The following is a 243,725-nucleotide window of genomic DNA, read 5'->3' on the forward strand; positions in this document are numbered from 1 at the left end:
AATGGAAGAAAAATTGACAAAGAAAAAATATATAATGTCAAGCAACACATGGTGATTCAAAATTTAACCACAGGTGTGGGCTGTGATTAGCCTAGGAACACCAAACCATTTTCAAGACATAGCTGTTGCCAAGGGAGAACTTGTTTTCCTGTCTTCCTGCTCCTTTGACAGCCCACTGCAGGCCCCCTTCCAGCTGGCCCCCAGGGCTGTATCTCTCATAACATTAACTTTAGCTCAGATGTGATGGAGGGGTCAGAGGACCCTTTTACAGCTCAGCCCTTCCCTTAACAGACCCTCTGTAGCCCTACCCTAAAGTGGATCCATAGGTTTCTTGTCTCTCTGTAATGCAAAAGTAGTGCTTTTGCTAGAAGACGGGGAAAAAAAAAAAAAAAAAACAACAATTCTAAGTTTGAGGAGGTTTTTAAGCAATTTTTTCACCATCAGGTTTCCAACTGAGTGTTTCTCAGCTTACTGTCTTCGTCAGCTGCAGTCAGTGGACTTGATTCGGTTTCAAGTTTGGTTGTTATAGGGGAAGAGCTGGGTTAAATATATGGTGTAGAGAGTTCCCTGGGGTTCCAAGCAGCATTTTCTGATTCCAGTGCTCTCGCATGTCTTCTTCCGGTGCTGTACAATGCGTGTATGATCTCATGTACATCGAGCAGAACTGCTGCAAGGAACAGTAAAAACATTTTGGCACAGAGCAGGCAGTGTGAGTCAGCCATCCAACCATGGATGGGTTCAGTGATGGCCCTTGCGATAATTGCATACCATGGTTAGCAGAGGCAAAGAGGATGATGCATTAAGGTCTTATTGCATTAATGTTCCCTCCTGAGCATTATTTTTGCGGGTTGGAGTGGAGAGATATTGGAAAGGTTGGTGATATATCTGCTGCCAAGTTTCAAAAAAGTGACTGTTGGCTGTCATCATCAAAACAGCTACCGGATGTTGATCCCCTAATTTCTGGCTAAACTCAATAGCAACAAAGGCAGCTATATTTTGTCTGCAGGACTATAGTTAGAAAAAAGTGCATTCAGAATCACTAGATTTGGATCTAAGGAATGCAGTGCTTATTTGGACGAGTCTTCAAAAGCCACAACAAGGTACTACACCAAAGCCACAGTTCTGGCCTGCCAGATTCTGGCATTCAGGACAGTGATAAAAATAAAAGAGCTCTGTCTTTCTTTGTGCCATGCATTCTTGTGATTTCTTCAAGCAAACAAGGAGTTAGAACGCAGTGAATACAAGTACAAACAAAGTAAGCTGTGTTTGGTATTCAGCAATGCTTGTTGAGTAGTTTTGGGCACAAAGCCCACAGTAATGAATGGAAAACTTTGATCAGGACATCTGTGTCCTGCCCAAATGATTTCATGGGATCTACAATTCTGCTGGGAACATCACTCGATGGTCCTATTAACCAGGGGTGTTGGAACCTTTCTTCATTGTGTATTCGTGAAGTAGGAGTCATCAATTTTTATTGGATAAAAAGCTCTGAAATGGCTTATTCAAGGACATCTGAGCCCTTAAGTTACCTTTACATTTATTCTGCCTCAATGGTAAACAAAGTTTAATGGGTTTCTCTGGGTGATGAGAAGATGAATGTTGAGAGCATCGAGTCAGAGGCTTGACTTCACTTCTAGCAGACATACTCTCAGTTCCAGCTTGACTCTACTTAACACACTGTAACAAATTCTTATTTTTTTTTTTTCTTTTCTCTCTAGATGACAGTCATGGTTGTTTTGTGACTCCAAGCTGTTTTCACGATGTTGCTCACCAGAGTGCGGTTATCTGTGAAAACAGTCAATTTCTGGAGGATCACCAATTTTTCCCCTCAGCCCTGTGTATTAGTGGTAAGAAGAGCTTTTTTAAAAGGCTGTGACAATAATAACTGCCATCCCAAGAACCATGAAAACACTGCTGCCCTGTAGATGGCCCTTACAGATGTACTAAATTTTCACTTTAATTCTTGTTTCCTTTGCTTTGTTTTCAAATATTCTGTTTTACAAGTAATACTTGATTGATAAAGTACTGTCTGAAGTAATCCCAAGGTGGCTATTAGTCTGGTCTGGTCACACCCCCCTGCCCCAGCAGTGACATGTTGTAGAAACAAAGTCGTTCTGCCTTTTCAGTTCTGTTTTGGCTTTACTCTATAATGAAGAAAGCATGGTCATGGTATATTAAACAACAGGATAACAGCAACATATACATTACCATTATTCTGCTTCTAGCTAAAGCTCAAAGACTAATATGGTGGAGAAGCCCAGCTAAGAATTTTCTAATAGTTTTCTTTTGCCATAAATTCAAGCCTAAAAGAAAATCTGGAACAGTTGAAATGGCACAGACTTTGTCTGAGTAAAAAATAGGCACATTTATATTATCAAAGAAGACTTATGATAATATCCCAGCTGGATTTTAAAAAATGTAGGAGGGAATAGAGTAGAACAATTGCATTTCTGTTTATATTTGCCCTAGAAAGTAGCCCACTCTGAAGAAACATTTACAGAAGTGAATGATTGAGAAATTGTCTCTTAGATGCAGTAGGTTTAAAGTGTCTGAAATTCCTTTGAGTTGTAATTGCTTGTTAGCAACAGGAATTTTTGCTAATTATTTCTGCCCACAATACACAGGGATTTAATATATATTGTTTTACATCACAAAGTTTTTAGAATTCACTTTTTTTCTGTATTTATAAAAAAGTCCATGCTATAGTAAAAAATGGCTAAAAGCAAATTTTTCCTTAATTATTATTCTGCCACTAGAAAATGGAGAGCATTTTCTTACAAAAAGTAAGATTTCCTATGCAAATGTTTATTCTATTTTTAGCATTAAATGAAATTGCAAGAAACCATCTTTCTGGCTGTAAAGACTGGGTCTCACGTCCTTTAGAAATGTATTTGTAAACATCATGAGCTGCTAGCAAAAGTTGACTTTTTAATAGCAGCCACTATCCATCCTTTTACTTAATGTGATTTAATGACATTTGTTTGATGGCATGTTCAAATAGAGTAATGGCCTCCTTCTATATGTAAGTGCTGGTTTTATCCATAGTTTATTTTCATTGTGCTTTGCCTAAATGTACTGCTGATGTGCATTAGCATAAAAGAAAATGGTTTGGGAACACTTGGTTTCATCCTAAACATTAGCCAGGCCATAAGTGACTATAATACATTGATAATCATCAAAACTCCAGATATAGCAGAGATCTGGTATTGTTTAGCTCCATAACTCTCAGCCCAAAATGCACACACACCTGAAACACCCTCAAAGCGTTGTTTTCTTAGGAGCTGATTACTGCATAGATCCCTCTGTATTGTCAGAGTGAAAGTCAGAGTAATCCATGCAAAACCATAGCTTCAAGTAAATGCAGTGTTCATGAAAAAGCTTTGCCCACGAGTTCCACTCAGAAGATTCTGAATTAATTAATGATTAACTAACGTCTGTGTGTCTTAGTTCCCCATATAACAAGAGAGAGAGGAGAGAATATTGTGAGAAATAAAGACAGGGCTGTGCCAGGACCAGTGCCTTTTGGAAAAACTTTGCTGAGGATATTAATCACTCAACCTGAGTGCAGTCACAGTTCCAGCTTGTTTTATGAACTAGCCCAGTCCAGCTGTAGAGCATAATTAATGATTCCTGTTTATAATATAAACTTGAATCATGTTCTCAGTTCAAGGAAAACTCTTTGATTCTTGTTCACTGATAAAGTTATATTTGTTGTGGAATCATAGGCTTATTTTGAACAGTAATCTGAAGATGTGATGTGCTGACAACTGTTATCCTATGTCACTCTTGGAAGAAGAGAAACTTACTCTCTCAGTTAATAACTCTCTTGGGTTTTAAATCTATGAATATTACAAACACTCTTTTCTTGGTTAGTGTTATTTTAGTTTTTCACTGTCTGTTTATTTTTAAAATCAATGTTAGCTAGATATGACTCCAGAGAAAGATATCGAACATGCATTTACTCAGAGAACTTCAGTTTCAAACCAGACCCGCTAATATTAGGAACTATCATTAATAAAATTTACTGCCTTGAAAATATTATAATCTCTATTTCTTCATTCTCCTGCTCAAAAACCTGGAAATGAAATAAGTTTTTTCATAAAGCTTAAATGATAGCTATAAACCCTAGAAAGAAAAAATATGTTTAAAATAGAATTTTCTTTTGGCAGACCCGTAGTAAGGTCCATACAGGCAGAGAGCACAGTAAATCTGGTAGATTTCTATAGTTCTAAAATGGGCCTGTATTTAGCTTTACATTACTGCTTAGAAATCAAGTTCTGAAAAGCTGTAACAGTGGCTACTGTTCTTTCCCTTAGGGTCCAAACAAGGAAATCCAATGTTTTCTGGTCAGCAGTAGGAATTCCACTTTGTAATCTGACACTCTTCATTCCTCTCCTCTCAAAGGCAGTAAACTAAAAATTAAAGGCAGAACAAATTTTCAAATCGTGTAGAATTTGCAATTCCTCATGAACCTTTAATGATTTGTTGTCACGTACAAACTGAAAGCTTCATGACCTGGCCTTTCTCTTGTCAATTCCTGCTCTTTTCACATCATCTAGTTATGCACATTTCACTAAGAATTCATGCTTTATGTATTTCTCTGATTTCAGCCCTATTGTTCCAAACCCTCAAGAAATAATAACAGTCATAGAAGACCCAAGATCTTTATGTTAGGAGGCTGATATAGTAGCCAACTGAGCTATGCTACTTTATACCGATAAGTACTATGCAGTTATTAGAAAGATATTAATCCCATTTTTCTATTTTTTTTTTTTTTTTTTAATTTCTGGTCTCTAGCAAGCATGTGGTGGTGGCATGCTTCTACATATTTATGTAGCAGTAACAATTGGATCTTTTCATGCTTGGAGTAATTCAACTCTAGTCAGTCTGTAATTTCTTGCTGACAGACTCATTATTTCTCTGCCGATGACATGATGATGGTTAAGGCCAGCTATACAATTTAAAATCAGACCATTTTTTTGTGAGCACAGGATGTCTATCCAAGCCCACTTCTGTCCTAAGAGCACATAAGCCTGCTCATCCAATGACCACTGACTGCATCAGTTGTAGAACGTGGTTGTAACACACTGGATAGAGCAAGCACATTGCCATATAGTTTTAGTTGCTGCTATCATTTCTGTTTATTCCTCTTTCTGTGATGCTATAAATGATGGACATATAATTTTACAATGGTCACTGTAAAGCCTGTGGACTCTGGTCTAAAAAAGTTATCTAGTTGCTTTGTCTGTGTGTTCTCATTTAGGATTTGTTCAAGTACATACTGGTGTCATCATGCCTTCTAACTTCATTGGAAGACCTCCGTGCTATTTGAAAAAAATCACGCTGTTGGCAATGAAAGACTTACCAAGCATGATGCAAGCTGCAAACTCTGTTGGAACTGTGTAAACTTCCATAAGACTTGTTCGTAGTAGGAACAAACATAGTAAGGAGAGCAGTATTAGGAAATCTCTCATTGCTGTTCTAAGTGCTTTTAATATATGTGCTGCACTTTATCCACATATACTGAATTAATGCATCCTTAGTCACTTCTGCGGCCAATCTGCTAGAGGTTTTTTTGAAGAGATATTGATTTTTGGAACATTTCTTAAAACTGTGTTATTTGATGGGCTTGCATAAGATCTGAGAAGTCCACTCCTGCAGCAAGTGCAAATTTATTGGGAAATCATAGCAAAGTTTTGGTGAATTCTTACACCTTGAATTTGAGTACATTCCTGTAGTTGACACCTTTGGTATATGACATTTAGCTTCGATGCATATCCAAACAGTGACAGAAACTACTAATGTAAAATAGCAAAATAAAAGTCTGCACATTTCTGTATGTTTACTATAAGGAGGTCGCAACAGTAAATTCCAGCACAGTGACTTTATGCTCATAGTAAATGATGTGGGTATTTTTCATTGTCACTCTTATCAGTGAATGTTATACAGCTGAAATTTATGTTTTGCCTACAAAGCAGAGAGGTATTTAGAAGAGAATGCATTGGCAGTTACTTCACCCTCTTCTTAATATGTCCACCACCTTAGATTTTCTGCAACACCTTCTAAAATCAGCTGCTGGAAGGAAGGAACACAGTGTAGGGAAGTGCAGTCTCAGGCTCTGCACTCTGTTAATTAGGAGCCTGAGACTCATGGTTAACGGTGATTAATGTTGCTTTATATTTTTCTAGTTTTTTCCATGTGGGAAAAGATCACATAAAGGTGAAGTACCTTCCAATAACTATTGATATTAATTAATGATTTTTTTAAACGTTATTTCTGAATTTGTTACCAACAAATTAAGAATAAAACTCTTATCAGAGTGTGTCATTTAACTAAATCAGATGAACATATCTGCACCTAACTGTTGTAACTGCTTCTTTTTCCCACACTGTTGTTTTATTTTTTTAAACTTCAAAGTCTCCAAATTCCTCCTGATTGATGCACTGATATTTTAACAATGTCTTTGTTGTGTACTGCAATCAGAAAAGTGCTAATCCCCTTGAGGAATCTGGCAGGGCTGTGGGAATCTTCCAGCCGTAATTGTAGCTCTATTGCAAATGTGATGATATTGGCAACTTCAGTTGAGTTGACAGAATGTGCTGTTGTTGTTGAGGGTGGATTATATCAACTTTCTCTATTGACTCACGAGTCTAAGGGTCACTCATTTATGCATTCTTCGCTGTCTCTGGTAGGGGTTTTTTTGGTACTGTTCTGAAAGATGTTAGAGATATGAATGTCTGCTGTATTTAAACAAAGAAAGACTGTAATCAGAAAAACTAAAAGGAAAAGCCAACAGGAAATCCTAATTATGTAGTTAAAATAAAATTACTAGAGAAAGAAATGGACGGTGAATTATAATCAGTGAAACTGGATTTTAGTGGTGTACTAATGGGGTAAAAAAGACATTCTTAATTTTTATTTCTTTGAACATTAAGAGAGAAATAAAGCAAGATAAAGATGATGAATGTAGTTCTACTTACTGTGCAACCATGTTAGCCCATGTCTTTGATTTACTTACTCAATTGTTTACAAGTTATTTTAGCTGAACACTTTAATATGTTTGTTTTTCTTTAACAGTTTCTAAGTGCAGAATCATTCCATTGTAAACTAATTGTGGGGGCAAAGGATGCTGCAGATTATTCATTAACATTAAATGCCTAAATGTGTAATCTCCTCATATTTATTCAGTTTTTGGATCTCTGCCTCAAGCCATGATTATAATTTCTTCAAATGCTGGCATGGACCATCCATTTTTCTGCTAATAAGCAGGTTTCTCCAAGTACAGGGGAAAAAAATCTTGATTATTCCTGTTACTCTAGTGTTCTTCTTTCTCTGTATTTACATAAGAAAAATGAAAGATACCTGTCATTTAAATGGTCTAGTAGCCCTATGAGTTGTGCAGTATTTATTTATTGTATTTTATTTTCTATGACCAGACTATGAAGAAACAGATCCTGTTTGCTATTTGTGTTTTTTGTTTTGTTTCTTTTTAAAGAAGGAGTTAATTTATTCTGATTAGAATAGCATTAATGGAGGTTCAGGGCCATTACAGTTCTTTAATTAGAAAGACAAGAGGAAAAAAGGACTCTTATTTGTTTTACTGTGTATGCTCTATTTGGGCTCCCAGAAGTCATGGAATCATAGCAATTATAGAACCAAAGGAAAAGACCATCAAGACCAAGGAAAAGATCATCAAGATCAACTGCTAACCCGACACTGCCAAGTCCAGCGCTAAACCATGTCCCTAAGCACCACATCTACAGGTCTTTAAAAATACCTTCAGGGATGGTGACTCAACCACTTTCCTGGGCAGCCTGTTCCAATGCTTAACAAGCCTTTTGGTGAAGAAATTTTTACTAATATCCAATCTAAACCTCTCCTGACACAACTTGAGGCCATTTCCTCTCATCCTATCACTTGCTACTTGGGAGATGAGACCAACACCCACCTCGCTACAGCCTCCTTTCCAGTACCTGTTGAGAGTGATAAAATCTCCCCCAAGCCTCCTTTTCTTCAGGCTAAGCAACCCCAGTTCCCTCAGCTACTCCCCACAGGACTTGTTCTTTAGATCTTTCACGCGCTTCGTTGCTCTTCTCTGGACACGCTTCAGCACCTCGATGTCTTTCTTGTAGTGAGGGGCCCAAAACTGAACACAGGATTCGAGGTGGGGCCTCACCAGTGCCGAGTACAAGGGGATGATCACTGCCCTAGTCCTGCTGGCCACAGAATTTCTGGCAGAAACCAGGATGGTATTGGGCTTCTTGGCCACCCAGGCACACTGCTGGCTCATATTCAGCTGGCTGTTGACCAACACCACCAGGTCCTTTTCTGCTGGGCAACTTTCCTGCCACTCTTCCCAACCCTGTAGCATTGTGTGCCGTTGATGTGACCCAAGTGCAGGACCCGGCACTCAGCCTTGTTGAACTTCATACAATTGGCCTCAGCCCATTGATCCAGCCTGGCCAGATGTCTCTGTAGAGCCTTTCTACCCTGAAGCAGATCAACACTCCCACCCAAATTGGTGTCATCTGCAAACTTACCAGTGGTGCCCTCAATCCCCTCATCCCAGTCATTGATAAAGATATTAAACAAAACTGGCTCCAATATTGAGCCCTGGGGAACACCGCTTGTGACTGGCCACCAACTGGATTTAACTTCATTCACCACAACCCTTTGGTCCCAGCCATCCAGCTAGTTTTTTACCCAGCAAAGAGTATGCCCATCCAAGCCAGAAACACTCAGTTTCCCCAGGAGAATGCTGTGGGAATCAGTGTCAAAATCTTTAAAGTCTAGGTAAACAACACCCACAGCCTTTCCCTCATCCAGTAAGCAGGTTACCTTGTCATAAGAGAGATCAGGTTAGCCAAGCAGGACCTGCCTTTCATGAACTCATGCTGACTGGGCCTGATCACCTGATTGCCCTGTACGTGCCATGTGATGGCACTCAAGATGATCTGCTCCATAACTTTACCCAGCACCAAGATCAGACTGACAGGCCCATAGTTCCCTGGATCTTCCTTCTGGCTCTTCTTGTAGATGGGTGTCACATTTGCTAACCTCCAGTCAACTGGGACCTCCCCGCTTAGCTGATAAATGATGGAAAGTGACTTGGTGAGCACTTCCGCCAGCTTTCTCAGTACCCTGGGGTGGATCCCGCCCAGCCCCATAGACTTGTGTGTGTCTAAGTGGTGTAGCAGGTTGCTAACCATTTCCCCTTAGATTATAGGGGGTTTCTGCTTCCCATCCCTGTCTTCCAGCTCAGGCAGTTAGGTACTCAGAGAACAACTGGTCTTACTATTAAAGACTGAGGCAAAGAAGGCATTAAGTACCTCAGCATTTTTCTCATCCTTTGTCACTTAGCCCTCCTTTTGTTGTTAATCTATTTATAGCAATTATTGTCTTTTACCACAGTAGAGAAATTAAGTTCTAGTTGGGCTTTGGCCCTTCTAATTTTCTGCCTGCATAACCTCATGGCATCTTTTTAGTCTTCCTGAGTTGCCTGCCCCTTCTTCCAAAGGTCATAAACTCTGTTATTTTCTTGAGTTCCAGCCAAAGCTCTCTGTTCAACCAGTCCAGTCTTTTTCCTTCCCAGCTTGTCTTTTGGCACATGGGGACAGCCTGCTCCTGCGCCTTTAAGATTTCCTTCTTGAAGAATGTCCAGCCTTCCTGGACTACTTTGACCTTCAGGATTGCCTCCCAAGGAACTCTGTTGACCAGTCTCCTAAACAGGCCAAAGTCTGCCATCTGGAAGTCCTAAGTAGCCATTCTGCTCACCCCTCTCCTTACTTCTCCAAGAGCTGAAACCTATCATTTCATGTTCGCTCTGCCGAGGACTGCCTCCAGCTATCACATCACCCACAAGTCCATCTCTGTTCACAAACAACAGGTCCAGCAGAGTGCCTTGCCTTACCGGCTTCCTCACCAGCTGTCAGGAATTTATCTTCCACACATTCCAGGAACCTCCTAGACCGTTTCCTCTCTGCTGTAATGTATTTCCTTCTGGTAAGTTGAAGTGTCCTGTGAGAAGAAGGGGTGCAATTGTGAGACTTCTCCTAGCTGCTTAGAGAATATTTTGCCTGCTTCTCTATCCTGGTTGGGTGGTCTGTAACAGACAGCCACCATGATATCTGCCTTGTTGGCCTTCCCTCTGATTCTTACCAATAAATAGTCAACATTATCATCAGCATCATTAAGCTCTAGACAATCAAAACACTCCCCAACATACAGCGCTTCTTCTTTGCCTATCTCTTCCAAATGGTTTATAGCCACCCATTGCAGCATTTCACTTGTGCAAGTCATCCCACCATGTTTCCATGATGGCAACTATATCATAGTTTTCCTGCTGCACAATGGCCTCCAGTTCCTCCTGCTTGTTGTCCATGCTGCATACATTGGTGTAAATGCACTTCAGCTGGGCTACAGATGCTGCCACCTTTTTGGCGGGAGAAGCCCTAATTCCTACATGACCATTCTCAGGCACTTGCATTGTTTCTAACCCTCCTGTCTTTGCTGCTGCATGGACCTCCATCCCCTACCTCACTGAGACAGCAGACTGAAGAACCTCGCTAGCACACCGTTCCTCAAATACTGGTATGCTGCCCCCAAGCTTATCTCTAGCAAGCCTGGTTTTATCCCTTTCCCCCTTCAAATCTAGTTTAAAGCTCTTCCAATGAGGCCCGCTATGTCCTGTGCAAAGATCCTTTTCCCACTTTGAGACAGGTGTAGCCCGTCTGTTGTCAGTAGGCCTGGTGTCATGTAAGCCAACCCATGATCAAAAAAAACCCAAAATTCTGCTGATGACACCAGACTTGGTGTCAGGTATTGATCTGCCGTTCCTTCCTGTTTCTTCCGTCATCATTCCCTGCAATTGGAAGGGTAGAGGAGAACATTACTTGTGCTCCTGATCCCTTAACCAGTCGTCCCAAGGCCCTGAAGTCTCTCTTTATTGGCCTTGGACTTCCTATTGCCACTTCATCACTGCCTATATGAAAAATTAATGATGGATAATAACCTGAGGCCTGTACCAAGGTAGGAAGATTTCTCTTCACATCTTTAACCCAGGCCCCGGGGAGGCATCAGACTTCCCTAAGAAGTGGGTCTAGTCTGCATACTAGGCCTTCTGTTTCATTCAGAAGAGAGTCTCCTATGACAACAACCTGCCTTTTTTTCTTTATGGAAGCAGTTTTGATGCAGGGCGTAGGCCGACTTAACTTGGCCTACAATCAGTTTTAGAAAGACCATGATTTGGCTCCTAGTCAGATGTTTCAGTTGAAATCAGATAGCCAAAACCACAAGAATCTAATTTGTTAGAAATTGTGACTGTTCCAAAAATGTGAATCCACAAGACTGGCATACACACAGAAAGTAGAGGACATACATAAAAGCTTCTGCTCTACCCTTAGCTTAGGGTTTTGTTAATTTTGCTTCTGTTACATCATTGGGAAACCATGCGCTTTGCAATATGAGGCTGGTTTTCTTTGTTTGCTGTTCCAAAACCAGAATATATATTCTGTATATTAATAGTGGGTTTAATCCTAATTTTCACTGTGTAGTACTTGGTCTGAAACTGCTGCATGGAACCATTTCGTAACGACCTTGCACCATCTCCTGTCTTCCCACAGTGCTCAGAATGACCATGCATACTGCACGTGACCTTGCTGTGCTGTGAATTCACAGGCAAAACATGATGCTTCCCTTTACTGGAGCAAAGAGGCTCAATTCTTTTTCATTTTCTAAATTATAATTAGAATTTTCTTCTTTAAGAATTTTTCCAAGTGCTGTCTCAATGATTTGTAACCAAATATGACTCCCAGGAAAGTTCATCAGCTGAATTAGTTTTGATGTTAAGACATGAGTTTTGCTTACTTGTCATTCAGTGACTTTGCAAATGTGCTGACCACTTTCTCGTGTAGCTGTTCCCAAGTACCAAATAAGAAAAGGCTGGAAAAAATCTCTTAAAAGAAGTAGTTCTAGGTGAAATTTACTATTTTCTTAAAGGTAACTCACCTAGCAAAATCACGTATTTTAAAAGTTTCAGTGGAATAGTTAGCCAGGTTTATTATCACGTGGTGGCCAGCATGGTATTATTTTGTGAGCTACAGCTGATATACTGTGTAATTATTGAATCTGGGTAGGATAACATAAGGTGTAGGTAATAGCTAAGTAAGACTGTTATACAACGAAACTGCAATTTCTATTATTTTGGCTTTGCATGTCAGAATTTTCGTTATTCACTACATCTCTTTACGGATGTTTTGGTACTGGGTGAAAAGCATGCACTAATGATTATGCAACCTACTTTTGGTCAATATATGCCTTATTTTTCTCTGTAATTAGTTTCTTCCTTTCTTGTTCCTCTTGAGTTTATTAGCCCTATGATTATCATCATTAACAACATTTATTTTTAATCAGCTGTGGTATTTTAATTCTAATTTCTTATTTATTTTTTCTTATTAATCTCAGTAATTACAGTGTCCTTGCAATATCAGTACCATCTGCAACTAAATGGAAATACTGGGTTTCCAAGCTATTATTTTGATTCCATCTTATCTGTTCAAATAATGAAAACACAAACTCCTGGGACTAATCGCTGTAGTGTTTCATTAATGTTATCTCCAGCTAAGCATTTCCATTTGTGTTTATGTGTAGATCATTCATCACTTCTTGAAAAGCTGTTTTAATTCTTACACAGATTGTCATGGTTTAAACCCAGCCAGCAACTAAGCACCATGCAGCCACTTGCTCACTCCTCCCCCTTCCCAGTGGGTTGAGGAGGAGAATCAAAAAAAATTCCAACTCATAGGTTGAGAGAAGAACAGTTTAATAACTAAACTAAACTGAAATAATAAAATAATTAAAAATAAATAAATAAATATCAATAAATTTAAAAATAAATAAATAAAATAAAATTATAATAATAGTAATGATGATGATAATGTAAAGGAATATAACAAAAAGAGAGAGAAATAAAACCCAATAAAAGACAAGGGATGCACAATGCAATTACTCACCACCCACTGACCGAGCAGCAATCCACCCCTCCTGACCAGCTCCCCACAGTTTATGTACTGAGCATGACATTCTATGGTATGGAATATCCCTTTGTCATGGAATAACCCTCCCATTTTCCTGTGCACCTGCTCGCTGGCAGAGCATAGGAAACTGAAACATCCTTAATTTAGAGTAAGCGCTACTCAGCAACAGCTAAAACATCAGCGTGTTATCAACATGATTCTCACACTAAATCTCACACTACAAACACAGCAGTGTACCAGCTACTGGGAAGAAAATTAACTCTATCCCAGCTGAAGCCAAGACAAGAGATGAAAAGCATAAAAATGCAATTTAAAGTTTCCTACTTACACACAAAATAGTTAAAGATGCAGTGTGACTTGCCAACACTCACTTAGCACATGAAAGAATCTTTGAGAAATAAAAGGCTGTTTTAGCGCTTGCAAGTGTGTGATCCAAGAGAATGAACTGACTGTCTTTAACAAGGATAGCTATTGTGGAAACAATTTCCATGCTGCAGTCAGCACTGACCAGAAAATGGGAATAAGATTATTTTATTATTTCACAGAGAAGAGGCAACTGACTTAACAGAAGGCAGGATTACCACTGAACATGCACACGTCCAAATGAATGGTCTAGAAGAGAAATTTACATCCCCTCTAGTGAGGTGGTGCAGTAATATTTACAGTGTAGGTAATTCTAAGGGCTGTGAAAAATGAGAGCCATCAACCTATATTAAGACAAGGATTCGAATACTAAGTTGATATAATGTGACAAGGAGAAGCCTGAGTTAAAGATTCCAACAGATCTCTCATGCTAACATACACAGATATGCACCTGAAGGGTAAATAAGCAGTTAAGGTGAAAGGAAGTGTTACAAACATGGCAGTCTTTATTTTAGAGGAAAGCCATGGGTATTGATAAATACAGATTTTAGCATAGGACTGGATCCTTAAAAAAGTTTAGCAGCCTGTGGTCCAGAATCCTCAACCTCCAGACTTGCAAAAGCTCCTATTTAGGTCTCATCTATTTCTACTGAGGCTGACTTTCACATTCTTTTAAAGTTGATGCTGAGATACCATATCAAACAAAGTGACAGATTCAGCTTCCAGTGAATAATCGGAGAAAGACAATGCTCCCTACAAGGAAATGCCATAAATCATGATTATCAGGATCCCTTAGCAGGGTTTTCTCAGTCATTAAACTTGTTTTTTAAGTTTGTTTTAGAGAGCATTCTGGTCAGCACAACACTGTATTGCTAAAAATCAGCAGGCTCAATTACATGGAATTTAAACTCAAAACACTCAATGAGCATTTAGCGGCTTAATAACAAATACCAACTATGATTAAGTTGAAATACAAAGTTATAGTATTGCTTTACAGAAGTGCCATTTTTTAATGAAGCGACACAATATTTTCAAAGAAGATTCATGCAGCAGTGTGGTAGGATTTCTTGAGGATCAGGGACATGAACTGATTCTACAGGGTTTGGACAATCCAGGCTGGGCCTCAGAGCAGAAAACTGCCACGTGATAATCTTGTCCTTGAGGTCACCTTGAAGGGCTAAAATGAGGAAGTCAAGCTGGTGCTTCCTCCCGGATGCATACCCAGATACACTAACTGCAAAGTAGGTGTAGTTTATACATGTGTGCTAATGACGCAGACCTATCAGACAGCACTTCCATGTGCATGAGAAGTTGCTTTTAACCAATAGATTGTAAGCATAGAGTGAGTGACAGTCTGGCGCTGTATATCTTGGGTGCTATTCGGGCAAGTAAAGGAGAACGACTTTCATCGCATCGGTGTCCTGTTGTTACTTGGGTCTTGTCTCCGTACAGGACCCTCCTACACAGCACTATGCTCTACGTGAAGACAAACACTTTAGTGTGTTATATAAAAAATAAGAGTTTATTGCATTCACTTGGCTTTACATTATTATCGCCCCCCAAAAAACAGAATTCCATTACTTTGTCATTAACAGCTTCAGGTACCAGAACAATTACAAGTGTGCTGACACAATATTTAATTTTTTTATTTTTACACTTGTGTTCAAGGTCTCGGAGCAACTTCTGAGGTTATATGTTTTCCTCAAAATAATATAAAATTAGCAAGTTTGTTTGCTAGTTTTAAGCAAATGGTTGCTTACTCTTCCATGTTTATTCAGTATATGCTGATTGAAAGCATCTAATGTTTAGGCCAACTGTCTTAAATGTAGTGTTGTATGCTGCACTGCACAATGAAATCTCATTTCAAAAGCTTTTGAATTTTTAAAGTATCAGGCATAAGCCTCTTTGTACATCTTACATTAATTTTTTCTGTTAAAATTCAGAACACATGGCCATGACCCAAGGAAGCTAATATTGTAATACTCTGTAGTTTGCGGTAGGTTACAAGGAAATTGCTACATTGTAACTGTTAGAATTTAATTTTGCTTAGTGATTGACAGAGAAAAGCCTCCTGGTGTGGATGTTGGAGTCAGTAAACAGGCCCTATCAAAAATACAGGATTCAAGATTTAAAGGCATTTTCCCAATTAGATTACAAATCTTTTCTTTTAACAAGGTCTGGGTTCTTCCATGTCACATAGACTGTATTTGATCCTCCACATTAAAAGATCATCCCTGAATTAATGTCAGTATGTGCTATGCACGTCTTTTGTTCTTTGTAAGGGATGTGATGATGTGTGCCCCCAGGCTACCTAGGACATCTGAATCTCTTTAATCTGACACATGTCTGATTAGTACTCTAGTGAGGCCATAAACATGAACAAGATGTAGACCTACAAGACGAGAAGGATGCATATAATGCTGTTGCAGGCTTTTTTTTTGAGAGAGTTGCTCTAACCTGTAACATTATTTTCAATTCGTATTTGACAGGGGTTGCAGGTATTTTAAAGGTAAAACTGTCTCAAGGTTATTTTTTAAATCATATATTATGTGCTAACTGCCTCCTTGAAAAATGAAATACATTCTTTTAACAAAGATGGCTTGTACAATATGTCTTCTAAAGGTTAATTTTTAAAATCTTGAGTGTATTGGAATAGTTTGTGGCAAGCAAATGGAAGAAGAATTACTTCTCAGGAAGCTCAAATTTAAACACACAACAGCTCTATTTTTTGGTAGGGGTTTTTTTGTTGTTTGTTTTTTGGTTGGTTGGTTGGGGTTTTGTTGTTGTTTTGTTTTGTTCTTTTGTTTGTTTTTTTGTTTTGTTTTGTTTGGTTTGGTTGTTTGGTTGGGGTTTTTTTGTTTGTTTGCATTTTTTTGTTGTATTTTTAGAATTCTGGTTTAACCAAAATACATAATGTTGGCAAAAGCATTAGACTGCATGCTTTCCAATTTGGCTTTACAGTCAATAAGCTTCAAAACAGAAGGTAAATGCTTCTGAGGGAGAAACAAGGACCAAGGTGAAAGTGTGATTCAAGACAGTATAGCTAAATGTATACGTATAAATAAGAATTCCATCCTTCTTTTATACAGACTGAAAATAAAAAGATGGTAGATTGAGCCTGTTATTAATTTAATTTTTGAGATGGATGTGATCATTTCATATTATCCATATTCAGAAATAGGGAGGGTTCCAATACATTTGTGATAAAAGCAGAAAATGAAAATATAGTGAAACTAGAACTACATGATGCAAAAGGGAAAGGATTTCAAAACCAACCTTAAGTGCTGTATTACAGATGGCTGACAAGTAAAGATGAGGATATGCTATTAATCCAGGCTTCTGGACTGGAAGGCATTATTATATCTTCTGTAAGAACAGTTTTATTAGAGTGCAAGGTGTGGAAATGCAATAGGCCACAGGACGGACAAAACAAAGAAGGGAAATCCAGTAAAAACAAATCTACATTAACATTTTTAACTCCTTTTCCATCCTGGCAATGTCATGGTCAGTGTGTACAATGCTAAGCATCCAGAGAAGCATAAAATATGCCAGGAATCCACTTCCCATCCTTGAATGTGGGGAATGTGTAGAAATTAGATCAAAAGCAGCACAAACTGCCAGTGGGAATAGCTGATGTATGTAACTGCTCTGATCTGTGTTGCTTTTGGTCTCACTGACATGTTACATGGAGTTTAGGATGATTTAGTGTAATCTTGGTTCAGTTATTCCCTAGTCAGGACGTTCATTTTAACTCTCAAAAATGTTTCAAGCAGGTAGTCTAGAACTGGCGTTATGGAGTAAGAAGACTGTTTCACTGAATTTCTTTGGATAGTTTGGGTGGATCTTCCCAATTCTTAAGTAATTTCTTCAAGTTTTAAATCTCTTTGAAAAACTTGTCAGTGTTATAGTCTTTGAGATTTTCCTATCTCTGATGATGTTAGAGTTAATGAATGAAAATTAATAAATAATTTTGAGATATATATAATTCCTAGAAATAGCACTAGATTATTTCCTTTTATAATCTGTAACACAGCCAGTAGAACTGTATGATATTTTGGACAAAGTCCTAGAAAATGCCTCATTTGTGATAAATAAGCTAGTAGTTGAAGAACATATGAGAGTTGCTTTTTTTCAGCTGGATATATGAGTTGATAGAGTAATTTCAAATATTATAGGCATATTATCCCATTCAAGATCATTAAATCATTTGACCATATATGTTTTATCTTAGCACTCCTTAAGACATGAAAAGAGATTTTAAGACATTAGAAGAGAAATAGATTAGCATAGTTGGGTATTAATGTGGGAATTTCAAGAGATGAATGTCATATTTAAAACCCAGCCTCTTTAATTATTTATACCTAATGGATGTTTTGGTTTGTTCAGTAGAAATGGTACTGCTAATTTAAATTCCCATGAATTACTGCCTCAAAGTGCACTTTAAAATTTTCTCTGTCCTAGAGCCCCAAGTTATGGGAAAGGAGATAAAACAGCTGTTACTGCTGTTGTGTCAGGCAACATTTATTTGGCTAGACAGGTTTTTTTCATACTACTTACAATAATATGTGTTTCAAAAATACAGATTAGACACAGTGATAAATTTGGATCCCTTCAGTGAGCCTGAGTGTCTGCATTCAATTACAGCCTTCTTAAAAAACAGTGGTGGATTCCTGTTCGTACCACACTGGCTGAGTCCCAAATTAGTTTAACAATTACTGTCCCCAAAACACCACGCTTGGTTCAGAGCTGGAATGTGAGACCTCAGAACACTCAACCATGGTCAACAGATAGCTCTTGACACCAACCAAAGGCCTTTGTCTCTTCTCATGTTGCCCTCTTTTTAAATGTCTCAGTCTATGAGACACTGTTTTAACCGACCTTATTTCTCTTATTTGTTTTTATTTTGATGAATGCATGCTTCTGCCTTCCATTGGTCTGCATGTCTGGAAGAGTGTTTTCTTCATCACTTTCCCATGGAAGCTCTAAGCACCTCTGACCTTTGTGCCCTTTACTTGCTCCTAGTATCAAAATAATCCGCACACTATTAAACTAACTTTCCTGAGTCACCTTAGACTTTTCTACTATAGAGGTGAAAATCTTGGGATATCTCTCTGGATATTTTGGAATTAAGCTATCAATTCAAATTCAGTATGGTTAAAGACAGCTCCCATCCCTTCCTTCCAAACCTTCCTCCCACTTCCTTTCCCTCTTCAGACAACATCTCAGCGCTTTCTGCCACTCAGCACTGATCTCTCCCTAGGTACTCATGTGCAGATGGTCTAGATAAAGTACACTAGTTCTGTGCATGATGACTCTGAGATGGTATGTCTTCTGTTTATCCATGGCTAAAACTCTCACATAAACTTTATTTTGGGTCTGAACTATAAAATTCCTTTTCTCTGGACTTGATAGATGCAATATGATACTGCTGTTACCCACTCAGGATGCTGTTGCACCCTTTTTTTATTATCTACAACATAAGGTGCTAATTTTGGGTGTCCTTTTCAACTTAACCACAGCTTCTTGTCATCTCTCATTTGCTCTCAAAGTATCCATTATATTACAAACAATATGTGATGATGAATTTGGGCCTTTTTTTTTTTTTTTTTTTTAATTGATACTTTTGCCAAAAATCCTGACCATTGGTTGTTATTGTTATTTAGTTCTCAGTATCTTTCTGCTTGTCTGTGCTTAGGCATTGGAGTTTTTGTCTGATTTGTTTAGAGTGTAAGATGTTTCTGGCCAGGATACCCTCATTTTACTCTGTGTTTATAGTGCAGTGTGAGTACCAAGGTTCTTTCAAGCTACGGTAAAACAAGTTGTAACAGATGCGTTTCCCCACTCTTAAATTAATTTTTTTTTTGTTTCTACCCTCACTGGCTGTACAGTAGAGTGATCAGATTCTTTTCTGTAACACCATATGCTGGTTGACACTAGGGGAATTAACTTCTGAAAAATGAAATGTCATAACTAAGTGCTTACAGGAACTGAGATTTCTGAAGCTGTAAACAAAAACAAGCATTACATGAGAAAGATACATTTTCTTGGAGATCTCTCTCAGCTGATGTTTGACATCTTACTTTTCTTTGGGGTAGAGGAACAAGCAAGCTGCAGTAAAATAACACCCATGCCCTCAGTCAGTTCTCTCCAACTCTTCCAGAGTTGTGTCCTCTCTTTTTTATATTTCCCACCATTTTTGTCTTCTTAACTCCTCTCTTTCCATTTTCATTGGAGTTCTTAGGACAAGTTGCAATTTTAGCATTGTTTTTCCAACATTATTTTTTCCAATAAAATTCTTCCCTGTGTTTCTCTAGTCGGACTATTAATTTCAATAGAATATTGAAATTTATTCCAGTCTTCCACAGTGAGAAAGTTTTAAACAGCAACCACTTTAAAAAAAAAAAAAAAAAAACAAAAAAAAAAAAAACAAAAAACAAACAAACCAAGAAAGTAAATACAATCAGGGAAAAAATCTAATATGAATATATCTGAAGCTTATAAAGTTGAGATTGATTTGCTGTTTAGTCTAACTACTTTTAATTGCACTATGCGTACATGATATTCCCTTTGTTCATTTTTAGCTTTTTATAGGCACCATATAGACATTTTTGTATCTTCTCCAATATTTTTAATAGTTTCCAGTGACTATTCACAGACACAGTGAGAGCTTCATTTTGAGCCAAATAGTGTCTGTTCTGCTTTCCAACCTATATGTTATTTGCTAGTTATTTGGATGTCGTAGCCTCTTTGGTTGTACTTTCTGCTATCCTGTTTTGTCTGCCCTGTCTATATTCTATTCTTATAACCTTCAGAGAATGTTTTCTGGGCCACATCCAAGGCTGTATTTGTTCAGGTGAACTTCAGGAAATTTCAGGGTAAAATAATCCTTCATTCTAACAGTCCATGGAAAATTTAAATAGATCAATCAAAACGATGTCAGGTATTGCTATCTGAGGTTGTAAATAAATCAATGTTTAGGGAGGAAAACTGTTTAAACAAATGAATGCCTACAAAGTTAATACTTGGGAAGATCTATGAGCAAGAGGAAAAATCATTGTATCATCTTTTCCATGTCATATATTACTTAATCCAAATTATGCTTGTTTGATGTCTCCGTTTCCTGTTTGGATAATGCATATGTGTTAAGTTCTGGTGATGAGTTATTTGTTTGTGCAGTTGGATTTCAGATAATAAAAATAAAAATGTTTAGAGCTGCACATCAAAGCCAATATCGTAATTAGTTAGCATTAAAACCTTGCTATTTAGATAGAAGGAAATACCAAGCTCCTCACACCGATTCCAAATAAATAAGCATTTAAAATTAAGAAAATGGTATGCTATGTTTAGATCTGTCTGGGTCCCTATTCTTGGCCTTCAAGGACAAATCAGGGGATTTCAGAGTGCCGTTTCCTACCTCCTAGTAAAAACTTCCTGCTCGTGACTGTTTTTCTAACCCACAGACTCATTCAGCCCCACAACCTGATGTACCAAGCTTGCCACACAGGTTTCTGCATCCAGGGTAGCATGGTAAAAGATATCTGTAAAAGTCTGTGCTGAGGACCAGACAGTACCTGATGGGGTTGGACTATTTGATAGCCCAAATTAAAATGTTCTAAGCCATGGTTGCCCTTTGTATTACATGCAATACCGTGAGTCTGTAATCAGTTACTTAAAAACTTTATCACAGTGTTCTATGGGTTATAATTTTCTTCTTATACAGTGTCATCATTCCCATTAGTGATTATTTTATGCAATGGCTGAGCCTGCACATAAGCACTGATAGCAGGACTGTATAACTGTTCCTGCATAACTGTTCCTGCCGTGTATTTTTAAATAGCAAACAATTTTTAAACAATTAATGGATGACGAAGAAGAGGCTGCTGCTGCCACTGGATCCACTACCGCAGCAACCACTGCAAGATCACTCTTCATCCCATCTGTTAATTGCAGTGAGACTTATATGTGATTTGGATACACATGGGTTTCTATGTTTAGAAGCAAACTTCATAAATTAATATAGCAGGGATGCATTCATAATTATTTCCTTTTATTCTAGGTAAGTGTTATTAAATCAATAGGCACTTCACTCTATCTTTTTAGCAGTTAATAGATGTTTAGTGAGAAAACTGATCTTTGCTACAAGAATATTTGCAATGCAGATTTAATAATTTTTGGTTTCATGTTATGGATGGACTATCCTTTTGAAGTGGCATGAGGCATTTACCTGTTTCAGAAAATACTGTTCTGAAAGTAGTAGAGCAATATATTACAGAAACTAGCTCAAAGTATACTCAAAAACTGGAATGCAAAAGGTCTTGTAGCTTTTTGAAAATTAATATATCTATTATGTTAATTTTGTATTATCAAGTAACATTGTGACTGCTCTACTGGTGTGAAGTCTCTAGGGTTAAAATATTTTTTAAAGAGATGTTTATTTTTGGACAGGCCTATTGAGTTGTCTCCTATTGTATGTTAAAGTAGCTGCTCTTGGAGGTCACAGAGAGTTCAGCTTTACAAAGACACCCTTATTTTGTAGAAAAATAATTTTCAGAGACTTTAATGGGAACAAACAAAAGTGTTTGTAATAAACCTTTTTTAGACTGTTGCATTCGATGACTTGTCCAGAAAGAAAGGCGAAAAGTAACTTAAGGATACCAGCTTGGACAATAATCAGACATGAAAGCATATGCTCTATTTTCAGTAAGTGTAGATAGCTGTGTATGTTTTTAATGTTTCTGCCACAGGAACATAATTCTTGTCTTTTTGTGCTTGTTTCTTCCTCCTAAACCTACATACTTAGGAAAACAATAATCAATTCGGTTTTCTGAGCAGTAGACACTAATTAGAAAGGCTCGGACCCAGTCAGATGGAGTGTGCCCTTGCACAGTAGAAGACTTTGGCATCCCAAGCAGTCAGCAGGGCCAGCCTGCATTGATCCTTCCATATCATCAGAGCGAGTGATTCAGCCCCAAACCATAGCTTCAGGTAAATGCGGTGTTCATGAAAGATATTGTTCTGATCGCTATGAAAAGAGAAATCCTTGCTCTTTCTGAGGACAGCTTTAGCTGCAGCAAATCAACTTTTGCACTGGTGTAATACTTCGTTTATATCTCTTAGATACCCAGAGTGATTTATTTTACTGACCTACTTAGCAGCTGGTTTTATCTGTTGCAACAGCCAGTTCCAATCTAGCAAGTGAAGCTGACGTTGAGAAGAGCTGTATGAAGTGAGACACCTGTCATCCACTTGCAACAATCAGTGTATTACATGAAGGCACAACAGCAGGGAATAGCAGAGGCATGCGGAGACATGTCCAAGTCTCAACCACAATTTTCTCTGCAGTTGCTTTAAATGAGTACTGCTGCTAGTAGACACATATGTGCTTAGCATTAGCCATCTTAAGACATTTTTTAAAATTACAAAGTTCTTGAAAAGCCTGGGTCATCAGAGTGCTGCTTTGAAACTGTGTTAACTGGGATTTTAAAGGGAGACTGGGGGGCAACTTTTTGTTCTGAGAGGAAAAGGTTCAAACCCAGAAGCTTTGCAGACAATTTTGGAGACATTTTCTTGCAATGTAAATTGTGTAAGTATTAACTGCATTTTTTTTTTTTTTTTCAGAAGGTCTAGACTAAAAGGAATGTTTGGAAATGGCACGAGTTGGTGCTTACCATTCCCACTTTCCATTCAGCGCATCCTCCACGACTAGGTCCAACGAGGCGGATTAACCGCGATGGGAAGTTCGATAGCTAACCCCAGGCCCGACGCTGCCAGTCATGCAGGCCGCTGCCCTTGGGGGGAGGCAGACGAAGGGCCGTTGGTTATTCAAACCGCCACGGCGGCGGGTCAGCGTTTATTTGCCTGTTTCCAGAGAACCTCATCCCTGGGCAGCCCGCTGGGACAGCTGTGACACTGGCGGGGACGGGGACGCACACCATGCCGCCCCTGGCCGAGGCGCCGGGTGCCCGCCGCGGCTGCCGGCGGGGCCCAGAGCGGGCCGGGCCGGGGCCGCCCCTCCTCGCTCGCCTCCCGCCCGGCCGCGCTGCGGGCGCCCCCTTCCCCGGGTACGGGCACCCCGCCGCGGCCGGCGGTGTGAGGGCGGGGGGCGTCAGTGTGAGGGGGCCGGTCCTGGGCAGGGCAGGACGGCCGCGTCCCGTCCCTCCCCGCCCCTCGCCGCGGCTCCCTCCCTCGCTCCCTCCCTCCGGCTGGGGGTGGCCGGGTCGGCGCTCGCCGGGATCCCATTCCTCCTCCCTCGGTGCATGGTCGCGGCGGGAGCGGGGGAGGGTGAGCCCGGCGGGGCGCGGGCCGGAGGCGGCGGCGGGAGCGGAGCCCCAGCGCGGAGGAGCCGTCGCTGCCCGGCGGAGGTGAGGCGGCGGCGTCGCCGCCGAAGTTGTGAGGGAGGAGGGAGGACGGGGAGCGCTGGGCGCGTTTCCATTCATTGCCCGTGCGGCGGCCGGGCTCCAGCTCACCCCGGGCTGGGGCTGTAGGCGCGGGACGGGCCGGGAAGCCGCCGCGGGGGGACCGGGCACGGCGCGGAGGTAACGGTGGGGCTGGGGCTGTGGCGCCGGCGAGAGCCGCCCGGCGCCTGCCGGGGAAGCGGCGGGGCGGGGAGGCAGCCGCTCGCCCCCTCCCCGCGGGGCGGCGGGGAACCAGGGAGACACCCGGCGGGCGGTGGGGTCGCCCGGAGCCGCCGGGCTGCCTCCCTCCCTCCCTCCCTCCAGCGCGGAGGTTCCGCCGAGCAACCAGCCCCAGCGGGTCGCGGCTCCCGCCGCCCGGCACCGGGCGGGGATCGGCGGCGCTGGGAGGGGACACCCCGCGTACACGTACGCAGCACCGAGCGGTCGCGGTTGCCGTCGGGGTGTCGGTCGCCGCGGGGAAGGCGGCGGGGGGGCTGCCGCACTCCCTCCTGTTGCGCTTCTGCGGGAAGCGCCGTAGGAACGGGGCGGGGACGGGGACGGGGACGGTTCGCTGGAGGCTTCGTGTGGGACAGGGAGCGCGGTGAGGGAGGGAGCGGGAGCCGGAGCCCGGCTGCCCCAGCCAGGCCTTCACCCGCCGGCCGCGGCACCTGCGGCCGCCCCCGGGGGAGGGACGGGCGGGAGCCGCTCGTCGCCTCAGCGAGCGGCCTGAGGGAAAGAGGGTTCAAAGCTCACCTTGGCGCCTTCGCAGCTCCGACGTGCTCTTCCTTAGCCCTCGCCTTTCTGGGCTCAGTTTTTGAGGTGGGGGCGAGTGTCTTTTGTTTCTTAGGGCCCATCAGGAAAGGGGAAGAAGTAGATGGCACAAGTTACCAGTGAAGGCTTGTTGGTAGTTCAGGCGTCGCTCCAGAGGTACTCAGTAACACACCGCTGAGATTGAATCCCATAATTCAGAATTAGCGGGTGCGCTGGAGCAGCATCAAGTAAAACAACATGGGCTGGCAGTGCTGTGTCTGGACAAGTGTGCGTGCTGCCAGTACCTGGTGGCAGAGCGGCTGGGTGGCTCCATCACAGTCAGCGTACACCAAGCCAGAAGTGAGCTGATGAAGCGCTGCGAGGCAGCTGTGCATCCTGATGAGAGATGTGTTATTAGGAGTAACAGAAAGCAATTAAAAAGCTCTAGCTGGCCTCATCTAGAAGAAAATCTTATATAGGTTAATTACAAGGTTTGGCTTTCTTGGAGAAACACGCCTAGGCACCGCTGCAGATACATTAATGAAAGTGTCTGCTCAGTCCCAGTCCTGCAGTGGGTTCTGGCTACCCAAGCTCACACCTGCAAGGAGCCCCATTGTTTTCAGGGGGGTTTGCTTTGGTCCACAGAAACCTTATAGAGCTGTAACTCATTGAGACCTAAATATATGTTGTGCACGGAGTGTCTTATTAGAAAGTGTCAGTGACACTAAAATCAATGTTCCAGTTTATTTTTCTGAATAAAACATGCCACAAAAATATAATCCCAATTAATCTTTGGCACTTTCTTGAGCATTTTCTCCATGTTCACTCATTGTTAGATGCAGGATGTGGACAAAACATCTGTCTGCTCTGTTAAAGCAGTTCTTAATGAGAGGGTTTTACCTCACAGTTTCATGGGACCATTCCTCGATTTTCATTGCATATGCTAGTTGCAGCCACTCCAGCTTTAATCACATCACTGCTTTCTCCACAAGTTTCCTCTGTCTGGGTCGTGGAGTAGGTTTAATCAGTATGTAGGAAATTGCCCACTGTATCTTTTTTTTGGTTAATCATCTGTTTTTATTAAGCATTCTGGGAAATGCTTGCGTGATGATCTACCCGCATGTTAGGCAAGTAACAGTAGTGTGTCATTCAGTTTTAAGAGTATAAATCACAGGAACTAAATGCAGCATTTCTACGTAAAAATGTTGTAGTCCTTTTTTTTACCTATTTAATCAAAGCATATTCCTCCACATCTAAAGTCAATCTTGATTGTGCTGGGCTGGTAAGTTTGAATCAGGAATACTGCTGTCAAAGACTGCAAAGAAGCCAGAAATTGCCATGATTCTTTTTCATGTTCTGGCTTGTGGCTGTGAAAATTGCTTGTGGTTTTCTGTAATACAGTAGGACAATGACATATTAAGTGCTGTATGCTATTGTGTCAGCAGAACATGGTTGGACTGCAGGTGACTGTATAGCTGGCACCAGGCAAGAAACCCAATGTTTTGTATTGTGCATGGTGTAGACATTACTATTTAAATAGCAGTTACATGAAAAGGAGGATTCATTATTTTTCTAAGTGATGTGAAGCGCACAATTATTATTCATCAAAGTTTGTATTTCCAGAAGCTTCTCCTTTGTTAGACATTCAGTATCAGCTGGAGGGCTCCCAGTAAAAGAGAAGTGGTGGTGTGATGAGGGTACGTGTTGAACACGGGGTGGCAGCTCCTAGCTGATGTAAGATTCCTGGTTATCCACTGTAGGCAACAACCAGATTCTAGGACTTTCATTCTCAGCATCTTAAAGCCAACTCATTACAAGAGGAAAAGAAAAGAGTGACTTCACGTAGGAATAGCCTCCACCAAAGCCACTGGGCTTCACCTTCATCATGCAGCAGTCCCAGAGGCGTTCGGTGGAGCTTGCAGTGGGGATGAGGATGGCTGCTCTGCTGTCCCTAAGTGCCCTCGCTTCCTATGCATGCGTGTGTGTTCTTGCTATAGGCACAAGCATGTATGGCTTCTCTTGTTGGCTGACCCTTCGCACCATCCAGCCGGCGGGGAAGAGAGGAAAGATCAACTTTTGAACTGCACATGGATATTGGCAGTGAGAGAAGCCTTTTTGTGTCCCCATTTCTTCTTTCACCATGAAGAGGGGCTTTCTGTGTCTTCCCATTTGCACCTTTCCTCTCGGTTTTTGGTGCCTCAGTTCCCCCACAGCAGTTCCCATTTCTCTGCTTTCTGCCCAGGGGACAAATCATTTGGGGTGTCAACATTTCGAACTCACTTGGGAACGAAGGCTGAGGTGGTGAGTGGATCGAAGGTATTACTCGGAGCCCTTTCGTTGATGAAGAGACAACTGCTGATGTGATTATAGCTGATAAGTCTGATAAAATGTTGCCAAAGACTTTTGCTTAGATTACTTCTCCCTTTTCGTTTTCCAGCTTTCGCAAAAGTTGACAGGATTCTTCTGGGTGGTGGTGCCTAAAATCTGCTCTGGAAATGTGAAACTGACAAGGTGTATTTTTTCAAAATCATCCTACATACAGATGAACTGGAATTAAACTGAATGTAGGGTCCTTGTAAAGCCCAGATAAAAAAAAAAATAGTGTTCTTATCACTTGTCTTAAAATTGCTGGGGAGGTATGGTCAGATACTCTGAAAGCTGTGTAAACAACAGTTCTATCATTTTATTTTTAAACAGTTTTCTAAGTAAACCACATGGTTTCAGTAATTTCATGTTATATTATTGAAAGTAGTTAATGCATTTTGGAAGATGTTTTACTGCTGATGTGTGATCTTAAATTTTTTTAACTGCCTTTGTTTCTCCCTATGTTTAGCCATTAGGAGGTTCGACATAAACTATGGATAAGCATTTCAACACCAGTTAATTAGAGAATAACCAGTTTTCCTAGAAGTATTTTCCTAGAAGATAATTTTGTGGAAGGTAATTCCAAACCAAACAAATGAAAAAACACAAAAAAATAATTAAATTATGAATTTGCTGCAGAAGCAAGCAAATAACTGCAAATGTGACTGGTCTGTGTGAGTAAATCAGGAAGATATCTGAAATTCTGAACTCAGGAAATACATGTAGCAATTGGGCAGTTACCTCTTCCATGACCTAGCACAAATAAATCACAGCAGATCTTTAGAGACTGTTGTGCTGTTCACACAATAGGATCCAGTTTCTGAGTCAGTGTATGTAATAATAATAAAAAAAAAAGTAAAATCACAATCCATTGCTAATGATTCATTTCTCCAGTTTTCCTTGTCTTATGGTCCTCATAATTGTACTATCTCAGCTTGGATCTGTATAGTGATGTTAGATGTGAGCTCTTCAAAGGAGAATCTAGAATATTCAAGACAGCTGCATGAGCAGAGTGCTGCAGCAGTATTTGTTCCTTAAAACATTTCGTATTTATATTGGTTTAAGTGTTGTTGGTTGGTGTTTTTGAGGGTTTCTTTGAGGCCTGTGGTGAAAGCATGGAAACTAAATGATAAACCATGAAAATGAAATACTATAAAAAGAGGGAAAAAATGCCTCAGAGAAAGTGTCATATTGTGTTGCAGCCAGTGAGAGGACTATAATGAATGATTCCAGACACACAAGGAAGCCTGACTTTAATTTTCAGATCTTTTATTTTTCACCTTTATACATCTTCTAGTGCTCAGAAAGGATTAACAACGCAATATGGGTGAAGTGGCTGTACAGTCTCCTCTGCCATTGGTGTCAATGCTCCATTTCAAATTACTTTGTCTTAATACTTAGTATCTTAAAGAATGTGGAGGTATTGTTAGCTTCATGTTTTGTACATGGTATGTAACATCTTACCAGTGAAAATGCCTTGGGTTTGAATTAGCTTTAGAGTTCACTAATTGACCTTCATGTTTGCTAACACCTGACATTGCATACATTGTATGTATTCTCATTCATTGCTTATGACAATTTACCAATAACAGTATTAATGCTGTCACTGTTTCAGATGAATAACAGTAAGTTTTGTAGATAAAATCGTGTAATAGGCTTTAACAGTACAATTGATATTTGTTTTAAAGTTTGAGAGTAGGTTGTTGGCCTTTTCATCTTGCAGGGTTCTTTTTGATCCCAACTACATTCTTTGTTATGGTGGTTTAGAAAAAAATCTTGTAAGTTTACTTCTAATAGAAATGGTCAACATGATAATTGTAGTAATTATAAACTGGGCCTGGTCTGAACTGAATGCTGCATTGGCTTGTTAAAAGCCATACATTTTTTTCAAACCAGATTCGTTCAAGCACTTGCAGTTTCTTTGGGTGACTGAGACTCTGGGTAGCTGTGACAGAACTTTCTTGATTCAGCTTCCAGGCATAATCCCTTAAACCTGTTTGGAAAGAATCACCTGTGATGTGGGAGGATAAATTCAGTCTCTGTATTTGATCTTCTGCTGAGATTGCAGATAGGGTGCTGGTTGGTGCCATCTGTGTTTATGGATTTTGCAATAGTATTCGCCGGGAGATTATCTGAAAGTCAAATCAGTTTACATAGGTCAGTGAATTGCAGTTTGCAAGGTTTATGTCTGGGATCATTGTAAACAGGTTTTTCAGAGTTTTCATTGAACTTTCATTTGTCAAAACCTGACCTCATCACTAAAGTGTGTGGTGGTGCTAACGCACAGATTTAATGTGCTGGCAAATGCATTTGAGAGAAGCTTTATTTTAATGGTCATGTACTCTTGTTTTCTCTGTTAGTGTGTATGTGTATGCTTTGACATGTCCCGTGCAAACAGTAATTTTGTGGAGAGAAAGCTGTAACAAAATAGATTTTCATATATACAGGTGGTGGTTTTTTTTTTTCCTGAAATGTTAAATAAGTGATACATATGCAGTGCTGTAAATATAGTTACTGTACCTGCAGTAAAGTACCTGTAAAAGAGAAAGTGCTGCAGCTAAGAGTACCGTTTGTGAGATGTCTGGAGTTTACTAAATGAAGATTTGTACAGAACCTCTCAAGAGAGTTCTTTGTGCAAAGCATGACAGCATCTTTCTGCACAGCTATGAAGCACTGATGAATAGTACATATTGAATTGTGTTTGTAATATAAACAGTGGAGGGTATCTCATGCAAATACTGTATCTCAGCCTTCTGTGGATCTGATTTTACAAAATAAGGCAGTAAGTACACATGGTCATTATGACAATTTTAGCAATTATAACTATTTCAGAACAGACACCTGATAAAAAACTGAGCATCATTCTGCATAGGCAAATCTGAATAATTTAAAGTTTTGAAGAAAATTTCAAATTTAAGTTCTAGTCTAAATATGGTAATGTATTCTTTTATAGCTTTTACATGTTGAGATTAGTGGCACATACATTAATTTTAAAAAATACATATTTATGGATTTCTTTCTGTGCTTTTAGAAGATAGTTTTAACTCATGAGTTCAACATTAAGTAGTGGGCCAAGTTTGGCATGATAATGAACTTGTAGTTACATGCTGAATAGAAAGTTTCATGCAATGTTACATCTCTTTCTCTGCATTGATTCTCAGGACAGTGTTGCTCTGGTATGGTTTACCTTTCAAGAGTTAACAAAGATCTAATTTTTCTCTGTTTTAGGTTTTCTTTAAACTACTAATAGACACGGTACATGACAGCTGGCGTGCAAGGTTTTCCACAGACTACCCAGCTGATTGCTCTGCTAAGATGCTAGATAATTGAGCAGAGGCATCCAGTTTGCAGAAATGTGCATGAGGTTTGTGTTGCGCATACATGTTTATTCAGTCATTAGTCATGATCATGACTGCATAAAATCAGTGTAATTACCTTCAACCAATCTTTATATCTAAGTGACCCAAACCACATTCCATGACAGCCCTGACAGCTTGAATTAGAGTTTGCCTTTCATCGCAGCCAGATTTGGAGTACAAAATATCTTGCCTTTCTTCAGCTTGCTCAGTTCAAGAATGGGACATGTTAACATGGAAGAGTGGAAGTCCAGTCTAAACCAGAGCCTTAGGAATGTTCTAATTCATTGGCCCGTATCAGCAGAGTTTATGTAGTTCTTCTGTTGCACATTGCATGCATTGCACAGTAGATGTAATCTGTTGCTTTCATGTTGCATCAGGAGTATCACACATGCACATATGCACTGTACTCTGCATAGTATGCATCTGCTTCCAAGCCAGATCTAAAAAATGGAAGAGGCCTTATGAAGTCATATAGTCCATTCATCTGCCTCCGGTTAGGATCATCCATATCTGTAATCTGTGACTTGTTCTAAGGATCTCTACAGTCTCCCTTATATCATCATGCCATAAAAAAATTTTATTTTTATGTTACCCAATCCACACCTTTCTTGTTTCAGTTTATCATCATAACTGCTCAGTGTGTGTCTGTAATGGACAAAGCAAATAATGTTTTTTCTTCTTACAATGTGTTTTACTGTGATTCTTCTTAACTATCATAGCCTGCTATTTTTCTAAACTCAATTCTTTCATCTCACAGGTGCTGTTTTCTGTACAGCAGTTATTTTTATTGCTTTTCTTTGGGTTATATTCCATTCCTTAACATCTCTTTTGTTCTATCCACGTTAAGACTATATTTCACTTGAGGTTTTAATACGTTGAATAAAATGAAATGGGATCATCTTTATATTTACTGACATGATGCATGTCTCTTTTTTCATCACTGTGACTCTTTCATGGTCAGGCAGTGATCCACCAGATCCTTATCCAAGGACACATGTTCTAAGACGCTGTTCTCACTGATTGTTTTATAGCTGGTTATTTCTCCTTAACTGTAGCATCTTGCACATGTTCTTACTGAACATGACACTGTTTATTCAGATCATTCCTCCAGCTTGTCATTTAGAATTCTCACTTTTCCTCATAAACATGATACCTTTTCTAGATTAACATTGTCTGGTAGTAGAGTAGCTTACTTTATCACATCATACAGATCCTGAAAATACTGTGAAACAAATATTGTTTAGAAATCTTACCTAAGAAAAAGGACAAAATTTTTGTCTAAGTCCCTTTTTTTCTGCTTGTAATGATCCTTTTCAGGGAAGGAAATACAGAGGACAGAAAATTTTAGGATAAAGTATTTTCCTTGTAGTGTAAGTGATTAAATTAGCCATGTGTATTGAAGAATCTTTAAAAAGAAAAATTCACCAGATTCCTGATAGTCCTGTGGACTGGGGAAAGCAATTCATGCCGATGCTAATGCTCAGAGGGAAACCTCCTGTCTTCTCAAGTATTTCCATTAATTTACAGGTGATGGAGATAAATATTTTCACAAGAAACTGTTGGCCTCTCTCCTTGTCTATTTTTGATATATTAATACTAGTTCATTGTGTAATCGAAGCCTGCTTAAAAATGCACTTTCAGCGGTAGTAACTGTAGCTAAAAAAGTGTAAATTGTGTATGAAATAGGAAAAGAGAAGGGTCAAACTCTGGCAGAATTAAATGTTCCTAAGAAAGCATGTTAGAAAAGAATTTGAGAAATAAGTTGAGGAGCGGGAATTCTGCTACAGAGAGTCTGTAGGGCCAACAGATTATTGGGAAATAAAAAGAACAGTCAGGGTAGGTAAGGCCGTAGTAGAGAGACTAAGTGCATAGTTTGATTTTTCTGTTCACGCAAGGATAATCAGAGATGCATAACACCTTCCATACAAAGAATGGTTAGTTTGGTGTAAAGAGACAACTGGGGATGCGATGATACCTTTATAAAAACATGAACGGCATGGGGAGGGTGATAAAGGATTGGTTGTTAGTTGTCTCACCCACTACAAGAACTAATGAGTGTGGAAATGAAACTAGCAGGTGCTGGGTTCGGAACAGCAAAAAGAGAAGTTTTGTTTCATGCACATATCATTAAGTTGTGTAACTCCACAGGATGTGGTGGATACTGAAAATTTATACCAATTCAAAGGGAGACTGGACAAAATGAATGGAAGAAAAAGTCTGTAGGGGATTATTAAATACATAAGCATGACCTCTGGCTTTGAAACTCCCTGAGCTGCAAATTATTGGAGACTGGAGAGTATTTGGGGAAAGTATGACTAAACACTTACACTATTCTTATCCTCTTCCCCAGACATCTGCTTTTGGCTGCTCTTGGAGACAGGCTACTGGGTAGAAGATTTGACCTGGCATCATTTTAGATTTGTCTTTTTAAATTGTAAAAACTCAAGACACATTTTTCTGAGTTAGCAGCTCAGGGTAGCATCTGCAAATCTTGTACTTTTTAGACTGAAAGCCTCCTATTCATTTTCCTTATAATTTAAGACAGAAGTACATTTTTAAGAAAACACAAAAATTACCATGAGCACTTGTCTGTCTCTTGCCAGTTGGCGTCAGCTACAAATTACGCTTCATTTCAGTCATGCTAAACTGCCAGATGAGATAATACATATTGTCTCATTTAGGCAATCTAAGCAGCTATGTCTGTAATCCTAACTTGTTTTTTTCTGATTTATTTTCTCCTAAGCTTGTGTGAAATTGTATTTAGTATGAAAGTTTTTATTTTCTCTGCTCTTCTCCCTTCTACTATAGATGCATTTTAACTGCTGACATGAACATACAATATGTGAGATTTCTTGCAGAGTTAGAGAAAAGACTGAAAGCTCTTAGATCTCTGATGAGGACAGAGTGGAACAGAGGGAGGAGGATGCTATCTATGTTCCTCATTTTTCTACAGACACCAATTTACTGGATTGATTTAGAGTGTTGATTCAATGGTATGTCTCTACGGCACTTGCCAGCAGATCAAAAACCATAACCACATGATGCAAACATCTCATGTAAGCATACCTCATAAGCCCCAATTTTAATGTTAACCTCATATTGCTCTGTCAGATACTGTTCATCTCTCTGTGACTCTGACAATGCCAGACCAGGCATTGTTCATCCTCCTTCAGCTGGTATGAAGTCAGCATGAATGCAGCATCCTGTACTCTGGCAGCCTTGACAGAAACGTGATTGTGTCCGCACCTGCTCGGGGTAGATTTGTATTGCGTGGTGATCATAACAGATGGTAATGTACCAGATGGTAATCTGCATTAATGAAGACACAACCATGTGTTGCACGTGCATTCTTTACTTTTCTGTCATGTATTAATATATTTAACACGCTTTCGCTGTGTTTTCCAAAGTGGCTATGGGGGTTAAATTAACAATGCCTTTCACCCCAGACTGTATCTGCAGGATTCTTCGTGTTTTACCACCTAAATGTCTTCTTTATTCTTGTAATACCAAATAAACAATTTTATCATCCTTTTTTCTGTGGTCTAAGACATGAGGGAAAGTAACTTTGCCTGGAGGTGGAAAGCCTATGCAGTGAGTATACTGCCACAGAGGTTTTTTTTTGTACCATGTATTAGACCATTCTGTGTTACTGGTGGTTGAGTTTCCAGGTTATCCTGTGTTGCTGCAGTGGAGGCTGGGTTAAAGAGACGCAAGAAGCATGCAGGTATGAGGAAGTTCCTTCCTGAGCCTTTGTAGTTTGTTTCCATGTCTGCTGCTGAAGTAGATTGATCACACTGAAACTCCATACGGTTTACTTTACATACCAGAGTGGGCTTTACTGAAGTATGTGGCTTTGGGGGGGGAGAAGGTAAGGCAACTTTTGGATTTGTGTAGGTGAGACTGTTGAAGTTTGTTGTAAATAACTGTGAGTGCTATTTTGTTATTGTTAGGATGTTTGCATATAGTAGCTACTTTGATCTTTGCATATGGGATTGAGTGTTAATTACTGTTACTACAGTAAAATTTTTTTTTGTCTACCTTAAGAATAAACTGCAGGAAAACCCAGAAGTATTCTCATGTTCAAATACCATCATCTGATACCTGCAAATATTTGAACTGCTGATGTATTTGCATGTAGAAAATCCAATTCTCTTCTCTGAAGGTTTATTAAAGCTGTGCCAAATGCAATCAGTCATAGTCAACAGCATCACAGCTGGGTATTTTGGAACTGATAAAGGGAGGTGAGTTTTCTATTCGGACAGGAAAGTTGTCCAGCTCTTCTGTTGGACCAAAACACCTCCTCTGTATGGACAAGGGAATGTTTGGCCATGTTGTTAACTGATTATGCTGAGAAGTATGTCAGGTAACATGTAGCTATTGTTTAGCTATCGTAACAGTGTGCCTTGTAGTGGAAGAACAGTGCAAGGTTCTTTGCCAGAGGTTCAGGGAATACATCTGAGTGGCTCATACTTTAGATACAATCTGTAAAAAGAAGATATTTGTAATGTTTTTTTCTCCATTTAGCCTTTTGCTATTGAGTTATACTGCAAAAGAAACAAAAGAAAAATGGCCTTGTATCTAGGTATCAATTGATCAACTGACTGATGATTGACCTCAGATGTAGTACCATTGATAGTGATTCTTCGAAGTTTCTATGTAACCAGACCATACTTTCTAGGAGAAAACTCTTAAACAAGTTTTTTTTTTTACGATTAGATTATGGAAGGGAGATTATTAATTAAACGATAATCCTAAGAAGTCTTTACTGCTGTCCTTTCCTCCTGCAATAATTGTGGCTAAAATTTTTATTATGGTAATAGTAGTAATAATAATAATAATAAAACATATCTGTTAGAGTTGTCTGACACTATTTTATTTTTCATTCTACATTATACAATTCCTAAAGATGTCAGAAATTGTCTCAAATGCACAAAAAGTTCTAACATTATCATAAAACATAATTTAATAACCAATTAACAAATCTTCCGTTTGAAGTTTTTAATTCTGAATCTTTATCTGTGGCCATAGAGTTCTCTGCCGAGGGACAGTCTACATTTGCAGGCATTGATGTTTATTGCTTCACTTTCCATTCATGCTTGCTCTCGTGACTCTGCAGAATATATTTTTTTATTGAGTGCAATTTTATTTTTTTTTCAGTTTGGATGAAGAGTTTAGATTTGCATTAAACAAGCCAGATGACTTTGAAAACAAATATATCTCTTTCCAAAGTAATTCCCTCTACTGGAAGGACTGAACAATGACAAAGACTAATCAGAATCAATGCTGTCATTACTCACTAGTGTTTTTCTGTATCTGATAATGTGGAAGGTTATTTATAAGCACTGTTAATTAAAACCCAGTGTATCAGACTTCTGTCTGTCCATCTGGGCTGAGGCATTATTCATCAGCTTAAGGGAGCAGTATATGTGTACCCATTTTTGAAAACACATGCAAACATGTTATCTCTAAAATCCTCAGACATAATGGCCCATTTCAGGAAGATGTTGGCCTGACAAAAGAAGACTGGGGAATTACAGACCCATTGAGTGTCATGGTGAAACAGTCTGCAATCTAGGGGGAAACAAAATTAGCTGATACTTCTATTTTGTGGATTGACTTAGACCATTATGTACCCCTCTTCAGTCAAATTCTTAAAAGTACAAAGCTTATTTCCTGTTTCTTTTTTAGAAAGCACTGTTTTGTTTTTAATGTTAGTTTCCCATAGTTTCCTGCAAAGCATCAGAAGCTCAAAACATCATTATGTATCTCCTTATTTGGAGAGGAAGCAGGTACAGTCAAGTATTTGTTTTTCCTAAAGGAACTGTATTTGATAAGAATAGCTAAAACATTACATGAAATAGTAACAATTAAGCACTGGCTTCGTATTCACAGATGTCTAGAAGGGTCCTGGGTGCAGGGCATTGTCCTTGTAAAGAGAGGAGTGGGCAGAAGGTCTAAGTGATGGTGCAAGAGTGGATGCAGTGGCTCAACAGATGGACTCTGAAATCTGGCCTCACCCTGGAAAAACCTGCAGAACTCTCCTTTCTCTCCAGCAGATTTCTGTGAGCTCCCTTGCTCAGACCAGGGACCTCTCTGTTGTCTTTGGATCGCCATGGATGTCTTGATCTTGCTTGTGAGATGCAGACAGTGTAGCTCTTAATCTGTGTTTACCTCATTACCAGATGATAGAAATAGTCTGTCTGCTGGTCTTGCAGTGAAACTAGCGTCCTGTTTTAAAAAATAGTAAGTATGTCCACCTACCAGTTCTGTCTGCTGTTCACAACTGGCAACTTCCTTAAGTCTCTTTGTACACTACCGTTTTGTTTTTTCATATAACTCTAAATTATTTGAGCCTGGATGAGTTATATGTCTGAGTAGGTCTGGGTTTAATCAGTTCAAATTAAATCTTTCTTTTGTTTTAACATGAGCATGCTGTTACTTCATTAATGGTTGAGTAACATAGCAATAGTCTTTGTTTATGAACTAAGAGAGGAATGAAAATTGATGATTTGCATTGTCCTTGGTGAGTAGAGGCTGATCCACATGTTACGCTTTGAATCTTGATTTTTCTGTGCATACTTTATTTTAGTTTTGTGTGTGTGTCTTCATTTGACTGAGACAAAGATTTAAAGGAGAAAATTACTATATATGGCTATAGTCACACTAAACCTGTCTTGCTGCAGAAGCTTGATTATTTTTTTTTCTTTTTCTTCCCCTTTTTCTGTGAAGTTTGCGTGCTCTCACAGTGGAAGAAATGATTCAGTAGTTGATCCCTCCCCCTGGATTATGGCTCTGCTGTGAGCCAAGTTTTTGAATGGCTCCTGTTTATCTTGAAGATAGCATACGTTTGGTTTTTGAGAAGGGCAGACATTCTTTACCTGTCAGCTAGCTGAAGTAGAAACAACCATTGAATGAATGAAAAAATTCATATTCTTTCCCCTGTAATTTAATGTGATCGGGAAGTAGTTGGTTTTTCCTTTCCTTTTGCATGAAGGTTTGGATGTTTTTAACTTGTAGGCTGGCACAAGATGATCTGTACCCACTTCTGTGATTGTTGACTATGGCTCAGAGAGCTCTGCAGTTCTGAAAGCTTTTGCATCTTGAAGTTTAAAAAAATAAATGAAGTGGTCAGTGGAAGACTTTGTCTAAAAATGAATTTTTCTTCTGTTGCATTGGAATTAATAGGGAGTACAGCCCTGTGCAGAGGCCTATAGCTATTCCTTCATTCTCAAATGTCACTGGGATAGTTGGTGTTCAGTCTGGCAATGGAAGTAGTTCCTGAGGTGCCGGTAACCAGTAACCACTTGGTCACCGTATCTCTGTACTTTTCTAGTCATATGTAAGTGCTCTGAGCATTGCCCTGAGTTGGTTAGTTGCTTCATCATTTCTATGTGTGACTTTGTGGAGGGAATGTGTGGTCCCAGAGACCTCACAGATTTCCTGGATGTGGCCCACACTGTTGTTGTGTCTGTTATTTATTATATCCTTTCAGAAACAGAAGATAAAGTAGTTTCTCTAATGACTGGTTTTTTTCATATGCTTAAATGAGTTTCTGCCTTTAGAGGGAAGTTATCCTGGCTCCCTTTCACTTATTTGTCTGTGTACTAATGTTTTTGCTCAGCTCATCTGAAGATTCACCACCTACGCATTGGTTTATTCCAGCACAAGGTAGATAATTATTTAAATATGTGAACAGTTACACTTTTAAACATGTGCACTGTCTGCAAAATATTATAAAAGTGACTGTGTCTTGTGGTTTTTATGATACTTAATATTTATAATAATGTGATTGCTTGTTACGTAGTTAACTTTTGACATGCATTGTGAGTCTTATGTACAACTCACAGTCTTAATTTTGTTTGATTGGACATGTGGAAAAAGTATTATATGACTGTAATTGACATGATTTCATAAATCATTTTTTGGAACTCACAGTTCACTCTTGTGCAAAAATATATAATTTCTCAGGACAGGAATCTGTTAAGACAATACCAGCAGAGATAAACATCATGATATCATCCCTCATTCAGCATCAAGCGTCTCAAATATCATCAGGAAAAATACTGCATTGAGTTTTATCTTGAAAAATGTTATTTAATACTATGCAGCTATGCAGCTTAAACTAAAAAGCAAGTGGGTCTGAAAAACCTAAAAACTGATAATATTTAAAGAAATGGGAAAACACGTAAGATTTGATTTTGAGATAGTAGTAAAAAAGATCAGTTCCAGTTGTCTGCAAAAATATTCTATGGACCAAGAAAGGGGGGAAATAAAAAGTGTTTCTTCCCCATTTTATAACATGCCTCTCTGTCCTGGAGTACATTTACATTTGTTTGAATTGCAGGCAGCTTAAGGTACCTGTTATGAAAAGTTGTTTACAGAATCAAACAAATTAAGAAGAATGTGTCAGAGGGATCAAAGGGTTGGTGGGATGATTTATGGGGAAAACAAAACTACTCTTAATGGCTTTAACAGTGAAATGAGGTCAAAGCAGCAAGGTGATAACAGGACGAAATTAAGAAAATGTGGGCTGTGTGCCAGTGTTACTCTGTGTATTGAAATAATTTTCTCTGGAACTGTTTCCTGTCAAATACCAAAAATTGCATTAGTCAGATAAGATAGAATTAAATAGGATGCTTTGTTCAGAAAGCAATGCTGTAACGAGCAGTCTTGCATTGACCTAGATTGAGCAGACTGTCTGTTCCCTAGCTCCAGTTTCTAAGAACAGTTTGTGGAGTTTATTTTGTTTTGTTTTTAAATGAACTTTAGCTTCATTAGTAATAAAGTTCACTAGTTCTTGGACTTGTGTTAGAAGTTGTGATGGAAATATTTGTTGAATATTGACCTTAATATCCAGAACCTGGAGGGTCACTGCAATACTTAAATATGTAGGTTTGTAACTAACCCTTTCTCTCTCTGTCTCTGGGAAACTTTTCCATTTCATGCATTTAAACTGACATTGTTTTCCATTATCTTTCCCCTTCTATGATTTTCTTTTTCTGTTTTCTGTAATAACGTGGTTGGGCCTGTCATTCCCATCTCTTCTCTTTCCTGAGGCCCATCAGTCACAACCAGAGAGAGGGGCACTGTGCTGGATGAATTGCAAACTGTATCCTGCCCCTACCTCCTTCAGTCTCCACAGTCCCACCAGGCAGCAGGACTGGGTACTTGTCCACTGTGGATGTGTGGCCATATGACTGGAGGACATGTGACAATCATGAAGCCAGAGATCATGCTGTACTTGTTACATTAACTGGGATTTATACATTTTGTTTGTGTAGGTGTACATACATATAATTATTTATGACTGAATATTTGAGAAGCTGTATGTCTTGCAGTAACCAAAAGGGTGGATGCTCCATTTCATCAAACGCCGACCAGACATAGCCATGCAATTCCTTTTTCTTAGATCAGGCTCATTTGAAGTCACTATGATCTTAAAAACATGGACAAATACTAGGGACTCGTATATTTTGGATATGGGTGGTCCAGCTGGTAGAAAAGTCCCCAGTCCTTTATATGTGATGATGTAAAGAGATGGTTCATAAAACCATTGATTGGAAACTTCAAATGTAACCGACAGTGAACTACATAAGTACTGCACACAATGTACTTTTCAGATAACTCAGGACTCGGGGTTATCGTAGTCATACGTTCTGGTGTTTCCTGAAGGTGTATTGTGACATACTGCCATAAAGTGGGGTTTGTTAAATTAGTTATCTATGGTAAATGCAAATTTTGAAGTTATGAGACATTCACATAATTCACAATCTTAGACAGCTTTCTGTGATTTGTCTGCTTTTTATTTTGTGGATTTACAGTTGATACTTTAAAAAAATGAATGTTACAAAAAAAGAACAAAATTAGTTCCTAAAGGCGAAGTTAGCTTATTCCTTTATACAGCTATTTTTTCATCGCATTGTTGTCTTATTGGGCTTTTTAAATGCACGAATGGTTTGAGTCAGTTGACTTTTAAAGAAGCAACCAAATCCTCAACTGTCCATATTCTGGCATGGTTGCTATTCAGAAAAAGTGCTTCTAAGAAACCTCAGTATTCTGAAACAGAAATGAGGGCTATTGTTGTATTATTAGTAAAATATGTACAGTATCAGCTGGTTTTTCATTTATAGCTAGGGAATTTTTTTTAACATGATCACTTAAAATAATTTCTGTAAATTTTTAAAAATTGATTTGGTTTTATTCTAAAACAGGATCCAACAGTATCTTTGTTTTCCTCCTATAAGCAGATGAAGATGAAAACTAGATTAGATTTGGGAGTTCCTTTTGGTTTGACAGGAACAGGGCAACAGAAATTTGAGCCATTGTGGCTGGATGGTGTCAGTTTCCAGATAAAATTTCAAGTGTTGATTTTTGTATTGAAAACATGCCTGTTAAAGGAAGCCTGTCTGTCTTGTTTCAGCTGAAATGAAAGAGCACATGTTCACCTTAGTACCTTGAATTATTTTATCTCCTGCCCCTGGCAGTTCCTCAGAGCCCATATTTATTATTCCTTTAGTTGATTAGTAAAGCTTATATTGAGCATTTGAGAAAGAAATGAGTGCAGATAATAGTGAAAGAAGGGAGATATTACTTACTTAAGACATCTAATGCTTTTATCAAGGCAGCACACACTGACCTGTGTGGCGTATATGCTAATGTATTTTCCATGTGCTCTTCATGTGTGTGGTGTAAATTCATGTATTCTGGGTGTATCATGGCACCTTTCATTACCTTTTGACATTCAGATCTCATTAATTTCCCATACCTGATGGAGAACTCTTGAATGTTATTCTTTTCCCATCCTGAAATGCAAATTTGCCTTTAGGCTTATAATTGGTGAGCAAGAAATTGTCATGCTTACATGGTAAGTACATCGTACTTCTTGTGAATACATCACAGTGTTATCTTTTCTTTCATGGTTGGTCTGACTTTGATAAAAGAAAGTTCTGAGACTGCATATCAGCATCTTTGAAGAGGGGGTCCAGTACACGGAGGTGGTCATGTGGTACCAGATGAACAGGGCATAAAATCCTCCAAACATTTAATGGCTGCTTCCATGCTGAAGCTGGGAGTTGTGTTGCATGTGTTGTATCATATTTTAGTCTCAGAATGGCCAAAGGAAAAGCTAGCACTCATCTTTTGTCTGTTGCTTTAAACCTTTTTCTCAGACCTGCCCTGCCTTTCCACTTTAGAGGGTTGTGAAGGAAACCTCTAGAAGCAGCTTGGGAAAGGTTTGATTTTGCTCAGAAGAGACTGGAATTGATCATACGGACCTAGTTGAGGTCAGGCTTTCTGAGTACTTGGTGAATAGCAAGTTTCCTCTGTAAAACTGGGTTAGAAAATAAATTTTCAATCACTTATAGAAGCCTAATTAAATTTATTTATTTGTTTGTTTATTTAATTAATACAGCAATGAAGACACAAATTCCAGTGCTTAAAACGTGGTAAGCTTAGAAAACAGTTACACCACAAACTATTTGCAGGTGCTTTCTGGAGAACTGTAGTTGTTAGTGTTACAGGACACAGTTTCCATTTGGGGATTTAAAAAACAAAAAAACGAACCAGACTATATTAAATAATGTTATGAGCATTTTATCTACTTCTCTTTCTCTTCAGGAGTGATTACTGATTAATTTCTGGAGCTTCTCTTTTTAAGGCCATTACACAGTGTTGACCGTGTTGATGAGAGTTTCGGGGTCTTTTAAAAGTCTCAGAAGCTGACTGGCATTTAAGAGATGTAATCTTTCATTCCTTTATAAAATTCTGCTTACTAACTTTATAGGAAAATATCAGGGTGAATTATAAAAGGAATGGATGCTGCAGATTTTAATAACTAGGAATAGGTATAGACAGCCTTTAGCTGTATCTTTGTATTTTAACTTTGTATGAATCTGTTGATCTAAAATGAAAGAAAATTACTTTTCTTAAGTGTTGAAAGACAGACTACCTATTTGTCAGTGAGATTGTTACAGTGCCAATAGACATCTGATGCAAGTTTAAAGAGTTATTATGCAAGGTAAGAGCAAGTGAATTGAAATGCATGGTTTCCACCCATCAAGATTATACATTATACGTATACTTAGGATCACATATATGAGAAGAAAGTAGTTCTCCATGTGCAGAAATGCAAAATGTAAGTTGGACATTTAATTAAAAACTCTAATCCAGCATAGCTGGTACAGTCACTGTTAAAGCCCTTTTTCAGCAGTGAGTACCCTGTGCCTGATTTCAGTTGTCATAAAATTCTGGAGGAATGTCCTGGGTTTGAGTAAGTGGTGAGGTTTTTTGGTAGAAGAGGAGGGGATTATAGGGGTGGCCCCTGTGAGAAGCTTCTCAAAGCTCCCCTAGCTCCAAGTCAGCTCCACCTCTGCACAAAAACTGAGCCAATCAGCTGTGCCCTGCGATAACGTATTTAAGAAGGGATGTGGTGATGTGCAGTCAGACTTGTGAGGAGGTGTTGCTGCAGCTGCATGAACACCAAGGTCAGTGGAGGAACGGAGGAAGAAAGGAGGGGGGAGGTGTGCCGGAGCAGAGACCCCCCTGTATCCTGTGGTGAGACGGCAGGGCGGCCCCCCCCTGCCACCCATGGAGATCTACAGTGGAGCAGACACTGATTTATGGTCTGTGTTTTTCACCTGGATGATCAAGGTGCTGTGCCCAAAGAGGGCTGGGGTCTTGTGGGAAAAAGTAGCCCCGCTGTTGTAGTTCAGCACTGGGAGGATTGCAGCGTGCAGGGTGTCCCACACCGGAGCAGCTTGGGAAGGGCTGCAGCCCGTGGGAGGACTCATGTTGGAGAAAGTTTTGGTGGGCTTTCTCCTGTGTGAGGGGAACCATGATGGAGCAGGGGGAACAAGTTCCAGATTCTCCCCCCACAGAAGATGGAAGAAGCGGCAGCACTGACTGCACACCCCCCCCCCCCCCACCCCCCCCCCCCCCACCCCCCATTCCCTGCCCCCTGTGCTGCTGGGGGAGGAGGTAGAGATACTGGGAGCAGAGCTGAGCCTGGGACGAAGGGAGGGGTGGGGGGCAGGTGTTCTTAAGATGTGGCAATGCTTCTCACTGTCCTACTCTGTTAAGTGTTGTTAGTGTCTGTAATAAATGTATGTTCTTTTGTTCTTCTGCTAAGGAGTCTGCCTTTTGCCCGCGACCATAATGGGTGATTTGCCCCTCCTGGTCCTGTCTTAAACCCCAAGCCTGGCTCATCTGTCCCTTCTCATTGCCGGAAGAGAGGGGGGAGTGAGTGGCTTCCTGATGTTTGGCTGCCAACCAGGATCAAGCCACGACAAGGAATATCCAGGCACTTTAGTTTTGTAAATTATTTGAGAGCACAGAATTGCCACAGGGCTTCTGGGTCCCAAATTCTGGTCTCCAGCTGTTGAATACTGCTATACAGAAGATACCTAGTGTTAAGAAATGCTCAGAATACCCACCATAACACACAACTCGGAATGCTTCCCAGTGTCACCTAATAAACTCTAGATATCTGTTCATTTCTAGAACACGCACTATAGCTGTATTAGGTTCCAAATATACAAAAATACAAGTTTGGTTTTTACACTAATCATTTCTGTTTTAATTTATTAGGGTGGGATAACAATCAGTGTTCCCAGAACTTAGTCTCCTAAGTCACCTCACATGTGACTTAAATCTTTGGACACTGAAGAGGAGCCAGCTACAAACCTTGTTTAAAAGAAGCTGGGACTCTGCCCCATGGGTGTGATTGTCCCAGTCACTGTGTTCAGGACTGGTGAGTTTATTCTGTGAGGAGCTAATCAAACTGCAGCATTACAGTTAGTGCATTACTTGAAAGGATTGGTATATCTGTAAATGAGAGTGTAAAACCAGGAAGGATTTTACTGGATAGTGTTCTTCAGTATTCAGAGGAGGCTGTAGCTCTTTTCACAGCTTTATAATGAAACAGATTCCAGTCCAGTAATGCCAGCCATTAAACATCATCCTTTAAAATCACCAGAGCCAAAGAAAGTGCATACAGAAAATTTGGAAAAGCTGAGCAGTGACTTCTCTGCTGTGTTAATGCTATTTATTTCCACATCCTCCCCACCTCTCCCCCCAGTTTATTGTATATATGTGTGTGTATATATATATATATATATATATAATTTTTTTTCTTTTTTTACTTATGGGGAAGTTTCAGAGACTATAATATGTCATAAGTGCTTTGTCTCAAGTTTATTAGATTACATGTGATGTCTTAATGTTGTACAACACAGACTTGTGGGCTGGATCTGGGTTTTGTTATGGACTGCTGGGGAGGAGAGGTTGGGAAGACAGCTGGATGTACAGATGGGTGGGTGGACTGCTCTGTCAGCTCTGAACAGTTAGATTGCTGTTGCTGTCTGAGGAGGTAGAGCAGATTGATGGTGGTGGGCAGTGGTACACAAGAAACACTAGCTGGCTCCCATCACCAGCAGCTTCAGCCTGGCTGTCTGCATCACGTTGTGGTAGGCAGCAATATTTAGCTCCTCAAGCAGTGGGTGCTACCTGAAAACCTCACTCTGCCTTCTCCAGGGAAATGGTGCTGGGTGGGTTGGATGGAAATGCTGGAAAAGCCAGGCTTTAGTGTAGGACACTGTGCTGTCTGTGTTGGGATTGAATTAATAGGTGCTGGAAGAAGTATATAAAACTAATATTAACTGGAATGGGTTTGTTGGAAAATTTATATGATAAAATTAACTTGGTAACGTTTTTACATGAAGTGACAAGTTCAGTTGATGGATAAAGATGTAATAGGCTTAGGTCAATTATTTAACCTTTCAACACCCATTTTTGTTTATGAAGTAGAACAAAGCAAAATCAAAGCAACTGTTTTGACCTGGCTAAATGAAAGGTGCCTTATGTAACTGTAAATATGGAGTTGTCATTGTTTAGCTGCGTTTGCAGATAAGCTGCTGGCTCTTCACTGATCTTATTGGTGACATAAAACAAAAATCACATTACCCTGTCAGCCTCTGAAGAGTCACAAAACCAGAGCTTGCAAGGGCCGAAAGGACCCATGTGGTCAGGCAGCCTGACTTCCTGGGTAACAGAGGCATTAGGACACTTCTGAATTAATTCTTGTTTGAGCTGCAACATAAAAAGAGCATTCTGTGTGAATTCAAAAATCACCAGTGATGGAAAAATCACTCCTTTCCCTGCCAATGACATAGCGCAATTACTGGAATGACAAATAACAGAAAGAGATGGTGATATGGATAGGTTGGTAAGCTGAGTCTGGTTAATGGCAATTCTGAAATCAAAGTCATTCTGGTTGGGAACATGAATAACTCCCATGGGCATCTCCTGTGTGACATGTGGCAACTCTGAATAAAGGGTTGCAGCAGATAATCAGCTCAACATGAGTTCTCAACATAGCAATATGCCTGGAAAGGACTGGTGTGATTCCTGGATATTAAAAATGAAATGGTCTGACTAGGAGTAGATGTTATATCATGTATTTGGAACTGATAAAACTGCTACTGGAATACCCCGCTAACGTGCATGAATTAAAGATGATGTTGACTGTGACCAGAGGAGAGCTAGAGAAATCTATAGTGAACTGAGAACTGTGCCCTGAAGTGTATTTATTTGGTTTAGGGTTTCAGTAAGAAAGTTATGGGGAATTCTAGAATCAAGATTACACTTTTTTCCCCCAAAAAAGTAAACTGTAATTCAACACTGAATTATTTCATGGAGGTCATGTGGCTTGAGCTGTATAGCAGTCCTTCCTTTCTAGCTCCATAAGATATGAATCTATTTTGTAGAATTATAGAATAGTTAGGGTTGGAAGGGACCTTTAAGTATCACCGTGTCCAACCACTCTGCAATGAGGAGGGACACCTTCAACTAGGCCAGCTGCTTACACATCCCACCCAGCCAGACTTTGAAAGTTTCCGGGGATGGGACATCTACCACCTCTCTGGGAAACCTGTTCCAGTGTTTCACTGCCCCCATTGTAAAAAATTTCTTCCTTCTATCTAGTCCGAATCTACCCTTTTTTAGTTTTAAAACCATTTCCACTTGTCCTACCACAACAGGCCCTACTGAAAAGTCTGTCCCCACCTTTCTTATAGGACCCCTTTAAGTATTGAAAGGCCACAGTAATGTTTCCCTGGAGCCTTCTCTTCACCAGGCTGAATAACCCCAACTCTCTCAGTCTTTCCTCACAGGAGAGGTGTTCCATCCCTCTGATCATTTTTGTGATTCTCCTCTGGACCTGCTCCAACAGGTCCATGTCTGTCTTGTGCTGAGGACTCCAGAGCTGGACATGGCACTGCAGGTGGGATCTCATCAGTGCAGAGTAGAGGAGTGGAATCACCCCCCTTGACCGGCTGGCCGCACGTCTCTTGGTGCAGCCCAGGACACAGTTGGCTTTCTGGGCTGCGAGTGCACATTGCTGGCTCACGTCCAGCTTCTCATCCACCAGTACGCCCAAGTCCTCCTCCGCAAGGCTGTTCTCAATCCCTTCATCCCCTAGCCTGTATTGATACTGGTGGTTGCCCCAACCCAAGTGTGGGACCCATTTCACTTGCTGATCACAAGATTAGCTATATTTCTAGCTGTGTGTAATTGCATAGAGGCCATCTGAAAAAACACATGGCTTTCTTATGTCAGATTCCGGGCTAATCTGAGCACCATACAGTACTTGTGAACATGGAAGTCTGTTAAGGTGTTGCACATTGAGAACTCTAGAAAAAAGTTCTGACAAAAAAAAAAAAAAGTTAGTGGTAATTGAAATTGGCTGAGCTGCTGCACTGCTTTCATGTCAGTCAGGATCACCAGTGCATCTCTGGCTGTGCTTCCTACCCTGGTGAGTTTGTTTTGGGATAGTCCCTCCTGCAGCACAGTCACCTACACATCCGTGCAGTAGTGCTGTTTAGCTGGCCAGATGGACCCCGCTAGTGCTTACCTCGGCAGCAACCTGTGGCCTAGAGTTTTTCCTCCTCAGAAACTTGCATGTTTTTTTTGAGACTTCTGTTGTATGAAATTATACATTCTTGAAGACCTGAATGTAATTGAGAATGTCTGTAAATCCAAATTATTTATTTAGATATGTTACTCTTCAATAATAAACTGTGGCAGCTGGTAGATGGCTTTATTTATACCTGCCGTGCCCTATTTCCAGCCTGAAATACCAACATCTGTATTTGATTTCTTTTTTAAAAGGTGTCTTCCCAACTGCAATACACAACTTGTTCAGCCCAGAAGGAAAGATACCTTTTTGGGGGCTTTTGTCATTGTCATTCCATTGTATATCTATTACAGGTGCTGGGTTTGGCACAATCTCATTAGCTGAGCACTTGCATGTCACAAAGGCTCTATTTGATTTTTAAGTCTTTTATCTCCTGCATGATTTCTGCTGTTTCACAAAAAGCCAAACCTAACCACCCGACCCCAAAAATCAATTAAATTCTTGTCTTTTTTGATTTTCTCTGCCAAATCAACTTTGTTTGAGATCCTTTATGGTCTAACAAAATAAAAATAAACCTTGATCTGATGTAGTGATTTGAAGAAAATCCTATGTACTGAGTTATGCCCTAAAATAAAGCTTTCAGAATATATTGATTTAAATATAAACTTCTAGAGACACATCTGAATATTTAGCTTAAAAAATAGATAGTACAATGCTTTATTAGCTGATGTAACCAATTTCAGATGTTAAAAAAGCAAATGAAAAACATGCCTGAGCAATGTAGACTTACCATTATTTTGCAAAAATAATAGTTTGAAAACAGTGTAAAATACAAAATGAAGTCAAAATGCTAGGAATATCAAGCAAGGTCTGGTTGTAGTTCATGCTATGATTTTTCAGTCTGAGTGTCTAATGACTTCTACCTAATAAGAAAAGGAGTGAACAATCAGTTGTTTCTAGCAATTAACTGATCTGCCTGCAGGATGATAATTAAATTGAGTCATGCACGTAAAAAGAAACTGAATCTTTCTCTCCCTTGACTCATTTTTCTTTCATGCATTTGTTTTCAGAGTGGCTCGCTTTAAAATTCTGCCAGAAATTGATATACCAGTATATTAAGTCATAAAAATGCTGGGTACAACTTCAAAGCAACTCCATGTACAAATCCCATTAGAGTGGAAAAATTTGGCAGCTGATTCAGAATTAGCCCGTGGAAAGCGTTGCTCGTCTTCTGACTACCTTTGGAGGGAAAGTACCTGGCTGGTGGGTGCTGGTCATCTCTGCCAACATGGGATCCTCTCCTGAGGACATGTAGGTAAAAGATCTGTGCCCTGCTCTGCAGTACCGCGGCATGTTGGCTAAGGAGGCAGTGCCATCACCTCCATTTGCCTGTTGGGGTGCTTGCACTGAAAATGGATGGCCTGTATTCACATGTCTCTGCAGGCTGGGGGACCCGTGTGTAGTCACCACCAGGACACAGGATTGTCCAGGGAAGAGGAGCTAGAGGGGTTTACCCTCTTATTGAAGCTCATTTTGAGGGTAAAGGAGCCAGGAGGAGGGAGAAACTGGTTGAGGGAACCTGATTCTGTGTGTCTTTTTAGCTGGTGCCTGCAGTTGGGAGAGGGGAGTTATCATTTCTGGTCCCTATATTTAGAATCATGACTGGTTTTAGGTGGCTTCTTAAATATATGAACAATATAAAACATCCAAAGAGTCTGGGGAGTGTAAAGCATCACATCTATCTCATGTTTTAATAAGAAGTCCGGGTTGTTACCTGTGGTTGGTGATGAAGGCAGGTGCTGGGCTTCTGGTACAGTTCTGTGTGTAAAGAGTGCCCATTTTTTGGCTCCAGTGAAAGAAACTCCAGCCCAGCAAAGAGCTGACTGCTGACCTGTCAGTGCCATGAGGCAGACGAGCAGACTAGCTGCTGCCCTGTTATCTTGTTAGACTTGTATTTCAGAAGCTAATTTCTAGTTCTAATTTCAGGTGCCAGCATAAGCAACCTGATGTTAATTACACCCCTAAATACCATCTGTGTTTGAAAATGTCACTCACAGTATCACCAGAAGATTTTGGAACTATGTGATGTGATGTATCCTTTGTTTATCACCGTGAGACATTCCTCATGTTCAAGGCCTGGTTACTTACATGGAGCTGAAAACAAATGGCTCCAGTAAAAATCAGTGGAAGATGTACTGCTTACTATCCCTGACTGCTTTTTATCATAGATCAAGGGGAAGCAGTCTTTGTTTTCTTAGGCATGCTAGGATTAATGGTAAAATTTATCTGTTCTCTAGCCTATCTTTTGTTTTTGGTGTTGCTTAAGACTGCTTAATTGGAACTGGTGCTAATATATGTTAGTTTTTTCAAAAAGATTGTCAGAAATGGATTTTTTTTAAAAAAAAGTTTTGTTTTCTAAAACTGGTAATCCTCTCATGAAGAAATACAAGACTCTGCTCTCTGCTAGTTAAGAAAATTAGATATATTCAGCAATTGACTTTCACCAGGTAAATTTTTCAGTGATTTTAAAATTTTTTATTTTATTTTTTTTAGGTAAGATTGTAAAGACTTTAACTGAGGAAATTGGTTTCAATTAGTTTCTCAGATCATAAAGACTCTGAAATAGCATTCAGACCACCAGGTTCCTAGTTGTAAGTAAAGTAAACATTAAAAAATGAAACTTCATGTGTAAATGTTGCCATTTACCAGTGGTTATTGTATGTATTTCCACATCAAAGGAAATGGTCTGCAGAAAGGTGGGGTTTTTTAAGGCTAACTGGCTTATACTTTCTGCAGACTGAAAATGTTAATGTTTAAACACATGGTACCAAGGGGTTAATTTCTCTTTAAGTGATTATTCAGACTGGTTAAGTATTTTGCCAATCAAGAACCAATAGATTTTATCTGACCCTCTACAGTGAGGTAGGGATTGTTAGAGCTTGATCACTTATAAGCTACACTTGATGTAAGGGGCTAATGTTTATTGACTGAACTCTTGGGTTTAAGAGAATTTTTTCTGAAATACAGTGGGATCTAATTTGATTTCATGTTGTTGCCAGAGAAGGGTTGTGGTTTGTTGGTTTGGGGTTTTTTCCCCCCCAAAACATTGAAAATACTTCAAGTTACTTATGCAGTTTACTAAAGTCAATGGAGCTTTGCTTGCTAGAGATGTAGATGACACAGAAATACATATGTATTGGAAGTGCATTAATTTGATTTAAAACCAGCCCTTTTGTGTATAGGTTTAAAATGTGGAATATCCTGGAGACTGTTTTGGATTTATCCCACATTTAGTGAGAACTGAGCTTCACTGTATTTAGTGTGTAAGTAGTACACTGGCCACCTGAGGATTAATTAAAACTGTAGCCCTGTCAGATTTTCTCTGCAACACCTGTAGTAGGAGTTTGACATGGAGAGGAGAGTTAGAAAGAAAAGGATTAGGTCAAATTGGCATCTGATCAGTAAAAGAAGTGGGTTTTCTTTTTTTTGTAGGTAGGCTGGTTCTATCTAAGAAAAAAAAGAGAAACATTTTTCTGTGGTTATGTAGGAGCAAAGAAGTGGGACTCTGCTAAAGGCACACAGAATGGCCTTGAGTGTTTTTTCTCTTTTATTTGGGATGTTGATCATCTTGAAGGAAATGTCGTCTGACCAGGTGAACTAAAACATCCCATGGTTTCCAGCAGGATCCAGTGCGGGCAGGTTTTGGGAAGCTTGATACAGTCAACGGAGTGCCACTGCTCGTTGATGAGTTGTGGCCAGTGGTTTGCTCATGTCATGTGCATTGCTGGACTGAATGCTGTTATCCTACTTACACTGGTTTTGTTAATATGCCTGTTTTTCTGTGCAGTATGACTTCATACGTTTCTGTTACTCCCAGAATTATAGGAATCTTTGTGTCTTTATCTCATCTGTTACAAGAACTGTTGTATTTATATTACCGACTTGTGGTAAATTTGTGATACCTAGGTGCTGTTCCTGAAAGCATGGAAATTCTTTATAAAAGGGTGGAGGTTTTGTAGTTTCCCCTTTTTTTTCTTCCCATTGAGGTTTGTTTGGGGTTTTTTGTGCCTTTTTTTTTAAATTTTTTTAATTCGTCCTCTTCAGAGATGAACTTGCCAATTCTCTTGCTTGCAAAGCAGGATGCAAATGAAATCTTATCTGAAAAAAATATTTATTTAGATAGGGACAGGAGGTTCCTCAAGTGTCACAATTTACTTTGGTATCACTTAGAAGGATAAAGGTCTGTTTTCCACAATGGCCAGCTCCTGATGGTTCTTATCAAGAGAGAATTTAGCTTCAGAGGGTATCCACCCTTAGGTATCAAGCTTACCCTGACATAATTTTGGCACTCTCCTTCAAGTAGGAGCATTCAGATGGTATGAGACAAATAACTTTTTTTTGCTTTTTTGGTCATTTGACCATTGAAGATCTTGTGTTGATGTTCAAAACAGTGGTAAATGGGCAGATTTTTTTAAGTGTTGTCTCTCTAGATTTAAAAATCGCACAGCAGAAGTGCTTTATCAATTGGTGCATACCTCAAGCAATCAGATGCGTGTTCAGATACAGTTAGATAAATGAGTTTGTTAACTGGTGGACAAGTTGAGGCCATTTAAATTCCTGTTCTTTAATTAAGCTTGTAATTCTAAACTGCTATTTAAAATACACGTGGAGATTCTGGATACTTGTATAGTGGAAATGAAAGATGAAAGGTTGTGTTTTGTTGTAACATTAAGTATCCTAAAAAAGGTAGGTCAGTCAACCATCATCAGTTATTATATACATTAAATTTCATTACCTCAAACAAATGAAGGTAAGTGCAGACACTAGGCAAAATATGCCATGGAAGCATCATGTTTTTGAACTAAACTGTGAAACGTGCATTTGTCCCTGAAATGGGATAATTTTATGCACATATTTGTAAACTGCATCCATTTGTTGGTTACTGCACAAAATACTGTGAATATGTCTTTGTTAAAGTATTTAGGACACATAATGGTAGCATACCCCCATTACTTAATTTACAGATGTTTAATTTTAATGAAATACTGTGCTACAAACCCAACTATGTTTGTGTTAATAAGAAAATGTTTTTTTTTATGTTAAACTGTTGTACCCTTCAGTCAGTTAAACAAGAAAGCAAGCTAATAACATTTTTAGGTAAGTCTCTCCTAAATCTGAGAGAGTTTCTGTTTATCTTCTGCCATGACTGCAGAAAACCTTAGCATGAACAATTTCCAAGGTCAAGTATTTGTTCACTACTGCAGTACTAATAGAAAGCAGAGATATCTGGGGTCATCTGAAAAAAATAACGTGTGGGCCTGACTCCTGTCAAATGATACAGGAAAAAAATATTACAGATGGGGCAAATTAGAGATGTTTTAAAATCCCATAGATGAAGCAACCTTTCCCAATGGTAATTGAAGAGGACAGTCTTGAGAGCAACCCAGTGTCTAGATGTCCCAGAACTGAGGGAGGACATACCCTGTCTCAGCTCCTGCCCGGCCCTGCTCTTCCCCTCTTCCAAACTAACTCAAGAGAAAAAATATCCAGCCTTTTGCATGCAGTCTTGTTAGGAGGGTCTGCCATGTGCTGACACAAGGGAGGAAAGGAGATGGGACTGAGTGGCCAGGCACTGGGCAGTGGGAAGTGAAGGCAGGAGGGAGAAGGCCTCTGTTGTGTTCCTCTTTGGATGGCAAGAAACCTTCAAAGTAGTTCAGCTGCTCCTGAAACTGTAGCCTTGGTGTTACATTCAGGCCTCTTTCTTCTACCACATGCTTTCCTTTTGGGTGCAAAAGTGGCTACTCATCATTTTGATCAAAGGAGGTCGGTGCATACAGGAGACTATAAGATGTACGAGAGTTTTAGGAACAGATCTCAGCCTTGACTGTCTGTAAAGGCCATGACATGACTGATATGAAACCAACCTTGTTCCACTTCAGATCAAAGCTCTGCAGTCTGCTCCCCATCTTATTTCTACTTCCAGATAATTGGGGACAAGCACAGCAGGACACTGCCTGTCTGGCACATCTAAATAAATTCTTAATGCAGAGATTGCTCTTCAAAGCATTCCCCTTTTACCCTCCCCAGTGGTTATGCTTTGCAGATGGAAAGAAGCCATTTTGTTTTCACAACTTCTGTCATTACTGTTTGATTCTCCCCTGGGTATCTCTTTTTCCAGGATTACAGTAGCAGTAATGTTTGTTTTGGAAAGAGGAAAATAAGCTGGTCTGTTCCTGGAAATTGAAGTAGTGTTTTATGCAACAAGTAGTGCTGTGGTGCCGTGGCCCTTGTATGTAGTACTCTGGATCGAAGAGTGACTGGGAGACATGGCACTGGCCATGCGAAGATGAAGTACAAGGCTGTGGCGTAGAAAAACATGAACAGAAGACACATTTGTCAGCAGCGAGGAGTGATACCACAGGAACAAAGCCTAACTCTTCCTGAGACCTATCAAAATATTTGCTGTCTTGCAGAGACATACTCATTGGTTGTGTTACTTACCTGGTGACCGTGGATGTCTCCCTTCTGTATCCTCATCTGCTGTGGGGATTGTCCAGTTCTGCATTTGTTGGTGGTAGAGAGTAACTTCTTTTTGAAGGGTTCTTCATGATTAGGTTCAGGCAGAGGACATTCGAGTATCTGCTCCAGTTACCTGCCACTTATTGAGGTGTCACACTGCTCCTGCCTACATGAATAGCAGGCACATACTGGTGAGTATGTCAGTACTTGTTACAAAAGCTGCAGTTATTCCCAACCTGCAGAGTGATTCACCAGTGCCAAGGGAATCAAAGTTTCCCATTGCTTTGTGAACTGTCCACACAGTTCTTGTGTTTACATGAAGGAAGGTGGACTGGTGTTTGTGTCATGGTGCCAGAGGACAGAGCAGCTTTCACAGCTGGGTGGAAGTACATAGCGCATCATGAGTCCTGTCTGAGTTTGTGATCAGTCTCTTTGCATCTGGAAACTGCTAATGATAGTCTCGTTTTGCCAGCCAGTTTGTGAGGACACAGACGGAACTGGTGGGGTTTTCTGCCTTTTTTTTGTTTTGTTTTTTTTAAGGCTGTATTTGGATAACATTTTAAAAATTTTACTCATAATTTCAGTGGTCCCTCATGATAGAACAAAAGATAGGATTTAGAAAGTGGCCCTGACACTGTTTTTATACAATTCTATCTGGAGAACTTGTTGCTTTTTTGTTTTGTGTAACAAAACACAGAGGCTTTGCAAATGCACTTTGGCAGAGGGGGTTTCCTGGTGAATAGCAGGCTTCCATTTGGGTTCGCATGCATTTAAAAGGAGCGTTTGCATGATCTGGTACATTGCTGAGCTAGGCTCCAGGAAGACATCAACAAGTGTTGAACTGGTTTATGTAAAGTCCAGCAGTTAAATACCATGTTAACCTTAATGACTTTTTATGGGAGTTTTGGGCAAACATATGATGATATTATACTGATATTAACACATGCAAAAAAAGTATTCTTTGCAAGGATCCCAGCATTAAATGGTTCCTTAAGGTACAAATTTTATTCCAGCCCTGCAGTTATAGATTATGACTTCATTTCTCCCAACACTATATTAAAATGTCTTGCTGTATCTTGAGATCTACTGCATCTCTACTGGGAAATTTTATTTGAGTTTGAGAACTTGCCTAGGAAAAATAAATATTTCTAAATCATTAAACCATTCCTTGTAACTGTCATGGCCATCCACTCCCTTGTATTAATTTGAAAACTGTTCCTTTTTCATTTTAATATCAATATTGAGTCCTTTAGGAACTTTCTGCCCTGAACAACAACTTGAGTACTTGAGTACAACTCGAGTAAGGATCTAGTTGTCTGTCAAGTGCTAGTTCAGTATTGTGCACTTTTCTTTTTCAGTCTTGGTCCATATTTACTGCAGATATTATCAATATATCTAATTTTGAGTTAGTACAGAAGAGGGAGAAAAGCGGAGGGGAATGCTTGTTTACAGTCTGCTGTATGTCCATGCCAGAAGACTGTTTCTCTGCTCTGCTTCCTGGAGGCACAGGTCCCATTCTAATGGATCTGTGAACCTTGATGTAAGGAAAAAAAGGAAAACTGTAATGCTTACCTGAAACTTTATTTTCTTTAAAGGGTAAGTTTGCATCAACTAAGGCAGTTTAGTTAATCTTGCTAGAAAGTGGAAATTGACCTTTTAGAGTTTGAATTTGTTACTAGGTAGAACATAGGCTGTTTTTCAGAATGAGAAATTAATTGAAGTATGCTTAAAATAATCACATCTTTAGGAAAACATCTCTTACTGGAAAATACAGGGCTTATATAGTATGAAACGGCTTCACAAAAAGCGGTGGTGTACAATGGAAGTGACCAACTGAATTAACAGATTTGGATACAAGTGAAAAGCAGTTATTTCTGGTTTAATTTTCCTTTGTGTCAGGTTTAAATCTTGTTCTTTTGCTTAACAGTGAGGAATTCGATTCACTGCTACCTTTTGACTTTCCCAGCTGCATTCTTACTCCTGCTCAATCTGTGCTATCTGTGGCTTCAGGCTATTCCAGGCTTCAACACAGATGAGAAAGCAAACAACCCCTGCCATCCAAAGCCAAACTAAAACAAAGCCACTCTAAAGGAGTTTTCCTTGCCTTTTTTTCCCCTGCTGTGACATACATACTCTGGTTTGGGATTTGAGGTAGTCTTTGTTCAAGTTTTATATACTGTTCCTATCCAGCAAACTTTAAAGGAGTAAGAGTTAATGCATGATTAATCGCCTTTGCTAGTTAGGTGGGACTGAACTACATCTTTGTGGGATGTCAAAAGAAAATGGGTTTACTTTATAGTTTCAAAAAGGGGAGTAATTTTGGTAAGGAGTAGTGTACATCCAGTGCCTGGAAAATTTGCAGAAATATTTGAGAGGCATAGATGAATTTTTGAAGTGAAACCTTGGAATTCAAATGTTGTATAAACATACTTTCTATCAGTAATATGCATATACTTAGATTCCACCTTTGCCTTTTAAGCATTTTATTATTGTTTCTTCCCAAGCTTTTTTATTTTTTTTTCTTTCCTGGACAGTCACTGTTCTCTGTCTTTGTGGTCCTTGAAAAGAGGGAATGCAGATTATAGTGTTCTTGAACAAAAACTGGTGAGGTTTTAACAGGGTAATGTGTCAGCCTTCATCTTGTATAGTTACATCGTGTTTGAAATTCTTTTACTTAATTTGGGATTGACTTAGTTTTAAAGCCCAGCATTGACTTCTGAAGGTACTCCAAGTTGTACGTTTTCAGTGTGCTCTCAATTACTAGCGGTCAAACTTGCTTTAGAAGTGCGTTCTCAATGAGGCAAAATTTACAGTAGGGCACAGGACACCAGCACGATCCTGTTGTTTAAAAGGAACTGTTAGCTTACTTTTGGAAAATGTAGGAACTGTGAAGGAGCCAGTGTTGCAAATTTGCTGTAATCAAAACCCAATAAGATTCATTGTTAGGAAGAAACCCCAACCATATACTACTGAAACAAAAGTTTTACAGATGGGCCTGGTGAGATTGTTTTTAGACATGTTAGTTGGTTAAGTGTTACCAATAACACTTTCTTACACTTGAATTGCAACCAATGCCTTGCCAACTTTTCTGCTTAGCCATTTCAATATTAAATTAGGGAGTTTTACAAATGATTATTTTTCTGTCTCGAACTTTTGTTTGCAAGATCTACAAATATGAAATAAGTCATTAAAAAATCAAAGTTTATATTTTTCAACAATGGAGAATCAATTTGCTGTCTGTTGAATTTATGGAGAAGATCATTGGAGATTACTGAGCTAAGCTATAGAAAATCATTATACAAATACATGCACAGTCTTTGTCAAGCTTTATGGATCACCTACTTTTAAAATAGGCCCCAAGAGTAGAAAAATTTCAGATTAAAGAATAGTGTACTGTATACTTTTATGTCTTGAGTTATGTTGCTTCTGAAATCTGATTTTTCTCAAAGCTCTGTAGAGATTACAGGCAGTAAACTGACTGTATTTTGGTTGCTATGAACAAATGAGCAATTTGAAAACAGAAACAAGAAAGCAGTAATTGATCCTGGTATTACACAGGAACATCTGCCTGGAGTTTCAAAGGCGGCAAGCTATCAGCTAAGGCAGATTTTCTGTCTGGCTGTGTAAGGATTGTGTGAGCTTGTTGTGTCTATATTGAAGCTGCTATTGTTCTCCTGCTGTGAAATGACAGATGGATGTGTCTATCCTGAGAGATCTGCGACTTTTGGCTGACTTGTACTTTCTGAATCCATGCATAATAGAGCTTGCTCTAGTCCTTCAAGAGGGAAGAAAAACAAAAATAGAAAAAAACCCAAGACAAATGAAACATATGGTGCCAGGCTGTAATGTGAAATCACTGAAAGTATATTCCTTTCTTCTTTTTGAAGACAGATAGGTTATTTTTCTGAAGGGGAGCAACCAGCTTTTGGTTTATTTTTGTAGTATGTAACATATCCTCTGCATATGTATGTATATAGTTTCCTTTGCCTTAGATAAAACAAGTTATGGTGCTATTCTGAAGTACTCACATAGACAACTTGTACTAAAACTTGGGATCCTGAAAAAAAAACCCAGATGGAGTCTGAATTTACTGAGAGGTTGGGAGGGGAATGTGTATAATTCAGAAATACATGTCTTATTTTGTAATTACAAGATTTAACATGTAATTAGAAACATGTTAATTAGTTTTCTAATGAGAAGAGTTTACATCCTATGTAGCATAAATATATGTTAATTGGGGTAATATATTTTATGAATCTGAAAACAGGGTTTGTCTGGCAAAATCTTATTAAAATTTTCATCTCTATTCAGCTCAGATAAACGCATTTTTGTATTGAACTAAATGATCCTAGCATTAAAAATGGAGAAGGAGTTAGCACTGGTTTTGGAACACCTTTAGGAGAAGTACCACTGGATTAACTGGGATCACTCTTACGAAGTAAAACTAGATGCTAATACCTACTCTTCAGTTTGACATTGTTTAATTCAAGCACTGGCATTTTTTGCTTCTATGATGTTTCCCATGCAAGTTTGTGAATTGTTAAGCTCTGCGAAAGCAATCTGTTAGTCAAGTATGCACCACTGTAATTGTTTAAACTGGGAGCTATAAACCATCCTTCTAGACTGAAGGATCTGTTTAAACCAAGTGTTTATTTAAGTCTTGTACAAACAAACACATAATGAAGAGCTATATATTGTAGAAGGGGAAAACATGGAATGGGCTGTGGGTCAAGACACCATTTTTCTTTTCCAGGACGTTTTGTCATCATGTGAATAGTAGGTGTGTATTTTTAAATTAATAGAAAGATGGCTAATAATTTAGTTAAATATTTGGCTTGCCTTTCCTCATGCCTTTCCTCATGCTGTACTTTAGACAGGTGTGTTACAGCTCATTCCTGTGTTACCTTTAGTTCTGTACAGAACAGCTGAAGTAACTGCATGAGGCAGTGGGATGTGTATCTGTTACACTGACATACCTGGACACATGGCAATGTATCAGTGGAAGCACATTGGTCCCAAGCAAAGGATCAGTCAGAGTCCACCAGTCAGTGTGTCTCTCTTTGTCTTAAACTAGTAAGAGACCGTCCAATCGAATTCCTTCAATTGCCATATTCTGTGAAAAGTGATTTTTTTTCTGCTAATACATAACTTTATAAATCAAAAAGAATTTGTTTAATTCGGTGCAGTGTATCTGAAGTCCAGTTGTGCTGGTTTTAGCTGGGATAGAGTTAATTTTCTTCATAGTAGCTAGTTTGAGGCTATGTTTTGCATCAGTGCTGAAAACAGTGTTGGTAACACAGGGATGTTTTCATTATTGCTGGGCAGCACTTACACAGAGCCAAAGCCTTTTCGGCTCCTCACACCGTCCCACCAGCAGGCAGACTGGGGGTGCATAAGAAGTTTGGAGGGGGCACAGCGGGGACAGCTGACCTCAACTGATCAAAGAGACAATATTCCATACCATGTGATGTCATGCTCAGTATATACAGCTGGGGGAAGAAGGAGGAAGGGAGCAACGTTGGGAATGATGGCATTTTGTCTTCTCAAGTCACCATTATGCACGATGGAGCCCAGCTTTCCTGGAGATGGCTGAACACCTGCCTCTGCTGATGGGAAGTGGTGAATGAATTCCTTGTTTTTCTTTGCCTGTGCATGTGGCTTTTGCTTCACCTATTAAACTGTCTTTAACGCAACCCACAAGTTTTCTCACTTTTACCTGTCAGATTCTCTCCCCCATTCCACTGGTGGGGGAGTGAGCGAATGGCTGTGTGGGGCTTAGTTGCTAATTGGGGTTGAACCATGACACCATTATAGATATCATAACCTTGTTCCTTGATTCAATAAAATTTTGATCCAAATCCCAGTGGAAGTATTCCTGCTTACCTAAATTGATGTTTGCCTATGTGGATCAAGAATCCTTGCCAGCAGTGTTTTTGAATGACTCTTAACAGGTCATGGTAAAGGCAGGGTTGATTTCAGCCAAGTCTTTGTTGAATGATAAAGTATAGTTACTGCTGGCAAATAACATTTCAAATTCTGAATTTAATGATTGAAATGTGGACATTTGCCAGGAGTAAGGGATAAGAAATGTGCTGATCCAGTCCTTCATCCATGTATGTTACTGTGGTTCTCTCTTGTATGCTAGTATTCAGTTCAGTTCTTCTAACTGGGTCTTGAGTAAGTCTTTTAACTGCTTTAGCACTCTACTGTCTGATGAGATACATCACTGTATTGCCAGCACACAGATGATGTGAGGCCTTATACTTGCTTGAGTCCCAGATATGCATTGAACACAGTAAACTGAAATTCTGCAGTAACTCTGCACAAGTAATATCACAGGCCCAAAACTGATCAAGCTAAAAGAGTAAGTATGGATATCTTACTGATGAATGGATACTGGTAAAGGGAGTGACTCTAGTATTATACTTTCTGGCCTACAGGTAGGTTTGAAGCTACAGGGCATGTGTTAACCTAACTCAGCATCTGGAGCAGCAGCTAGCATTGATGGAGAATGGAACTAGAGTGCCAGAAATTATCTGTGTTAACTGGAGACATACTTTTTGATTGTTGTCCCTTGCTCTTGGTTTTCTTTCTCTTTAATAACTGCATTATCTTAAATTTTTCTTCCACTTAGGAAAAAGAAAAGCAGCACCTTTTCATGTTCCTTGAAGGCTAAATAGGTTAGCATGACCAATATTTAAATCAGTGCACATACGATAGGGTTGTTTCGGCAGTACTAACAGGCTGCTTTAACTGATCAGAGTGTAGCAACACGTAGTAGTGTAGTAATGTCTTCTTCATGTGCTGAATTCAGTGTTCAGCCTACTTTCTAGGTAACCTGACATTTCCATTTATTTCAAGGCAGGTAGAGAAAAAAAGATCGCCTTCTTGCTATTCCTGCTGCATTCTCTATGTCCTGACAGGCTGTCAGAATGGCTTGTGTCTTTCCTGTCCCAACAGGGTGAGCTGCCTCCCAGTCTCATGGAGAATTTCTTAACTACAGGCCTTTTTAGGCACTCATGTTTTGGGAAAACTTGGCAGGAAAGAGACAGTTCTGACTGCAATTGAGAACTCACAGGGGATTTCCATTAGCACAATAGCCTCATGCTATAGCAATAAGGAGTGCCTCAGACCAGAACGATGGAGACACTGGCTTCCTGTGCTTTCCCAGCAGTGCAGCTGAAGGCAGTACCTGATCAGGCCCCCACTTACCAACTCTGGCCAAAGCAGTTTACTAAGTTCTTCAGAAGTGTGTTGTTAAACGTGTGTTGAACCAGTGTGTTTTATTGCCCCTCAACAGGCTTTTGAAGGTTAGTGGATTAGGCTGTTTTTTTCCTAGTATCTTTATTACTTTTTAAAAAAACACTTGAACCACTGATAGCCCCTCAGGCAGCAAACCAGTGAATTTTTTTTATCTAGATGGTCAGGAGTCACCCTTAGTAAAATCTATGTCTCATCATTTTCCTCTCTGTCCTCTCCAGAGACTTCAGCATACATACTATTTAAGGTCCTGTGTGATTAATTTACCTTGCTCTTTCACTGATTTTAATAGCTTCCTGTGCTCAGGTATGAACTAGGAGGTTGCTAAACCGAAAACTCAGCATTATCCTTCTCCTCTTTCTTAGGGACACTTTAGTCTGACTCTTCAGAGTATCTTTGGGAGGACAGGAGGAGATTCTTTAGAGGACTGGGGAAGGACAAATGTAAAACTACACTCCCTACTTCCTTCTTTATATATATATGTGTATGTTGTTTTGTTTTTGTTTTTTGTTTTTTTTTTTTTTTTTTTAATGTGCTGGGGAAAATTAAGAGAATTGTAAGCCAGTCAATAAAACCTTAAAGAGGAAGGGAATTAGAAGCTGGTCAATGAAACCTTAATCCCCTACATGTTTTTTTAACGAGTTATTAAACAGTTGCTTTATAAGCACCTCTGGGATAATAAAATTGATAAGCAGCCAGTATAGATTTATCAAGATCGAATTGTGACAGACAATTTTAATTTCCTGCCTTGACAATATAGCTAGCCTAGTGGATAAAAGATGAACATTAGATGGATGAGGTACTGTTGTGGTTTGGGCCTGATCAGCAGCCAACCCCCACAGCTAATCACCCTCCCTTCCCCCTCCCCACCTGGGAATGGGGGAGGGGATTAGAGGGGTGAAGGGAGACTCACAGGCTGAGATAGGAACAGTTTAATAATGGCAATAAAACGAGAACAATAACGATGATAGGGGGAAACCAAAAAGCAATATATAAACAGGCAATTTACAGCGTAATTGCTGACCACCCGCTGACCAATCCCCAGCCCAGCGACCCCGAGGCACCAAGATCCCACAATCGCGATCCCAGAAGTGAGAGAGAGAGAGAGAGAGAGAGAGAGAGAGAGAGAGAGAGAGCCCCTTCCCGACCACCCCTCCTCTATACAGTGAGCACGACATGCCATGATATGGAATATTTCACTGGCCAGTTTGGGTCAGGTGCTGTGGCCGTGCTCCCTCCCTGCTCCCTGTGCCCTGGCGCACAGGCAGGACGTGGGGAGTCGGAGAGTCCTTGAAGTCTCGGCAGCAGCTGAAAACACCAGTGTGCTACCAGCATTCTTCCCACACCAAACCCAAAGCTAAAGCCAAACCACAGCACTCATCTAGTCCCTGAAAAGGAATATTAACTCTATTTCAGCCCAAACTAAGACAGGTACCTTGACAATTTTTTTTTTTTCATTATGTGATGACTTCATGTGAAATTATAGACTCTGTCTCACACATCATTCATAGAAAATGGATGGGGAAATCCATGTGAAATCATTGTAAAGTGAACATGCAAGTGGTTAAGAAAGGTTCTCCAAGTGTTGTTCATGGCTCGCTGACAACTGGGAGAAAATTTCAGATAGGTCCAGTGTATCTTCTGTTTGGTTTTGTTCTGTATTTTTATTAGGCACTTGGCTAGTAGAATACAGAGAAATGTATGTGTCGACTGCAGCAAGCTGGGATGTTGCATTAGCATGTTGAAATTCAAGACAAGTTCAGAGTAATGATGGTAAATGACTTTCAAGCTGTGGTCTGCAGACCTTGTGAATCCACTGGTGCTTATGAGGAGTCATGAAGGCTAACTAACAAAAGCAAGCCTATTATCAATAGGCCTAAATTCACTACACAGTGTCCTGTGCCTCGACTGGAAAATTTAAAGGGGTCCCCATGTAGGAAGAAGGTTGGTTGAAAAGCAGTTGTTTGACAATTTTGAGAGACAGTCCAAACATAATGAGTTGAAATTTCAAAAGGTGAGCACAACTTACTATGTTTTGCATACTTGTTCAAAGAGGAATAAAAAGCTAAAGTAGTCTAGCCACAAAAACCTGGGTTTTATAGTCAAAGTGTTGTCTGAGATGTATGAACAAGGAATGTCACACATAAGGGGACATAGCTGTTGTTCTCTGCTTAGCACTGATGACGTCTCAGGTATAGGACTGTGTATAGCAGTTGTAGTAAAGTGCTTTGATAACGTGACCTGTAGGAAAATTTTGAAGGAAGTTTCATCTCATTGTTGTGGGAGAGACATCTCATGAGAAGTGAAAAGTTTTATAGGATATACTGTCTTCCATGAGAGGAGGGCAGAAAAAAGGTAGTATGACTTGGTATGGATAATAGTGAAAGAACTGTCTTAGGTATGTAAGTTTCTGTGGCAGCTGCCTAATACCCTGCATCTGTTATGTAATTTAGCCCTCTACATATTCTCTGTAACTCATTTGTGTGCATAGTTAGGCACTGAAATAGATGATTACAGATGTGTAATAGCTTTTGAGATTAGAGGTTTCCAGAAACTGGTTAGACACAAAAAAGCCTCGATGAGGATCTAACTGTACTTGTTTGTATCTCACAGTAGGAATTAGGTAAGATGATCTTTTGAAGTCTCTTCTAGCTCCTCCTATCATCTTAGTAGTACGGGAACAATTTGAGATAAGGGAAAATAACTGGCTCTTGAAACAGGTGTAGCTCCACAGGAATGAGCATTCGTGTCGAAAATCTTACATCAAAGAGGAGGAAGGTGGTATATTTTTTCAGTGGACTTGCTTGTGACCAGAACCAACAGGAAGATATTAGTAATCATGGGAGTAGAGTTAACTCTGTTTAAAGAAGACAGAGGCATTCTCAGCCATTTGCACCAATATGTAAGTTTTGTTTCCCCTTAACTCTCCTTAATAACTAAAGTAGTTGTGCCAAGACTGTTGTCCTCTTGAGTTCGTTTTGGTTTACTAGAAGGAACAGGTTCTCATATGCCATCTAAGAGGTATTAGGGAATCTCCATTGCTACAGGCATCTCTGTCGTGTTAGTTTTCCAGGCTGAAGTATCATTGTCATTCCTGAGGGCTATCAAGCATAGCAGTGAATAGAATTTTGGTAGCAAATTCTGTCAGAAAGAACCAAATCCTATTCTGTGACAAACAGGTGATGACAAAATTAAATGTTGGTCAGTTTGTTGTTTTTTCCATAGAAAAGATATCAGATTTAATATCACCCTCATTTTTAGAAAAAGTTATGAAAAATTCATCTGTACCTAGTTCTTCTTGCATTATCATTTATGCATTAAGTACTGTAACACTAAAAAACAAACAAACCCCCAAACCACTCCCCAACCACCCCATTCCTGTGTAGCTGGATTTGCTTGGCCAGTTTACAGACTTCCAGATAAATGTGAAGCGACTGTAGATTTTGATGGAAATTTAATAGTTAACCAAAAGAAAAATAACATTTAAGACACGAAGGAAACAGAAATCTTGCCCTAAATGTCTTCTGACTCCTTATACTGGGCAGGGTCTCTGTCCTGGGGCATTTCTCAGATACAGGGTTCACCTGTCCACTCTTGATTTCCACTGAAGTAGAAAAGCTTTCTAAAAGTGAACCAACATTTAACCTCTTTGTAGTATATAGCCTTGGCTTTTAAATCTGGTTGTACCTAATTTGTTCTCCTGTTTGAGTTGGCTGTGGATCATGCCTTGTGTCCCAGTAGCAACAGAAATCACACACATGAGAGAGGTAAGATAATTTTTCTCATTTGTAATTTTTTTTCCTCACAATAATTATACATGACTGTCTAAATCTGTTGTGTCTTACATTATATCATGCTGTTTTCAGAAATTGTGATTAATGCTGTTTGTGAACTGGGAAGGGAATAAGAGTCCAGTGTCTGTGAACATTTTGTGCTTGTTGGTTTGTCTTCCTTAATCTGGCATTTTCCAGTATAATCTTCCAGTATTTTATGAGAACAGAAGAATAGTTCTGGTCAGACCAAGTGTCCATTTAATTCCATACTGTCTCCAAAAGCAGCTACTAAAGATGCTTGAGAAGAAGAATGTAAGAAATGCATGAAATATATACAGTGATTCTTTCCCATGGTTAGGAACCTTAATTAGTGGTTTATGGACCACCTTAGCTAAAGGTTGCATCCAAGCATTTGTGTTTTAAATAACCACCACTAGGTCTATAATTCAAGGATTTAGTTATTTTTTGAGTCCATTTGTGCTTTATGTGTGTCTAGTGTCTTGCTGCAGTGATTCCATAACTCAGGTATACATCATGAAGAGAAAACATTTACTTAGTTTTTACAGATCTACCATTTAGTGAACTGTGCACTAGTTTTTGTTGTGATAAATGGTTACCTGTTGACTTTTCCACACATCAGTCATTCTGCTAGCCTCTGTGTTCTTCTTGGTGATTTTTCTTCTTTGCTGAAGATTTCCAGTTGTTTCGGACTTGCAAGGTTTGACAGTTCTCTAATGGAAGTCAATTTCACAACACTGTGAAAGCACTACCATCTACTTGGTGGACAATGCTTTGAATTTTTTTACTTTGCTACCAGTAACACTGAATTAAGATTTCTTTAATTAACCAAGTTTCTGTGAAGACTGGTTATGGGTTAGATTACATGTATAAATTAAGGAGGAACCAGATTGTATTTCTGAAAATGATTATAACTTTCACAAGTAGTATATTACTGAAGTTCCTCCCTTTATATGCTGTACATAGTCATTAATGGTGGCTAGTGTTATTTGATGAAAGATATTTCCACAGGCATTTTAGTTGCTAAAAGTACTCGTAATAGCTCTGTTTTTATGTTTTTTCCTTTACTTTTTATATAAAAATTGGAGAATAATGAAGGTAGTCTTATTATAGAATCTTACTTTGTTGGAGAAACATGTTGATGAACAGCTGGCGAGGCTGAGAAACAAGATGTTATGTAAAATTTCAGTTAAATAGGAACAAAATTACTTTAGAATTTAAAATAATACTAGGGTTTTGTTCCAAAGAGAATCATCCATCCATTTACCTGATCATGAATTGGATCTGAACAGTGACCCAATCTGTTGAGCCTGTAAGTGGATTCTCTCCAAGTGCCCTGGCAGTCCAGTTGTGCCTCTCTCTTTGCCCATCAGCCAACCTATATATGCCTGTCTGTGGTTTATCAAACACCGGTACTCCCCTTTTGGCTGTGCTGTATATTTATGGCCTTGCACGAAGGAGTAAGAGTATATTTGGCATGCAGTAGTCAAAAGGACAATATGGGTATAGGTTGGGGATGTATAGTAGCACTATGTGGTGCAGAGGATTAGGGAGCAGTGAGTAGAAGGAAGGGCTGGACATTGCAGCGCTACTGAATGAGAGTGTGTTGAGCATGAGCTGGTGGATGATAGTAGGAAGTTCAGTGCAGAGGCTGGTGGGATGTGGTCTGTGTGGCCTGGCAAAGAAAATGTCGTAGTCCTGTTCAGTTGTTCACTCCTGTATTAGGAGGAAACCAAATAATTCTGTGGTATTAGGGGGTAAGGAGCATGCATTACACATAGCCTTTCCTGCCAGCAAGCGTCTTTCGTGCAGCCTTGTTATAAGGTGTTGTCTTCCCCTAGCTGTTAAGTTTCTGGGCTGGGATCTGTAGGTGCTTCTTTCTCTGTGTATTTTTTCTTGTTCAGTCAATTGATTTCAGCCGTCAACAGAAAGGCAGAATTCTCAAAGTTAACGGGGTACCCCTACTTTACAAAAATAGGTGGATAGTTGAAGGAGGGACTGTAAAACGCCCCTGTCAGAAGTCTTGGTCAACTCTGAAGCACAGATCTGACAAAAATAAGCTTCATTAGTAGCAGAGCCCATGGAACTACTTGATTTAATTAGGTTTCCACAGCTGAGGAATTCTTTACCATATAAGGGTTTATTTCAGATGCAACTTTTCCATTAGCAGACAAACACAATATATTTTAATTAAAATAATTCAGACTTCACTCCTCCAAAAGTCGATGAAGTATCTCTTTTTGGTTTTTGTGATTTTTTTTTTTTTCCTATATTGTGTTAGGAGCCTTACTGGTGAGAACGATTGGGTGGATGACTCATCTGTCCTTACTGCTTGCTAGGTTGAACGGATGATACCATGTATGTGCATTTTTCAACTCTATTCTGGAAGTTGCAAGTTCGTGCTAAACCATGCCATCATCTAGTAGGTATTATTTGGAGCTGCATACCCAGAAGAGCTTGAACTGAGGAAAGGAAGGACTCTGCTGGAGAGCAGAATAAGGACCAGGTTGCTGGGTGAAGTTGTGGCCTTTTATGAAATACCAGACTAGTAAGGGAAAATGTTTTATGGGTCTTTCCTGTGCACATTTGTCAACGCTGGTTAGAGTTACAGAAGTCAAAAGCAAATCACAGGTTTTGGCAGTTACGCTAATGCTTTCTAGCCCAGTGATCATAAATGATGACTTAAAATATGCTTTTTAAAATAAATTGCTTGTACTATTATCTAATAACTTACACTAAGTTAGATTATTACAATCCCTTGGCTCATCCCTATTTTAAATTGTAAAATGTCCCTTTTCTTTAGAAACAGAGAATTCTGATTGGCAAGGTTTGTAAGCCAAATAGATCAAATTTAGTGTAGTATTAAAACTGTATTTAAGTATTTTTAGTGTTTCAAAATTAAATTGTTCTGTAGTAGCCAGTAATATCCTAAAGTTACTGCCACAAGCAGGAGCAGTTGAATTAAACCAGTGTTTATCACTGTTTAAAAGTTTGTTTAGAACATATTTTTTGTTGTTGCTCTAGTGTTTTTTTTTTTTTTTTTTAATTGTTTTGTATCCAATTGATTTCATATTATAATTTTGTATTTGCTTTGCTGTTGATAAAGACCAGTCAAAGATAAGCAGTTTAGGTGGGGGGTTCTTTGTAGCCTTGTTTCTAGGCATTGTTCCAAAGTATACAGCTAAAATGCTTTATAGGGTTTGTTTAGAACAGAGCTTTTAATGCAAAGATCACCACTGAGTCTCAGTGCAATTTTGAAGATGCTTGATTCTTGTTCTCTCCTTCAGAGTCAACCTTACATTTCAGTGGTGGTGTGTGGTTATTAAAAATAAATGTGATTGTCCTGCATACTATGCTTTAAAGAGAACGTCTCAATTTTGATAATGAGAGAAGAGGAGAGGACACAGGAATTAATTGTGTAGAAGGCTCCAGACATCATATTGTGGTGATGAATGTGAAGCAGAGAGCTTCCTTTGGACTAGTCGGGTAAGGCTGTACCCTGATCTGCTCATCAGTGCCCATGACTGAAGTTTACGATGCATGGTAGATGCCTTTAGTCCGAGAATGAGCAGCCAGCTTTTCATTAATTTGTAACAGAGAGACTGGTGGGAGTGTTGTTCCATGTGGTGGAGAGCTTGTAATGAATTCCTTCAGTGTTAAGCAAGCTAAAAATAGTACTCTAGAAAATCTATGCTTTAGCCAAACTGTTGTTTCTGAACATCCATTTGAACAGGGGTTAAAACTATGTTATGAAAGTAAAAAAGAGTAAGAAGTATCCTACTTCTTTTTACTGTGATCTTGAAACTGTTGGGATGTTGAATACATTTTAGTAAAGATTTTAAATTGATCAGTAATGCTTTTATAGGAATGAACTGGGGAATTTGTCTATATGCAATTCAAAGATTCTGTTAGCAAATTTGTATGGTTTTATAATTTGTAATCTCTTCATATCCGTGTGACTATTTTTATGTCCCTTTCCTGCAGGTTGATTTTGTGAGGGGACTGTGGTGGAGGAGCTAGCCCATCTGTCTGTGAATAGATGAGTTGCTGAATTTAGCAGCTCCCAGTAGACAGCGCTAAGGAAGAGTTGCACACTAGGTAAAACTAGTTTCCTTAGGTGCTGTTTGGAGGCATAAAGTTTCAATAAATGTTTATTTCCACAGGAAAGGGAACAAAGATAAGATCCATTGATACAGCCCTTTAAAAACCATGGTGGAATGGGTCATGGAGGGAGAGTTGCCAGCATGAGGAGAGAGAACAACTGCTGGAGGGAGCAGAGATGTTGTAGCTGAGGGGCCAAACACAGCTGGAAGAGGTTAGTTGCAAGGGAAAAGGAAACCTTCCAAAAATCAAGCAGTGACTTGCAAATGGGGCATCTTGGCTACTTACAGATTTCTTGATCTGGTCCCCAGGTACATTCAAGTAAGGGGGGAACCTGAGGCAGGAAACTGTCTATATAGACTTCAATATTGATGTGAAAATGGAATGAGTTTATATGATTTTTAAAGTAAATTTGAAAAATGTAGGTCTGTATGTCTCTTCCTTGATTCAGAAAGCAAAGATGTTTAAAATGCTGGACAAAGCTGTATAGGTATGTTTCAGCTACTGCATCTCCTTGAGGAGCAAATGGTCCATGGCAAGGAGGTTCAGGGGAGCAAACCTGCCTCTAATGAAGGTTGTGCACTTTTCTCGCTTAGGAGGGAGGCCCGGACTGGAGCTTTTTCCTGAAAATAAATGACTGCGCTCCTTTTTTTTTTTGCAAGAAGAAAAAAAAAAAAATTATTACTGGAGTATTTAAGATGCTGTTCTGCTTCCATCTGTGCAGTAACCAAATCAGTGGAGCACTTGGCTGTGAAGGTGTGTTTCTGCCGTTGCTGCAAGGTAGTTCAAATTGTCTCACCTTTCCCGGCCAGAGGGGCTGGAACTGGTGGGTCACCAGCATGGAGCCACCCTCCATGGTCCCACTGAGGCTGTGCCACTGCACAGCTGGGAACGCAGCCCTCTTTGGGGGGGTGAGGGGTGGGGGGAAGAGAAGTTGGCCCTGACCTCGTTATTTAGGTCATAACACTCAAGGAGAAGAGTGCAGAGATCTCATCTCTGTTCCAGAGACTGTTCTTATGGCCTTAAACGGTGAACAGTTCCAAGCCTCTCTGTGGATCTCATCTTGATTTTAACATTTGTTTTGTGTATTTGTATTGGAGGGGTGGGGGACAGGAAATAGCTGCAAGCTGACCTAGTATCACTAATTTAATCTGGTGTGTGTGTGTCCCTGAAACGGTATGCATTAGCTACAAGTATTCTGTTTTTAAACCAGCTTTACTTTGTTCACCTAGTTCCTTAGAGCAAAGCATACTTTTGAAATCTCTGTGGTGGCTGGTTGTGATTGGTTTTGGTGGCTGCGGTATAGTTTGTGTGTCTGAATTCATGAAGGAAGAAAATGAAAATACTAGGTGTGAGGTTAAACTGCATTACCCATAAAATTAACTATATGTACATCAGAACATCTCAGCCAGATGGATTTTCATGGTGTGGAGGCCTGTGGATATAGCTGCCGTCAATCATGTGGATGAGTGTCCGGCAAACATAACTCCCTAACTTTTTTGGGGGTATTACTCAGAAATAACGAAGATGCATTTATCAGAAAAACCCTTCCTTAAAATTCAAACAGGAAACAAATGGAAATCCCATTAACATTGTGTTGAAACCAGGAAAATACTCTTAATTTACAGATACCCTTTAGACTGAATACAGGAATGTATTTGTTTTGTAAAAGGGGGTAGAATTATTGAACTTAAAAGCTGTTTGGGGCAATGTAAACATATTACTTACCCAAAACACTTAAGTGAAGGAAGTGTGCCCTTCACACTTTCCCTTAGGAATTAAGGCTTTGTTTTAAGTGGTAGTAATTTACACAACCTATAAATACAATAAGTAATGTAAACTATAAGGGACTACAGGTATTTTATTTTTTTCTTCCTTCCTCTTTTATGGAGTGGCTTTCATCTCTTCCCTGCTCATAGGCTCACTAGGAAAGACATCTGTATTCTACTATATTTAAAAGCACTAGTAGGAATTTCATGTTTTCTTATGCTTAGTCAGTAGCCTTAAGTATCAGTTCCTACTTTTTATTATATATGTTAACAGTGGCTTTACAGTCATGCTTGATTGCTACATAAATATGGCACAGAAACTTGACATGAAAGCTTGTTTGTTTGTTTGCTTTGGTTTTATTTTGTAGGAATATTAAAAATATATTTGGGCCTTGTGGTTGGCCTCACAGCTTTCCTGTGCAAATCTCAAAGTTGTTTCGTTTTTCTACTGAAAGAATTAAGCATTATTACCATCTTGTGCTGAGTTTTATAAAGACTTTTGTTTTATAATCTAGACAAAAGCATTCAATTTGTTTTATACAGACGTTCACAAAATGGGGAATTAAAGAGAAAGATTGTTGTTTCTTTTTACGTTTATAAGTAATTAAAGCATCTTTACCTGCCTCCACTGTTTTTTTGCTTCCCACTTTAGTTTTTTTATTAATTCATCTAAATATTAATTTAGGCAGTGTAGATTATCTGTGCCACAAATTGAAAAATATTAGTCCAAAGTTACTGTTTAAAAGAAGTTTTGAAGAAGGTTGTCCTTCCATACAGGCAGAAAAATGTGAGTCACATCCCTAACAGGCTAAGACAAGATTCTTGAAGAAATGGAGGTTTTCATAAAGCTGAAAGGAAAAAAAAAAAAAATGCTGCCTGTGGCCAGATTGTTGATGTGGAGGCCAGTTGTTTGGCCACAAGATGTTCAGTACTGCAGCTCAGAATTTACCTGGCTGAAAGGTATTTTTGCCTTCACATCCAGCCAGTTCATTGCTATTGAGAAGCTTCTTGGCTTGACCATGTAGTGTTGGATCACTGTCCACATGTGAAGACCCAGCATAGCTTCCAGGTTAAATGTGTTGTTCTGTGATTACAGAGGATACACTTTTCTGTCATCTTCAAACAGTGCTTACTGGGCTGTTCATTTTTCTCACTCTTCAGCAGCTTCTTCTCTTGGCATTCAGTTCTTTGAATGTGAGCAGGCATTAAACAAAGCTCCAAAGTTCTCAATAACCAGGACTTGGCCTTTCAACCAGTAAGGCCCTAGTGCTGGAAGAAGGTCTTTCACCATAAAATGCAGACCCAGAGTAGTAGGGTTCTTGAATGTTAATCATTTAATTGTTCAGTAATAGATAGTTAATAAGATTAGGTAAGTTAAAGCTTTAAATGAACTAAAAGAAACTCACTGTCCTGGGTTTGAGTAAGTGGTGGGGTTTTTAGTAGCGGGGGAGGGGGCTACAGCAGTGGCCCCTGTGAGAAGCTTCTTGAATCTCCCCTGGCTCCAAGTCGGACCCAACTCTGCACCAAGGCCAAGCCAATCAGCTGTGCCCTGCGATAACATATTTAAGAAGGGACCTGGGAGGAGGAGTTGGAATTGTGAGGAGGAGTTGTGACATCTATGTGAACACCAAGGTCAGTGGAGGAACGGAGGAAGAAAGGAGGGGGGAGGTGTGCCAGAGCAGAGACCCCCCTGTATCCTGTGATGAGATGGCAGGGCGGCTCCCAACTGCCACCCATGGAGATCTACGGTGGAGCAGACACTGATTTATGGCCTGTGAGGGGCCTCATACGGCCATTTAAGATGGCTGCACCTGAAGGAGGCTGACACCCTGTGTGAAGAAGCAGCCCCAGCTGTTGTAGTTCAGCACTGGGAGGATTACAGCATGTGGGGGTGTCCCACGCTGGAGCAGCTCAGGAAGGGCTGCAGCCGTGGGAGGGACTCCAGTTGGAGAAAAGTTGTGGAGGACTGTCTCCTGTGAGAGGGGGACCACTCTGGAGCAAGGGGAGTTTCCAGAAGTTTCCTCTGCCCCCACCCCAAGATGGAAGAAGCAGCATCACTGACTGCACCCCCCATTCCCTGCCCCTGTGCTTCTGGTCGGGAGGAGGTAGAGATATCAGGAGCAAAGCTGAGACCGGGAAGAAGGGAGGGGTGGGGGGAAGGTGTTTTCAGGATGTGGTAATGCTTCTCACTGTCCTACTCTGTCTATTAAGTGTCGTTGTTAGTGTCTGTAATAAATCTATATTCTTTTTTTCTTCCCCTAAGGAATCTTGTCTTTTGCCTGTGACCTTAATAGGTGATTCATCCCTCCCTGTTTTATCTTGAATCTCAAGCCTTTGCTTATTTTCTCGTTCTCAGCGCTGGGGAGGAAGGAGGGAAGTAAGCAGCTGTGTGTTGCGCAGTTGCCCTCTGAGCTCAAACTAAAACACTCACTACTAAGAATTTTGACTGCAATGCTACAATAAACCTGAAAGTCATAGATATTTATTTTAATGAAGAACCTACTTTTTGTTGCCTAATATTCAGCTGGTTTTAAATGAATGTAAATTATCCAAAAGCTCCACAGAACTTCTGATTTTGAAGATGCAGAAAGAGAATGTTTCTATTTTCCTTGTTCAATAGCAGCAGCTGCCTCTGAATTTAATTCTTGATAGCTGATAATTGTAGGCAACACATTTTAACAGGCTAAGTGTGATACGCACCTTAACATTACTCAGTAAAAGCATGAAAAAAATTACCAAGTATGACTAAAGGCTATGTGAAACTAAGCTCTTGGTCTCACAGCTTCCTGACTGCTGGTCCATATAATTGTTAATGTTGTCAAAAGGAAAGACTGAGGCAACCAACTGCCCAGGAAAGAGCTTCCCTGATCAGGCTTATAAACAACGTATAAATATTTTTGGAGCTTGCTTGTCATGTGATCATGAAAACTTTATATTATTTAGGAAGAAAATAATGTTGATAATTAGAGACAATGAAGTAGCATTTAGTTAACTGATCTTTGATTGTGGTCAATAAAAAAATATTTGTTTTGGGAGCAAGATGCTTTTGATTGACTCTGCAGGAAGCCATTATGTTAGGCACAAAGGTTTGAGAGCCAAGTTTAATAGCGATATATGCTGTCATCCAAACTTGTTTGCCTTCCATTAAAAGTGAACTGTTTAGGCTGTAGGAATAAAAAAAAAAAACAACCCAAAACTCTTTGTAGAGACATGCAGGCTTTTAGAATTATTTTTAAACTGGAGAATGTGCTTTACAGATAACTATATGTGTACTATGACGTGTAACCTGATATGAGAGAGATTAATTCACACTAGTATCTGAGAGAAATGTTACAAGTGCCTGGAACATATATGCAGAAATTAACAGTATTTAGTACTAGTTTCTGTGACTTTTTTAGTTCAGTTAGTTAATCATTAGGAATCTTTCATCAGTGTACTTATGAGTATACTCTCCCTAAAACCACCGTTAACGTGCAAAATATTTTTAACAAGAATATTCAGAAGACAAGGAAATGACAGGTACTGTTAATTGACTGAATTTTTTAAAGTAGCGTTTCTTCTAGGTGACTTGCTATGTGAGGAAACTGGAACGCTGTGCCTGGATGCACAATCCTGAATAGCATTTTCTGGATGAACTTTGTTCATAGAAAACTGAAGAATGTTGCAGAAACTTTAGTGTTTATTGTAATGTACTGATATCGTTGCTGGGCATTTGGTGATTGTAAAATAATCTATCCTGCCTGTAACTTCTGAAGATACCTACTTCCTGTTACTGATAGTGGAAACTGTCTCCCTGTTACATACAGGTTACATTTCTGATGCCTATCCCCAGTGCATGATTACATGTAAACCAAAGGGTTTTTTTGTACAATGAGTTAATTTCCTGCTGTGCTTCTAGATTACTCTCTATAACCTGTTTCTTGCTTACATCAAATATTTCTGAAGAATTGAGGACTGAAATTTGTAAATCCTGACTCCTGAGATATGTTTCTGACCTTGATTCAGAATTTGGAAGATAAAACCAGATTTTTAGCATCTTAACAGTAGGTACTCTGGGAATTAAAAGGACGTTTAAGATTATGTAAGTTTATATTATTTAAGACTCTAGATAGAAGTTCTCTCTGCTTTCTAGTGGCTGAAAAAAGTACTAGAGAAGTAAAAGAAATGGCTTTAATTTTATTGTTTTTTTACTTTTCTGTTGCTTCTTTTCATTCTTGAGAGCTTTTTGTCTCACTTTGAACAGTTCTATAACTGGAAGAAAACCCACTATAAACTTCTGATCTGTTTCAGAAAGGCTGGGACCAGGCTTTTTAATTTAAATAAAATTAATGTTTTGCACACTTGGATGCTTGGCTGATGTGTTAATGGAGGACATTTTGAGTTTCAAAGAAACTGATGATGCCATTTGCACAAGCAAACAGTTTTCAAAAGTCAGTAACAGCAACCATAAAAAGGTCCATTCTCAAAAAGACAAATTTAGGATAACTAGCCTTGCTGATGCTTTTTTTACTGGATGGTATAATAAAAGTGGAAGTGTTGTTGGCACTCAGTATAAGTGGCAGAATAGGATTTCTTTCTGTGTAAAGTACCTGTCTTCTTGTTTAGTTATGAAAACAGGGATCAGATCAGCTTTGCATGAGTATTTCTTTGATCCAGATCCTCTGATTTTTTTTTTTTTTCACCTTGTTACCCAGGGTACTGGTATAGAGTAAGATTAAGTTCCAAGCCACTGTCCTCCCTCCTGTAATGTAAAAACTAATATTTTATTTTTTCTTGGTTTCTATCTTATTTGCTTAATTTTCTGTCTGTTGCTTGTTGTTCATCCCTTCTTATTTCATAGGAGGCATTAAATAGCTGCTGTGATATTTTAAGAAGGTATGAAGGGGCTCTTAATAGGATTTCTTTTCTGTCTCAGGATGTTAAAATCAATTTGGTGGCTGTATGTTATGGTGCTCTTCTTACTTCCCCCACTGCTGGAAAGATCAGTGGATTAATCTAGCTTCAAATTGTTGTACGGAACCCCTTTCCTCTTAAGTCAAAAAAGTCAGTGCAAGTCTGTGAATTGTTTTATGAAAATACTGGATTGAGTTTCAAGCTTCAAGTCCCTGCTGATACATTAAATTCTTCATGGTATTGGAAGGGAAGAAGCAGGGGACCTTTCTTTAGCTGGATAAATAGGAGAAGTGTCAACTCCAGATGCCTTGAGAGAGAGACTCCAGCCAAGCTTTTAGTACAATTACAGAAGGACAAAGTGGAAGAGACCCATGGGACTCCTATGTGTACTGAATTTCATTTAGCCTTTTGGTCACACTAACAGAAAAAAAAGCCTATAAATGTCTTGACAATATATATGTTTGTAGTCTTTTGGATATAAATATGAGGGTGTTGCTTTTTTTTCCCCAAATATGTATATATGCATGCTGTAGTATTTTAGGAAATGGTACTGGCAGAGGGTATTCAAGCTAAAAAAAAAAATTAGAATTACCTCTCTTCCAGTGCCCATAGCACAAGGAAGAAAAGTCAAGACTATGGGACATTTTCCAACATTTGAAGTAAGTGGATTCACATGGGACAGGTACGTAACTTGTCAGCATGGATGCTCAGTTTTGCTGTCCTGGAATCAGCTGGGTTGGATGTGCAAGAAGGAATTCTGTTCATTCACCTGATCTCTCTCTGCAGACAGTTAATGACTTGTCTGATCTTCCCTTACTCGCAGGGAGCCTTCAGTGATTACTATAAAACTCAAAGTCATTATTGTTCACAGTTTGTTGCTGGGCATGGTAATCATACCTGCATAACCTGCCTGCTTTTTATGTATAAATGAGAAAATTTGTTGTGTTTTAATCCTTACCCAAGCAATTTGCTTATTCTTTTAATGTTTCAGTGGCTTTAATTCAGATTTATTACAAACATTTCTTCCAAAGCACAATGCTGTCTGATCACAAGCTCTGCATTATTAATCTTCCCTTTGTGATATTCTTTAAGTTACATTCTTTAAGTTAATGAAATTGAAAATAAATAATTATCATATGCAGCGGGTCCTCTTTGTGTCTTCTGATTTAAGGAATTGGTTATCCTATTAATTTTAAATGGAAGTCTTAATTAAGTAATGTCAAATCGCAATTTCGCTGAGCAGAATAGGTCTGGAACCCATCAGTGTCCTTTGCTGTAGAAGGCAATTTTTTTTTTTTCCCTTTTATGTATAGTTTCTTCTTACATAAATTATAAGCATTCTGTTATTTTAACTTTATTTCTTCTGCACCTTTTTTGCTTTTTCACTCTAGGAAGGCTCTCTGGTTCTCATTCATGTTCTTCATCTGTTTTGTCTGGGGTGACACAGTGTTTCAGCAATGGCCATGTATGGGATTACCCAGGTTTAACCTAGTTTCCACTGTTGATAGTACTAGTGCAGCGGAAAAAAACTGAAAATAATGATGCTTCTTATTGCACCAATAAAGTGGTTTGGTTTGGTGTATGGTTTTTTGGTTTTGTTTGTTTTTCCCTTGTTGAGTTCCTTGTTGTCATACATGTTTCTAGTCCTAATGACTGTGGAAAAAAAGTTTGAAAACACCTCTTATAATGTGAGGTAATTGTGTATCTCTGGCACCTGCAGTTTTAAGAAAACACCAAGTATTGGGAAGTTCACAGTAACATTGTAGGAGTTGGCACCAGTATCTGGCTTCTTTGACTGAGTCATCAGTTTGGTGTGACTGAACTGAAATTTTGGCCTTTCCTTGAAGTGTTCTCATAGATGACTAATTGTTGCTTTAAGCTCAGAATTAAGTAAAATAATTATTTTTAAAAATAGTGGATTTAATCTACTTTGAGCCCTCCCTGTGAATTTCTTTCTCAATCACTGTAGATGATATCACTCTTGGGCTCATTATATGTATAGGTCAAATGAAGGTCCAAGATAATGTCATTAGGCCATAAATAAAATAGTTAACCAGATTTCATTTAACCCAGTACCTGAGAATAGCCAATGGCCTAAAGTACAGAGCAAATTTACACTGATGCTTTCATAATCTCCATTGCTCTGCATCTTGAGGGCTTACTGGGTCAAAGGAGGCAGTTGTATTTAATGGCTGTCAGTGGATCCTTCTTTCATTAACTTATCCCATCATTTCTTGAGCAAATGTGACATTTAGCATCCATGGCAAACTGGCAGATTTCCTCATCGTAACTGTGTCCTGTGTGGAATAAGTGCTTTCTTGAACCTTATGTTCCCCAGTATGCTTTGATGCTGTCAGCACCTGCACTAGCAAATATATTGAAGAGTTATTATCTATTATTCCTTTCTGTGCTTATCAGCATTTTATAGACATCAAAAGAAAGTATATTGTTATCACTTAAATGTGTGATCCACTCAAATGTGTGATGCTGACTCTTATACTGTAATAGCCTGGAACGTTCTCTCACAACCGCAGATCTCCATGATGAAACCATGTATTTTCTGTGTTGTAGTGCTGTGGCATTTTGCCACTTCTGCCTAATTTTAAAGTTACCTGTCAGGCCATAAAATGGATTTTGGCTCTCTAGGTAAACTACTGGGACATGAAATTATGACCTTTTAGGAAGAAAAACTGGATTTTGTGTTGCCTTTTAGTTATAGTACATGGCTTCTCAAGCATTTATTAATGATTTCCATCTGAAAGCATCTTATTTTTTTATCTTACTTAGAAAAGAAACAAAAACATTCAGCAAAAAAAAAGCTCCTTAGACTCATGGTGTTTTCCCCCTGCACTTTGGGATACTACTACACATGCGTGTGATTATCTACTCTGCAAACAATTGTCAGAAAAATTCATCTGTTTTCCAAGTCCCACAGAAGAACAGATGTGGAATTAAGTTTCAAACAATGTACTCTTAATCACTTACATGTGGACACGAAACAAACTGGAGCTCAGTGGGAACTGATTGGATGCTTTGTTAGTCGAGCATGGAGTGGAGAATTTGCATTCTTCTTAGGCTTCATTCTCTGAACAGTCCTTTGAAAACAGTACTAATAAATGAACAAGAAAAGGGTCTGTTTCAGATATTTAACTCTTTCTGGAGAGCCAAAACCTCAGGGGACCACCTGAATAGAGCTGGGATATATTATGTGTATGAATATGAAAGAGAGATTGTGTATATACGTGTAATTTTCTTCCTTTATTTGAGAGCTCTTTTGATGCTGTAAAGGATATTGGGGAGTAAAGTAGCTGTATATCATCTGTGTGCTTTCAAAAGCAATGATTTAAACCAGCCAGCTTGGCCTGTAAGAGATTTCAAGTCAATGGTCAATTGCTGGAATACCATAAGAAAGCAATTATTTCAGAAAACTTACTCATGTTGTGTTCTAAACCTCAGACTTCATTGGAAAAACCACTTAAAAATATAGTGCATACTGTTACTTCAGAAAGCTAGTTTTGGGGGAGAAAAGGTTAATATTTAGGGATTCTAGAATTTACAGCTTCAAACTACAAAATTAAGATTTTGAATCGGTGCATTGGACAGTCACTGAGACTTAAGGAATTGTTGGATTCTTGTTCTTGAAATGAATTTCTTCATAGATGATAAGAAAGCTCATGGAAACAGGGCTATTGATAATTGTTCCTAGTGTGATTGTCCTCTATCATATATATATAGGTTTTGGAAAAATAGTGCCTAATAGTAGGAATCTGCATTTTCAGTTGCTGTGGATATGAAACTCATGTTAAAATGTGTAGCCTATATGTATAATATTATTTTCAGTTATTTGATCCATTGTAGCTTGGAAATAATTTGCCTTCCTGAACCTGCAAAAAAAAAAAAAAAAAAAAAAGGGAGTGGGGGAACAACCTAACAAATTTGTTGCTTCTTAAATTTTGACAAACTTGATTAAACAGACAAGATTATGTCTTGTTTCAGGGTTTATAGTGGTTCCTTGGAAGCTTTTAAACCCCCTTGGAAGTTTTAAAATTAGCTTTATCATATGATATTGAAGGGTTAAGAGGTCGGTGAACTCAGCTGCAGACAATTTTTCTCTGAAAAATAAGTCACCCCCCAAAATTGAAGTGGGGTGTGAGTAGATTAGCAGTGATGCATTTTCCTGCCTTCCAAGGAGTAGGAATGGGAGTCCTTCATCTCACTGCCTTGTTGGCTGTTTCTTAACTTCTCACCTTGCACATTTATCATTATTTTTATTCTGGTAGCAAGCAAATGGCCAATGCTAATTAAAATGTTCATTGGTAATAAAATAGCAAAATATGATGTTTTGAGAAATGGAGAGAACAGAAGGAAGTTTCAGAAATGTTTGTTACATGCCAGAGAGTTGTCTCTTAGCTTGACTGTTGGAGAGATCTGTGAAAGTTATATCAGAGTTTGTATTCTTTAAAAAAAAAATCTTTCATATGGATTTCCTGAGGCTGTTTTGCTTGTGCTCTCTGAAGTGACCAATTTCTTCCTTTTCTTTGTTTTTAGGGAGGTCTGCTTGACCATAGTTTTTAATGTTTTGTTTCAAAATAACTTTCTTTCATGGGTATTACTTTGTTTATACACTTTGCAGAAGAAAAAAAGAGATAATAACATTCAAAATAAACATCTTTATACCCCCCACATCTTGTTTTTTAGCATTTGTCTAGAATGACATAAAAGTATTTCATGTTCTTTAAACATGACTGTGAATGTAGTCAATGCAGATATCTTGTGCGTGATCAAGATTTCTAATAAATGCAGTTATCTGCTGCCTTTAAAAATCAAAAGCATGAAACACAGCCAGTAGTTCTGTATGGGGTGGTAAAGCTTAGATGAGAAACTGCATTTTTGATGTTTAATACTTAGAGAGTATTTTAAATGGACTTAGCATGCATATCTTGGTTTTAACAGTGGGCTTGGGGTGGCTTTAAGCTACTAAATACTTTTTGAGAGGTGTTTGGAAGGTATGCTGATGTACTCTAAAATATGTACAGATCTTTGGATGAGAAGGTGTTTGTAAAGGAGTTTGTTCCCTTGTTACTGCAGGCAATCAGGTTGTATGCAATTCCTTTAATTGTGTCATCAGCCTCTGATTTAAAACTAGGAAGGTTTCTTGCCACTGCTTTTATTGTTGAAAAGCTATTGCAGACTCTTGCTCTTTCAGATGGTTTAGAAATCATCTCTTAACTTGCATCTTAAGTGTATTCACAGTCAGTTCACAGTTGTTTTGCTCCTGCTGCAATGTTGGATTTTAATTTAAATAAATCTCTTTTCGCCTTGCTAATTAGCTGCCTTCATCAACTGTGAGAAACAATTTTGCTTCATTTTTGTCACCATTTTGTTAGGCTAAAGGAGGCAAGACCTCATATCTTTTCTTAGCTCACTTCCCTTGATCAGTACTGTACTCCTTCCATGTTTCTGATACAAGTTGGATGTCTTCCACTGCCCCTCATTTATGGATAATGAGAATTCTTTGTAGTGTTCAAAGTAACACCTCAGTGGAGTCTTTAGCAACTGGTAATACTGTCTTCTGGGCTGATGATAACTTTTTTCATATATTCTAAGATTATACTGGCATTCATCACTCCCATATCTTGTTAGAGGTATTGCCCAACAGGCTCAGGATCAGTTATGAGATGCTTTTGAAGGTCTTCCTCTTCTCAAACAGATATACGCGTATTAAACGACCATTCTCTAGGAATTCAAGCTACCAGTAAACTTTAAAACTCTGTGAATCTGGTGGAGAACAACACCTGAACTGTAACAAAGATGTATTTTTTTTCTAATTTATTGCTCTAATTTAGAAAATAATTGTTTAATGGGAAAATACAGTGGGTTTGTTCTTTTTTTTTTTTTTTTTTAATTATAAAATGAGCCCAAGTTAACTGATACATGTCACCATCTCAATTTCTCTATTGGAGACATGAAGAAAGCAAGGAATCTTCCATCATTCCTGCAGTTGTTGATAAAAGTTAAAGGAGAAGACATCAAAGATTTGAAAAGGTTTTTGCATCACACTTAAAAGTCTAGGTCAGGTAAACACCCTCTCATGAGTTTCAGTAAAGAATTTTAGGGGGTGATCTTATGAGTACCATAAACTTTATTGAATGCTGAATACCTACCTTTGTGAATGCAAAAGTTAATCAGTGATAGAAGATGAGCAAGCAGGAAGCCCAAAAATGCATATTCAAGGGAAGCAAGTCTAATGAAAATTTATATTCATTTATTTGCAGTTAGAACTGTACAGATTGGAAGGGACCACTGAAGACAATGCTCAGTTTTACCCTTAGCTGGGAAAGAGGGGTTGAAACCAAGACAGGTAGCTGCCTTTGCGCCTGCCCTGCCACCACTCTCAGCCATTCCTATTTGAATTGAATCCATCATGGATTATTCTGCAGGCCTGTTATTTAAGTCTGAAATTGGCCTAAGCCACTCCAGTTCAGCTTTGCAAGTACTTTTGTGTAGGAAATGGTAAAGGTAACAATCAGTATGTTTTTTTTTTTTTTTAAAGAATTAATTTGTCATAATCTTGAAAGGGGAAAAAAAAAAGCTGAAACAGATCTCTTTTTGCCTTCTGAATCAGGAGACCTTTTTAACTGTGATTCTTTTCTTTGCGTGTGTGTCTGTATGTGGAGACAATATTTCACAATCTTCTTTTAGATAGTAAAAAGAATAGTAGAAATCTAGGGAAAATAAAATGTTATCACTAGGATCTCATAACTTGTCCAGAAGTTACATCTCAGTTTTAGTGAGAAATGTATTTTGAAGAATAATTTAGAGAATTTTTAGAGGAGTTTAAAGAATAAATAGAACTTCTTACAAAGTGTGCTGTGAGTGTCTTCAAAGACACTCAGCTTCAGGAAAAGCTAAACCCAAATGTTTTATTTCTTGTATTACCAGGACATTTTCTGAAAATATTGTCTCTCTAGCAGCGTTTAAGCAAATTGGCTCCAGAGAAAGCTTAGAATGACAAAAATTAAAAAGGCAAAGGAAAGCTTCTTTGTGGTAACCAAAACCACAGTTAACATATTTCTTAGTTGCTGTTCAATTCCCACCATCCCCGCAGCTAGCTAATTCTTCCATCTGCGAACTAAGTATAATTTTTAACTCTTACCAAGCAATGGCTAGCTCATTTCCCCTTCCATGGGTTAGTGTCAGAGCAGTGCCTCTTTATGGGCTTGTAAGCTCCCTTTGGAAAAGCGGGCTGGATGGAGATGGCACAGGACTTTCAGAGGCCTGTAGAAACTGCAGGATGTTCTTCACGGCAGGAAAACCGGGCACGTAAGACTTGAGTAAGTTTTTTTTATTTCCATAATGTGATTTTACTGAAACACTCAAGAAAGGTACATGGAATGTTGCTCAGGGTCTCATCTTTATTTATTTTTTCTTTATCTTGGATTTGGGGTTTGGTTTTTGTTTTCTGCAAAACTGAAAATAGGTTCTGAGACATGAGCTGGAGAAGAGCTGAAAATAAACAAGTTGATGTGCTCTAGGAAGTATTTTTTACATTTGAATTAAGGTTTTGAGTGCATGATAGGCCTATTGGTTGGATAATGTTCTAATAGACTATTTTTGGTAGAAGGACCTTTGCTTTGCGGTCAAATCGAATGGCCTAAACTCCAGATTTTGTCACTTAGCATAATCATTACATGAATCACTGAAGTGTTTCATGATTAGAAAGCACCTTTTCACTGGTGGAAGGTCACAGGTAATACCTGTAGGTGCTTTAGTTTGATAAGCTACATTTACGTGTATTTTTTAATTGCATCTGTGAAGATGAAAGCTGTGGGGAAGCCATGGAAATTAGTTCAATATAGAGTATATGCTTAAGGTAAACAGTCTTGCTTTCCTGACACTATAGAGGGGTTTGAAATTGTATTTTGAAGACTCTTAACAACTTGTTAAGTGTCTTAGTGAGTCCCTAGTTCTGTTTGATTGCTTTGCTATATATCTTGTCTTAAATGTAAAGGAAGATGAATGTTAAAACCAGTCTGCTTTTCTTTGGTGGGCGGAGGATTGTGCTTAAGGCATTTTTTTATTTAGGTTGAAGCCACAAAACAGGTTCCTGATACAGTGGTGGTGCAAGAATGCAGGGATTTTATAGGGCAATTAGGACATTTTCATGATTGTTTCATTGATATGTAGTAGTCACAGCTTGCATCACTAGGATGATACTCTTGACTATAACTCTGGCATGAGAAGGAGGTGTTGGATTGAAAACAAAGCATCCCCACAGCTGATGGTTGAAAGACTGTGTGTGTGTGATAACGTGTCTTTTTTTTTTTTCCAGAGTTTCATGATGGTATAGCTCTGCAGCATTCTGCAACAGGCTCAGGCTGTCTACCAATTAAATAAAAGAGTGTGTTAATTGCTTACACCTTAACAGAACTCCACAGTTGCCATCTCCAGGCCTTCAGGAAGAGATGACTGAGCTGTCTCCCTTGGATTTGTTCTGTCTCACTTCTGCCAGCAGACCGCTTTATTTGTAAATTTAGCATTTTGCAGGCCACAGTGTGTGGTAATCTGGGGGCAATAATTCGGATGCTAATAATACTCATCAGAAGTTGTTATTTATTAAGCCAGTTGACATTTAAGAAGAAGAATAGCCTGAGCTTGCCAAGTGATTCTAGCTCGTTGCTGAGGAGCATGCTACTGGTTAGAGCATTTAATTAGCAACCCAGTGTCAAGGCCCCGGGGGCACTAACAGGCCCTGGCGTCCGGCCTGGGGGCCCAGCAGCCTGTTTCAGCCCAGCCTGGGGCCATCAGTCTGTGTTGGAACTGTGTTACCAGTGTGCCTGTTCCAGTCCCTGCTGATGCAGGGCTGACCTGGAGCCTGCCTTTGCCCAGTGACCACTGGGCTGTCTCTGGGACCCGTTTCTCTCACCATCTGTGCGCAGGCAGCTGAGCAGCGTTGGCCTCGGGGTGAAGCTGCTTTCCGAGACACTTCTTGTTGGGTCCGTCTCCATGGTGGCCGAGCTGCAGCCACCTAGAGCAGCTTTATGGCCAAAACGGAGCCAGGGAACATTTTTAGTGACCGTGAATGCTCTTGCTGGAGATACTGCAGCAAAGCTGCTGGGTTTGGCTGCCTTGGGCTGTCAGAAGTGATGGGTTATATGGAGCAAGGCCAAAGCGCTGGCTGTGGTGTAACTCGCCATGCTGTCATGGGAGGGTGACTCGCCTTCTTGCTTTACTGTCTCTGTGACACAGAGATGTGACTCAAGAAGCATGTTGTAAAGTGAACTTCAGTGCTTTTAAGCTGCCTTTAAAGTAAACAATTTATGTCCTTTTATCCTCATGGGTAACACCAAAGATAAGAACTTCTACAGATTACAGTGAATGTGGGATCAGGCTTCTGGCTGGTGTTCCGTATTACTAACTTCAAGTAAAATTTTATGCGTAGGCAAAATAAAGCCTAGAAGACAAAACTCATTTTGGAGAATAACTTTACTAAAAATAAATTTGCATATCTTTTGCTTCAGGTAGTAATGACTGACTTGTTAAAGAAATGTGGTAATTTGATTCACTTATCACTCAGGTGCTTATTGTATTAGGTAACTGGCTAAGAGGGATCTTTCATTCACAGTGCCAGTCTCTTAGTGCTTCTGTATTTATTCTGTTTAGTTTTGTGGGAATTGCTAGGATTATAAAAATGTAATATTTAGTTTAAGCATTTTAACGATGTGTAAAACTATGCTATACCTCTTTCTTGGTTAAGGTGGTGCGGTGGGAAAATAGGCATTAAGAGCAGGGATCAGCACTGTATTAGAAGTACATCTGGCTTTTATTAGGTGTAAACTTCAGGGCAGGTGCATTTGGGTGAAATATTTTTTGTAGTGTAAAAATGTGAGAATATTTTTTGTTCTCATTGAAATAACTTGCAAATTAAGTTGCTTTATATGGTATGCTCTTTTGAATTTGCTTTAAATTACATACATATAGATATGTAGCATAGCATGATTTTATAGATTGAACAAATTAGGTAAATAATGCAAAGAGAAAACTGGAATTTTATTTTATTTTCTGGGGTTGTATGAAATGGAGAATAATCAGCCTGAGGAGAAATGTTAAAAAATCTATTGTATATCTTGAGCTGTTAGTTTCCTATGGTGTTTAGCATTGTAATTCATTTAGGGGTGTTTTTTTTTTAACCTGCTAGCAGTGTATCCCTAAATAAAATACTTTCACTTTTTTGTTTTGCTGTTGTTCCTGAAGGTAGCCTTAATGACGCCTATGAAGTAGTATGTTCTTGGGTTTTGTTTTTTTTTTTTTAATACTGTTATGCATTGATAGCAAAAGACAAAGAACCCATTGAATGCATTATTTCTATTCATAGTGACATAATTGGTCATACAAACCTTCCTGAATAAGTAAATGTTTCTTTGATTTGGATACTTGCTGTTATATAATACATGGAAGTATCGCACAGTTGTATATCTGAAGAAAAAGCTACTTGAAAAGGATGTTTTAAGATACAGCGGATATATCTGCATTCTTTTTTTATTTTATTTTATTTTTGCTGGGGAGCCTAAATATACCCAATTCTTGTTGTGTACAAAGCCAGGGCATGTGACATGGGGATGTTATCAAACCAGCTGTTTTCTCTTAACAGTATCCAGCTTTTCCTGTTGACTGTACTTGATTCTCCTGTTGACTGTAAATAAAAAAAAACTTTAAATCCATGGGTCTACTTGGTATAGAGACTAATTTTCCCTGAGTTATACTAAAGCATTTCACCCTTGCCAAATGAGAAAGAAGCTAAAAATGAAGAATATTATGTTTTTGTCTTTTTTTTTTTTTTTTTTTGAGGGGGTGGGGATTGGGGGTTGATGCAGCCAAATTTACAGCTAGTTGAGGAGAAAGGAAGAAATGTTTTTTATGTATTTTTGCCAACTGTTGTAAAAATCCATCTGAGCTATTGCAAAATTTGTAAAAAAGAGCTCCTAAGAGAAAGAATGGGAGTATACATATGTTTTTCTCATTCTGATTTGTTTGGGAGGATTTGGGTTTCATTTTGACCTTCTGCAGCATAAGAAAAGTGCACACTGCCTGTGTGGTGATGGGACAGTAGAAGGCATATAGAGTTTCTTCTTGTTAGCTTCATTGCAAATGTTGTGGCAAAAAATAGGCAAAAAATAACTTACGATACTTGCTCCCCCCCCCCTTTTTTTTTTTTTTTTGGTATTTCTTGTGTGTAGGTGAGGAAGATCATTGGTATGCATTTGGCAGGCAGATGGATCCATGAGAGAAGGCTCTGCTACAGCCTTCTCAATGAGCTGATACTGTCTTACCTTGCCTGTACCATTTCTCCTTCTTAGGGAGCCCAGACTCCATGCAAGAAAATTTTCCTTTAAAACACCACTTAATTCTAATTGTCCAAGCAATCCATTGTTTTCACATATTTGAAATTGATCATACATTTTTGGGTACTTGAGTGTAAAAGAAAACAGTTGGCCTTTTCTGTTCGTGAAAAGTAGCCTCTGTCTCTGCTAACACTGCTATACTCTCATTGCTGTGTTAACTGCTTTAGAGACAGAAAAGTTGGACTAATCACTGGTACTTAGTCCAGTCCATTGTTTTTTTTCTCTGGAGGAATACTCTATATGTTAGGAATTCGGAGGCCATTTTAAGCAGTGCTTGACTTTCCAGTGCTCCCACTACATTTTCCTCTGTCCCTGGCGGCACACTTTAAGAGTTCTGCACTGATTTTTTTTGTTGTTAAACCATCTTCACAAAGGCCAAATTATCTCTCTTCACTAACAGTCTGCTGACCTTCTGACAAACTTTGTTCTTTTATGTAAGGGGAGGTTCTTCATATATCCTGTCCTGATGTATGTATAAAAACGCAGAATTTGTTGTTATTGTCAGAAATCCTGTAAGGTTGATTCAGTGATGCTGAACTACCTTACCTTTATCATCTTACTTTATTACTTATTGGTACTGGGGATACAAAACAGAATTCCAGATGTGTATTCCTGGAGTGCTGGCTAAAGTTGAATAATCACTTATTACCAAGAGCCTAGCCTGTAGATATCCCCCAAAATATTCTTGGCCTTCCTTGCTGCCAGGGGTAACTGCTTGCTCATGTTTAGCCCACTGTCTGCCCAGACCTCCAGCTTCATTTCAGAGCTGTGCCCTGTTTAGTCAGTGCCCAGCCTATCCAAGGGATTAGCCCATCTCAGGTACACATCTTCATGTTTGCTGAATTCCATGAAATATGTGTGTGGGGTGATGGAAGGGGTTTGGAGATGCATTTCATAAGCTTGTGGAGTGAGCGTGCTACGTAGTTTAGATTTTTATTCTGGTGGTTTAGGAACTTCTGGAGTTCTTAAATCATACCTGATTTTAAAATGTTCTTAGGAATAGAACATAGAAATAATTTTAAATGTATTTTCAAATCTTGGCGTACTTTATTCGTAAAATAGAGGAAGAGAAAAAGATGCAATTTTTGCATGCTTAGTTGTTTGTGCTACTCCTTCACATATGCACATTTTTCTTAGCTCCTTAGTAGTTATGTAGAGTGATGTCTAGAATGTGGCATTTCTTGCAAAGCGGAAGTGTTCTGGTAGTTGAAATGTTAGTTGTGTACATACAATCTCTTACAAGCAGAATTGTACCATTCCAGTCACCAACACTAATCGTAAATATTGTTTTAATAGTTTTGGCTCTGTACCTTTCTTACATTTTATGTCAATTATTTCTCTAGGTATTGCCAGGCATCTTAAGTGGTTGACCAAGACCTAAGGACTTGGAACAGTGGTGAGCAAATGCAATTCAGATTATATTATCTGGTATTTTCACATGCTGACTCTAAAGTTTGACTGCTGTTTGTAGGATGGAAGATGTGCAGTAGGTTATGCCTTTTGAATATTTTCTTCTGAGCACCAAATTCCTGTTTACAACATTCATCTGATATTTTTAAGCAGAGATTTTAAGAAGCTGAGGAGGAGGTAGTCTCGGTGACTGCTTTTGATAAGTGAAGCCTCCTCCCTTCCACCCCCCCCCCGCTTTGGAAAATACTCAAAGTATTTCAATCAGAATAGTTAAAGCTATACTTATTGAAACAGTAATATACACTGTAACCCATTGTATTAAATGAATGATGTCTGAATCCAGACTTCTCAGAACCATGCCAGTGTATACATTAGGCAATTATAAAATCAGGTATCATTCTAGAATATATGGAAACCTAAGGTAAGTTAATAAATTACTGCAAGCTGAATTTTTTCTCTCTTTAAACCCCCAAGCTTATGTCTGTGATTCTTAACTCCCCCTCTGCAAACTGTGTTGTCCTTTGTAAAGGTAGATAATATTGTTGATCCCCTACACTCTGCTCATTACTGATTCCTTGCATCCTGTGTGCCAATTATGTATCTATTGCAACTAGAGAAGAACGCGGGAAGGATCTAAGGATGAACTTTAAAAGTTTCAGATACTTTTTAAAATTAGTTTTGTTTAGTAGTCCACTCAAATTATTTGCACTTCCCTGACTGTCGGTGTAGGCCGGTAAAGAGAGTCTAATGAATGCAGAGATAAACTCACCAACTGTTAATTGTACTTAGTAATAGCAGTAGTAGTAATAATAGCTATAATAATACTTTCAAAAAGCAGCTGTGTTTTCTTGCCAAGAGAGTTTTTTGGAATAATGTAATATTTCTATTTCTCTGGTTTCCATAGCAGAGCCAGTTTATGGGAAATATTTTGTATTTATGGGATCTTATTTGATTTCAGTGCTGTTGGCAGTAAATTTAAGTTTTTAGCACCCATGCATTTGGTTGCATGTACCGTTGACTTTTATGACCAAGAACCAAATGCAATACAATGAGAAAGTCTTGCCTTTTTTTTTTTTTTTTTACTTTTTAACCTCTGAAAATTATGTTTATGTAGTTCTTAAATTATAGAAATACCATTTTATTAAAACTTTGAAGGAATTTATCACTTTAGAATATTTACCTTCATGTAGTTGTATATTTACTGTCTCCTTTCTATTGTATTTTACCAAGAAAAGCAAATCAGTGAATTTTAAGTGAATCTGTCAGTTAATTTTGGATAGTTTCTTTTTGCCTACTTTTTATCTACCCCTGTGCTCCCATCCTCCACCCCCTGACAATTCTCAATACTAAACTGCTGTATTCATGGTGTCATGAGTACACAAGTGGAATGAATTGGTAGTTCTTCTGCGCCTTCCGTCTGCCTTATTCCTCCTCCTTGGTAAGAATTAAACTTTTTCTTTCCTACTTCAGTAACAGTTTGCCAAGGCATTCAAAAGTAATAAAAAATAAGTGGTATGTTTTCTGGTGTTTATGTTAGTTCATTTAGTACTCTAGAATAAATGTTACAGGTCCTTGCCGACTTTGAATGGGTTAGTTATCTAGGATGTTTTTGGTCATGGTTGATACCGGAAAGACCCAAACAATGTTCAAGTTCCCATAGAAAAATACATGTTTTGCCCTTGCACTTAAGTGTAGTTTTAACAGAAGCCACATTAAATTTCAGGATTCTGAAGAACTCTAAAAGAAGGAATCCAAACTACATTAAAACTCATCAACCAGTCTTGTCCTTGCTGAGGTACCTACATTTATATGGATTTATGCAGATGGATTCATTCACCTGTGTTCCAGTGTGACATATTTATTCATTCTCTGTGTAAGTTAAGTGCTCCACAGCTCACAAGTGTGCCACTATGTTGAAACAGATGTGTTAACCCAGCAGGTACCACTCCACTGCATGTATTATGTGATCTCAGAAAAAGCTGAAACTGTTGTAAAGTTTCTTTACAAGTGTACAATGGACAACACTGGCCTGTTGTTCTTCACATGTAGGCTCTAATAATACCATATGCCTGGTGTTTTGAAGTCTCTTGTCCCAAACACGCTAAAATTAAAAACTATCCTTCTGTCAAGCTAAACATACCTATCGCCTAAGGGAAATTTAAGGAAAATACACTCAGTGTTTTAAAAAGTAACTCTAAAACTTGCTTATGACTGCTTCTTGTTGGTGACTCAAGTGTGTTTAAAAGTAGTCTTATAAACAACTTAATAATTCATGTGAAGCAACTTCTGTATTTTTACTGACATTTAATTGCATGACTTCAAACTGAAATAATTTCCTTCTTTATAGAGTGCTGATACTTGTTAGGTGGCTGTTCTGGTGGGATGCTCTGAACGAAGGCCCTGATTCACCAGAGAATCAGAAGATACTCTTAAGGGCTATTGAAATACAGTTAACATGCTATTTGTTTAGAAACTAAGAAGGTGTTTAAGAGTTTTTTTGAACAGGGAAAAAGCTGAAATACCAGCTTTTACTCTACTGGAGCCTTGCTCATCTTACAGATTATAGCAAAATACTATACCAAACTTTCACAGCATTTGCTAGGGCTGACAACTGAACTGTGTACTGTGTGGTACTCTGCCTGGCATTGGTTCATTGTAGACAGTTTATATATCTTTATCTGACAATGAATATACCTATTAATTCTTTCAGGTTTGCTCTTTAAGAAGCTTCTAGTTAATGATTAAAGAGACTTTTTGTTAATTTAAAATTGCTTCTTCGATGGTGTTACAGATAATATGGCCTATTTTATAGTAATGTGCCTTGGACCATTTAAGAGGGGAGCCCTATAATGCTTAGCAACATAACAAACAGTAGTGCGTACATGAAGAACGTGAAGCTAACTTAACAACTTGAGCAACTGTCAGCAGCAGTAGGTAGGAAGCCAGTGTAGAAGGTTAAGCATAGTGGTGATGGTAAAATTGCACAGTTAATAAGATTAGCTCTGTGCAGATCTTATATGTTGAAAGAAAATTGAAATTATAACTTTCCTTTCATAATGAAATATGTAAATAGTAAGTTTCTTTCCAGATGTGCTAATGAACACAGCAAAGGCCTAGTTGTCTGAGTTTTCTTCATAGGCATTGCGTAAGTTGTCTTGAGGAAACATTCCAAAATAGGTAAGCACTTAATTCCGAAAAAATCTTCACTTCCATTGCAATAAAATAATTAATAAAATTTAACTGGAAGCAAAAAATAAACAATTGAGATAAAAAAGGGGAAAATTGCTTTCTGATAAGCTCTTAATTATTTTTTTTTAAAATTTTGTTTACTTTTTCCTCTTCTTTTTCTCCCCAAGGTTTCAATTTAATTAAAGGAGCATTCACATACTCGCTAACTTGTATATATACTCCTTTTGTTGCAATATGAGTAGGATACAGGCTTATAACGCCTTTTCTAAGAAACATGAAAGAAAGACTCCAAAATTGTAGCAGAGCACCAGTTATTATATGTAAAATGAAAAGAATATTCATCAAGAATTGACTGCTTAGTGTGGCAGTGCTAAGCTGTTTCCAGGACCCAGCCATCACAGCTGATGGTGATCCACACCCCAGTGAGATGCCTCAACCAAGCTCAGATACTGTGCTGGATATCAGTGTTGGACACCTCTGGAAGGCAGCAGGTGTTAATGTGGTTGGGGAATGTTAGTGTAGGTACTCTGATGGTTGACAGTGATACTAGTCCCTGAAGAGTTGGAGGTTTGATCCCTTCTTTTAACAGCTGATGTGACACCAGCCACTTGGCAGTATTTTTTTGCCACAGGTTGGTAGACAGGTGCAGTTCTTGGGCTATGGATTTTTGGCATCCCAGCTACTCTGGAACGTGCTGGCTGATGTGACAAATATTATTCTATGTTACATGAAAATAAACGTTTTGACCAGCCAGGCCGGTTCCTCTTCACATAGTAATACTCACTTAGTTTTTCCGCATAGGGTCCCAGCTGGCACTGGAGGATGATGCTTCTGGGCTTTTGAAGGAAAGCAAAGTGAGTGTCTTTCTGAAGGTCCTTCCTCATGTTGTGATAAGCCACAGAGAGAGGAAGCCATGGTTTGCTCAAGGTGTTCTAGCGGTCATCTTATCTATGTGCTGCACTTTGCCTCATGACGGTGCTTTGTGACCTCAGGAATTATGTTCTAAGTTTCTGATGAAGCCCTGCCATATCTTAAACCTGAAATAGAAAACTTGGTAATAATTTTGAGGTGACTAAAAGGTTCCTGTGTGTTAAACACACATAGATCACAGCAGAATACAGATAGGGACAGGGAGTTGATTTTTGTGTTTTACTGTTTGGTTTGGGATATATGGTTTTATTTATATCAGTACAGTTTTGTACTATGTACATAATAGCACAAAGACAGTGTGGTGTTGTTTTTTTTTTACTTCTGGAAGCCAAAAAAATAGAGCTGTAGCCAGTGTTGCTGGTTTTACTTGGTTTTGTTAACTGGAGTAAATAGGAAGTTATATATTTGTACTGCTTTTCCTTTATGAGCAATCTCTTTTCTGTGTCTGTGCTTTTTTTTTTTTTTTTTTTTTTAGTTTTCTATATAATTTATCTTTGTTTACTCTTTCTCTGGAGAACTTTACAGTGGTTTTAAAGCTCTAATCCAAAATTGCACCCCACTTCCATTTAATAGAAACAAAAATAGCAGTGGACATTTGTTCACTTCATTTCCTTTTGTCTATCATCAGAGGGGAGAGAGGATGAGTTACCAAGTCAGGAGAATATTAAAGTTTGGAGTTCTTTCCTTGGGAAGGCACTGGGAACTTTCAGATGTTATAAACCACACTGAACTGATAATTTTCTTATGGAGCAATAAATACAATGGCTAATTTTGTTATTTCTGGAACCTAGTGCAGTTCTTGACATGGAGATGCTATGCTGCGAGCAGTGTGTAAACAGCAATTGCAGCCACAGGAAGGAGTGTGGCATAGCAGATAAAGTTGCCTGGTCTGACACTTGCATTTGATTTCCGCCTGTGCTATTAACCTGATAAGTGATAATAAGAAAGTTAATTAATTTCATACTCTTTTTGTCTGTTTAGATTGCAAGGTGCTTTGTCTAGGTAGTGCACCTCAGTTCATCTCACTGTGCCTGTGGAGTCCTTCAGTTCCTGTAGCGTTACTATATTTACATGCAGAGTTTCTCTCATGCTCTGACAGTAACTCTCAGGGCCTCACTGTGTGATGTGGAACCCTGAAGACACTTGAATGATCAGTCTGCCAGAAGGCAGCTAGTAATACTATTCCGAGCATGGTTTAATGTTGCGTCTGGTCTTGTGCAACTGCAGGCACAATGCCAAAAGGGGCAGTACTGCTTCAGCCTGTTCTTCCCCTCTCTTCCACCAGCCCCAAGGTGAGTTCAAGGTAAGCAGCTGATTCCATTAAAAGAGCTAACTGCCTGGAAAGGAAAACTACATCAGATAACTATGCTGGCCTGGCTTGTCCTGTGGCTGAGAAATTACTAGATGTAACACAAGGGACAAAGAGGGGAATAAGCATCTGGAAGTAGGTGGGGAGAGTAGTGCTGTTTCTTTCAGCAACAGGTAATAAATACACCAGATCAGACATAGCATGAAAACGTAGGCTTATTAAGAGCTGCATTTTACAACCAGATTTTGAGCACAGACGAGGAATGGCTTGCAATGGATGCGACAGCCCAACTTCAGTTCTGCTGATGTGAGTTGCTGCTGTTGCATATTCTTCACTGCAAGTATTTTTTTCTAATACAGCTTTATAATTTGTTTTTCTGAAGTAGCAATCATATTTGTGATCCATACTACAATTTCAAGGCATATTTCTGATGCCTAAATATAACTTTGATTTGATTTAATTTAAATTGAAGTCCACTTAATCTTGCAAATTGAGTTGACAGAAGTTGTTCTTGATGCGATATATTCTGCAGACCTTGTATTCATAATTTCCCCTTTGACTCTGTCAGGAAACTTAATTCTTCTTTGAAAATTACTTCTGTAATTGGAGTTGACTCTTTGAAGGGCTTTTTTCACCCACTGCCCTTTCCCTTAAAAATGTGTACACCAGATTAGATTGGTTTCTTTGATCTTACTTTCTTTCTGAGCCTCATGTGGTAAGATCTTTTGTTGAAGGACCTGTCTTTTTTTCCCCAGTCTCCCTAAGTGTCCATGAAATAAAGAGGGGTGCATGGGATGGAGGAAGAGAGAAATGAAATGTTAAAATGATTTTAGAAAATGTAGTGACTAACTTTAATGAAGGAGCTTTTACACACAGCCCACACATGCGCATGAGGATGTGAATATTTGCTGTCAGTCGCATTCATGGGTGAGGTTACTGAGTAAATTCAGCTAAGCAACAGGAACGGTTCAGCAGCTCAAAAAGCAAGTGTGCCTCTGAGAACACTGCAGCCCAGTGGGGACCCCAGCTCTAAAGCCGTTTGTACAACTGACCTAGCCAGTGATGTTGCTGAAATTTCACATCTGTTGTTTCTTACTGCCCACTTTTCTGGCAACAGCCAATCATTTTTTCCATTATAGGCAGCTGCTGGAACTAAACAGAGCTTGAGCTCATTTTCAGATGTGCTAAATAGACGATGTTTTACCTTTCTTTTTCCCCCTTTCTTTCTACCACATAGTACAGTACACTGACTTATTTCAAAAGTGCAAGATCTGTGAGTTGTGAGCGCTAGATGTGTCTGAAGATAAGCAGATGTGTTAAGATGTGCATGCAGATAATTTCTTAGAAACGGGGCCATCATAAAGTCCAGGAAAAGAGATATTCTTAAAAAGAAGCTGTCAGTGAAAGAAGATTGAGAAGGACTATATAGATTGAGAAGGACTGGTTATCAGGAGTCAACAATATTATCCTTGAAACCTGCTTTACACTCTAGCTGTGATTAGGGTTACACCTGATGCAGAAAATAGAGCAGTGCACAGAGCTCAGTGGTGCAGCCAAGTACTTTATGTCCAAGTAGAACTGAACTGCTTGAAAGAAATAGTTCCTTTTTCATTTCTTAATGCTGACTTACCCTTTTTCTCTATGTCCCACAGAGGAATTCTTCTCTTATATCGTGGCCCTCTCTATCTTAAGCTATTGGAGCTGTTAGATTACTTTCCAAAGCTATTTAAAGGGAGGAGGTATTAGGGCCTCTAAGCAAGCTTGCAAGTAACCTGTTGATGGCTGTTCCAACCCGTGTATCTAAATACATTGTGGAATTGAAGCATAAGAAAAACAATATGGTTTGTTTTTTTTTTTTTTTTTCCCAGTGATTTATGCAGGCAGACTGTGGAAAAAGCATTCAGTGAGAGTTATAAACTGAGAACTGGGCTGCCTGGTGAGCAAATGTTGCTAGCTGAACTTTTTATAAATACCACCGAAATCCCTACTTCACTGATTTTTAAAACAGCATGACATCAACAGAGACTTGACTTATTCAAGGACATCTATTGATACATCTCGTCAGGAAACCCTGACGCCTGAGTCCTGTGGTCTGATCATGCAGCTGCAGTTTTGCAGAGGGGCAGTGCTTCCCCAGTCTGGCAATTGCAGCTCCCCGCGAGGTAATGCGGAAGTACTTAGGACAAAGAGTAAACAACAGTGAGAGAATATGATTGACTTCCAGTGCAATAGAATAAATGGGAGGAGGTGGGGTAACATATCTGACCCAGAGTGAATGTCTTCTTGTGCCATACATACCCCTAAAATGCTTCAAGATGCCCATGAAAAATGTTTTTTAAATTAGTATCTTATTGTTCTGAAATATTGCAATGGTATTCTGGTGAAATATAGTTAATATTCTTGATAAAATTGGATAATGCTGTAATTGAAAAAAAAAAATAGTTATACCAAATGTAGGCTGATGATTTTCTTTCATTTTGCACTTTTTATATCACTGTTTATTTTTTTCTGTAAAGCAAAATAGTTTTGCGTAGTTGGTAGAAGGTTGCAATTGTCCTTTACTGGATCATTTTTAAATCCACCTTGTAGATATATAACATAGGAAGATAAATATTTTCATAAAGATTCTTTTGGGAGGTAAAATTTAATGCAGTAGAAAATGAAAAAGTTTATAGTCTCTGAAGATTTGTACATTTTATTAACTGAGGAAAAAGTCCTTCCCTGCAGATAATCATTTCTTTTGTGTATTGGAACTGTTGAGGCTGAGAAGAACAAAAATAAATTCTATTCTAGAGAGGTTGAAAACATCCCTTGAAATCCAACTAGTTTTCCAGATTACATTAAGCATATTTCTCTCTGGAAATTGGATATGATTCATATCCCTTTCTGAAACTGTCCAGTTTGTTAGGAGTATGGTAATAAACTACTCTCGTACACAAATGTCAAGACAACACTATATTTAATGCCATTAAATCACTTTCTAGGTCTGCCTCCCTGGCATTCTCTCAAGTCCATCCTCTGATGGCTAGTTATCAAGCTGGTTTTCTTTGTTACTGAATTTTTTTTGGTGTTTGCCTGGCAGCTGGGAGGGCTCCACCTCATAGGTGCTGTTAGCATACTAATGCTTGTGAAATATAGAGGGGATGCTGCTTAGTCTCACACATGCAGTGTTGAAGTGAATGCCACGTCAAGTGAGTGGGACATGACAGTGAATCAAAAGAGAATTGACTAAATTGACTCTCACTTGAGAAGTTTTATCCCGTTTATTTCTACTTCTTTTAATCACCAGTCTGTGTGTACAGCTCCTTCTTACTAAAGGAAATTGGTGAACAGTAATAGCACACTTTAATTTGTGCTACATCTCAGCAAATTATTTCAAAAATTCATCGCTTCTGTTTTACAGTGGTACTCAACTAACAACAGTGAGATGGGAATTAGGATTAGCAGTGCAAAATCATAATTTTTAACATGTTTTGTGACATTCTGAAGGATTGCTATCTTGTTTTAGGTCAGAATGAATGTAACTTGACTGCATTCATGTCTGTCCTATATTCTGACACTGTCGCAGTGGTCTGTGTTCACTTCTGTGCCTGTAGCAGCTCACCGGTCACTCCTATTGGTGAACCACTGCAGACATATGTACTGTGTCAGTGGGGAAGAAGGTGTTCATGGTGAATCAAGACATTTCTCTGTTCCATCTTGGCTCCATTATGGAAGAATTCACTCTAGGCTGAGTAGAAAAGTGAGGTAAATAGGTAAATAAAAGCTCTGAGGAAATAGTAACTTCTTATAGCATTGAAGATACTAGAACTGATCAGCCATATTAACCTAAAATGATGTGAAAAGACATTTTCATAAGATCATGGTTTAGCAAGGCTGTAACTTGAAAGCTGTTTCTGAGCCCAGAGATGTGAATAGACCCCTAATGCTGTTTTCAAATGTGCTGGGAGGCACAGCTCAGAATTTTTTACCTACTGAAAGCCTGTTGGGAGTCTTGGGTGTTTCCAGGTAGGTGTTTGAGTAACCTTAAAAGAAACCTGGTTACATTGGCACACTTTTGATAATTTACCTATTGGAGCATCAAATATCTCTGCATACCATGAGCAACCTTCTAATGCTGACTGAGTTTGATTCAGAATAGCTATAAAGTATAATGAAGATGTTTGAACTGTTTTGCAGTCTTCAGAGACAATTAATTATTTAACTGATGAATTCTTGGATGATGTTATGGAATGTAGTAATAGGTGTCTGTAATTGTGATCGTCTAAAGAAACACCCAGAAAGGAGGGAAAAAAAAAAATAGGGATTTTTGGATACATAGGCCTTTTTCAATGATACTCTGGAAAACGGAAAAGTTTCTGTGTTCGCTTATGAGTACCAAAGACTCAATTTACTGTCAAAAACATTTCTGTTTTAGAAGTTGACTTTGTGGAATTTCACAAAGGTTTGTAAAAATTAGAGGAGCAGATTAAGAAAGGGATGAATAGCAAACAAAGCCAGTTGCTAGAGTTCATAAAGAAACAAAGCTTGAAAGCTGTTAAATCCCTGGCTCCCATAATGTAACTAACACTTACTGTTTCTCCCACACCCTAAGATGGGAGCTAATAAACTCTCAGGTGTCCTGAGTATGAGGCATGTAGTCTGTTAGAACATTGCAAGAGCCTCTGAGGAACTTTCAGGGGTCATGATGGTGTCACTTCAGTACAGCATCGTGCCCAGCTGCTTAGGTAGCATAATACTGGGGTAGAAAACATAGAAGAGAGCACAGAGCAAAAATACTTTGAAAAGTGTTTCATTAAATAATTTTTAAACTACACTGTAGAAAGGGTGAGAAATTAGTTGTATGAGACATTAATCTGGCTCACTGGAAGATGACTGCAGGGCTCGCTTGCTTTCTCAGCCTATGAGATGTTCGGGCTTATAGATCTAAATAATCTATGTTGAAGTATTAGTTCCACTCCTTATGCTGGATGCTGATGATACAGAAATGTACTAAAGCTCTTGCTCTACAAAACCTTATGCATATTGCTTAGAAGTATGAGAATTCTTTACAAAGGTGAGAATCTCCTGTGGCTACACAGAGAGAAACATCTTTAAGTGTCTGTGGAAATGGGACTGGGACCAATACTGATCTGGGTATCACTTCGTTACATTTTCACTTTTTCTTTTAGAAAAAAAGAATGGTACTTCTAATTTAAATCCATGGGAGTATTTTGCATAAGTAAAGAGCTGAGTTTGCTCAGCTGGTGCAATACATCCCTTTTTGTAAAAATATTTTGAATCTAAACAGGAACTTTGTTTCCATTTTTTTTTTTTCCTTCTTAGTACAGGCCAACTAAAAATTGCCAACGCTGTAATGTATCATACAAAAATTCTATTCTCATTTTAAATGAGTGATTCACTCCATATTTGCCATGACTATAGCCGTACCTTCCTCCAGGATTGTTAAATTTACTGACTAGAGAAATTCTGAGGCCTTTGCCCCCTCCTTATGATCACTGTCGTGACAGAGCAGCTGATAAGCACTTTGAGCTCAGCCCAGTCACTGAGGCCATCAGCTTCATTTAGGGCTTGTTCTCACAGCTTAATAAATAGATTTTGGTGAGAGCCATTGAGTCAGATGCAGTCCATTTGTTCTGCTAACAGCCTAGCTGTGGATATATAAAATCCTCTTTCCCTGTTGCTCCTTGTAACAACATGTTTACTTGTTACAGGTCATAGGAACCAATTAGATTAACAGATGTTAAAAGGAGCCAGTTTCAGGTCTTGGTGGGAAGCAGTAATTTGAGAAAACTTGTGTAAGGGCTTGCTGACACCTAGGTGATGAGTGTCTGGCTTTGAGGATATGGGTTCCATGAAAGTTGCACCATTTTTCTCCCCTGTTTACTGAGATCAGATCGGGATGTTTGTAAGAATAGCAGCCAGTGCATAATCTTACTTATTTTAGCATACCCCAGAAGCTCATCCTCGGTTTTGTCTTCCCCTGATTTTATTCAGCTGTGTGGAACCCTTAAATTCATACTTGCTTGAATCTGTCTCGTGGAGAGAGTTTGCTTTGCGGTCTTTTACGTTTTCTTTATTAAATGACAAGTAAGTTAAAATGTGAAGCATCATCAAAATTTCATGTGACAGAGATCTGTTAGATCATCTACTTAATCCATTGCTGAAGCAGAATTTCTTCCTACTGGGTGCAACCTGAGAGAAAGTTGTAATACTTTCAGTATTGGAAATGAGGACACATGAAGCTTTTTTTTCTTTTTGTGTTCCTCTGCTAACTTAAACTGTTATGATCATTGCTGGAATAGTGGTATACGCTCAGACTCTGATTAGGATTTACAGAGGTTTATGTGAACATTGAAAGGCAATCTGTTTGTGGCAGTTGCTTTTCAAAAACCTAGTAACAGTTTTGGGGATATTCAGAAGAGCTGAATTGTAAAATGTGTAAGTATGTTTGTATTGCAATCACTTATATACTGTCCCTCTCCCCATCTGATTTAGATAATGTTGATTTTTATATGACCACTTGCATCTTGAATAACATTTGAATGGTCTTGAAAACATAAAACAGAGTAACAGTTCTTAACAAGAGGCCCAACCAATGTTGCTTTCTTACTGATAGTACTCATTAAGCTTACTTGGTCGATAAAGGAGAAAAAACAAAACAAAACAAAACAAAACCTCCACAAAACCACAAACCAAAAGGCAGAAAATTTAGCTACATCTCTGTTCTTGCAGTTTTTTGACTTGTTCCAGCTTATTTGTGGGTGTAATGTCATACCCTTGCTATCGTAAGCTGTCCAATAAATAAATACTTGTTTTTCTCTGAAAGTAAAAAAGGAAGTTCTCTCATCAGTGAAAGCACACAACAAAGAAGACATGTTGTAATTCATGTACGTGGATCTTAGTGCACTGTCACTAAGAAATTATTATTAACAGATGAAAAGCACTTTTGTAACTTTCTCATGCTTTTTGTGCAACAAAATCTGATACCCAGTGGTCTGGCATGTGACCAGGGGTGTCACCTGCATGCTTTGGGTCTGGATGCATATATGTAAAAAGGCAGATTCCTTTCCCCCTCACCACAGTAACAGAATTGTAAAGTGTAATTACGGGCACCACTGCTGAGGTTCCTAAGTGTGAGTCAAGGAAAACACCAGATATGACTCATGATAAAATCATAAGAGCTGGAAATCATCTGAGCTCCCTTAGTTTCGATTGGTATTGTCTGTAGTTGCACATTTCTTTATGGGATCATGCTTATAGATTCACTTAGCAGCATATTTTTGTGGTGTTATCCATGCTAATAAAAAGGAAATTAATATCTCTGGAAACTGTACAGTGGTATTTTGACAATGGAACTTTTTCTGTGCCAGGTGATGACATAAGTATTGATCTAAGTAATTACACTCATCTTTCACTAAGGCACAATATATGTTTGACTTCATATTGGTTATACATAACACATTAAATAGTATGACAGATCTGTACAATTTGATTCATTTGAAGCTAGTGTATTGTATTTAAAATATCATGTATTTAATAAAAGGATCACTTTCCAAAATAGATCCGTATAACTGGGCTTTTGATATTCATATTATTATTTCCGTTCTTGTCCATGAGAAATGAGTCAGAATAGTGGACTCTTAAATGAAGAGCAAATGAGTCCATTTTCCACTTGAATTTAATCTATAGATCAGTTCCATATTCTTAGCTGTTTGTGTGTGTGCGTTAGGTCCTGTTTTTTAACTGGCAAAGGGTGCAATTATGTAGTGTCTATTGTAAGGGTCCAGCAATTTGCAGCATGCTTAAATCAATGAGAATTATATGAAATTATGTCTTCTGTCAGATTTTCCAAACAGGGTGGCCTAATCCACCCAGGTTTTTAAGGCATTTTTTAAATGTCGGCTGTGTTCAAACTTGGAATAATCAACACAACTCTAAGAGTTGTTACATGACCCACCTGGATTTAATGCTTGAAGTGAGAAACAGCTGTGGCTTTTTCAAGAGCTATTCTTATGATGTTTCTGTGCCTGCAGTTAAGTTTGAATGAAGGAAGAGTGCCTCTGTATCTGCAGTAACACTGATACATCTCTGTCCAGAGTCCACTGAAGGTAGGTGAAAAACTCTGGTTGGCTTCAGTGAGCAGTGACTACACCCATAACAATGGAGTATACGTTGAAACACACTTCATCCTAAAAGGCTTCTCTAGAACTTCACAGAATTTGGCGCACTATTTGAAAAAGCCTGCAAAAAGCTTGTTACTATAACACCATTAAGTAGTTTTATTTCTTTCACTTCATTATATTTGAGGCATTTTTTTCACCTCTAGAGTCTACAAATCACAGGGTTAAAAGAAGTCCAGAGAGAAATATAACAAATATTAGCTTCACATGATTTAGAAGTCTTGGAGAAGAAGAGCTCAGAGATAGAAGACAGTAGATAAAACATTGGACCTTTTATCATTGCCCTAATTATTTTTGGAACAAAAGCTGTGTTCTTCTCTGGGACGTAAGTGTATTTAGATGAAAAAATCTGTTGAATTGTGAGCTGTTCCAATTCTCCTGCTTTTTAATTTCTAAATAGTCTTGGCCAGCTTACAGTTTACAATGTCATTTGTTGAAATTCTGTGATTTGAGGAACAGGAGAAAGAGCTAGTCAGACTCAAATCTATATCTAAAAGTCTGATGTTTCTATGGCATAGTCTAGAACAAAGTCCGAGTAAAATGTTTATCATTAGATTAAAATTTATGGTAACAGCCAATGGAAAAGTTATTTAAACATTGATGGAATGGAGTTGGTTTGATGCTTGCTGGAGTGTGATGAAGTACATACTGTAGTAAAGAACATATTACTTTCATTAAGTGGATGCACAAGCCTTCGTGATCTTATTATTCTGGTCATCTTTTGATAAAGGTCTAGACTGAGTTTTCTAGTTGCTAAAGCATTGTGCTGACTTGCACATGATGGCTTACAGTTGCACAATAAGGGTTGATGTCAGCTATGCTGATTAACATACTGCCTTTATAATGATAACAAATTAAGAGGCATTGTCCCAGATCATTAGCATCATCTTTAATAATATTAGTGTTATCTAGGACTACTGTTAGGTATAGCTGGACAGCATTGCCTGCTTGCTCCTTTTGAAAGGTAAATGGAATTGTGCCCCTTTGTTCCAAGGAGATGCTCAGCTTTTGGTAAAGAGCAATTCTCAATAGGTGACTTTTCCTTTCTATAGTACAAAATGCTAAGGGGAACTGTGTTTTTTCAGAAAGAAAAAAGAAAAACTTGGGACTCTAAATCACACAGACGTTTTGGGAGTTGTGTGCAGCATATTGAATACTACTGAACCAAGAGCAGATTCCAGCCTTTTCTTTGCTGAGTGGAAAGCCTTCCTGCAGTGGTATTCAGAGAAGAGCATTCAGTGTTGCTTAACTTCTACTTCTTTTCAGCTGTAGTAGGGGTACCCTTTGGAATTTGCATAATTGTAGAAACTATAAATTATGTAGCTTCTGTGAGTGCAGTATTCTAGCACAGTATTTTGTTTACCCATTGCTGCCACCTTTGAAATGCAGAGTTGCTTCATGCAGTTGTTTTTCTGTTATAACCTGACATTTGCATGTTACAAAAAATAATTAGTAACTCAAACATTGATTTTGGGTCTGAGGGACAATATGTAATTATTCTTTAAAAAGAGGTTACTATTTTGACTTTCATGAGAGCAACAACTTTTATTCTGTGGTGGTGTATTACTGGAGAGGGGACAATGAAGCTCGATTTCTAAGTTGAAAGAGGTTCTTCTTGAAAGTGAGTGATGGGTTTGTTGTTTTTTCTCATCCCAGAATTAATAAGAAAACAGCAGTTCTTGGCAGAGTCTGTTGTCTCAGGTTTTAAGTCTTACAGCTGTCGCCCTCACATTTTAAAGATGACGTTTACCTCAAAAAGGGAAGGAAAATAGAGAGGTGCTGAGCAGATGGAAGACTGATGGATAAGCTCCTATAGCAACGGTTTGAATGTTGGTCAATAGCACATACAAGATTCTTGTTTGGAAAAGGATATTGGGCCAAGACTGTTTTGAAATGTGTTTTTATCAAATCTCTTTCTAACTTGCCTGTAGTATTCTCCAGAATAGTTTGCAGTTGTTTCAACTTGCCATTTACCAGCTGATGCTGCCTGATAGCAAGCTGATGAAGAGTTTTCCATGAACATTCTTAAAACCGGAAACTTTATAAATTCAGTATTTTTCATAGGTGTGTACTAAAGACTTTGACAAGAATAGAATTTCTGGTGCAAACAAGTATCAGGTTTCTTTGCTCTGCAACAGCCAACAGGGAAGTAGCTGGTCCGCATTTCAGCCAAAAGCCCCAAGTTGTGCGTTGTTTACTGGTATTACGTCAAAATCTAGGAAGTCTTGTCTGTGTTTGAAGTGATTATTATTAACTCTTGTAATGCTGGCTCTTGGTGGAAAGTTAGAATGATTTCTTTTTCCCATATAGACTATGGCTTTTAGCTTTAGTGCATAGGGGGGTTTTTTGTTTTATCTTATATATTTTTAGGTTGGTTGGTTTGTTTGTTTTTACAAAGCTGAATTCAAAAATTTTTTTTCAGGAAGGGAGAATAGCTGTTTGACAGACAAAACTATATTGTATGCTAATGCTAAAAATCACCAGAAATACTTTCAAAAAAACCTGCCTGCTATGCTGGTTAGAAAACTGGGTCATCTGTGTGTTTCATTACAGTGGTTTGATTTATATTGCCTAATTGCAGCTAGATTTCCAGAGCTTTAGAAGTGTTCATTCCATTAGGAAAAGTAGTAGTTCTTTGTTTGAAGAAGAAAAATATCTAGTAGGAGGCAAGGAAGGCAGTAAATACTGCCTGCATGGGACCTGTTTTGTATGTGTACATCTTCATAAAATTGTCACTGAAAAATAAATGCCTGTATGCATACTCAGAGGCCATTATTGTGGGTTGCTGACTGGAAGCAGTTATTGTCCCTGAATGAAATACAGCAATCACTGAAGCTGAGTTCCTCAATAGTCTGTTTTGTTTGATATTTTTTTTTTTTTTTTAGTAAGAATAGGGTGACTGCATTCATTCTTCAACAGAAATGTGAAAATATTTGATGAATTCGATAAAGGGACTTAGCAGGGTTTCATTTTATAATAAAACATGATTTGAAAGTTTGGATGTGTGGATCATATATCTTAGTTCCTCTTTTGTGTTCAAAGGACTTCTCTGGAAAATAAAGTAGATGCCTTTGCTTGAGAGCAGCGTAGGAGAGGATGGCCTGAAAAACGCTGGTCAAGTCTATGTTGGAGTGAACTTTCATTAAATCGTAGTGTGATGAGATCTGTATCTCATTTTGTACTGTCAGACCTATGTTATGTCTCCTATGAGGTGATGGGCATTAATCTCAGACCAAGCCTTAGCTCCCCGTTCTGGCACACTGATAGCATATGAACAGAATGCTTGCTACTAGGAGGAGGCAGCATAACCCGGTGGCTTGACCACTGCTGGTGAGCATCAAGGGCTGTCTCTGGAATGTGAAGGTGATTTATGATATTGGGTCTTCTGCAACACTTTTATTGGGTAGTCTGTTGTTGTGCGTGTTTGTGTTAGGGCAGCAAATCCATGGTGTTGTGTACAGTTCCTCTGTGGATATCAGAGGTTACAGGGAAAAAAATGTGAGGAAAGAGAAAATCTTAGATTGTGTCACTTCTGTAAACTTCCCAGTTGTTTGTATTAATTTTGGAGGGGACATCTGGAAACCCTAGCTCCAAGAATGTTAAAACTCAGCAGGCAGCTATTAGTAAATGTACCGAGGGGAACATCTGCAGCAACCACGGGATGGCTTTCTGTGCCACTCCTCAAGACCTAGCTTCTATGACAACTTCACTTACAAGCTATCTGTTAAGACTTTGATGTAGAATAGAAGAGAAGCAGATGTAAGATATGATCCTTCTGAGTTATTAATGGGTATTACAAAGCAACAGAGATACAAGTGGCTTAGCAGCTGTTTCCAGTTAGCCATAACTTCTTGTGTAAGTTGGTGGTGGTGCTTTAATCCAGGGAGGGAAGAGGATAGGTTACTCTTTCACTAATACAATGTAAATATTTGCACAGAGGAAAAACAATTATGCAGAGCATTATTCTGTGAAATTGTAGTTCCCATACATAGAGTCACAATGATTATCTTTTTAGAAAAAAAAAAATGAAAATGTGTTTTTGTAAGGTTAGATGGTTTCATCTTACATTTGTATGAACTATCTGCATGATCTTTTCCAGGCCACTACTATCCTTATATTTCATTATTTCATCTACTTGCATGCTTTCTGTTTTTACCATGCTTTCTCCCATCTTCAAATAAAGTGTGGCACATTTTCTCAATTTGTCTTGTTTTCCTCATCAGTTTGTCATAATTTTCCTTTATTCTTCCAATGCCAGCCAAACTGGAAACATTTGCTTCTTTTATCGATAGCTAAATGTTACAGATCCTAACAATGACGGGAATGAACAACCAACAGGACTGGCAGGGTGAGTGGCAGCATAAGCTTCTGCAGTTCCTTCAGCCAGAGACCACTCATGTCATGAGTTTTGCAAAAGATCCAGTCAGCCAGCAGCAGCAGAGCTTTTGTTTGGAGGAAAAGGTACATGATTACAAAGAATTAACAGTTTGCTTAAAGATTGAAAAAGTTTATCACTGTTTTTCTAAAAGTTAATGCAGGATCTTTTTGATAGGGGATCTTGCAATGGAAGTTTATTTCTTCCTAAGGATATGTTGTAGAGATGTGTTGATAGGACGATAGTTTGCGTATCTGTGAAACAAAGTGTTAAGAGCATCCACTGGCAAAACATTAACACTTGTCTTGCTACGTTGTGGTTCAGTGGTCCATATTATGATTATACTGGTAGACCAAGGTCAAATACACCCTTACAGAAGTGTGTGATGACTTGTATCATCTCTTTTTCTGAGCACCTGTGAACTGGATCTGCATTATTCTGCCTTACTCATCTGTTAAAATGTTCTCATACTAGCTATTGAAGGAGGCACTTTAAAGTTTTGATAAACATGTCAAAGTTCTTCCTGTTCTCAGAACTCAGTTCTTAGCTTTAAATGCAATTTTCAACAACTCGCAAAACAGCATAAGGAAAATATAAATTAAATTAACCTTGCATCATTCATACTTAAAAGACAAACCTGACTTCAGGCATCAGTGTTTTGTGTAAGGAATTATCTTTGACTTGCCAAAAAATAGTCCTAAAAGATAGAGTTTTCCCTCAGTCTTAGGATAATACCAACAACATTCATAAATGAAGAGTCTGTGGATTGCACTTTGTGGAGGAGAGGTAAGTGACAGGGGAGGGAGAGGTAAATAGAAGTATCCCTCTTTTTCCTCTTTCCCAACTATTATAACTCTGTAGAAAGAAGCTATTTAGACAGAAATTGAAAACTATAGATCAAAATGTCACTGAAACAAAGCAGGAAAATCAATTCCACCCACACCTAAGGAGCTCAATTTTTTTCTTTTTTTTTCAATAAGGACAGCTGTCAACAAAGAAGTGAGTTAACGTTGAGCTATGAAGGCCATTAAAATATTATTTTCACTTCATAATGTGTTTAATAGCTGAATACAACTTACTACACTAGAGAAGAAATTGTATTCAAACTACTGTACATATTTTTCATGTCACTTTATTTTAACTCTGTGGGATTGGGAAGGATATATTCTCTGTATGTTCTAATGAAAGTGTGCAAGCGGTGCAGTAAGTCTTGACTGATTTGTGTATATTTTGAATATTCTTTTCAAATTTGTTTCAGACATTTGCCAGCAGTAGCTGATGGCTGCAGTTGAAGAATAATGGGTTGTTTTCAGCTTTGTGAATGGTGTTTTTCAGAATGTGGATGTTGGAAACACTGAAATTCAACTTGAAAGGACTCTTCATAGCAAGAAGAGTTCTCTCAAAAGGTTTTTTTGTGGTTTGTTTTTTTTTTTTTATTTAAGTAGCCCGCTATAATCCTGCAAAACAGAGATTCATTGCTATATCCAGAGAACCTTGGCACATTTGTATGCTTATTATGTAAGTATAGAGAATTAAAAAAGAAGCATATTCTTATAGGTGAATGATGTTGGCATTACAAAAAAGAAAGCAAGGAAAGCTGTTGTATTTTGCCTTTTACTGCCAGAGGCCTCTGCTAAGGAGAATGAGGTGAATGGCTGAGAAAATATCACAAATACACTGTGTAAAGCTTCACTTTCACATAGGATCTTACTCTCTTTGGGCATGCTAACCTATTAACCTGGGACTTTTGGCATCAAATGACAGCGTAAGTCACCCCAGAGCACTTCCTGTGTTGTCATATACTATGCGCAAAGATCACTTCTTGCCAATTAGCTCTACCCTACACAAGCCCCTTTACTGCTTTCAAGGTTTTTTTTGTAAATTTGATTCTTCAGCCTGTATCACATTGTGAAAGGTCCTGAAGGGCTGACTTCTGTTTTTTGCCTGGGTGACTGAAACAGGATTAGTTTTAGAGGACTTCTTAACATGTGGCTTAAGTAAGAGAATATTCCATCAATAATTGTGGATTTTTCCATTTCAGCATTCTTTTTTCAATCTCCATAGCTAAGTCGGTGCTAAAAGCTTTTACAAAAATCTGCCTGGCAGTGTAATTTATGATTAGACCTGAGGGGTGAAGGCTAACTTAGCAGTGTAGGTCACATAAACAAGCGCTTAGAGTTCTGAGTTGAAAAAGCAACTTCTCTGGCACAGAGGCAATTTACAACTTTTTAAAAGCCTAGAGAAACTGAGACAATACAAAAAAATATCAAAGGCTGAAATATTTCATGCTCTGACTTGTAATTTTAATAGTTTTGGGGCTTTTGTTGTTCTCACATGCCAAGTTAGCAGAAAAAGCTGAAGCCTTTCTTTTAGCTACATTTTGAGTTAATTTGACGGTCTTTTGTAATGCCTCTCTAAATCCAACTTCCTGAAAAGAAATGCTTGCTTTGGGACTGTCTGAACTCTTCTAGGAACAGAAACAACTTTTTCATCTCAGCGTCATGGTGCAATGAGGGGGTGAAATCCAACTCTGCCTCTGATTTTTCTCTTACAGCTTTGAAATCTAAAATATGGCTGAATGTGCTCCTATAAAGTATGTATGTACATTCAGCTGCCCCATGAACAATAGGAATACACCTGATTATTTGATGGTCCTGGTCAGTCTTGGGGCAAAAATGGACTGTAAGGAATGTTCTGCTGTATTTCCATGTCCTTCCCTCTCTGACTTCCAATTTCGTTGTTGAAGTACATTGTTGGGGGGTTGATTTCTTAGGATCTCAATTTTTAAATCAACCTTCTGGGTGTATGGCTTTCAAATATGGTAGGGTTTCCAAACTGTCCAGGCAATATTTTCAGGTTAGCAAGACCCTGTCATGACAAAACGTGTGTGCTAATGAGATGGCAGGCAGTTGAGTTGAATATGTCATTACATGAATTAGAACCATGTGACAAACACATCTGAACCATGTATTTTGGCCAAATAGGCAATGAAATCTCTACCTGAGACTTTTCAGTTGAAATAATTTTGCTTCTCCTCTTACTTCCCCATCTAACACTTTCACTAGACTTCATTTGTTTCTCAGCTGACATTAAAACAATGAGGTTTTAGGTTAAAAATAATTGGGAAACTGACTCCAGATGTTTTACCAACAGATTAATGGATAATAGCTTTGTTTCAAATAGATTTTTATTCTCAGTTTCACAGCTGAGCCCCTAAATAAACTTGCACAATCTGCAATTTAATGAAGCTTAATCTTGCCCCCAGCAAGCGCAGGAACTGCCAGTGATGCAAACATTTGGGAATTCTAATTGTATATACAGTGTTACCTAAATCCTTTCATCTCTCTTGGAGAAATTCTTTCCTGTCTGTTATCTGAAAACCAAATTACTTAAGTTAGTATAAGCTTTTCCTGAAGGGAAAAAGGAAGAGGTGATATATTGTTTTAAAAAAGCAACTTTACAAATGCTTTTATTATTTACTGGAAGCTGAGTCTTGCTGCTTTCTTTAATGTGTGCACTTACAAACACATAGATGTACTTGGTTTTCTATATGATACAGACTTGCAACATTTATTAAATTTTAAAATTATATATTTACTGCAGTTGGAACTTTCCAATGTAGGCATTCACATTGATTCTTTAAAACTCGGAGAGGACACATTTTGCATTTAAGTTTAGTATACCTAACTCACATGACTTGAGAGTAAAGGTATTTTCAATTATGTATGTAATAATAAAAGCACTCAGCACTTGACAGTCTAGAAAGAGATGGAACTTCTCAACAAGTATATTTTACCTTCCAGGAGCCCAGAGAGGTCTCCAACAGAGACCTCCTCTCATTAATCCCATGTCAGGATTTAGTGTCTGATGTTCTGATTTCAAAAGTGCTCTGCTCCTGGAAAGCATCCTGCAATAAAATTAATGTTTTGAAGATAAGAACGACAGGCTGAAACAAAGTAGATTGCTTTGACTGGATAACTAAACCAACTGGCAGCTCATTCTTTGAGAGCTTGCTTGGACACTCTGTGCATTTTTATTTTTTTTTAATGTGCACGTGTAGCTGTAACATCTAACTGTTGAGCTCCCTTGAGGAAATGAGCTTTGAGATGGGACTTGGAAGGATAGATGTGGTAGATGAGGTCAGGAAGAGAGTTAGGGCCAAAAAGGCCCTGAATGCAGCATAAGAATGTGATGCAAGAATCTTTCATTCTTGCTGCAGACTGCTCAGTGTGCAGTGGGGTTTTTGTTGCTTTTCCTTTTTCCTGCAGCGCACAAGTCTAATCTGTCAACTGGTGTGATGAATAGTTCTAATCTGTAGCTGGAGAGTGTGACAATCCCTTCCCCGCTCCAGAATGCTTCATGGTGCAGATCTGTGATGCAGACCTAGCTCTGTCTGGGAGGATCATGGAGGCAGGAGAGGCCACAGCCAGAACTGTATGTCTGTGAAATAAGGACTGAACCGCAGGGAACCATCTGGGGAGCTAAGCTGTGCATGTCTTTCTGCATGCTCCGTCATGGTCAGTAGGTTCATGTTTACAAGTAGCATCCGTGCACCAAGCCCATGGCGTGGGGGAATCTGCCCTCCCCATGTTTCTCTGAAACTTTGAGGGGGTTTTGCCCAGCACCAGGGTTCTCTGGCAGGTGTCGTGGGACTGGTGAGACCATGAAGCTTCTGGTGTGACAGCACCAGGGTCACTGGCTCTGGTCACAGCAGCCCTCCCCCTCAGTGTTGGAGCCAAATGAAGGCAGGGCTGTTTTGTTCAAAGCCAGAGGCACTGCTTCTTTGACCACCTCACTGCTGTTGTTTTCAAATGCAAGTATTACAATTGGGAGCTGGATCACTGACCCCTTTTCTGAGATGGGTTTAACTGTATATTTTCCAGTTGTCAGCATTTGGAGTTGTGGGATTGGCAGGCTGTTGTTTAGGACAAAATTGGTAGAAAGAAAACTTAAAACTTTGTTTGGAGTGTAGTGTCTGAATATGAGTTCAGTTGTAATGTGGGTAAAGGAGGAAGAACTTTTTAATGAAAACAGAAGGATTATATTTCTAGTTCTAATCTTGAAGTGGGTGGGGTCCCCACTGGGTACAATTGGACCAGTGTAACTGAACTGCAGAAAAAGAAGAGAGACTAAATAAAACTATATTCTTTTTAAACCGCATAGATGTGAGATAAACAATAAACTGAGTTCTGTATGGGGAATATACTGCACACCAGCTCCTGAGTCATTGAGACATTCCTGAAATGAAATAACTTCAGTGCATGACTTCAGAGTTGTGATTGTGAATGAAGAAATATCAATAGTTTAGTCATGTTTTCTAGAAGAAGCTTCTGCTTATGGGGCCCTATCAGTGGGGAAGTTTAAAGCAATTGTTGTGAAACATTGCTGGTCTATAAAGAGAGATGGCTAATATCTTAGCTTTGGATAAGCCAAAAGCATTCTTGCTTCTAAAGCTTTGATGTGTCATGCTGTAATTTTTGTAATAAATATCCTTCAAATTGTGATGCTGAAGGCCATTATCTGAAAAGAAGGAGGAGGTCTTGCTCTCTTCCCCACCCACCCCCTGTTGTGTGGTTCTGCCCCCTTCTACTGCCAGGTGGGATGCTTTTCATCTTCGCTGGGAGCCAGATCAGCTTGCTCACTGAGAAGATGTCTGTGTGGTTGCTTCCTGGATTTTCTTTCTTCCCCTTCTCTTCTGGGTTAGCTTTTTGCTGTGTTGGTGGATTCAGTCACCCCATGGAGACATCCAGTGGCCACCAGAATGGTCAAGGGAAGTGGAAGGAAAATGTATCTGGGAATGGGAAGAAAAAAGGTCAGGTTTAGTCTCCAAGTCGTCTGTGCTAGGCTGGCTCAGGTATAGCATCCAAGTTCACTCTTCACAATTGTGCTTGTGGACATTTTAAAGTAGCATTTCAGATATAGAATGAAGGAGCTTTAAGAATGCTGTCACGCAGAGTTTTAAAAGGTAAGGAAATACTGGATTTGAGGTTGCTTGTGCAAAATAAATTCCATATACTTCTAGGTGCTTTTCACCTCTTATCATTAACAGCCAGTTGCTGTCCCTGAGTAAGCTGTTTGGGGTGCCCCCTGGACAGACCCTATCTGTTTATTTATCAGTGGGTCCTGATCCAAACCCTCCATCATCTTCCAGCTCATTTAATTCCTTCAGCCCACCCAGTCTCCAGTCATGGTTGTTGTTATTGTTTGTGTTCGTTTGGATGGTGGGTTGTTTTTCTGGGTTTAGTTTTTAAAGCTCTTTCACTGTTTCCTTCCAAAGCAGCCCTCTAGCCTAGTCCTCTTCATAGCACAGTTCCTGGCAGGAGAAAGAAAAGCACGTCCTGTCTTCAGCTCTGATTCCACCTCTGGTCCATCATAACGCACAGCTGATTGAAATCACATGTTGTCCTCTGGGGATGGTGACTCTGCTCTGCTGTTCTCGTCACAACTCCAGCGTGAGGGAAAGGAGTGCAAAGTGAGGGTGCAGTCTGCGGAGACTCGAGTCCCTAGACAAACTTAGGAAAGGCTTACAACTGCCAAATCAGGATAGATGTAAACCCCTCAATGTCACATACCAGCTGATGGAATAGAAGATTTTATCCTCTATTACAAATCTTACTTCTCTATCAAGCAAACAGGCATTTGAAATCTGTCAGGAATGTCTTTCCTTCTTGAAGAAAAGGTCACCAGAAACCTTTAATGCTGAAAAACATAGCTTCACTTTCTAAAACATCTAAACGGTTTGGCTGAAACTTGTGCAAGAAAATTCAGCCTCAGGCAGGCATCTGGTGTGGAAAGTTTCAGCCCAAACTGCTATTCTGGCAAAGTTGTAAGCAATGAAAATTTGTTTTAAGAGAGGAAACTGTTGAACAATCTCTGTACTAAGCAGAACTTACATTTTGGTGGATAAAGAGAACCTGTGCTGGAGTTTTAGACTGGACTGCAACAGCTTTCATTCCCCTTTTCTGTAAGGGGAAGCCTTTAACCAGCTTGAAATTCTCCAACAAACATCTGTGTCAGTTGTTTACCATCTATGTAGTTGCTTTCTGCAGCCTTAGCTATTAACAAGTGAAATGTGGATAAGCTCTGTGCTATCATAACTAAAACTTCAGGAAGAAGATCCTTGGGTTGTGATGGTGTACAAAGTTTTCTTGTGGATTCCCACAGCATTCTGCTAATGCTGCCAGGAAGCCAAGCAGCAGACTGTGTTATGGGATTCAGTTTTATAATTAGTTCTGGACAGTGTTGAAGCATGTGTATCACCTGGGCTGGAAGTTACTGCAAAACCCCTTCCCTTGGGTGTCTTACATCTGCATCCCAGAGGAGGTGTTCTAGAAACACAGTGACTGCCCTGCACATCCTGTTTTGATTTGGTTGATTTATTGTCCTGTAGGTTATAGACTGGCCATGTGAAGGGCAAACTCGAGTTTGACTGATTACACCATGAAAGAAAGCTCTTTTCAGGTCACCCTGAAATTCTTAGCGCACTTTTGTTCTGCCATGCAAGCTTACCCCAGCCACAGCTGCTTTTGTAGTTCTTGCTAGAACTTGAAAATGGGAGAAAGGTGGAGAAGGTCTGTACATGGATTTTTGAATATTAACCCTACACAGGTTTTTTTCTGTTCCATTCTGTTTTCTTATGGTTCTATTCATCAGTGCAGTTGTTCCTACAAGTACTCTAATTAGCCTGTGTCTCATATCTGTGGACAAAATTATTTGTTGGCTAAAACATCCATCTATTAAGGGTTTATGCATTTGCCTATGAATCTTATTTCTAGGATCCTAGTTGTATTACTTACTTCAGTTATTACCATATTATAGATGTACTCTTCCATGTGAATTAAGGCTCCTTTGATCTTCCTCATATGTCACATTTTAAAGATCTCTGGCCATTCTTGTTACTGTCCTCTGGTCTCTGTTGTCTTGTCTATATCTTTTGCTAAAGTGTAAAGCAAAAAGCTAGATGCATTGAAAGTGCATGCGATCACTACCTTCTGTGTCCTGGTAAGAGTACCAACACGTCCTTGAATTAGAAGTTTTTAGTTTTGCTTTTGTCATCTTGTCATACTTTTGACTCCTACTCAGTTGCAAGCATTTTACAGTTAGATCCTTTTCTCTTAGCTGTTCTTCACTCTGTATTTATAGACTTGATTTCTCTTTCTTGCTACTTGCCCTCATTGAATGTTGTTTCTTTTGATTTCATGCTATTTTATGTTGTACTTTCAAGAAATAACTGAGTGTTGTTTTGTGTTACCACTATCCATCATCTCCTTCTGACTGAGAGGGGGAGAATGGGACAGTTCTGAAGCAGGGCTTGTTCTGGTCCCTTCTGTCCCCGCTTCTTTTTTTTTTTTTTTTTTTTTTTTTTTCTTTAATAGAAACATTCCAGATCTGTCTGCAGTTTTCTGGACATCTGAGCAAATACATACATTCTTGAGATACAGCAAAAGACTCTCTCCTCCTCTTGTACCATTTCTAGATGAGAATGCAGCAAAGCTGTTCTAAAATGCTTCAGTATTCTATTATTGCACTTTTCCTCATTTAATCTCATCGGTGTCAGTTAATTCATAGTCCTTGGTATGTACCAAGTCTTCAAGTGCATCATTTTTATGATATGTAATTGCTATAGGCAGGTCTAATTGCAATGAGATGCCCCCTAAATTCTTCTACTAAGATCACGTCAGCCTTACAGTGAGAGTTCGTAGGGGTTACCTTTGATTTAATCAGTTTTAGCTTACTGTATTTTTTCTGATGTCTTTTCCGATGTGTCTGTTTCTTGGAAAGGCCCTAATTGTTTGTACCTTCTGATAGGTGCTTGGTGGACTTAATTTGAGCTGAGTGTGTCTCAGCTCACAATATTGCAACACAGCACAAGTATGGTTTTGCATAGGTGGTCTTCTAGCGTTACAGTGTATATGGGCAATGTGAATATAATGTAAGCATTGATTTATAATTGTGAAGAGGAACAAGCATTTCTGTTTTTTGGAGAGGGCTGGCACTCAGCCTTGTCACGTTCAAAACATTAAAGTCAGGATGTGACAGACACGCAGTGATACATTCACCCTCAACTAAGTTTCTCCATTACCTGTTTTCTTTAAGAAGCTGTTTCCCAGTGATTTCATGATACATGTTTATTCGTCTGAACTTCTGGAAGGTCACTCATCATTTCAAGGGCTCTCTCAGATGATTAGTAATCAGAGTCTCACTTCCTGAATACCAGCCGATCTAAGTGAAAACATAGTAACTGAGTCAGTTTGTTGTTTTGTTTCTAAGATTACAGTGGTAGATGAATGTTAATGCTCAAAAGAAGCTTGTATTTCTGTGACCAAATAGCAAGGCAAGACTTATGGAAACGATGAGTTCATAAACTGTTGGCAGTGAAGTTAGAATTTTTACGATTCTGAGCATTTCTAAGTATATCCTATGAAATCTTTCTGCTCAGGAAAAAAAAAAATTATGCAAACATATTTACTGTTCCTGATGTTTTGCTGTAGTTGAGAAGTCTGATGTATCTATAGCCTTGATGTTGTTTATTAGTTTCTTCTGGGAACCCAATTCAAGCAATGTCACTAACCAAAGGGATTTGTGTCTTAATATTCTGGTTGGTACATGAAAGCATTTTGCCAGCTGAACAATCAGTGTCATAGTCTGTATTTGTTTTGTTCTTTAAGCCAACACTTTATTTTAACTAGGAGCTAAATAATATCATGCATGACAAGTTACTGCAGAATAAAACTATCAAATCTTTTCAAAATAAAACAAAACAAAACACGCTCCCCCATCACTCCTGCCCAGTTAGCATTGCCTGAATTTTGTTGTTGGAATGAAATGAGCTTGAGTTTCTTGCTTTCATGGCTGGGGGGACAAAAGTGGTTGGGTGTGTTCTCTGTTTTCTATCTGTCTGGTTTTCATAGTGCATCTGCTTGACAGCATGCATAACAGTTTATGAGTATTGGAATAACACCTCCCTGAGATACTGTGGTGGAGCGTGACTTTGAATTAATTTAGATACATTTGTAGTAGTATTGTCAGACTTAAAAGCCTGCTCTATGCTAATGCTTAATTTCATCAAGTTAAAGACAATTTTTTTTTAAATATATGTTCTTTATATGCTACCTTAATCAACTGAGTTTATAGTACATTTTAAAAATCACCATAGGTGCTTTTAAGAAAGGTGCAGTAACAGAAATGTTGCAGTATCCCCTGTTTTTCACTGTCAATGCAAATATGGCTTATGTCTAGCAAGGCAAAGAAGAAAAAAAGCAAAAAGAAGTTTTCTTTGTTAATTGCTTCCATGCCTCATTTGTCTTACAAAGGCATTGCTTGTTCTTGAGTGATTAACTACCACATAAGTACAGTACCAACAAACTTAAATGAACGCTTTTTTCTCTTCTGTCTCAGAAAGGAGAAGAGAAAATGAACAAGTCATCCTTGTTTTTCTCAGTATGGTGCTGCTGAACAGTTAGTTTTGAACAGTTTCAAAACCAAGTTTAGGATAATTCCTGCCTTCTAAGCAATATTCATATTTGTTCATCATGATCATAAGGGCATGACTCTGCAGAGTGATGTAAGACTTCTGTGAGTCCTAGCAGCTGCACTGAATGCTCTGCACCCTCAGTTTTAAGAGTTTCAGTGGTAGCCTACCTCTAGGAAACTGGGTTATCTGGAGTCTGATAAAGGGATATATCCAGTTTTAACCTAACTCAAGTCTTCAGCAGCATTCTTCTGTGCATGTCTTCCTAGTATTTTCAAGAGACAAAATACAGTTTAAATTGCATGGAGGGATAACTGCCTGCTTCTCCCAAGATCTTTCTTGATCTTTTCTTTCCAAAGAAGTGTAATAGTTTAAGCTTTGGATTTTAGCCTGTCATTCTGAAGGAACACACTATGGAAAGTTTAGATTTACTTCGATAATCTCATGTTGTACATGGGTTTAAGGGAATTGCTGAGAAGAGTTCATAGGTGTTCTGTTTTTTGGTCTTAGTTGAGGCTGGGTTGGTTTCTTTTTTCCCTAAGCACCACATTCTTCAATGTTGAAAGGTTACTGCTGTTTTTGATAAATTCCAATCTTCTGTATTAAACTTTTTTTTACAAATTCTTCAAGAGTTTTCAAGGGTTAAGCCATCACTGACCATTCTTTTGCACACATTTCGATTGCCTGCCATTCATCTACAGCTTCTTATAAAACTCAGTATCACTTTTCCTAGGTCATCATTAACCATTTGTATTGTAAGACTTATGGTTATGTCATTTTTTCGTACTGGTGAGTGGTGTAAAGCATCTGCAGCTCAGAGGTACCTGAAGCAAGGACACCGTTTTGTGTCAAACCTGCCCCAGGTCAGGCAGAGTTTGTTTTTCTCCAGTGTTGTTCAAGAAGTGGTGGTGCTGCTGAGCTGCTCTGCTGGGTTTTCTTGGAGAATGGTGCAGGCTTTGAGTTAACCTTCAAAAACCACACTCTTGGAGCATGAATAAGTACATCGCTCTCCACACAGGTGCAACTGAATGTCCATCATTTCTATTGTTCCTCTACATATTTTACCACACTCGCATTGTCTTTGAGCACAGTAGGTAGTGCACTGACATTCTCTCACGCATGCAGCTTTCCTGTGCAGGTTATTGTAACAGCCTGTGTTTGCATTCCCGTAGTGTGCTTTGTTCCACCACACTCTTCCTCTCACCAGCTGATTCCTATTTCTTCATTTTATTTTCAACTGTATTTGCATAAAGACATGGATGTTTTACTGTTACTTTCCTTCCTCACCAACTCATAACTGCTCCAAATTTATTTTTAGTATTTCACCTTATCTCTTCCTTGCATTTGTTTGTGGTTTAAGTTCTTTTTGCTTATTGTTTCTTTTTATAGCTTCCTGTGGAAAAAAAGAAAAAAAGACCCAAAACATAAATATGGGTTTGGAAACAAGGGAGAGGATTGTTTTACTAGGTATAACTATGACCAGCATGTTAGTTTTACATTTCAGACACACATGCCTTATCTAACCTAACCTGTCATGTTTGTTTGGGATTTTTTTCTAAAAATTAACCAACTTGCCAAGGACCTTTTTATATAATCTTACTGTAGCAGCTCATAAAGAAACCAAAATCTGGTACACAGAAGTTTTTCCATATTTGGGGAAAGGAACTATATGAATTCTTGTTCTTCTTGCAGCAGATTTAATTTCAGTTTCAACTGCTTTTAAACCCTAGTGTCTATGGAATAACAGGACAGTGTCTGTGGAATAACAAAGAGAATCAGGGCTGTGCATGCACTGCAGGCATTATTTGCCTCCAGTATATGTCAACTGAGCGCAATATGCTGTGCAGCTACGTTGCTGCACAGTTCCTGCAGTTTACTTCAACCTACATTTGGGAGACAAGATATTGGGCATGTCCTCGGTAAACAGACTCTTGTCAAATTCTTCAAAATGCTTTAGAGTTTTCTAATAATTTTCTGTTAACCCCCTGAAGGGAATACTGATGTTCTCCTTTTGTAACTATATATTTTGAAAAAAAAAAAAAAAAAAAAAAGAGTTCAGTACAGCTGCTAGGACTCATAGTAGTCTTATGCCACACTGCAGAGTCATGCCCATATGATCATGATGAACAAGTACAAAAATTGCTTAGAAGGAAGGAATTATCCAAAACTTGATTTTGAAACTGTTCAAAAATAACTGTTTAGCAGCACCATACTGAGAAAAATAAGGATGATATGTCCACCTAATCTTCTGCCTTTTATATTTCCTGCCCTGAATGGGATAGCAGATTTTGATTGTAGTGAAAAAAAGAACAAAGTTTTTCTTTCCTTTCTTGGGAAAAACCTGTGCAGTAAATAAATGTGAATGTTCTTGTAGTCAGTGACACGCACCTTTAACACAGAGGAGCACAACTGCCATTCATTTCAGCAGCAATCTGTGTAGGTCTCTTCCAGTCTAGAGAAGATAAACCTGTGACTATTGGTAAAAGATAAGCTGTGTTTTCTAGTGCTCTATCCAGCTGCTTAGCCTCTTAAAATATTGCTAAAAAAACCCTCAATACCAAAGCAGGTATCACCAGCAGTGCAGATGCCACCAGCAATGAAGCCAGTAGTAGCCAGCTCCAGTACCAAAGCCTGGTATCTGGTAAGTTTTACAAAATACAAAGAATGTCAGTAGTCAAGGTGGATCTCAGCCCTTACAAGGGCAGAACCGGTAAGGGCACAGAACACAAATTGCAGCTGGGAGAGGACAACCTGCTGCTGAGAGACTGTGACAGCTCTGACCTAGCTGTGCACATGTACCAACTGGCCTCTGGGCACATTCTCAGGAGAGTACTTCAAGAGTCTCTCACCTTTGTCTTCCAACAAAGCCCTCTTTCTAGGAGACCTACAGAAGAATCTAGATTTTGCAACAGCAATTATGTCATCTCAAGTCACTTGGTATTTTCACAGCCTCAGTTCAGATGAGATAATTATCCAAATGATGAGTCAGTCCAGTTAAATCTTTTGGCACATTCTGGCTGTGCTGCAAATGGATCACACTCCCATGAGAGCTTTTCTTCCAAGACGGCTGTGCCATCTTGACAGCTCAGTGAATACACAGACAAAAGTGATTCCAAGAGCAAGTACTCAATGGTCAGTTCAGCGTGTTTGTGTGTTATTTTTTAGTTTAGAAAGCTCTGTTTGACCCTAGTGCAGAAAGTGTAGTGTACACCAACCAATATATTTTTAGAATTTGTCCTGTGCAAAACACCAAACCAATCTGTCAGCTATTATTGTAGATAATGAATTCAAGTTTAAAAGAAAAACATTACCCCAAAGAAATAACTCTACTTTTTTTAAAGATGGCATTCGCTGAACACAGATTAATTAATTTTATGCCCAATTTCATGTAGAATTGCATTCCCGGTCATATAGATAAGAAAGAGGAGTCTGCTGTACCGTTTTGGTGCAATAGGTGCTTGGAAACCAGCAAGGTACTGGATGTGCATGCAAGTTGCTTTGCTTCCATTTTGATTTATTCAGTGCATTGTTGCATTTATGACAGATTATTTTTTTTCTTAATGCTTTGAGAAGATTATATTTTTTGAAGTTCAGGTTTTTATACAGGAATTTTTACTAGTTAACTCTAAATAAAATAAGAACTCTGGTGTCCCCTAATCTTTTCTCTGCTATAATGAAAAACAGATAAATCTCCTGATTCAACTTTTATGTATGAAGAATGGAAAGTTATTTGGTAAGGCAAGAATGTTTCCAAGCTTTTCGTACTATATATATATCCAAGGTAAAACTTTAACTGTGTCAAATAGCAAGATTTTACACATTATCAGAGATCTGAAGCTTAGTAATTGGTAGAAGTCATGGGAAGGCATTTCAATACATTAAGCAATGCTTCATTAAAAACAAAACAAAGCCCTGCTGTCAGAGGAAACTAGCTGTGGAGATTATAACATTGGCCTTTTGCTCTCTACCTGCATGTTTTTATTCTTTCCACATTTAGATAGTCTATTTTTATTTTTTTTTCTTTCTTTTCTCTCCCTTGATGCTTTGGACCAATATTATAACTTCATTACTCAACAGTGAGAGAATATGTGGCTAAGCATATTGAAAAATGAAAAAAAACCCAAAACATAGAAAATACTGGTTTTCTCAGTATATTCCATTTTAGGTTCAAATAGTTTTGATTATTTGATTGCTTTATCTGAACTGTTAATTCTACGGTCTTAACATAACCAAATAGATGGAGACTGTGAGAAGAGCATGTTCTGCCCACCTGAGATAGAGATAAATGTACAGCTACATGAACTAGGAAGTTTGCTTCAGAACATAACTGAGATATGTGTTTGAGGAAAATACTGTGGACAGGAATATATGCAAATGGTGGCACAGCTTAAGCTGTGACACTGGAAGACCCTTGTAGATTCATGAGATAAGATTCTAAGTAAAATTCTGATAAAAGTTTAAATAAATGGCTGATCTGCATAACCATATTTTCTTTATGTTTTAAAAATGCTGTTAATGATTATTCAGATCTGCTTAATTTTCTCCCTGATGAAATCAGTTGGTTTTCTAGGAGGGTATTTATTAGGAAATGGAAGATAAAATTCATAATTTGTATTTTACAGAACCAACTAATGCTAATAATTGCCATTATCAGCTTACAAAATGCAGTGTACTGTTTAGAATTGTTTTGAAACTGAAAGTTGTTGGACAGTTAATGAAACTGTTTCTTGTACTGTGTACATGCACTGTACTTTTAATTTTGTGCTGAAGTTCTATATTTATATAGAACTTGAAATGCAACAAGGAGATCTAATAGGTAATCTTATATTTAAAGATCATTTTCAGAATCCAATTAAATGTTTGAAAATTACAGAGCAGACAGATTTTCTTAAAGCTGGTAGTATGCAGGGACTTTTTCTTCGTGATGGATGTCTATCTAGGTATTGGGACATCTTCAGATAATGCAAGTTTGATTTTGATTTATTTTCATTTCCCAAGGGGAAGACATTATCAAGAACTTTCTACCTTTTGACAACAGTACAGTGAAACAGTACATTTACACTAGTTTGTAGACTGCATTTGCTTTCAAAAGGATTAATGTCAGTGAAAGCTTTAAAGCAAAAAAGAAAACTCACCAACCCAATACAGGTTGTCTGTCCTGAAGTCTCCCTATAACCTTCTGTGACCTGTTGAATATCTGCCATTGTCCTATATCTTTGTTCTCTTCAGTAAGGCTTGCATGTGAGCAGGATGGTCCCCTGTAGGTTCGTTCTTCTCTCAAGTACAAGTAGAGAAGGCTAGTCATACAATTAAGCTTGTTTCTTTTCATGTGAATTTTTATTTCCTGATACAATGGACAAGCTGTTGTGGCATGACACTATGAGAATTACCTGTTTCAACAGTGAATACTGTAGGAAAAAGATACAGTTTAATAACAAAGTTGTTTCTCAGTGACCAGGAAAATCAAAGTTACTCTTGGGGATATGATAATTTAATTTGGTATCATTTGTCCATGGTCTTACTTGGTGGAGAAGGAATACCACCTTTGCAAGCAACGTGCTGGGGCTGGAGACTGAAAGTGACAGAAGAATAACTGAGGTGTGTGTTTGAAGGATGACAAGAAAAGTGGTTGGCACAGTGCATGGGACTGAGGAGTATATCAAACCCCCAAAGTTTTAGGGTTTGTAATGGCAGCATTCAGGTTCAGTTCCCAGTGTTGCTACAGACTTTGTTATATGACTGAGCAACATCTCATCTGGAAAACTGGGATGGTTAATAATTGTAGAATCATACAATGGTTTAGGCTGGAAGGGACCTTAAAGATCATCTAATTCCAACCCCCCTGCCATGGGCGGGGACACCTGCCACTAGATCAGGTTGCTCAAAGCCCCGTCCAGCCTGGCCTTGAACCCTTCCAGGGAGGGGGCAGCCACAGCTTCTCTGGGCACCCTGTGCCAGTGCTGCACCACCCTCACAGGAAATAATTTCTTCCAAATATATAGTATAAATCTACCTTCTCTCAATTTAAAACCATTACCCCTCATTCTATCACTACACTCCCTGACAAAGAGTCCTTCCCCATCTTTCCTATAGGTCCTCTTTAAGTACTGGAAGACTGCTATAAGGTCTCCCTAGAGCCTTCTCTTCTGGCAAAACAATCCCAACTCTCTCAGCCTATCCTCACAGGGGAGGTTCTCCAGCCCCCTGATCATCTTCATGGCCCTTCTCTGGACCCACTTGAGCTGGTCCATGTCCTTTTGATTTTGGAGGCCCCAGAGCTGGACATGGCACTCCAGATGTGGTCTTACAAGAGTGGAGTAGAGGGGGAGAATCCCCTAATCCCCTCTCTTGACCTACTGGCTACACTTCTCTTGATGCAGCCCAGGACACAGTTGGCTTTCTGGACTGTGAGTGCACATTGCTGGGTCATAGTCAGTTTTCCATCAACCAGTACTTCCAAGTTCTCTGTAGAGCTGCTCTCAACCCACTCATTGCTCAGCCTATATTTGTGCATGGAGGTGCCTTGACCTGTATCCAGGACCTTGCACTTGGCCTTGCTAAACACTTCATGAAGTTTGCATGGGCCCATCTCTTAAGCCTGTCAAGGTCTCTCTGGATGACATCCCTTTCCTCCAGCATGTTGGCTGTACCACACAGCTTGGTGTCATTGGCAAACTTGATGAGGGTGCCCTCAATCCCACTGTCCATGTTGCTGACAAAGACGTTAAACAATGCTGGTCCCAACATTGATGCCTGAGGAACGCCTCTTGCCACTGCTCTCCACTTAGACGTTTTGCTGTTGATTGCAACTCTGAGTGCGACCATCCAGCCAATTCCTTATCCACAGAGTGGTCCATCCATCAAATCCATGTCTATCCAATTTAGAGACAAGGATGTTGTGTGGGACAGTGTAAGAAGCTTTTCATGAGTTCAGGTAGATGATGTCAGTTGCTCTTCCCTTATCCACCAACTCTGTAACCCCATCACAGAAGGCCACCAAATTTGTCAAGCATGATTTGCCCTTAGGGAAGCCATGTCACCCCACCTCCTTATTTTTTCACGTACCTCAGCATATTTTCAAGGAGGAACCACTCCATGATCTTGCTAGGCATAAAGGTGATACTGGCTGGCTTGTAGTTCCCCAGGTCATCTTTTTCCCTCTTTTTAAAAATGGGGTTTATGTTTTCCCATTTCCAGTCAACAGGAACTGTGTCAGACTCGTATGACTTCTCAAACATGATGGATCTGCCACTTTCCTGAGGACCCGTGGATGCATCTCATCAGGTACTGTGGACTTGTGTACCTTCAGGTTCCTGTGATGGTCTCAAACCTGATCTTCTACAGTGGATGGTTCTTCATTCTCCCAGTCCCTGCCTTTGCCTTCTGCAACTTGTGTGGTGTGGCCCTTGCTGGTGAAGACTGAGGCAAAAAAGTCACTGAGCACCTCAGCCTTCTCCATATCCCAGGTAACCAGGTCTCCTGTTTCCTTCCAGAGAGCGCCTACATTTTCCCTACACTTCCTTTTATCACCGATGTACCTGTAGAAGCTTTTCTTGTTGCCCTGGACATCCCTGGCCAGATGTAATTTTATCAGGGCTTTGTTATTCTTAACTTGATCTCTGGCTGCTCGAACAGTTTCTCTGTTCCTCCCAGGATATCTGTCCTTGCTTCCACCCTCTGCAGGCTTCCTTTTTATGTTTGAGCTTGTCCAGGAGCTCCTTGTTCATCCATGCAGGCCTCCTCTTTGTGGGGATGCATCGCTCCTGAGCTTAGAGGAGGTGATCCTTGAATATTAACCAGCTCTCTCGGGCCCCTCTAGGTCTTTATCTCATGCTACTCTGTCAAGCAGATTCCTGAAGAGGCCAAAGTCTGCTCTTCTGAAGTCCAGGGTAGCGAGCTTGCTGTGCACCCTCCTTGCTGCCCTAAGGATCTTGAAATCCCCCATTTCATGGTCACTGCAGCCAAGGCTGCCCTTGAGATTCACACGCCCCACCAGCCCCTCCTTGTTGAGGGGAACAAGATCCAGCATAGCACCTCTTCTCGTTGGCTTCTCTATCACTTGGAGAAGGATACCTTCTACCTTTCATTTTCCTATGTATCTAGATGGCAGGAAGGTGTAGCATTACCATACCTATATGCATATCCACACACAGGTCCAGTTTTAGTTTGCTCCATTAGGTGCTGCTGTGACACAGACCACAGGACATCAGTGGCAGAGAGATTATAGAGTGTTTTCGAGAAAGTGAATCTAGAAAAGGTGCAGATGATCTTTCCCTCAAGCCCTTTTTCAGCTTTTAAAAATTTTTATTATTCATTTTCACAGTCGTATCCATTTTAATGACAGAAAAGAACTGTTACCAATATCTAGTCTAGAAAGTCAAAATGCATAAAACAAGCCAGAATTTTTTACATGGCTCAGCTTGTAGAAGTATGTCCAATCTTGGCTTCAGAACTGAATCCAGTTGCTAAAACAAATCATATGTTTCTTTTTGTTTCTTGCTCTAAAATGGGGTTTTCAGAATTTGAATTATTAGTCTAGATTTTTCCAAGCTCTTCGCAGTGAGCTTCCATTTTAAAGTTTATAGATCCCAACTGAATACATTATTCTTGTAATTATTAATTAATGAAATATACAGTAGCAGAAAGATCTCATTTCAGTTCTTCTCTTGGCTGTGGTTAAATGGTTAGCCATTAATAATGGTAAAGCTCATTCAGTAGATGTTCACAGAGATACCGTATTTCTGTGTTTCTCTGAGTATATTGCCCTTTTCCAGATTAGATAAAAAGATTTTCATACACTTTTTTCAAGTTTTCTGTTGTGTGTGGTGCCCATATATTTCCAATGTCTACACACCTTTCCAGTATGGAAACATGGCAGCTCTGATCCATCATATGACCCTTTTCAGGGTGACCCTTGAGTCACTACTGGTTCTCCTTAGCTCCAGTACAATGAAAAGTCAGTGTTCACTCAGTAAAGGTGTTCCTGTCATTTACACAAGTTGGTATGCGTTATTGTGCCACTGCTTGTCAGTACTGATTACTTTTGAAGGGTGTTTTTACTTTCAGTTTGTATTAAGAGGAACATAAATAAATACATACCTTTTGAAACATGATGGGTTCTCCATCTCATTTGTCACTGGTATCGTAGCCAGATAGTTTGCTTGAGCTCTATGGCCTGGATCTAAAGCGCATCCTGTTCTGACAAAACTGTCCTTTTCACACTGTCCTTTCCACATCGTGTGGCTGAGGAACAGCTCATACCTGTGAGATGACTTGCTAACTGGTGGTTTTCTGGAGGGACTGAGGTAGAAGACTGTTTACAGGCATATGCAGTGAGTAACAGTGCAAACACCTCTGGGTCCTTCCTCCTCTGGTCTACAGCCTTAGGTCTTGTCTCAGCAAAAGAATGACCCACCCCAGGCAGTTCAGACAGACTGACTGAACAGTAACCTTTGTGGTTGCTCTGCTAACACAGCCACAACTGTGAAAGGAGATACAGCAACAGTTTTATTTCAAGAATTGACTGAGGCGGTGTTTCCTTCACACAAGGAACCAAGGCTGTTTGCAGGGGTGTCTGCTTTGCCAAAAGGCAAGTGGGGGGCCCAAGAGGGTGTCCCATGTTGGCCTAACTTCAACAGGCACCTGCAATAGGTGCCTTTTTCTTAAGTTTGTTTGTCCAAAACAGCTTTTCTTCCCTTCAGGTTGAGAGACTGTTCCTTCCTAAACAGTCCTGCATCTTTGATCTGCTGTGTTTGTGAGGCTTTTCCTGTCTTAGTATTGTCTTTTTAGTAAGTAAATCTCCAGAGTTTGCTGAGAAATGGCATAACTGAGTCACTCTTTCCTTTCCTGCCTGTTTTTCTCACCAGTGTCTTATTAAACAATAACCAATATATTAGTATAATAAATATCTTAATAAAATATTCATAAATTATTAAAAGCAGTTCCAAATCTGTCACGATGAACTCATGGGAGCAAATTGCTTTTTACAACAATCACAGATTCCAAGTTTTTTTGGGCTGATGCTCTAGCTCATGCACATACTATTAACTGTTTAAACAGCCAAAGCCTAGCTTCCTTTTAAGGTAAAAAGCCTTAGTATAAAAATAGCAAGGATTTGTTTGCTAGCAAATATTAGTAGTACTTTCCTTCTGACTTGCCATTTTCCTCCTCAATACCCTTTCTCCCCTTCCGAAGCTGAAGTTAAGAGTTGTAAGAAGTAATCACAATGCAATGAATATTTGAGTCTGGCAAATGTGATGATGTAGCTAACTAAGAAGAGAGGCTTAAGATGAGACTTTTGAAGATGGAGTCTTCAGTGAGCTAGTGAGGAATCAAAGTAAGAAAGGAAACTCATGATTCCACTCCCAGTTGGTAAATTCCTGAGCAGTTAGGCTATCACTAATTGTGGCCAACATTGCTCCCTTAGTGATGATTTTTGATGTGATGTGTAATTTTCTCTTGAGATAGCAACAATAGAAGTACTACACATTAGCTTTCCTTAGCCTTATAGGTTTTAATAAATTTTGGAATTGTAAAAGATATTAAGTTTTCAAAACAATGTAATGGCTGTAGGTTCAAGGAATTTTGTAAGTCAATACATACAGAGCAATAGAACAAATCTCCTGCTTGAGAATTTGCGGTTCAGAGGAGATGCTGGAAATCTGAGTTAGCTCGATCTCTTCTTAGTGGGGGGGCAATAAGCAAAGTTTTGTCTGGATGAGGGAAGAGGGAAATGAATTCTGTGTTTAAACCTCCCCTGCAGTTTGTCTGAAAATTTGGAAACTCGTTTTTCTAGTGATTTTTCAGTGATGTATTGGCCCCATTAAAGTCAGTGGGAGTTTTGCCACGGCTTTTAATGAGGTCAGAAAGAGAATAGTACATTTCAACTGCTTTTTTTTTTTTTTTTTAAGTTGGAAGTAAGTTTTATATTCCTTTATTCATTTCTTTTGCAGTTATGCATTCTAGAAACAAATCCACCTGTAATTAGATGGCATTTTCCATAGCATAATAGGAGGAAGCCCAGTTGCAAGTTGGGACGGAATTAGCATCTTGTTCTGCCTCAAGAGAACAACAGCCACTGTTTTTTGTTGTTTATTTATTTATTTAATTTTATCTGTTGGCCTACATAGAATTTGGGTACATGAGGGATAGTTTAAGATCGTACATCTACACGCTCTGCCTTTGGTAGGAAAAGGACAAAGTAAACAGGGCATCATTCAAATGAGAGGCAAGGAAATAGGGATTTGATTGGGATACTTCAGTGACTTTTAACTATTTTACAGAATATTTTATTTGTATTTCACATCTTACATTGTGCCAACAGGAACAAGACATAACACACTGTAAGTCTACATTACTTCTATCACCAGTGAAATGCATGCGCCTATGAACTGTATGGCTTGTTTTCAACAGCCTGTCACAGTAGTGCGCTCATTAATATGCCTGTGCAGGTTTATAACAGTTAAATATTTATGAGATATGCAAATGTTTGCTCTCAGTCTTTAATTCACAACTGATGACTAATCAAAGTTTTGCTGTCCTTCAAGTAAAAAACTCTGCTCTGGAATGTTGTTTTAGTAGGCAATAATTTAATGAAGATATGAAGGTGAATGAAGGGGGAGGGAATCTTTTGCTTATTCTCTGCTGTTTGTCTGAAGCTGTGCAACCACTTCAGCTTTAAAGCACATTCTCCTGTTTTGCTATCTGACCCTGAATATTTTTGATGAGTTTGAAATGTGCTGCATTTAAAAAACAAAACAAACACACACTTAAGTATCCAAATGTCCTTCCCTCTTCATGATCCAGGTGCTTCCCGTGGTGAGTCTGCACTGCTTACCAGAAACCAGTGCCAGAAGAGCTCCTTGCAGTCTTCAGAGAAAGCATACTCAAACCTTTTGGCACAACTTGTCTTTCCTTAAGTACTAATCCCTGTCCCTGTTCCCTCATGATGGGAATGTGATGAACATACCTTTTCTTACATTTGCAAGTCACCTCTAAGTGTGTGGGTATTAAAATGCATAGGTGTACCTTTAGCAAGGTGGGTTGGTGTTCACAGTGGTATCTCCTGAGGAGTGCTGCTTAGTGTCTGGTCCACTACGTTGAAGACTGAGTAGAAGCTGGGAGGAGGCTGCCCTCTCTTCCTGGGCAGCAGCTCCTGCAAGACTGCACCTCCTGTGAAGGGACCAAGTGGGAGGAAAAATCTGTTTACTCACATTTATCACTCACCCAGAAAATGAATAATCTCTAATGCTTATCCCACATTGTCTAAGTGTTGTCCCTCCTGCCTCCATGGTTTGGTGGCTGCTTCACTCTGTCAGGCAGGGTATGCTCACAGTTAACTAGCTTGCTTGTCCAGCAACACCCATGGATGGAAGACGAATAAAGTGGAAGCTCATGTCCACCTGGGTGGGGGTCAGCTTAAGGTAACTGAGTCTTAGTGTGTGAGCCTCTTTGTTTGTTTTAAATAGTGAGTCTGCAAACATCAATATAAATAGGAGACACTTCCATGTTCACAGTTCAAAGCGTTTTCGTAGTGTTTATAACGGCTAACAAACAATGTTTCAGAGAAGGCAGAACCTCAGCTTCCAAGATTTGCACATTTTGGGTTATGAGATGCTCAAGCTTGTGTGTTGTAAACAAAGTATAGAAACTCCTCTGCATAGTTGTGCTTTGGACTGTAACAAGGTTTAGAAGAAAATGTCTAATTGTGCCTGAATTTGTTTTATAAATTGGGACTGTTTCAGCAGTCTGTGCGGCCCTCCATTCAGCTGTTTGTCTAAGCCAAGCCAAAAGCCACTTATCTAAAGATGATTTATTCTCTTTCTTGAGCTGACAGAACTAGGCTGGGAATGGTGAAAGCTGGGTTTAGTCTGAGCCCATATCTTTGGCCAAACCATAAGGGGAGCATGAAGGACTGGCCATAACATTGTTCTGGAAGGTACTTGCAGGTCTCCTGTAAGTTGCTTGTAGGACACCTTTTTAAAATAAACAGTCATGGTATGTGATTGACTCAGATTTGAACTTTGCAGCTGTTCCTTCCTATCTGCCTGGTATGCCAAAGCAAAACTCAGTATCTCTAAAATGAAAACTTGAATTCAAATATTATAATTCAGAGCAGTTTCCGACTTTCTAGTTTTGACCATGTAAGCAAAATGAGGGCAAGTATGTTTCTTTATCTAGTTCAGAAAAATAGATGTTATTACATAGCATATAGCAATATTGTGTAGTAAAAGGCAACAGCTGAATAGTTTTAGCTAGAGATACTGTTGTGGCTTGAGACTGGTCAGCAGCCAACCACTCTCTTTCCTTTCTCTTCCTGCAATAAGAAGGGACAGAGAGCCAGGCTTGGGGTTCGAGATAGTACTGGGAAAAAAATCATCCTTTATGGGCATGAGCAAAAGTCAGACTCGTTAGGGGAACTAAAAAAACCCCATACATTTATTACAGACACTAACAACAACACTTAACAGAGTAGGACAGTGAGAAACATTGCCACATCTTGAGAACACCTTCCCCCCACCCCTCCCTTCTTCCCGGGCTCAGCTCTGCTCCCGATATCTCTCCCTCCTCCCCCAGTGGCGCAGGGGCAGGGAATGGGGGGTGCAGTCAGCGCTGCCACTTCCTTCATCTTCGGTGAGGGGAGTGTCCGGAACTTGTTCCTCCTGCTCCATCGTGGTACCCCTCTCACAGGAGACAGTCCTCCACAACTTTCTCTGACATGAGTTCCTCCCATGGGCTGCAGCGTTCCCCACACTGCTCCATCATGGGTCACTAACTTCCTCCAACTGGATTCTCTCCCACAGCTGCAGCCCTTCCCGAGCTGCTCAGGCGTGGGACTCCCCCGCATGCTGCAATCCTCCCAGTGCTGAATTACAGCAGCGGGGCTACCTTTTCCCATGAGACCCCGGCTGTCTTCGGGCACAGCACCTTGATCAACCAGGCAGAAGCCACAGGCCATAAATCAATGTCTGCTCCACCGTAGATGATCATGGGTGGCAGGAGGGGCCGCCCTGCCGTCTCACCACATGATACAGGAGGGTCTCTGCTCCAGCACACCTCCCCCCTCCTTTCTTCCTCCATTCCTCCACTGACCTTGGTGTTCACGCAGCTGCAGCAACTCCTCCTCACAAGTCCCATTGCTCGTCACCACGTCCCTTCTTAAATACGTTATCGCAGAGGCGCAGCTGATTGGCTCGGTTTCCAAACAGAAGTGGAGCTGGCTTGGAGCTGTGGGAGCTTCGAGAAGCTTCTCACAGGGGGCCGCCCCTATAATCCCCTCCCCTGCCACCAAAAAACTCCACTACTCACTCAACCCAGGACAGATACGAAAATATAACTTGAGGTAGAGTATGTGGCTGTCAAAATTGCATCTAAATAGGAAGAAAGTTTTAGTGATATTTTAAGCTGGTTTCTTTTGTTAGATTAAAACAAAAGATTTTTGCATTCAGGAACTCAGTTTTATTGTCTCTGGATGCTGTGAGGATCTGACGTTCTCACTGATATTTTCTCACTGTGTTGCACTTCACTTAATGCAGAGATTAACCATTAGCATGGTTCAGGGAGCAGAGTAAATGAAGCTAAAGGTGTAGTTTTGACCCGTCCAAAAGCTGTGCTGTTCAGCTGGGGAGCGGTGGGTGGTTTGGTGGGGTGGGGTGGTACTCAAAGACCCTTGTGCTGGGGAGCTGCCGTGGTGTGCAGCTCACGCGGGTGCTTGCTGTGTGAGGCAGTTTCCCTCCTGGGGCACCCGCCTCCTCAGCACAGGTGGCCTCCTTCCACTCCTGTACAATCGAATGCAATAGTAATGAATAACTACGGGGTGAGCCTACTTTTTGTAGTCTGCTTCCCCATCGAGAATTATTTTGAATGAGTTAATACCAAAGGGGTTAAAGAATCGTTGTGGACTTTTAATTTGGGCTGTCAAAGCAAATATTTTGACAGTCGGTCAGAGGTGGATATTGAGTGGAGTGCTCTGAAAAACATAGAGTTCTGTCATGGAGAAAACTTGGGAAACAGAGAGGAGGAATAAACAGCCAGTTTTCAGCCTTGCAAGGGCCTAGCTTGAGTTTCTGCTGAGAAAAATGAAAGAAAAGGGATGAGCAGAGTCCTGGAGGGAAGCTTCATGAAGTGCAGTTATTTAGCACAGTCTGTAGCTAGGAGGGCTCTGATGTATGGCACAAACATGCTGCTGGAGACGTGAGAATTGGTTAGGTTCATCTGGAAGCTCAAGGTGGGCTGTGTTGGAAGGAAAAGGTTAACTACACAAGTGTATCTGAACTGTAACTTACCTCCAGTACTTTATCTGCAATCGTTCCTTGATAAGTTTCACAAAGAAGAAATGTCCCTGTCCATCCTATAGCCTATGCACCATCATACTTTCTATGTTTCTGTCCATCTGCTCACAAAAGGGAGTTGTAGGAGAGTGGCCCCTGCCCTGTGTCCGGTCTTGCCATCCTACTTCCGTGTGTTTCTGTCTGTCTGCTCACAAAAAGGAGTTGTGAGTGGCACTCCCATTTGAGGGCATCATTGGTTCAAGAATAAATTTATTCAGAAGTTCTCCCATGAATAAGGGTACATTGCTCTGGGGATACTTTTTGTACCTGAATAAAGTACTCGTTATCTGGGAAAAGCCAAATTGTGAAGGTTTTCATTGAAAAGCAAAGTATATTCTGTTGAACTGTTATCAGTGACATTTACTACTTTTTCCATGCTGTGAAGTTTCCATATGTTGCAAAAAAGGGAAGTGTATGTTCCAGTGAAATCCTGAGATTTTACACGACATCCATATCACCTTTAGGTAGGCTATTTTGCTTACTCAGTGACTTTTCTGGAGATACTGTGTTTTAAAATGTTACTGCAATTTATTATTGTACTTGCATTTCAAATGGAGAGAACCCCGTGGTTTGGTCTTTTCTTCTGATTCTAGTATGGCATCCCATGTTTGTTATCAGTGCCATGTTTATGTGGCTGCCAGTGTTCATCTGGAATTTCCACCTACTTAAATAAATATGAACTTTGTTCTCATCTGTGTTCATAAACAGTATTTTATGTTCAGCAGGTACAGAGTTAGCAGTAACAGCTCTCGTGGGTGTTCAACTCTTACATCCTTTGCACCTCGATTAAAATCCTGGAATCACCAAGATGAGTTCACACAGGTGTGATGCTTGCACAGAAATACAGATTCTAGAGCTTTTTGGAACTTTTCTTTAAAAATGAAGACATTTTTTATTAAATTCTCTTTAATTGTGCAGGTGACATCAGAGGAATGTAAGTTTGTAGCAGACATTTCCTACATTCCAGTTGTTATTTAAAGTGGAAATACTGACAGAATTAACTTTTTTTTGGCAGGCTGACACTTCTGCTCTGTTATTACAAAGGGTGTATTGCAGTCATCAGTATGTCAGGTTGCTTGAAAACTTAATGCTTTCACCCAAAAAATGGAAAATGAGCTGAACTGTTATGTCAGTATGGCTAAAAGCACGACTAAATATGTTTTGCCTTTTTCTACAGCAATGCTGTAATGTCAGACTAAGGGAGACAGAATGCAGTTGTTGGCACAGCAGCTTAAGTCTGTGTATCTGCTAGTACCAGAGGGGTCTGCAGATCTAGATGAGGAAGGGAAATGTGGATAAAATCTTGCAGATGATTCACTAACTAGTATAGGAGGGAGTAGAAATTGCTGGATGAAGTTCTGAATGTGTTGAAGTTGTGGGTGTGTGTTCTGTTTTGCATTCAGTGGGACTAGGATTCAACTGCTGGGCTCAAAACTCCTAAGAAGCTAAATACCAAACCCATGACAAAGCTAAAAAAAAAATTGGGGATATCTCTTTTTCTGGCATCTGCTAACTCCTTTGTGTTTGGCAGCAGCACAGCAGTGAGGACCAGATCTGGTCCTCGAGTCTCTTGCCTCCAGTTCAATGCTGGTATTTATTTTTTGTGAGGAAAACTTGGAAGTGCTATATTCTCATCACGGAGGGGGTAACGTGAGGGCATTTCCTGCTCCCACCCTTGCTTTCAGACAGCTCAGTTTCAGTTCAAGTGCAGAGGCGTGTGCAATGACCCGTCTGTTATTTTGAGGCCAATATTTGGATATGAGTTGGAAGTGTAGTGATCTCTGATTGCTTCTTGTACTGAGATAAGTGTAACTCTGGGAATGTCATCAGCGGCTGTTGAAAGGCATCATAAAGGCTTGGGGAAAGCCCTGGGGAACATTTTTCTGCAGTCCCACTCTGCACAGGGCCGTGGAAGGGGGGAACTGAGAGGACTCAGGAAGCTCAAGGCCGACTAGCCACCCCTCTCACCAGGGCTCCTGGCCACTGGGCAGCGACTGGGGTGTTTTTCCGCAGATTCCTGTTTACAGTGGTGTAAGTCACCAAAGGCTGCCAGTGTTGGCATCAGTTCACGATGAGGTGTGCAGCATACCAGCAGGCAGATAGCTTTTCTGAAACAGTGGTGCAAAGCTGGATACAGAACCTGGGGAAGTGCCACTCCTGCAAAACCCAGGCTCCGAAGGGATGGGCTGCGTCACCCCATCACAGGGCGGGCTGTCCCCAGCTGCAATCCTGTTCTCCTCCTCTTGAGGCCGGGGCTGGCTCAGCTGCAGTCAGCAGAAGCCCAGGAGGTTGGAACAAGGTTCCGTCATTGCCCTTTGCACCTAGGTGCCCATGGCACCTGGAGCTGTGCCCAGCTTCCTTCCCAAAGGTGTGCCGGGCTGCCTCCCTAAACTGAAGGCAGGAGCCGCATGCCTGTGAAACTGCTTAAACGTGTACGAACATTTTGCTGGGTAACTGCCAGGAACCTTGGTAATTTCGACCGGAGAAATATGATGGGGGCGTGGTGGTAGGAGTGGGTGGGACCGCTGGGTGTTACTGAGACCTTTGCTTGCAAAGTGCTTGACAAACACCCGCGATGGGATGGTGCAGGGCAGATGCCATGAGTAAGGCTGGGCAGAGGGAGATTTATCACTCCCCTGGGACAAACCCGGGAGGTTTCCAGCAGGCTCTGGTTGACAGACCCTTGTTAAAGCTTTTGAATGTTGATGTGGATCTGTGTGAGATCATGGTTCATTGTGGGGGTGGAAAGGAAGACTTTTTTCTCACTGCTCATGTGTTATCTCTTTTTTTCTTGTAGGTGTGTGATGTCAAACAGTGGGCAGTCCTTGCGGCCTCCCCTGCCAGCCTTCAGCGTCATGTGCCAGTATGAATAGTAAGAAAGAAAAGCATAGTTCAGAGCTCAGCATCCCAGAAAGAAAAAAGGAGGAACTAAACGGAGAGAACAAATGACTGCACTGCTTACAAAACTTGGAGCTGCTCACTTTTTCTCCCAAGAAATTTCATCTTGGCCTTTGTGAAAGAGCTGAAAGAGCCAGCAGAGCAGCCACAGTGATTTTCTTAGGGTCCTTTTTTTCTTTCTTAATTTTATTTTTTCCTCCTTGTGCCTGGATTTTAAGACTGTCAGCTGCACTGATCACAAGCACTGGACATCAATATGTGTCATGTCATTGTAACATGCCGGTCAATGCTATGGACTCTTCTGAGCATTGTGGTGGCTTTTGCAGAGCTCATTGCTTTCATGAGCGCAGACTGGCTGATTGGCAAAGCAAAGCCTTCAAGCTCTGAGGATGTGGACAACAAAACGGGGGGGTCGCAGGAGCCTTACCATCCAACGCTGGGCATCTATGGGCGCTGCACCAGAATCTCCCACATGCAGTTTTCTAGACGAGACACACTTTGTGGTCCTTACGCTGAAAACTTCAATGAGATTGCCAGTGGGTTCTGGCAGGCAACTGCTATTTTCCTAGCCGTGGGAATCATGATCCTCTGTGCCGTGGCATTTGTGTCTGTCTTTACTATGTGTGTGCAAAGTATTATGAAGAAAAGCATTTTTAATGTCTGTGGACTGCTACAAGGGATTGCAGGTACGTGTACTTTGAGAGCAACTAAAGATTTTAATTTTTGAGCCATTCAGCTGAAGAAATACAGTGATCCTGCCCTGTCTACAGACAGACTGCATTAGGCAGACCCAAAGTGGGTCTATATGCTGGTGCTTATTCAAACACAACTGAAATTTATAGCTACACAGCATGTAATACATTGACATTGGCAGCAGAATTGCAGCCTGATGTGTGCCAAAATGAACTGACCAGTGTTGCTTTTGTTTGCTGTTCAGTTTTTTCCCTCTGAATTTCTTTCAGTAACAAAAACTTCTCTCCTTTGTTACCAGCAGAGAGCAAAGTTAATACTCACATTAAGGCAGTCTATCACCCTCTTGCTACTTTAGTAATTTTTCCATGGACCAAAGGCAGTTCTCTCAGTGTCTCAGAGGCTTTATGACTGTGGTGAGAGCAAATACCACCCCAGGGGATAAGAACAGCCTGCAGTCACACACCCAATTCTCCAGCATTTTATGCCAAACAGCCTCCTTCAAGGCTGTGAGTTTGACAAGCGATACCTGATGATAAACCCTTCCTTTAGCCAGCTTATTGTTCAGCTGCAGTTACACAGCCCAATGAGCTTATCTTGTCACTGTTCAAGTATCAAGTGTGCTTTGCCTGAAAAGATGAAATGGTTCTACAGATTCGGTGTTTCTGCTTAAACCCATGGATTTTACAGAGATTAAATGACTGTTAGTAAGCCAACACTGGACAGCCCTAGTTAGAGAAGTACTTGGCTTTCTGTACTTGCCAGCAAGCTGTGGGGAGAACTTGTCCCATGTGCAGGTTTTCATCTTTTGTACTCTCTGTGTGTGGTCGTCTGGAGGAGGAGAGTGGTCTTCTGCCCTACCGCTGGCAGCCCTCAGAGACCTGTGAGGACGGAGGGAATGAGCACGTCTGCCTCCTCTTTCCCTCTTGGTGGTGCTCTTAAGCAGATGTTTTCAATTCATGAAATGGTTTCATTACAAAAAACACTAGCAGTTTTAACTTGTTTGTTTGAAATGTGAATCCAGCTTTTCTCCTCCTCACCTCCACTGAAGTGGCCAAACAAATCTGTGGTGGCTGCACCTAGACAGGAGGTGTAATAGTAAGAGTTCAAACGTTTATGATAAACTGGTTTGTTTCATTTGCTTAGTTGAGACCTAAATTAATCTTATTCTGAACACACATGGGGAAGTAGGCAAAGCCTGAATTTGCTTCCTGTTGCAATTACTAATTTTGTGTTGGAGGGGCATTTGTATGGGAGAGATTGATTAGCAGCGTAAGTAGATGGTTGGCATGTTCACAGTTGTGTCTGTTGAAAAAATACCTTCACTTCCAACTCCAATACCATCTCAAAATACCTAGTCTAACATCAGGATTAGCAGGTTCCTGTATCTTAGAATACTGTTTGGGAGGCCATGTATTTGTGAGAAAATACATGCAAAGACAGTTTTATGTTTTAATATCAAACCAACTGTATCTGTAATGGGACTTCTGGCCTCAAGAATTGAACAATACGGTCAACAAAGCATTTCTTACATGTTAGGGGATAGATCCGTCTCTTTTGAGCTGTACTGAAGGTAGAAGCACTTCCTTTCTTGTAATTCAGATAAATGACACAGCCTGAAACCAGGTAACAGAAAGGTCACGTTACTGAAACTGTTGCTATGAGAAGTATGCCTGCCAGTATTTGCAGCCAGGTGCTTTGTGGCTAGCAACTTGTTTTCTCAAGATCGGTTTTATTGGCTCCACTGCTACTTTTGTGCCAGTAGCATTACAGCATCTGCTTACTTAGTTGAAATGATTTTCCTTATGACTTATCACAGCCATTAATTTAAATTTTCTCAGTTCCTGAGTTTTGGAAAATGCTTAAGCAAGTTGTTCAGGAAGGATAGTTGTCATCATGGTTAATCCATACAGGGATTATGATAGCTAGACTAATGCTCTGACCAGAGAATAAGATACAACCCTGCCCTAATCATTTTAAGCATAAGATCATTCTTTCAAATGGGAACAATTATGTTTTTAATAAGCGTAGGAGAAGAATTCACAAAATAATTTAATTTATCAGCCTGCATCTGTCCAATATTTGCAAGTATGTCAAACATCTCATTTTCAAAGATGAGATGCACCCATGGTAGAGTCATCTACAGGAACTCAGGATCTTGCAGACGTAATCTCATTTAAAATCTCCATATCTTTGGAGTAGAGATTTAATATAATTAAAAACATATAAGTTAATTTATTCCTGGAATCCATCATGAAAAAACAGTAACAGACACCGGATACATCTCTTCAGTCTAGCAACACTGGTTGTGACCTGGATGATGCCTGTGGTGAAATTACAGAACAGAAAGCAACATCTCTTCTGTTACGGCCCTTGAACAAATGTGCAAACTCTCATTTAGGTCAAGGGGAAGGAGCCATACATGTATCTGGTCCACAGAGGGTTGTTTTTTTGTGGCAGAAAATTACAAATACAAAGCCATAAAGGAAGAAAATACGGCTCCTGCTTAAACTCCTGTAATTCCTTTGTTAGAGTAAGACCTTCTATCACTTCAGTCTGCAGTGACTTTCATTCAGGAGCTGCAGAAACAGTGATCGGTGGCCCTGGTTTTGGAGATGTCTGAGGACCGTTTCATCTGGAAAAGCATCTTTTCTCTGCAACAGAGAGTGCAAAGAATGGAGCTGTGTAATTAAATAGATAATTACTACCCAAGAGCAAGAAGACCAGGCAGACTTTCATTTGAATGTCTTTTGGGGGAAAGTATTCTATTTTTACAGTCTGTGAATTACTTGAAATGCAGAGGCAAGAAAAGGCAGCATGTTATTATATGGTAACACATAAGAACCAATTCAAAGTAAATTTTCACTGTAATCACCTAGTTATAGGAAGTAAATAATTGGTGATCCCCTACTGATGTATCTTGGTATGCATATAGGATAGGTGAGTATATGTTTACAAGCCTTATTTGGGCTTGGGTACTTCACTTTGGTGCTAAGTAATACAATTTAAACATAACCTGGCCTCACAGGAGGGTGGGCAGGGAGCTTAGGATAGAGCCTAAACCAGGTTCAGCTTCTGCCTCTGACAGAGTTTCCTTCATGAAGTTCACCATCAACAACTTTTCTTGGCTTTTTTGTTTCAACCTCTAAGGACACAGCGGGGCAGAGCTGGCCTCTGGCGTCGTGGTTGGGCAGACACGGCCCCTTCCCCACAGCCAGCGGCTGCCTGACTTGCAGGTGAGCCACAACCCGCCAGCAACAGCCTGCCTGCATGCCAGAAGGCGGAAGCTGAAATTAGCAGCACATGTTTTATCTCAGCCACAAAACTTGAGCAGGCCCCTGAGTTTCCTTGTGGGGAGCTACGCCATCGTGTGCCTTGGAAGCCTCTGGGGAGAGCAGAGGGGAAAGGGTGCTAGTGTGTCACGAAGGGAGCTGCATTTGGGAGTCTCCTGCTTTGCTGCGTTGCAGCAGGGCTATGTTGCAAGGCAGGTTTATGGAAAGGGGGATAAAATAGCTCCTTTTCCCGAAAGTCTTTCCAGAGTGCTGCTGAGTTCATCTGGGAGGCCTCTGGTGGGCCACCCCCTTCTCACCTGTTTTTCTTTTGAGAGTCCAGTCTCCTAGCTCTAATGGGGCTTGACTAAACAGGTTTCTGACAGAAGCATGAAAAAAAAAAAAAAAAAAGCATGTAAAAATTGGGTTGCATCAGTCAGGAGGCTAGCTGTGTCCTGGGCCACATGCCGACAGTGTCTCTGGTTTGGTCAGCGAATGCACAGCTGCATTTTGCTGTGGCTTAGAAGGCTGGGCTGCTGGCAGTTACACCTTTAACAGATACATGTCCAGTCACACGAAACAGAGGTTTGTGTCTTCAAAGGCCGCTGCAGGCAGATCAGGAGCATTAGGTTCCCGCGAACACTTTTTCAGTCTGTCTGCTTGGGCCCAGATGGTGCAGGTTTGGGCTTTCCTCCCTCACCCTGGCAGTTTCTCCTCCAGCATTGCTAGGGGATGACTCAGCTTCTTCCTTTCCAGGGTCCTATTTGAGTATTTTGCTCTCATCACCCAGCACTGAGGTTCCCTTACCATTTTACCTTACTTTATTCCTGCCCAGCATTTCATCTTGTACCCCTGCTTTTTTCTGGGAGGCTGTTTTTTTTGCCCCTAGCACTTGTCCTGCTCAGTTGCAAGCAGTAAAGTCTCTTCTACAGTACTTTTCGGGTATCTCACAAACTCTCCCTGCATTCAGTCCTTCCCATGATTTCTTATTTTTTCCCTTTTATTACTGTTCATGTCTTCTGTTCCCTACTGTGGTATCTTGGGGGGTTCTTCTGTCAGAAACTTCCATCAGGAGTGCAGCTTTGCCCTCAAATGCAAGGAAACTTCTCCACAATTTTCTAAAATGAAGAAGTGAAACCCAGTTTGAAGCCAGCTGTGTCTGTAACCATCTTTCTTTGCTGTTGGAAGAGTTTGTTTTACATCCCTTGCACTAAGAAATAGTTCAGCATGTTATATTTATTGGTCATTGTTTCCATTTGGGAGGCTGGGTGATTAGGAAGATGGCCTGAGCAGAGTGTGATGAGAACCATCTGAAGGGGACAAGGATCTGGAGCTGCTTGTGGGGGTGTATGAAACACAATCCAGCTGTGCAGGGTGGGCTCATGGTGCGTGGGGCCATGCGGCTGAACACTCCTGGCTGCCGGGAGGTAAGGAGCCCACTGGGAGCTGCAGAGGAGGAAGCAGGAGGTTGACCAGGACTATCCTCGGAAAGGGCAGAAAATGCAGGAGAAGCAAGCTGCTGTGGAGGAGGCATGAGGCTGTTAGAGCTCTTTGATGCTCAGAGCATGATGCGAAAGGTTATGATAGTTGCATAGTAGTTTAGGATATTCAGTTGTAGGCAGCAGCATGCTGTAAAAAAAACCATTATTTTCTCTCAGAAGAGGCCAAGCTGGCGAGCAAGGAAGAAATGACCTTGTGAGCTCATGTTGCTGCCTGTGGGTGATGGACCCTGTTGCTCGGCCAGGAAGCCCAGGCAAAAGGAAAGCAAAGCAAGAGTGGTTTTGCCCTCGAAGGCCAGGAAGCTTCTTGTTTGTCTTTCTAAAATGCAGAGCACGCATTTTTCAAAAAGCATATTTCCTCTTGGATTCAGCTCAGGGTTTTTCTTTTCTGATGCCAGAGTTCTGAATTCTTGGGGTGGGAAGAAAGAAAAAAGGGTGGAGGGGATTTCTAATGGAAATCCTGACAGTCTGAACTGCTTTTGCTGTCTGCGGTATAGTGCTTCCTGTAACCTATATGGCCATGTGCCAGCACGACATCTAATACACACTTGGCTGCTGAAAGTTCAAGTGAAGGGGACTGCTGGGTTGGAGTATGCCAGGGCAGGAAAACTGAGTTCAAGTGCTAAATTGCTATTGAGCCTGAGGGAGAGTATTAGCAACTTCAAAGAAATAAAGTGAAGGTTTCACTGTTGCGCTAGATTTGGTGGTTGGCTTATCTCCTGCACTACCAAGATAGGCACATGGGACCCAGCAGATCGCAAAAAGAATAGAAAAATAAACAAAAAATTCATGTTTTCAGTGACCAAGTTTGGCAGCTGATTTCCTCGGCAAGCATAAATCTTCTCCATCACATGGTGCTTAGTGTGAGACTCTGACACTACCCACTTAGAAGAGTTTTACCATGGCACATGTGCACGCTGAGGTCCCTTACCTCTACTGGTATAGGTGAGATGCCAAGAACTTCTTTACACGCCTGCCCTGGCGATGCAGGGTAAGAGAGTGCTAGCTGCCCCATGAGAGGCCAGGGGGATAGCAGGAAGGTAGCAGAGCTCGCTTTCTTTTGGATTTTTGCTTCCAGGCCTCAGAGACAAGGCTGATGCTGCTTTTAGTACATAGGATGCAAACACTAGAAGAGTATTTAAACTCAAAAAATGCTGTCTTTTCCCTAAAACACAAGAAAAATTATGAAGGTGGCTCTTTTAAGACAGTAGGCTAACATGCTTAGCTCCTGTCTTCGGTGTGCCTGGTGTGGGGGTGAAGGAAATCAGTAGTTTTGAATTTTGCTTCCTTCCCCCATGCAGATGACCTGCACTCTGCTGCTGTATGACCCATGAAGCCACGCGAAATTCTCCCCTTCCTGCATCCCTTTCACCTTTTCCTTCTTGCTGAGCCTTAGTTCCTCTGCAGCTCCTCCCCCTGAACCCCTGAGGTCCTGTTTGTGCTGCAGGTTCAGTACTGAGGAAATGTAATGCCATGAAAAAGATGGCCTGCAGCCCTTTTACCTCTGTGCTTAAGCCAAGGCAGGTTGTTGCTTCAGCCTCCCTTACAGAGCTGTGGTTGGGAGGTGGTGGTTTTCATTCCCTTTCTGCTGATTCAGCATAAGTGATTGATGGCTTCGAGGGCGTGGCACTCACTGGTTGAATGGCAGTGGAAAAGGTTATGGTGAGTGGTGTGAAACATACTGAGTCTTTTCCTCTGATTCCTTCATGGATGGAATAATTGACATGGCCTGATATTTCCTTTCCTAACTCAGGAACCTCCCAAATTTACCATCAACAATTGAGTTTCTCATTTAGCAGCTTCAAGCCTTTTATTGGGCTGTCCTAGATTAAAAACACTCAGCTTCACTGGTGCTTAAGATAAAATGTGATAGGTGAGCAGCCCTCGCAGCTGTGGCTGAGCAGTGGCCCTATGAGTGGAGAGGTCTTCAGTTACCTCTGCATTACTGAAAACTTGTAAACATTTGGCTTTTCCCCTACAAGGTGCTTTTTCTTGACTTAATTGCAGCGTTAGTGTCTGCTGCATGGGACCTTCTGGTAGTGTGGAGACATGACTCCACATGGCTGACAGACAGCAAAGAGGCAACGGTGTCATTTCAGGGCTTGGGACTGATCTTACTTTGAGTCTCTGCATCTCCTTCCCTCCCAGCTGATGAGGACTCTCACCACGTATATAAAACTCATCAAAAGCTAATGGCAAATTTGCCCTCCCCTCTCCTAAAAACAGGAGTCTGCAGGCTGACACTTTGTTAGAGATGTCCAAGCAGTTAGATCACACCAATGTCAAAAGAAATAAACACTGAGTCCTCCATATGATGTCATTTTGCCAAAGCAACCCACATCAAGCTGAAAGACTGACTTATTTTTGTCTTTTTCTGTGGGTAGCAAAATATACTTAGTAGTTGAGTCTCCCACAAGTAGCCCCCTGCACTGTATTGCTGTCCCTGTTTCCACATCCCAACATCACTAATGCCATCAGCAGTTTACATATGTTTGCATACTTTTGGTTACAGATGAGCATCTTTGATTTGCTTAATAAATGGGAAAACACACCTGAGCAAATGGTATAGTTAATTTACTGTTGAAAGGAATAAGGGTCTTATCCTCTTCCTCAGCTTGGGGAAGGCAGTGGTTAGGGAACTGCTTTTTCTGCTGATGACTGCTAACCCTTACATGACTGAGACAATTTTAAAGAGAAAAAATAAATCTGTGCAGGTTCTGAGCCACCACCTGGTTATACTTCTACACAATTCATTCTTCTGCCTCAGCTTAGTGTAGCCCAGGTACACCGAAATCTGTATACAGCTGCAGTCCTCTCCATTTGCTGCAAGTATGGAGGTGTGGACCGTGCCTCAGTGCATTGCCCACCAGCAACCCTCTCTACCCTCAACAGCCATGCTTTCAGCTTATCCCAAATCCCCTCTGCCTGTGTGAACCTGCACTGCCTGTGGTGTCCAGGTAGGCTTTTTAAAGTATAGATCTTCTTCATGTTATGAATTTTTCTTTTGTTCTGCAGCATTTCCAAGTGAGCCAGAAGCTGTCTTCAAGACACTAGGGCTTGCAGAGTCTCCCTCTTCTTTTTGGGTAAAGACCTTCTTGCCCCTGGTCAGCTGCTTGCGTAGAGTAGGTTTGGCAGTCATCCGGGAGGATGGAGAGCGGCCGCAGAGGCAGGTCTGGGGCCCTTCAGCATCTTGGCACCACCCCTACCCTTTTGATATTGCCAGTGTGGAGTGCTGAGGCCACCACACCAGGTGTCCTGAGCCTGCCTCGTTAGCTCTCCTCTGATTAAAATAAGATTACTGAATAAGTTCACAGGTCTGAAGGTCTCTGTTATACAGCTGCTGAGTAGGAGGCTGTCGCTTTGGTTGTCTGTCAGTGGATGAAGTGGTCAAAAGCATGTAAATGGCAACCTGGTAGTTGGTAGTTCCTGCTGGGCAGGGCCTTGTTAGGGAAAGTTTGTGTATGTGAAAGCCTCCTTGGGTTAAGCTAGTTGCATATGTTTGTACAAGTACTTTACACATGAAATTATTCAGGTAGCATACTGACACATTTGGAAATACAAGCAATAAAGGCAGGGTTATTTTGGCTGGCAGGTGCAGTGCCCTTGGGCTGAGCGTTAATCTCCTGTGGTTGTATGGAAGATGAGAATGATCAGGATCACTGCCACTGAGGAAGCGACACACCTGCGCTGCCTGCGTGGTGTTGTGCAAGGCTAATCCCTCCATGCCTTTGCCCTTTTTCTCTTCCTCTCTTAAAATGCTGTTGCTCTGTTGTGCTGCTCCGTGGAAGCCTGTTAGAGTGCCACCTCATTGATCACAGCTGCTTAATTTCCTGTTTCTTCAACAACATTTAAGAGCTTTTTTGCTATTTTGCTAGGAAATGAGAAGATAGTTTCAGGCTTTGCAATGGAAATTGGCTTTGTTAGTATATGCTGTTGTTTAATATGGCACAACAGCAGCTGCACAGGAGACTGTCAAAACTAAATAGCATGCCTTCATTTAGCTAAACAAGCATCTGCCTAAACCCTGTCTTGAGGGTTGCTTCCAAGGATAGAATGAAAAAGCTTTTACTCAGATCTGACTCCAGCACATAATGTGACACACAAATGCCCGTAACGATAGACTGGTCTGTTGGTTTTCCACGTTAGCCTGGCAGCGCTACTGCAGTGTGTAAAAGCCAGGAGGAGCAATTGCTTGCTGCAGTCCCAGTCCCTTAAAAGGGGAAAAGAGCTTGGTGCACAAGTACAAAAAGGCTTCTCATATAGAAAAGGCATTACTGAACTGTTTTCAGAAATGTCGTTTCACAGTAGTGCAGTCTGCTATATTTACATTGATACCTCACAGTATGCTGTAACGTTTTGCTTTCGTGTTTTAGGAGAAAGCAGTTGCTTTTACATCATCTGAATGTGGAATGGCTGCTGTAGGTTAATAGGTTGTCTGTGTTGTAATCAGGAAATATACCTTAGTCTAATAATCCAAATAAAATCTAAATCTCACCTAAATTTTTTAAGGCTTCTATTTGAATGCAGGTAATTAGGGACTGATAACAAAATGTTACATGGGCAAATTGCCTTCAGTGAAAGACGGGAAAATGTTCTCTGCTGACACATCAAAGTGTTGTAGAAGAAATCCCTCGATAAAACAGTCATTTAAATAGTTTACTGTTGTCATTCCTAGGCATCTGGCAGCATTCTGTAGCATTCTTTCAGACCTCTGTTTTAAGGAATCCTAAGAGGAAAGTTAACTGAGAGCTGGCAACAACTAACAAAAAGGAAAATGTAATTATGAAAAATTATCATACTGATTTAAAGAAGTGGGATAGAGCTAATTAAGAAGTAGGAACAAGAGGGTGTGTACAGCAGAATGCCCAATAGTGTGGCTGTGCTCAGAGAGGGGGTTAAATCTAGAACAGAGCAAGCCTGAGCTCTTCGAGCCCATAGAGGAGCACAGTGGAAAACAGCTTGTGATGTTTTCCAGATTAATTTGTTCCTTCCAGCAGGGGGAACAAACAGCAGTAAGTCTATAGGTAGACTGGCTGAGAATTAAAACTCTCAATTACTGTATGTCAGCATGAAGAACTGAGAGGATTCAGTGCATAGAACTCTTCTTCAGACAGAGCACTTGATTTCTGTTCACTGTTGTTTCTCTTGAAGATTGGCTTCTCTTCAAAGACACTGGGACAAGAGCAAAAACTGATTTATTAAGAAAAAGAAATCTCTATCAATATTTACAGTCCTCCGGCCAGATGTATCTCAAGGCAAACTGTCAACAGGAGATAATTGTTGCTTTATCAGATTATGCTGACATAAAATTATACAACACAAAACTGAGCTTTGTACTTCTATGGCTAACAAAAACTTAAGTGCTTTAATCTCAATTTACAGCATTAAATGGTTTAGCCCCACAATACAGATTAAATACATAAGTAATATTTGAGTGAATCAAGTGTAAGAATAACTGAATCAAATTCAGGAAACCAGAGAATTATAGTAATTAATCTATCCAGAGAGCAACTTTTATACATGAATTTGTAGATTGTACTAGGAGCTGGTCTTGTGTTCCTGTGTGCTCTGATTATAAATGAACACCAGGGATAAGGCGTTTGGCTCCACTTTCCAGCCCCTTGCAAGCCCCAGGCCATGCTCTCCACAGTTTCTCATTCACTGGTGAGTTACTTTGCTTACTTTGCTCCTGGGTCCATGCAGCCCATCCAGCACCCTCCTCTACCTTCCCCCCAGGGACTCTTCAGAAAACAAAACTATGCATCCCCATGCTGCTTTGTGCTGTCTGCAGGGAACTGAAAAACACTTTCTCTTCCTTCAACACTTTCCTTATGACTGTCTTGTTGCCGTGGTGGTAAAAGAAAAACTTGGTAACCAACAGACTGTGGATTTGATGAAGCTACTGCCAGTATGCTGTTTGTAGTTACCAAACTTGGGCCTTCCGCTCCATCTCCGCGTGTCTTGTCTGAAAAGCAGATTGTCAGCTACTGGAGGCAGGAACTGTGAGCAGAGCTGTCGGGCTCTGAGGTACCTCACCAAAATGAGAGAGCTGCTCGCAGATGAGCCCCAGGGACTGAGCAGCAGCTACAGAAAATCAGGGATACAGGCAGTTAAGCTTAAGTGTCTATCAAAGCAGCAGAGATGTAAGGGACCTGGCCAGGCTCTGCCCCGTGGACAGCGGTATGAGAAATCAGTGCTGAGAGTCTACCATGTTTTTTCCCCTTGTGGATTGTCTCACCACAGACTGGCCTGTAAGTGGTTTTTGCTGAACTGCAGCTGCTTGCACGTGTGTTAGATGTAGATCAAGGCTACACTGGTAGCTGCAGGAACAGCCTTCTGGGGTATCTTACCTTGTTCTTCCCACATGGGCATTTCTCCTTCCCCTCCTTCTGCATGCATGTTCCCAGGAGCAGAGAGCTGGTTCTTTTTTGGGGGTCTCTGGAAGCTGCTGCTTTGGTTACAGGTAGTTGGGACAGTTAAGTAGTTTGGATTGCTGGCTTCTGCTTTAGCCCACAGCTTGCTCTGTTGGTGGGTGGTAAAGCAGCTTCTGTCCATTCCATTTAAGCTGCAGGAGTCATTCAGATGAGCTCTGTAGCCTATGACCATCTCTTTTGTAGTTACTGGGAAGGGGGAGGCAAGGTTCCTCTTGATTTTTTTACTTGAGCACCCCATTTCAGGCAGGCAGGGTGAGTCCGGAGTGGATCTCTGCAGCCTCCACAGCTCAGCCATTGCTCTGGGTGTTGGAGCTTTGAGCTGAATATGTGACAAGGAGTCGGTGCCTCTCCACTTGCTGTTAGTCAGCATGAAATCCAAGGGGTGTTGTTTCTGTTGTGGGTATGTTGAATTGGCTTAACTGAATCATCTTTATTCACTCTTCCTAGCAAATAGGAACCAGACATTAATGAAATGAGAAATTATGATAAATATTAGTGATAGTGAGGTGTATGTCCTGAGAACCTTTCTCTCTGCACTGAAATGGAGTAGTAGAAGATAGGTTTGGTAGTAAAAATACTACTTTTTTTTCCTTTTTTTTTTTTTTTTTCCTTGTGTTACACCAGTATAGGATTCACAAAGTTAATTATCTGAAGTTGAGGTAAGACTGACTGCTTTCAAGTCGATAGTTAAAACTTTTCTCCAAATTTTCTTTTCATCTGTGAGAAAACTGCTGTAGGTTATCAGTTATGGGCTGTAGTTAGTATTTCTCCAGGAATTTTCTGTGCTCTTAAAGTTTTAATTCAGTAAAGTCCTGATGACTACACCTGATAGCAGTGCTGCAGCCTTTTGGGGGCTGAGTTTTGGGTAAAGACTTTTCAGCTTGGGGCTTACATACCATGAACCAGTAGCTTTCAGGAGTTGTTCAGTGCTCTAATTTTGGTAAAAAGAGATGGATGTAGCTTCTTGGTCCTGCTTGTGACTCAGCCATAAGCCATGTTTGCTGTTAAACAGACTCTGTAGGTTTGTGAGTGATGGAACGGTAAACTTTAAAAAAAACTTCCTTGTTGGCAGCAATGACATTGGCATTTCAGATCCGGCTTCTTAATTTGGTGATGGTGACTTTTAACTACCGAAGGGTTTGTGATGATTAAGAGAAAATGGCAAATGGCCTGTACAATGTACAGTCAGAAAAATACAGTGTGGTCATGCTAGTTACACAGAACAGGAAACTAGTGATGAATAGAGGAGAAGGAACTGCTGGTGTTTAGTCTGAAATGGCTGCATGGCTCAGCAGGATGAAAGCACAGCTTATCCAGGTCTGTCCAAGATAAAGCAATACTTTATACTTAATGTAGTTTGGCCAATCAGCCAGGAAACACTGCATAAAATTTGTCATTGGTTCTTAAATGTAAGCAGTGATGAAATCCCTTCACAGAGAACAGATATCACTTGCTAATGGATTTTGCCGCCCCAAAGAATAATGACATTTAGTTCACTCATGCCCATGGTGTTGTGTCATCGTTAGAAAAACGCTGGAGGAAGGACTTTCTTTTGTGAAATGTCTGGTGTTCACAGACATTAATTTTAGAGAGTTGGATGATGGGTTTTGCATTTTGTGTATATTAACTGCTTACTAACTAGGACCCAGCTTTTCTTTCTCAGAGAGGAATTTTTCTTGCATCTGGCTGAATTTCTTTAAACAAACAAACAAGGAAACCTAACATACTGCAGAATAGGCTAGTCTAACTGAATTGAAGATGTGAACGAATCTTTACAGCTGTTCCTGGTAATCTCTTAGTATAGGGAAGAAAATAGGACTGCTTTCTATTGTATTACTTTGTAGAAATTTGGGGATTAGATGAAATATAATGGATGAACCAGCATCATACATAAAAAGCACAACTTTCAGCCCACTTCTACAAGGTGACAGCACCTTTACCAGCTACTTTCGTCAAGGTGCCAGATTGAATGAAGGGCTTTACAGTGCAGGGCAAATAAATCAGTAATGTTTGTGGGATCTGGAAGGCTGTGTTGATTTTCTGGATAAACCAGTTGTGTTCAAGCAAAAACTATTTTTTGTAATTCTTCCTGTTCTTCAGAGTAAAATTTTAAATAAACTGGCAAATTTTGATACCTACGAGCCTGATGGTTAGCTCCTTCCTACATACCTTTGTATGAGGGAAATCTGTTTTTAACTCCCTGTGATGTTTTTAAGCAGGGCCCATAAGAGAGCATTGTAGCCACTAGCACATGAGGCATTTTGATTAAATCACTCATCCTTGTGCACACACATCTTACGTTCAGGGACTCTGATGTGACTTTTAATTTCCTTAATGAAGTCCTTCACTGCTTAGATAAAGACTGGTCCTCATAGGAGAGAAAACTAGGAGTAAGGGAGATGATCAGGTGGGCAGAACACCTAATGTGAGTTTTTTACTTCCAGCCTGAGGCACAGCAGGGTGTTCAGGCAGTTGAACAAGACGGGGAGTTGAGGCTTCTGCTCCTGCATGTGCTTTCCTTCTGCAGGAGTCCATCGCCTGTTTAGAGATCCCAGTGTTACCTATGCACTGGTTGTAGGTACTTGGATCCTTTTGTTTGGGTCTGACTCCAGAATCCCGTTGTTACAAAAGCAGCTTACTGAACTGGCAGTATTATTTTTCTACTATGTCCTAATGTGGCCAAATAAGCAGATGCAGTGTGAGATTTTCTTTATGTATATATATTTTTTTTTCCAGGCAAGAAAATCAATGTAGGAAAAATGAAGAGGAAAAAAAGGCAAAAATTTTTAAGATGAATGACTAAATAAAGCTGAATGAGGGCTAAACAAAAACGCAAAAGTGGATGAAATGTTCCTAAGTATTTGAAAAGTGCAAGAACAAACAGTTGGTAGAGACGCTCAAATGTTTTGCGAGCTCAGCATACCTAGGAATAGTATGTGAAAATGAAGGATGTAGAAGGAATAGAGAGATTAAAATTAGGAACTAGGCCATTATCATATGAAATAAGCCTTTCACAAGAAAAACCACAGGATAGCTCCAAGTTTAGACAAAACACTGCATGGTATATACTAGGGAACAATCAGTAAAGGAAGGTTGGATGGATGAGGAAGAATCTTGTTCTCCTAATCCTGGTGCTTGGGAGTGAATAGTGACCATGATAACCATTACTACGTTTGTTGCGTTTGGTGTTAAACTGATCATTCGTTAAACTTCTGTCTTTCTGTTTTTATTTCTAGGCCTCTTCCTCATCTTAGGCTTGATACTTTACCCTGCAGGTTGGGGATGCCAGAAAGCAATAAGCTATTGTGGACCTTATGCTTCTGCTTACAAACTAGGAGACTGCTCCTTGGGCTGGGCTTTCTACACAGCTATTGGTGGCACTATTCTGACGTTCATTTGTGCGGTCTTCTCGGCGCAAGCTGAAATAGCCACATCCAGTGACAAGGTGCAAGAAGAAATTGAAGAAGGAAAAAACCTTATTTGCCTCCTTTAACTCCAGTGGGGAAAAATACCAGCACCTGAATCTTAATCTGCTTTCCATTGACTGGACAAGCAGAGCCGCTTACCCATTTCTACCATTTGTGTGATTGAGCCCCATGCATTCCAGCCCTGAACTACTGAAATGGTCTTTCTTTCTTGCTGGGCAATGAGGATCTGAGAAAGGATCCCAAGAAAGCAGAATGTAAATAATTGGGGATGTCTTTAGTTTCATTCTATATTCAGGACACAGTGGAATATATTAATCTGACTGGGGAGGTGAGGAATCGTGTATATAGCAGGAATACTATTGATTTAACTGACAAATTCTGATTGATTGGATTGCCTTACCCACCTTGGTCACTTTGAAGAATTTGGATTTAAAATAATAAAAGCCAGCACATTTTTTTTTTTTTTCCTTATACAAAAGAGAAGCCTATTTTAATTAGGCTCTGTTTCCAAGGGCCCCCCTCACCTGTGAATATTTCACCACCACCTGGTTTGGTACCATCCTTTTCATTGAGGTGCTTTTTGATACTGAACTTCCTTAAAGTACAGTGCCTTCTCAGATAGTAGGGATATGTTGGAGAGAGCAAAGCTGACGTGACGCAGTTTACACCGATCTTTAAGCGTTTAAAGAATTCAGTCCCTGCCAGGTTTCTTTGTCTTGAAGCTGGTGCAAGGTGTGTGCCACTTGTTCCTTAGCAGGTAAATGATTTTATTTTCATTAACTGGACAGAGAAGCTGTTGTTACACTGGCTTTCACCTGATTCTGGTAAAAATTGTTTGAAATAACCATTGCTAGAAATATTTCTGCAGCCTTTATTAAAACTCCTGAAATCCCAGGCAGATGACAACTCCCCACAACACAGCTGGGCACTATCTAGCGAAAGCCAACAGCCTGGCCTGGGCTGTAGCCTCTCCTACAAATGCAGATTGCATGTTGGGCTTCAACAGTATTATTCTTTCTCTTGCCAGTGAAATCTCATTCCTAGTCTACAGATCAGTCTGTCTCATGACCCAGAGCCACATGGGTCCTTAAGAAATTTACATTTTTCAGGAAGTCTTGCCAAATTCTACGTGGCTGGGAAGATTTTTTTTTTTTTTTTTAAACCGCATGTAGCATTGACCCTTTTCCAACTAAATCAGCAGAAATAAAACAGACCTTGCCACAAATGACATTCCTTTCTCATAGGCAGTTGGTTGTATTACTTGTGGTGTTGCATCACTTAGTAGAACTACTTCTGAAAGCAAATTTAAAATGTACTTTAAGGTAACAAAGGAATGATGCAACTGTGCCATAGGAGCATGGGGGATAATTAATCTGAGAAGTAGGTCTGCTGAAAGTAGTAGAGTGAATTTTAGACTCTTCTTGCTTCTGGGTAGTTTAAGACCATCGCAGGACAGCGCTGTAAATTATATCGAATTACAAATTCGATATGGAGCGGAGGCTCCGGTTTATGCCGGGTCGGTCCCCGGGCGGGTGCCGTGAGTTGCTGTTCGTGTTCAGGGCCGCTGTCACGTACAAGTCGGCGGCCAGCGCCACGGCGCTGCTCGGGGCACGCGTGGTACTGGAGCTGTTCAGCACCCACGACCCCAAGAGCACGGGTGGGCTCCCCCCACCCCCCTCCCTGGCCGGAACCCCCTCGGGAGCCCCCGGGGGCGCCTCAAACAGCGTCAGCTTCCGCCCCTGTTAAAAAGGGGTTGCTTTAATCTAGCCTCTCCTTGCGCTGCAACCCGCCTACACCGTATTCTAGTTTAAAACGGGTAATTCACTTTTAAATATTTAATGTTAAAAAACAAAACAAAACAAACACAAACAAACAAAAAAAAAACAAAACAAACAAACAAAAAAAAAAAAACAAACAAACAAACAAAAAAAACAACACCCCAGGCCCAACAAGCGTTCCGGTCTGCCATTTCTGCCCACTGCCTGCACGAAGGAAGAGTTTTAAACAAATCGCAATTACTGGCACGACGCGGTGTCCCGGGGCGGAAATCGCAACCCGCGCGCGCTGCCCGGCGGCGATCCGACGCCCCAACCGTCCTTGTGACGCTCCCGCTGAGCCCCCTGATGGAGCGCGCGGCACGAGGCGGGCCCCGCGCGCGCAAACGGGGCGGGCCGGGGCCGGACAGGGCGGGTGGGGGTAGCCCAGGAGCCCCTGGCAATGAGTTGGGCCGTGGGGGGGGCGGCGGCCGCCGCCGGCCGGTTTTGAGGCCGTGTCAGGGCGAGAAACGCTGCGCTGGGCGGAGCGGCGGGTCGGGCTCCGTGGCGTCAGTCCCGCCACGGGGCGGGGGTGTGGGGGGTGGGGCAAGCGCTGCTTCGGCTTTAGGCGCCAACCGCGGCCAACCCTCGCTTGCAGTGCTGGCTGCCCTCGGCTGCGACATGCAGAGCGCTTACGGAATTTTAATAGTGCGGGTGTTTGCTAAGTACAAAGTCGGTATTTTCAGTGGCTTGTTCTGCTTTTGTTTGCATTTATAACCAGGAAGAACCAACTTTTCTGCTTGTCGCTGGTATACCATCGACTTGCTCTGCAACAACATGATCAACTAACTTGTAAGAATACCCATGCTCATCACATAGCACAGACAGAAGACAGGCTGGGAAGAAATACAGGAAAAAAAAAATCAGAATTTCTTTTCTCAGGGTTCTGTTTTTCTAGCAAGTGATAAGATGGTATATATCGCAGTTTTTCTTCTGGATGAGGTTTTCAGGTATAGGGTGCACTCATTAAATTTGACAGCTGTTTAAAGTTGTTCCTGAAGTTCACCTTGGCAATAGCCTTCAAAGATGTTTGGGGGAGAAGAAGGAAAAAAAAAAAAAAAAAAAAAGCTTAAAACTAATTTAATTAATTTCATGGGAGGGCTGCAGAGTGTAACTGCTTCTTAATGTACATGCACTGCTTAGGATCTAGAAGAATTTGCTGGGGATTCTTTAAAACCTGTGTGCTAATTAGTTCAGTTTAATTTTGTTTTTGTGGTATTGAAGAATTCTTCAAATATCTGTGGTTTGATCAGCTTCGTAAACTTATATTCTGTAAAGTGCCATAGACATTTTTTTTTAATTGTAGCATATTTAAATATATATATATATATATATATATATATATATACACAAATTTGTGTGAGATGTGCAATACCAGGAATGGGTTTTGTTGTGGTTTCTTTTTTTTTTCCCTTAGTTTTTGCTTTTAAACAAGGTATTTGAAAAGGGACTTCCTTGGGGAAGAAGTGGCTGGAGTTTGGGCGGTCTGGACAAACGAATGCATACAGTAATGCAATAGAATAACTGATTTTGAAGATTAGTACAACAGTAGTATCAGCCGCTTAAAGATTTAACAAAAACCTCTTCTATGTTGATTTGAAATACTCAGATCTATGTCATGCAGACAGTTCAAAGGTGAAGCTGTATCCATCTCTGGCAATACACAATCTGAAAGGTGGCAAGTCTCAGTAAGGTTTCTTAATGTGCTTTAGTTATAATGTGGCACTGAAAAAAACACTGCTACTGAGCTATTTCTGGGTTGTCTGTATCACCATTTTACTCAAAGTTCTCTGGATTCTGAGGGGATTTTTTTTCAGCCAAATCACTTCCATTTTGTATCGTTATCCCACGTCAGAGAGGTCTTGTCTCCTCGTGGTGAACGGAGAGGAGTCCAAGTCTTCCCTGAACGCCGTGGGCGCTGATGCCTACCTCAAGGAGAGGACAGAGCCCAGCCAGAGCCGAGCGTGGCAGCAACCTGTACGGGACGAGCAGCTGTGGCATCCAGCTAGAGTAGATTTTGAGCCATGGTTTATTTGTGGTACTGTTTTTCTGTTCTTGAGTCACCACTATGTACATTTGTTAGCACAAATGATGTACGTAATGTGTTATTTTTAATCTAAATTTCAATTAAAATGTGAGTTTTCAAACTTTTAACAGGAGTCTGACTATCTTAATTCAAGCATATTGGACAAATCGAGCCACAGCAAGGTAGCTTTAATTGTAGCTTTAATAGCATTTAAGATTGCAGCCCACGGATGTTGTCAATGTTTCAGATTTCTGTCTGACTTTAACGATTATTACCACTTACTGATCAATAAGTATGTGATCTGAAATTGTAGCTATGTGATATGAAATACAGTTGCATTAAAGAGACTTTATAATTGAATATTTGTCTGACAAATGTTTTTTCATTTTGCAACGAAAAAGGACTGCAGTTCTTTCTTATGAAAAGGGCTAGCAAAGGTTGTAAAACAAGTATTGTGCTTAATCACACAGACTTCTAAAATGGTTTTTGCCACAATGCGTCTTACCTTTCACTTGTGACTTTACAAACATGAGAGAGAGGTTACATGTTGTTCTCTAAGCAAATGTATGGCAGAATTAGGACAAAAGCTTTCAGTAGTTTAGAGAAGTCAGGATGTTGCTTTTCTCATAGTTGCTATTTCTACTAAATGCACATACAATCAATTCTAACAGCTTCTAAACTTCCAAGTAGTTGTTCTTGGTTAAAACTTGGAATATTTAGAAACCTCCAGTCCAGAAGAAGTTAGGGGATAGGCATTACTCAGTGCATCACCACTGCAGTCATCTTTATGGATTTCAAAGCAGTTATTTTACAAATATGAAATACTGCCAAAAGAAATTACAAAGCACTGATTTTCATAGCTAAAAATACTGCCTCCCTTTTTAAGTAAGGTTAATGGAGTTGGAATAGAGAATGCAGAGTTCAGTTCTCTAATTGTGTTAATTATTACAGATTTCTGTGTTCTAGTAACTTCTTCCCCAAGCTCCAACTAGGTTTAGAGTGGTGATGCAATGAGAAAATGAATGTCTGTGATTAATATCAGAGGGACAGGAATATAAAGATGTCTTGCTCATATGGTTCACTGGAAGCTTGTTTTCAAATAGATCCTTTTATTTGATTTGTGTTATCTTTGCATGAGTGAAATTCTGAGAGCATACAAATCTGTGTCCCTAACCAGCTTTAGGTATCACTCAGATGCAGTGGGATCAGTAATTTGGTCTAGCTGAAAAAGGGAAAAAATAATTACAAATTTAATTATATTATTCTGACCACTTCCAGTTGCTCTCCTTGGACTGCCCAATCCAGCATATCCACTTTTTTTTTCTCTACAGCATCAAAACGACATCCATAGCAAAGACAAGAGCCCTGCACTGCAAAATGGCAATGGGTCCTTTGGCACCTGTGCAGTAACTACAGCTCAGATGATATAGGACTGGTTAATTAGGCTACGAACACTGTAAAATCTACTTGCAACACTGTCAGCTGAAACAGTGGCAGAGCAGCTGATGCTGCAGAGGCATCAGTGGTCAGTGTCAGCTGGTTTTTAAAATGGCCTGGGCTCCTGCCAGCATGTCCTACCCAGCACTAGCTGTGCGCATTTGCAAAGCAGAAAGCTGAGTGAATGGCCACAGGTCACTGGACTATCCAAAGCAGGCTGCGTTTTCCAGGCCCACATTAGCACTGTCCCAAGCACACCACCCATTACTAATGTAACCTCCAACTTCATCACCAAAAATCAGTCTCCGAAATTTCCCATCTCACCAGCTGAAGGTTTCCCTTTTTGAATCATGGGTACGAAGAAGTAAAACCTGGTCTTCTCAGCGCCTGGCAGAGCAACTCCGCCAAGTGTTCTTCCTCACCTCTGAGTAATGCAACAGCAAGGTGTAGGAACACTCACGGAAGCGGGACAGGATGTTTATATGTATATACACACAGTCACATCTCAGCAGCAAGTGTATTCAGAGATGGTAAAACAAACAAATTAAAAGCACTGTTGCTTGGTGTAATCACTGCCCATTCATCCAACAAAAAGCACATTTTAGGTGAGCTGTATATGCTTTCATTAAACAGCTGGAAAATTAATTTTATTTTGTTTTTCCAGAATAAAAAGTACAGCAGCACAATCCATAAGTCATGCTTCCCATCAACACTTTTTTTTTTTCCTCAATAGTGTGTGACATGCTATCCAGTTTAATCCTAGCACAAAATTAAACTAGTATTCTGCTGCTGAGGTAAGAAATCTACATCACTTCTTTTCTAGGTCTGCCTGATTTTTCTAATGATGAAAATAAAAGATACTCAGAAACACAGCACTCATTTGTGTGAAAAAAGGGTATAAACTAATTCTTACACATTTCAATGTAACTGAGTGAAACCTAACACATACATGTTTTAGTTAGCTGATCCACTGTGCCTTACTAGGGATTCTTTACCAGAATGCTCTAGGCGCCTGCCTTTTCCTTGACAGAAATACCTTTCCAGAAGTACCACTGAGTATTTTTAATCAGTCTCTTCCCTGTGTTGTTTTCTCTGTGCATGCCTTCCCAACTTCATGCTTACAACTTCTTGAGGAAAACTAGCCTCTGCAAACCAGAGGAATTACCTCCCCATGACACCATTTATATTGTGTAATAATTCTAACCATAAGACGTGACTGGATCCTGCTGCACAATTGTGCCTATCATTTACAAGGAAGTACAAAAGCTGTTCCTTTAGTCTGCTGCCGCTGCCATCCTTGATCTGTAAATTACAGAGAAACAGACCAAGTTGAAAAATTTCACTACTAGATGATGCATGCATGCACAGGTGTTTTCAAAAACTCACATCTCCTATCTCCCACAATAATCCTGACTGTACCTCAGAGCACTGTTCTCTGTGTTATGCATTTGCAAACCCAACTATGTTACAGAGGTCTACATTAAGCCATTCTGCCTTTCAAAGAAAACACAGTAATAAATTCAGTACTAGAGAGCAGCTGATATTCTGTGAAAAAAAAAAATAAAATCAACAGATCATGATAGTGCCTAAAAAAATGAGAAAAAGCAAGACACATCAGTGATACAGAAATGTCAATTCATAGGCAGAAATTAGGAAAATAAACACTACAAAAACAATGCTATTTTCAGCAACTTCATTTTACTTTCAGCAGTGTTTTAAGATTCACTTAATACCTGTAGAATTTCATTCAGTAATGATAGAACATCTTTAGATTTTAACTCGTGAGTTTACAGCACAAGGAAGTGGGCTGAAAGTGTTCAAGAATTTTCTTCGTAACAGTTGAGTAGACTAATTCTCAATACCCTAATGTATTATTTTGACAGTTGACATTTTGCTTCCCCATTTCAGCAGAATTACAGCATTTATATACAGATTTATAAAAACCAAGTAAGACTTTTACACAGATCATCTGCCCTGCACATATACCCTGTTAGAAGAAGAATCCCCATGTTGGTCAAAACTATACAGAGAAAACACCCAGGAAAAGAGTCTTTTTTTATTCTATGACACTGTGTTAATACAATAAATATACAAACCTTCTGAACTACTTGGACATGCAACAGAGGGACAGAAGTGCATTTGTACAGAACCATGACATTCACCAGGATGGCAGAGCATTGTTAGTAATTTACAAAATATACAAACATTTCCCTCAGATAAATAAAGCCAACTCCTAAATTACAATGACTACTGACAATCCAGTGTTTTAACTTCATACTTTGTACTCAGTTTGTCACAATACTACAAAATGACAACTTAAGTGGGCGCCATACTCTAATTAATTGATAACAGACTGTAAAATCTAGTAGTTGTTAGGTACAAAATATTTTAACAAATATCAGCCTTCTGTTGTCAAAGCTAAACTCAAACTTCTCCCTCCTTTTTCGGCTGCAAAGTGTCAGAGATTTCTGATTTGAACAATTCACATGTAACTGAATCTTGAACTTCTCTTAGGTTTAAATCCATACATTGAACCCATGACTTTACAAATCAACGCTCCCTATACAAAGAACATTTAATATGTTTTCTCAAAGAGCCTTTAAACATTTGGGGAAGAAAATCTGCCTGCCATATTCAGATTTTATTCCTAACATTTTTTTCCATAATACATTCTGGTAAAGTATGTTACTATGCAATCTTCAACTTTAGTTAAATTGCAAGGATGATGTCCCTGGGATTCCTATCTAAAAGATAACCAAGAGAATTGCTTAAATTTAGATTTAGAAGTAATCCACAGAAGAATTTGTAGATACAACCCTCAAGTCTAAAAGATTGTGAAAAGAACAATCTTGATATACAGCTGCTAGAAGGATGATGCCTGATCTCAACAGAAAATGGTAGTTTTTATCTGGAAAGCTTTTAATAACACTCCACACAAATTTAAGTTCAATGCCACTAGTAAGAAATTTTAGATCCCCTATTACAGAGAATATTTAAATTGCTTTTAACTTCATGATGCAGAGAACATTTAGAAGCAAGTATATTCATTAGTATGAACTTCAGCGTAGGTGAAACTACAACACTTATCCAAATTCAAGTTGGATTTTAAAAAAAATAGTAGAAGGAGACTAATAGGGACTTCATGCTAACACTAACAATACTGAATCAAGGATTAAGCTAGGGGGGGTATTTTTTGTAATGCTCTTCTATTATGACTATAGTGTAGTGAAAAAGAAAGTCAGTCCACATTCAGAACATGGAGGGGCCTCAGAATTTTATGCTGTTTTACTAAAGGTGATTCACTTTAAGAGCTGAATTAATTTCAGCCACAGTGTATACTTACACAGGCTGTGGGATGTGGTCCTTCCTGTTTTCATTTCTGAAAACAGTCTGAAAAAACAGCCCAAGCATTGTGCATAAGACTCATGAGGCAGTCCAAGAATAGTCTTCAAAGGAGAGAAACATGATGTTTTACTAAGGCCTGATTATATTCTAGCATATTACAATAGTATGTAGCATTATGGATTATTCAGTCCCACAGCACCAATTTAACTTCTTAGGCCTCCAGTTCAGTGAGTTAAAAATTAACATTGTTAAAAGATTAAGGTTTCTCACTTTTCCAACCAAAAGAGTTTAAAAGCTTTTTTCCCCAGCTTAAGTCACATCACAGAAATGGCTGAGTTAATGTGAAAATGAATTCAAGTATCTGGTAAATGCCATTGCTTATAAAGCTTGGGTTTAGACAATAGTTTAGATAGTATTCCTGTTAGAAAATTAAATACTGTATATTCAGATTTCTGGACAAGCAGCAAACTGAGTGACTGACTAGGCTAGAGATTCAGTATCACTGGTAAACACAAATCTACACTTAAAAAAAAAAAACAAAACCCACCCAAAACCAAAAACAACCCCCCCAAAATCCCAAATACAACAAAAATACTACTGCATGTCGAAGAGGGGAGGGAGGCAAGAAACTAGGGTGCTAAAAGTCAATGCTGGTTTCTTTTCCAGCAAAATTATTACCCCAAGACATGAATACTGAATTAAAAATAGTAAATATATAATCATTCAGCTCCATGACTGAAACCATCAGTTAACTTCCTTCAGCTGTACACTGCATTACACATTCCATTACAGAGAATGCTTATGCACCATAGTGATTTCTCACAAGTAGAGAATACTCCATGAAAACAGATAGAAACAAATGCTATTATTACAAAGTGGCGCAGGTAAATTCTGGACCAAAACACTATTTAAACAAGATCAAATAACAGTATTCATGCAAACTTACAGGTTTATATCAAAAGACTTATCCTAAAAAAACACCCAAGAAAAGAACTTATAGTATCTACCCTACCTGTATTTGTCCTCCAGCAGCTGCTGAAATTGCAAAAGCAGTAGCCAAACCTAACTTTCTGCATCTCAGTCTACCCCACTTCTTATAGTAGAAACAGTGAAAACAATTCTTACAAAGAAAAATAATTGATTCAAAGTGCTTTTCTGAAGTTAAAAAAAAGTAAAATACCAGAGTGAACTGCTAAAAAACCTTCCAAATTCTTAATACATTTATTTGATCATTACATAATTAATTATCAGGCCAATTACTGAAATCATTTATCCCCCATAAAATATGGAAGGCTTTATATTCTAGAACGCAACATCTTAAAGAAGGGCGAAGAATGGTTATCTTCATAAAATAAATAAATTTCTAATCGAATAACCAAACATTTCCCATTTTACCCATGCACAGCTGCAGAAAAGACAAACATGCTGTGTGAATTTTGATCTAGGCTTTTAGGGAACAAAATAAGTGACTGGATCGAAGAGAACTGCGCTGACTTTTTGTTTCCCTACATTCGGTTACCCTTGAATGCATTTTGAGCTGCACTGGTTGCTGCTGTTGATGCGGCGTTGGCTGCAGCAGTTTGTACAGTTTTGTTGGACATCACTCCTGTTGCAAACTCCTGCTGTGCCTTCTCAAAACTAGCACCAGTCGTGCGGTAGAGACCATGCACCTAGGGAGGTGGAAAAGCAGTGAAAAAGCAGTGCTGACCCTCCCATTTCTTGGTAGACTAATAGCAAATTCTCAAACATGAAGCAGAGCTGTGTGGTGGGGAAATCTGTTTTGCTCATGGATTTGGGAGGATCCAGAAATGAGAAAATGGACTTTTTTTCCACACAGACGACAACTGTTGATTGCCCTGCTGCATGCACAGTTTGACTGTAGGAATACCTGTAACTTTTTGCAAGTTGAGAGGGGCCTCATCGGTCTTTACTAAAATGTGGGTGGTACCTACTGTCTGAAATAGTGTATTTAAATACACAAACAGGCTGCATCCTTAGCATAACGTAGGGCTCATATCTTACAAAAATGTCTTCTGTCTCAATTCGTATACAACTTGTCCTACTCATTAAAAGAGTCAGGAAGTGTGCATGTTAAAAAACACAGCCAGAAACAAAAACAAAAAACGAGTTTTGAATCCACTGTGTCAGTAACATTTTGGTGAACTTTTTTCTATGTCAGTTTTTAGGAACATTTTAACTTCTCTGATTGATACAGTTACAAGAACAAGCTAAGTTATGACCGAATATTTAAAAGTATAAAATATCACAATAATGGAGATACATATCTGCTAAACTAGTGTGATGACCACTGGCTCTGCAGAATAAGAAGTATTAAACATTAAAATGCTATTTCAGACTCATATTCAATCAAGACACAATAAAGTTATCCAGTAATATTGCAAAGACATTTTCATTCAAGTGTAGCAGGAAAATGAAAGTTGTAACTTTTTTCTTTGTTATGAATGTGACTATTTCTAACCCAAAAGATATATCAGGTCACAGCTGAGTATACAGGTTTTTGAAAAGACTCCAGATGCATACGGTAGAAAGAGTGTAAAAAATTGCTCCACCATACATTTTTCTTGTTTCTCTCTCCTGTACCTGAGTATTTCTGCAGAAAACAAATAAGGAGAAGGGACATCTCCAGGCAATACTTAAGATTTCTAGCTTACTGTAAATAGGCCAGAAGAGTTGGGGTATGTGAAAATCTTTACGCATAACTGTAACTGAAGTTGAATTATCAGAATTGACAGCACATCATCAGCAAAATTCTCAGTTATATTTTATCTAAACAACATCAAAAACCTACTAACATTACTATCTAAACTTAGGACTTCTGGATGGGAATTCACAAAAAGGAGCCAAGGGAAAAGGGCACCTTTCTTTGAGCTTTCATGCTATGCAATCATTGACAACAAAATGCTGAAGTAACAGAAACAGAGAAATAAAAATCCTTTTCTGAGACACCAGGCATCTCCCTCCCTCTTCTACTGATCTTAATGGGAATGATTTTGGTAAGAGCGGAAACTTAGCAATCATCAGGATCACACTTCACTCAGCTTGATGAATCACCACATATTTGAAAATTACAACCTGGCATCTACAGGCAAAATCACAGTGTCCAGTGCGTTCACCTAACCTTTCACTGTGGGCTTACCTCACAATTTCTCTTACTGAGAGCTATCCTTCCCCATTTTAGTTTGCAGAAAATATATGCACTGTACAAACTGCATTTCCTAACTTCACCACAGTACAAGCAAAGAAGTACAGTTGTTAACAGGTACGGCAAACCCCCAAGAATGTAATTTAATCCCCGTTACTTTGTGAAAGACTACCTCTCTCAATCAGGAAAGCTAATCAAATACAGGAAACAGAAGAGGGGAGTAATAAATAACTTACCTTTTTAAACATAACTAATGAGATAACAGCAGATGCTGTGAAAAGTGCAGCTATGATTATCATCATAATGCCAACAGGAATACTCTTATTAAGACCAGTAAGAGATGAAATCCACCCACTGAAAGAAAAAGAAAGGACAAACTTTACTAGCATACACACAAAGCATTCAACTGCAGGTACCCACATCAAGGGAAGCTTTATAAATCTCCTGGTTCTGATCAACTTTGAATATTTTTGAATAAGGAGTCATGGGAATTTTACATAGCATGTTTTAATTCCATAATAAACTTTCAGAGCTTAGTTTCCATATTTACCAATGCATGCAGTGCAAAATTTGTAGTAAAAATCACTATCCTTGAGCAGAATTGTGAAGAAATTAGAGGTGCTCATCAACTTTTATTTGGTTGGAGTTTTTTTGTTGTACTGTCATTTCAGACTAATTTAAGACTACATGATTTCATAGAAGAGAAAATGCACCTAAAAAGACAGCTTCTAACTTCTCTAAATATAAAAGAAAAACATGCCACACACAGACAGCATCTGTGTGGGAAGACTCATTTAATTGTATCCACAGAGCGATGCTTTCACAATTGAGGTTAATCTGTTATTTTTTTGAGGTAGATAGCATGAGGTTAACTAATGGAAAAGCTTGCTGTATCAGTATCTACTTCAAACATTTCCTCATTCTTTAAAATTGAAACACCAATGGAAAATACAGTATCAAACTTGAAACCACAAAAAGCACGTTGCCTTAAGAAAAATGAAACATTAAGACAGAAAAGATTCTTCCACAGAAAAAAAAGCAAAAAATTTCTGTAAACCCAAACAACCTTAAAACTTTCCTGCACCTGTTTCAGATTACTTTGATATCCCTACATCCAACTGCACTCTACCACAAAATTCCAAAATCCAAACTGTAATTAGCATTTTCTGGTGATCTGGCTACTTTTCATACCCCTCCCCCAAGCATCCTTAAAAGCACACTCCACATACTTGGAGAACTGGCCCTCTAAAATACCTTGTTTTGTTAATGTCAATGTATCTATGGAAAAGCAAACCAGTGGATTTGAGAGCAAAAAACCATGAAACAGGATCTTTCCTTACACTACAGTTCTAAAGCAATGTGATTTTTTCTGCCTTATGTATGTTTGGAGGTTAAGCAGCAAGAAGCAGTGATACAGAGAAATGTCATTACCCAGCTACAATACTGCCAGTCATATCCCTCCATGGTATCAGCTAGCAACTACAACCATGCTTCTAGTAGTTCAAGTTTATCGCCTTTTTTTCCAAGGACAGGGACTGATTCCCAGTAGCTTTTCCTTGTAAAATCTAAGTATTAGACCTCAAAGAGTCAAATAAAAGATAATACACCTGAGACCTTAATGTAAAAGCTTATACACTTACAAGCATCAAAAAGAAAAATCAACTATTACAGACTAAGGAGCTGACACAGATAAATGAGCTTTTCAATTAGTATCAAAGATATACCACAATATTCATCTGAATACACTGTTGACTTATTCTTCAAATTTTAGCCACAAATTTCCTTAATAATGTAGTAAGTATATGAATATAATTAGAAATAACTAATGGTAAATAATATGCAAACAGTATATTATTACTGTCTAAATTATCTTCATTTTCTCTAAGTTTTGCTTATGTCTTTATCTTAGATACAGGGCAAGTAACATCTCCACACCACACCAAAACAGAGGACATAACGTATAAAAGAATAGTTCAAAGTGGTTTAACATCAGAGGATAAAATTTTGACCAGCCAAACAACAGTACCACATCACACTCTTGGAATATGTTTCACTCACTTTTCCTAGTTAAGAGCATTCCAAAAAAAAAAAAAGGGTTTTTTTTTTGAGTGCTAAGTGTAAACAATTCCAGTGAACACAAGCTTTTTCTCAATAAAACAAAACCAAAAAACAAACCACAGACTGTACTGCAGTTTCTGTATCAAATATGTGCATTTGTCTTACAGACAGTACAGCACTACAGCAAACAGAATACTCACCAGTTTCCCCATCTTTGAAATCCTGCAGCTTGAAGTACATGTACAGCAAACTGACAGATATATACAAAGAAGAACACAAAGAACCTGAATGAACTGTCACTCCTGAAAGAGGGGGGGAAAAAGATTAAAGCAGCCAGGAAATTAATGACTTTTTGCAAATACTGTAGTACCAATCTAAAAAGTTTTTTCCTCATTAACTAGAGAAAAAGTGCTTTCATTTATTGACAGTGACATGAAGTATCAGTAATTCTGTGAGTTTAAAAAGTGTTTATTTTCACGAGCTGTTCCTTCATCTTTAATACAGTATTTTTGCCACCTGTACCTCTACAGAGGTGATAATAGCAGCAAGATACTATTCATTAGTCTTCTGTTCAGCACACAGCATGGCCTCTTAAGACTAAACATAGAAGTTTTGCTACAATGCATGAAGAACACAACCCTGCTCCACTTTCAGATTGAAGTTCACAGTGCTGGCAGGATGGGAAGAAAATATTTTACATATAATAGAAAATAAAATCTAATGTGGAATTACTGAAACATAGTGCAGAACAGAATATTGAAGTGGCTGTTGCTCAAAAGCAAAATATATAAAATAGGTTTGCTGCTGAAATTACTAAAATTCCAGCCTGACAAAGACTGAAAGTAAAAAAAAAAAAAAAAAAAAAGTACAAGCAAAATCTCAACAAAGACCTCAACTTGTTACTATCAAAACTAATGATCATATGATATGCTTGCTACCAGCGTTCTAAAGACAGTAGAAATCACTTAGTTAAGTCACAGAATCAGATTTTGCCATTAATAGCTCTTCCTGAAAAGGGTTTGTTCATTTCTATTTATTCAACCAGTTCTGTTCAATAGCTATTTCATTTTCATCTGAGCAACTGACCAAAAGTTGAATATGCAAGTAGTAATTCTCCTTTTCCAAGCAATCAATATTCACTAAGAAAAGCTATGGATTTACTAAAGAGCAAATACAAGTTAAACTATATGATTCCTCAAAGATGTGTGGGTACAGCAATGCCTCCTCGGTTAGCAAAAAGAAACATCTCGTATAGTCTAAAGGTTATGCTTAACTGCAATTTCTGGCCATCAATCTTTCTTTATAAGAATTAGTGCATTTTAACTGAGAATATCCTGAATCATTTCAATGTTAAAAAAAAAAAAAAACATCCCAAGAAATACTCTGAGTACTGAATTTAAAATCACTACATGCTGTTTTTCACCCCCATAAAAGTTCAATTTTATATGCAAACCACTCATTCTATTCTTAAACACAAAATTACCAAAACTCACGCTTGTGAAGTTTGCAAAGATTGCTAGAAGCCAGGAGAAATACTACAGTTTGATTATATACTTGTTCTACTAATTCTTAAGCATCTCAGTCTACTTCAGTTATAGACACTGTAGGTCACTGACCAATATAAGATTTTTTTATGTGTAAAATTTTATGAAGATCATTCTGGAAGCCAAAAATTTAAGATATTCAACTATTAGCCTACTCAAGTTCTTGGTGTGAAGGGGTAAGATATTTAATGAGAATCTTCCTTAAAATTGTTATCAGCCCAATACAAATTTAAATATTTCCTACAGTATTTTGTCAATGGTAGAGCTATCAAAATTTGAAAGGATATTCCACGATATTCCTAACTATTGCCATCTAGGTTTCAAATACAACAACTGAATTAATAGCAAACATATTGATTGTTTCCAATGAAAGCATATTAAAGGATTATCATAATGATAATCAAGCAAATTCTGGAATGTTAATGCATGTTGACAAGTTTTTAAATATCCTAAGTCAAGCTGAAGTTGTTACCTGAAAGCTCCATAAAGTGGTCTGTACCAGCAGACAAAAGAACAAGGGGTAAAAAGCAAGAACCAGAGAATACTCAATCCAAAATCAACCCCTCGAGTAGCATCAACGTAAAACCAGGCCAAACATCCAAAGATATTAAGAAACAGTGTCACTGTATGGACTGTAGAAGCAAAAGCAAAACAGTCTTAATTAAGTTATGTTTACACAGTAGATTATTACAACTGTTAAAGTAATACTCAAACTGAGCATTTTTAATCAAAAGATCATCATGCTGACAATACATGAATACCCTCTCAATACCCTCAGCAATAAGCTGCTTTTTATACAGTTTTATAACTTTCAGGTAAACCCTGTATTCACAAATGAAAGTACTGAACATGAAAATTCAAGCACTATCAGGTAGAAGGTGAAGGAAAAAATCCTGTCATAAAAATAAAACAACTTCAAACTTAAAATGATAAAAAGAGAAGTTTCTACAGCTTCAATAATTGATGCTTTTTCTACAGTAATAACTGGATACAGATATTTAACAGACTACTGAATATTTTCTGAGAGAAAGCTTATAAATTATATAAAATGCACCATAAATTTAGCCCTGTAAACATTCTGATTTGAAAGTAAAAATTTCAAAAAATACCTTTTGATTAAAAGCTTTCTGTTTTCCATGTGATAAAGCAAAAAAAAAAAACCCACTTAGTAAAAATGTTTCTCAGTAAAACACAATCTGCAAGATGCCTTAACACATATTGCATATTCAAGTACTTCTTATAATATTGGTCTTAAACATCTGCCTTTTTGGTGCTTCATTCCTAGCTCAATACTAGCACTTTCTCATTGGCAGACCTTGTTACAGGTTAACTACTGAATTTCTACTAATGAAAATTTATTGGGATTATGACTTCACAGTTTATCTCAAATATATTTAGATCTTAGAAGAGAAAAAGATACAGCAGTATTAAGAAACACAACAACTACTACCTTCCTGCTATCTGGCACAGGAGTTAGTTCTGCCAAACTTAAAAGACGAACATGAATTTCTTTGTTCAGCAATAACCAGTGATTCAGGAGTGATTTTGCTATCTCAGAAGACAATTTCTGTCCTTGTGGACCAGGATAAAGGGGAGTATTTATAATTGAGAGTGCACTAGCTGCTCCTTGCAATGATTTTTTTATTTAAGCTCAGAGACACATTTTATTCATTCTGCTGGGAGATTCTGAAAAACAGATTCCTCAAACTCTTTGCTGCCCTCTTAACTAGTACTTAAGTCCTAAATCAACTTAGTAGGAAAAAATCTTAAAGCAAAATGCCCACATCTTTGCATGACAGGCTGATGAAACTCAAAACATTTCCCTCAGACAAATCATATTTTCCTCTATGAGTCACCAGAAAAAGAAAACTTTGCACTTTTAAATAGTAAGTATTTAATGCATCTACATATCTTAGAATGGTTCCAAGAGATCAGCAAAGCAACTCATTTCAGAATTTGTGTGTGTATGCCTCATAAAGCACAACAAAGGACACAAATCCAAACTCCTACCTTCGATAAATATGAGAAAGCTTACTATGAGGTACTCTTTGTTTTTCTAGTCAATACTGGAAAACAAGGAGAATCCCTAGATTACAAGAAACATACACACTCTGGTGGAGTTTGAACTTTCCAAAATTACTACTTTTTTGGTAATTGCAATTATGATAACAAGACAAGTTTTAAAAAGAATACCATCAGTGCAGAAGAGTGTTGAAACATCACACCCACTACTGATACTTATTAGGACAATAAAACCAGCAACACAGGGGTCTACTTCACCACTGTCACAGAGAATCGCAGCTGTAAAAATTAAGCATTAGCAAGCTACAGATGAAGACAAGGGACTTCACTGACAGTTCTCCCTTTGCTCCACTTGCCCTTCTCTGACTGCTGCAAGGTACAGAAAGACATTTTTTCTTTGAGCCAAGACCTTCACTAAGTGACCTAGATAAGCTTTGCTGTTGCATGAACAGACAGGTGGTTTTATGTTCGGGCTAACAGTTTTAAGTTGCCTCTTCAAATTAAACCATGATAAAAGTTATTAGAAGATAATGACCACCTGGGGGCTGAAATGATGTAGAGCTTTGGCAGAAGTCTGCAACATTCAATGTCTGTACGACAGTAACTTCACAGCTATACCAATACAGTACTCAGCATGAATTGATCCAAGAAAGCCTTCTCCTAGTTTAGTTGCAGAAGCAGTTATGGTTAAAGAAAAAAAGAAAAAAGTATTCATGCCAGACTGAGTGAACAATGGGAAATGATATTAGTTTAATAAATATTCAGACTCAGCTGCATTCTTGTAAGTGTAAACTTCCTTATACAGAGGAAGCCTACTTAGATATGCTTTAGCTATCCTAATTAACTACACTTTATCATCCATTAATGTTTGAAAGTGAATTGTAGATAAAGACAAGTTGCACCGATGCTATCTGGCATCTACTTTATTGATATGTTTATTTTGCAGTCCCATTTGGGACTGTATGAAAATTGATTTTTGTAGTAAGTTTAATTTCAGTAACATTTTATTGATGGTACTTGCAGGAAACCAAAGTCCTCACCGGGAAACATGAGAAAAGAATGAGCTTCTTGAATCAGCTGAGCTGTCATCCTGTAATGGACTGACTCAAAGGGAATGGGATGCCTACAAAATAGAAGGGTTTGAAGTCACAAAGCAACTGACAAGTGAGGACAAAGCTGGTGAAGCTTGATCACACACAACCCTGTGGCTTCAAATGTACTTTTTACTTTTCTTCCATGTCTGTTCTGCTCTTTTTGGATAGGGGGCTGGTGAGACATGTGCAAATATACCTTACAAATGACAGAATTATTTTCCAGAGGAAAAAATATATTCTAAAACAGTCTTAGTCAAACCTCCCCCAGCTCCAAGTCAGACCCACCTCTGGCCAGGGCCAAGCCAATTAGCAATGGTGGCCATGCCTCTGCAATAACGTATTTAAGAAGGGGAACCTGGGAAGAGGAATTGAAGTTGTGAGGGAAATACTTATGCAAACACCAAGGTCAGCTACAGAAAGGAATGGGGTGGGGGGGAAGCAGCACAGGAAGGTGTGACAGAGCAGACTCCCCTGCAGCCTGTTATGATAGGGCAGGCTGTCCCCCTGCAGCCCATGGAGGTCACCAGTGGAGCAGATGCCCACCTGCAGCCCATGGAGGACCCCATGCCAGCACAGGTGATTGCTCCCAAAGAAGGCCGGGACTATGAGGGAAGCCCCCACTGGAGCAGTTTGTCACTGGGAGGACTGCAATGCACAGGAGGGACCCACAATGGAGCAGTTCATGAAGAGCTGTAGCCCGTGGAAAGGACTCACATTGGAGGAAGTTTGTGGAGGTCTGCTGTGAAGGGGACCCTCCACTGGAGCAGGGGAAGAGTGTGCAGAGCGCTCCCCCTGAGGAGGAAGGAGCAGCAGGTGATGAAATGGCCACAATCCCCATCCCCCACGCTGATGCTGGGGGAAGAGATAGAGAAATCAGGAGCAAAGCTGAGCCCAGAAAGAAGAAAGGTGTGGGGGGAAGGTGTTTTTAAGATGTGGTTATATTGCTCACTGTCCAACTCTGTTTGACTGTTAAATTAGGTGGTGGTGTTGGTGGTGGTATTTAAATTAAATAGATGTTCTTTTTCTTGCCCTAAGGAGTCTGTCTTCTGCTCATGACCATAATGGGTGAGTCATCCCTCCCTATCCTTATCTCAACCCCTGAGCCTTTTGTTTTATTTTTCTCCTCCCCATCACTGAGTGGCTCTCAGTTGCCTTCTGGGCTCAAACCATGACATGTAAGTACATGCTATCAAAAATGTGAATGTGTTTTTTCTTCCTCTACACAGCATATTAAGACTCCAGGTGAGATACTGAACACAGTCCACATTGTAAAGTTCTTGATGCTACACACACAAAAAAATCAATTATATAGTGGGAAACATCTTCTAATGATAAAAGACAACATCATACTATAATAGGCTTGGAATGAGTTTATGAACCATCCTTGGAGGTTCTTGGGAACAGGCAGAACAAACATCAACACAAATGGATATATGTACTTGTCCTGTGTTTGAGTGAGGGTTGGGGTTTTTTGGTGGCAGGGGAGGGGGCTATCAGGGCAGCCCCCTCTGAGAAGCTTCTCAAAGCTCCCACAGCTCCATCAGCTCCACTTCTGTTTGGAAACTGAGCCAATCAGCTGTGCCTCTGCGATAACATATTTAAGAAGGGACGTGGTGACGGGCAGTTGGACTTGTGAGGAGGAGTTGCTGCAGCTGCGTGAACACCAAGGTCAGTGGAGGAACGGAGGAAGAAAGGAGGGGGGAGGTGTGCCGGAGCAGAGACCCCCTTGTATCCTGTGGTGAGATGGCAGGGCGGCCCCCCCCGCCACCCATGAAGATCTACGGTGGAACAGACATTGATTTATGGCCTGTGGCTTCTGCCTGGTTGATCAAGGTGCTGTGCCCGAAGAAGGCCGGGGTCTCATGGGAAAAGGTAGCCCCGCTGCTGTAATTCAGCGCTGGGAGGATTGCAGCATGCGGGGGAGTCCCACGCCGGAGCAGCTCGGGAAGGGCTGCAGCCGTGGGAGGGAATCCAGTCGGAGGAAGTTAGTGACCCATGACGGAGCAGTGTGGGGAACGCTGCGGCCCATGGGAGGAACTCATGTCAGAGAAAGTTGTGGAGGACTGTCTCCTGTGAGAGGGGTACCACGATGGAGCAGGGGGAAGAAGTTCCAGAAGCTCCCCCCACTGAAGATGGAGAAAGTGGCAGCGCTGACTGCACCCCCCATTCCCTGCCCCTGCGCCACTGGGGGAGGAGGGAGAGATATTGGGAGCAGAGCTGAGCCTGGGAAGAAGGGAGGGGTGGGGGGAGGTGTTCTCAAGATGTGGCAATGCTTCTCACTGTCCTACTCTGTTAAGTGTTGTTAGTGTCTGTAATAAATGTATGGGGCTTTTTTCCTTCCCCTAACGAGTCTGCCTTTTGCTCATGCCCATAAAGGGGGATTTTTTTCCCCATCCCAGTCCTATCTTGAACCCCAAGCCTGGCTCATTTGTCCCTTCTCATTACCAGAGGAGAAGGGGGAGAGAGTGGTTGCGTGGTGTTAAGCTGCCGACTAGGCTCAAACCATGACAGTACTATTGTTTGTATCCTCAGAGAGAAGGATGGATGAGATGGAACTATCCTAAGCAAAACCAATACCATAAAAGTTGGCACTTCAGAGTATTATTTTTCTACTAGAATCTACAGTTTAAGTCACCGGTCTTTTAAGAGTTTTCAAAGTCTTGTTCATAGAAAATAGAAACATTCACAATCTACTTAAAGTAACACACCCGAACACCACAAAACCTTTCCATGAGATTAAGCAGCTCTTCGGTTTGGAACTTCAAGAAATATTCTTTGAAAATCAGTACTGCTCACTTCGTACATGCTATCAGCCTGTGGGGAAAAAAGCTGAAAAACACAGGCTTTTCAGCCAGAAAAGTTTTGGTGTTAGATACGGGTCAAGAGACATGGGGCATTTCATGAGTAACAGCATAGAAATATCTAAAAATTAGGACTCAGTGCTAAAGAGCTAGGAAAAACTGTCATTCTAACTGCAAGCCACTAAAACAGCAATGGTCACAAAACCAAGATAGAATAGAAAAGCTCCACTGGCAGTTGACAGAAGCCATTGCTAATTGATGGTAGTAGTTCACAAACACACTGGAGCACTCAATCAGTAAAAAACAAACAAATAAAACAAAAAAAAAACGTGCAAAGATAAAACCATATCAAGGAATAAGAAAACTCTGACTTCTGACACAGACAAAAGATTGATGAATTCATGGAATAGTGATAAAAGCAGACTTGTTTTCTAATGAGATAAAGAGCATATAGATCTGAAACAGATAAAGTTTCCTCAGATACATAAAGACCAAGAATAAGGATATACAAGTTGCTGCTAACCTCAGAAACACACAGAAAACTGAAACAGAAAGGCTTGTTCTTAGGGCTGCTAAAAAGGAAGAGAAAAACTAACATACTTTACAAAGTGCTGAGCACGCAGCACTAGATTTATCCAAATGTGATTATGTTCACAGAACCCCTAGACCTTACAAGACCTAGGAAGTTCTGGAAGAGGAAATAAAATTTACAGTAAAGCAGCATGCAGAAGCAGCTTGGTTTGCTATGGTAATAAGTGCTTCCACTGAGGAAGCATAGACACTCTAATGGAAAGTGTGCCAAATCATAGAGATACAATGCTGGAAGAGAATAGTCACAAGGATTGACTCCACAGCCAGGCCTAAGGCCTGGAGTTCAGTATTTAATCTTTTTTTTAAGCCTGAAATAAATTTTGTCTGTGTTTTCCTTTATTATGCCATTTTCCTTCCTTCCTGAGTAATCCCTAAATCAGAGTACTGGAGATAAAGAAGGAAAAAAGCAAGACGACTCAGTTAAAGCCTCTCAGTCTACCTAGAAGAAAATCTGTCACATTAGTATAAAGGCACAACACCTATGTATTTTGAAATACTGAAACATTACTGCTTCCTTTATTTATTGCCAGAGGAGGGAAAAAGGAAAAACAGTATTAATATTCCAATTCTCATTGCACAACTTCACTTTGTGTTTGAAACATATGGCACTTTTGAAACTCAGTCCTGCATATGCTCAGAATTAGTAACTATCCTAAAATTTTGGAGTACCTGATCTTAGACTGCATATAAATCTCAAATGTCTGTCAGATTTATGAGTGACTAATCACACATTCTACAGCGGATTTAGTTGCTTATTTTAAGATTAATGACGCAGCAATGAATACAGAAAGCTGTGGATTATGAAGTGGAATTCACTTGATCCAATGCTGACTGTCTGTTTTATGTGTCAGTTATGTGGTTCAACCACAGTAATAAGATTACTAGATTAACAGGTAAAATTATGGAGATCTGCTAACTACATCTGAAGCCATGAAAAAATACAGAAGAGTTCTGAACTTCACATTTCCTTAGCACACTAAAAATATATTAAAGGCATCAAAGAACCTAAATCTCTGGGATTTCCTAAATCTCAGAGTAATTATCAGGCTCTCATCATACCGAACAAGGCAGAAGAAACAAACGTTGCAGCATCTGAACATTTGGTTCATCACGCATTTCTCCACTGAAAACAGAGCACCTGAATGAGGGCAAAATTAACCCCACAAAGCTGATGTACAGCACTCTTGGTGTAAAAAGGATAGTTTAAACATGGACTGGTTCTTCAGTTGATTGACTTTATGCTATTTTCTTAAATAGACTAAAATGATATTAAGTCTCTACTATACACGAAAAACTATATTAAACTATATAAAACTATGTATATTAAAGCCAATAGATATTATACTACTTAAACTCACAAATCTGTTAACACTGATGGTGAAATAAAGTTGGTTTTTAAAACAGTAAAATTATTTCTAAGTTAATGAATGGTCAAAGCTCATTTTCAACAACAGAGACACTTAAACCAGAAAAATGCAATATAGTAGGACCAAAATGCCTTAAGATAATCCTCCTCCTTTTTTTCTGTGGAAGTTTCTAGTAAATAATTCCATACTTTTAATATTGAAGCTAACAAAAAGATTTCACTTCAACATTTGACTTCTGGATTTAAAACAATTTCTCATTACAGATGTTGCAAAAGCCAAAATAGCAGGTATGTATCATCAGGTTTGAATAGGCACTTTGTTTTTCCTTTAGAAAAAAATACTTACACATCCACAAATAGTACATAATCTTTACTGTCTTCTGGAATTCTACAGGAATGTCTACAGAAAAGTCCTGGTAGAAACAAGGACCTACTGGAAAATTTTCAGGAAGAGGTGGCCAGTTATTTTTTCTACCTGCAAAACAAAACAAAACAAAACAAGATCTTTATAATACAGTTTTAATCTCTGTATACTAGAAGGAGATAGGCATTTGGATTTGTTCAAACTGTTTTATGCATTCGTTTCACAAGCATATGGATAACCTGGGCTACCAACACCCACAAGTTTTATCAGCAATCCTAACACAATACTGAAAATAAACTTCAGAAATAAAATATAATGAAGTACAAACAGATCAAGGAAAGTACAATATTTTATCTATGTAAAAGACTAAGCAGGCATCTGAGAGTTCCTGTAAGTAATGAGAAAAGAGAATTCTTCACAAAACAAGAAGATACAGGCCGAAAAACGATTTCTCAAAGTTACTTGGTTTTTAAATTTACATTTCCCTGAAGTCACGCTATACTTGCATACTTTGTTGAAGACAAAGACTGGGGACTGAAAAGCATTCTTCATTCTCAGAATCGTGATATTTTAACAGACTTCAACACTCTGAACTAGTTCCCATTATAGTTTACAGTCAAAGCTTTACCTGAAAGCCCATAAGCCTCAAGAAAGGCAGCTATTAAAATTGTCTAGACTACTTCTTTGTTACAAGAAGATGCCCTACAGCATCACTGTATTTTGATACACTTGTGTGACAGCGTGGGGACGCCACAAATGACACAGTATCAGACATCCAGATTTGCTGTATGCTGATCTACTCACAGGCTAGAGTATACATTCTGCCAAACACAAGTCATACCAACCACAGGCTCAAGAGATTCAACTGAGATAAATGCAAGAAACCTTCACCATAGCATTTCAAAGTCTGGATGCAAGAGATATATTAATTACCATGTTCCAAAAGTGGAGCTGAACTACAGACTAACCTAAAGGCACCATTATTTGAAATTCTGACAAGGTTTTGCTTACAATCTCTATCTTCAACCGTATCTTTACTAGCAGTTCATATCATAAGAACAGAAATCTTGCTAAGCTTACCTACTTGCATTATTTCTTGTTTTCCCACTCAGACAAGATTAAGGTGTCAGTTCTGTTCAAATGGGTCCAAAGCACTGAGTATCTTTTAAGTTTTTTGCCTCTTCTACTGAAATTTTTACCAAGCCTTTCAGAGCAGGGAATTGGCAGAGGGAGCATGCAAAAGGTCATCAAGTAATATTCCCATCCATATTAAAAACTACTTTCAGATTTATGTGAAAAATATCTGATAATAATTCAGATCTTCATTCTGCAGGATATGGTTATTTCTCTCAGGACTGACAGTTTCAAGACAGTTATGGAAAAATTCAGGTATCTTATAATAATTCAAGTTATTATTTAAGAATTGTATTTCAAGTGCTTTCCAGCTGCTGTAGTACAGATTTCAAAATTTTCAACTAAAACTGAACAACAGCTTGGTGAGATGGTTTGAGATCAAAAACCAAGCTGTCTTTTTCTAAATACACTTTGGATACTCATATTCCAAGACTGCATCCTGATAAGCGAAGAGCTAGCTCAGAGTTATTTCATTCAACACAAGTTACCACCTAAAGGCCTATTAATGTAACTTCAACGGCATGCTTACACTGTGACTGCAGATACCCTCCAACTAGCTTCATGCAAGCACAGAAAGGGATTTTCAGGCACGCCCAAATGAAATAACCGTAACAGGAAGCAGCACACTTTAATTAACTAAAATGGAATGCTGTGCAGGACCTGAGCAGAAAAGACTGAAGGCATCAAGCTGAGCTGAAGATCTTCGTATGGTAATCAATTGCGTGTGAGTGTTCTAGATGTGCAGCCAGCATCTTAAATTGAATGCAAATAGCTAAAGTATTGCAAAAGACCCTGTCCTCCAACGAAGACAACTCCACGGTGTTTCCAAAGGAGTTCAAATATGCACTTCATGATGTTCAACAAAGCCAAGTGCAAGGTCCTGCACATGGGTTGAGGCAATCTCATGCACAAATGCAGGATGGGCAATGAGTGGATTGGGAGCAGCCCGGTGGAGGACTTGGGGGTCTTGGCTGATTAAAAGCTCAACACGACAGAGCAATGTGTGCTCTCAGCCCATAAAGCCAACCGTATCCTGGGCTACATCAAGAGAAGTGTGGCCAGCAGGTGGAGGGAGGGGATTCTGCCACTCTACCCCCCATCTTGTGAGACCCCACCTGCAGTGCTGTGTCCAGATCTGGGGCCCCCAGCATAAGTGAGACATTGACCAGCTCAAGTGGGTCCAGAGTAGGGTCATGAAGATGATCAGGGGGCTGGAGCCCCTCCCCTACAAGGACAGGCTGAGAGAGTTGGGATTGTTCAGCCTGGAGAAGAGAAGACTCTGGGGAAGATCTTACAGCAGCCCTCCAGCACTTAAAAGGAACCTACAAGAAAGCTGGGGGGTACTTTTTACAAGGGCATGGAGTGATAGGACAAGGGGTAATGGTTTTAAACTGAAAGAGGGTAGATTTAGATGAGATAGAAGGAAGAAATTCTTTCCTGTGAGGGCAGTGAGACACTGGCACAGGTTGCCCAGAGAAGCTGTGGCTGCCCCCTCCCTGGAAGGGTTCAAGGCCAGGCTGGATGGGGCTTGGAGCAACCTGGTCTAGTGGACGGTGTCCCTGCCCATGGCAGGGGGGTCAGAGCTAGACAGTCTTTAAGGTCCCTTCCAACCCAGACCGTTCTATCAGTGCATGAAAGAAAAAAAAAAAAATCAAAAGAATATTTTTCTCCTCAGTCACAGTATACAGTTCCTGATTTGCAGCACCTTTTGCACAGTCATGTGGTAAAAAACCAGTATCTTCTTTTAAAATTTAAGAGCCCTCTCTTTGTTCAGTCTTCCTAAAGAATCGTTTAAATTCTTCATGGATTCTTCAAGCACTTTCATGTGAACAATTGCAACCTAGTAACACATACCAATTTTAGATATACCCTGAAACATGCATGGGGTAGAGTTACGTTCCCTAAGGATTAGATGAACTAAACTGTCACGTTCCTAAAGCCTGCAAGAGAAAAGTAATCAGACCAGACTATCAATATAAACTAGTGAAATTGGATGAAGGGCAATACATGCAGAAGGAAATAAAAAAAAAAAAAAAACCACACCAAAAAAAAAAAAAAAAAAGAAAGAAAAAATCATTATCTAGGAGAAAAGAAAGAGATTTAATAGAGAGCTTGAAAAAAACAAATACTGAGAAAATAAAAATGGTTTAATGAGGGGACAATATCACCATAAATTCTTTTTCTCAGAAGAAGAACAGCAATTCCCCATTCCTAGATCCTAGCAAATGACTGGCATATGACTACTCTCTGCCACTCCTTGAGGAGGCCAAGTGGAGAGGGAGGTGCTGATCTCTTCTCCCTGGGATCCAGTGACAGGAGGTGTGGGAATGGTTCAAAGCTGTTCCAGGGGAGGTTCAGACTGGACAACAGGAAGCATTTCTTTACCAAGAGGGTGGTCAGACATTGGAACAGGCTTCCTGGAGAGGTGGTCAATGCCCAAAGATTGTCAGTGTTAAACACGCATTTGGACAATGCCCTAAATAATATGCTTTAACTTTTGGTCAGCCCTGAATTGGTCAGGCGGTTTGACTAGATGATTGCTGTAGGTCCCTTCCAACTGAAAATACTCTATTCTACTCTACAAAATTCCCCGAGAATTTGAATTACTAAGCAATTCTGTAATCTGGAGTTGTACCACTTCATACTCAAAAAAACCAGCACATACGGAAATAAAAGTCAGAATTCTACATACAGGTGAAAAGACCACACAAAGTCAACTTTGCACACAGTGTTTTGGCTTGTTTTTTTTCTAACTTCAGTCTGAAGTTCTTCCTTTTGAAAAGGAATATTCCCACGGTTCTACTTCCAGCAAAGTATCTTCAACGTTCCCATACACGAACCTGATGGTTTTGCACAGCACACTTACAGTTTGTGGCAAAATGAGATACCGATCTTGACTATGGGTTCCGAAGTGTCATATAAAAAATTAATAAAAGATTAAAAATAGATTTTTCTGCTATTTGCATAGAATATTATGTTTGTAACATAGCAAAAGAAAATGTTTTGAAACAGGGAAGTTCTACAGCTATGAATACTGATAGAAGAGAAATCAAAGAGATATTACTCATGAAGTTACTTTTACTTCTTCTCAAAATGCACAGTTTCTATTAAATAGTATTACTTCCTAGAATAAAAATAAATGATAGTCCAGAGTAACATGTAACAGAATCCACATCTATAATTTTTACACCAAAAATCTGCACAGGACAGGACAGATTTTATTCACTGTATGCACTCTCTTATGGCGGATGAAACTTTCTTACCCTGAATAGATTGTAAAAGCCCCTCTTTGACCTGTTTCACAGCATCACTGTAAAACTAAAAGTTCCTACTAAAAAGTGAAAGTTCTGCAATTTAGAGTATTTTTTCATGCATACCCCCCTGCTGATTGAGACTCTGCATTTCTCTTTCTCTGCGATCTAGTTCAGCTGCTTTTCTTTCCAGTTCTTCTTGACGCTTTAGCAGTTCTGCCTGGGCCAAGGCATGCTCCTGTACAAAGTAAGCATCATTAAATATTGATAAAAAATATGAACGCAAAAAAAATATTCCAAGTTTGTTTTCTATAATTAAGCATCTCCAGTCACTGGTGAAGACGGACCTAATACTGCGCAAATTCATGCATTAACTGATTACTTAAGGCCAGTATTAATTTTCATTAAATCATTAGGAAAGTAATGCTTATTTATAAAAGACATTATTCTAGAAATGTATTTAAATAAATATAATTAAAAGGAATCTAGTGCCTGAAAGTTACAGACAAACCTTCGCAATCTGTGTGTAAGCAGGTGGTTCTTCTGTTGGTTTCATTATTGCTGGCTGGGTACTAGGTACATTAGGCATTTTCACATTTCCTGGAGGAGGCTAAGAAAACAAAAGACAATTATAGGGAAAGAGTTTCCTATTCTAATAAACATATTTTCATTAACTCCGTAAGAACCAATCTAGTTGTTTTAAACAAAGTGTTACTGATAAACTGAAAATCTGATATGGTGCCTGCAATATTTATAACCTCTAAGAAAAAGAAGTTAACTATATTCTGTGGTGCAGTGTTCTGTATATTTGGTTTTATACTGCACTACTTGCCATAAACACACATGCAAATTTAGGGATCGGTAGAAAGTAAATAGAAATCTAATTTTGTTCAGACATGAATATGAATAAGGACAATTACTGTATAAGAGAACTGCAGGATTTAACAGTGATCTATTCATATTCTGAAACACAATGTCATTTATTAGTAATGTCTTCCAGAGCGCTCTACTTAACAAAGGCTTGTATCACCTGGCTAACTAGAGAAGCAATGTACCATATTAAATTTTCCAATCCAAGATCCAGAACCTATTGCTTAACTATTCCACCAGTATGTACCACAGTATCTAGTTTCAAGTAACACTGGCAATTCATTCACTTGGTCACTACCTGTAAGAAGACATCTTACAAGAAGCTTTCAGTAGCTTAGGGTAGAATTTTTGTTTGTTTTGTTTTGTTTTTTAAATCCTCTCCTCCTTACTCTCATTTTTCATCTTCTCTGACTTTCTCCACCTCTCTTTATCATACACAACGTTAACCAGGAGCCATCAAACCAAGGAAAAAACTACTGTCTAGACTGAAATTATCAACTGAACTTTACCAAAGCAGACCTGTATAGCACTACTATGATGTTATTTTATTCTTAAATTTGCTTGGGGGAAACTACTTTCTGTAGTTTCTTTCTGCAATTCTTTCTGTAGAGTTTGCAACTGAAAGATTTCCCTGTCCTGTGATCTTGTAAGACAGACAACAACTTGTTTCTAACAAGAATGAAATAAATAACAAAAATACAGTGAGAAGTGTGATGTTTTCAATACAAAAGCACCTTAAAGCAAAGCCCAAATCAACTAAATACCACTAATATAGTAAATTATAACTTGTCCCAGATTATCTGCATCTTTTCTAACTATCTTTTGAAATACACAAATGCAATACACTTAAGGGAAAACACCAAGCCTGATTAAACTCCACCTCTGTGTGTGATACTATAGCATATGTCAGCAACACCAGCTGATTCCAGAATTTCAAAATTATCCTTCTACCTCATACATCAGCTCCTAACAGAATACTATTATATATATCAGAGCAGTCTCATTTCTCAGAAATGCTTGGTGATTTAAGCTTTTCATCCCAAGAAAGATTACTCAGTGCTATAAGATGAAGACAACCGAAGCCTAAGTGCCAGGTCCTGCACTTGGGTCACAACCCCATGCAATGCTTCAGGCTTGAAGAAGAGTGGCTGGAAAGATGACCGACAGAAAAGGACCTGTGGGTGTTGTTCAACAGCCAGCTGAGTATGAGCCAGCAGCACGCCTGGGTGGCCAAGAAAGCCAATGGCATCTTGGCTTGTATCAGAAACAGTGTGGCCAGCAGGACTAGGGAAGTGATGGTCCCCCTGTACTCTGCACTAGTGAGACCCCACCTTGAATCCTGTGTTTACTTTTGGGCCCCTCACTACAAGAAAGATATCGATGTGCTGGAGCATGTCCGAAGAAGAGCAACAAAGCCTGAAAGGAGGTTGTAGCGAGGTGGGTGTCAGTCTCTTCTCCCAAATAGCAAGTGATAGCACCAGAGGAAACAGCCTCAACTTGCACCAGGGGAGGTTTAGATTGGATATTAGTAAAGATTTCTTCAGTCACAGGGTTGTCAAGCACTGGAACAGGCTGCCCAGGGAAGTGGCTGAGTCACTATCCCTGGTGTGTGTGTGGCACTTAGGGACATGGTTTAGTGGTGGAATTGGTCGTGTTAGGTAAATGGTTGAAACTCAATGATCTTAAAGAGTTGTTTCTACCTAAGTGGTTCTCTGATTCTATGTAGATGGTTAAAGAAAGCTGATACTGCTATTCATTATGTTGGAGTGTTCTGTGATAGGGAGAAAGGCCTGTATGAGAACTCCTAACAAAACTAGACAATTGACATCTTCTGTTTCAAATATAAGACAGTAAACCTGCACCAGAGTAACAAAAAGTTACTGAAAAAAAACTCTTATGACTTATGCATTGTAGTCCAGAGCAATGTTACAAAAGCTTAAAAAAAAAATCTAATTATTGTAGCTCTATGACTAAAATAACAATAGCTTTGAAAACATAACTGAGAAGTAGCTCCCTGCTACACTAATGAGCAAGACTGTTCACAATCTCCAGCAAGAACTTCAGTAGCCCTCCCGTAAAACTATAAAAAGTAATAGTAATATTACCTGTAATAGTGTAAAATGGTGGATTGTCAGAAAATATTTGAACAATTAATTCAAAATACTTACCCTTGAAAGATACTTTGTCCAAACAACCTGCAGTACTGCTAATGACTGGAACATGCATATGTGCTCATGAATAAAGGAACCAATCAGAAAACTCACTAGAGCTACATAATTAAAGATGTTAGCCAACAGCATAGACTATATATCACACGAATACAAGGTACTAATTATGTACAAGATTCTTCCAATTCAGATTTCTATATTGTTTAGGTTCAACTATATGCTAGCTGGCCATCTGTATGGTGTTAGACTTGCTGTCTACTGTGGACGTAATGACAACTGTGTACAATACTCAGTGCCTAGGTAAGAACCTGTGTTCCCTGTAAGAAATGAGACTACACCAGTGATTTGTAGCAGGGGCTGCGCATCCTGGAATCCTAAGAAAGTCAAGAGTGGCTGGGGGACAAAAGCTGTTAAGGGATGCTACAAAGGCTACCACTTCCAGCAGACTCTGAGAAGACCTGGGGACTCCTCCTTTCCAGCTGCTGGAGCCCAGCCCAGCACACTCTGAGACACTGTGAGAGCTCTCCATTCCAGGTTGATGGAGACAGCTATTGCTTTTCTGTTTCCAGGTTCAGCTAATAGCAAGCTGAGTACATATCCCAGGGATGCACACAGATACATACACACCTGCACACACCAAGGACACTTGGATGGCCAGCTACTGCCTTTAACAACACTGCCACATAACACTATCAAAACTACATAGAACCTAGAACACAGAGTCATACCCCATCCCTTCTCTCCAGCTGATCAGCACCGAAGTTCACTACCAAAAGCACATGCCTCACTCTAGATTTACAAGCACACCAACAGTTGCCAATCCCTCAGATAGGAGCAGTGGGCCCTCAGCCTGTCTGATATACCTGCCCGGATCTGAAGCTCTCCTGCCTGGTATACAGGTTTCCTCCTGTTTGCCAGTTAGCCCAACCTGACATTCACTAGAAGATTCACGAACTCATACACTCATGTCACAAGCAACCTCCACGCTCACAGCTCAACACCAACCTCAAACACCAGCATGGGCTCTCAGCTTGTCATACATCCAAGTCCAGACCCTAGACTCCCTTACTCATTTTTGCTCAGATTTTGTGTCTTCCCAGTGAGAGGTTTTCCTCCTATTTGCCAACTAGTCCAGCTTGAAGTTTGCTAGTGAATTACACATACACACACAGAGGAAAATACACTGGTCCGTTCAGCTCTTGGCACCTCAAACACATGGGCCCTATGACCCATGGTCCCTCTGGCTGCTGACACCACAAACATATGGTCCATTTCTACTTGGGGTCTGACCATGTTGCTGGCACCTAAGTCTCACTCTGATCTCTCCAGCTGCTGCCACCTAGACTTTGTGGCACTCACAGATGTGGTAGAAAGTGAAATATCATAGAGAGATAGTTAAAAAGTGATTTAACAGTAACTAAAGTGATTAGAAACATGGATGTCAGACAAGTGTACTGACTGGTAGCAACTTACATGCCACCAGCCCTTTTTAATTCATACTTCACTCTAGTCTCCTCCTTGCTCCTTCCCAGTCTCTAACTGCTCCACATCTTTGACTATTTCACTTGTTGTAGTTTAACCCCCAACAGGGAGCTAAACACCATACAACTGCTCACTCAATCCCCCCACCACCCAGTGGAATGGGGGGAAAGAATCAGAAGAAAAAAAAGTTAAATTCATGGGTTGAGATAAAAACACTTTAATAGGACAGAAAAGGAAGGAAAAATAAAAATAAACTAATTAGAATATACAAAACAAGTGATGCACAATGCAGTTGCTCACCATCTGCCCACCGATGCCCAGGCAGTTCCTGAGCAGCAGCCCCTGGCCAGCTTTCCCCTCGTTTATATACTGAGCATGACTTCATATGGTATGGAATATCCCTTGGGGTCAGCTGTCCTGGCTGTGTCTTCCCCCAGCTTCTTGAGCACTCCAGCCTACTTGCTGGTGGGGTGGTGTGAAAAGCTGAAAAGTCCTTGATTTAGTGTAAACACTGCTTAGCAAAGACTGGAACATCAGTGTGTTATCAACATATTCTGATCCTAAATCCGAAACACAGCACTGTATCAGCTAGTAGGAAGAAAATTAACTCTATCCCAGCTGAAACCAGGACACTCCTAAATACTACTTAATAAATTTTGCATAGTCCCACAGACTTCCCTCAACTAACCATAATATTCAAGCTTATCTTGTTTCTATCTTCTTATCAGTTAAAAAGCCCCTAAATTAGTGGCTGATGAGTTTTGGTCTTCTGTTTTGTCTCTGTTATCTCTCCTTTATCAAGTCTGTGTTTCTGCCTTTGTTTACTGCTTTCCCTTTTGCTTACTACTCCCTTTAAACCGAAAAAGAGTCTATAATCTTGATCAAACAGATGCTCTCATATTCTACATATCCTTACAGTAACCAGTATGATCAACTTGATTATTTGGATCATCATGGAGGTTTGGATCCAAAAGGCTATCATAACTTCCACAAAGATGGTATGTGATTAAGAATCACACATACCTTTGGACACTGTAACAACACGACTGGGATTATGATCTTCATTCAGGCCTCAGGCCCTCAAAAACCATACAGTTCTATCACTGTAGTAATATGAAGGAGGACACCCCAGGCTTATTATTTCAAACATGCAATTCAAGGCAACACCTGCCCTGAGTCTCATGTTGTTAGATCTGTGTGCTACAGTCCATTATTTAATGCAGGAATGACGCAGCACTCAAGGCGACTTCCATCTGTTCAAAGGTTAAAGCCCCTGTCTTTGTAGAGGTCTGCTAAAATACAACAAAATAAACCCTAAACAAAGAAAATTCCCAACCAATCAACAGAAAACCATTTATGATTAGCAGACTTTTCCACAACCCCTAGCCCCTACTTGCCCAGTAAAGAACTTGTACCTCTGGCCTCTTAATTTCTCAAATCCTTTTAAGAGATTTTTCTGCAGTGAGTGTGACAGCTGTCACTTTTCCTTCCTCTGGCATGAAGCCAGCTGAGGTACATTCCAGTTCATGCTTTGGCAATTTCCAAAAAATCTTAGTTTCTTAACATTCAGCTGATCACCCATTTGTGGCAAGTTATCACTTCTCTAAAGCCTATTCTACTGAGAATTCGAGTTTAAGACACTTCCACTCTAAAGAAACAATATATTTAGTTTTTTCCTACATCCTTATCTTCCATTAGTACTCTAACAACCTTAAGGATGGCAGAAGCTTCCTGCTCGCAGGGAAGAAAGTTTCCAAAGTTGATCTACAAGTTTTTCCTCGGAGCTTTGAGCTTGACTTACAGTTCCACACTTAGTTTGGCAGAGTTTAAGATCTTAAATTTTCTTTGAAAATAGCTTCCACTTTTCTAAAGGCTGTCTCAGCCCAGTAGCACGTTTGACAAAGCAGCAAAAAGCCAGCATGGTTAGTCTCTTTTTATGGTGCATCTAAAGCAGTTATTTTTGAGCTACGTCAACACCATTCATGAACGTTATTGTGCGTTTAGTATCACTCACAAGTTATTTAATATCATTTGAGGGAATTAGTGCATGACAGAAAAAGTGGAGAGTCAAAGGTATTAAAACATCTGCTGTTCATTATTGCTGGGTATCACTGCAGAATTTCTGCTAGGTTTATATATGTATTAAGAATATAATCCCAGCAAAAGGTACATTTCAGACATTTTCTTCATAGGATGCAGCTGAAATATAGTAATATTTCTTCATTAAGTACAGAAAAATCCACGCATGTTTTTGTATACTACTGTGTTTTCATAATTATGTCACTTCATAATGTGTGCACAGGGGAACAAAGAGTCAAATCTACCTCAAACGGTGTGAGTTCAATATTGCTTTAATGTGTTTATTCCTCCAGATTATTACTCAAAAAATCACAATTCAATGCAAAAAGGCACAGGTATTAGAAATCATCTTCTAAAGATCAATAACATAATGAAGAAAGCATTGTAATCATAGAATATCTCAAGTTGGAAGGGACACATAAGGATCATTGAGTCCAAATCCCTGATCCTCACAGGACTACCCAAAAGTAAGCCATGTAACTAATAGCATCATGCAGACACTACTTGAACTCTGACAAGATTGAGGCCGTGAACACTTCCATGGGGATCCTGTCCCAGTGATCAACCACCCTCTCAGTGAAGAACCTTTTCCTAATGCCCAACCTGAACTTCCCCTAATGCAGCTTCATTCCATTTCCTTGTTCCCTACCGCTGGTCACCAGAGAGAGGAGATCAGCACCCCGCCCTCCCCTGCCCACCTTGAGGAAGCTGTAGGGTGTGATGAGGTCACCCCTTGGCCTTCTCCAAAATGAACAAGGCAAGTGACCTCAGCTGCTCCTTCTAAATCTTACCCTCAAGACCTTTCACCATCTTGGCTTGGACACACTCTGCCAGTTCGATGTCCTCCTTACATTGAGGCACCCCAAGCTGCACACAGTACTCACGGTCGGGCCGTGCAGGCTGGGACAATCACCTCCTTCGACCGGCTGGCTGTGCTGTGCTCGATGCACCCCAGGACACTGCTGGCCCTTTTGGCTGCCAGGGCACACTGCTGACTTATACTGAACTTGCCATGAACCCAAACCCCCAGATCTCCTTCTGTGGGGCTGCTCTCCAGCCTCTCTTCCCTCAATCTGTACATATAACCAGGACTAATTCACCCCAGGTGCAGAGTCTGGCACTTGCTCAGATTTCATACGGCTGGTGATTGCCCAGCTCTCTAGTCTATCCACATCGCACTGTAAGGCCTCTCTACCCTTGGGCGATTCCACAGCTCCTCCTAATTTAGCATCACTGGCAAACTTACTTAATGTACATTTGACTCCTGCATCCAAATAATTTATAAAAACATTAAAGAGCACTGACCCTCAAACTGACAGCCTGGGGAACCCCGCAGGTGACTGGACACCAACCCGATGTAACCCCATTTACTACACCTCTTTGAGCCTGACCCATCAGCCAATTGCTCACCCAGCTTATTATGGTCTTGTCTAGCTGTGTGCTAGACATTCTGTCTGGCAGGATACTGTGAAAGACAGTATCAAAAACTTTGCTAAAAGCCCAAAACCCTACATCTACTGGCATCCCTTGGACAACTAGATGGGTGACCTTGTCATAAAAGGAAACTAAGTTGGTTAAGCAGGACTTTCCCCTCATGAACCCATGCTGGCTATCTCTGTTCCTACTTCTGCTGTCAACACATTTTAAAAAGCCCTTTTTGTTGTCCTTCACAGTGCTGGACAGCTTGAACTCTAATTGAGCTTTGGCTGCATTAATTTTCTCTCTACAGTGGTCAATAGCATCTCTGTAGCCCTTCTGTGTCTCCTGTCCCTGCTTCCAAAGCTTGTACATTTTCCTTTTCCATCTAAGTTCTAGAAGATCCCTGCTCAGCCAAGCCAGCCTGCTGCCCCACTTGCTTGTCTTCCAACACTTTGGAATTGTCTGCTCCTGTGCTCTTAAGAGATGGCTCTTAAGAAGTGACCAGTATGCAACCATTTTTAAACTCAGGTTGCACTAAGTCTTCCTATCAAACTGAAGTACTCATTTTTATAACCATAATCAAAGCCAAGAAGCAAAAAAAAAAAAAAACAAAAAAACACAGCTACTTAACACGAAACAAACAGAAGTATCTAGCTGCCCTGGAGAAAAAAAAAAAAAAAAAAAAAGGCAAAAACCAGCCAACAAAAAAAAACCCGCAAAACATAGCTCTACAGTATGGGATTTTCCTAGAAGCAAGAAGTACTGAAGTTAAATCAGAGAAGGTACATCTTCAAGCTCTAGCACTGTGCAGCAGATCTGGAGAACTGCATGGACTTAAATAAAGTTCAGCTGACATACTGGCATTATCTGCTGTTGGACTGGCAAAGGTAATAAGGAAAGGGCACGGGAAAAAAAGATGAAAAAAGTTAGTTGGGATAACATTTTCTCAGAAGCCACTTAACGTCTTCTGTTGTCCTATAAATATATTTCACGGTATTCAACAATCACTGGAAAAACAGAAGTTCAACAAAAATGCATACAAGGCAAATAAACAAGAACCAGGGAGAAGTTATGTACAGTAAGCCTTAATGCAAACAAGGTACTCAAATCCAGTGTTGCTTCATACATGCAATTAAAATATACTAAATAAAAGTCAAATAAATAATAATTTATTGGCTTGGTAGACAAAACAGTAAGGCAGACAGTTCTTTGTACAGTTATTAAAAAAACAGTACACAGCACAATTCTAGAAGTTAATGCACAATTTCCAATTACAATTACACCAATTTCCAAATATAGGGTAAGCACAGGTTTGCTGTAATTGCCACCTCTGAAGTTAGCTCAATTAAGAATTAAGCTAACTTCATTAAAAAAGCTGCAAAACAATTCCAGTAAAAATATTCACTGGAATTCTAGCTGGCATATAGCATATGTCCTTATATTCTGAAATGGAGATGTATGTAAGCTGTTGCATTGAAAAATTGTCTGAAATGGCCTAAGTGATACTGTACAAGGTGCATGAAGTCTAAAATTGGAGGCATTCTGGAAAGCAATAGCTCAGATTTATGTTTTTAAAAGGTTGGCAAGGTACATGCATTTAATACGGACAAAAATTGTACATAATAAGTGTAAGTCTTATTGAGGAAATACTGTTACCAAGCAGTCAGATTAGAGTCAGTTATAGGAGCAACTGATTTGCTATTTAGAACCAAAAGGAAACATCCACTTTCTAAGGTCACCTCAAATGTTTTATCAGCACAAAAGATGAAAGTGAGACACACTTGGTCAATAACTATCAAAATCCTGAAGATATCAAACTAGGTAACTGCAGGAACCAGTTTTGATACTTAATGGACATTTCATAAAGACACTGAGATCCATAACTATTAAGTAAGCAAAACAGGAATTCTCATCTGTTAGTATACTTTTGTCTATGTTATTATGATTTTGATTGACATAAGATTTCTAGGAATAAAAACTGCTGAGGCATCTTTGAAGGAAACTGGTGAATCTGTCATTTTACAGGTAACTCTTTTAACCTTGATGAACATCTCATGCAGTTCATACCAGAGCATCCCAAAAACTACTGTGCCTTCTTTTGTCTCAGAAGAAGATGAGTAGGCATAAGCTTCTCAGGTGGCTTCAGGTCAGCAAATGTCAAGCTTCTTCCTTCCCTTCTCAAATTTAACAGTCTAATCCATCCTTCTAGAACATGGAAGACTTAGCCTCATGTCAGGCATAATGGGAATTTGCAAACATGACTTGATCCATGTTTCTTATTTGAGCAGAACATCACAGTAATCCCGTAGAAATTCTTTCATTTCATAACTTCACACTTACTGGACCAAAGTTTGGTTTAACCACATGCCAGGATAAAGCTGTAAAATTCTGCTGTAATTAATGCACCATTTACTAAACACAAGAAATGAAACATATATTTTGACTCCCTTGTGGATCCACATACACATGGGGATGCTGGAAAAATATCATGCCGCTTATATTACACATCATGTTACTTCTCAGAACACAGAAAACTAATTAAGATATTATGGGGAAAAAAAAATAATCACTGTAAGAACTGCCAAACACTGCAACAGGTTGCCCAGTGAGGTTGCAGGATTTCCACCCTTGTATATGTTCAAAGCTCTTCAGGACAAGATGTTGAGCAATGCAACTTAGTGACCAAATTTAAATAGGGAGATTGAAAAAGATGACCGCCAGAGGTCCCTTGCAACCTATGACTTGGCACTTATTTTGTCATACCTGTCTGTCCATGTGCTGTTGGTTGACTGTCTAAGTGCTATTGGTAGCTTAGGCATTTGGGTATGGAAAAGAGACACCCAACTGACTTATAGCCTGTGTAGGGCTGTTGACACATTCACATCAAGACAGGTGGTCGGCAATTCTGTCTTTTCAAGGATGTAACTCTAATTACTCAGACCTGTATTGTGAGGACTGCACTAACCTCCAGCCACCACTGGATAGGATCTTATCACATCATGATATACCACCCACATTCAGACAGGGGAACTAAGTCAGCTGTTTCTACAGAGACTTTGCTTCACAGATCTATGGTCTTTGACCTCCACTGACACATTATGGTAAAGTACTTCTATCCTGACATTCAACTGACACCATTCTACAACACCCTTTTTTGTTCCTGCTCCGAATGGTACTTCTGGGAAAGATTTTTTTATTTCATACCTTGTTCTCACAGCTGCACTGGGGGAAGAAGCAAATTATTAGGACCTCCCTCGAAGAGAAGAGGTTGGCTGGAGATAAATGCTCAAAAGAAGTTCTCTCTTGAATAGATTACTGCATGTGAGTGGTTTATTTACTGGGGGCGGAGGGAAGACTTCCAAAAGAAGCCAGGTGTGGATGATCTATCCGGTTTCCTATAAACACTTCACTGTGTTTGGTTGCAAAACAGAAGGGACCAAGCCACCCAGCAACTTACTGAAAGAAAATCCACTGAAATAGGTCTCTTAAAAACAAAGAACAACAACAACAAAAAAAAACAACAAAAAAACACCAAAAAACACAAAACAACAAAACAAAAAAAAAAAACACAAACCAAAACCAAATCTACGAATATTTTTTTCCAAATTTTTAATGCAGCAATTTGAAAGTGAATGCTATATGCATTATTGTGTCTATACACGTTACACATATATACACAGAGCTCTCAGAGGAGTTCAACATGTATTAGCAAACCTTGTAGAAGGAAGAGATTAAAGACCTTCTTTAACAGTTGCTTCTTTAAATCATGAACCAGAAATACTAATTGTCTAGTCTCATCTGTTCCTTGGTGATTTCAGAAACATGGCAAAAGACATAAAGTCATCTCCATGGTGACTGTTAATGCTAGAGACAAAACCACTGAAGATGCAAGCAACGATATTTAATCTGACATTTATATCATTCTCTGAAAACTCTGGTTTAACAATCAAAAATAAGACAGGCTTTGAAATTTGATAAGAGGTAAAAAAAAAAAAAATTAAAAAACAAAAACACAAAATCAACCCTCCTGATTTCTTATGTTAGGTATCAAGGTGGTGACACTTGAGACTTAAAATCTCCTATGCCCATTCACTCTCCTCATTATGTCTTGAATGTTAGTTTCCTACCAAATTTCCCACTGCAGATGTGACAGATATAAGTTGACTGAGAAAAGGAAAATGGAATGAAATACTTGGCAAAGGGAGAACACAACTGAGATAAGATAATGAATGTCAGTATTCAGAGTTTGAAGTCACTTTCTCACAGAAGAAACAATCCTGTCTGGATTTGCAATGGAGAACTATTTTTGCAGTTCAGCATGATTTTTTAACTTGAATTTGGAAGAAAGTGGCAAAGGAGGTTAATGCTGTGCTAATATTATAGACTCCAAGATACAATCTTACCACTACTATTAGAAATTTGGATTTCTAATTGAATCATATTGTTCTCAGCTTCCTTAAAAACTACAACTACACATTGTTACTCATAGTGAAACAAATATAAATTTTACAGACCAGTGATTCTCAAATTAAAGAGCACAGAAATCTCCAGGACATATTTTGCTACTACCAGCTTGTATACTTTCCGGTCACTAGCATCATTATGGTTTTCAAATGTTAGAAGTGAGATTACCTGCACTGAACTGTTCAAGATGACTCAGCTTCCAAACAAAAGCAGAACAAGGAACAGTAGCAAACCAAAGCCCCAAGAAACTATCTGGATGTTCTTGCTCTGAGCAGCACGCAAAATTCAGAGTAATTTCTATCCCTACCCTGAGGATGCTGTAATCTTCAAAGTCTAAAATTCACAGACTCTACTTCAATTTCTGTTCATCCAATCTTTAAAGGCATTTACTTTCACTGTCTCTTCCCTTACTCCTGTTGCATACATTTATTTGTACATGTGCAGAATGTCCTTCTCTTGCATACAAAGCTGGTAGGAAAAGAGAGGTGAGCACATGGAATTGTGAGCACATCCTCAGGTACCTAAGCAAATGCATGTAATTACAGAGTAAATACTTATATATTCAGCATCCAGAAGTTACAGAGAGAGGAAGGGAAGCACCATCTAAAGGTTGATTATTACTGCACTCTTGGCTAAATATTTGTTTCAGTCTTGCTTTCTGAAAAAAAAACTGTGAAAGTTCCCTACAGAAAGAGAGCTGCTCATTAAAGTGACACTTTTTATCTACAGGATGTTACTAAATTCATAATTAATTGAATCACAGTGCATGAATAGAGCACATATTCAGTAGATCTGAACACTGACTTAAAGATTTCCTCTATCCTCCCACTTTTTCTATATGAGTGACATCTGTAATGAGGAATTAGAACTTTTGATACATATACAGCTGACTGTTCAAAGCCAGACAACCCTAGCCATATACTTGTCTTCCTTTTCCCACAGAGCTGCATATTAAAATAATATGTACATAAGTAATAGAAAAGGTCAGAGTAGCTTTAGATTATTTTTTTTTTTAACAAGACCTACTGTCTGTGTAACTCATGGTCAGTACAAAGCAATTTTGAAACTCTTCAGGCTTCAGGATGATAAATTAAACACAATTCATGATATTGTGAGTTAGGAGAAAAACATTTTGGAGACTTATTTGATATTATTGCTAGCTGTAAATATTCTGCCTTAATCAGCTGTCCCTAGGCATACTCAAAAACAAGCTTCTTCCAGTCTATCATTTTAACACTGTATGAAACGTTACTGTTGCATTACAAAGACTCAAATATCAACATTCTCTATCACCACTACCAGATTTACCACAGGAAACAAGACTACATTTGAAAAACACAGTATTTCAATGTTTATAAATTATACTGACAAACAGTAATCACCCATGCATTTTGCTAATCTTGCACAAGATCTTCACTGTCAAAGGTAACCACTGGAAAATGTTGTCACAGTATGAATTTACTACCCCATTTGTTGTATTTCCCACCCCTCCCCCCCTCCCCACGGGTGAAAATAAGCACAAAGTAAATTAAAACTAGAGGCGAAAAACCAACTGCATTTCTTGGACATAAATTATTGCTTTTAATGTAGCACAACTACTCATAACCTGAGGACTGTTACTTAAATGCAGTATTTTTTCTTATTCCGAGCAGCACTTTCATTAAGTGAAATGGAAATCAAAAGTATGACACTGGGAAGTGTGCCACACTCACATGCTTTAAAGCAAGTAAAATTCAGAAAAGCGTAAGGATAGACTACCAGAAGTCTTACTGAACAGGGGAAAAACTCAATTCTGTTTTGGCCTCCTTTCAGAGAGCCACTTTTCCTTAATAGGTCACAGCTCACTTGAGTAAATCTACCCACTCAACCCTCCAAATACTTTATGGGACTATCAATTCTTACACATCTTTCACTAACTCTAGCAATCCCATCACATGTTTTACAACATCAGTCCCAAACTGTAAACGATAACTCACAAATCTTACCTAAAAAGATTAACAGCATAATTAAGAAATAAAAGTGCTTACTGTTCTTGAATCAGAGAAAGGATTGTACTCATCTAGCCCTGGAGGAACATTTCTTGTCACTTGTGTAACAGAAGGATCCTAGAAGAAAAAAAGAGTTCTGTAAATGTATGCACATATATATATAAACAAGTCAACACCTATACCATTGCATCATATAAAAGCCAGCTTTTGTTTTGATTTTAAAAAGGTCTGTTTTCACTAAAAAGCCTGTAAACATCCGCCTCTTTCTCTGCCTCCAAAATTGTATCATTCCATTCTGAGCCTCTCACAAACTTAGATTAACGGTCTAAAAGAAACTCCATCTGTCATACATTTAATTTATAAGAAAGAAGCTCTCAGGAGAGAAGGGAAGAAAACTGTACCCTGCTGTGTTGACCACTGGACTCCACAAGTATATACCCAGAAAGCACAACAGAGAAAAGAACTTTCTGTCACTCTTGGGTTTTCCTACCCAGAAGTACCTCCAACACCTTCAGGAATACGAAAAGCATTTCAGAAGAACAAAGCTGAGGAAACAGTGTCCCATAAAGCCAAATGCACCTCTGGTTCAGCTTCTACCTGAACTGACAAAATTAAGAAAAAAGTGTAATTTTTTTTCCTCCAATGAACTATACTGCAAGAACAACTGCTTGAGGTTTAGCTTGAGAAAGCTGTTTCAGGAATGAGACATTTATCTGTGCTAGAGACAGGCAGGATTGGTTCTGCAGAAGAGCACAAGTGCCCACTACCATTGACCATGCTAACTCCAGATAAAGAAAAATTGTACTTAGTCTATGTGATACCTAGTACTGCTACATTTTTTCTGCACCTTAATTTAAGGTTTTTGCACCTTCAAAACATCAGAATGGATGAAAGGAAGGTTTTCTGTTAAATTAATAAATCCACTTATCCAATATGATTAGTTACATTTACATAAATGCACAAAACAATTTTACAATATTTTATATATACATCAAAAAAACAAAATAGCTGTAAACATACTATTTGCTCATTTGTAATTGTTATGTTTAGATATACCTATTTTCTTCATTTCAACAGTCTAGTTCAACATTAGAAAACAAGCTTGAGTTGGTAAAGACTGGGAAGAAGATAAGTATTTTCATTTATATATACTTACATTCATATTTCCTTTAAAGACAGCTACATTTAAAACCTCTACATAAAATATTTGTATATTTTTTTAAAAAAACACAGTGACTTAATCTACACTTAAGTAAATATACAAACTATTAAGCTACTGAAAAATAAAATCTGGATTCTTAGAATCAGCATCTATTACAGTATCATCTTAGTCTTGACAGCAGTAATTTAATCTACAAATGCAAGAACAGCATTTTCTTAACAGCTGCAGCTAACCACTAAAAAAACGAAAAACAGGGCAGAATATATATCAACCCTAAAATCCTGAATGATACAGCAAATGAAAACAAGTCTTTTTCCATTAGCTACAGTCAAAAATTGATTAATATGGGGTAATTAAAAACATTTTCTAGTGAAGTTTAAGACAAGCAAATCACTGCTTCAAAAATTTAAAAATTGTATGTTGCATATTTTCATCAAATTTGTGTGAATAAGTACACATAAAAATTACCCTTCTGATCACATAAAATGCTACCACTTTTGACTAAAGCATAAATTTAGCTGCAAAGCAGCATTTTTAATGCTGACTGAACAAGAATAACCCTTTCTATAAATGTATACAATACGATGTTACATGCAATACAAAATCAGGTTTTCCACATTTGACTTATACCATAAATAGTAATTTCAATAAAGACACCCTGGTGACAGTCTCCCCCATAAGTCTGTCATATTTTTTAGTTACCATCCTAGACTTCAATGAACTGTTCCAAATAAAATCTCACCAGGTCTTACATAAATTGATGGGCTAATTCATAATAACATGTTCTTTCAGTAAATGACTGGCACAAAATATTGTGCAGATGAACAACAAAAAAAAAGGGGGGGGGGGCAGGGGGAGGAGGGGAAAGAATGTTCAAAATTCAGCTACAAATCATTTGAAACAATGAATAAAAAGATCGTAAAAAAAAAAGGAAGAATTAAATCTGACATTTCAATTAGGCATTAGTTTAGTAGACTTGTAAGAACAAGATCAAAAAAGATTAACTTAATACAAATAAGACGATTTCACAATTGAATATACAGGATGGTAAAAAGTTGTATACAGCTGAAAACTTTTAACTTACTGTGGTCGGTCCACCCTAGATATCAGCTAAGCCCCCACCTTGTCACTCATTCCCTGCCCTCCCCAGCAGGATGAGGAAGAGAATCAGAAGGGCAAAAGCAAGTAAAATTTGTTGGTATCAAGAAAAGGACAGTTTAATAACGGGTAAGGAGAGGTAGAGACAAAAAAAAAAAAAAAAAAAAAGAAAAGGAACAAAATCCTGCAAGAGTTGCAAAGGCAACCACTCAGCACCTCCCACCAGCAGACAGATGCCCAGCCAGGCTCTGAGCAACCATTACCTAGGAATATCCCCACGAGCACCACCAATGTTAATGCCAAGCATATGTGGGGTGAGCTGTCTTGCCTGTGTCCCCTCTCACACTCTTTCCCAACCCCAGCCTGCTCCCTGGGGGAAGCAGAGTGTGAAACAGAGAAGGCCATGATGCTGTGCAAGCACTGTTCAGTTACAGCTGACATTGGTGCCTTACCAGCACTGTCCTGGTCACAAATCTGAAACGAAGAACCATAGGGACTGATATGAAAAAAATTAACTCCATCCTAGCCAGACCCAGTACACTTATTCTAACCTTTACATGTCAGTGTGAATCAGCAGGGCACAAAATACTCTATTCTTTTTTCATGTTTTCAGTATGGTACCCCTTCTACAAATGTTCTTATATCACTTCCACAAGTAAAAATGTTTATGTATAGACACATTCAAAACTAGTGATAGCTAACCATTGGCCACACAGTGAAACAGTATGTCTAAATTATTAAAACTCGAATAGCACTTAGTAGTTTAAGCTAAATTAGCTGCTTAAAAAGTACATTTCAACATTAAATTTCCGTGGAGTGCACTACTACCAAGTAACTTAGCACAATTGTGCCCACAAAGGACAATATATGCAATTATTTGAATAACTAGAATATAACACTCATGAGACAGCCAAGCAGCAAGGTATTTCCAAAAAGCAGGAATGAGTAGTTAAGTCAAATCCAGAAAAGCAATTTATATTTAGAAATACAGTATGAAAACAATAATATACATATGATGAAAGAAAGCCTTTTTTCTCGGAGTGTTTTAGAGGAGACTGCAGGTAAAAAGTTCCTCAGATCTCTTCACACAGCTATTGTGACATTCTAGCACTGAGAAACAACAAAAAATGTATGCTGAGCCACACAAGCTTACTACATCAAAAGCCTTAGTACTACAAATAAGTTGTATGCTGAAATACACACAGTGAGTAGAGCAAAAAGCCCTCTATCAGAAGTCCATTCTCATTCTGAATTAACAATTGCTACACTTGTGCCAAATATTGCTCTGGTTTGCAAAAGTAGCAGCAGCTTTCAAAAAAAAAAAATGACTTTGAGAACATTCAATATCAGCTTTATTTAAGAAAAGTTTCATTATGTAGTACAAAAAAAAAATATAGTGGAATTACACAAACTGAACTCCACAATGACAAGTAGCATCCAAACTGCTCTCAGAAAACCTTGGTTACAGTCTGGACTTCAGCACGAGTTCATGGCCTGATCTCTTCTGTAAGAAAGATTTAAGAAGTAAACCAGAGATCACAGGAAAAGAAAAGTAACCTCATAGTTGAAGGAGGCAGGTACTAGCCTGGAGGTCTGTATCTCTGCTATACTTGTTCACTGAGATACCATGTAATGCTAGAACTATCCTTAGCATGGAAAGAACAAGTGCTTTGTAGTCTGGATGCCCAGGTGTAGGCTGCTGGACCTCAAATTGTTCTGACTACCTACAGTGCCTCAAACAACTGGCGCCAAGAGGAGCTGCACTTCATATTTCAAAACATTACTTACAGTATTTCTGAAAAGATTAGACCTGACATCCCACAGAACACAAAGAATTACTTTGAATCCTTTACCTTACATGCATTGTGTCTTGTTTTTAAAATGAAGCAAATGCCAACTCGTCTAAACAGTCAGAAAAACTGTGAAGCACACGTACTCATGGTTGCAAAATAATAAAACACTGAATTTCTAAGTTAATCAGGGTTTGACTAATGAACACAAACAATAAATGTTGTGCAGGATCACATACTCAAAGAAAAAGTGACGTTTAAATGAGTGCTATCAAATTTCTATGTTGCATGACACGTATATTTTTGTGGTTAAACACAGTTAAAACTCTAATATTCTACAGGAATAAATAAACCTAGGTTGGCATAACTTATTTTTCCATACTTGATATTCCAGATAATAAAGTCAATATGAATAATTTTCTAGTTATTTTTGTTTTTTAATATTAAGAAACAGAAAAAAGCCAAAAAGACAAGTTCCAATAGATGATAATATACTGACATCAACACAAAACAGCAACATGGCTAGAACCATCAAATATCCAGACACCTCAACTTGCTGCATGATTTAAGTGATTAAAAATTGGGTTACCCTCTGCAAATACATAAGATTGGGAATTTCTGGGACAGACTTTAAATATCTGATGCCAGCCACAGAACGCAGCAACTATAAAATGCCCAGTCCAATCTCAAACTGAGAAAGCTATGTCCTGGTGGACCGGTACTTCTGCCCAAATTGGACCCGCCCTTGCACTAACTCCTCACCACAACCCAATTTTCCTCAGCCACCCACCCAGTCCCAGTCCCTGCTCCTTGGAGTGCTGATCCTCTGTAATTCTCATCTTGTCCAAATCCTTGTTCCCTTCTTCAAATTCACACTTCCTTAAGGCTCCAGCCTTATCTCACCCAAACAACTGCCATTTCAGCCCCCTGAGTTTCTGATCTTTTTATTTAACTAACAACCACAAAACAGAATTTAAGAACCAGCCATTCTTCACATCCAGCTACAGTAGCTATTGGTGCATTTATGTCGCACAGAATCATTTCAGATGACATTTTCAAGATCTGAATTAGTTCAGGAGACTGGAGTTTTAAGAAACCAGCACAACTTAACTAACTGGTTTCCATCCAATCTTTCAGTTTACCTGTAGTCCCCTCTCCTGTAACGTCAATCTTAAAATCAAAGATTAGCATCACACCTTTGAATCACTAGGGGTCAGGTACAAGGAGCACCCAGTATCTACATCAAGAATGGAGAAGTCAGTCAAAAATAACCCACAAAACCAAACCAAAACCAAAAAATACAACACATCTCTCACACTCGCAAGGGCACCTATTGAACTGTTGAAAATGTATCCTGTGGCAGGTTAACAAACCATGCTTGCATCACTCACATACAAACAGAATTAACTGAATATCCAGTTATCACTGATGGTGTACAAACATAATTAATTACAAGTGAGCATGTTCAACATGGAGCAGAACAATCCATTCTACACAAGTTTTTACAGCTTAAAAAAAAAAAAAAAAAAGAAAAGAAAAATTAAATTAAAGGGAACAAAGGGAACAGAGACCTCTGTTGTCTAGGAGACCAAAACTAGTCATCATCATGTTTCATTAATACAGAAGAGATTAGCAAATTGAAGACTGGAGAAGTAGATACATCTGCAATGATTCTTTGTATTATTGTTCAGTGGGATTAGGTACAGCATTGTTCTACCATTAGTAAGAGGTTTTGATAGCATACATAACCCAATAATATTCTGAAAAACACCATCAGCTAAGTTTACATTGCTAGCTGTGATTTTGATTTTTTTTTAAGTGAAGAGAAAGCAGTGACCTAGGAATTGTCCCCTCCAAACTGTCCTTCAGGTAGTTAAAAAAAGTTTTCACTTTTGAGGTACACCCATTCTACAAAAAGGTCAAGGCATTTATCTTATGCACAAATCATTTAACATGGAATGAAAGAGAGGAAAAAACAAGCTGGAAATATTACAATGATAACATGCTGGTGTTGCCTTTTTCTCCCCCTAAGTGGAACTAAGTAAGTGGCATCAGTGCTCTGCACAGAAATTTAATTTATGTCACTATTTTTCAGTTTGCTCCCAAGTACTAGCAGGGAAGTAAAAGCAACATCTTATTGCAGAGGTAAAGAAACAAGGTTAGTAAGTGCTCATTCTAAACACTGATTTGGATAAAGATTATAGTGGTTTTACAACACATCAGCAACTGAAAACAAAAATTTCAAATAAAAATCACATAACCTAAGTGGAACAAAAAAATTGTTAGAAAGAGGGACAGGGAAAAATGCATAGAATACTTCTACAAGGAGAAGAACGGGGGGGACAAAGGTAGCTACTAAGAAAATAAGATCATAAAGTAAATTTTTAACAGTGATTAACAAGGGCAAGTAAGTGAGACAACTAAGTCTTTTCCAAGACCTGGATACCAGGAGTATTGTAGATCAAAAGAATACCATAATCATGTTCGAAAAAAAAAAACGTAAAACTGAAATGCTGCACCTACAAGTGACAGAATTTCTTTTTTTTTTCCTCCTTTTTTTCTTTTTAGAATTTAAATGGAATTCATGGGACAGCACCAAGTACCTGAGCAAACTGACAGAAGCACACCTGTTTAGTCATAGGGAAAAAAAATAGACTAAAGAGAAACAATATACTATGAACACAAAAACGGATTTTAAAAGAAGAGGATTATCTTTAGTGAATGAAATCAGAAAAAGAAAACATGGAAAACACCTTATCGGTTACACAGCTCCTTAAGTACTGTGAAGAGAAAAATAAGCTACTGAAGACAACTGTAGAAATCTTAATTTTTTACTTTAGTTCTACATTAAATTCAAGAGCTAAGAATGACCATTTAATGACTTGAGTAGTTGCAATCCAAGCCAAGAAAACAGTTCTCCTCACCACAAAACTCTTAGAAGATGAAGTTTCTTTATATTATTGATAATTCACTGTATCAATCCTAGTACCTCCCTCATCAGTCACTGGCTACCCTTAAGCTCTGCCACTATACAATTTTTCTCTTTACTTCATGATCACCACAAGTAAGTTTATCCAAGCTAACTGCTTTTACCAATCGTTGACATCAATCAGCCTTCACTTTGCCACCTTCCTTGAAATTTACTGTTCCATAACAGCCTTCACCTAGCTATACATTTTCCCTGTTGCTTTTTGTGCTGGGAAGTAAGTTCCCAGAAAGAAACAAGGGCACAAGCCCAGTCTTACCCTCCAAACTACTCAACATGCTCAGCAAAGATGTTATTCCTTCAAAAAACTCTGACTGTATACAGAATAGAAGCAAGACCCAGAGGCCTACCAGGAATGATTCCAGACTGGTGAATCTACCCTGGGGAAATAATGAGATCAGATCCACAAATCTAGCAATCTCCATCTTGACCAACTAGGATTTCTTATCCCCATCACTTCCATTGAAACACTGTTTTGCTACATGAAAAGGATAAACTCTTCATTTCATGTTAAGCTCTCCATTGATTAGTCACAACTTATTCCCTATACCCACTTCATATTAGCCTTTTCTAAATGCAAGTAACACTAATTGTACACTTTTCAGTAAGAATTCATCCTGAAGTTTGTTTTTTTATTTATAGTAACAGTTGTACTTCCTGTTGAGTAGTTCCTAAGATCACACCACTGGCTCAGAAAAATAAGTAAAAATGCAACAAAAAATGCCCGAAACAATGTTTGCTGGTCTGAGTTTTTTCGATTTCTTAATCAACGAGAAAACTATCCATCCCACTTTTCATAAATGAGTTCAGGAGAGCAATCAAAGATATTGCTGTTTCAGTTGAAACCCCCCATATGCTATACTTTGCTTTCAGTATGTCCTCAGGAACACTTTGGGGGAGAGATTTCTGACAAAGCCTAGCTTTTGAGAACATAACTGGGAGGAAAAAAAAAAAAAAAACAAACATATTAGGCAGCAGCGGATATCAAAGCTTTTCTCCTCCTATGTTAACTCTTGGGTTTCAGCTTTTAAATGAGGACCTGACACCTGGAAAAGATAGCCTGCACATGAAGGATGGGTTTTTTTCAGTCCCATAACACTCTACATTCAAACAGATTAAACTTCTGAAATTTTGACTTGCACACATTCAGTAAACATTTGGTATAAATCAAACAGTTAAACTCCCCGAAGATTTCCTGTCCATGCCATACACAGCTGCACATGTAAACGTTAAGTTTCAAGAAGCTATTCGTGTTTTGATGCAGTGTCAAACGTTGCTGGGTCTTCATGCTTTAATTCTTTCTTCATCATTGCAGGCCCAAGAACAAGTAAAGGTGCAGAAACTTCGCAAACAGCAAATAAATTGAGATTTTTCTGTTTCACTATCCTAATAGTACATTAGCAATATAAAAGTTTATACTTAACAATATTAAGGAAGCCTTAATGTCTTGAAATACAATAATATATTTTAACCTATGATTAAAACCCACTTACTGCAAGAAATAATTGTCCTCAAAAGTTACACATGTAACACCTGGAGGAATTACTGACTTAGAGGCAAAATAATGACTATTTCTGTACTTCTAATAATAACAGAAAATCTAAGTAACCACTACAATAGTTGTTTTATATTTTTAAGTTTAACATCTCATTCACTGATGTGCCATTTCCCACCCCCCACCCCCCACAGAATTATATTCAAAAGATCTTCACTCTAGCACTGCCAGAACACAATTATTAAGTAGGACAGTGCACAAGTAGCCAGCTGGGGTTTCTTACACTTGGTTCTCAAGCAGTGCCTGTTATATGCCACATTATCTCATGGAAGCAGAGTTATGAAGGGTTTTGAGCTACTGAGCAAGGCACCTCTGAAACCAAAAAGAACTTCAGAGGTTCACAAGGCCAAATTTGTCTTAAAGCTTGCACCAGCCCCATCTTGTAACAGGGTACTAGATGCCTAACAAAGAATCATCTTCGTCTCATAGCTACTCTTAAATCCTTCTCCTTCCCCTGCTCTGAAATGTGTGTCATGTTTCTCTTTGTAACACTGAATCTTAATATATAGTGCAACAATAATACTAATGCAATATGTGCTAACACTTTACTGATAATCTGGAGAAAAATTGCACGTATAACTGATACTGAATACCTATTAAAACACTTCAGAGTTTTAATAGATTATGGTACAGTTACAGCTCTGATGAAGCATACTCTTGAAAGCTAACTATCATGCAGGATAGCTAAAGGACACTTCCAATACCATGATGTTCAGCATTAAATTATGCAAGACATAGGAAAATGTATAGATTTCGAAGTCATGAAGGGAAAACAGGTAATAAAGTCAGAAAACTATTTGTATTTTATGTTCTTCTCCTAATTTAAAGACAGACAACTTAATTGGGTATATTTTACAGTCACAGAAAAGAATTAAAACTCAGTTATGCATATAGGCACACAACAAAAATTTAGAATTCTAAAGCACAAACACTGTAGAAACACTTGAAGTAATTAGCGTCCTGATTCTTCAAAAATAATTAAGACCTCCTTCTTCCTGTAAGCTTCTATCACCTCAGCTTCACTTCAGCAATCAAGGTGTAAACTGTATTGATTCTGCTGCCACACAAGGCAGCAGTCATCTGCACTATTAGCTTCAGCATCAAACCTCCAGCTTGTACTTCCTGCCAAACCAGATAGAAGATGAATTTGTGCTCATGTGAGTCAGATTAAGTGGAATATCCAATTTATAACTGGAACTAACTACATATACTTAGCTCTAGTGACTCAAGTAATCCCATGACCTCAGTGGGAGCAATTCAGGTGCCTAGGACCATTTTTAGATGTCTTAGAGCATCTCAGACATCCACACAAGAATAGCAGTCATGACAGAACTGCAGAAGATCCCTGTCTTTCTGGAGCAACAACTCAAAGCTAACCACAGTTTGAATACCTAATTCCACCCAAAGAAACTACTCACATCATTAACATTACATACATTTGAGGGTTTCCATGACTGTGTCCTTCCTCACTAAAACTGAACAAGACATAGGCTATTCTGTTTAAATTTTCATCCATATCAGTAGTGGTTTGGCTTTTACCTGCAGGTCACCACATTTAAACAGAAATATATCCTAGTTTTCATTCCAATCATAATTTCTATAGTATCAAATACCTGCACCTGCTCAAAGCTCTGAATACATCAATGAACCAGCCCAACAGAATTCAACATAGAACTTGTTTTTTAAAGTGCCAATTCCACAGCCACTTGTAAGTAACCGCTTCATATGTTTGGACGACTGCAACAGCCGGCCCTCAAACCTTTCACAACCTGTCAGCCAAGCCACAGAGGCCTGTGAAGTTCATAGCTCTACTTAAAAAAAGAAGAGTCTCTTCTCTTAGTAACAGTATCATTAATTTATAAAACCAAACACAACACACACACACACACCACACACACACACCACACACACACACCACACACACACACCACACACACACACCACACACACACACCACACACACACACCACACACACACACCACACACACCACACACACACCACACACACACCACACACACACCACACACACACCACACACACACCACACACACACCACACACACACCACACACACACCACACACACACCACACACACACCACACACACACAACACACAACACACACACAACACACAACACACACACAACACACAACACACACACAACACACAACACACACAACAAAACAAACAAAACAGAACAAAAAAACTAACACAGAACCAACACATTTTTATTGTAGATGAATTGCTGAATTGTTCCAGAGTAAATGAAACTAGCAGTGGATTTCAAGACTGTTGTTTCAGGACTTTTATATCCATATCACTTCCAAAGACAGAAGACTACAACTATCCCCTATCCTATGACATTCAAGGGGAAAAAACAAACAAGGAAACAAAAAAAAAGCACAACAAGGAGAAAGCTATATACAAATTTTGCCTTTGTTTTGTCATACAAAATCTTATTTCATGCTTTTTTAGTCAAGTCAAGAACAAATCATCAGGGCCTTGAAGGTGCCCAAACCTCTCCTAGGTGGTCAGACCCACCTCATCACTAAGGACTTGCCTGGTCATCATGGGATTGTTGGCTGACCCTAGTTACTTTCACTGGACCTGATCCTGACTTGACTTTCTAACTTGGGCTCAGATCTGTCTCCCCTCTACAGACTTGTCCTGCTACATCAAATTATAGCAGGATTATCACATCTTCATTTCTAAGGTACATGAATGAATTTGCTTCTGCACAACTTTAAAAAGCGTTGGATTACATTAAAGTTATCATGTTACTTATCTGTTTGTTTCATTACCTCCTGTCTTTCAAACCAAAACATCTCCTGGTTTTGTTGGTACAGCATCCAGAGGATAGCTATTTACAGAGGAATACTGTGACTTCAAAAGCACATCAGCCTTTAGGTTCAGTTCAAGTTTGTTGGTTTTTTAAAAGAATTAAAAAAGAAAAAGCAGAGGCTAAATAGCCACTGTCTTAAAAATCAACATTTTATGATCAATCCAAGTAAGTTAATACTTGAAACAAGACATTCTGGTTTACAAACTAAATTTCATTACTTCCAGTATATCCCAAAACAGAAATTTAATTTAATTTTAGGTTTCCAAATTAAGTAACTACCCAAAATACTGATCAAACTAAATGTTTCTGCTTTATCTTCCCAGAGAACACATTTATTTGATTCAAAATCAAGCAAAAATCTCTGCTGAAATCTTTTCATTAAAGGACATGAGAATAGTCACAGGAAACCTCACAAGCAGATCACAGACAATTAGTAAAACCAAAACGTTTAAGAAAAATAAGGATCTAGCTTTAGACCATGGCAACAGTTCTTCCAAATGATGCGCCCCTCTCCATCATTCTACTTTGTGATTTTACATTAGCACAGGAAGTGGCTTCAAAAGTAAAGCAACCAACTAATCACATCATTCATAAAATTACCAGGCAAAGACGAATAAAAATATGAGTACATTTGAATCAGGTGTTCAGACAACATGACTTCGGATGTCAGGGTCCATCTGGAAATATTGGTTCTACGTGTAAAGAATTTTAAAACTTATAGTCAGACAAAACTTAAATGTAGACATGCATTAGTACCCACTAATTTCAAAGCTGTTATGTCTACAAGACGGCAATCAAGGTTTGGCTTACATATGAGGTCTTCTGCCCCTTCGAGTTAGATGTGTGGATGAGTAAAGGTATGCAAGATCACCTTTTCTGGGCAGTGGAATGTGATAGAAGTTAGTAAAAGCTGAAGGAAGTGAAAAAAGCCTCTGAAAAAAGGGAAAGCATACAGCTTTCCTAAACTAACTTCTTCAAATAAAAGAAATCCAGAACTACGTTTAACCGTGAGCTTCAAGTTACAGTGAAGTTGTTATAGTCTTTTTATCATGATGCATCGCAACTGAGAAGTAGAGCATGGATTCTGCCCGACAGCTACAATTCAAGTCTTGCCCTGAAGAGAAACTGGAATAAACTATCACACTTTCAGCAGTGTCAACAAATTGTTAAGTATGGTTGAGGTAGGTCCCTAGCTTAGGTCTCAGACACACTACACAGAACAAGTTACCTGGGCTGATGAGCAATGCAGGGGCAACTATACAGCTTCCAACACCCCTAACCACTCTGGGCATCTATACAGAGTAAGTTTTACTAGATGTTATTTTCATAACTATTACAAAAAGTAAGGAAAAGCACCATGTATTTTTGTTGCTGAAGACACATTCTAGAACAATGATACCTTTTCAGTGCTTGGTGCCAAAAGTATTTAAAAGAACAGTGTTCACTGCCATTGGTGCCAGCCCAAACTATTGTTAGCAGCAACCTCAATGCCAGGACTGTTCCTCTGGAAGGTCACTGCACTCAGTACAGAAACACAGTGTCTAGTGTAAGGAATACCATTGACTAAATTTGACGACCATAAAAACTAAACTAATGATTCAGACAGACTCCAGTGAATAAATATCAGTAATACTATGCTTCCAGCAGCTACCTGCAGAGAATTATGCTTGAAATGTGACAGCTCAATTTTTAAAAGGCTTAATTATTCCAGCTAACATCCTAAACTTACTGCCATATACTATGCGTGTGCTTTAAAGTGCCAATATGAAATAAAATGCTGCAAAAAGAAGTTTGGTAAGATTATTAAAGTAAGTAGCTCAATAAATTAGTTAAACTGGATTCAAATAACAAAGAAACAAAAGATAAGGAGGGAAAGCATCCAAGGAGGTCAGCTCATTTTGTTAGCTGAAGCCACAACAGCGGGTGAGGAAACAATTCTCAGCTGTATGACAAGTCAACAGTGCAAAACCTAAAAGCTTTAGAATACATTAAAACACAGCATTTTGAGATGCAGGGTAGAACTCATGCCTAGCTATCAGTATTCTGCATGTTTGAGAAATAACGTAAAGAAGCAAGTAAGCTTGATGGGGGCTGGGAGGAGGCTACAGAGGAAAAGGGTTAAATTCACGAACCTTAACTATCTAGGTCAATCAAAAGTAATAAAAAAAATAAAGTAGTAGTATTATACACAGAGTTACCGCCAAAATCAAAAAAATCTTTTTTGCTGTTGTTTTTTTCTCTTCAAAACAACACACCTAAAACGCCGTTTGTATTGTTTCAGCAACCGAAGAAAACACGGAAACCTGAACTTGTGAAACGGCCGTGCCCGTTTCTAAGGCTTCCCAAAACGCTGCCTATCCGACGAGCCCCCCAGAGCCGTCATGCCCCTAGCCCCGCGGAGGGCAGGCCCCTCCTCCCCGGCCCGCCAGGCCCCCCCGGGGCCAGCGCTGCCCCGTTCCCCACCTCCCGTGGCAGGGAGCGGCCCCCCGCCGGCAGGCAGCGTGAGAAGGGCCCGGCCCGGCCCGGCCCGGCCCGGCCCTCCGTCCGTCCCTCCCTCCCTCCCTCCCCCGGGATGCCCGCAGCCCGGCGCAGCACGCTCCCCCCGCGCCGCGACACCGAGGAAGGTTCACGGAGGCCCGCCGCGCCCCCTCCCCGCCCCTAGCCTCACCTTGAAGGGGTTGTTGAGGTCCGGGTCGGCGAAGGGGTTGCTGTCGAAGTCCGACATGGCGGGGGCAGGCGGGCGCTGCGATCCCCGGGGTGGCGGCTCTTCCCCTGCGGCGCCCCCGACACTCGCCGGCTCGCGGGCTGCTCCCCGCCCCCCCCCCCCGCCGCTGTCACCAGCCACTGCGGCCCGGGCCCCAGCCCGCCCCCTCCGCCACCCGCCAGCCACGGAGAGCCGACCTCCCAAAATGGCCGCCCCGGAAGTGAGGTTAGAGGGCGGGACGGGCCCGGGACGGGGAGCGTTCGTGCCCGGGGCGGGGCAGGCGGCGAGCCAGGGGTCGGTGGGTGTGCGGAGCGATGGGTGCTCGTCGCTCTTCTTGGTCCGCCGGGGCTGATGGCGGGGTTCTGCCCCGCCGCCGGCGCTTGACAGCGCCAGCCGGGAGCCGTGGCGGGGGGAGGCCCGGGGCTTCCCGCCTGCGCCGGGCCCGCCGCGGCAGCCGGACGGGGCGTGCTGGCGTTGCCAACGGCCGTGGCGGGGGTGGGGTGGCTCGCCTCGGGCCGCGGCGCCCGGCCGGGCAGCTGCGAGGCGCCGGCTCGGTCAGGCTAACCCCCGCGACTCGTCAACCGTATCTTGGGGCTACTCGGTACCGTGCGGACAGTACGCAAAGGGGGCCGGTGCGCCGCCCCGCCTTTCTTCCCTCCCTGCCCCCCTCAGAGGGAGCCGGGACAACCCCCCGCGTCTGGAAAGTGAAATGTACATGCGAAGCCTTCAAATTTGAGGCTTATTTGTTAAAACACAGATTTATTCTCTTGAACCGTGCTCCTCTGGGCTTGTGTTGTGGTTTAAGCCCAGCCATCAACTAAGCACCAGGCAGCCGCTCCCTCACTCCTCCCAGCTCCCAGTGGGATGAGGGGAGAATCAAAACAAGTAAAACTCGTGTTGAGGTAAGAACAGTTTAATATCTAAAATAAAATATAATAACAACAATAATATAATTAATTGCAATTAAAGGGAATATAACAGATAAATAGAACCCAAGAAGAAACAAGTGATGCACAATGCAGTTGCTCGCCATCCAATGATGGATGTCTGAGCAGCAATCCACCTCCTAGTTTATATACCAAGCATGACATTCTGTGGTATAGAATATCCCTTGGACTAGTTCAGGTTGGTTTCTTGTGCACCTTCTTGCTGGCAGAGCACAGGAAATTGAACCTAGTGGAAGTGCTATGCAGCAACAGTTAAAACCTCTGAGTGTTATCAGCATTATTCTTGCATTAAACCCAAAGCACAGCAGTGTACCAGCTACTAGGAAGAAAATTAACTCTATCCCAGTCAAAACCATGACAGCATGATAAATAGCTTGCCAAGTGTACGGCTTCTCAGATGTCTTCAACAAAGGTTCAACAAGGGCTGTCAGGAGGGTATGGCTTTGAACCACGGTCACAAAATCCGCCTTACACAGGTGGATACATTAAAAGGGCTTCCTGGAAGTGTTCAGCCATTTTGAACTGTTTGAAAGACTTTTCAAGTACTTCATCAGAAATACACTGCAGTTGAAAAACCCTGTCCCAATTATGCAAATGAATGGGAAGAGCTGTTTGAAGCACTGGAGAACCTTTGGTTCAGAGCCATGGTTGGTGGTTCAAAAGATGCAACACTATCGATGCAACACTTTAAAAACCAATCCTGATTTTCTTTACATGCTTTCTAAATAAATTATTTAAATTTTAATTTAAATGCAAAAAAAAATATATATATTTGAGGCAGGTCAGACAAAAAGAAATTGCTATGAAAGTAAAACTGGACTTTTAACTTCTTGATATTCAAATGTGATTTTTTTTACCACATAATAATCACAGACTAACTGTCGGGCACACTATCCAGGGTTTCTTGAAGGCTAACTCAGAAAGTTAACTCTTTTATGTATTATAAAGGCTCTACATATATCATTATTCTGATCCTGACACTGGCAGTCATTATGTCGTGGTTTAGGCCTGGTTGGCAGCCAACCACAAGGCAGCAGCTCTCTCTCCCTTCCCCTCCGGCAATGAGAAGGGACAGAGAGCCAGGCTTGGGGTTCAAGATAGGACTGGGATGGGGAAAAATCCCCCTTTATGATCACGAGCAAAAGGCAGACTCGTTAGGGGAAGGAAAAAAAACATACATTTATTACAGACACTAACAACACATAACAGAGTAGGACAGTGAGAAGCATTGCCACATCTTGAGAACACCTTCCCCCACCCCTCCCTTCTTCCCGGGCTCAGCTCTGCTCCCGATATCTCTCCCTCCTCCCCCAGTGGCGCAGGGGCAGGGAATGGGGGGTGCAGTCAGCGCTGACACTTCCTTCATCTTCGGTGAGGGGAGTGTCCGGAACTTGTTCCTCCTGCTCCATCGTGGTCCCCCTCTCACAGGAGACAGTCCTCCACAAACTTTCTCCAACATGAGTTCCTCCCATGGGCTGCAGCGTTCCCCACACTGCTCCATCATGGGTCACTAACTTCCTCCGACTGGATTCTCTCCCACGGCTGCAGCCCTTCCTGAGCTGCTCCGGCGTGGGACTCCCCCACATGCTGCAATCCTCCCAGCGCTGAATTACAGCAGCGGGGCTACCTTTTCCCATGAGACCCCGGCCTTCTTCGGGCACAGAACCTTGATCATCTGAGCAGGAGCAACAGGCCATAAATCAATGTCTGCTCCACCGTAGATCTTCATGGGTGGCAAGGGGGGCCGCCCTGCCGTCTCACCACAGGATACAGGGGGGTCTCTGCTCCGGCACACCTCCCCCCTCCTTTCTTCCTCCGTTCCTCCACTGACCTTGGTGTTCATGCAGCTGCAGCAACTCCTCCTCACAAGTCCGACTCCTCCTCACTGCATCCCTTCTTAAATACGTTATCGCAGAAGTGCAGCCGATCGGCTCAATTTCCCAAACAGAAGTGGAGCTGACGTGGAGCTGGGGGAGCTTCGAGAAGCTTCTCACAGGGGGCCGCCCCGATAGCCCCCTCCCCTGCCACCAAAAACTCCACCACTCACGCAACCCAGGACACATTACAATGGTGGTGTTCTGTCAACAAGTCAGGAAAAATCCTACATGTACAAGAGAATTGATTTTGCATGGATCAGTAAAGAAAGCTATAATTGCTTCAAGACTTGATCTAATTTATGCTTAAGTTTTTCAATTATTTGTAAGGGACTGTCAGCTATAAGATGGTATGCAAATGGGACAATCATAAAAGCATAGCCTCTAAACAACAAAATACTTTCAACTTTTTGGTTCCTATGAAGTGTAAAATATTTCATACTTCAAAAAACACAAAGGCAGCTGTTGTACAATCAACAAAAGTACATTACAGTGTTAGTCACAGTCATTCATATAGCTCATTTATGGTGATGGCAAATTAAATCATGTTGTTTTCCAATATTTGCCCATGGCTCTTGTGGTAGATGCTAAAAATGTGGCGTAACACAATTGGGCTTAAAGAACCTGCTCAACGATATGCATTGATAGTTCAAAAGCTGTGTGCGTTGGCAACTGTGTATTTCCTCTTTCCGCTGAACACAAATGAATGAATGAATGAATGAATGAATGAATGAATGAATGAATGAATGAAGGTTTGGCTGAAAAGAGTATCTTTTCCTGTGTGGTTGCTGGTGGTTCAAATCATGGACATTGCGACATTTCTCTGATAACAATTTGTGCACAGTTAAAGGGGAATAATCTGTCATCTCATATGAGTTTCAAGGCAATAATGAAACTGCATTAGGATGTTTCTGGAAAGGACAATAAGTATTTTACAATTATAGAACTACGATAGTGCATTTTTGGTTGCTACTAAAAGCGTTAACTTTGGGAGATACCAGCTGACTGTAAGCTAATAGAAAATGAGAATTAGTTTATGCTTTCAACTAACTTAGTAGTTTGTACTATACATAAACAACATGGGCAATATAAATGGTCATTGTTTGGTGCTGAGGATTGATATTGTTAATTATTTTTCTCATCTTTCAAAAGAGCTACAGAATTAGAAAAGAGACATGATTAGCCAGGGATGTCCCTCCCCTCAACAAGTCCTCTCCGCACCATGATTTCCAAATAGTAGAATCTATTTTTTTGGTAAGAATTACTCACTTGCAGTTAACTAATTCTGGTATCAATCTGATTTTTATATGCTAATAATTTAATTGAAAAATAAGTTCTAGTAGAGAATGAGTAACACTATTTAGCTAAAAATATCCCTCAACTGAAAATTCCTCAACCTCCTGGAATTGGTTTCTTTCAGTGGTTTTTAGTAATTCTGAAATAGTTGCTTTTTTAGCAAGCAAAATTATCTTAATTTAAATTGGCCATTTTCTCAGAAAGAAGAGTTTAATCTTCACAGAACAGTTAATTTGAACTACTTGTGTGACTACTGTATTTGTATACCATATTTAAGAATTCCTGCATGAGGAACTGACTTGATATTATTCCTTCAAGTCTCAGTTCTCTAAATTTTCTGTCACTTGTGGAATTTACAGTGTTTATGCCAGCCTCAGATGGTGGCAAGGAGTGCTCAGATCAGCTGAGAGGAAAATCTATCAGGTTTTTTTCCAACCAAAATGTTCAAATGGTGAGTAGACAAACACGTGATCTGTCTTGATCACTCTTGGTCCCAATAAAATAGATCAGAATTTTACAGAGGATAGACCTTCAAAAAATGAAACCAAGTTGTAACAAATAAGCCCTAGTAGCCCTTGTAAAGAAGTGTTTCTTTGCATAAAATGAAGCAGACTATGCAATGTCAAATGCAAGTGTAAGTGTTAGGAGAAGGCAGGCATGGAGAATGTCAGTGTTCCACATGAGCACATAGCTAAGGCTCTGCTACAGAAGTTGGGCAAAATGACTGTCATGGAAGACTGAACAACTGCTAGAAACACCTTGTCATGGTTTAACCCCAGTCAGCAACTAAAACACCACATGATACCAGCTGCTAGGAAGAAAATTAACTCTGTCCCAGCTAAAGCCAGGATACTCATGGTAGAAACAAAGAAGAGAACTCTATGGTCATGTAACTGCAAGTTACAGCTTCAAATTAGATCATGTGCAGACACCGATTTTAAAGTCTTGCTGAAAGTTTAGGAAGAAGACACCTAGTCTGTTAGGTAAAACTTTACTTGAAGAGTTATTCAATAACAGCTCCTGGGACAGTTTAAAATAGCAAGAACCTTTTTCTAGATTTTACAGCAGTGAGTTTTATTTGCAAAATGTTGGAAAGATTGAAAATTAGGAGAGAGAGAAGAGAAGCATGATAAACAGGCATTTCAGTGTAATACTTGAAGGTCATGAGTTGCAGTATTCCCCAAGATCTTTTGCCTCAGTTTAAAAGAAAATTGTGTGGGGAAGATAGGAGTAGAGGCAGAAATCACAGCAGCATTCAGAACTCTGAAAGTCTGCTACATGCAAACTCCCATTAAACCTCTCTTTCTCCTTCTTAGAATCAGTGAAGCCCTGATTCCACAACATAATAAATCCAGTTTTAGTGTGCTGATTGCTGAATCGTGTTTCCATCATGCGAAGTGTTGAGTTAAAATAAGCTTGTTTTAAATAGTCTGAAGAGGCAGCCTTAGTTTTTTTCTGGGAGCAGGGCAACTTTGCAGGTTCTTCTGTCAGAAGGTACACTTGCACCCTTTTCTGAGTAGAACCAGTTTAGCCAGCTTACAGGAGGTGGTGCGTGACCAAGCCAAACCTCTGGTGTCACCTAACAAGTGCAACAGTGAACACTCACAGGCTGGTGAGCATCTTGCCCTTTTTATGAGAACCCTGACTACTTTCTGAAGGCCCGCACTTAGATTTTCCCACTGTGTTCCAGAACTGTAGCAGTATATTTGAAATTCTTCTCTGTGGACAGCTTATCTCTTCAGAGGTAGGAGCAGGGTTCCCAGGGCAATAGCTGAATTGCAGCAGGGAATGGGTAACTGATGCATAGCCAGATTGTGGTCATTTTGCCAAAGGTCAGTCTAGTACTGCCAGTGATCTCGTACCCTGCATGCCCATGCTCTACCCCACTCTCTTGCTGTGGCACACTCTGTCTTGTATGCTCTACCCCAGACCCACACTGATGGGCCTCAGAGGCGGGTCATGCCCTTCAGAGGACCCAGAACTGAACTTTAGTTCACAACAGAGAACCAACATCTCATATTTGCTACTTGGAGTAACCAATTTCACTAGTGTCCAGGTGCTCTGAGAGCATGCTATGTAATAACAAAATTGGGTCATTCTTGATGTGAGCAGAGAATCATTTTTGCTGACCTAAGATGACATTGCCCAATGTCACGTCAATCAAAATGTAGGTTAGATGTGAAAAGTAAAAGCTGTCCCCAGTAGAACCATTAGTCTCTGTTACTCTTCATATTCCCCTTAGTTCTATTCTGCTCCACCTGTTCTGGGACTGTACAAAGAGTAGATCACCAGCAAAGCATCCTTCTCTGTTCTTCTTTTCTCCATAGACCAGTTACTGGTTTTCTTCCAAGGAGCAGAGCCCTTCTCCCATGGTAGGGGATGCCTGTAGTTTAGGAACGTGCAGGCACAGCTTACCTATCACCAGCAAGGTGTCTTCATTTTTCTCCCAGACAAACCGTCTGCGTGTTTCTCATCACACAAACAGCAAAGGTAAGCATAAGCACACTTACAGAGCCTAGCAATCCTTAGCACTGGCTAAGACAGCAGGATGTAATCATGTAAGAATAGTTATTAGTGCTGGAAGAAGACTTATGTATCTGTCTAGCTGGGGACTGGACAGTAGCAATTTTCCCCCTCTTGTCTAAAGAGTTGCGACACCTGTGTATGAAGTCACACACTGCCACCAGTGCTGTCCTTCAGAGGGTGACGAACCTACCATGGAAGCCAGCGCATGGGATCAATGAATAGTAAGCTACAGTGATGAGGGAAGATACAGCAAAGCAAACACGTGCTATTTGGGAGTGGGGAAAGCATTCTAGGCAGCGTTGGAGTGAAGCCAGTCAACACTAGCAGTCTGTGCTGCTTGCATATGTTCCTGTACCAACTCAAGAGTGGGAGGAAGAGAAGAAGCTAAGTCAAGTGATAAAAGAGCTAGTTCAGGCAATGAGCAGACCTCAGCCTCACCTGTCTCCTCCTCCCACTGTCTTATCTCTTGCAGTACTACACTGCAGATGCCTAGCCCTTTTCTTACACCTCTTCAATCTCTTCTTACATCCATACGTCTGAGGAAGAAGTACACTGGTGGACAACTGTGGGAATTGTCTAGACAGTAGCAGGTCTTGTGCTATGATCCCTTCCAGCCAAATTATTCTGGCAAAAAACTTTTCAGCATGTCTCACATACTTTCCAGTTTAAAGCTACGTGAATAGTTGAACATAAATAGTTGTCCATGTTTCCATTATTTTATGCTCTGCATTGCTTTATCATCACTTATATTTTCTTCATTGAGTGATTATTAAGTTGTAATTATTAAGCAATTAAATTCCAATTAGAAAACAATTGAATTGAAATTCTGGGATCTGGAAAACAATTCACGGAGGAATCTATATACATGTAAGGAGTGAGGGATTGAAAACTGTGGCCTTCAAATGTCAGGAGTTCTGTTCTGCAACACAGGACAAGGAAAAAGGCTTGAGAACAAAAGGTGTGAGGAATGATGGTTTCTTGGTTTCAATACAACTATGTACAGTTTTTCAGAACGAATGTGGGATTCTGTATAGAATAGCTCAGAAGGCATTCTTCACAGTTTGAGTCTCCTGATTCTGATGCACAGGAGCAAGTAGTTACTAATCTTCACACAAAGTCCAACAATATATCACAGATTTTTAGGCTTGGGGCAGGCTGGCCTGATGTCATTCTATTTCTACATATACCTATTCTCCCTGTATGTGACCATTAGTAGACAAGAAGGCTCATGCCTGACACAGAGGGTCTCAATACAGCTGCATCAGGACATGTACAGCTGTCGTTAGGTAAGAATCCATGTGTCTGATACTGCAGTCACTGCTCAGTCAAAAGAAAAAATTATGTATTGTTCTTGCAGTGCTGAATAGTCTCCTGACAGTGAAGCAGTGTTTTAAGGATAGTTGTTTCTGGCCAGCAGTGTGGGGGAAGTCTGAAAGTATAAACAGAAGACCAGGTCTCCCAAAGAGGCCAGTCCACAGGGAAAGAGGATGGACCAGTGAACAGCTGCACACACAGCAGTCAGAGCATCAGGCTTCTCCCCATCAAAAGAACCTCTACCATTAGCTCTTACTAAGTGAACAGTGGTGTTGGAAAAGTGCCCTTGTGTCTGAACTGACTCAAACCTGTACTCCAAGGTAATATGACAATGCACGACTGCAAACATGGAACCACAGCTTTACACAACAAGGGAAATTTAAGGCAGTCACCTGCAGTCTGAAGCTGTCTCAGATATAATAAAAAATAATTCCAATATTAAATCTAAGGATTGGCTGGTGAAATTAGTCTTGCAAATTACCACATGTCTGGGGAGATACAGTATGGTGAAGATATTCTGAAGGCTGCAATAGCAGACATGAAGCAAGGCTGACAGAAGGATTCATATCTGTATGATTTAAACATTAAATAAGAAAGATACAGTGTTGAAGGAAAATAAGGCAGATTTTGGTTTAATTTGGATAGGCATGATTCTTATGTTTTGATGTCTGCTTTTTATATAAAGAAGAAAAAGAAGTGATTCCCAGAAATGGCAGCAACTGGAAGGAGCAGAGCTGGCAGTAAACCATAAGTTAAGTAACCAGATATCCCAGTTCGGGTAGGACTATCTTCTTTTAATGACATGCACGGTTTTTCTCTGCTCAAACTTTATTCCTGAGAATTTTTTGGGGGGGCAATGACAAAACTACAAATAGTGGCCTATCACATGTAGTAGGCACATGACCTAAAACAGAGGTTGTGTGTTCTCTTATATGGCATCCTTTTATAAAATAAACCATAGAAACAGCAGCTTTCAGGAATCTCCGCTAACCTTTCTTTTGTGAAGAAAAACAACAAAAAATTGGATGACAGTCTATTGCTGATGGCATATATAATGTGGAGTTTGCGTTCTCCTTTTCAGGAGTTTATGTCCTCATGGGAGTTGTATGTAGGGTTTAGAAAAGCACATCTATTTAAGGGCTGACTTTTGAAAAATCTTTTGCATCTTACTTGTGTATGTAAAAAGGTGTGCAGGAAAGGGGAGGGAACTGAACAAGCAGTGAGAATGGACACAGAAAAGAGCTCTGGAAGTTTCTCATAGCTACTCATGCACACAGCTGTAGAGCATAGTTTGAAATGAGAGACACTGCACAATGGTTCATATAAAAGTACTTTTTATTTTATTAATAAATAACTCTTTCCTTTGAATTTGCCCTTTGACATTAATAACAGGTTATTAATCAGATCCTTAAGAGGAAAAGCATCTTGGCAGAACTAAAAAAAATCCACCCACTCATTTTGAGAGGCTTGTTTTCAGAAGGGGCAAATTAAGCATATGAAAAATGACAGATTTCAGTGTGCAGATTAGGCTTCCTCTGAAGAATAAGAAACATAAATGTTGGTTAAACTTGTGCCTCTTCAGATTTAAGCTCACTTAGAAAAGAAGGATATTTTATCTTTAGAATACAGTAATTGCTCTCTCTTTTATAATAATGGTAGCTCAGTTCATGCTTTCCAGACAAAAAGTATTGTTTCTTTAGAGCACTGCAGATCTCTGGAGGAAAGGATTTCAACATCGATTCAATTTTATACTGATTCCTTATTAGGACAGATTTGTTTTTAAAAGGGGTGAAGGAAAAAAAAAAAGAAGCAGGCATATCACTAAGTCTAACTGCTGGAAAGAGGAAAGAAATACAGTGAGGGAACCAGATTAGTCATTTTGTCATGACCCTGATCTGTTGCATACAAAAAGTGTTGTAATTATAATATTTAAAATGTTAACAGTTGCTAAAAGTTAATTCATTCAATGGTTGAATCAAGCCTCACTGGAAACATATCAAAAGTGGTGGAAAAATATCTTGCTGCCTTTGCAAATAATTCTGGGTCTCTGAAGCATTGCATAAAAGGGAAATAAAACTGCATTATTAGCTCAAAGTTTAAAGTTATTCAGGAGTTTATATGCTAAGAAAGTCTGCAATTCACAAGCAAGAGATGTCTTATTAGGGTCACATCCCCTTGTCTCCAATTTTAAAAAGATAAATGCTTTTTCTATAGTTTAAAAAGTAGCTCTTTTAATTAAATTGAAGAATTAGCCAAGAATGTCCATTAATCTCCATTCCAACCCATTGCCTTTCTTGACCGTGTAGCCTTTTATGTGGAGTATAAGATAATTAAAAATTACATCACAGAGTGGGTTTTTGTACTGATAAACTAACATTAGCTAAAAACAAATAGCTAAGGAAATCCAAGGCTTCATAAAAATGCTTGGCTTTAAAGACAGTGATGCCAACTCTGAACTGCTAACAGTAAACATGCTAAAGTCAAATCAATATTCAGGTATGTTTGCATGCAGCAAACTCTGTGTGATACTTGAAAATTCAAAGCTCAGAATAGCCTAGAAGTTGTAAATGTGAAATCACTATTTCAATAAACAGAGACCTGAAGTGTTGGGGAGAAAACATGCAGGTCCTTGGTGAAAGAGATTGGCCTCTGGCAAAGTTAATGCTTTGTCAAAGACGTTCTTGTTTCAGTCTTTCCATAAGCATTGCAGTTGAAGCAGAGAATACTGTTAACATTTGTGTGGAATAAAAAGTGATGGATGGAATATATACATAGTGTAGATCTATTAAACTGGGTTGCCAAACCATTTCAAATATCATATGGTATCATTATTAATGTGTGGTAGAGCTGTAGCCCATGCATTGGTCTGCTGCGGCCAAATATTTTGTGCTCATCTAAAGAAAAAAAATATAGAGATATGTGTGTACCATTAGAATACTGTGAATCAATGCAAATCCAGTCTTTCCCCTTGGAAAATTCGATCTATCCTTTAGTCAAGACTAATCTATGAATCCTGAAATAAATGTAATAGAAGCTTGAAATAAATGTAAACCTCTCCAGCAGCTGAAAGTGCTGGAGTGCAGCTCATAACCAGATATTACAAAGTGCTAGCTATTGCCCTTTGATAAATCTCATGGGCATTTTTAACAGAAATGAAGAATTATTTTTTCATCTACTAGTGTACTATCAATATCCTGGACTATCGATATCTACAGACTAGCAGCATGGTTTAAGTACTTTAAGTGACCAGCAAAAGATGGGATAATAAACTATTATTTTACTTCTCAAAGCACATTTGCCTTGAAAATCCTAACCTCTTTTCCATTTTTTTATGTTAGCATTTGATAGGTGTGTCTGGTTTGATAGATGAGTTGTCACTTTCACTGAGCTCAATTAAAAAAAAAAAAGTCACTAGAAGTTATATGATCCGATCAGTGTAAAGAAGCTCACTTTGAAACATGGTACCACCCTGTTAAACAAACTCAATGATTATATTACTGCACAGCGCTTGCTAAGCATTGATGAGCTTGTTATTTTAATGAGGGATGTTCTTAAGTGACAATGGGGACACCTATTACTGTTGTTTGGGGTCATCTTTCCCCACACCAACCAGGGCCCTACATGCTGCCAGAGCAGTGAGATTGACTCTGGAGTGGGACAACTAGCTGTCTCTGTCCCCAGCCCTGCTGACAAATTCTAGGGACAGATCAGCAGTTGATCAGCCCAGAGACCCCATTGTCTAGCCCAGGTTTCCAGCACTATCCTGCTGGCCTGGTATCTTTGCTTCAGGCATCAACTGTCAGTGTTGTGCTGTCAACACAGCTGGATCTTGCTGGGTTGTTTGAGGCACATTTAAAATTGTTAAAATACCTTCCAAAGAAGGAGTAGACAGGCCCTAGAAGACACATCTCAATCTCAGTTGTAGCAGTATGTTTTGAGCTCCTTTGGGCTCAGGGAGGTTTTAGAAAAGCAAGCCTGAGAGCAGACAACCTTGACACCTGTTTTTCACAATGTTTAGTAATTGCAATCTCTATTTATTGAATTTCCTTGGTTCCCTCAAGCACGTGTGTTGGGTTTTTTCCTCAAAAAGACTAATATTTCTGGTTTTCTTGATACAATAATACATACTGTTTCCCAACAGAAAATACTGTTGGGAAAAATTACGGAATTAAGACCTAGATATGTAAGCAACAAACCCCACTGGAGTTCATCAAATGCATGAGAGGAAATACTGTTCAAAACATAGCAGATGAGAGCTGAATTTCTAGCACCCTGACTCCAAGGAAAAAAGTATGATTTTATACTGGACATTAATTTAATAGTATACATAAGACTCATTACATAAATGAGAGTTTGTGAAAGTAATTGCTTGCTTTCACTGATAAGGATGACCTTTGTGTATGTTATGTTACAGAAGAACTAGTTAATAACCAGTTTCACACATGGAGTAGTTATTTTATAAGTTTTTTGTAAATAAGCAAATGTTCTTTCAGTTTTTGTCATAGTAGTTATTCCAGCATATCTGTCAAATACTACTTATCCTTAGAAATCTGTCTTCAACATTTTTCTTGGTATTTTTTACCCTTCTTCCTTCCAATTCCATCCAGAAAATAAATAGCAAAGGAAATAAATAATTTTTTTTTAGTTATGTTGGTGGGTGTGCAACTCCATACCTTTAGAGACAGACTTCCATTCACACCGTACACATGTACCATCTTACAGGATGTTTAAAAAATTTGGTAGTGGCACTGTAAAGGCTGGACCTGCTGTGAAATGTGACTTTGCAAAAATAGTAATAGAAGTCTTCCATACTTACTGCTTTTCTGCTTTCCAAACTTAGTTAGACCAGCTTTCAAAGAATTGAGAATTTTGCTGGTTTTAGCTTTTAGAAAATGTATAGAGAAATATATTCTCAGACTCAGGAGTTTCTGTTTTTTGATGCGAGCTATGACTATAGCTCAAACTTGCTTAGTTTTTTCTTGCTGTATGAATCAGAAGAAAAACCATATTTACAGTCAGTGAAAATTTGAATAATACAGAACCCAAATGTGATACAGAATACAAAGAGCAAAATTTTGAATCAAGAACACTGATTTTGCAAAATTTCAATTCAAAAGTGTAATTGCATTGTAAAATATTTCTTCTTAATTTTGCAGTATTTGTAGTGACAGAATAAAGCTGTATACTTTCTGCTTCATGATCATGTCCTTTGCTCTGAGGTGCACTTAACAATTGAGAAATATTTAGGAGATAAACCATACTGTTCATACTTTTGTGAAAGGTCATATATTGAAGCACTGTAGAAATACTGAGAAAATGCAGTCAGCAAAATAACATATTTGGTATTTAATTCAGATGAACATTTATGTGAAAATTGCATCACGAGAATAAGTACTCCATCCACTTGGTAACTATCGGAAATGTTAAAAAGCAATGCAGTTTCACTTAGATGTCCCTTCCAGAAGATAAGCTTGATCAGTAGTTCTGCCAAGAATTTTCAATGAAACATAAATTAAAGTGAAGTAAAAATGTTAGCAGTATGTAGTCACAGTGACTCCCTTTCTTATCCACCCCAACAGCTAAAAACCCTCAGCAGGGCTTTCATTATTTTGTATCTCATTTACTGTAACAAGCTTTTCCTGACTAATTTGTTTTTCACCACTCATATCTTCCCAGAATGCTGTTGCAAAATTAATTTCCACATCAGTTTTGCAGCCCTACATGAGCTCTCCCTTCTTCATCACAACCTGTATAAAGTAGGGCCTGTGTAATTTTACATTTCACATTGATATCTAGGACAGCAGTACTATCTAATTATATAAAGATTAAAATGTTCCATGGTAGAGAACTTGTGCTATCTGGTTAATTATGAGTTAGTTGTAATCTCCACTAGCCCATTCTAAGGTTTTGCTATTGGTTCATACTTCACAATCCATACTTCATAAACTTGCAGACTTTGAATTTTGTCTTTTAAAAGCCTAGCTTTGAAATGACACATTACAAAACAATTTCCATTGTCTTTGTATGTTTCAGACTTATGTGTGAAATTTCATAACAGAAATAGCTTTATCAGATTGCTTTCTTAGAGATTTTTAGTAAAGAACTGCTTTTAAAAATTCCTATCACAAATAGTTGTCTCTAAATACATCTGTTATAAATATAATGTTATCTAAGATTGTATGCCATGAATAAATAATTCCCCTTGTTTCAAGATTTGTACAATTTTTAATTTGCATCTGAGTGACATCTCTCTCCCTCTTTCTCTGCATATGTAAATATGTAAATGTTTGTATCTATATATTATATTTATATTAGCTAATTCCATATTGCCCAAAGTTCCATATACCGTCACTTGTACTTTTAAATTCAAGAGACTGTTTCACGCTTGCCAGAATTTTTATACTGAAGGGTTTGGGCTGAGTTACATTGCAGAATCAAGGTCAGTAAATTCTGTTCTATCAGTGTTTCTGAAGAAGCGTTTCCTCCAGGAATTTTGTGGCAGCACTGCCCTGGTTTGTCCTGCTGTAGCATTGTTTCAGTTGTTCTATTTTGCATATTAACTTAAAGTTTAACCTTTAGGAATTTTAAAATTATTTTCATAGAGTTCTCTAAGTTTCTTCTGTAGATTAAGAGAGATTCAGGAAAAAGAGATGCTAAAGTCCAACTATTCCTTTAAAGCCCTGGAATTCACCAGGTCATTTCACTGGAAATAATATTTCTAATTCTGCACTTACATCAGAGTAAGTAGTTTCCATTCCGTATTTCACTGAAACAGGTCCTCCTTCTTTGGAACATTAGTGCCAAAATATATGAATTTATTATCTGTACACTGTAGAAGTAATCTGTCATCCTTTACTGTTTAAGACACAATGCTGTATCTGTATATTTTAATTCATATCCTAATTGTTGAAAAAAAGATTTATTTCCTATAATCCTTCCCAACTATATTATGTATATTGTATGAAGAACATAAAGTAATAAGCATATAATAAAATCTTAATTTCTGTTTCCAACAAGTAAATCCCTCCAGCTTCTTCTGTGTCCTTGCTCAACCATCCTAAATGGCTTTATAACTAAAACAAGTGTCAAGTATGCTAAGAAATGTCCCTGTCTTTTTTTTTTTTTTTTCTGTATAATGTTATTGTTTCTGGGTTTTACTACTGTTTTCCAAACAACTAAAGAGTCATTATTCTAAGTTCATTTCTGAAAGTGTTCCCCAAAACAGCTTTCTTTTATATTCTGAATAAAAGAGGATATCCTGGTGATTTCAAATACTTTTCCTTCTTCTTAGTTAAAGTGGTCGATCTCTCTGTTAGTTCTAGAATTCTGTATCCCATGTAAATATTTTATCTTGCATACAGGCCTTTCTTCTCTAAAGCTAGTTTACTTTCAGTAAACTTTAGTTATAATACTTTTTTTATCTGAATGCCAGAATTTTCATGAAAATGTTCCTTTAAAAATATTCCTTAAAGAAAAAAGGCTTATGGATTGTTGCATCTAAGAAGTCTTCACTCGATTTTTATATCAAAGCTGTATTTGTCGGATGGAAGAAGCCTAGTAAGTGCATTGTTGCATTTCAAGACCAGAGTGTGTATATTTACCTATACTAAAAGATAGTATCTAAAGATGTAACCATCTGGTTGAGGATACTTCTGTTCTTTTTAATTATGAGATTTCTCTATTTCTTTTTGTTATTGGATCCTCTATTCCCTCTCTTTTATTACATATCAAAGCAGGCATTTCCAGACTCTGAAGATTGCTGGCTTCTGGGCCTACAGCCTCTGCAGGGATAGATGTGAAAAATATCACTGAACTATGTTAATTTCTGTGTATCTTGGGGCAGGGGCTTAAGGCTCAGGAAATGTTGAGAGGTTAGGGAAGGTCTGGCTCTTCTTGTACATACTGAAATGTTAGAATATTGAATATGTTTGAATGCTGGGAAGGAGTCTGGTGCATTGTGATATTTTCAGTGAATTGCAATTAAAATACAGATATACTCTAAAGGTAGCCTATTAATATCTTAATAGTGTCACTAAAATTATTAGGCAGAAAATGTTACGAGTTACACATGTATGTTTTTGTGATATCCCTTGTCTGAAAATATCTTATATAAGAGACAAAAAAGCCACTTTATCATTTAAAGGTTCTTTGCTCTTCATGTAGCTCTGTGGTTTGCATTGTATAAAGGGATGTTGCTTTTCTAGTCTTTTATTGCTTTAAGTAAAATTTTAGACTTGCAGAGTATATAAAGAATTTACTCTCTAGCAGAAATTTCTTAAGAAATGAAACCACATTGATTTGCTGTTATGTGCTCAACAAGCAGGTTGGGAATTAAGTGAGATATGTTTGTCTAATATTAGGCCAGAAAGCAGTATAACATGCTGGTTTTGGCATATTTGGAACGTAAACAACAAAACAAATTTTAAAGCTATTAGTGTTAAAAACTAATTCTCATAGTGTTAGTCTCTTAGATGAATCCTGTACTTTTGTTAGAGGATCATCCAGCTTCTCAAATGGAGTTGGCAAAAAGACATAGGAATTCTGCATAAAATGTTTCCTAAGGAATTGCCATTATTCAGTCAATATGTGTGCGTGTGTGTGCACCAATTCCCCTTAAACATATCATGTTCCCCTAAGTTTCAGGGAAAAAGTGTATAGGTGAGAGACCATATTAGCACCCTAAATGAGGTAAAGCTTGAAACATTAACTAAACTACATTATTAGGCACCAGAAAATTTATAAAGGAAGCATTATGAATGCCTCCAATTATAGCAAAAGATTTGGAGTTCATTCTTCATTAAATAACTTGAAATCTATTGCTAACCTGCGGAGCCGCGGACGAACGACACGCCGAGACGGGTTCAGTGTGGGTGATAGAGCATCAATCAATGTGTGTCTTTATTGGTCCAGGGTACATATATTTATACAGACAATGATAATTATTATGCCTACTAGTCACTAGCTGATTGGCTTAAGCTCTAAAGGTCGTATTCACACGGTCCACCTACTTGCAGTTAGGTTACAGCACAAGCTTCTCATAACACTAAGTTTCTCATGCTACTATTTCTGATTCCTGTTGACTTGTTTTCGATACACGACAGTACCGTAACACAATGTTTCTCAGACCACCGTTACCATAACACTAGGCTTCTCAGACCACTATTCCTAATTCCCCTTAACCTGTTTTCGACACACCACGGTACACAGGGCTGAAGCGTCCTTGACATTCCTCCTGTATCAGCAGCTGCGAGCAGCTGCAGGCAAACCCTTGTGAGGCCCAGCATCAGCAGCTAGAGCAGGCTCTGATCGTACAACTGCTCGGTGGGCTCAGGACCCTTGTCTCTGAGCCATTCTCCAACACTAACCTTCAAGCCAAAGGAAGGATCGCTTCTTGAGTTCTTGTAGTTCTCCAGTTAAGAGAATGTGGTATCAACTCTTTGTCTACGTCAGGACCCTATATGCTTTAATCAGAACACATGTAAGAGAGAACTACAGAGAAGACAGACAGCCTTCCTTGTACTGCTTCCCACTGCTGACTGGTATCCTCCTGCTGTTGCCCTCTTGCTAGTCTTCTTCAGCCCCTGTAGCAGCTACTGCCCATGTAAGAGGTATTTTTCTGTATCAGAAGGATGATGACCTGAACACCAAGACTACTTCCACCACAGAAAGTAAACACAGTAACTAACACTGGTCAAACCATCCATTCCACTACAGCTCCAGTCCTACCCACTTCTGTGTTTAGAGGACATTTATGGGGACATGTCCTGATACAAGCTTGAAGTAGGAGGAGCAGTCAAGGCACTTAGGAGGCTACGTATGGAAGCTTCTGTGTCCTATTAGTATTCTTTGAATCCATATGTCTCTCATTACACCCAGTGATTTTGTAAGCAATATACCCTAAATTATTATATCGTTACTGGTATTGTCATTTGTCCTGTAGAACTTACATTTTCAACACTTGAATGCCAGGAAAGCATTGTACTTTTCCACTTTTTTTTAAGAATATTAGACTTCAGGGTAAATAATCTAGATTATTTAAATGGATACTGAAGCCAGGACAGGAGAAACTGTTGAGGAGTAGCACTTGCACATCTTAGAGGTAAACAGAGTAAGAATGTCTGGCTGAAACAGAATTATTATTTCAGACTTCCAGTCATGAAGAAATAGATAATTTATAGTTCTGTGTGTGACCTGTGTATTTCCATTCTGATTTCAAATACAGCTGTATGTCATGTACTCAGTTGAATATATACTAAGATATAATATATATATTGTACTATGTATAATGTATAAAATATATCAAATTATTTACCATACCATAGCATTATTATATAGTAATACTATAAACCACTAATATATTCTATACAATATTAAAAATGTCCTATAATAAAAAGATAAATTATTAGAATTTTAGATTTAATGTATAATATATAATATCAATACGGAAATCCATGGCATTCATTTTAAAATGAAAAACAGCTGGTCTGAGACAGAAATAAACAATAGTTTCAATCTGATAGGATATATATTTATGGGCCATGCCAATTTTCAAAGTTTCCAAAGTATAGTCATACTCTTTCCATTCAAAACAATAAGAGCTGTTTGGTTAATGCCTGACACAAGCTGGAAAATTTTTGTAAGAGTTTTAAAATATGTTTACACAACACAATACAGCAAGAGAAACATCACTTCACTGTTTCCTAAATGCCTATTCTCATTCCATCTTCTAAGTTGAATCCAAGTATCATACATTGGAACTATTAAAGCTGTTAGATACTAAACTGGAAAAAAAAAAAAAAGAAAAAACAACAGCAAAACCCCAAACCCAAACAAAACAACAAAACAAACAAACAAAACCAAAACAAAACAAAACCCCAAACAAATCAAACCAAACAACATAAAACAACACAGAAACCTTGATAAACTGCATTGATGTAATTTATTAAATGCAGTATATGTAATTGCTTGTATCAGCCAATCTGGTTGTCATATTCATCGTATTGGTCAACAGAAAACATGCTACTGAATTAATACATCAGATGTGAAACAACTGAAAAATAGCACTTTCATATGCTATTCTGATCTGAAACAGCATCCAGTAAGTACAGCCTGGTAGAGCAAGCAGGTAAGAGAGGAATTATGTTGCAGGTACAGATAAATGTATATACTGAATAGCTGTGATTTTGAAAGGCCTTTCTACTCAGCTGACAAAACTTTGATCTGCCATGCTGGAAATGCCGTGTCTAACATCACCTCTTCCTGGAATGTTCCTTTACAAGTCTACTGTTTTTTATTTGTAAAATGAAGGCATGTTAGTACTTTCTAGAAGACGTAGAGACTACAAAGTGGACAAAGCATTAGAGATCACCATTAGAAGTGATGCTAGAGCCCATGGCTCTCACTACTGTCCTGTTCCACAATAATGGGCAAGTTACTGTATTTGTAGGTGCAAACCAGTAAGAACTCTGAGTCCGAATTACTGTACAACAAAGATGACCTTATGAAGAGATGAGCTGGTTAGTGTAGAAGAGGGCTTCATAGATTTCTCAGTGTGACTTCTTACCAGGTTGATTCTCACAAGTAATCTCTGGTTCCCACAAGGCTTGCTTTGGAAAATTGTCCCACTTTCAGAATATTTTAAAATGTTGACAGAATGTTGTAAAGTGCTGGCAAAAAGAGGTCAAACTAATGCTGGTTAATGAGAAACCCACTTTCTAAGCCTAATAAGCAAGGCAATATTAATTGAGTAGTTCTGACTAGCTGTTTAAGTCCAAGAGCAAACACATTTCAAAGCCACCAACTGAGAAATTTACTAACACTGTCCTAATTTGAATGGGGAGTTATCAATACGTTACACAGTTAAACAAAGTTTACAAAGACTGCATAAAATACTGGGAAGAAATAAAGTATTACTGAGACCTTCTCCACTCCATCAGGTGATGCCTTGTGTAAGTGAAATCATGTGTCACCTGTAACTTACTCTTCAGTTATTTGAAGCAGGAATTATTATATGGAGTACTTCACGATCTGATTAATAAAGCTACCTTCTTACTTGCCAGGGAGGAGGGTGCTCAATATAATAATATAAAAAGCCAATTCATGTAGAAATGAACAGATGAGAGTAATTGATTAAAGGACCTCTTTTCTAAGGAACATGTCTAACTTTGTGAAGAGTAAACATCTATTTCAGTACTTAATTGCTCATTCCACAACATCTGTTATGCTTTACAGGTCAGACCTGTGTAATCAAAACTCTCTTTGTCTCCAGTGACAGACTGGGATAATTAAACTTGACTTCATAACAATTTCCTTTAATACTGCACTAAAATTGTGAAACATCAAGCTATATATTCAGCAACATTTCCTCCAGACCTCCTGAAAGAGGAAATGAAGCTACAGTTTTTGAAACTGATCGATCAAAGGAAAAAAAAAGATTAAGATATCAAATATTCATAAGTGAAAATTAAAATAATCCAAGTGATTAGAGCCAAATGCATAAATGCATAAACACACTTTATGCTTTACTGAAGCATCCTTTATTTGTATGAATACTCAACTAAGACTGGAGAACTACTGAAATGATGAAAGAGTACTCACACAAATAAAGGATGACAAGTCAGGCCCTTAGTGTGAACCTTTAGCCACCTAGAAGAAAAAAGGGAAATCACGATGCGGATCACTTTTCCATATTTTAAGAAAGGCAGATTAGGCAACAAAATACATTAAAATCTAATGTAAAACCACAACGTGACCCATAAGTAAATAAATATCTTTTCTTGTTTATCCATTTTTTGAAGGTAGAGAAAACAAGGTTTTTCAATGTCAAATCTTATTCAGTATAATGAAAAAACATGTCATATCAGCAGTCATTACATTTTAAATATAACCAGGTATTACTAAATAATTAGCATTACTGAAAGAGTTAGTACTTTAAGGGAATAAATGCACTAAGCAATTTAAGAGGCTAATGTTATACATGAAGAATAAACTTTGAATTAAGCTATTTTACAAACTCTAATATTAAGAGAAAATGCATAAATGCAAAATACAGTCAAAACAGTTTATTTAAACATCAATGGTCTTTTTTGTTGTATACAAGTTATTACACCACTGTGATGTATCTTGAGAACCAAGGAAGCGAACCAGAAGAACACATTAATGTAAAAGACAATTTTCTGAGCTGAATTAAATGTCAAGAAAAAAAATAAATATACAAATTTTATTGTATACTGGAAAAAAAAATAAACATAAATAATTTAAATTTTCCCATTCTACTTGCTCTAAACAGAGAAGATTCTGTACAGAGGATTTAAAGATTATTGGGAAAACAAACTTAGTATCCCTTTCTGAAATTTAAAGAGTCTATTTTTGGATTGTATCCTCATCTATGTTAGTGCAGAATAACTTCTGACGATAACATAATCTGTAAGGCTGCCCACATATATTGATCTCTTGATGTAATGGACATAAAAGTAGAAAAGAGAAGTGTTTTAATTCTGTATTACCATCCAAATGTAGCAGAAATGTGAGTGGATGTTGCATTTAGCTTCTACTACTGTTTGGAGGTGAAAGCCTTTGGAATCATTAAATTGTATTACTGTTATTTTTGGGGGTACTAAAAGTATGAAGAAAACAAGAAACGCACAGGAGTGCTTTAGAGGGATTACCTCTCCCTTAAATTTATTTGGCCTGTGTTTTTAAGGCTTTGGGTGAATTAGGCATTGTTTTGATACAAATTTAATAAACAAGATCTATATTACTGTGGCCTGTTATTTATGTTAATATTTAACTCCTCTCTCTGCTGCAAAATAAAAGCTTGCCTTAAAACCAATCAGATTTAAATAATAGCAACAGAAGGTTCTAATATCTATTCTAATTGTATATCTGGCAGGTAACACTCTTATTACATTTTAAAACTGTTCTGTTGCAACCATGAAAGACCGAAAATCTAAAGTTGATATTCCCACATGCCCATTTTCTTTGAGCAGTTGAGATTATTTTAGTTCATATTAAATCCTAACTTGTGTTGTTTCATATCTCATCCAGTTTTCATACAATTTCTTCAACTAAATAACTGTTTAAATAAATGAATAAATAACTTCTCTATTACTTTATATTACTTATGTACTTAGAACAACAAAAATACAAATCAGGTGGCTCCAAACAGGAAGTAACAAATGAAGCAGTGAAAGATACAGCATCCAATAGTAATTACAATAAATGGCTAAACTGAAAATTACTAAAATAAGTACCTCATCACTCATTTTGACTTGCCTGTCTTGTTTAGATGGAGATGTTTCACAGCTTTGCTGTAATTTAGCTTTAGTAACATCTCTATTAAGTAGATGCCTGTTGAACGGACAAGCATTACTTAAATAATGACACTTCAGTAGTGAATTAACTTTCTCCTGTGCAATTAAATAGCTGTCCATCACATTTATCATCTTACTAAATTGTCTTTCACTATCTTCATTATTACGTATTAGCCACCCAGATTAATTCCTCAGGCAGACCATACAGTGACTCCTTTCCAGGACTGAGGTTGAGTCCTTTACATTCAGTAGCTGATGTTACTGGAGAGGAGGAAGAGGCAGTGATAACTGCTCAAAAATCTGAGGATCTCCCATGTAACATGGGCCATAAAGCTTTATCTGGTAACCCAGGTTTGAGCCAAACAACTGGAGTCTGTTGAAGGAAATAAACATCTATTCTTCATTTGAATAGGCTTTTTTGTTCCAATGACTAGCCACTTTAATGTTTATGGATAAGTAGCTTATTTTGTATTTTTACATATTTAATTTCAAATCATTGCTATTGTGCTTATCTTGGATGATTTCATTCTTTGTTAACTTTTATTTTCCCTCTACGAGACACAAGTGCATCCTCATAAAGTCATCTTCCATTTTTCTTTTGATAAACCAGTCAAGTTGAACTGATAAAGTTATAACTTTCTATAAGACTTTTTTTCAATTTGTAAAAAAATTTTTTTCAGTCTCTTTCATACCCTTTCTTGTTAATCAATATTTTTTTATAATGATAGCAGAACAGAACATTATAGTCCTGTAACTACGACTACTTTTAACTACCATCTTGGAATGCAGACTAGGACTCCACAGAACTTACAATTTTTATACTAGTTATATAACGATTTGCCTTCTCTGTTCTCTGTTTTCCCTTGGTCATGGGACTAGAATGCTTTCCAGTAAATTTACTTGCCTTTCTCCCTCTTGTTTTCAAGGTTCCTGAAGTCTACAATGATTTGCTTATTCCAACAGATCTTCAGACAAATGGTCAAACACATATTATGAGCCAAAACCTACCTTACAGCTCCAAAACCTTGCCCAGTTTTTCATCTCTTCTTGAATGAGATTCATTTGACTAAATGAACCTGTCTTTTACAATGTATCCCTCCACATCTGATCTACTTAAAGAAAACACCATTTATAGTTAATAGCAAGAAATAGAAACAGAAACAGAAACAGAAATAGAAATAGAAATAGAAATAGAAATAGAAATAGAAATAAATAGAAATAGAAATAGAAATAGAAATAGAAATAGAAATAGAAATAGAAATAGAAATAGAAATAGAAATAGAAATAGAAATAGAAATAGAAATAGAAATAGAAATAGAAATAGAAATAGATAGAAATAGAAATAAGGTGTGATACATCTGACCCAGCGTAGATGTTTACTTTAGAATTAAATTCTTTGGTCTCCAGTAATAAATCCTATTCCTTGTGGTTTTATTCCATCTTAAGGGTCAATGGTATCTTGGCTTTCTCTGTCATTCTAACTAATAAGGAATAATTGGTGATGATTGTTAGTCTTTTTCTGAGAACAGTTGACAAATGTTCTGAGGTAGCAATGGAAATTTGTGAATCTGCCTTAATTTTAAGAGTAATATCACTCTTCAATTTTTGTGTCCTTTTGCTGGTGCTAAAGTTTGTTCTATAATCACTAAAACCAAAACTACTTCTGTCTCAGGAATAGCTTTTCTTTTTAGTATTTTGTTATTTGCTAGATGTCCGATTTGCTGCAAAACTGTTTCCAAAATCTTCATCATTTGGCACACACTTTTGTGCGTTGAACATCCTTCTGGAGGGTATTTTCAAATTAGGTAGTATATTCCCAAAAGTTTAACAAGGCTGAGAAAATATTTGTTTGTTTAGTTCCTTACTATTCAAGTGCAAATATGAAAATTATGTTCTTGTATTCTAATCAGGGAACGCATTCATGCATTTTTAATTTGTGAATTATATAGTGCCTACTGTTTTTCAGGATTTGCAATAGGGAGATATAAGCTAGGGTGCTAGATGTAGCAATATTCTCCTTATTAAATATATTTTTCCGGGGTTTCCTTGTATTCATAAAGGGATTAGTCATTGTCATTACATGCATTTATATGAAGCAAATTACTACAGTATCTCTGGTAATTTTAAGATAAATTAAAACAAGAAACAAAGAAACAATTTACCACAGAATCTGCACAATACAGGTATTCAATTAAGTAAGAAGGGCAAAATATCCTCCTATTTCTCTTTTTAGACAAGAACCTAAATGGGAACCTGTCACTTATTGAACCATGTATAGTTAATTGTAAAAGTTTGGACAATAGGATTTAACTTTCACTTTTTTAAAGTAGGACAAGGTTATGCTTAAGCATAATTTGGCAGAAGTGAATCACAGGACAGTCCTGGAAGAGCAGCAGAGGTCCATCCTCCAAGAAACACATCTGAAAATTTTAGATCAGTGAAAGTCAAGTGGTAGGATGGAAGAAACAGACACATTTAAGCATGTGGCACATGGGCTGCTTAAATTCTTGCAAAATATAACCAGCTCCTTGAATTTCACATTTTGTGACATCAAAGAGAGCAATGTTAATTTCAGTCATATGTTTAAAGGCCATGCATTAAAACTAATAGCCAAAACTTCTGAGTGATTTTTAATCTCCCAGATAAAGCTGCTAAAATAGTTTAGCTAGGTTTTTTTTCCACACTTTCATAATCACATTTCTGGGATAATCTAAATTTGTGCTATTAACTGAGAGAAGAGGTTTTTTTCACTGCAGGCTTACTAGTTCTAACCTCTGTTTAGTTACCATTTTAATATCAAAAAGAGATGTCCAGTGATCATAAGAAATTTCTGGAAACTTACCTCTGCACAGAATTACCAACATTATTAGAAGTTGGGACTGTTGACTGGAAACCTTCACTACCCCATTCTGAAAACAGTTTGATTCTCCCTGTGCAAAAAGGCCTGAAGTATTGTGTTGGTATTTTTCCCATATTCAAGTATCCATCACCTTTCCTCAAATGAAAACTGCAGTTTAATTAATCCTCTCCAGTTCTATATAAAAAGCCTTGTGCACTTCCCAGTTGGATCTAATAAGCACAAACCAGGAGGTTTTCAGGTTCAAATACACTGAATTTTAGCAACAGTAATCTGCTACAGTGTCAAATTAATGGATTTTTATCAATACAGTGAAGATACACTGTTCTCCTAAATCGTAGTGTCAGTACAGAATACTTTGAAGTAGGAGTCAATGCATATTCTATAACTTGGTCTATGAAGGGGATCAGATGAGGAAACACAGGTTCTTTCTTGAATTAACTCATTCTGCAAATGTCTTTATCATGTATATGGTAGTCTGGCCATAATGGTAGGACTAAGTTGTTGACCAATGACTGGGATACGTATAGGATAATTACTTTGGAGGGGAGAAAGGAAAGGACAATAACTTAAATGGAGCCAACAATGAAAATAAAAAAAAAAAAAAATGCAAAACAAACCAAAACAAAAAAAATACCCAAACCCCAAAAGATTTACAGCTCAGCTTAATTAAACTAACGAATAGGTAGAAGGCCATATCAAATTTCCATTTCATGGTAAAAAGGCTAACTGGAGCCATATTAGTAGTTATTTTAATTAAACAGCTGAGTCTACATGGTGCTAAAATAGCAATATATATGAGGAATTACTGTTTTATTAAGTTTTCACCGTTGTCTACATAGTCACGGGAGAACTGATATCAGTACTCCACTATTAAATTATATTTTCACTGCTAATGTCCTATTTTAAACCCTCAATGAGATAAAATTTCTGAAAAATACAAAAAATATTATTCAAAAGTAAGTTTGTAAAACATTCACATTTTACTAGTAGTTGGAATTTTTTTCAAGGTTAGCATAGCTCTGTAATATTTCTCAGTGTCCAATGTCTCAAATGAGTTCTCCTATGTTTAGCTTTTTTCCACACATTGTTATTCTAAAACATTAAAAGCTGTAAAGTGCATAGAATTAAATATCACACACGTTATTTTAAGATAGCAGATGTTGAGTTTGAAGTAGTGATCACAATTCATCATTCCATTATTTCCCACTGGTTCTGCAAGCTTCATTTGCCTTCTTGTCTGGTACATTTTGGGTACTCAAACAGGAAACCCAATCCAGTTCTGAAGTCCAAACACACCTGGTTTTGTAACTTCATTGTGCTTTAGTTTCCTGGTGCAACTCATTATATTTGGCATTTATCACAAAAGTATATTGCAACTATTTGCATCACAGAAACTAATCCCATACCACCGGCTAGATCGTGCATTTGTAAGCTAGTTTATACATTCATAAACTGTAGTTTATGTATTCCTCTATGAACTACTGTATCATGGCATATGACTCACCCTTCCATTAGGCTGCTCTTGTTCTTTTCAGTAAAGAACTGGGATGCCAGCTGTGTTCTGAACCTTGTTACTAAAAATGTGTCAAGTGGGTCAGTCTAGATGCGACACCAAAAAAAGGAACCACTGCAGAGTTGTTCTGTGATAGCTGATCTGTGCTCACAGAAGCAGCCTGTGACCTGAAATACGTATCGCTGTAGCACTGCAGATCCACTGCTTCTGGCTTCTCGCTGCCTGGGTGACAGGATAGGGCATGTCTGTGGTCTCTCTGCATGAAACAACCATTTTTGGCTGACAAGAAAGACAATTCATTTAAAGTAACATTCAGCTCCTGCAGGCTGGACTGTTTTTTTTCTTGGTATGGACTGTTTACATTCCAAGTCTGTCATCAGTCTGTGCTGACAAAGTTTCTAGAAACACCCCAAGGCAATCAGTGTTAGCACTGTACTGTGCAAGACTGTCTCATTCTGTTCTTTCTGATTAAATTCCTGAATTACTAACATTGCATTAATAGAATCTGTTTGGATTGTTCATCTTAAGGGTTTCTTAAGAAAGTGAATTTGGAAGTACGAAACTGCATTAATTGGCATTTTCTTCAGTCATTGCTCCACAACTGACGTAACATTTATGAGAAAATGCAATTCTTTTACATGGAAAATGCTGTATGTGTGTGAAGAAAGTTATTAAATTAATATAACCTAAAAAACTAGTGTTATAATGTACAGAGTGAAAATTTTCATGTAAAAAACTCTGAACTAATACCATCTTCCTCATGCAGAATTTGCACTTTTGTTACATACTGTCTTCAGTATGTCTCTTACTGATGTGAAATTGTAGGATAAAATCTCAGAGATTTCTGAGAGTATTGTCAAGTACACTACTTCAAATCAATTCTTCACTTTCAACTATAAGAACCCGAACACCTGTTGGAATACAGTGAATGGCTGACATGACAATGAATGGTACAACGACCAACAAAAGGCTAATTTTATTGTGTTTGGTATTTTGCTGTGTGTGAGACTGCCACTACAGATCATCTGCTGTGACAGGGATTACATACTTACAGCATCAAACCAGTGAGCAAAATTGAACTGATACAACTTGGTGCAAAGACACCTGAAGAAAGTGAGCATAGTGGATACAAGAATCTCTGTCAGTTTTCACAGCAAACACAGGTTATCACAAATTAACTGCATAAACTAATGCTATTAGGAGGCTCCATCACAGAAAATTTAGGTTCATCACATAAATGAAGTAGAACAAAGGAACTTATACCTAGGATTTCAGAAACTTAATGGCAAGTAATTACTTAAAATTTCAGACTCCTCTGAAGTAAATATTTTTCTCCATACAAAATTTTCTTACTGACAACACAAATAGAGCCTTCAGATAACATGTAGAAATACCAATTTGAAAAAACCTGTAGTCTGTCATTGAGTGCAGTTCCTGCAAATCTTTCCAGGCCACAACATATGATAAAGTAAGTTCCCTTTCTGAAACTTTTATTTATGCAAGCAATCTTCATTCACAGAAATAACTACGATAAAGTTAATGAGTCTACTAATGAACATACACACAAAGCCAGACCCCACCATACTGGTCATCTCAGATGATAAAAACAGATGTTGAATGAAAAAGATTAGTTTTTACATTGGATACTGTGAGCCTGTGTAATACACAGGTCTGTGAAAAAGAATGTTTAAAGCCTACACTGCTGTCTTTCAAAAAATGAAAAATCATGTTTGTGTAACTATTGGAAGATTAAAATGCAGGTAATATTTTGAACGTAATCATCGGACTTAGGTCCATATGTAAAGCAATGATCATCTTTGCACTAATACAAAAATCTTTCCCAGTCCCCTTTAAAAAGGTTGTAATTGATAATCCTTCTGCTAGGTATCAATTAACCAGGGAATGCGTGTGGGTGTTTCCTATAGAAAATAAATACAAGTGGTATGTCACTTTTTCTCCATGATATTTAGAAATGAAAAAATTCTCACAGTATTAAAAATTCAAATATTCTAATAGACTCTAGTATTTCTACCCTATGACTTCTTATTTAAAAAAATAAATTCAATGACATGATGTAAACATAACACTGTTAAAACTTAATAGTGTCTGAGGGTACAGCTACTCTTAGCTTTTAGTCATTAATTGCTTAACTGGCAGAGAGCAAGGAATAACTCACAAAGCAGTCCCAACCCACATAGAAGATCATTAGATTCAGTTCAGAGTAGGTGAATGCCAGTGATACGTACTCTCCATTTCCCACAAAATCAGCTTCACTATGTATACTCTAGTCTCATAAGTGCATGTAAGTGCATATAATAGTATTTTGTCGGGACAACAAAATATTAACAAGACACTGCATCCCCTCTGAAGTCCTAAGATCCCCTGGGCAAATATAAATAACCCACAGTAGTCCATTATAAGTCAATTCACGTCTAGCCCCGTTCTCCACATTACATCTTTACAATTAATCTCAGTTTTTGTCAATTTATTCCTACACAACACGTAGAAGAAGAAATGAACAATTCCTGATCACCACTTACCTTGAAGTGCAACAGAGAGCTGTTCAGTATTTGTTGGAAGTTTCATGTGAAAACATCTACCTCTTGTGCCCAAAGTTGGAACTACCACAGACAAGGCTAATTTTCATTAAATGATATAGAATAAAATGAAATACATAATATTTCGCTTTGACACTGATCCATACTAATAATATAGCTTTTTATACTGAAAGAGAATGTGGATCTATGAACAGTCCTTGTCTATGGATATACAAATCAGAGTGCAGTGAAGGCCAGGGGCTCCCAGGGGATGAGGCCAGGCTAGGATATTAGTCCATGTAAAAGAAGTTTCAAAAGCACTGATTACTAGCACAACTAAGTTAAATTAGATGTTAAAGCTAAATTTACTTCAAAAATCTCAAAGTAACCTCAAGTGCAAAAAAAAACCCCAAGTGCCTGATGAACATAAATTTTTATTTGGCTGCTTGGAGACTTAGGATTTTAATTTACTTTATATGGGTCAAAATGACTAAATGATATCAAGATCTTCAGAGATTCAAATTTTATGTCTTTAATATACATGTTGTGGAGAGAATGGAAAGGTTTGCTCTTGCGTATTTGTCCAGCCCTTCTTCTACAACTGTTTTGTAGTTAATTTTTTTTCTGACTTCGCATTTTCTGTTCCATGCAGCTTCATACTCTGTTTCCCCCTACTGCTGTAGAAAAGCTTTTAATGTACTACTTCCATGTCACAATCTCAATTACAAGAAAATAAGAAAGGCCATAGTGAGTCAGAACACGAGGTCATCCCTTTATTTCCTTTCTCTGAAGGAGAGTAAGGGTAGGGCAAAAATTTATAATACTTTTGAGAGCTCCCCCAGATTTTCCCAGTGTTTAGTATCAAATTTTCTCTGCATTTCTGTCATATGGGAAGTTGACTCAGAGAGACTAAAAAAGAACAAACAATGCACAGAAAGAAATTAAGAATGGTATTGATGAAAGTCCGAAGTATGGGAGAAGGGATGTCCTTAGGCAGCCAATATACTCAGTTCCTATGTGGGTTAAAGCTTAAACATATTGTTTCAGGAATCCTGAAAGTTCATCTCCATTTAGAAGTGTTTTGCTGGTGTATTTTGTTCCAGTGTTTGTAACTGCCTACCCCTTTGCCTGATTTTTGACACTTTAATTCATTAGCAAGGGCTTGGGTAAAAGTAGCTGCTTTTAAAGGTTCTCATTCTGCTTAAATTAGTTTTTGTTAAAAGAGGTGTAAGTCCTCATCTTTTTTGAAAATCAAGCAACTAGATCATAACATGCAGACAAGAGGCAGAAAGTTGTCAGCCATCAGAAAAAGCAAGTGTGAACGGGACCATGAGTGAATATAAAAAGAGGACTTCTAGGGCCCCACATTTGCTGAAAAAGTGTCTTGGACACTGTGCAAAAGGAAACTGCTGCTTGGTCTTTGTTTCTCTGTTTTCAGGGAATGAGACATTGTATACAAAGCTGAATCAAAGAAATGCTTTTCTCAAAGCAGAATGAGGGCTTTTTGGTATCAAGGGTGAAATCTCTGGTCCTTCCATCTTTCCCACTTCCCCCAACCCCACATCTAAGTGAGCACGTGCATGGGTGGGGTAGTGCTCTCCAATGCTTGGTGTTATCTTCTGCCCCAGAAGCAAAACCCAATACACAAAGCTCTGCTGAGGAGAACCAGATGCAGACCACCCTGACCATTGTGTAGGTGTGGTATTCCCTGTTGTCCCAGCTGCATTCCTCATCCCACACCCACATTCCCACTATCTGCACTAGTGTGCCAGGTTCATCTAAGATGCATCCTCAGTTTTGCAGTTTCAGAATAGCTGACGCTCCTTTGAGTGTCCCTGTAGAGCTGCTTGTTTTATATAACACTGGCCATTACTTTGACTTTGCTTATCCCACCCATTTCTTCTTCAAATAAAATAATCTGTAAAAAGGGGGGTAATAGAAATGCAGCTGTTTTCTTTCACTGGCATTTTATGACTCAGTCACTAATAATAAAAAGAAGGAAGAAATGCAGACATCAAAGGCCACAGAAGCAGAATTTTCTGATGAGAATGGTGTCAGAAGGTTTGCATGACATATTGGCAAATCTTGAAACACTTTATCAAGGTTTGAAAGGAAGTACATTTTGTCTAGGACCTTTGCTCTTAGCTGCTAGTTGCTTGTCTGATGTTTGAGTAATACCCCTATCTCCAAAGATAATATTTCATTTCCAATGAACTTTTGTAAGAAAGCTTTCCTCTTTTGAGTTCAGTTATGGAACAAAGAGGTATAGAAGATAAAATAGGATGCCTTTTCAGCATCATTGTCTTATTTCATATTTCTTTCATAGGAAAATAAATGACTGAAGTAGCTTGGAATCTAGAAACAAAAACCTAGATCATAGTTTACTGATACAGAGAAAAAAGAATTTCTGTGTAAGTCATACTGGCTGATTTGAGTGAAGTGATTAGAAGGAGTGAACTGCATTGTGGAGCACTGGTTCTAATAACCCTATGGCACCAAAGTGTTACAATTGAAGGACTAGACAATCAGCAAGATGGGACTTGGTGTCCCTGAGAGCAGGACAGATGGGTCATCCTAGACAGAACATCTCAAGTACATTTTAAAGATAGCCATTATTGCCCTATAAACATTTAGCGTTTTCAAAGACTGATCACAGTGGCTTGGCAGGAGTGAACACAAATTTTCTTTCATAACTTCAAAGGCAGAAATGGCACACAAGATCTGTGGGGTTAAATAAGACTGAAAACAAATGATATTTCTGTTTTTCTCTCAAATAAACCAGGAAACGTCCCTAAAGTTTCAGCTTTTGTGAGCAGAATGGGATGTGTAGCCTGACTTGCCTCGCAATGTGGTATTCTTCAACTACAGATGGGGTAGACTGGTGATTTCCCATTTCTTAGAAGAGGAAACAGATGGTAGCACAACTTTAATTCCCATTCTACTGGACTACAAGCCTTTGGTAGAAGTTGAACCATGTCATTAGATAATATGCAGGCTAATTTCTGTCATTATTTCTTCCGTATTGCACTGAAATTCCTAGTTACAGTGTATGGGCTGCTGGTGCTCCACAGAGCACTTCTGAGTGGTTTGTACAAACTTGGCCTATCGCTTGCAGTTTCTAATTTTTCAGCTTCTGAACTTTGTTATAAGACAGCAGGATATCCACACATTTGCATAACTGCAATAGGAACAGTGAACTGAACTATATCACATAAGAATAGTTGCACTTGCAAAGGTCCATCTAGCCCCAAATACTTATATTTAAGTATGACTAGTAACAGATTCTTATAGAGCAGTATCAGAACAAGGAGAGTATGTAATGGCACTTCTCTGTAATAAACTTGTGATTCAGGAAATTCCTGAGCCAGAGATGTTATCTTTGTATTTAATAACCTTTTCTTCCATGAATTTGTCTTCTTCTTTGAACTCATGAAAACTTTTGCCATCAACAATATCCCATGGCAACTATTAAAATCCACATTTCAGTTGTGCTGTAGGAAAAAAAATCCCTTTATTTTGGATCTACAATCTACCAGTTTCATGTGATACCTCCTAGCAGATGAGAAAATGTTACGTTCTCTATGCGATTCATGACCTTATAGATCTCTATCATAAACCAGATAGATATCTATCAAAAAACAGATTTCTATCAAATGTGTATTTTCTAGGCCACAGAGTTCAAGACTATTTAGGTTTTTTTCTCATGTGTAAGTAATTCTTTATCTGGATCTCTCTGTATAATTTCAAGTTTTCTTAAGTACATCATGAGATGTACTGACCAGGGCTGACTACAAATATTCTGTATTTAAATGTAGCCTACACTGTAAAAAAGGGTTGTGAATGCACATGCAAAATAGCTTTAACAATAAGAGTTCATAAATACGCACTGTATTTCCTTTATTTTAGTCTTTAAAATAATAAATGAGAGAAATCTACTTTTCTTCACATAACTTTTAAGGAACTTCCTTCTTAAAAATATGAAAAAAATTTATATTTTACGGTGATTCGGTAGCACTGAATGAGTGCAATAAGGTGCCTCACCAGTAAAAAGAATAAATAACAGAGACACAGGCTGCTATTTTCACAAAGATTTTAATGTAAAATTATTTTATTTTTAAATTAATAATTTTAAATGTAATCTAATTATAGGATCATGCTTACAAATAACATTACATTTCAATATTAAGTTAAATACATGTAATTAAATATAAGTATAATTTTATAATTATAAAATTTATGAAAATAAGTTTATCTTAAAAGGAGAGTTTTCACATAAATTCTCTTTACTTTGGATTTCCTGAATTTTTTTTAAGAAACAGGACATACATCTTATTTGAGAGATAACAGTTAATTATAGGAAAAAAGCTTCAGATTTAATTAACTAAATAAGTGAGCTAGCTTTAGAATCACAGCTGTAGGGTGATGAGAAACCCTTATCTCATTCCAGGCCAAGCCAGAAATATTGTTCAACAGGAATGAATATACATTTCCATGGACTTCAGAGTTCCAGGTTAGGAATGATCACTGTTCAGACATGACTGCAAAGAGGAGTCTCTGACAAAAAAAGGTGGTGTTTTTTTTCCTTTTCTGGAATTATCTTCTGTGTATCCAGTGTTATTTCCAAGATAAATCTTTCAACTTTCTCATTCTTAATCTGCCAGGAAAAGAATTTATTGGCCTTTTCACCTCTTTCATATACAAGTGCACTTGAGCGTAGCAACTGCTTACAGACCTGATTCTCCACCAGTTCATTACGTTCTTTCCAGGAACCATTTATAAATTATCATACATTAAAAAAAAATCCAGTAGGCTAAGTAATGTAAGTGTTTCACTCTTAGGAAAATGTGAGGACTAAACATTCTTTGGCATCATGCCTTTTTTTTCTCACTTTGTTACTCCTCCAGTAAAAGACTCTTCTATATTTCTCCCCCAAATCCTATATACATTCTGGTGAAGAATTTTATCTTCTGTGATCACTACCACCTGAAGAAAGCATTGTGTTTTTCTAAGCATTCATTTCTCATTTTTGCCCATTCTTGTTTCTAAAAAGAACTTTCTCCTTTTCTCTATTGTTTAATTCCAGGCTACACTTTTTTTTTTTTTTTTTTTTTTACATTATGGGTCTGCTTCTATAACAGTCTGATTAGTTTGTGTCCTCAGATTGCACAAAAGTGCTATTTTTACTTTTTTCTTATTCCATGGGCCAGGATACATGCTGCATGCTACTGAAGAACGAAGATGGTATGTTTGAAGGAAATTGTGCTCCAGCTACCGTGGAAAGTGTATGGCTGCTATATTCGTTCAGCATCAGTAAAACCTGTTCCCACACTGCTGTAATCTATACCACTACTGATGCATAGTTGACTTCATGCCAAGGAAGTCACAATGTGCTTACCTCTAGCCTTCTCCCTGCTTATGGACTAGTTGTTCAAAATCGCCAAATTTCTCTTTTTATTGTTGTATATATTATAATTGCTGTTAACTCATCACTCAGCTGCATTCAAAACTCAAGAACTGAGTATTTCTGCACACTGACTGGAAGATACAGACACAGTCTAGGAAAATCTAATCATCCTACCATTCTTGCTTTGAATATTTCTGCCAAACAACTCACCTGCAGTACCAGTAGAAAGCAAACACAAACGTTTACTATCTGTTATAATACAGTTTGAAGGTAGAACACGGAGGATGTGCAGATACACAAGAAATATGAAGGTTGAAGTCCTTAGTAAGTGCAGCTTGATTTTCTTTTAAAACTCAGGACCCAGTAAGACATTTGGACTATTTGCAACTGTCAAGGCATGTATTTCAAAGGCAGCTTTAGTGGGGTTTCTAAATAATGGCTAGGAGACAGCACAATAAAGAAGAAGAGATATGATGGTAAACACATGAACCATGTGCATGTATCTCCTCCCTTAAATTCCTGACTACAAACTAGCTTAAAAAAATCTTTAAATAAATGTGGTATCTTACAAACTTTAACTAGCAAACTGTGAATTAATAATAAAGGCAGAAAAACCTCTGGTTTAGTCTGTCAATTAAGGCAAATCCCTCAAGAAGACTGGAGCTGACCTCAACCCAGTGATCTTATCCAGCCAGATATGTTACAGTATAAATTTTTTATATAGACACAAGATTTAAAAAAGTTATTTAAGCTGCAGTACTTAAAACAGTTAAATATTTTGTTCTAACTTAGCCAGACTCTGTGCTTGTCTAGATTAAGAAAAGCAGATGATAAACTGGCAAACCCATGCCTATAGTTGGTATGCTGACAGATATATGGGGAAACGTGGAACTGATGTGAACGAGGTAGATGAAGAGTGAATCTGTCACCTCTGACTGCATTAGGAAGGTAGCTGTGGCTAGCCAGGGTATTTGAGAGAACCCATCACATTCTAAATTTCTTCTCTTAGTTAAGGTAAATCTTCTGAGAAACAAGAAATTTTCTCGTTCTATAGGAGTATGTATTTTTTAAAATTAGGATACAGTGCAGTAAACATCTGAACATTGTTTTGACATTTAAAATTCATTACTTGAGTTCTGTAAGCATTACGTGTGGCTGGGAATTTGTTGTAAGCTAATTTAGGTTTCCTACTTTGTATGGTATTCGATGGTATGATATTTAAATATCTGGGATGATCAAATAATGACGAATAAATAATCTTTTTAATTATAATGAAAGTTTTGAAGACTAATTCACTTTGGATCTTACATGGATTTTAATTATTATTAAACACACCAGGTATGGTATCAGTATAAAAGAGTATTCTATTGGTTTTACTTATATTTGAAGATTTTTGTATTTCTGTAATAGTTTTGAATATAATCTTAATCTTTTTAATTCCAATTTATTTTCTAAGTAAAATCTAAATTTCTTATAAAAATGTTTTAATTCTAATTCTAGTAATACCCATTTTGTATGTTTAAGCTTGAAGAAATTACAAAGAACTTCCATAATTAAAGAACTGTTCTATTTTTTCAAACATTTTCTTTTGTGTTCTACGTTTTTGCTTTTTGCTATCTACTTTTCCTATTCATCATTTTCATTCATTACCATTCTAAGGAGTATTAATTGATAAGCCAGAAGACACATATTGTGTAATTTTAGAGTTTATAGAAGAGCTAGATGTAGGAACAAAAGAGAATTTGGAATCTCCTGGTTTTGATTCCAGTGTGTATGTGAGCAGCTCCTGTGGATGATATGGTAGCCAGTTCTGCGAAGAAGGAATGGAGAACAGGTAGTTTTGAAAGAACACTGGTTTGTTTTTATTACAGTCCAAAATCTAGATTCAGCTGGAGAGATGAAGATCAAAGGCAGACACATTTGTTTTCCCATTTGCATAAGAGTTTTCCTGAACTACTCAGGCATGCTAGCATCTGAGTTCATGTCTCAGACTGAAACCCCATTATTCCAGGTTAAGAAATCAGTTCTCGGTCCTTAAAGTAACTGACTGTACATCAGATTTATAAATAACTACTTAATGAAAAACATTAATGTTCAGACATTTGTATCGTATCACTTGTCTTTCATCAGTGACATTTACTAAAAATATTTTGTCAAAACTCTTACACATTTGTGTAGGATCTACAAAACCAGCACATTT

At 39.0% G+C, this 243,725-nt stretch overlaps 2 protein-coding genes and 1 pseudogene across 5 annotated transcripts; 2 read left to right on the forward strand and 1 right to left on the reverse strand.

The window, feature by feature from the left end:
- The first annotated feature begins 23,589 nt into the window (after positions 1-23,589).
- LHFPL2 (LHFPL tetraspan subfamily member 2) lies at positions 23,590-150,800 on the forward strand. Of its 4 annotated transcripts, XM_033009148.2 has the most exons (4): positions 23,590-23,758; positions 88,252-88,304; positions 134,902-135,688; positions 150,131-150,800. In XM_033009148.2, the coding sequence occupies exons 3-4, from the start codon at positions 135,259-135,261 to the stop codon at positions 150,385-150,387; spliced, it is 687 nt and encodes a 228-aa protein (XP_032865039.1). In that variant the 5' UTR covers positions 23,590-23,758; positions 88,252-88,304; positions 134,902-135,258; the 3' UTR covers positions 150,388-150,800. The 4 variants fall into 4 exon arrangements, with proteins under 4 accessions (XP_032865039.1, XP_032865040.1, XP_032865043.1 ...); XM_033009149.2 differs by lacking the exon at positions 88,252-88,304; XM_033009152.2 differs by lacking the exons at positions 23,590-23,758; positions 88,252-88,304 and adding an exon at positions 90,162-90,191.
- Positions 150,439-152,979, forward strand: LOC104365406 (annotated as a pseudogene).
- Positions 152,980-157,278: 4,299 nt separating this feature from the next.
- Positions 157,279-207,091, reverse strand: SCAMP1 (secretory carrier membrane protein 1). Its single transcript, XM_033009107.2, has 9 exons — positions 206,907-207,091; positions 192,842-192,919; positions 178,844-178,942; positions 178,459-178,570; positions 173,930-174,058; positions 166,182-166,341; positions 164,366-164,467; positions 162,344-162,461; positions 157,279-160,614 (listed from the first exon to the last, which is right to left on the reverse strand). Exons 1-9 carry the CDS (start codon positions 206,961-206,963, stop codon positions 160,450-160,452), a joined length of 1,020 nt encoding a protein of 339 aa, XP_032864998.2. The 5' UTR covers positions 206,964-207,091; the 3' UTR covers positions 157,279-160,449.
- Positions 207,092-243,725: the final 36,634 nt, after the last annotated feature.

The sequence above is a fragment of the Tyto alba genome, unplaced genomic scaffold (assembly GCF_018691265.1).
Source record: "Tyto alba isolate M040663 unplaced genomic scaffold, T.alba_DEE_v4.0 Super-Scaffold_42, whole genome shotgun sequence".
NCBI lineage: Eukaryota > Metazoa > Chordata > Aves > Strigiformes > Tytonidae > Tyto > Tyto alba.

Bases quoted from the DNA above. Each gene is read 5' to 3' on its own strand.
- LHFPL2 (XM_033009148.2), top strand. From the start codon at position 135,259: ATGTGTCATGTCATTGTAACATGCCGGTCAATGCTATGGACTCTTCTG. The intron at 135,689-150,130 runs GTACGTGTACTT...TTTTATTTCTAG, and splicing joins ACTGCTACAAGGGATTGCAG to GCCTCTTCCTCATCTTAGGC.
- SCAMP1 (XM_033009107.2), bottom strand. From the start codon at position 206,963: ATGTCGGACTTCGACAGCAACCCCTTCGCCGACCCGGACCTCAACAAC. The intron at 174,059-178,458 runs GTATGCATGAAA...TTTGTTTTGCAG, and splicing joins GAGTCTCAATCAGCAGGGGG to GTAGAAAAAATAACTGGCCA. The intron at 166,342-173,929 runs GTAAGTATTTTT...TTGCTTCTACAG, and splicing joins TATGTACTATTTGTGGATGT to TCCATACAGTGACACTGTTT.